Source organism: Coenobita brevimanus, chromosome 103 (genome assembly GCF_032717465.1).
Source record: "Coenobita brevimanus isolate Jiangsu-jjx chromosome 103, ASM3271746v2, whole genome shotgun sequence".
NCBI classification, from domain to species: domain Eukaryota; kingdom Metazoa; phylum Arthropoda; class Malacostraca; order Decapoda; family Coenobitidae; genus Coenobita; species Coenobita brevimanus.
In genome coordinates, this window is record NC_137056.1 from 3,669,302 (window position 1) to 3,940,753 (window position 271,452).

At 41.6% G+C, this 271,452-nt stretch overlaps 5 protein-coding genes across 5 annotated transcripts; 1 reads left to right on the top strand and 4 right to left on the bottom strand.

Annotated features, from left to right (window-relative positions):
• Window positions 1-33,234: 33,234 nt before the first annotated feature.
• On the top strand, window positions 33,235-34,467 carry LOC145415568 (uncharacterized). The gene has a single exon (XM_080284790.1). It carries the CDS (start codon window positions 33,235-33,237, stop codon window positions 34,465-34,467), a length of 1,233 nt encoding a protein of 410 aa, XP_080140916.1.
• A 12,042-nt stretch (window positions 34,468-46,509) lies between these two features.
• Brd7-9 (Bromodomain containing 7/9) lies at window positions 46,510-74,973 on the bottom strand. Its single transcript, XM_080284927.1, has 15 exons — window positions 74,794-74,973; window positions 73,590-73,663; window positions 70,246-70,342; window positions 69,925-70,041; window positions 69,163-69,342; window positions 66,499-66,669; window positions 64,813-64,922; window positions 59,269-59,380; window positions 58,260-58,443; window positions 56,908-57,043; window positions 52,860-53,024; window positions 51,427-51,542; window positions 48,600-48,758; window positions 47,481-47,617; window positions 46,510-47,134 (listed from the first exon to the last, which is right to left on the bottom strand). Exons 1-15 carry the CDS (start codon window positions 74,971-74,973, stop codon window positions 46,925-46,927), a joined length of 2,148 nt encoding a protein of 715 aa, XP_080141053.1. The 3' UTR covers window positions 46,510-46,924.
• A 9,753-nt stretch (window positions 74,974-84,726) lies between these two features.
• Window positions 84,727-216,559, bottom strand: Bruce (BIR repeat containing ubiquitin-conjugating enzyme). Its single transcript, XM_080284846.1, has 71 exons — window positions 216,379-216,559; window positions 203,637-203,818; window positions 196,786-196,920; window positions 192,895-193,160; window positions 192,274-192,402; window positions 187,137-187,356; window positions 185,861-186,251; window positions 182,601-183,700; window positions 179,629-179,779; window positions 178,159-178,332; window positions 177,267-177,354; window positions 176,304-176,435; window positions 175,491-175,626; window positions 174,562-174,727; window positions 172,287-172,573; window positions 170,756-170,940; window positions 169,801-169,943; window positions 168,516-168,651; window positions 167,516-167,684; window positions 167,033-167,182; window positions 164,900-165,281; window positions 160,771-160,904; window positions 158,645-158,785; window positions 156,328-156,898; window positions 153,783-153,946; window positions 151,975-152,121; window positions 150,585-150,788; window positions 149,051-149,299; window positions 148,333-148,544; window positions 147,712-148,001; window positions 145,802-145,980; window positions 144,316-144,573; window positions 143,812-143,980; window positions 143,125-143,472; window positions 141,070-141,202; window positions 139,629-139,872; window positions 138,741-138,854; window positions 133,269-133,414; window positions 132,385-132,499; window positions 131,130-131,234; window positions 130,435-130,702; window positions 129,178-129,389; window positions 128,731-128,917; window positions 128,090-128,314; window positions 125,594-125,703; window positions 121,540-121,800; window positions 120,772-120,892; window positions 119,338-119,611; window positions 118,691-118,956; window positions 117,969-118,281; window positions 116,450-116,614; window positions 114,649-114,875; window positions 113,578-113,883; window positions 112,613-112,813; window positions 110,749-110,988; window positions 108,444-108,635; window positions 107,350-107,571; window positions 106,623-106,759; window positions 105,468-105,566; window positions 104,818-105,052; window positions 103,709-103,923; window positions 103,086-103,323; window positions 101,797-102,042; window positions 100,458-100,906; window positions 99,686-99,815; window positions 99,019-99,236; window positions 95,686-95,811; window positions 93,926-94,039; window positions 92,834-93,022; window positions 91,589-91,723; window positions 84,727-88,190 (listed from the first exon to the last, which is right to left on the bottom strand). Exons 1-71 carry the CDS (start codon window positions 216,557-216,559, stop codon window positions 87,591-87,593), a joined length of 15,747 nt encoding a protein of 5,248 aa, XP_080140972.1. The 3' UTR covers window positions 84,727-87,590.
• A 7,782-nt stretch (window positions 216,560-224,341) lies between these two features.
• Window positions 224,342-233,395, bottom strand: LOC145415742 (uncharacterized). The gene is made up of 9 exons (XM_080284975.1): window positions 233,032-233,395; window positions 229,335-229,454; window positions 227,819-228,010; window positions 227,435-227,650; window positions 226,868-227,054; window positions 226,397-226,519; window positions 225,863-226,133; window positions 225,229-225,407; window positions 224,342-224,907 (listed from the first exon to the last, which is right to left on the bottom strand). Exons 1-9 carry the CDS (start codon window positions 233,191-233,193, stop codon window positions 224,768-224,770), a joined length of 1,590 nt encoding a protein of 529 aa, XP_080141101.1. The 5' UTR covers window positions 233,194-233,395; the 3' UTR covers window positions 224,342-224,767.
• An 11,720-nt stretch (window positions 233,396-245,115) lies between these two features.
• On the bottom strand, window positions 245,116-253,651 carry LOC145415569 (trehalose transporter 1-like protein). The gene is made up of 10 exons (XM_080284791.1): window positions 253,570-253,651; window positions 252,881-253,043; window positions 251,887-251,997; window positions 251,626-251,747; window positions 250,822-250,956; window positions 249,310-249,507; window positions 248,168-248,265; window positions 247,311-247,604; window positions 246,257-246,430; window positions 245,116-245,310 (listed from the first exon to the last, which is right to left on the bottom strand). Exons 1-10 carry the CDS (start codon window positions 253,649-253,651, stop codon window positions 245,116-245,118), a joined length of 1,572 nt encoding a protein of 523 aa, XP_080140917.1.
• Between the last annotated feature and the right edge of the window lie 17,801 nt (window positions 253,652-271,452).

Sequence of the window (271,452 nt, forward strand, 5' to 3'; positions counted from 1 at the left end):
ATGACATGGAGAGAGAAAGAGAAAAAGAGCACACGCACACACACACACACACACACACACACACACACACACACACACACACACACACACACACACCTCTCTCTCTCTCTCTCTCTCTCTCTCTCTCAAAAAACACACATTCTTTAGTTGTGTTTGTAAAGCTGATTCTGTGCCTGTGTTGTGCTTGCTCACTCTGACGAAAAGGTGTGTTGAGGGGGGATTAGTGGGACTCTCTCACTCTCTCTCTCTCTCTCTCTCTCTCTCTCTCTCTCTCTCTCTCAATCATTTTCTTTTACCCCCCGCTACCATCACCACCATCCACCAAACCTCCCCCCCCACACTAACCACCATCACTCTCACCCTTGCCAAAAGCTTACTCCCTATTCTACACCCTCTCACACCACACATTTCTCCCTCACTATCATGATCACCACAACCACCACCACCCACCACCTCCACCCATCATCATCAACACCCTCACCCACTCAAATCACCAGCCTCCCTTTCACCACCAACACCATCACCATTATTCCTTCACACCACCAACTTCCACCTTCCTCACCACCACTCACCCACTCCCCTTCCACCCACTTTCCCCTCCCTGTTTTCCATCCCCCCTTGTCCCCCTCCACCCACTACCCTCCTCCCGTCACGCCTGCCTACACCCAATCGTACAGCTCCCCCGGACATGATCTGAGAGTGAGGTGAAGCGTGAGTCTCCGATATCACTCACCTCAGGACATGACATAACTCAGCGCTGATCACTGGACGCAAAGGCACACAGAGGAAGATGTGGAGGGAGAGGGAGGAAGAAAAGAGATAGGCGGGAGAGATGGAGATATAAATAAAGAGAAAGAGGGAGAAAAATGCCGTAAAGTCAATAGGTACTCAGAGAAACTTACATACAGATAGACAGATATAGATAGAAAGAGAATTAAACGGAGAGAGACATATATATAGATAGAGATACAGACGGATAGATATAGACACAGATACTGACAGACAGATATAAACCGAGAGAGAGAGAGAGAGAGAGAGAGAGAGAGAGAGAATACTGGAGAGCAGCAGCGAGGAGCAAAAATACAAGCAGGCAGACGGACAAACACACATACTTGCAACTGACGAAAGAAGAGTTAAGAGAATGACGAGAAGTAGAAGGAAGGGGCGAAAGAGATGCAGAAAGGAGGAAAATGAGATGGAAAGAAAAAAACTGACAGACAGACATACAGGAAAAATAAATATAGGCAGAAGAATATGGATGGACATAGAAAAGTAAAGAGACTGTGGGACAGAAACAGGCAGACAAGCAGATAGACTTAGACAGAAATAAACAAAGACACAAAGGAACTCACAGCCAATCAGGGGGACAGAATGACAGAGAGGCATACAAACAGACAGACAAACAACTACAAATAAAGAACAAACTCATGGATATACAAACACATAAGAAAAACACTGACAAACAAATAACCACATAAACAGACAAACAGATTAACCAACAGACAAATAAACACACCACAGGAGCAAACAAGATTCTGAAAGTCGGTGTTTTATATTTCTAAAGACATACACACTCACAAGCACAAGTTTTATCTTCTATCTCTCCCATATACTCAAAATTCTGCATATACAATTTTCCCCTGCCATATTATGCATTTTTTCACAATTTCGTGTGTGTGTGTGTGTGTGTGTGTGTGTGTGTGTGTGTGTGTGTGTGTTTCCAGAAGTCCACTCATATACTTCAACAGATCACACCGTAATCAGTTTTTTTTTTTTAATTCTATTTTTTTGCTTCACAGTTTTCATGCATATTCTACCTTTTTTAGCACATTTTTTTTCTCACACATTTTTAAACACAAATATGATATGTGTCGCCTCCAAAAGATCTTTCATATATTTGATTGGAAACTCTTCAGACTCAGCCAATTTTTCTGTTGCCTCACTTGACCCTGCCAGATGACCACTTACCCCCCCCCCTCTCTCTCCCTCTCTCTCTCTCTCTCTCTCTCTCTCTCTCTCTCTCTCTCTCTCTTCATTCCTTCCTTCCTCCCTTCCACTTCTCTCTCTCTTCCTATCCTTCCACTGTTTCCTCCAGTCTTTCTTCCTTCCTTTCACTCTTCCATCCTTACTTCTCTACTTGTTCCTTCCTTTCCTTCACCTTTTCCTTACATCCTTCTCATCCCTCAGTCCTCATGATTGTAACTGCTTCCTTTCCTCATTTCCTTCTTTCCTTTCATAATTTCCTTCCTTCCTTCCCTCCTTCCTTATCTATTCTTCCTGCTGGTGACTCTGTCTGTATCTTCCTGTATATTCATCCTTATTTTGCTTTCCTTTTCATTCTACTTTCATTCCAGTGCCGTGTGTGTGTGTGTGTGTGTGTGTGTGTGTGTGTGTGTGTGTGTGTGTGTGTGTGTGTGTGTGTGTGTGTGTGTGTGTGTGTGTGTGTGTGTGTGTGTGTGTGTGTGTGTGTGTGTGTGTGTGTGTGTGTGTGTGTGTGTGTGTGTGTGTGTGTGTGTGTGTGTGTGTGTGTGTGTGTGTGTGTGTGTGTTTTCAAATATCTCTTCCTTTCCTTTCTTTTATTTTTCTCCAAGTCTCATATGAAGTTCATTTCCCTGTACTTTTCTTTCTCACACCCTACCTAAAACCTGCCTACAGCTCCCTACCCACACGTTACCTACACCTACCCACCCACGCCCTACACACACCCTATCCACACCTCCCTACCCACACCTTATCCACACCTCCCTACCCACGCCATACCCACATCCTAACCACAACCTATACACACCTACCTCTCCTTACCCAGACCTCTCTTCCGTTTACTTATCAACACCTCCCTACCCACACCTGCCCACACCCCCCTCTCCCTGCCTACACACCTTCCCACACTTATCCAGCTCTACCCACACCTTCCTCTCCTTACCCACCCTTCACCCATCAACACCTTCCTACCCACAACTACCCACATTTCCCCCTCTCCCTGCCTACACACCTTTCCACACTTATCCAGCTCTACCCACACCTTCCTCTCCTTACCCACCCTTCACCCATCAACACCTTCCTACCCACAACTACCCACATTTCCCCCTCTCCCTACCCACATCTCTCTCTCTCCCTACTCACACCACCAGCCAGCCAAGGACAAGTCATGTAACAGAGTTTTAAATGATTTTTTCAGGTTTGCTTCACAGAGGGTCATTCTGTCAGTGTGTGTGGTGAGGGGAGGGGAGGGGAGGGGAGGGGAGGGGAGGGGAGGGGAGGGGAGGGGAGAGACGGGCGGAAGAGGAGAGTGAGGGGAGAGAAGAGAAGGGAAGAGAAGACAGCAGAGTTCAGAAGAGAGACATGAGAGAGGAGAACAGAGAAAAAACACGACAGAAGTTAAAAGAAGAGAAAAGAAAAGACAAAATGTTATATTCCTTATTTCAAAAGGTCAATCTCTATTTTTTTACTTTTCTCAATCTTCCAAACAACCCCAGCCAAGTCTTCGATAAAACTCAGCTTAGTCTTTCGTCATCCGATAACTTCCTAAATTCCGGAACGTCTTTTAAATTATTTTCTTGCTGTCTTCAAGCGATTATATTCAGCTTTATCCTATTTTTAACTGGAGGGTTAGATACAGCCTTCATTAATCCTTCCACTCCTAAGGCTCTCTCTTTTGCTGAGTGAATTGTTTGGTATATATAGTAGCAACAATAAAGAAAGGGATACTGCTGACATCCTATTTCTTGCTATGTACAACGTGTCTTACTACTCCGAGGCCCCAGAATAACGCTATTATATCCGCCATTAAAGAACAGATTTAAACGAAACTCGGATTTTCAGAGTCCAGTCTATGTCAGTCAACTATGGCATATAAGAAACTCCCTATATTTGAAAGTATAGAGACATGCGCGGGAAATGTTGCTCTCCCACTGGTGCAGCGCTTGAGTGGGCATCAGATAGTCAAACTGCAGTAATCATCATACCATACTCACTATCCTTAACATTTCTGATTTACCTTGAGATTTTTTTCTGGATCTAGGGTCGCCTTTAGGGACAGTGATTTAAATATAAGCTTCGCGCACTTCATTAGCTAAAGGAAAATATCATTAGAGGGAGTGCAATCATCCCAGGGGGTAGGTTGCACGGAAAGCTCGCCAGAGAAGGATTCAGTTATGTTTAAACCCTCAAGGAGACTACTTTTAAAATTCAAAACTTGGTGTAACTGGCGATAAACTGAAATAATAAACACACGAACCAAATTACACTTATATCAGTTCATTAATAACGAAATTATTTAAGGGTCCCAGAGCAGTCATTTACCCGCTACACTGCTATGTTGACATTACTTCTCCTACAACATCAGCTTCTCAGAGTGTGGATGTGCTGAACCGATCTCATGAATTCTTTAACCCTACACAGTTGCTCATTGTACAGGGGTATTATCTGCCCCCGAGTTCTGCTTTCATGTGTGTGTATCGAGAGAGAGAGAGAGAGAGAGAGAGAGAGAGAGAGAGAGAGAGAGAGAGAGAGAGAGAGAGAGAGAGAGAGAGAGAGCACAAAGACAAGAGAGAAAATTAGTACCAGATTTATTCATGGGCCAGAGCCCCCTCCAGCCAAGAGGAAAACCCCTCCAAGAATTGCAATTTTCATCTCATCCGCCGCGAATCTGCAAGGAATTTTCTCAGCAAAGGAACCTGTTGCTGGAGGGAAGGCGGGGGGAGGGAGGGAGGGAGGGGGAGAGAGAGAGAGAGAGAGAGAGAGAGAGAGAGAGAGAGAGAGAGAGAGACTTCCATATTTCCAGGAGTATAGCCATAAAATTAACATCATTGGAAAGGACGTTCAAAATGTACCAATATATATCCACATCACAATTTTGATTTAACTCGGTGAAAATTGGAAAACTGCAAAATTGTTTAAATATGCGCCTGTCTTAATACCTCATTAGGTGGTAGAGGTAGGCAGAGAGGAAAACAACGTGGTAGGTAGGCAGAGAGATGGGTAAGAAGGGAGGTAGGTGGTGATGTAGGTATGGAGGTAGGTATGGAGGCAGCCAGGGAGGTACGTGTAGTTAGATAGGCAGGTAAGATGGCATCGAAGTAGGGAAGAGGTAGGCAGATAGGTAGGTACGTAGATAAGAGGTAGGCACATAGGTAGGTAGGCAGGTAGGTAGGTTGACAGAGAGGTAGGTAGAGAGCAGGCAGCGAAGTACAAGTAGACAGGGAGGTAGGCAGGCAGGAAGGCAGAGAAGTGGGGTAAGAGAGTAGGCAATGAAGGATGGTGGGCAAGGAGGTAGGCAGGAAAGGGACAAACGAAAAAATGTGCAAAGTCATCCTTTATATGCAAAAAGAAAAAAAAAATGCACCTAAATACCTCCTGCTGAATGGATCACACAGTCTAATAAAGCGGCTACAAGACCTAAGACCAGTGCAAAGAATCCGCTATGCACGGCAAGGATCATGCGGATTTCATTTTCGAGCAACACGCAGCTACACTTCATTCACTTTAACTTGGCCTAAATTTTCATCCTCTCGCACCTATTTCACGTAGCTTGGTGGCAGAAAAAGACAATACTGTGGGTCTACATCCTTTCCCTAGCAATTCCTCGTGCCTAGCATCGTATTCTAGTGATACTGCTATTATTTGGCATTATAGATGGAGGGATGGCAAGTTTACGCCAAGGTACAGAGAACGGAGTATAGTATTTCCCACGACCAGGCGATTTTAGTCATATTCGGCGAGACCTCTCATAGTGAAAGGGGTAAAATATAAATGTTACAGCCAAACGATTTTATTTACCCTAAGACTCTTCACAGTATAGATGTTAATATTTTTCCACCCACAAAGGCCATATGCGGGAATGCTTTGGTTGCAACAAGAGACTCATTTTTTCTTTTCAGCGTTACATTTCATATGCAAATCCGGTGTGAATATAATTATTACTTTTGGGAGGTGCCCGGGATTACCTTTTTGGATGGATTCTTTTTTATTTGGTTGTTGTGCTTGTGAGGGGAAGGTTGTGAGGTGTGCAGAGGTGTGGTGTGTGTGTGTGTGTGTGTGTGTGTGTGTGTGTGTGTGTGTGTGTGTGTGTGTGTGTGTGTGTGTGTGTAACTTCAGTGCGTTGAGTGTTCAGCCTTGCGTGTACGATTTGTATGTATCTAAATTGTGTGTGTGTGTGTGTGTGTGTGTGTGTGTGTGTGTGTGTGTGTGTGTGTGTGTGTGTGTGTGTGTGTGTGTGTGTGTGTGTGTGTGTGTGTGTGTGTGTGTGTGTGTGTGTGTGTGTGTGTGTACAGGTTGCATGTGACAGTTTGCCTAATTTGTATCCCTGCATGTGTGTGTGTGTGTGTGTGTGTGTGTGTGTGTGTGTGTGTGTGTGTGTTAATGGCAAGGCCGGATTAAGGTCAATCAGGCGGACTGGAGAGTGTTGTGGGTAAGCAGGGAGTCACCTTTTTCTGCCTGGCCCTGTGTCACCGTACCCTGTTTGCCTCACCCTGCCTCACCCCTGCAGCCATCAAAGGTGAGCTGATCCCGTGTCAGGCAGAAAGAGTGCATGAGTGGGCGAGAGGAGACAGGGTGACGTGTTTTGCTGCCACAGATTATACGTGGTAGTTTGTGTTTGGGGAAAGATCTGAACCGACGATCCTGCCTACACATTACAACTTACACACCAAAATATCATCCTACCTAAACGAAGGAAAAGTGACTAAAGTGGAGAGAACGTGATAGGAAAGGGGGACTTCTTGATTACAGGTGGCAGTCTATGTTTTGGACAAAGTTTAGATCCTACGACCTTATCAACAAAGAAGAGCCACAGATCCCCAATTATACATGCTTTCAACAACGGCAACACTGCAAAAACAAATATTCAAGAACAATACCTATTCATTCCCTGAAGGACGAATGTGAGTGGATGAGAATGAATGACCACCCGTTCAACATTTACCCTAACTACTACGGTGGTGTTGCAATCTGTTAGGAGGACATACAACACGGACGTAAAAAAATACAATCTCGTGACTGCATGATCCGCTCTGCTAGTTAAGCATTCGTAACCCAAATGTGGAAATCGAGGACAGATTATTATCCTTACAAGTGCCAAAATGACGGATGTTGTCCTATCTCTACTTACAATATTCCCACTACCCCAGCACCAACACAGTATTGCCCCTCATCTCATCCCCCACTCATCTTATCGTTTCTAGTGTCAACCCCCACATCTAACCTTACCTAACCTAACTCAACCCCACATCTAACTCATTCTGACACCAAACCCCACACTTAACCTAACTTTACCTTACCTAACCCCACCCTTTACTCTAGCACAAACCCCACACTTAAACTAACCTAACCTTACCAAATCCCACCTCTCCCTCTCTCTGGCATTGAATCTCACACCTAGCAACCCAACCTAACCCCAAACATCACCCCACACCTAACCTGACCTAATCTAACCCCACCCATCACCCCTGTAACCACCTCTAGCACCAACCCCCACAACCAGCAATTAATGAAATGATGAATAATTTCCCCCTATCAAAAAATAATCTCCCGTATCAAAATTAAATTATACTGGTGCGTGATTTGCATGTTAAGTATTAGGGGAGGCTCGCTTGTGACCCTGTGATAAATGACTACGGGACCCTTTTTTTTTAGAATGTCCCTGCTTAGTAACGACCCCCTCCTACACTTCAGAATCCCAGGTTAGATGGCTGAATATGGGGAATTCTTACTATTGATCTGTACTGTGAATGTCCCTACTCAGTAACGACCCTTCTCACGATTTGGAATCCTCGCGATGGCTGAATACTGAACATTATTTATTACTGATTTGTGCTTGGAAGGTCCCTACTCAGTAACGACCCCCTTCCAAGACTTTTAATTCCCAAGATGAGTGACTGGATATGGGGTACTTGTATAAATGATTTGTCCGCAGAATGTCACTACACAGTAACGTATCCTCCTACGATTTAAAATTCTCGAGACAAATGACAGCATGAGAAACTTAATATGATCTCTCCACCTACGACTCAAGATCCCCAGGAAAAATGACTGAATATGAGACACTTTTGCTACTGAACTGTGCTGAGAATGTCCCTACTCAGTAACAACCCCTCTCCCATGACTTTAAATTCCTGGGTAAAATGACTAGATATATTTTGCGTTCCGAGTCCTTATTCAGTAGCGACCCCTTCTACAACGTAACAAATGGCAGGACTATGGAATAACTTTGTGTTTTATTTGTGCCCATTAGTGAATAATTTTAAACTTGATTCGTGCTCAGTTAACATCCTTTCAATGTCCCTATTCAGTAACGACTTTGGGGCACTAAATATGACCACGGAACACCTTTTTATGTTTGATTTGTGCTCAGTGTCCCTGTTTAAAAGCGGATTCGACCTCCACACCCACACCCACATCCACACTCCCACCCTAATTCATACACCCACACCCTCACTACACCCTCACACTCACACCATCACCCATTAGCGACACAAAAATACGCCCCCTCACATCCACACCACACTGCACACATCCATACCTACACTACACACTTTCAAGCGCTTGTATGTGTATCAAAGTGAACTAAACCACACCAAACCGCACCTTGCCCTCACCTCACCCTACATCCTAACCCACATCCACCACCTTCCACATCCCACTCTGTCTGTCTGTCTGTCTGTCTCTGTCTGTCTGTCTGTCTGTCTGTCTCTCTCTCTCTCTCTCTCTCTCTCTCTCTCTCTCTCTCTCTCGTGTCTGTGTATCCAACGAGTGTAACCCAACCACACGCGGCCAGTCCTCAGCAGTTTTTATCGCGGCCACTCCCTCACAGTTTAGCGCCCACAATAAAATGTTTCTGGGTTGGAACTGCTGCCGTGGCTCTGATATACGGTTACCAGAGCCGCTCAACGCATTCCACCCCTCGCTTGTGCTAGCCTATACCCCTCTGCTCACTGGCTGCCTGGCTGGGATTTCTTCTCTGTCGCTGAGCTTAGTGAGTTTACGGATTTAGTGGATCTGGATCACGTTTAGAGAGTTGGAGAAAGTGGAGGAAAGTCGTATTCAGTCGTTATTACCATCACTGCCACTTTCTAACATGAACTGTCAGACGTATGGTACCGTTTATCAGAATGACACATTATTTTCCTTTCCATAATACTGTTTTGTCATAAGGAAAAATCTTTGACTTAACTTTTCAACAGGACCATACTATTCGACATATTTTTATATAAACTATAATCCAGCCTACACCCTCCCCCCTCCCCTACAGTGAATGCACTACTCCTTCCCTGCTGCACCACCCACCACCATCCCAGCCTGTCCCGCTCTTTCCTCTCAAAGCTCACCCGCCCTTTTTCTGCCTACTATCCCCACGTCGAATTTCTATGAGAAATATCCTTCTACCACGACGCTGCATCTCACACAACGCTCGTCTTCACAGGGTGTACTCGTCCTGCCGTTCCCAACCAACCTCCACCACCCCAACCCATTCCAACCACTTTTTTTTTTTCCTTTCACCTCACCAATTTTTGCTCTCCAACAGAACACTCAGTTTGTCAACAACCGCTGGACCGGCCGAAAGGAAATTTTACATACGGCAGATCAGAGCCTGATTAGCCATACATGACTTTTTGTCTCATTTTTACTGGTAAGTTTCTTTGGAGGCCGTATTCTATATTACTACAATTAGATGCGGAATCATCTTTAGGGACGGATCTGTCCGACTCTTGTTAGCTAACGTTTTACGGACGGGAGATGGTTTACTCTCATTGACTTTAGTGTAACCCCATAATTAAGCCGTTGGTGGTGCCGCTTCTACCTAGTGATTTTGTACCGCGACTGTTTTTGGGCACATTTCGAAATCATTGTACCAACAGCGCTGACTATTTACCAATACCTTCATATGCGGGCTCCTGGCCTTTGGTTCCTCCTTGCATTAATATATATATATATATATATATATATATATATATATATATATATATATATATATATATATATATATATATGTGTGTGTGTGTGTGTGTGTGTCAATCAACTCGCACTGAACTAAATGAATGTGATGGGTCTCAAGCCCCTGCATGGACTTGCAAGGACCTAAAATGATTTAAACGGGTCTGGATAAATGTGCCTGGGTGTGAATATGGCTTAAGTGAACCAGGATGTGTGGAAGGAAACTAAGTTGAACTAAATGGGCGTGAATGGACCTGCAATACCCTAAATGGACCTGATGTTCCCTTTATGCACATCATGGACCTACACAGACCTGAACTCACCTGGATGGACCTAATTTAATGTAAATGGTCCAAAATGGATGTGAGGAGCCTGAGTGTACGTACTTCGACCCTAAACTATAACCTAAAAATAACATGACTGAGCGGCAATGGATATGAAGGGTCTAAATCGACTTGGAAAGCCATTAATAAAGATGACTGAACTTTACTGGACCTTAATCAATCCTAACAGGCTTTAAATATCCTTGAACTGAGCCAACTGGGCCAAAATGGGTATGAACGCTCTAAAGGAACCTCACCTGATCTGACTGGTATGGATTAAACGAAAAGAGCCAAAATGGATGTAAATACACCAGCATGAATCTGACTAACATGCACTGGCCCGGTTTCGACGGATGGGGGGTGGGAGGGAAAGAAGGAGCCAAGGGTTGTTTTGGGGGCCCAATGCGAGACACTGTCCACAAATTAAATAATCCGAAACTTCAAATGGGAAGGGCAGTGGGGGGCACAAGGGTCTGGCTTGGGGCGGGGGTCCGGGCCCCCCCCCCGGCCCCCCTGTAGCTACGCCACTGCTGACATGAATAAATCTAATCTGATCTGCATGGACCTAACTTGACCTGAACGGACCTAACTTGACCCAAACAGACCTAACGACTTGAATGGACCAAACTTAACCTGACTGGACCGAACTCGATCTGAATAGCTCTGCACTGACCTGAGGTGACCTAAATGAATCTAACTGGAAACAGAGTAATTAGACCCAAAATGCCCTCAATGTCCTTACACTGACCTGGCTGGGTGTTAATGCACGTAATACCATAATACAACCTCAGTGACCTCGATGGACCGAAAATAACCTGACTGGGTGTGTTGTTGTTGTTGTTGTTGCCCCCGGGCTTATCTGAAATGCGACCCCTGTGGAATCCAGACCTAAGCTGCCCTCCCTTCCCCTCCCCCCCCCTGCAATCAACATCCTCCCTTCAGTGGATGGGGAGTAGCTATGGGATGCCTGCATATACAGGTAGTGCAGTCGCCTGGATACATCAATGCCACCACTTGAAAGCGTCCCTCTCCAGTACCGTGATGCTTATGAATGGAATGACTGAACTTGAAGTGGTTTGAATGGACCACTTCACTTATCTGCAACTAATCGTGTCACGCAGAAAAATAGGGGAACAATTTCGACTGTCATTTTTCTTCAAAGACAGTGCCGGCTGACGGTTTTAGAAGGGAACAGATTAGGTGGATATCTCTCGTATTAACATTATGGCCGACGGTTTTCCCAAAGTTTTCCCTTTCTCTTCATTCTCTCTGGATAAACGCTTTCGTTTTCTTCAATAACAGTTTAGCGAAAACCCCAACATACATAACGCCCGAAAAACGCTAGGTCTGCTTTCTTTGCATTACCCTTTCTACTTTTTTTTTTTTTTTTTTTTTTTTAGCTGAGTCCAATAGCAGTGTGGCGAAATCGAAAAAAAGAAAACTAAGAAAAGATGAAGTTTATATTCCAGAAGAGACTTCTATACCCACAACTACCACTATCCTCACTTACTGTCCTCTACTTATTCTGATACTTCATCATTCTCAACACAGGCATTACAGGGGATACATTCAAGATTACACAGAACAAACGGGTAAGGAAATGTTCGTGCCTTAGCAATTACAGAGTGCAGTAAAAGTTTCAAAAAAAAAAAATCCACACATGAACTTTTATATCGTTTAGTGGCAGTGTCCTGTTTAAGAATACTCGTAAAAAAAAAAAAAAAAAAAGTATTTCAACATAAACTCCCAATATCAAGCTCAATCATTAAATGCAGTGTCCAGCAAAAACTACCTCAGAAGTTGTATTCTAAAACAGTTTAATACAAAAGTCCAAAAAATATCACCGAGATGGGTAGATATATGTATGGGCACTATGTAGTTAAATTCATGGACACAATTATTCTAAACGGCAAAAATCGCCTAACATCATGGGCGCCGCCAAGGGGGTGGGGAGGGGCCCGGGACCCCCCCCCTTGACAAAATAACAAAATAAGCTGAAAGGAGAGGGTAGTCATGTACTTGTTTACTTACATTTTTATTTATTCACTCAGGTATAGTGATTCCTTCCTGGGCTACTCCTTTAATAAATTGTTTACTAGACATATATGAACCCAGATAATATTCCAAACAACGGCTTCTCACGAATAATCCATCTGTCTATCTATCTATCTAGCCAGACGCCTTAATCCTCAGGAATAATGTCAACCAAACTTCATCCCTCCCCCCCCAAATATCGAATTCCTGGCTGCACCCCTGCCTAACGCCCTCCACTGGAAAATAGCCTACACAGGACACTATTCACAAAATCAATAACTCAGCGGTACAAAACAAAAATTCTGAGACCCACAAAGAAAATGAAAGAAAAAGAAAGTAAGAAAGAAAATGAAAAAGGAAGAAAGAAAAATTTTAAACCTTACCTTTGTGGTGGGGTTTATATCGTGTCATCAAGTTGCTGACAGTGTTGCAGAGTGATGGGGAGACTTGCGGCAATGTGGGATGTGAAAACGAAAGCTGAAGGTTGGACTGGCGGGGATGTGATGTGGGGTGCGTGCTGCTTTGGCCAGTTCCTCGCACCTCATCTCCAATCACCGACATCTGCGGAGAAAAAAAAAAAAAAATCCTTAATCTGTACTTGAATTATTATCTTATTATATTCAAAAGGCCTTGTTATTTTCTTTGGTAAATTGAATAAAGAAAGTCTGTGTAACACTGTACATAATTTCACACTATTACAAAAATGAGTTTCGATAGCCTAGCACAAATTTGGATGACATCAGTAGTTTTCTGTATTTTTGCGTAACATCATACAGCAACCCTTTCGGTCATGCTGATGCCGAAGAGCAGGTGGTGCATTGGTTAGCACATCCAGTTCGCTAGTAGAAGAGCCTGCGCTAAATTCTCAGGCTGGTCACACTTAGACAAATACTGTTTCACCTTATCCCTGTTCAGCCAGCGGTACAACTGGGGACAAAGATGTAACACACCTGATGTGGGTGGCGTTCTAAGGAAAGACTAGGACAGCAAAAATGTGAGTTGTTTGTAAGTGAATTACTCGTGTCTCTACGTCCCAGTTACCCCGAATCTTATTAAGTAATGGAGATCCATGGAATCTATATAATCTCACGCTGGCTTTGCGGAACATTATAAACCTGTTAACTGCATTATATTTGTGACACTATGCTAGAAGAAGGAGGAGGAGGAGGAGGAGGAGGAGAAGGAGGTGGAGGAGAAGGAGAAGGAAGGGGACGAGGAGGAAGAGGAGGGGAAGAAGATGCATAAGGGGATGATAATGATGATGATGATGACAGTAGCAGTAGTAGTAGTGGTAGTAACGGTTAATCTTTCGTTTCTCGAATGCGCCAGTCCACCACAAGAATTCACTAGCACTCAAAACCATGTAATAAAAACACTAACATCAATTCATAAACATCAATGCATAAGAGCACTGGCACCTATTAAGAAGATAAGCAGCGATGGGATGACTGATGAGATGGCGGGATGGGCAACCGGCGTGAACGCAGTGAAGTAACATGGAATTGGTGGAAGAGTGGTCACATGAGGTGGAGAACGCGGTAAGACTGGAGCGGTCGTTGCTGGCCATGGCACGTGGCGAAAGATGGGGATAGGGTGAGTGTGAGAGAGATGGGAGGATGGGTTGGATGTGAAGAGGGGGTTAGGTGGTGATGGGGTAAGCTGAAAAGAGAGGGAGTGGAAAGGATGGGGGGGGATGTGGGGGGTTCGGGTGAGAGGGAAAAAAAAAGTAAAAGAAAAAGAAAGGTGATGGAGGGAAGACGGGCGAGGAAGTACAGAGGTGGGTTACGTAGGGAAGGGGATGGGAGAGGGGGAGGGGAGTAAAACGAGCTTGAAGATATGGCTGCTCACGTAAGTTGTTGCAAAACGTGTCCATGAAATCAATAATATGCACAAAACCACGCTCATATACAGTATAATCAACAATAGTCTTCAAAATAAACTCACCGCAATGAACTTTTACGATGGCCAACTTCCACTCATAATTCGGTGGGGGAGACTCACGGATTAATCCCAATATTCCACGCTAAGAACACAACATCCAAACACTTCAACTACTTGATGCATACTGGTTGGGATGCTGCCGTTCTCGCTATCCTGGCCCCTGATTCAGAGCTTCGTTTGCTAGTCCGAGTATCACGCAGTAGAAGTTGCCAAATGGAAGTTATATAATCACCCTCTATGCACTCTCAAAGATACAGTACTACCATAATGATAAACAACTATAAATGTGATCTTCCTCTGGACCCTCATATGATCTGTAAATCACACGAACTTCCTGAGAAAATGGTAAAGATTCGAGGGTTCAGCGAAACAATTCACTGAGAAAATGGCAAAGATTCGAGGGTTCATCAAAACAGTTCGCCGAGAACACGTTGTTGTCGTGATGAGAGAAAACGACCATTACACCGATTGTTTAGAGTAACTTTTATAATTGTTAATAAAAGCACAATCAGCATTTTCATTAGTATTTTAAGGGTTTGAAATTTTGAACTATCAACATACTAGTTTAGGTGTTTTTTGTTTTTTGTTTTTTTTTAGCAAGTTTAAGTCATGGGACGATTGTGCATGATCAAATCGCTCGTAGACGACACCTTTGCCCTTATTATCCTCTTATGTAACTGATGTAATCTTTAAATAATAATAATAATAATAATAACTGCACTTTCGTTCCTCAAAGGCGACAGTTCTTCAAAAGAATTTATTGACGGCGAAAACTTTGAAATTGTAAGACAATCAGTCCTTAAGAACAGTACTGCATCAGGAGAGTGACACCTACTAAACTCTGCAGTCCTCTCTCACACTACAATCAACAAACTCGTTAACTTGAAAAAAAGGAAAGATTTTAGTTGTTTCTTAACTTATTACACAAAGGAGGATTGCCTTAAAGATATGGGTAGCTTCTTAAATAATCTCGGTGCTATATGAGAAAGGGATCATGAAATAAAACAACACTCTCTTACTGTTCTAGCCTCCTAAGAATGTAGATGGTCGTCATTACTATGCTAAATAATTCCAGAACGTGAGGCAGGGGATAAAATTTCAGATAAATACACAGGTTCACCTAAATTAACAACCTTGAGAATCGTTCATCATACAGTGGATTAAACTCAGTCCTGAAATTTTACTGGAAGACACTGGAGTTCAATTTAGAATGGAACAGTACGAGTAGTGCATGGACAAACACCAAAAATAAGTCTAGCAGCTCTGTTCAGTACTCATTAATGCTGGAGAGGGACGCCTTCATGTAGTGGCACTGTTATGATCACGCTACTCCACTACCCAGTTTCACAAACGTTGATCATATCCCTCCCTATTCCCCAGATGTAGAATGATGAAGGGGAAGGACATCTCCAACATTTAGTCCACTGGGTTCACGTTCATATGAGTTGGGGTTGCAATTACTACTACTACTACTACTACTACTGTTGCTACTACTACTACTGTTGCTACTACTACTACTACTGCTACTACTACAACTACTGCTACTACTACTACTACTTAGCCTAAAACTGCCATCTCTCCATATTCATTGCTGAGCAGTGACAAGACACTAACACAATACAGTAACACTAGTCACGACGAAGCGTTGAAAAGGATGCAAGGCCGTAGAACTGCCTTTTTCCGCAACTGCGTTACCTACATGAAACAAGCTGCAATAGGACGAAAATCTGGGCCAAGTTAAGGTGAACGAACTATAGCAAATATGACCACGGGATTCAGACACGACCAATCCTCTCTCGTAAATTAAGGAAGAGCTAGAGACATACGAAGCTTGTACATTATTATCTCCGTGGCTTTCCCGTAAAATATATACAAACGATATGAAAATTTTCTGCTTCTTCTTCTTCTGAGAGAGAGAGAGAGAGAGAGAGAGAGAGAGACAGAGAGCTTCGTGTACTACAAAATGCAAGAGGTGTAATATATAAATATACAGCCTGCAAGACAACCAATTAACATTATAAGCACCAACGAGCCTGTATTGATATCAGCAACGCCACAAGGATACAAAACTGGATCTTATATTACAAACAAGAACGGAACAGGATGTAAATACACTGATATCACATCTTAAGCATCTTCCTATCACACGTCACTGAGCCTCTCGTGACGTCAGCAACAATAATAACGTACGAATGGAAACAAAAGCGTCACGTACCACACAACGAACAACAGGAAGCCAACGATACACTTCCGCGAAAAGATTATGGGTTTATTTCTTCATCTTCCTTCCACGTATCCGGCTTCTCACTACCTCGGAAGCTCCCGCCAGTAGATTCACGACGAGAGGTAAGGTAGGCCGCAAATTTTTCTTTCTCGGAGCTATACAAGGTTCTATATAACATTCAACACTACCACAAGTCCAGTACATTACTGGGGAGATTTGAAAGACTTTATACTGTAGTTTTCTTTCTTCTCTTTATTTATTTACTGAAGTGTTTACTTTTGAAGAGGAATGGGAGTCTATTCGAGTATTTATATGACCAACAGGGGCTACGAGAGTAAAATTACTTGATGTGGAGTGGAAGAGTGGGTCGAGGTTGCTGTGACGATGATTTCTGAAAGAGCAGATGGCCATTCTTCCCTTCTGCTTCTTCTACTGCCCCTACTTCTGCTGCTTCTGCTCTCCTACCCCCGCCACGCCCAAGGTAAACGAAGCACGAGATAATTATTGTGTTATAATTAACTGCCGTCTACTTTCTCCCATGGGAGGCCTCGTAACACCTCTACCTATGCGATTTATTATACATATTATGCTTTTGATAGTCTGTTCTGTTTTCTATGATGATAAGTGTTTTGGTTGACGATGATAGTGTTATTGTATTGATGATGTTGATGATGATGATAATGATGATGATGATGATGATAATGTTTTCGTCCCATCAGGTGTGGCTGCGACATCTGACGGGCTCTCTCAAGTTGCTGCCGCCAAATCCAGCACTTGTCAGAAAGGTGAGAGACGGAGATAGCTCTCTCTCTCTCTCTCTCTCTCTCTCTCTCTCTCTATATATATATATATATATATATATATATATATATATATATATATATATACATATATATTTATCTATTTATCTATCTATCTATCACACACACACACACACACACACACACACACACACACACACACACTCACGAGACGACAGCAAATGTTCCACGCTATGAAGACTGAACATTAAGCCAAAATCAAGAACCAATCATTTCGAGATGTCCAGACACATTGCATTTAAAAGACTGGAGGTTATAGGAAGAGGGAATACAAGACTAAATTAGACAGTTCCAGTGTTAACTAGCTGTGTACATGAACGACTAACGAATTAGAATATCGGTCAGCCCTTGAATTAGACAGCTAAAAAGGATATGGGTGCTGTGTGCCCTCCGTAATGGGAGAAATAATACAGGTAGTGTTCAGAAGACGGGTGACCACAGTAGTAGCGAAAAGAAAGAAGAAGAAAGTCAGTAAGATGAGGGGAGCCAGTGAGGTACAAAGGTGAGCAATATGAAGGGCTTGACAGAGGAGTGGCAGTGAGGTGGTTAAGAGGAGAAGGGGAGGGAGACCCAGAAAGAGATGGGGAGACAAAGTGCAAGGGTACGAGAGGGAGGGTGTTGTGTCGTGGGAAAAGGTGTCGTTACTGAGAAGGGACAGAAACGCCTGGAGGTCCCTCAGTCAAACCCATCCCTCATATGATGCGGAGTCAGGCAAGATGTAAATAGACAAGGTACACAGACATAAAATTCCCTGTGTTTTTTATGGAGATTGTTTCTGGCCCCTTTTAATAACAAATGTCTCTCAAAAGTTTAAAAAATTCTGTCAGTAGCAAAATAATAATAATAATAATAATAATAATAATAATAATAATAACAACAACAATAATGAAAGTTGTACAAATGAGTTTCATAGTACCGCTTTTTGTGCGATTTATTTTGTTTATCACAAATCATCAATCTTTTGTATATTACTGATTATAAAGAGGTGTTACGAAGTTTCCAAGGCCAGGTAGAATACGACACTAACGATGGTCATGTTCGGCAGAGTGTGGGGTGACGAAGGCCCGGGAGTTCAGCATCCCGCTCGGTCCAGATGGCGTCTCCGAGGTGTACTGGTGGCCCAACTATGAAACCAGTACCATCTATCTCCACCTGCCACACAACCACACCAGCTGGAGCTTCCCGGTGTTTCCTGATCTACGCTGGTACATCATAGTCATTACGGTCCAAGCCGGTTCAGAGCAACAAAATTCGGGGTTACCGTATGTCTGCTCCGTGAAAATGCCGAATCTGGAGGCTACTGCTGATTGTTCCTACTCTGGCGAAGGGAACATTACATTTTCAAGTAACAACACTGCCTACTGGACCGCAGACTGTGATGATGTGCCGTGTGGTAAGTCGAGAGTTTACGTAAATTAGTTGAAGTTCATGTTAATTCATCGTTATCGAAGTGTGAGTTGGTTTGCATTACTTTTCTTGTATAAACAGAAAAACTGTAAACTGTTTTTACTCCGGCGAAGGTGTCATGCCGCTCCCAAGTAAAAACACTGCTTATTGGACCAAGGATTGTAAAGATGTGCCATTCGGTAAGCAGAACGTTTACGTAATATAGTAGAAGTTTTTGTCGGTATGTTTGGCTTTTTTTTACTTGACAGGGAAAACTGTATAGTGTTTTTACTCCCGCGAAGTATACATTTCCTCCTCAGACAACAACATTGTTCATGGGCTAAGGACTGCAAGGATGTGTGCCCTGTGATAAGTTTATGCAAATTCATCGAGGTCTGTGTCGTGTTTCTTTGCTTTCCTTGTATAAACGGGGAAAACTGTAAGCATTTCTTACTCCGACGAGGTATCCATTTCGTTCACTACCAACAACACTGACTACTGCGCCAAGAATTGCAAGGAAAACCCGTGTGGTATGTTCGAGGCTGACGCAGTTTAATAGGTTTTTTGTTTATTTGCTCTGCTCTTCTTGGGCGACTGGAGACAAAGGTAATATGTTCCCGCTAATGCCACGATCACACAGCCCATTCTTGGATCAAACTATCTAACCTATCTAAACCAATATAATGGGATAATGTTCTTGTTGCAATCTCAGGCGAAACTGCACATGAACCCAATGGACCGCAGAAACCAGCCACTCCATCGGTTCATAATGGGTACTGTAAATAAGTGTAAGATTCTGCCAATTCAAATAATGGTCCATACTTTTCCATTTCCTTATATATTTAGTTTGCCTTTCAGAATGCCCACCTTGGAAGCCCTGTACTCTGCCTCCGACTACCACAACTACAACTACTTCCACAACCACCACCACCACCACCACTGCTACAACTACCACCACACCAGCCCCGGACACCACTACCACCACCTCTACCACCATTACCACCACGAACACTCCAGCCCCTAACACCAGCATCAGCACCGTGACAGCAGATGGCAGCGTGACCGTAATTCCACCCCACTGGATGATGGTGGTGTTGGCTGGAATATGTGCTGGTGTTATGGTGTGAGAAGAGATTGGAATTACAATCACTGTTACAACTACAGCAGGAATGACAACGAGAAATACACCCACAATCATACTTACAGAATTACAACTACACACACACACACACACACACACATACACAGTAATCAACGGAATTTCTCTAGCCAACAGGTGTACACGCAGCACACTTACAAAATACACCAAAATTTAAAAAAAAAAAAAATGGAATGGAAAATAGAAAGAAGAAACTGTACAGATGATATTACTTGTAAGGTGGAGCCAAAATTTCGAAGAATGATTTGTTAGTGACTGTGTGGCCTATTTCACTCTTTATATTCCTCATGTTTTTATCTTTGTTTTTGGATATTACTCACCACATCTCTTAAGTGGGAATTAGGGTTGTGATGATGATGATGATAACTAAAGCACACTGTATGAGACACAAAATTATCTATCCTTATAATAGCCTGTATATCTCTGAAGTAAAATAAACACTCTTAAGAACACTGACATTTACCCTAACATCCTTATATATTCTGACTAATACGGGACGATTTTATTCATCAGTATAAGGTAATGCAATTAAGGTCGTATTCTTATCAGCTTAGGGGATTTCGTGACGCTTCCCCCTTAGCGATTTATGCTGCATATAAAACTTCAATATTCTTCCGTATGCTACAGATGAAAATTGTGTCTATATTAAAACGATATAAGTAACGTAAGTAAAATATGTAAATAAGTAAAAACGATATAAGTAACATACGAGAGAATGGTGTAATGTGTAAAAACAAATCGCTACAGAAGAGGTGTTAAGAAGCTTCCCACGCCGTCTACAATAAGGCCCTATAGCTCACACCCCCAGTTCGAAAAATCTCGCCTTAGCTGAATAAAATCGTCTGGAGATGGCAGGTATAAATTTGGTAGGGCAGAGACTGACTGTGTGTGTGTGTGTGTGTGAGAGAGAGAGAGAGAGAGAGAGAGAGAGAGAGAGAGGAAAGCCGAAAGATAAGCACCCACGTCACAGGAAGGAACCAAAACAGGAAACAGATGGCATCGTACCTCGCCTTATAAGGATACTAGAACTGTACGCTCCCCCATAAGGTTCTAGTCCCTCTATCCTTCAGTTTCTTAGGCAGCGGCACCTGACTTCCACGAACAGACATTAATACTAAGCCTACTTCTCTCTCTCTCTCTCTCTCTCTCTCTCTCTCTCTCTCTCTCTCTCTCTCTCTCTCTCTCAGGTGAATTGACCGGTTGTGTCGTCTTCAAAGCTCCTGGGTAAGACTAGGGTCCGCGTTCTCGTCAGTTGGGGAAGCTCCTAAACACCTTTTCCTACGCGATTTATTTTGTTTATTACACCTTACTGTCTTTGTTGTATAAATCCTTCCAATATCGTAATACTCTGCATAAATTTCGCACAAAAGGATATTAAACCACCTACATCCAAACATAAATCGCTAAGGAAGAGGTGTTAGGGAGCTTCCTTAACCGTCGATAATACGAACCTAATACACAGCAAAAATGGTGTGTCTGCCATAAGCCCATCAACATACTTTTTTTTTTCTTGCTATCTCCAGATAATTTTTCTTAACTCTGACATTTTTTTTTTTTTAAATCTGGAAAAGTTAAATATAGCGTCCATTATCCACTTTACTTCTACACCTGCTGCCTATGAATTCAATCAGTTGGCTGTATCAAGAATTAAACAGACGGAACAGTTCGCCATTGTATTTAAGGACGTTAACCCCTCAACCATATCATTTACTAATCTCTTCAGTACGATTAATATTTTCTTTTATTCTTACAACCACCCCATGATATTTACTCAGCTTAGGGGTGACCTCTCGTACTGAAGGAGATGATTCCCTTTATATCTTAGCCTGCAGATGATGAGCCGTGTTGCAAGTGTGGCGGCTGGTGGAGAGATTAAGCAGAGTAAGTGAATTTAGTAGACGAGAATGACATTCACAAAACTGATAATTCCCTTCTCGTGAATCATCGCCCTGAACCGAACCCTGAGGATGGTAGGAAAAAAGGACCAATGGCCACCTGCTCGTCCCTCCTGCTGCTCTTTTTGCTGTCACTGCTGCGACAATTTTCACTCGCTGATTTTTGTAACTGCACATGTAGTAAGTGTAAGACTCAAAAACTGAATATGAATGTCGCAAAGAGTAGTTATGATTTTTGAGGAATACGAAATCACCGAGTGCATAGTGAGACTAAATGGTCAGGTCATGAAGAAGGTACGTGCCTTCTAATATACATGCAGAATGATGAACGAAGACAGGAATTTAGAGGACGAAGTGTAAGACAGGTTCAGCAGGGAAGGAAGGCTGCAGGCACACTGACAGCGGTAATAGGGAATAGGAAGTAGTCTCGGATACACCCCACCTGACGCACTCTGATACCATGCACTGGTGTATGATGCAGTAACCATTGTTGACAGAGACACACACGAAACTTCCCTTGTTTTTTCTTCGGTCATATATAATTCCGGTGCTGTTTGGTGAGAATATACCATGGATGAAGTCACCGGGTAAACGCTGCTACTCTAAACGTGAGAGAGAAAAAGTATGGCACAGATGAAAGCAAGAGATACGATAGCGAGATTGGGGGGAGCTGGAGGGGAGGGGAGGAAGTGATATTAAGGCTACATATCTGCTCGCCAAAACAGGAAGTAAACGACTAGGCGATAAAAGAAAGAAAATACCCTTAACACAGAGCTGGTTTTCTTTCAGGCTCTGCCATGGAAGCATGATACCCCATGTTTCTGCCACCTCCCTCACTGAACACTCCCTCGCTCTTGATACAGTTCCAGAGAAGAGATACAGAGATGCAGAAAATAGATGACAAGAGAGGGAAAAGACCAAAGAGAAAGAAGAGAACGGAAACTATAAAGCAACGGGAAGGAAAGATGGAGAAGGAAAGGTAAGGAATGACGGAAAAGAAAACAGAGGACAATACGGGGAAAGAGAGGAAAGAAGAAAATTAAGGTTTAAAAAAAAGAAGGTGAACAGATTGAAAGAAGGGAGATAAAGAGAAATTAAAGAGAAGAGAGGACAAGAGAGGGAGAGAAAATGAACGAAAGTGGAGAAAGAAAATAAAACGATAAGCAAGATACTGTGTGGGAAAAGAGAGTGACAGAGACAGGGGTAAAGGTAGAGGGAAAAGGGGTGCAGAGGAGAGAAATAAAAAAAAATGAACAGAGGAAAACAGAGATAAAAAGACAAGGAAGGTGGAGATCAGACAGAATAAGAGAAAAGATATTCAAAGAGAAGCGAGAACTAGAACGAGAGAGATACGAGGAAGGAAGGTGGAGATAAGAGAAATAAAATACACAAAGAAAAGAGAGAAAGGGAGAAGGACAACGCGAAAAGGAAGGTGGAAATAAATGAGAAAAAGATAAGAAATAAAGAGAAAAGAAGAAAACAAAGAGGTGCAGGGAGAAAAAGATAAAAGGAAGGTGCAGAGAAGAGGAAAGGTCACAGAAGTGGCAGAGAAAAGGCCATCCATTCTATCCCATTCAGCCTGCGGACGAATTTTTCATTTTATTCTTGCTATCTCCTGACAATTTTATTCAGCTTAGGATACACTTTTTGAACTGGAGGATTTAGACATACCCTTCAGTGATTTCTTCCACACGAGAGGCCTTTCTACAATGAAAATCGTCTGGTAACAAAAATAAACTGAAAAAAGGAGGTCACACGAATTTAAGAGCTTTTAAAAGTGCTAGCAGTTTTCCTCTCCGCCACCAGATGGCTCCCGACACCACCATACTAACAAAATCAACACTATATCTACTGCATTTGGGACTCCTTTGTATCGCCGTGCTTGCTGTATTGGCGAGCAGTTCCTTTGTGTTGTGGAGGCTGTATATGCATCACAAAAAACACAACACTCTGAACACCTCATCAATATATCCTATACCAAGATCAGTACATTTTTCTAGGACAAAATTATCGCCTAGAAAAAACACTTCACTATTGTCAATACCACAACGACTGCCACATTTACTAAGGCGGCTACGGCCAATAGCACAGCGACTTTCCCCCCCCAGCACAAGGACTACCAACATCAGTACACCGAGAACCACCATCACTGCCACAAGCACCACCACCACTACCCCCACCGCGACGACGGCGACTGCCATCGCTACCACAACACCCTCCACCATCACCACCACCACCAAAACAACAACCACTACCACAACCACCACCATCACCACCACCACCACCACCACAACAACAACCACCACCACCAATTCCAGCACAACAACAACGGCGACGACGACGACAACTACCACCGCTACCCCACCGACCACCACCACAGTCACCACAACAGCAACCACTGCCACGACAACTGTCAACACCACCGCCACCACCACCACAAGGACGACGAAGACGACCACGATCACCACCACACCAACGACTACCACCACCAACACCCCAACTTCCTACCACATGCATACACTCGACAACTCGACTCATTGCACCATCACCACCACATCAACCCTCATCACCAAAATCATTCACCACCAGCTACACCACCGTCACCACCATCACCATCACCACCACGGCCACCACTCCTATCATACAGCAGAAGACACGGGGGAAGGATAAGAATACAGTCCCTGCAGTTATATTTACGAATAGTTTGCTTATGAAACACTGAGGATTGTCTACTCTTGTCACTTTAACCTGTTCTAAATCTGGCATATCCGTATCTCAAATGCTGGGCTGTAACATGAGATATTTTAAATACTATACTCAGTTTCTTTTATCGGGGCGAAGATGCACTTGACAGGTTGGCGATAACTGGCTGAATCCAACATAACTTCATAATCTCTTTACTCGTTTGCATTATTAATTAACAACATATATCTGAGGGGGAAAATTGGGTTAGTATAAGTTATTCGGACATGTTGCATTCAGCCAATCATCACCAACTTGTCAAGTGCATCTTCGCCTCAATAAAAAAAATAAAACGAGGAGCCTTTCCATAAGGTAAAAGCAATCTGACGGTATCAATAATAATGTATAACAAGAGCACTTACAGAGTACATATCTCCCCCGATGCAACATCATCTCTTTTGATCTTTGACTTCCTTCGTTCAAAACTTAATCCCTTGTTCCTTCGAGGGTCCTCAGTCATTATTCAATATTTAGTGTAATTTCAGCCAATGTTTTTTTCTATAGTGTTGCTGACAGACAGACACATAAATCCAACCACATAACACATGCGACCTAATGCAAGACGAAGAAAACATGATGATGATGATGATGATGATGATGAAGAAGAAGAAGAAGAAGAAGAAGAAGAAGAAGAAGAAGATGATGATGATGATGATGATGATGATGATGATGATGATGATGATGATGATGATGATGAGGAGGAGGAGGAGGAGGAGGAGGAAGAGGAGGAGGAGGAGGAGGAGGGCATGGAGGAAGAATCTAATCTCAGAAACGATAACAAAATCAGCGATACGACACCCTGAGGAAATACACGTCCTTAATAGTGTATATGATTTTTTCTTTTATCTTTTTCTTTTGGGGGGGGGGGGAGGGAAGGAAGAGGGACTGGGGACATGTGACTGAAACTAGTGACGATCGTAGGCTTCACCACTACGATCCGGGGATGCATTTTACCAATAAACTCTTGCTACTTCAGACGATCTCCTTCAATTTCTGGGCGACCTCATGCAGTGAAAAGCAAATGAGGGCTCTACGCGTATCTAACCACTCCAGTTACCCTCTCCGGTTCGGCAAATTTCTCCAAAGCTGAGTAAAAACAACAGGGAGTCAGGAGGAATTCATGAAAAATAGGCCATCGGAATGAAAGGGTTAAATCATATATCGCAACAAATAAGGCATGTCTTAAGTTATTTATTTATTTTTTTTTTTTCATTTCTGTAGTTCGTGATGAAGGCAATGTGTCCGGTAACCGTATACCATTGCTGACTACACTCTGTATTTGAGATGCAGGCTAATTAAGTCTAATGATCGTAATCGTTCTATAAGTTTCCGCATAAAATAATGATAATAACAATAATAAATGCTTTAAAGTAATTTCGAGAGACAAGGTAGAATGACAACTGTTGACTTGAGGCTTACTTTTCTCTGTGTGCCATATCAGTTTTGGGAATACTGTCGTTTATCTTCTTCCGACTCCGATTCTTCTCTCCCTCCCTCCATTCTCTCCTTACCTCCCTCCCTTCCTCCCACTCTCCTTCACTCTCTTAGCCATCCCTCCCTCTCTTCTTCTCATTCTCATTCACTCTTTCCTCCTTCCCTCCTTCTCTGTCCCTTCCCTCCTTCCCTCTTTCTCTGTCTCCCCCTTCCCTCCCTCCTTCTCCGTCTCCCCCTTCCCTCCCTTTTTGCTTATTTTCGCCCCTCCCTCCCACACTTCCCCCCTTCTCCTTCCCTTCCCTCCTTCCTCCCTCCCTCCCCTTTCCTATCATTTTCTCTTCATCTCTCCTTCTCCCCGCCTCCCAAGCTAGCATCAGTGGCACCGTGCTTAGACAAGAGGTAAGTCTCATTGGCGCGTCTATAATGAAGACGTGACAGCATCCGCCTGTCCCCATCTGAGATACTGTCAACCAATGATTCTTGTTATCAGTAGGGCTGCTTTAATCCCATCAGTAATATGACTTATATATTTCGTTTTTGCTATCGCCACGTTTAGGGAAGACCAAGTATTGAAGGAATTAGAAACACTCCATGAACCCTTTCACCTCGAAAGCGTCTGACGTTGGTCACTCCTCGAATTAAAGGAGTTAAATGGGATTTTTTTTAACTCCTTCACCCAAGTGGGTCTCCTCAGTAGAACAAAATCAAGTGGAGGTAGCCAGAATAATATACAAAAAACATCTCAGAATGAATGGTTATTATCAATACGACGGAAATTAGGGTTACGATGATGTTCCTTACATCAGTTTTAAAAACTCATTCAGCTAAGCGGAGCATCTCTTACTAGCGAAGGGAGTGGTGTGCATGGATGTCCCAGTAATCTTGGGATCTGTCAGACATACATATTACAAGATCTGACACTGTTGACAGTTGTCCTGTCTCTGGTTACATTATCTGGTCACACTGTTTGATGGTATCACATCATTCCACCACCAACAGCGTCTGTAATGTAAATTTTCGCAGCTCCTCCTGTACATACTCTCTCTCTCTCTCTCTCTCTCTCTCTCTCTCTCTCTCTCTCTCTCTCTCTCTATATATATATATATATATATATATATATATATATATATATATGTATACACACTGATAATGATGTTTTTACAAGGGGACTAACAGTTGCCGGAAATATTCAGCGTCTCTTCTTTGCGCTTTCATTGGCCTGCAATGGAAAAGACTGCCCTGTACACCACCAATCTCCTCAACTATACCAGCCTCTGACACCATCACACCAGTCACTGATACCACGCATTATCAAACCAACACCTTACACCATCATCACCAATACCTTAACCCACAAAAACACTGACAATATATCCAAAACAATTCCAAACACAATTAGCAGCGAAAATAATTCTGAAACACTTAAACCGATCTCAAATTAGTCTCGCCTTACATGACGTAGCCTAACTTGACCAACCCAGCACTAACCCAGCCTAAAAGAACCACAGTCGCAAATCATAGAGCAAATACAAGCTACCATTAAGAAGATAAACGTCTCAAGTAAGTGTAAGTTATTATTTGGTGAGCTAATCTTACTTCAAACCTATTATTTTGTTTTATTGCATCTGCACGATTCTTTATTGGTCACTTTAACCAATTAATTCCTGCAAACCTGTTATTTCAATTCACTTTTATATTATTCCACTGGAGATTTGATTAATTTTCTGGCAATTTACAGTATCATATTGGACACTGTACTGGATAAATGGTGAACTTTGTCTTTTTATAATTATATGGGTTGAAGGTTAAATTAATCTCCCTTTCTTTACCCTCTTAATTCCTTCAGAATGATAATGCCTTTTCTTTAATCGTATTCTTAAGACTATAGGGGCACTCAGTGGAGCACATCTCTCCAACAAGGGCAACGTAATTTCCAAACCACTCTTCATAATGGGACAGGGTTTCTCATCATTGCTTAGGGTTTCGCGAAAAGTGTTTTCCGGATCCAGAATCTGTAATACGATCCGAATCGGTCCCAAAAGTAAATCGATTGTTCCCTGGGATATGGGCTAACTACCCACCAGAATTGGTCCAAACCTCTCTTTCAGTTTTTGAGTAAGTCTGCTAACTGACAAACAAACTAACAAACAAACAAATAAACTGGGGCGACAACATACTCTACTTGTCGGAGAAAACTACAGTTGTATAAAACTCTCTTCACCTCATAAGGGACTTCTTGTAAGGAATGGGTTAGAAACGAAATCCATTTACCCTCCCAGAACAATGAAATCCTTTTAACTTTATTTCACGCTTACACAAAATCATTTTAATTCGCGTATGGGGGATCTATCACAGTAAGGTAACCTGGTTTTCTTTGAACAGGCGATAAAGTTTCTGGCACTATTAAATCTTTTCTCCCTTTGATCTATATCTTGCATTGAGAATTTGATTAAATATCCCCTTCTGCAACATTTTAATCTAGTTTCATATCAATTACTTTAAAAACAATTGATTTCTTGCAGGGCAGAAAACTGACTGCCGATTATCGATATTCCTACTTTCAGTGATGTTGGCGATTTGGCTGAGTGTTGGAGGCAGCATTCTGATACTGTTGGCGGTGTTATGTTACGTGACGTGGATCAACAATAACCTAATGTCGCTCCTCTCAAAGCCAGAAAAACAACCAGGGAAAAAGTCAAGTTCATCAGGGAAAAACATTACGTCATCTGGAGTACCACTTTCAAACCTGAATTCTGAGCAAGCGCCGAATCCCGTGCTGCCTCTGGAGATCCTGCCACTCTTACCGCAGTCGCCAGAAGAGCATATTTTTCCCAGCACTCAGCCACATAAACTTCAGTGTGTGCTGATGCCCGTACTTCAGCAGTTACCAATCTCACTGCAGTCTCCATCCATGCCCTTATCACAGCTAGCGCCACAGACATCCTCCCTAACACAGCAACAACGACGACCATCTCCATTTGCACCACCACCATCACAACAACAAATGATTTCTCAGCCGCATCCACAACCACCACCACCACCACTACAACATCTACCACCACCACCAGAACAACAACTATCCTCACCACGATCACAACCACAACCACAACCAAAACAACAACTATCCCGAGCACCACCACCACCACCACAACGACCACCACCAGCAACCCCAGAGGACAACGACCTTTGTGAAGACGACCCCTCAGGACACGTGTACGACGAGGTAGACGATGAGTACGTAAGAAGACTACTGTGGAGACAAACTGCTGTGGAGGGGAGAAGAGAATCACGGCACAACAGCGAAAACAGCATATACGATCCCTTCGAACAGGAGTAAGCTTTGCGGTAATTTGCTGATATTGTGATAATCGATCGCCGAGGAAAGTCTACGGGAAAAACACTGCCATTTTGGGGACGACGTGTACTATTACTGTGAAAGATCTTGGATTTGTGCTTATTAAACTTATTTCGAAATATAGTGTAAGTCTTCAGGTTTCGGGTGTTTTGATTAAATTACTTTTTTAACAATCAGTATAATTAAACCGTACCAATGTCACTGGCAGGTGTTTTATTAACTTAACAAAAAATAAATAAATTCGACTCTTTAAATTTTCACTTCCAAGAAATCTCAGTATCTGAATAAAATCTGTCGTCAGGCAATACAAAATAAGTGAAAATGACTCTGCGAGAGTCGAGATTATTTAACCAGCGATGAGAATAAATAATATAAACTTGTTTTCATGAGTAGATGAGAAATATCCAGAAAATGTAAATCCCCTCTCAGTATCATAAACATATTGTGAAAAATAAATACAACATTGACACAATTTCTAATCCTTGAAATATATCCGTATTAGTTTGTCCTCACCATAAGCGATTTACCAGTACAGTAGGAAACACACCTGCGGTTTAACCACTTCACTTTGATTACGTATTTCCACCATATTCTTGCTATCCTAAGACGATCATACTCATCTTTAGAGATTTTTCGAAGTGGAGAGGTTAGATCCAGCCTTTAATAAACCTCCTTCACAATAACAGGCCTCATCTCAACTGAATAAAATCGTTTGGTACTAAATATAATGAAAAAAATAATACATCGTCATACTGATATGGTTATGTACCCATTCTTATAATAATCTCTCTTCTGAGTGTCCATCCATCCATCTATCCATCTATCTAAGTGTTTATCTATCATCAGGCGCCTAATCCCACAGTTTATCCAAGATGGTAGTGACAAAGAAAATCAATCTCTCTCTCTCTCTCTCTCTCTCTCTCTCTCTCTCTCTCTCTCTCTCTGCATGGTAATACTTGTAAACATTTCCTTGTTACTTTTTTCCTTGTTAACATAAGGAAAAAATCTCACCTTAATTTTCCCAATCACTATCGTTATCAAACTGAACTCCATTAATTTTTCATACGGTTATCTGTAGGAAAAACCAAGAGCAGTGAGACCAGGTGCACGTATGAGAGAGAGAGAGAGAGAGAGAGAGAGAGAGAGAGAGAGAGAGAGAGAGATGGGTTGAAGAGGGGAGGCTGGTACAGTACATTTAAGGTTATTAAATACGACGATGAATTAGGGATGACTTAATGAGCCTTATAATAGGATACTGATTGCATAAGTACAGCTTGATAAATACATTATTTTCCTTTGCATTTCAAGACCATGTAAAAAGGGACTAGAAAATATAATGATAACACACCACAACAAAGTGTAAGAAAAAACGTACATATATACATACATATATACATACATACAGAGAGAGAGCGAGAGAGAGAGAGAGAGAGAGAGAGAGAGAGAGAGAGAGAGAGAGAGAGAGAGAGAGAGAGAGAGAGAGAGAGAGAGAGAGAGAGAGTATAGCACCAGACAGGTGAAGATGTCCTTTCAGATTAGACGGTACACCTGTACTAGTCATCAGATGGACTCCTAACCTCATCCGCACACCTCCCACCCCACCATCCACCAATCACAGACATTCCGGTGGGAGGAGAGTGGGAGGAGCTTCTCCGCCACCTCTCGCTGTCGCAACTATAGTATATGCTGACGATTACATACTGGAACATTTGCAAAGCAATCGATTCTGTAGTTTTTGCTGTGAAGGAGGGCAAACACTGAAAAAATAACAAAGGAGCTAGTGCGGCGCTAGTGCTAAGAAAAAATTAAATATACCAGAAGAAGCCTGCAACCAAAATACATCATTCCTGAAAATTTCAAGTCCCTATCCCGGACGGTCTTGAAATGCCAGTCTTCTAGATTCCCCCCCCCCTTCAAAAAAAAAAAATATGTACACTGTCAATAAGAACTACACAGAATATGAAGTTCTTAATATTATATTAACAAAATCCTCACCTACCGGTTTACTGCCTTTCAGTTATTAACCCATTCACTATGAAGACGTATATATCCTCTTATTCTTGCTACCACCACAAGGATTAACCTCTTCATTCCAGTGACGTACAATTCACTTAACTCTTGCAGCCTTCAGGTACTTTTATTCAGCTTAGGAGATATTTTTCAAACTGGAGGGGTTAGATATAGCCATATTTAACCCCTTTACTTCTAAATACCCCTTTTAAGTTTAAGAAAATCGACTGGAAATAGCAAAAATAAAACAAAAGACGTACTCGGGATGAAGGGGCTAAGATGCCGGCCCTGTCATGCGCACGGGTTTGATCCCCAAGAAATGAGTGGACGTGATGCAATACACGGACGCTCCTAAGGATTCCCAGTTATACCAAGAACAGGATGACTCAAGCAGCAACGAAAAATGCCAAGAACTTGTAATGCAGACGTTCCGACTTAGGCTGATGTCATCTTAACTCGCATGCTCCTATGACTCCCTCTCAGCTGAATAAAGTCGTGGGGAGTTAGCTGGAATAAACCAGTAGAGTTGTCCCATTCTTGAATGGATTAATGCCTCACGCTCCTATGTCCCACTCTCAGCTTAATGAAATAATCTAGAGTTTGCTGGAATGCTGTGACGGAAAACAAATTACAAACATTGTCATATGAATAATTATAATAAAAATAAATGTTAGCTAATGCATAAACTCTACGCATATGAACCAAAACATATCTTCAAGTTTCTCTGGGCAAGCAATCATTTCATGTATTCATTTACTTCATACGACAACTTACACAATTTCTGTTTTGACTACATTCTGATGCACTAACATAAGTTTATATCAAAACGTCTGGGAATGAAACTTACAAATAGTGTTCGATGCCACTTTGATCATCTGCTTTTGACACCAAGTAATGCCACTAAAAAAAAGAGCATCGGCTTCTTGCTGTCTCCATCCGATTTTATTCATCCTAAGTGAAAATTTCAAACTGGGGAGACTAAATACAGCCTCAGTTAACTCCTTCAACAAGAGACATTTCCTAAGCAAAATAAAATCGTCTGAAAGCACGAAGATTAAAAAAATGTCACCGCGCTAATGGGGGTTATTTATAATGGACAACGACAGCCTAACCTCGGGCTCCTACGCATCAAAGGGAATAATATGGAATTGTCCGTTAATGACCGTTTTTACCGTTATCAAGCACCTGTTTCTTCATATCCGGCAGAAGATAGGGAGTGCATGAGAAAATCATTTTTTCTCTTTCAAATATTTTTTTTTCTTATTTATCAGCTGGGAAAATGAGTCATATTATACAGGTGGAGGCAATGACTTAGTTCATAGATTATTTACTCTCTCTCTCTCTCTCTCTCTCTCTCTCTCTCTCTGTTTCCCAAAATGTACCTAAAATTCTCTAATGTTAATGCCACGAAAATTCTCTTAGCTTATCATTTTTGTCGATTATTCTTCTCTTCTCCCCCCTTTTTCCCCTCCTTCTTTACTCGTGGTCGCATTTAATATTACTGAAAGAAAAAGTGAGAAAGGCTAGGAACGTTCGGGATAGTTGCCGAGAGACGAGAGGTGGCGCAGGAAATGACTTTAAAAGGAAAAATCGGAATGACAAGATGGTGTGTGTGTGTGTGTCAGATGGTCCGGTTCCCACACACGCACATGTAAGGCGGCGTGGCGTGGCGTGTGTCATGGTAGGCGGGGGGCGAGGCTGGGTGTATAAGTAGCGGCGGAGACGAGGCTGCAGCAGACTCGATAAGGCTTCACCGCCATGGCACCGACAGTGACAGCAAAAGCAACTGGCAGTGAGGTAGTGCTGGCGTGGCCCTGTAACCAGCCTGACGCCCCAGCATCAATATCACTAGAATTACCAATATCACGATCAACCCCACTATCACTACCAACACGATTGTCAACATTTCTACCACCAGCACAGCCTCTCACCAGCGACAGGCAGCGGCTATCCTGGAAGGGAGGTAAAAGTGAACCCGCCATGTCCGACGCCGATACCGAGGGCAGCGCTGGTACGGTGGGATTGTGGCGCCATGCTTCCTTGACGTCCTCAGAGAGCGACGGGCCGCGCATAGTCGTACACACCACCAGCGAGGACGAGGACCAGGATGAGATCACCCTGGAGGCCGTCAGTCTTCTGCGGGTAGCACCGCCGGAGTCTGTGACCACCACCGACATTGGGTCTGACTGTACTAGCGAGGGGGCGGAATCCGGGCACGAGGTCGACCCAGTGGAGGTGTCTAGTGAGCTAGCGGAGGCCCTGGTGGCACAGGTGGAGGAGTACCTCAGTGATGACGGTCTGGCCAAGGATCTCTTCCTGCTGAAGCACGTCAAGCGACATCGTGACGGTTTCGTGTCCCTAAAGCTGTTGTCGGGCTACAAGAGGGTAAAGAAGCTGTCTCGGGACTGGCGAGTGTTATCCTCGGCACTGAGAACGTCACAGAAGTTGCAGCTGAACGACGTGGGTACTAAGGTGCGGCGCCGCGACCCACTACCAGCAAACCTGATGTATGATGTGCCCACTTCGCGCTCTCTCGTAGCTGTTAACATACCCCCTGGCCAGGCCAATATGGCCGCCCTCGTCACACTCTTCAGCAACTACGGAGCCGTGGCCTCACTGCAGGTAGTTAGGCCACGACCCGGTGGCGGCGTTCCCCCCGCCCTACAGCGCCTGGCCGCCCGTATGCCAGAGTTGACCACATCTACCTGTGCTGTAGTGGAGTACGAAGACGTGTGGGGGGCCGCCAGCGCCCTCCACCACCTAGCTTCCTCCACCATCACCCTCCACGTCCTACGTCGCTCCCGTCGCCCCTCCACCTCCAGCAGGACCTCGCCCACACCCACCCCCACGCCCCGGGGTCGCGGGTGGTATGACAATGGCGTGCCGGCCGAGGAACTGCGGCAGCGACTGAAAGGTACGTGGACGCGGCTGCGGCAGGATCAGGCGGAGTCCAGCGGGTCAGACGGCGACGATGGTTCGGCGGGACTGTCATGGCGCCGTAGCCCCAACCAACTGACCCCCCAGCCCCTGGTCCGCCCCAGCTTCCACCACCACCATCACCATCACCACCACCATCACTTCCACCGCAGCGGGCGTGGGAGTACCTCTACGCCCACCTCCCCCGCTATCCACCGCCGCCACGACCCCCCAGGCGTCACACGGTCACCCAGAGGGCCAGACGGTACCAAAGGTTTCTCCAGGGTGCGCTCCTAGTAACCCTCTCCATCCCACATACCCCTGATCGTCCCAGTACCGTCCGTTCTTGTACCGTGAAAGCCGTACTAACTCTGTATCCCAAAATACTGAACCATGACAATTATCCCCCCATCCCTCTTCCCAATTAGCATATGTAGTTCAGTGATTCACCGTACCGTGGAGGCTGTACTAACTCACCCTGTACCACCACGTAATACCACAAGTGCTAGACAATGACTCTTCTAAGTTCTTTTCTATGTACCGTACCGTGATCTAGTCCTAACTCGACTTTAGCACAGACGGCATAGCTTGGTCAGGGATCTGTCTCGGTAGCAAAACTGTACATAATTCTGTGACATAATTTTTGTGTGCTAATTTATATACCATACTTTTAGTGTGCGTGTGCTAATTTATACTGCATACTATAAGTGTGTAAACAAATTTATGTAAGTATATAGGCCACTGTATGCCTATGTATGTGTCTGCAAATTTATATACTGTGTATGTACTGACTTACTGTATATACTGCATGTGTATGTATGTACGTACGTGTGTATGTATGCATATACGAGTGTATATATATATATATATATATATATATATATATATATATATATATATATATATATATATATATATATATGTGTGTGTGTGTGTGTGTGTGTGTGTGTGTGTGTGTATACATACCCACTGACACACTGACACACTTCTTACGTAACTGGACTGACAAGAATAACAGCAAGGAATAAAACCTACAAACTCTTCCCATCACGTTATTTAACTTTCCTTAAAGTATTTTATCAGTCAACTTTATAAACATATATTTAATTTGCTGTAAGTGATATCATTTTGGCTGGATGATGATGATGATGATGATGATGAACACACATGGGTTATCTGTAGTAATTCAAAAAATGGAATATATAAATATGTATTCCTCAAAAAAAAAAAAAAAGTGACCCAGAAAAGCAGGACTCAACAAAAATTAAAAAAATCGTCCGAATTGTCAAAATGAAGTAAAACAAATAAAAAAGATTGTACTTAGAAAGACCAGGTGCCACTGTGAAGCCTATAAAAAGACAAGTATAATAATAGTTCTTTCGAGGGCTTGGGGGGGGCGCTTCCTAACACCTATTCCTTAGCGATTTATTCTGCATATGGTATTAAACCCATTCAGTCCGATGCCGTTGTTTATATTTTACTTTTGTTATCTCCAGATGAATTTCTTTAACTTCAAACTGGAGAACTAAAATTTATAGTTCATTAACATATCCACTACGAAACGCCTTTCTTATGATGAATGAAACAGGAGCAGCAGTATTAAGCTCAACATGACTTCATTTGATTGAAGGGTTACACCTAATCAGTACGATGACGCCTTTTGGTCTATCATTGCTTCTTCCAACCTATTTTCTTCAGCTGACGAAATGCTACTCGTACAGAAAAAAGCCTCCACTAACCCCTTCCCTACTAGTTTATTTACCCCAGGCCAAACGTAATTATTTGGTAAATGCAAATAAGTAGGTAAGCAAATAAATAAAATAAATACACAAAAATTTAATTACAAAAAAGGGTGTCATTGTAATATCCTCAACAAGACTAAAGAAATGTGTTCGCCTTCCAGAAAATAAAGAAATTAGGCCTATATAGAAAACGGGTGAAACTGAGTATGCCGTAGCGTCCAGTGAAGGGAAAAGGCTGGTGACGGAGGAGCTCAGTACGATGATGTCTTGTTATGATATTCTTGCTACCGATGGATGATTTTATTTACCTCTTCAGTCCAGTTACTTTTTTATCAGGACACATCTTGATTCTGTTCTGCTTAAATGAGATCTTTTCTAGTGAAGGTATTAATGAACGCTAGGCTATATCTAACCCCTAAGTTCGAAATAAATAAATAAAAAATCTAACGGGAATAAAATCGTCCATAAGTAGCACAAATGAACCAGTAAAATGCATCTGATTCAAGGGGTTCAGCCTACAAGGTGTTCGTGTACCGTATTTTCCCTGAGGACTCATAAAACACGGCCTGAACATGCAGATCCAAGCCCACACATGCCTGAAACCACCAGATCTTACACCCACGTATTTCAGAGGTAATACGCAACTTTCATGAGCCCTTTTACAATGACAAGTCTCCTTGAAGTTACGTGAAGTCATTGGTCAGTAGTAACAAAAACATAAGAGAAGATGTCCTCGTACTGCCGGGAGTACAACGCTATGGACCAATCATAGCTGTATAATGATGATCCATAGTTCTGAGTATGTTGATGAATCTGGCTCCTATTTAGAATGCGAGTTGAATCCATGGGCATTTTTGCATACCAGCTCACCTCGAAAATGCACAAATGAACACACAACCCAGGATATCACGAGTTTCGAATGCACACCAACGCTGGGCGGGAACCGGTGCAGAAGCATCCCTGAATTCAACTCGCCTGCCGACCAGGGAAGGCCAGAAACTAAGGCTTATGGTTGTACATCATCTTACTTTGTGAAAGAAAGACCATCACAGTAACTCTACGCCACACTCACGACGCATTTCACAATCACTACTCCAAGAACACACTTGGGGAGATGCCGGGTAGGGGAGCAAAAGATTTCGGCCTCGGATCTCTCATTCCCCCTGGCCTCGCTGAGAGTAGAAGCTGGCACTTTTTCTTCTCAATATGTGTCGCAGCAACAGTGAGTGAACGAGGTCACTCATGGACGCAGCCTCAAAAAAAAAAAAAAAAAAAAAAGTAGCATTGTCTTTCCAAGATCTAACAAGATCTTGTGTCTTCCAAACCGAACCGTTTAAAACGTATCGTGAATCGAGGTTATCAATAAAGATAACGAACCTGATGCCTTCTTTTTCAAGATATAGTTATTTATATAGTTTTCACAAATCGCCGGTGGTTAATCATTTCTAAACTGACGTAATTAATATCTAAATGATGTCTAAATTAAAAACAGTAGCGTTGTTACCAAAGTCATATACATATAATTATTCACCATGAGACTTTAATTTAGTCTGGTCCCCTCAAATACATTTTTAAACATAACATCAACACACTTTTGTTCCATCCAGCTAAACAAGAATCCTTATACCGTACAAATGACACGGCATGAACAGACTTTTATGAGGGTGTGTACAATACCTATGGGGATATATGCACTGTAACATTAACTTTTTTTTTACTAATGCTACTTGAGAATTCCTTCCACATAAAAGATAAAACTATCATCTCAACACTTTCCAATTCTGATGATCATTACCTGGCTTCCAGTGAATTAACCGTCACTCTTAACGATATCCAAAAGAAATATTGTATATTCCTTATTACTTTTTTTTAACAGCGATTTTTCTTCTGATGAATAAAATCGTCTGGTGGTGACTAGAATAAGATACTCAGTGTGTCTACTGTCTAACATATTTAGCATTACGTAGCCTATATGAAATTTTAAAAAATCCTATGAATAGTGAACACCTTTATTAAGATTATTTTCTCAATATTTCGTAGTGCAGGACGCCACAGAGGTATATCATTCTGCCTGCTACTAACCGTTTTCGTTCAGCTGAGGTAGCTTCGTAACCCCTGCCAAAAGGAACTCTGCTGTGAGCCCTGCACCTCTAAATAAATGGTATAAAATGCTCTGTGTTCTCCGCTTGGTGCCTAGTCGTGCCACCTATTAGAGCCACCCACACCTGCCCCGTCTCTCACGCACACCTGACCTCCCCCACCACCACACACCCACACCCACGCCCTCACCCTCACCAACACCCACATCCACATCCATTCCCACATCTGCATCCCAACATCCACAGCCATACCACATACCACATCCACCATACCCACATCCACATCTATACCCACAACCACATCCACACCTATACCCACACCCACACCCAAACTCCCACCCATACTCTCATCCACACTCAAGCAAGCACTCACCCACACACCCACACTTTCACCCACTCAGACACGCACCCACATCCACACCTGCCCCTTCTCCCAAACACACCTGGCCTCTGCTACCACCCCGTATTGCATCACTAACGGGAACTGGGTCATCACACGGTTCACGATTGGAAGGCTGTGTGTGTGTGTGTGTGTGTGTGTGTGTGTGTGTGTGTGTGTGTGTGTGTGTGTGCGTGCGCGCGTTATAGTTAAGTTGGTAGATAAAACTGTTTAAACCCCAACACACATTCCTTTCCCTAAAACGCACTTCCCCGTCACCTAATGCTTCCCCTGTACCTCTCTTTTCTTCCTAGTTGATGGCAACCCCACAACGTCTCTGGGTGATTTTCTTGTTTGTCACGCAACGTTTGTGAGTGTAGTTCATTCACCTTAACTTAGCGGAGATTTTCGTCCTGTTGCAGCCTATTTCCCGAAGCCCAGTTCCAGAATATGACAACAGTAGCCTACTGCTTTACCTTCTGCATAGCACTTTTTCATTACCAACGCCATATTCTTGTGTCAGTCTCTTGTTATAGCTCAGTATTCAACACTATGACGAGATGGTAACTTTACGGTTGGTAGTGAACAGAGTGCAGTATGCAACACAGTACTTGGGAATGTTCGACTGGTTTCCTTGTTAGTCATTCAGTCAACGTTTATGGGTAGTGAAGCTGGGAACGTTTGGATACTTTCCTTGTTAGTCAGGCAGCGTTTATGAGTAGTGTGGTGAAGAATGTTTGAGTGTTTTCTATGCAGATCAGTTTCAATGTCCGTGAGCAGCATCGTGAAGAATGTCTGGGTGCTTTCCTTGTCAGTCAGCCAGTCAACGTTTGTAAGTACGGCAGTATAATGGAGAGTGTCTGTGTGCTTTCCTTGTCTGTCTGTCTGCCTGTCTGTCACTCATTCATTCAGCCAGTCAGCAGTCTGTTAATAAGTCTCTCGTCAGTTGTACAGTGAAGAAGTTTGGATGCTTCCCTTGCTAGTCAGTCAGTCAGCCATTTGTGAGAAGCAGTACAGTAGACTGAATGATAGATGGACAGCTACCAACAGACATCTTTATTCGACAATGGACAGACCACTTTGGACTGACCAGGGTTAAATTCAATCTCCATTAACCCTTTTACCCCAATAACGTCTATTATTATTATTATTATTTCTTTGCTACCGACTAATGCTTTTATTCAGCTTTGCGGACACCACCTCAGGCTCAAGGGTTTAAAAACAGCTTCCACCACGAACCTCGTTAACTCTCACAATCGGAATTCCATTCACCTTAGAGCGAATCATGGGAGTCCTGAGTTTTAAAATATCATATCATAGTACTGTAGTTACAAAATCGCTCTACACATTCACAGGAGGCGACCAGACCTTTCCCCTTCCAACCTTTGGACTGATTTTTGAAGGGTTACCGGGCGAAGTTCATCATGGGGGAGCTGAATGATTGGGAGGGCCGTACTTAGACAGAATTTTAATTTTTTCAGGATTAACGAACTCCTTCACAACGATGACATACTTTAGTACACTTTCTATTTCCAGACGTTTTTATTACGCTTGGAAGAAGTTTTTTGTTCAACAACTTTTTATATATACCCTACATTTACCACTTTTCAATAAACACCCTTTTCAGAGTTAAACTGCTATCGTCTGGAGATAAAGAAAATAAAATACAGTATAAAACAGACGGAACCTTATTATTTCACTTCGTTTGTGAAATGATTGTTAGCCTTAAGTTAGGATAAAAAAGAAAGAAAATTACCTTATACGCCTTTAGATTCATGAAAATGTATGAATGCGACTTTCTGTTATGCAGAGGCCGGGAGTGAGGCACGGAGAAGGGGTGAGGGAAGGGTAGGCTGGGTAAGGTGGAAAAAGGGGAAAAATGGGAGGAGGGAGATAGACAGAGATTGACACTGAGAATACACACCTGTCTATCACACACACACACACACACACTCTCTCTCTCTCTCTCTCTCTCTCTCTCTCTCACACACACACACACACACACACACACACACACACACACACTCTCTCTCTCTCTCTCTCTCTCTCTCTCTCTCACACACACACACACACACACACACACACACACACACACACAAATCGGTCCAAGGATAAACAACAGTTCAAGAATTCAGTTAAATACAAAAGTGTGGTTTGGGATCTTGTACTAACACTGACTTAATTTTGTAACGCCCTGTATAGCCGTGACCTACGAGGAGAAAGACACCTACCCATAAGGGGAGAGGACACTTGAGGGGCTTCTTCTTCCCTCTACTCCCATTCTTTTCCTCCCTAGTACATCCATTGACACGGCTCTCTTTGTCACCCTCCCAACCATTTGCACTCTCTCTCTCTCTCTTTCTCTCTCCCCCCCCCTCACTCTCTCTCTCTCCGCTTAAATTTGCCTTACTCTCCAAGCCTCTCTTTGCCACTCTCCTCACCCTCACCTCCTCTCCCTCTAAATCTGTCACTCTCCAAGCCTTCCTTTGTCACTCTCTCACTCTGAATCTCTGTCACTTTCCTTCCAAGTTTCTCTGTATCACTGTCCACACCAAAACCACTCTGTTTCTCCATTCCACACCCTGCCTCACTTTCACCCTGTCTCTCACTATCCATAATCCCTACACCTGTCTTACTCTGGACCCTCCTTCTCAACATTTCCCCAATTACACTGTGCTCTATCACCATCCATACTACCTCTCCACTTCCCGCACATCTTGCTATCCATAATCAATCCACACACACTAACTTGAACTCTCTCTCCTGACATTTCCCATCTTAACTTTGTTGTTATCCTTCTCAACATCTCTCCAGCCCCTTATCCTACTCCTGCTGCAACATCCTCACTCTTCTGCTTCTTCTTCTCTCTCTAGGACATGACACAAATGGTACACACAATGGAACAGAAATACAGCTGTGGTAGTGTAGGCCTACAGCAGTACGATGTAGGTTTGGCTACTTGAATACTACACACAAGCATTAGTTTTTGAGCATCGACAATACAAACTCAAACTGAAGTCAAAGTATCCTACAAGCATGAGGCCAGTGCCAATCCAACTGAGTTACCAAGTCATCCTGTTCCTTCCTCACATACCATTCCCACCCCTATTTAAAAAGTCTCTAATAACCTTTAGAGTACAATAGCCTATCCTTAAACTTGATTCTTGCTATTGCAAGAAAATTTTAATCAGGGAAAGCTACACAGGTCATAACGGAGTTAACACGGAGTTTTTGTAATGATGACAAAGTTTTAAGTGCCATTACAGAAAGGGCTAAGTTTAAAGAATATGGTTCATACTAACGATACTACTTCTAACACCTCTTTCGCTTCTTGTCTGTGGAATTCCTCATGTGTTTCTCTAGTGTTCCCCACACAGAATTCACTAATACTGTACATACCACAAATTATACTTCAACCACAAAACAATAATAGTATTTTGTCTTACTCTTCTGGTAAAGTCTTTCCCTTCAAGACTTAAGTGTTGCAACAAATGCTCAGTACATACACTTATCTACAGGATAGGTGAGTAACTGATATTCTGAAGATTTGGTTAACTGAAGTGGTCATATATAAATCTTTCACTATAAGTCTTTCCTCACCCCTATTAACTCAAGATATTTATGTGTATTATGTCCAAACATTCTGCACTGAACTGATATTGAATCTCGCTCAATTCTATTTTCAATCAGCAACACTGCATGTGCACTGTGCTATTGCTCTTCTCTTCATCATCACCATTATCATCATCCTGACCTTTTAATAAAACCAAAAGTGGGGTGAGGAAAAGTGGTTGTAAAGGACTGATCTCATGGTTTAGTATTTGATACTCGTACTACTTGATATAAAAACAGATTAGAGATCTAGATATTGCTACAGATACTGTAGTCATTTTCCTTATTCCTCAATAAAGGTCTAGCACCATCATTCTAACCCTATTTCCCACCAACAATGTAGGGTTAGGTAGGACCCAACAACAAAGGAAGTACAAACGAGAAAAAACTACCAAGCAGCATGTTCCATGAAATGGGCCACACTACCACTTCCACATCATCTAAGCCTTCAGAATATTGGCTACACCTCAACAAAATGTCACTGAATCATTACCATCACTACCCTCCAACTAATACTGTACCACTACACTACCCATGAATAAGATATCACAAACTTACCACATCAGATCCAAGATGTGATTGTCTCCACATGGTGACATGCGAAGGTCTGATCCACCACCTGTTGGCAAGTGAGCACACTGCTGTATCAAACATAGAGATATTTGCCAAAATTCAGTATTTAAAACTTAAGATAAAAATACTGTTTTAAAACAAGGTGTAATAAGTACTGCATGCTAAGTACGTGTTGTCTTCCGGAAACATCTGCTACCTGTCCACATTTAGTATTGTTCTTAGGGAAGCCATACTAGACACAGAGGAAGTCATGCTAAAGTCAAAGTCCGCACAAACAAGCGTTAAATCACTAATTCTTTCAAAAACTCAGAAGGACGTAACTTATTTTCAGTAACTACTCACAGCAGGAGCTCCATCTCTCACTGACACTGGTACTCCCAAATTCTTTACAGTAATTGCCTAACTTTTAAAAATTATGATGACCAGGACAAGACAATAGACAGTCCCATATTACCCCATCGAGGTATGCGGGCACTAATACTATGGTACCGTAGCTCAAACTTTATCAAAGCTGAAGAAAATTACCAAACATTAGCCAGAGCTTGAGGGTAGGGGATGCTTGGTTACAACTGTCCGAGGGGGATAATTTCATGGTAGCGGTAGGGGGACAAAAGCCTAGTACCTGACCCTGCACAGTACTCAAGAGGGAAAAAAAATGGGAGAAATGGAGTTCCCCCGAGCTAAGCCCTGTATTGGACTATACACTCCCGCTAGGGTTACAGGAGGGAGCTACCCCTCCCGGCACGGCAGCCCGGGCGAGGCTCGAACTTGCAATCCCCCGATCACAAGTCCAGCGAGCTACCACTGTGCTACCGCGCCCCCCTGTACTCAAGAGGGAGACTCATATCACATTTATACGGTCAAATTCCATACAATTATTTACATACACATATCTCTTCTACAAAGCCATAATCCCTTCATTGGCATGAGCTGGACTCATCGGCTTTGAATGGCTTAACTCGACTGCAAACCTGAAGCATTAGCTATGGGTTAGCAACAGTAATAGCATACATCATCACCATCATCCCAACATCTTTTTCCCACACAACAATGGGGTGAAGTAGGGTCCTGAGAGAAAGAAAAAACTAGAGAGGAAAAACTAATCAACAGCATGCATAATTAGTAGGTCATACTCTCATTCAAGCCCCTGGAGTCCTGACTCTTCATCAGAAATATCTTTCCATACACATGCTTCACAGCCATTAAAAACTTTACTAAGCTACTTGCTGGTGGCACACCAGCAGTGCTGGAGTTACATGTCATCCTGTATCACTGTTACCAGAATAGGGTATGATGAAAAAAAGGCTTACATATATTCATGCATGGCCAAGGTCTTCATTCACTTAAAAGCAAAACTGCAAAGCAAGTGATCTAAATATGGTGAAGAATAAATTAGAAAAAGCTTGCACCTGTAGATACTAAGAGTGAATTCATACAAAAGCAAAAAAATAATATCTGAAACATAAGAATACGACAGTTAATTCTGATATGCAGTACAGGTCATGGAGAGGAAACAACACAAAACTGCTTGAGGAGATTGTTTTAAATCTTTGAAATGAAACATGGCAAAAAGGTTAATGAAATTATTTCGGTCAACAGTAAGTAGAGAATTGGGCACTATTGTAGAGGAAAGATGGTTAATGTGGAGATGGAGAGAATATAAGAGCTTTCTGGATTAAAAGTCATGGAGCAGTTTCAGGCAAAAGAATGACGGATGGTAAAAGTAACAAAAAACATGCACAGCAAGTATTACAAAATTCAAGAATGGGTTACAGGAGTGATGTGGAATTATTACGAAATTCAAGAATGGGTTACAGGAGTGATGTGGAATTACTGAAGAGAAAAAGAAACAAGCACCAAGATGGTTTGCACATATTCACAGACTGCACATAGACATGGTGCCAAAGGAAGTCTATGAAAGTGAGGTTATGAGCAATGCTGGAAAAGATACACCATATGACATTCTACACTGCAGGATGGAAGGTGAGAGAAAAAATGGGGAAGAGTGACAAACAATGAGAAATGCAAGTGAGGACATGGCTTAGAGACAGTTTGGTATAACCATCCCGAGTTGTAGCCATTCCCTCAGGAGCAAGTAAGATGCTGGAGTATGAGGAGAAGACTGATGACCATGACCATAATGACAACAACAATGATGACGATGATAAAAATAAAGATGATGATGATGATAACCATGACCGTGATGATGACGATGATGATAATGACATGATTCAATGTCAGTAAGGATTACCAAAAATCAAGTTATTCAAAAATTTTATTATCAATAATACTTACTAATGAATTTATGTATACAGTGTGAATAAAAAATGACAACACATATATTTACCGCTCTTTGTCTAAAAACACATACTATGGAAAAACAATAGTGCTGTACATTAAACAAACACATACACAGACCACATTCATACATACATTTGTTGAAAATTCCTATCCCAAAAAATACCCCAGGAGACTGAGTTCTACACTTACATCGCTGAGCCTTGTCATCACCCATAAGATTAATCTTTGATTGTCATCCAACAAACAGCATCTTCAACACATTCCTTCGCCTTGCCTGCTATACCACCTCACGACAGTGAAATGCTGTTTATTACAGTATTTTGTTCTTGTTACCTCCACATAATATTAAAAGTTCAGGACACTTCTTGAATGGGAAGAGTTAGATATGGTCTTCATTAACTAGTTCACTATGAGACCCTTCCAAAGCAACATATAGCTGCAGGAAGGCAGCCCAAATTAACTAGCATAAATATTATAACGCCAGCCTGAAGATGTTCACAGAGTTATGATGTTACCTTACAATAAGGCACCAGGTTTCATGGCATCCAGACTGGCGAAATCACACTTTGGCGGCAGCCATCAAATAATCCAGTGGTAGCACATCCGCGACTAAAAAAATGTACTTTCCCGCCCTCCGGCATCACAACGTTCGGATTCTCACCAAGGAGACACCAGCAACAGCACTCAGGTTCTGCCTGTTTCCCACACATGTTCAGCATGTCCACAAATCGAGTGTTACTCTCGCGTCCTTGATTATTAACTGACAGGTATATGTCATCTTGTGCTTCAAGTGGAGCTGGAGGTGGACCAGGTGATAACGGCAATGATGTAAGAAGCCATGAACCTGGAACAGCGGGCGGTACAAGGAAGGCCAAGTGTGGCTTCCTCTATATTACTTACATATGAAAGAAATATTGCTATTACATACTGTATTTTAATGTATTCTATAAGGTTTTTACATTTTATTATTTTAATATTACTGCATGATTTAATGTGTTAACAGCAACATTTCAAGCAACTGTAGGATGTATAAAGTAGGAAATACATTAGGAGGATGAATTTCCCATAAGGTCAATGCCTTAAGCAGTGATAAGAAACAAGGAAGTGAGCATGGAGGTAAAAAAGTCACTGCATGACAGAGTTGTGATACCAACTCTAACTTATGGAAATGAAGCTTGGATGTTGTTGGATGGACACAAGTCAAGAGGGAAAGCAGTGGAAATGAGTTATTTGTGAAGAGCATGAGGAGTTACATGGAGAGACAGAATGACATATGAAGATGTGAAGGAGCATTGTGGTGTGAATGTAGATGTGATAGAAAGCGTTATCATAATAAATACAGTGAGGTGGTATGGCCATATGGAGAGGATGGAGGGCAAGAGACTAACAAGAAGAGTGTAACTGAGTGAGGTGGAGGGGGGTAGAGGGAGGGGGAGGCCAAGGATGAGATGAAGGGATGGAGTGGAGTGGTATATGAGAGAGGGCATGTGAGCTGGGAGCAGGGTGGTGAAATGGCAAGGGACTGGGTGACATGGTGGCAATTTGTCTGTGGCCATCCCTTACAGGATTAAGGCATCTGGCAATAGATATATAGTCAATGCCCCGCTTTGGAGGAAGCAACTTTGGCAGGACTTTTTATGGTCCCTATTAGGCGCAAAACCTGGTGCCTTACTGTACGTCAAGCTCTCTGCAACTTGTTAATTTTATGGCAAGGACGAACAATTAAAACCACTATCCTTTCTTCATAACCATCTGCCATTCTTCTGCTGAAAAATAAGCCATAACTTACACTGCTAATGCACTGAATTCTTCTGGGTTTCCATCTTCTAAAGCATGACTGAAGGACATTAACCAATCTCCTTTCTTCTCAACCATCTGCCATTCTTCCGCCGCAATAAAAACTATGGTTTAAAACTGCTAATGCTGTCAATTCCCCTGGATTTCCTTCTTCTTTACCATGAATGATGGACATAAACCACTCTCTTTCTTTGCAACAGCAACCATTCTTCTGCTGAAATAAAAGCCATGACCTAAAACAGCTACTGCCATCAATTCCCCAGGATTTCCTTCAGTTTTCTGTCAGTCATGTGCGATGGCGGGGATGCAACAGGTGGCGGTGATGAGGCGTCGGACTGGTTAAGAATGTGCCGTAGTTGTGACTCCAGATGGTCAGAGGAACCAGATGCCTCCGACGCACTAGGGCGACGAGGAGGGGCGTCAGCTGCCTCCTGGGATGATGATGTGCCCTCTATATCAACCTGAGGTATTAAAGGTTTAGGCTCAACTCCAATGTTAATTGGCTATCGAGAGAAAATATATGGGAAAAAAACTCAAAGTAAAAGAAACTTATACGGTAGATCTTGATAAGAACTTAAAAAAATACAGTTTCGCTGCATCATAAAACAGAGTGTGCTCAGTTGACGTTGAGTGCTGGAGTAGTTCTATGGGAGCACACAAGCCACCACCGCAGCAGCCACATTCTCCCCCTCTCCTCTTGCTCCGCTTCCACTACTGGCACCACTACTACCCAACCAGCGCCTACCTTCCTGCCTGGTGGTGGTGCTGGTGGTGACCAAACAAAGGTGAGAGTGGTGGTTATCATACCTCAATCTGGTCAGCGGGCTCGGAGGTGACGGGATGCATGGTGATACCCAGAGCACGACGCACTATGGACACAGGAGCAAGCGCCCCGGGAGGAGCTTGTTTGGCCACAGCTGTCAGCCCATCTGTCACCTTCTCCACTGCAAGGGAAAATCAGACCCAACATCATCATCATCATCCTAACCTTTTCTTCTATCTCAAGATAGGGTGATGGGGCACCAATAAACCAGGAGTGAGAAAATATGATAGAGGGATAACTACCAGTAGGATACCCAGTGAAATGGGTACCACAATCATTTACACATCACTCACACCAATATATCTATCCTTCCACATTTTACATATATTTCTAGAAGAAAACAAATAGGGCTTCAATTATTCTACCAAGAGAGGTCTCTTTAAGTTGAATGTAATTATCTGGCAGTAGCAAGAATAGAAAAAATAAAAACCGAAATGAAGGGGAGACTGCTTGGGAGAGGTCTTTCTTAAGCTGACTATAATAGAAGTGGTAATAAACAATAAAATAAGGAAGGTATCATCCTACTGATGAGGTTAGAAATTAAAACCTGCTAGACAATCCTTCTTCTTCTACAAGGATTTCTGCAATACAATCCATCAAGTAGTAGCAAATGTCCTTTAATTAATTCAATTCCTTAACCTATTCTTTCTAAAAACTAGGAACTGATGTTCTTATTTGAGGTCATAGTTCAGTTCCCTACTAGCAGGCCACTTCTTAAGGTTCTTCAAGAAGCTTAAACCCCAAGCCATTAGACACTAGTGACTTTCCAGCAGCAGATAATATTCATGGTTGGGGGCCAAAACCCTCAAGACAATAGTCAACCCCTCCAATATGAATAGTTCTCTCCTAAACCATACAAAATTACCTGGCTGTAGCAGACTATGACATCATATTGTACGACTTACTGAAGACTGATTCAAACCCCTTCAATATAGGAGGCACTGTACTTCCTAATATGAATGAATTAAAAACTGCCTGGCAGAAGCAAGAAAAAACTGCAAGGTTTCATTATATATAAATAATTAAACAGATGAATACCATTTCCTGGTGGTATCAAGAACAAAAATAATTTCATCACAATGGAACAACTAAATTTCACATACCCAGTTTGATTTCCTGGTTGCTGGGCTGCGGGACGTTGTTGAGGGCTGGTGGGAGTGGGCGTGAGAGGCGGTCCTTCTGCTCCTTGGCCAAGGTCTCTAGTAGTGAGGCATTCTCATCTAGCTGTGTGTTGATCTGGCTCTCACGCTTCTCCTGCTCCTCTGTATTTGAGTGGGGCCACCCTGTTAACATCTTCAAAATGCCAAATTCCATAGCTAACTCCTAATACTGTCAGATGCATTATTTAGCTTGGAAAGAGACCCAAAGTTGTGAACAGATTACTAAAAGCTTCTTCCATCCTGTGCAATTTGGAAAGCTTCAAGCAGCATGAATAAAATCATCAGAAGAGAAGGAGAATACAATGGTCACTCACAATTCACAAGGTAAGAGAACACAAACCCTCAGTGAATCACAGACAATTAACCCCTAAAGTACAACTACTGCAAATTGACTTAGGACCTTCTCCCACAAGGTATTTAAAAACACAGAAATCATAGTACAGGTATAACACAATGTCTGTTCATGAAATGCCATTCATTAATATGAAATCATGTCTCCCTTGTTTTTCAGGACCAGTTGGATGTTTTGGCAAGGAATCCTGCCAAGGCAGGGTGACGAACCTTGGCAGAATGCATTTGGAACACTTGAAATGTGCTTTCATTGGAAAACATAACTTTTCTCCACTCATCCGATGTCCAGTGTGCATACTTCTTGGCAAACTGAATGCGCAGCTTCTTCATGTGGTCAGTTAGAAGCGGTTTCTTGGCTGCGGTGCGGCTTGGCAAACCCAGCTCCTTCTGCAAGCGGTGTTGGATAGTTCGAATTGAGACATCTTGTAACAGCTGGGAATGCATTCTCTTCATTTCTGCTGCAGTCAGTCGAGGATTCTTGATTACTTCCCTCTTCAGATGCACATCTGTACAGTACCTCTGGAAGTCATCGTCTTCTTTCCACCACCATGCTTGTGCTCTGGTACAACATCAGGTGGCAGGCTGCACGCTGCAGCAAGAATCTTCATGACGGTCGACTTTGCGCGTCCAGTACGTTCACAAATCGTGTCGATCGGGACATTATCCTGTCTCTGTGCAATGATACGGACCCTCTCATCCCTTGAGCAGTACTGTACTTTCCAGGCATAACAACTCGACTCTAGGAAAGTAACAGGGCAAACAGTAATGCATATGAAAAAAGGAGGTGCAAGCTCAGAGTGACAGGAACATATACTCCCACTCTTGCTTCTGGGCAAGCACTGACGTGCTGAGTGTTTCACCACCTCTCGCCAACATGAGAGGAGTTGCCGGTTACTTCTTGCCCCAAAAATTCACTTGGAAGAGGTGGAAACACACAGCAAAGACAGACAACTCTCCCACAGCAATTCTGTGTGTAGGTCCTAAGTAAATTTGCGGTGGATGTACTATGACTGATGATCATCAATTGCAAGTTTGTCATGTAGAGTCCTACGACTGACAATCATAGAAGGTTTGTCAAAAAAAATGCCGGGCACAAAGTCAGCCCCCCTTGTAAGACCTAAATGGTTCCCACCCAAATGGGACTAGGGGATGAGGTGGTGGGAAGGAAGATCCCACTTCCTCACCAGGTCTGTGGGGGGGAACCCCCCCAACACTTCTCCATCTCCCTCTGGCTGATTAGATACAGCCTGCTCTGTCCCCTCCCACCCAAACTACTAACCAATACCACATCTACATCATATGGGGGGTGTCTCATGCCCACTCACCTCCCCCCCGAGCACCCTCCACTGCCCGTCTTTATATCAAATGATGCAGCAATTTCCCTACTATGATCTCTGTGTGTTCCTCCCTCCATAATACCACCACCACCACCTCCCCCATATTTGGGGGGGTGTCTCATCCCCCCCTCACCCCCGCAAGAGACCCCCAACCCCACCTCTACCTTCCTCCCTCTCTATCCTTTGTCTCAAATATGACATGGTAATTTCCCTGTCATGATGAGCCTGTCTGTCTACTCTCACCAAATTTTTTTTTGCCCCTCCCCTCCCCCCTTTTTTTTTTTAATGCTGACTCCTGCACCTAGTTTAATCAGTATAAACATATTTTACATTGATTTCCTTCATTCTGGTAAGGTTTTGTAGTGAAAATTAGGTTTTTGCCAAATTTTCTGAGCTTGGGAAAAATGTATTTGCTTTTTTTTTTTTTTTTAGCCTACACTCATGCTGACCCTTACACTTGGTTTCATCAGTAGAAACATATTTTACTTTGATATCACTGATTTTGGTAAGGTTCACCAAACAGTTAATGAGTTTTATGAAGGTTTAACAGTTAGCTCTCAGTGTAACATCTGGGCTGTAATAAAACAATGATAATTTGTTGTTCATGCTAGAAATAGTTTGTAGGAATTTATCGTAATATTTTGTTGTCTTTACTGTCCAAGATTAAACATCTTAGTAATTCTGAGGAAAGATATTAGCATGTTTGTCCTAAGCTGAAGTTCCCAAACCCTTTTCAACCCAGTTCCCAGCCAAGTGTGGTTAGACTGGAGGGTCAACTTGAATGGTAAGCACAAAGTTTCACACCTACCTCATGACTAAGAGTTACTGAATTTCATACAATCATAACTCAATATTCAAGATGAGGAAGTGGTTCACTTCCATCAAATGAAAACAAACTAACTACAATAAAGACTGATTTCACCTACCTATCTCAAAAAGATAATGTACAAATATAGCTGACAAGGGCTGGACAGATGCCACAATCCAAAGGTGAGGGTAAGAAGTATCAAAAAGCTATTGTACAAAATTAAATCATGCACAACAATTTTCAAATACAGCTATGCTATGAGTGGCCAACATACCAAAGTGGTTGACAAAGGATGTGTCAATGCCAAGTTCGGAGAGTGAGTGAAGAGAGGTGAAATCTATGGTGGGGCTTGGTTTCTGCTCAGCTCCGGTCCCCGTAGCTGCCCCGTCACTGTAACAATCCAGTTACAAATCATCATCATCATCATCATCACCCAGATTTCTTTTCCAACCTAAGGCTGGAGTGAGGTAGGATGCAGAGAGCAAGAAAAACCATACAGGATGAGAACTAGCAAAGGTCTGCCTAATTAAATGGTCAACACTCTCATTCACTCACCAATCAAGTACCAAGATTCCTGACCCCATCCCAGAGGCATATCATTCCACACCTCATATTACCTTTCAGCTAAAGACAATCCAACACCTACATCACAAGAAAAAAACATTGGTGCCAAACCCAGCTCTGTACAAAACTCTTCCAACCAGCTCAGTTCCCTGTCTGCTCCCTTGCCTCATCAACTGCCATACCTTACACACTCATGATCACTTATATATACAGTACTGTACAGTCAACTCTCATATATAATGGGTTTGCTAGGAATGGTTTTCTAATTCACAGTACTTTTCCAGCCAAACCAAGATCGCTTTGTATGCTGCGGTAACCAATCTGATCAATTTGATAGCCATGGTCACTGTCCCAAGTGACTCATTTCCGATGAGTTTTCCAGGTCGCAGCATCGTTGACGCTAGTCACGGATGGAAGCCAATCATTTTCAAGCATGACGAGCCAATTACAACGCTTCCCACCCACGCCTAGCAGCATGTGAGCGCACTAGTCCATCCTGGTGTCCCTGATACTGCTACACTAGCCTTGTGCTAAAATGCCGTAGTGTGCCTCGTCTCAGAACCCCTCCCCCTCCCCAGTCCACTTAAGTAATGTCATCAGTCGGTGTCAAGTAAAAACCTTACAATATTGTTCATTCCCATTAAATATATGCATTACTGTACATACTTGTTAGATGGGGTGTTAGTGTTCGATGGTGATTAGTCGAGTGTAAGTATGGTGGTAGGGGACAACTTTGCCGAGAGGTTAAACTCATGAGTAATCTTCCCTATAAGTTACTACATTATTTACAAACCGCAGAATTTCCAAAGACGAACATAGCCACAATTACCAGAGTTGACTGTACAGTATATATATTAAAAAATATATACATAAATAAACATTTTTTGTTACTTAATGTGTAAAACTGGTGATAGGAGTACAAACAAATGACAACAATAATTAGTAACCCCTCCCACCAGACAAATCCATGAGCTAATGATGTCTGTCACCTTCCAATGTCATCCCCATTATCTCACTGTGCATTCCACATTACTCTAACATTCTTTCTGTTCTTTTGTCTCGCACTGAAAGGTTTGTTCACTGGTCCTGGTTTTGTGTGGTGCAGGGGATACCAAATGCTGTATTTCTATAACATGTACTAACGTGGAAGGACACAGGAGGTTATTAATGCGGTCCTCCTCCTCATGCAGGCGTCGTCGGTCCTCAATGAGGGCGGTGGTGCGGGAGTGTTGCTGGTGAGTCAACAAGTTCAGCAGCTGGTCCACAAGGTGCATTGCCATGTCACAGTCCTGTGAGAAGTCACATATGCTGCAACAAAAACAAACACACCAGTTTTAAGTTTTACTTTTTCCAACATGATATCTATCTATCTATCTACCTACCCATTCCTTTACTCCCACATCAGGAGCATAATCACCATATAATTCTGTTCACTTAGTGAGTTGTAGATACTGCACAAAAGAGAAACATATAAGACACCATCCTTTCTACTTATTCAAAATGAAAAAATTTTTAAATTTCTTCCTCGACACTATCAAACAGTAATGCATATGAAAAATGAGGGAGGTGCAAGCTCGGAGTGACGGGAACTCCCACTCTTGCTTCTGCGCAAGCACTGATGTGCTGAGTCTTTCACCACCACCTCCCGCCAACACCAGAGGAGTTGACAGTTACATCTTGCCAAAAAAAATCACTTGGTAGGGGTAGAAACATAAAGCAAAGACAGACAACTCTCCCATAGCAATTCTGTGTGTAGGTCCTAAGTCAATTTGCAGTGAGTTAGCTCTCAATATATTCGGTTCTTACTTCACCTGAACCCCTGTCCTGTAACACTCTAGCCAGGTCTTCCTCTTTTCCTCCACTGCTCTCTTAACCTTTTCATCCCACCAAGCTGTACCTTTCTTCTTTGTTGTGACTTTTGCCGCACCACACACTGCTTCAGCATTTTTCACTAAGCAATCCCTATATGCATTCCACAGGATGTCCAGATCAATTTCATTCCAGTTCACTGATCCCAACTCCTCCCCTACTTTGGTCCTGTACTGTATTCATCTACATCTTTGATCCTCAGCTTCTCGACTTTCAGTCTTTCTCCCTGACTGCTCCTCTCTTAGCTGGTCCACCTCACTCCACAAAGCTTGATCTTGCGTACGACAATCATATGATCTGACAGACCTCCACATCATCCTCCCACAGCCCTCGTATCAGCAACCATTCCCAACATCGACCTCTCTACAAGCACGTAATCAATCAGGCTCCTTTCAACACGATCCTCATTCCCTCTATACCATGTATATTTATGTGTATCTTTGTGTTTGAAATACGAATTACAAATGCACAACCTCCTTTCCTGACACATCTCCTTCAGTTGCTTATATTTATGTGCATCTTTGAGTTTGAAATATGAGTTACAAATGCACAACCTTCTTTCCTGACACATCTCCTTCAGTCACTTCCCACTATCATTTTCTCGTGGTACTCCATTACAACACATTATGTCATCCTCAGGACCAGTGCCTACTCTTCCATTCATATCCCCCATTACGATTACTTTATAGCTCCTGGGCATTTCTCCCACTGCTTCATCCAGCTCATCTCAAAACTTGTCTTTCTCTCTCACTCCTGTCCTCACACAGTGCATATGCTACAATCACTGCCACTTTCACCCTTTCAAACTTGAACCTGACATACATTCATCTCGAACTAACACATTTGTAATCTCTCATTCCACTCTGCCACACCTCATTCATCAACAAAACAACTCCTGCCTTGCATCTTCCTCACCCATTCATGCCTGATTTAACACATTTCACACCCTCCCACTCCACTTCACACCCTTTCATCTTTGTTTCACACAATGCCATCACAGCATATCTTACACTCTTAAATACATATATCTATATATACAGGGATAGCCTGATTATCCAGGCCATATGGTGTGAAGGGGTGCCCGAACAGTTTGAAATTACCATTAATCTGGCAGAAACAAAACACACGTACTGTTAGACTGATTTACTTACTGGTAAATGTACACTTTAAGCAGCAGAACGACCTTACCAATTCAATTTATATTCCTCCAGCTTGTTTCTGTATTTTTCTGACTAGTATTTTCAGTCTGGTAAATTACTTATTCTTGCTGAAAAATTTCCTCCCTGTTAATATCGTCAAGTTCCTTAAATTGTAAAAAACAACTGTCTAGTGCAATGGAAGAAACTCACGTACTCAAAGGTGGATTTCGTTTCCTAATTTCCCAACTGGAGGTTAGGTTAGGTTAATCTATTAGGTACAGTTAAGCTAGGTTAGGCCAGGTTTAGTTAACCCGTTAACTGCTCTATACTGTACAGCCTGGGCTGTTCCGAGTGGGACTGCTCAATACAGCCCTGGCTGCGCAGGTGAATTTTGAATATAGTGCCATGGTGACCAAGACCGACCCATGCAAGCATGTTTGAGCCTTCAAAACCGAAACCGAAAAAGAAAACGAAAACCATACATTCCAATAGGGAATCAGACAATTCGATGTTCATCCATGGCTTTACCAAGGTAAATACTGAGCAAATATTTCGTTACTAAATACTTTGGCATGTGTTCTCTCAATTCCTAAGACAAAATTTGGCTTTTGGGAAATTTCATTTTTACCCCTATGTCTGCACACCACGGACACCTCCAAAAAACAGCCATGTGCAGTTAACAGGTTAAAGACTTAGGTTACAGCAGTCCCTTCTGCCATTATGTTAACGAATCAAACAATAGTTTTCACAGCAGAACGGCTGAAAACAACAGGGAAACAGACTTAACATGAAACGTTGATTTACGAGCCCTGATATAATCAGAAATATATAACAAACTATCAGGAAGAACTGATTTGGTAAAGTGCTTTTACTGCTTAAAGTAAAGCGTATGTTTAGCCTCCTCAATGGTTGTGAGTTCAGAAATTTGCGTGCTCCCGTGGCCAGCCCCGGGACAGTTTTTTCAAAGTTCTAAAATCAATTTGTTTTTCTTACAGATGTGAAAAGACTCACCTGGCCCATCTAGCTTTTTTTTCCCCTAAACCCATCCTGTGATCTGCTATGTTTCGTAAAAGAATTAATAAAATGAGGGCACATGTTACATTAGCACGCAAACATATCGGCAAAAGGATGAAGCGACCACCTAACTGCTTGGGATGGTAGAGTAGGGTTGTGTTACTGTGTAAACACATCAGTGACCTTCATTCCCTTCCCATACCAGTAACTGTTCACAGCTTTTTATAGCTCACCCTAACTCAACGTCACTGACATCGGTACAGTAAAGCATTGTTCAAGGCTGGCAGCTATGAAGGGGTTAATGGAATACATTATTGTTTGTAGCAATACTCTCTCTTTCACACATCCACATAAGAATGAACAATAAATGTACACTTAACTTTAAGAAGCAGAAATAACTATGCTCAGTCGGTCCGAAATGTGTTGGGAAGCGTGATATCAAACGAAGAATGTGGAACTGAATGCTAACTTCAGAGAACAGGTAGGATGAAAGTAAATTTTTTCTGATTAGCAAACATTCTTGTTCCATTTTGTCCCCTAAAATTGTGAAACCCATAAATTTTCGTCTAAGCATACAGCCTAAAGACCTTATCAATTCAACTCATATTCCTCTAGTTTTTTTTCTGTATTTTTCTTAATATTTTGAGGGTGGTAAATTACTTTCTCTTGCTGAAAGATTTCCTCCCTTATCATCATCACATTCCTTAAGCCGTACCTACGATTGTTTCCGGCTTAATGGATGAAACTTACTCAACGTACTCAAAGGTGAATTTCATTTCCCAATTTTCCAAGTGAAGCCCAGGTTAGGTTAGGTTAGGTTGGGTCATCAGTCACCTCATCAAACTCCACCCCACCACCCCTGTGATCATGTTGTTAGCAGGAGGTGTGGGTGGAGGGTAGACTCATGCTTATTTACCCTTGGCTCCCTCGCTAGGAACCAGATGCATGCTTTTTAAACTGGAGCTATCGTACGGATAATTTTAAGTATTACCGTACCACTGAACCATTCAGTCACAGCCAGGATATACCAAAATCTGGATAATCTGAAGCAGGATAATTGAACTTTAACTGTACTATATAAAAGCAAGAACTCATCAACTTTCACATCTTGTTCCTTTTTCCCCTCAAGAACCTCACACTACGTTCTCCTTCATCTCCGCCTCACTCACCTCTTGGCATACTGAACAGCCGTTTCATTGCCATAAGTTGCATACACCATCTCACTCTCCTCCTTGGTCAGGTTGGCAAATGTTGAGTCATACGAAGGGCAGAAGGATGAGTATGATCCATAGTACAGTGGTTTGACTGGAAAAACGACATGAGAGTACAACATTACTAAGTTCCATTAATTCAACATTATCATCATTCCAACCTTTTTTTTCCCACCTGAGAATGGAATGAAGTAATGTCCAGAAAGCAAGGAAAGAGAAAAACATGAAAAAGAGCATGACAGTCAACATCAAGTCCAATTAACTGGGCCATACATTATTAATCAACATTCAAGCTCCCCAAAATAATAAATTATGTCATAAAACCATTATCATAATCCCTCCACTCCAGTAACATTTTTTCATGTTATATTTGTAACATTCACATGATTTCATTCACTTCAAGACAGACTTTTCAAACTGGAGAGGTAATATATAGACTTCATAATCCCATTCAGTATATATTTTCTAAGCTGACTGAAACAGTGTGTAAGCAGCAAGAGAAAAGTGAAAAAAAATGCATCATCATAGTCAACAAAATAATCAGGTTGGAAAAAAAAAAAAAAAATGCATCATTATAGTGAAGATGTTAATTCTACTCGTATGTTCAATAAGAAGCGGTGCCAAGGCACAGCAAACCCGTCCCCAGCAGTCATTTTAGTGCTGATGTATAATTATAACAGGATATCTAGGCAAAGATCGACACATATCAAACTTCGACTACATCAGGTGAAAATTTATGATTTTATGCCCATTTGAAATTTTAGGGCCAACCCACCTGGCACTGACCCTCCCACTGCTATCTAGGGGGTGACCCCCCTGATGTAATGAGACATGTTATAGGATGCAGATTTGAAAGATGCTCCTTTAGGTTTTGGTTGCATGTCAATATGATGAATTTGAAGAGTTATGGCAAAAAAACTGTTTTTACCCATCCCCATTTTTGTACATTTCTTGGCCCTACAGCCTAAGCCTGGGCCCAATTTGGACCAAAATTTATTCAGGTGATCAGAAGGTCATAGCCCATCATCCCTGTAATTTTAGTCAAAATCACACCGGTAGTTTTTGTGTTAAGTTGTTAACAGAGAGACAGACAGACAGACAAACAGACAAACCGAGTGAAAACAATACCCGTCCTCAAACCCCTTCAGGGTGGGAACGGGTAATAAAGCCGTCCATAGGCCCTGTCACTGAACTAAAGGGATTGATGTTTCCACAACATGTGCTGGATTCTGTCATGCTCCTCTCATCACCCTGGGCACAAGAGATATTTTCTAAGCCGAACCAAAAAACAAAAGTAGAAACAAACTCACTGGGTTTTGCCATGCTGCCCTTGTCATTACGGTAGTTGTGCAATGTGGCTGTGCCCTGTGTCAACTTGCCAGTCAGCAGACCCAGACTCACTGGCTTCTCTTTCAGGTTGGGGTCATTTCCCTCACATCCTGTCAGAAAACTTAGGCTGGTGGTTCCATCCCCTCGCTGACGCAGAAACCCAAGCTGGGGTAATAATAAATAATCAGACTGGCTATCATCAACCCTGGAAGGTACAGTACTACCAAGAGTGAAATGTGGCTACATGCTTGGTAACTAATACACAGTACAAAGACTTAACTCTCATTTTTTTTAGCATTCCTAGAATATTTAATCTTATCCCTTGCCAGTGTTTATAAATACTGAACAGTAATATATAAAACTCTATAAAATATTCCATATCTGTCCACACATGACTCAACGACAAACATATTTCACATATTATATTAAGGAGAGAGTAAACTGAATCTCTTTTACTCTGCAGTACAAGTTGTTCTGTTAAGCAATTAAAACTGAGAACATACCATAGCAATAAGGACTATACCCAGACAACAAATAATGAAAAGTATCTGCTCCATGAAAGCTGTAACTTGGAGACCACCAAGAATCTTGGGTGTTATATACAGTAGCTACAACACTGGAAATTTTACTGTCATGTTTACTTACCTGGTATCAGTTCAAGACTTCTAAAAAAAAAAATAAATAAATAAATAATAATAATAATAGTACCCTAGATGCTTGCAGCGAGCTAGCCCACTCCTATAACTTACAACCCCTACTTTCACCATCAAAACCTGTGTAATATAAAACCTTCACTGACTGGTTCCAACCTCACACTTGAGGCAGCTGGCATACTCATTCAGACATGAGTCAATACAATACTAGACATTTGCAACTTTCTTGATACTGCCATCAGAAGACTTAGAATTAGGGCAATATATACTGACTACAAAAAGTCTGGTTTAGCAAGCCTAATAAAGCCTAAAATAATACTACGTTCTAAGCACTTACAGTGAATGCAGGTTTCTTGTGTGTCAGCTTTTCCGAGGCTTGGTTGGCCGCACTCTGCACCTGCTCTAGGATCTCCTCTGAGCTCATATCATCCTGCACTGCCTCAAATTTGCTGCAAGTCATCCAGAACATTAGAAGGGGGATACTGTGTGATATGATGGCAGGCAGGGCAGCTTAAGAGAACGGGATACACTTGACTAGAGAAGGGACTGGATTATACGATAACTGCACAGGGTAGGTCAGAACAGGCTAGTTGTGGCAAAGTGGTAACATTATTTATGAGCAGTACACAAAAGCAGAATATGGGTCATAGTAACACACAGCAAAGAAAGTTGCTGTAATGTAACATGACATGATGAAGAGCTTTATCTATGAATAATTAAGACAGAAAACCCAGAAATGATGAAAGCAACATAAATTCTATGGCATCTCATCACTACCAAATAATATAGCTGAAAACAACCCAGTCAAGAATGTTCGTCCGTTTCATTTAATTTATAAAGGCTCCAACATGCTTGCATGCATCGACCTTGGTCACCTAAAGGCTCCAACATGCTTGCATGTGTCAGCCTTGGTCACCTAAAGGCAGCTCTCCATGTTGTGCGATCACTGGCAGCCTCCCCATGCAGTCCCTGATCCCTGAGGTCACACTCTGTGACCTCATCCCAGGTCTTTTTCGGCATGCGTCTCGCAACCCTACCCCCAACGTTCATACTCCTTACTTTCTGCACCCAACTGTCATCCCTCATCCTCTCCACATGCCCAAACCATCTAAATCCACTTCTCCTCAATGCTGTTACATTAGAATAAACTGTCAGTTCTAGCTGCAGTACTGGAAAAATTAAAAAAATAATAATACAGTAATAATAATAAAGTATTAATTTAAAACTGAAGGCACACTGTAGTCATTTTGTAATAATTCCTTGGTTCTGTATTTGATTATGCTGTTATTGAAATAATAATGAACATCTATGTAAATGTAGATGCAGGTTCCAGTCACCTTGGAACAGACCCCAATCACCTTGTAGCAAGTTCTGATCGCATAATGAATAAATTTAAAATACATCGGCAGTCCTGATTTTTACGCTTGAGTAACCAGATAGGTATATGTGAAGCTACGTTATGTGGTGACATTTTGGGGGGCCTATCTAATGAAGCCAGACTTTTGAGGGCTTGAATGATGAGTGAATAGAAGATTGGCCCATTGAATTGGGCAAAAGTTTGGCTGTCTGGACGTTGTTAATCCTCACCCTGCTCTAGGGTGGGAAAGGAGGTCCGGACGACAGCGACGAAGACAACGATGATGATGGTGATGATGAGTAACCCAGAAAAAAATAAGGATATCACTCAGTCTATGAGGGCCTGATAATCTGCAAATTCAGCAGAGTACAGTATGTCAAACTTTCTCTCCGGGGGTAAAAAAAAAAAAAAAAAAAAAAAAAAAAAAAAGGAAATCCTCATTTGGTTATCCTTTCCTATGAAAGTCACAGAAAAGATGAAAAGGAATAACAATTTAGGCTGATTAAGAGAGTATGTTATTTAGAAATTTCTTATTCTAGAAGGCCATCTCATGATAAGTTAAAAAAAAAAAAGTGTACTATATCAAGGAGTGCAGCAGCACTCCATAATTAGGAATGGCACAGGTTCAAAATGAAGTCCTGTACTATAGGGTATAATAGCCACTGCACAAAAACGGTCGCAAAGCCCAGTTCCAAGCTTATGAACTAAAAGACCTTCGGTATTCAAGTGCATAACTACTCACAAAGTCTTGCCAACCTTCTTTGAAGTCGCAAAATCGAACCGCAAAAATATAAATTTTGCTCTTCTTTAGTTTCTTTTTCATCAACCGTAACTCCAAAGTAAAAAGGTGTACACAAGTGTGCTATATTCCAAAATGCTGCTTGTCAAATGCAGATGTTTCTTTTCATGTTTAGAAAAGCAATCAGGCTACAGTTCTTGAGTTAAGGCCTGAAAACCGCATCGCGTTCACCCATAAAGACGTCATTTTGCACAACATTGGTTAGCTACAGCTCACCTACAGTTAAAGGATGTACCAAAATACTTATTTTCACCCTCATTTTAATCTTTCAGTAGGCTATGCACGTAACAATCCAAATCTATCAATTACTTTATGCATAATTATATTTCCACAAAAATATTGTAAACGAGAAAACAAACATTTTCTTCTAAAATGATTGTAAAGAAGTAGGAAAGGCAAAAGTGTATGGATAAGAGATGAAAAAAGTACAGAAACATGAAAGCGTTCAGGATGGGAGGACTTTTGGAGACTTATACCCATTATTACATTCCACACTTTAGCCAAAAACTTGTGGTTCGTGGAATGTAGTAATGGGTATATGTCTCTAACTCTCCTCCCATCCTGAATGCCCTCTTGTTTCTGTGCTTTTTTCATCTCTTTTCCATGCACTTTTGCCATCCCTACTTCTTTGCAATCATTTCAGAAGAAAATTTTTGTTTTCTGGTACAAATGATAAACAGGTTCATATATATATATTGAGATATGGTATTGCAATAGGCTACAAAGTGATACAGCAAACTTAACAATCCTTGCAATACAAAGGCATCTTTACTTTTACTACTGCCAGGCAATTTTACTCAAGCTATGGAATGACCCCACTTACAAAGAAGGATTTTGGAAGAAAAAAAAAAAAAAAAAAAAAAAAAAAATCCAGTCACCCACTCAGCATAATGGCAACTTTTAAATTTCACTCAACATCAGGGGTAGGGTTGTGGGACACAGACCAAAAAAGACCTGGGACAAAGTCACAGAGTGCGACCTCAGGGGTAAGGAACTGAACCAGGAGGATGCCAGAGATCAAGCAGCGTGGAGAGCCACCATTACGTGACCAAAGCCAACACATGCAGGCATGACGAAGGCTTCAAAAACATCATCGTCATCATCATCATCATCATCCAGACCTTTCCCATCTAAGGGCAGGGGGTGGAGTAGCAACATCCAGACAACCTAAGCTTGCCCAATTCAATGGGCCACGCTTCCAATCACTCATCATTCAAACCCTTGAAATCCTGGCTCCAGCAGATGGGCCAAAAAAATTTCACCATGTTCTGTACCTTCACATATAACTATCTGATAGAAACAATCCAAATGCTGTCATGTAAAAAAAGGGTGCCAAATCCCTGATTATGTGCTTCTCCATACAAAATTCAGCTAGCCAGGTTGGTCTCTTGTCAGTACCGTAGCCTCACCAACTTCCATACCTCTCTTCCACACACACTCATCCACCATATCCCTCCACCATCTTCTTGGCCTACCTCACCTCCTCCCTCCTTCAAATTCACTTAGGTATACCTTTTTCACCGCTCTATTGTTATCCATTCTCTCCACATGACCAAACCATCTCAGTACACACTCTTTGATTCTGGTGCCCACAGACTTCCTAACTCGGCATCTTTCATGAATCACATTATTCCTTATCCCATCCACTCTCTGTAATCCACATATATTCCTCAGCAGTCCCATCTCCACTGCTCTTACTCTTGACTTTTCATTTTCATGCCACACCACTATCCCATATCTGTATGTTAAAGTTGGCATTAACACCAAAACTCTGCACTAGTCTACCAAGCTCTTGTCTGGTATCTGCAAGTGGCACTGCATCATCAGCATACAACAAATTTGAGATATTCCATCCATAACCATTCAATACCAACACCATCCCTCTCTCCATTACTCGTGTTTTTACTTCTCTCAACACCCCATCCATATATATATATATAGTAAGCCAAGAAACCATTTACAACGCTGGGTGGTAACCATATAACCAAACCATACGCGCTCCCTACGTGTCAAGTGGGTTGGTGGAGGGTTAGTGCCCCTCCCTGTAAAACAAATAACTCAGAGTCAAGTGGCCACCCCGTACGGGATTAAGGCATCTGGCAGTAGATAGATAGACAGATATTGAAGAACCATGGGGACATCATACAACCTTGTCACATGCCCACACTGATCGTGAACCAATCACTTAGATACCCATTTACCCTTACACATCCCTCACTACCATCATAAAAACTCTTGACGGCACCTAGCAGCTTACCATCTACACTATACATGAGCAAAACCTCCCACAATCCTTCTCTGTCTACTTTGTCATATGCTATTTTCCATACCCATAAATGCCATAAACACCTTATAGCCCTTCTCACATACTTTCTCCACTATCTGTCTTACTGCAAAAATATATGATCCACAAATTCTCTGCCACTCCTAAAGCCACCCTGTTCGTCACTCACTAGGATTTCTGATATCTCTCTTACTTTCTCTATAAAAATTCTTCCATATATCTTCCCTACCACACTCAAAAAATTTATGCCACAATAATTCTTGCACTCACTTCGCTCATCTTTATTTATGTACAGTGGGGCACCAATTTTCGCGCCTAATTGGGTCCAAAAATAATGCGCGAAAGTGGAATTAGCGAAAGTTGGGGCACTGTCTTTATGGCAAAAAGGCTAATTGGTTCCCGGTTATCCTAAAGTAACATCAGATTTTCATTTTCACTTGCAATACAGTACATCAATCACTATTGTACATTGCATTGTGAGATACAAACAATAAAAACTGTACAGTACACATTATATGAGGAGAAACATACCACAGAGACCAGGTTGAGGTGTTTAATGGATGTTGGGGATAAGTATCCGAGGCGCGTGGCGGGCTTATTTAGCCACGCCAGACGTATTGGCGCCACCTCTTGCTGCCTCGCTACCACTCTCTCTCTCTGCCTCTTTTTATCACCACCACTGCCTCCCGGCCCTCCCCCCACACCACCAGGCTCTCCCCCCACACCACCAGGCCCTTTCCCCACACTACCAGGTATAGTAGAGGCCATTGAACCATGAGAATCCAACACAATGGAGCTAGCACGCTCGTACACAATGGCGGGAATGGGTGGACAGAGTGTTGACATGACGTCATTCAAGATGGCGGTGGGTTGCGGGCGGGCGGTGCAGGAAATTCAAAGTTCAAAATATTGTCCCAAACCCAAAATTTGTGCGCGAAAATCGATTTTTTTCAAGCGAAAGTGGAAGTTAGGGAATATTTGGTGCATGCCACGAAAGTGGATTCCGCGAATCCTGCTGTAACGAAAGTTGGTGCACTACTGTATAGGGGTACAATCAATGCCTTTTTCCACTCTACTGGCACAGTTTCATTCAACCATGCCTTCTTACATATCTCCAACAAGCACTTCATTCCACTCTCTCCACTACTCTTAATCATCTCTGCATACACCTCATCAACCCCAGCTATCTTCCCATTTTTCAGCCAGTTCACAGTGTTCTTCACCTGTGCGAGTGTCAAGTTTCCTGGCACTGCATTCCTTCTTTGTACACCCCCAAAACCAATCATGTTAACAGTCATTTTGCTCTCTCTGTTCCCATTCATCAGAATTTCAAAATATTCTTTCCATCTGGTCCTTATTAAAACTATCACATATTTCCATTCAGCTAAAGAAAAGACCTCTAGTACTGCAGTGGATAAGATGAAGGGAAGGAGTGACTGACCTGTGAGGCTCTTTACTATCAGTGTCTTCATCCATGGACTCCAGGGGCTCAGTTTCCAATGTGTCGTCTCCCTCTCCACCACCAAAGGATGGCGTCTGATCAAACCCAAGCTGCAAAGACACAGAAATTCTACTACACTACAAAACAGTTAATTATCATCTTCCTAAGTCTACTTCTCACAATTGCTGAGGTGGGCAAGATCCAGATATATGAATGGATAAGACAACTGCCACCAGCTACTTTGTCTTTACATAAATCCCCAATTATTTCAGTTATTCTTCTTCCTCTTCTCTCTCACATCAATTTCATGTTCTACACCCATCTTTCACATCATACAGTATCTCATCTTCCTTATCTTGAACTTTCCATGACTCTTACTGGCACTCTATCTGTTGCTATTGTGGTCCCAGGCTCATTTGGATATGAGCCTGGTGCACTTCAAGTTGAGTACCCCTCTTCCTACAGTCCATTATTTTCCTTTTGAGGGATAGGGAAGGAGTGGGCTGATATTCGCTTATTTTCCCATTGATGGATAGGGAAGGAGTGGGCTGATGTTCGCTTATTTCCCTTCTGAGGGATAGGGAAGGAGCTGGGGGATGTTCCATTATTTTCCTTTTGAGGGATAGGGAAGGAGTTGGGGGATGTTTCTATAACTGGGCAGCAAAACTACTTGGCTATGTCACTGCTACCACGTGAAAGTGTCCCTCTCCAGCACGACCAACCTACTTAACCACATTCTTTTAACATGTTAACACCGCCTTACTGTATCTCTGTTCTCTTTATCCATTCAGCAATTCCACTTCTTACTCCAATAGCTCTACAATCACTGCAAATGTCTCCATTTTTTTTTATTTACACCAACTATCTCATGTATGTTTACAGCTATTCTAAAAATAAAAATCTTTCCTGCAGCTTGAAATATCAGTTCTTTATCATTAATTATCCAGGTTTCACATCCAAAGCACCTGGTGGTCTAGTAGTTAGAACATCCCAATCAGAGTCATGGTCTAACATAAGCTTGATCTCCAAGAGGTTTTGCAATCACATACTGCCATGAGAGGAAGTAGGCTCGTCATCTACCCTTAAATATTGGATGTGCTGTTACCATTACCATTACCATTTCACTTGTATGTGACAGTGCTGGAGTCCATAAATTTTTCCACACATGTAACTGCGTATGCGAAATGCATTTAAAAAGAAAAACACAAACGGAATATGTGCTGGTTATACTTCACAAGTGAAACCCAGATTCAAAAAGCTTGAATGATGGGTGAACAACTGTGTGGTTATTTCAATGGGTATGTTGTTCATTCTTTTCACACTTTTGTACAGTACTTTTTCCTTCCTTACTTCTGGATCCTACCTCATCCCATCTTCAGATGAGATGACGATGTGACTATAGGTTGTGAATTGAGAGTAACTACCTTTAATACTCTTCAGATAAAAGTTGAGCTTGCAACTGCATTGGAGATGCCACCTTCTGCTACACAGCCAATTCACTATCAAATCCCATAAACTGATAATTCTGTAAAAAAAAACTTCAGCTGCACGTGACGACTAAAAAGTAGTTTTAATATGCTGACAAAAGACAGGAGATAATAAAATGCAATGTATGCAATACATACAAACATACATACACACATATTACCAAGGCAGACACTTAAACACAGTCCTATCACTGCAAACCTGTTCACGTGTGAGCTGAGACATGAGTGGCAGTTCTCTCTTCAGTGGGATGAGTTTGTCAGGCAACATAGCCTTTTGGCCCAGCTGCAAGAGGCGCTTGGCTGCCTTGTAGTACACTGTGTCTTGCTGGTTGTACTTCATGCAGTTCTTGCACATCAGCTCAAAGTCTCCCTGCAACAAAGTAACATATTACAGGAACATCAATCTAAATTTTCCACATTTCACAGAAAGCAAGGAGATCCAGAGTACAGGAGTCTGATCTCACTGAACACACTAATCAAGAGGGAAAATGAAATAAACCCCAGGTGCACCATCCCTCCTTTCCATCTGTGCCACAGGAGGTGCAGTCCAAGGTTGTTTACAACACAAGTGTTGGGTAGCAGGGATGTCATATCTGTATCTAATACAAAGATTAAAATATTCCAATTCCCAACTGCTGCTTACTGTATTTTCCTTTTGTTCAATACCCACAGAATGTAAAAGTACTATTCTTTTCCCCCTATCCTCAGAGATAAAATTTTAAAACATGCAATGAAATACTGTACAAGAAAATAATACATAATAATAATAATATTAATATCAGATAGAGGCAGCATTCTGGGGTCTTGAATTATGAGTAAATGGAAGTGAGGCCCATTCAACTGGGCAAACCTGGGCTGTCTAGACATTGCTACTCCTCACTCTGCCCTAAGGTGGAAAAGGAGGTCCAGATGATGATGATGATGATGATACTGTAATAATAATAATATTAAAAATTATAATAATAATAATCTATCCATCCATCCATCATCCAATCCTATGTTGCCCCGTGAGAAGCGTAGGAACCCGGGCATACACAAGTTGGTCCTGACATTTAAGATGAGAATGACCAGCCTCACTCATCCCGAAGTGGCATTATGTGGGCAATAAACCCCACCCGACCCTTGAATATACACCTACACAGGCTCAGTCCAATTGGAGTGCCTTAATAACTCACTGAACCACCAAGCACCATAATTTGGTTATATGGTTACCACCCAATGCAGTAAATGGTTTCCTGGCATACAGGAAACCATTTGGCTTGTCACTCAGTGTAGAGTCACCCACAGGCTGAAGGAAGTGGAAACAACAAAGGAAAGAAAGACAGAAGAGGGAGTGTAAAGTCACCCATTGGCAGAAGGACAAGGAAAGAATGAAGGAAAGAAAGACAGAAGAGAATGGAAGGAAAGATGGATGGAGAGGAAAGGGCAGACACCCGAGAGCAGCACTACATCGAGTGAGTGGATGGTGAGCACCCCCACCTACCACAAAATAATAATAATAATAATAATTATAATAATAATGATAATAATAATAATAATATAAAAATAAAAATAATATTAAATGTCAGGACCAATTTGCCTAGCCCCAGGCTCCTATGCTCCTCGTGGGGCAATGTAGGATTGAATGATGAATGAGTGAATGATTAGTTACCTATTGATAACATTATTTACCTACTGATACAAGGTCAGTGAGAGGAGGATGTGGAGGTCTGTCAGATCATATGATTGTGCTATGCAAGACCAAGCTGAGAGGAGTGTGGTGGACCACAAGAGAGAGGAACAGTCAGGGAGAGAGACTGAATATCAAGAAGCTGAGGATTAGAGAAATGGCTTATGAATACAGGGCCACCTACCACATGGGTAATGAAAATTTAAAAATCAACATTTGAAACAAACACTGACAAAGAATTCCTAAACTATTCTTTAAAAAAAAAGTTAACCAGTTGCAAATACTGTACATAGATGATCTACATATTTGCTCAATCTACTCACTCGTATAACATGCAAAGATTATACAGTAAAAGTCCTCTCACTCAGCATCTGGTCTTACAGTACTGTATTTCTAGTCTTTCAGCAGTTTTCATAAATATTGTGGTCCCATTACGAGGGTTCTCTGCTCTTCCAGCATACATGCTGAGCCGATCAGCCAATTTGGTGCTGTTGGCACTCAATCTAGCACTTTTCATAATAATTTAGTGCTTTTCATAATAATTATCACTAACAAATATTAGATTTACTTCTATATCTAGCACATTTTGAAGTTCAATTTAGTGTGGGAGTTTGAACAGTTCACCTACAGCTTAGCGCGTTTTAAAGTTGAGCGTTGCGCTTTGAAGATTTCTGCTTGCCAACACTGCATGTGCAATCAGCCATCATGACTTGTGAGAGTCTGGTTTTGTGAATGGGACCTTTCAAAAGTTTGGAAACTTTGTCATGCTATTTTACAGTGTACATATGTAAATACACCTAGGTTAAGGTAAGTTCATGTGTATTGTATCATGAAAAACACTACTTGTAAGTTGTTTATTAAATATTTAGTGCTTAGGGTTGACCAATAATACTTGCTAGACACTGTGACTGCATTGGGGTGACCGACCATGTCTGCTACAAACTTTTTGGCAGGTTTTCCCGGTCATTCGGCAGTTTCTGCTCTATCGGCACCTGCTTGGTCCTGAAGATGCCGAATGACAGGATTTTTACTGTACCGTATTATACCTAATGACTAAATGATTTACTACTAAATGGCACCAATAAACAAATGCAAAAACATGACACTCTGCATCATAACATTAATTATGGTACCTATTCTTCCCACATCTTTCAGACAAAAGAAACAAAATGAAGGGCAGTATTCATATTCAACCTGGAATTGCATGAGAGTGGTGTAGAGGCCATCTGCTATCTTCTGTTTCATCGTAGAGAAGTCCATGGGATGTGTGATGAAGGAAGAGTACCCAGGTGCGATGGCATCTGTCACAGGCCATGCAAAGAACTGTTGAGGGTCCTTCTTCTCCAGGAATGCAAGGAGGTGCTCCAGAAGTTGCTGTATCACCATAAAAGACAATTGGTATTTTACTAGTGAAATGCTCTAGACTACTAAGCCCTAGCCTTGGGTCCAGACATTTTGTGAAGACTGATAAGGAAGTGATCACATCACACAAATGCTCAGTATCAAGCACAATACCTCATCATGGGATTTGAAAAATGTCAGTACCATACAAAGATCATAATAATGGAATACTGTGGGTATGAAAAATGGGGCTATAGAATATTGTGGATGTACTATGCAATATATACCATACTAGCTTATGCCAAAAACATAGAATCCGGGAGAGCCTGCAAAAACTGTCCCTTTCAAATAAAACTGAGCAAAGGGGTAAGACATATTCAAGATTCATTCATTTCATGAGGACTGAACACTGCATTTAGAAGACTGGCAGTCAAAGGCAATGTGAAAGACAGAATGAGAAAGATACAGTATGGTAGTTTCAGAGTTAACCAGATGCATGCATGGAAGACTTACTGTATCCACTGACACTTTCATCGGAGAGCAGGACATAAAAATGCAAGTCTACAAGGACACAGATACAAAAGAATGTGGGCATGAAAGAATGTGGGTACTGACTGTAAGGGAAGCTACATTGTCCTTGCCCTGGGGAGGGGTGGTGGACGAATCACGAAGCACAGGAACTGAAGCATCCACATGAGGCTTTTTACTGACAGGCTCATCTGCATCTTCACCCTGCAATCACAGTAGGCCAAGAATGTTATATGATGACATAATATTCCAAATGTTTGAAAGGAGAAAGACATAGTGACTTTATATGTCCCTGATTTCAGTGCCATAAATTGTTCAAAGGAAAGAAATATGCCCACAACCGGTACTAATTATGCTTATATACATATGATGATGATGATGATGATGATGACAACAACCTGCCCTCACCTCATTTTTTTCACGATGGTGGCGGTGCCTATGTCTCTCCTTATCCTTCTCGCGCTCCTTCTTCTTCTTCTTTTTCTTGGACTTCTTGTGCTTCTCCCTTGAAAATGAAAAATGAATAATTTAACAGATAAAGAGTGAATTTACTTCTTTTTCTGTTATGATACCAAGTGATATTAGACCCCATGAGATCACACACTTATATTCTCTGGCTCCCATGCTCACTAGCAGCTAAATAAAATTTGACAATAGATGTAATATACTAACAGAGTTGTCCTGACTATAAAAGAATTAATGGTGATGGTATAATATTCTCTGGAGCCAATAATTCAATCTCAGCTAAATATAATCATCTGGCATTAGATGGAATGAAACAGAGATGTTCTGACCATGACAGATTCAACGTAACAAAAATGTACTTAGTTCATTCATGATATTACAGGAATCTGGAATGGGACACCTTCCCACACTGGCACTAACATAACTTCACAGATCTGCTGCTTAGTTAAACAATATCCTTAAACTTCTCATCTATCTCTTGAAAGGAGGATGGTGGTCTGCATGAGAAGGGTAACGTCAGCTTGCAGTCCATCACATTTACATACAGATGGGTTGGAGCGAGAACAATGGGAACAATTAATTACAATCAAGGCCAAAAATCCCACTATAAGTCTGAGGTTCCTTACTTAAGAATAAACATCAAATCTAGAATCTAATGATGTCTTTTATTGGCTTACCACTACTAATTCCATACGACTTTATTCAACTTAAGGGAGGCCTCTTGTAGTGTAAGGGTAACTGGATGCTATAATTACCTCCTCCAACTGGAAAACTTGCAAAAGCTGAATAATACTGTCTAAAGATGAGAAAAATAAAGTATAAAATATAACACTAAGGCAAAGCAGTTAACCATTTAAACTGGCTTAAATACCGGTATTAATAAAACAAAGTACTAAGATTTGATCAGGTTTTCACATAATGTTAAAGAAGCCACCAACCACAACTATACATCCTGTGAACAATTCATACAGTAATAATTAGATTTTATAAGGAAATTGTCTTTCTTTCCTTCATTCTTTCCTCTTCCTTCTGTTTATCGGTGACTCTACAATGAGTGACGAGCCAAATTGTTTCCTGTACACCAGGAAACTATTTACAACGCTGGGTGGTAACCATATAACCAAATTATGGCACCTGGTGGTTTAGTGGGTAATTAAGGCGCTCCAAACGGATTGAGCCTGGGCAGGTTTATATCCAAGGGGTAGTTGGGGTTTATTGTTCACATAATGCCACTCAAGGACGAGTGAGACTGGCCACTCTCATCTTATATGTCAGGACCAACTTACCTAGCCCCAGGCTCCTAGGCTCCTAATGGGGCAACACATGGTTAAATGATAAATGAATGAATGAATGATAAAGGTAATTCAAAAATTACATTACAGTATAATACCATCTTGCAGACTGAGTGAACAAGTTACAGTATCAATAAACACTGAAGATATTCTAGTGGCCATCATTTAACCCCTACAGGTCGGTCGCCGTTTTGGAAAGTGTCATGGGGACGTTGGTTCTCGTCCTAAAACGTTTAGACATTCTTACCTTCTCAACCACTGCTCTACAATAAATAATCATAGGACATTGGAACACCACTCATTTTAAAGCTAAAGAGTTGTACTTTGCTGGCTATTAAGATATTTATGACGGGTTTAATAAATCACCTATTTTTTGCAAAAAATGCCCGCTCCTGACAGTCAATTTTATAAACAATGCCTGACCCCAAAGGGTTAATTGTGGACTTGTTCAGTTCTGGTCGTGACAGCTCAGCTCTGGTAAGGCATGGTCTGATATGGAATTGTATGGTATGGTATGGTATAATATGTGGTCCGATCTGGGTAGTAGTAGTAATAGTAGCTCCCTAGGCAGTCTGGCTAAACAGTCCTGAGTCCCTAAGGAAGACCATGGCTGAAACCAGGCTGTCCCACTGAGGTCTCAAGGAGTGTATGTTGTGTTGTTGGCGAAGGCAATTGTGTGCAATGCAGGCTTCCATAATGTGCTTAATAATATGAGATGCTGTGCTGCATCCTGGACAGGCATTGGCGATGGAGTAATCCAGCCTCTTCTGATAACTCAAGAGGGTTGGATGATGCTCACATCTCAGCCTAGCCAGGTGGACCCTGTCCTCACGAGGGAGGTAGGATTCAGAACGGTGGATATCAGGAGGCCGTGCAAGCAGCTGTGTGTCATATTTGAGTGACTGAATGGAGGTGCGAGTGACTTGAGCGTGGGTATGTTTCTGGAACCTGGCTTGAGGTCAGTGAAGGGGGAGAGACGACAGTATTTGTGTATGATATTGTGTGCTGGGTGTTGCTTGGATATGGTGTGTGTGTATGTGCTGCCATGCAGTGTAGTGGATGGTGTGGGTTTGTGGAGGTTACGGCAAGAATTTGTGTGCCTCTCATGTCTAGATGATCCTTGACTTTGAGGATTTTGGTTTTTTGGTGTAGGTGGTCTGCAGGCGTAGTAGCTGTGCAGCCTCTGATTATTCTTAAGGGCTTGTTCTGTATGGTCTGAAGGGTGTTGTAGTGTATTTTAGCAGGGTTAGAAGCCCAAGAAGGGCTTGCGTAGTTCATCACTCAACGTATATACTCAGTACTGTTCGCATACTGTGGTGGTGGTTTCTTTGTCGTGTCCAAATATTGTATAGGTAAATGACCTTAGGGTGTTGAGTCCTAGTGTTAATTTAATTTTAATGTTTGTGATGAGTTGTTAAAATGACACTGATGTATTGTGTTACACCAAGTGTGTGTGCGTGCGTGCGTGCGTGTGTATATGTTGTTTATGGTGAGGTGTGGAATGTGACTATGTTCTACAGTTCAGTATGTGAGAAAATTTGGTTGGGGCTATTTTGAGTGTTTGTGGTGAACCACTCTAATAGTGTGTACAGGTAAGGATGGAGGATACAGTATGTGCAGCTGTATTTGCATTTTGGTGTGTACATGTTAGTGCTGTCTTGTCTGCATAGGAAGCTAAGTGTAGTTGTGGTGTGTGAGGTGTGTATGTACATGTTAGTGCTATCTTGTCTGCATAGGAAGCTAAGTGTAGTTGTGGTGTGTGAGGTGTGTATGTCTGGTCTGGGTTGATTAGTTTGCTTTAAGTGTGATTTAAATTTGTTTAATTTGATTTGGCTTGGTCTGACTTGATTTACCTTGGCTGGGTTGTTAAACCTGAGGGTAAAAAATCACATTACCCAGGGAGCAGTTTCTTTTTCTTTTTTTTTTTTTAACTATCACATCACTTACCTGGCCCTTTCATCATTTTTTTTTTTAACTGTCTGTCACATCACTTACCTGGCCCCTTCATCATGGTGGGAGTGCCGGGACCGAGACTTGCCTTCTTCTCCTCCCACTTGTTCCTCCTCACCCTAAGTCAAACCACAGAACTCTTAAAAACACATGACCATTAATGTAAGTTTTGTTCTAACAAATAAGATCTTATACAACAAAACTCAATAAAACATGTGACAATAAGGTATGTTATATCCTACCAGATGCTTCTCCTCAACCATATGTCTAAGTCAAAGAACTCTTATTTACCATGTGACCATAAATGTATGCTTTCTAGTCTGTCTATAGAATTTATTAAGTTTCTCCATATGATACAAAGCTTTATTCAACTGGTTCTAAATCAGTGTCTCCCTCCCCTCATTCAGGGCCATATTCCCATTACTTCAGTTATTTTGTAACACTTACTTAGATACAGTATTTATTTATCATTCATTCATTCATCACCTAATCCTGTGTTGCCCCATGAGGAGCACAGATTTTATTTATTACATCATTATATACTCTTGCATTACTGACTGTGATATGGCCATGATTGCATTACAACATATACGGTAATCGGAAATACTAATATGTAATACACAAAATATCATAAACTGTTAAAGAAGAGGTGCTTTGAATCCTCCAATATTTAATAAATCATAACAAACTCTTGCATTATTGACTGTGATATGACCATGTTCACATTAAAACATGCAACAATAAGGACAATACTAATATGCGATACACAAAATACCATAAACCGTTAAAGATGAGGTGCTTTGAATCTTCCGAGGCCAATATCGTTCCAAGGGCAACAAAATCAAAACTGAGAGTGCAATTACATGGAGTTCCTATTTTTTAAAGATAATTTCTAAAGCAAGTGTTAAATACAGAACACGTCAGCATCACTGATGGTTACACTCCGTAATGTGAGATGCAGACTTATCACATTCACCAATTACAGGTGTCTCAGGTCCTGGAGAAGGATGTTTTCCTGTGGTTGCATCAGTACTGTATACCAATAACTGAGTGGCTCCTTTGATTGGTTATAGAAACATCCCTCAACTTCCTCCTTATCCCTTGCAAATAATAATAATGGACTACAGTACTTCATCTTCAGTCCAATGGGTTCACATCCAGATCAATGGAATAGGTGTTTCATAAATGAAACAGAAATTTGGTCATACCTTTGTACTCTCAGTTCTAATCATACAGACACCAGACTCACCTGCACCTCCTCAGCACACTCCTCTTCCTCCACCTCCTCCTCGGACCCAACCACAGGCTGTTCGTCCTCTGCCATTGATGAGATGATGGTGGGGTGTGCAGGGGAAGCCTTTTTCTGCTCTGGCGTAGCTGGTCCTCCACTCCCAAGCTTCAGTTTAAGCTTGAGTGGTGTCTTTTCCATGATGGTTCCTGATAGGTGTGTGGATTTCAGTACAGAAATATTACAGGGAACTAAAGTACAGTAAGTCCTCATTATATACCACCTTTTAATGTTCTTTTCTGGTATAACATCCACAGTCAAACACAAAAAAGTTCATATTACCATACAGTTCCACTGCCACCTATAAAGCTGTCATTCTTCCCCATTTAACAGCATCAGTTATATATATATAAAATATGTACTATACTAGAACATATCTTTGACATATAAAGAGGACTGCCTGTTGATGTGGAAATTTTATACAGCCGCTCTGCTCATGCTGCAATGCGACCAATGCGACATCATGCATTGTGGCAACACGTGTGATGCTGTATATCAAGTACTAGTTGTATGCACAGCTGTGTGATATGAGGCAATATATCAATTTCAAGTTAAATAATACATCAGTGCTACACACAGAGAAACTCATACATACGTGTGACAAATCCACCAGGGTGCAGAAAAATGAGAGAAAACAAACCTCAATCAGAAATGGCACACACATGGGACAAAACTGTGGACAAGACTTATGAAGGTGAACTAGTGCAACTCACAACAAGGAAAACATTTAACTGACAAACATTGAAAGACACAAGAATTTAATACAAACTGAATGAGTATAAGGTGTAACAAGATGTCTTGTCCTTAAATTTGAACCTACTTGATCCAGTAGCTACAGCAGATGGTAATTCAAACTACAGTAACTACAGTATTCATATGAGGCAAAATCATTACTTGCACAAAAACCTACCAGCCTGCTCTAAAACTCTGGTCAATACGAATACAAATGAATGACAGACAGTGCCATGTAAATTAACGACATGTAATTATAATACTGTACTGGTATCATTGCTACAGTATTCAAGTACAGTGCTGTACTGTACTGTTCTGTACCTACCAAGAATAGTTAAAATATAACGACCATACCAATATGGCTATGTTGGGGTTATGACTAGGTGTATTCGTACATATAAAGTATTTTATTTGTAAATAATAATGGTCTTACAGTTATTACACAGTATGGTATTGTGTGTGTAAGAACAGAATTTAAAGGTGAATGTAGGGAAGAGTAAAGCTATAGTCTTCGAGAGAGGTGAAGTCAGTGAATCTACAGTGAGGCTGGATGATGAGGAAATGGAAAATGTGAGTACATTTAAGTACTTGGGTAGTGTGATAAGTAAAGATGGGAGTTTGGCGCGTGAAGTGCTTGAAAGGGTACAACAAGGAAGAAAGGTTGCTGGTTCCTTGAAGGCAGTGATAAGAAATAGGGAAGTCAGCATGGAAGTGAAAAAGCTATTACATGACAGTATTGTGATACTGACTCTGACTTATGGAAGTGAAGTTTGGACGTTGTTGGAGGGACACAAGTCAAGAGTGACGGCAGTGGAAATGAGTTATTTGAGAGGAGTGTGTGGAGTTACATGGAGAGACAGACTGACAAATGAGGATGTGAAGGAGCATTGTGGTGTGGATGTGGATGTGACAGGAAGCATTAGGAGAAACACATTGAGGTGGTTTGGCCATGTGGAGAGTATGGAGAGTGAGAGACTGACAAGGAGAGTGTATATGAGTGAGGTGGAGAGGGAGAGAGGGAGGGGAATACCAAGAATGAGATGGAGGGATGGAGTGAAGAGGTATTTGAGAGAGGGGGGGGTGAACTGGGAGCAGGACAGTGAAATGGCAGGGGACAGGGTGACATGGAGGCGATTTGTTTGTGGCCACCCCGAACAAGGGATTAAGGTGTCTGTCACTAAAGAGATAGATAGTGTTGTATCTGTACGCTGAAGTATGCATTCTATATGTGAGCACTTGCCATTTACTGGTTTGGTTATTTCAGGGTTAATAAACCATCTCTAAATACACTTCTAAATGAGTCAACATCCGACAATGTCTGAGTACAATGCAATGGGTTTTTATGCAATCATGTACCATAGTCAAATTACGACTGTAAGGGCCATTTTGGGACAGTTTAAGCAATGTTGGGTCTGGTTAGTACTTGGATGGGTGACCGCCTGGGAACACCAGATGCTGTTGGCATCCCTACGTGTCAAGTGGGGTTGGTGGAGGATTAGTGTCCCTCCCTGTAAAACAATTAACTCTAAGCGCTTGACCACCCCGTTTGGGATACATGGCGTCTGGCAATGGATGGATGGATGGACCAATCATTCATATATTTTCATGATCTTACAGCCAAGTTTGTACCATATCCTCCATAAATATGAAGTGCCAAATATATACACTGAAGTAATTATTCTATTGATAAAACTTTTTTACAGGAATTAATATTACCGCATAATCCGGAACCCATTTTGTATACATGGCTGGAGCTCTTTTTTGTTTTTAATCATAGAGCTGTTTCTTGCAACAAAGTATTACTCTATCTGCACAAGTCTAACATCATAGGCTTTGCCACACCATGAAATTACTTTCTCATATCTCATAAGCTTATCAACAGATAATAAACTACACAATTATATTACAGGCACCATCCTCTGCTGGGAGGATACCTGGATCGAGTAAGAAATTAGATACTGAGCATGATTACTATGGATTCCTGAGGCAGTGGAAGTGTTTTTCGGCAATAACTTTTTATCAAAGTGTTGGATTACAATGATATTTTACCAGGGTATGTTTCAGACCCCGACATAACTGGCGTCAGTATGGTTTATTACCAAATGTGGAGACTTAAGGAACGTATAGGAGGAAAATAAGCATGCAAGGCGACTGTTTTACACATTGCTGGAGCGAGGCTAGTGGGGGAATGCCCCGCCCCTCGCTCATATTGTGACGTCACTTAGACGTTGTCCATATAGACACCATCCCCTAATCATTGTATGGGTGAAATACAGTAAGCCCTCTACTATCCGACGTAACAGAGCCAAAGGCATGTCCGGAAAGTGGTCCTGTCCGAATAGTGGGCCCCAGCCTCCTGGACTTGTACTTAAGGACCCTAACCCGGCCTAACTTTGAAAGCCACCTAAATAACTCCCTACCGGATATGCACAGCACCTATTTAAACCTATTTAAGACCCTATTCACACAAATAATGGACATAAAGCATGAAATAAATGAAAAGGAACCATAGAATGAGGAATTAGAAGTGACTACCTCAGCCAGGGTACATACAGCACGTCTGTGGCCGCCTTCTCTATGGCTTTGGCAGTGGTGTAAATGCTCTTGAAGCACGTACAGTAATCCAGTGTTGTGCTGCACTTACAGTAATTCTCTGCACTGTGAGTTATAACTGTTTAACACTGCACATTCTGTTAATTGCACCACACCAGTTTCAATCCCCAGTTTGCACTCCGCAGTTAATCCTTTGCACTCTCAATTCTTATTTCTTAACACTGCACAACACTGTAAATTCCTGTGTGGTCTAGTGGCGAGGTATTGCAGTTTATTCACTGTTTATTCGCAAAAAATGAGCACATGTGGCATCCATTGCGATAAGCATCTACTCGCGATCGAAGATAGACAGTAACTGTTGGTGAGGGGGAAGCAGGGATGCCAGATTGCAACTCGGCCACATTACCAAACTCCTCAATTTTCATTACCAAATTTAACTTTTCATTACAAAATTCGTAAAGCTAGCATTTGTTCTTCACTAATTATATAATTATATAAGTGGAAGAGTTGAGAGGTAGGATGGGACTGGAGTGTATTGGTGTTGTGATGAGGAAAGGTAGATTGAGGTGGTTTGGACATGTGGAGAGGATGGGGGATGATAATTGGGTGAGGAAGGTCACAGCCTCACATTCAGTTACCAATAATAGTGTACCTAGCTTCGCAATGAGACTGGTACTGATTATGTACGGTATACCTTAAAATCTGGCAGTTTTGAGTTCAGCTTTGTACTGCCAACCCTGAAATATGTCATAAGTAACACTAATCACCTTACAAAATTTGAAAGTTTCTAACATATAATAAGGTATTTAGTATGAATGGAATTATGGCAATACAGTACAGTAATAAGCGATCTCATACACACAACCGTGCTGTCTACAATACCTCAGTAATATCACCAACAAAGTACTGTAACTCCTTCAGTCCAAAGATGTCATTTTTATTTTATACTGCACTTTTTGCACGCAAACAATTTCATTCAGCTTAGGAAAGCACTCTGCCAGTGAAAGAGTTAATTGGTAATGTACATCTAACACCTACACCTCCAACAGTTGGGTCAACAGCATATTCACCTACCACTTCTGACCTGGGCTTAATCCCACTTCAGGGAAGACATTTATGAGGGTGAAGTGGTACGTCCTTTCACACGAACAGTATTCACATGTTCACATCCTATAAAGATTACCTTGACGACTTACAAGCTCTTAAATGAAAAAGATGCAAAAGTAACAATTGGAATTCCCCTATACGGTTAAATTTCACCAAAATTTTATCATTTGGTACAAAATGTGTCACGTGAGTACCTGAAAATCCTAAAACTGTGCTCACATTAACATAAATTGGGCTTACTTGAAAGACATGGCGGCGACTCCTGTCACAACAATGGCAATGCAATCTAGTCAAGACGGTTGCATTACTTTTCAAGTTGACTACTGCTATCTTAAGGCCTCTATCTGCACACATAAACAATTAATACTACAATATTATTAGTAGCTCACCTAATGTAGTTCCTTCAAGATGCAAGGCGGCCGAACAGGACGGAAGCGTCACCGCTTGCATGCAATGTACAAGCTCGGCTTGATTAATTATTTAAATGCCGCTGAGTTTTATTAGTGCAGAGCAATCGTCCAATTATACAACTTGGTTTCCAAGGTAGATGACAGCTCAAAATGAGAGCATACTCATCAGCAATCTATTTTACATCCTTTAAGGTAGCCATTTGTAAAACGTATGTCGAATAATTCAACTCCAAAGTTGACAATGGCATGCAAACAAACGCTAGCGTCGTCGGGTATGTTCTTGTACAGTAATTTATATCTGTCCGAGAAATGTGTAACTACCAATGGACCTGCTTAGTTGAGTCATAGAAATATATTACATCCTGTTTTGCTGACGGCACTGCTCTTATCTCACTGACTGGTTGAAATATTGTTGTATACAAAGTACTTATACAACAAAAATGGGTCTAGCTACTCACCTTCAGCAAATAGTTTAGTAAATTTTTACAAGTGGTCAATACACCCCCCAGGTAGTGCAATTTTTTCTGGCAGTTTTTGATGCAATTCAAATGTTTCTGACCTTCATTTTTGTCGGAAATGCCCCTCACCGAACACAATAAAACTAACCAAACCAAACCCAACATACCTAACCTATCTTAGGGGAATAATAATCAATTTCCGAATGGGGTAATGGGGCTTATTTGTGATCCTTAGGGACTATACTATACGATACTGGTGATAAAATTCCAAAACTGCATATTGTCCACTTGTAAAATAATACCAATAGAATAGTTTTATACAGTCACTGGTAAATTCGTGTGTAGCCACACGCCCATTAGCGAATATTAGCTATGATATATGGTATAAAATGTACAAGAATTCATATATTATGTATGTAGAGAGAAGTAGCACCAGAGCAGCCTAGAAGCATAGCTTTGGCAGCACCTTCCACTGCCTAAAGGCCCGTCCACACTATGGGTTACAATGCACACCGTTTCGCGCTATGTTGCCCAACCCTGTGTCACATGCACGGAGTGACTTATGCTGGAAGTTACTGTTCCGCTCAGTGCGCAGTGTCAAGTGTCCTTTTGGCTGCTGTGCTGAAAGTATCTGCATATTATCTCAAGGCTAAACAGAGAAGGGAACGGTAACTTCCAGCACGTCACTCCGTGCAGACAACACCGGTATGCACTCTGTAGGCTATACTTTCAAGTAATGAATACTTCAGTTCATCTAGAAAGAGTCTGTGAATGAAATGAGTTGACAAATTTTCCGACCATTAAAGCTTAAAAGCTGTCATAAATTCTGACCTCGGACAATATTCTCCCTCAGTCTTATCCAAACACCCAAGAGACAGATTTATTACCAATACACCTTCTCCCACCTTCAAACTTGCTCACATATACTCTTTTACCACCCTACTGTATTTACATCCATTCCCTCATGACCTTACCACCGAAGCACATTCTCCCCAATTCTGTTATACATCGTCTTTCAAGAATCAAATTTATTTACTTTATCCACTCTGCACTCTACAAACATTCCTTAATAACTGATGTGGTGACTTGAGAGAAAATATAACCCAGGTTGAGGTCCAAGTATCTGCCAGTGGAGAAGCAGTTCAGTTAAACTGTAAGCACCAGTTCTTCTCAAACACAAGCTCACATTCACACCCATGCATTCATTTTGTATGCATTACTTTTACGCACCTGATGGCCACTTGGCACACTGTGCAGTCATGCGCAACATACCTGTTAGTCCCCTAACCCAAGGTCTCTTCTTTTAATTTTATACAGTATCATATATTCCTTAGTCTACCAAAATTCAGATTTATGCATACATTTCTCCTGTCCAATCCACCTCAACCTGCTGTTGAACTCCCCAACACAAAGTACCTATTTGCACCTTTTACTGTATTTTCTCCCTCTCCACCACTGTCCCTCAGCTCTCCTCCTCCTACCCTCACTACATCACCTCCCACAGCCTACTGATTTCCTAGGTGGCTCTTCCACTGTTTCTATTTCCAATACAGTATTAGCACTTTTCTTACTGCTCTTCACATCATACATTTACTTATTTCCTCCACTCCCTTCTGCATTAGTCCCATATAGCTATTTTATGGCTTGGTGCTACTTCATTTTTTCCTTCTCTCTCTCATTACACATTCATTTCACCATTTTCCTTACAGTTTGCAGCACACAGACCTCATCCTTCCTACCCATGTTTCAATATTCCACAGAACTTAACTTCTCACACAGGGAGCACAGAACATACTTGAGAGAGAGAGAGAGAGACCCTTAAAAAAAAAGTAAAACCCTTAATTCAAATTTCATCTTCCTTTCTGGAAGAACAAACTGGCATAACATCCAGTCTGTATCTTGTTTGTTCTCCATCAGTGGAAACACTGAGTGTCAATCAGGACTCAGGAAGTTTGTATTCAAAATATCTAAGACACAGCATCATTACATATTCACCTGCTAAATTAGCAGTCGTGCTATTTCATTGAAAGCAACAACAAGCTGCTTGTAACACTCTCAGTAAAGCAGTAAAACCATGGAACACTGCAACTAAAATCTATCTACCTGTCTATAGCCAGACGTTATAATCCCTTGAGGGGAACCGTTTGACTTAGCTATTTTACGGGGAGGGGCACTAACCCTCCACTAGCCCACTTTTTGACATGGAAGCATTTGTGGGTTGGATATATGGTAACCATCCAGCACTGTGAATGGTTTCCTGGCTTACAGGAAACCATTAGTCTTGTCCATCCATCATCCAGTCCTATGTTGCCCCATGAGGAGCAGAGAAGCCTGGGGTTAGGCAAGTTAGTCTTGACATTTAAGATGACAGTGACCAGCCTTACTCATCCCTGAGTGGCATTATGTGAGCAATAAACTCCAACCAACCCTTGGATATAAACCTACACAGGCTCAATCCAATTGGAGTACCTTAATTACCTACTAAACCACCAGGTGCCATAATTTGGTTATATGGTTACCACCCAGCATAGTAAATGGTTTCCCGGTGTACAGGAAACCATTAGGCTCGTCACTCAATGTAACACCACCTGAAAAGGAGAAAAGAGCAATAAGAAGTGACAGGAAACAGATGGGAGAAATAGGAAGAGAGGAGGGTAGGCACAGATATGCACAGAAAAAGAATGATAATGGTTAAGGAAGAAGTACCGGTAGGCAACACTATGGTATATCAAGTGGGCGGATGATGGTCACCACCACCTACCACCCACGTGGAGAGTACCCACATCTCGAGTATTTGTTCTGTACTCATACAACCAGTATCAAGTACTTTTACAGAAATGACACCCGACTACAATTCCTCGCAAAACTGGCACACACAGATACAGTATGTTTGGTTAGTGAGCAAGCTTTTTCATGTACCTATACTGCTGCTGCTAATACTCTAGATCAGTTTTTAATACTGTATCTAAAAATCATACAACTGACTCTTGAAAAAGGATGGACTACTTTTGTAAACCAAATGAAATAAGAAAGGAAGAGAAAGTTGGATTTTTATGCTGTAAAGACAGAACATTCTGTTTCATTCACCTCTCAACTTCACAGACTTACAGCCCATCAGTGATAAATTTTAGAAATATAACAACAGCAGACTTTTATTACCTCTCCTATGATGCTATGGAATTTTAATATGCCTCACTGCTTAGGTGCACGGTGCTCTATTAGTACTGTGTATTGTTCAGGTGAAGGTGATGCCTGTGTTGTATGCATAAGTCTATTCTTTACAAGGTACTGGATGTCCTTCTGTTGCATTATGTAAAAGGCAGCCAAATGAAGAGTCAGTCTCCTACCCCTAAATATTGAGGAAACATCACAGACTGCCAGTGCACTGGCAGGTGAGAGTGAATAAGAGACTCTTCACCTCTTCTTCCAGACTCATAGCAGATGTATGGAAGCTGTTTCCATTGAAACTGGTTTAAGCACCATGAGCAAATTTGATGTGAAACAAATACAAATTTGATAATTTGTAAATGAAAATTGGCAACAATCAGTCCCATATTATAACTTGCAAGGTGTAGGGACCTGAGCCAAGGCTGCTGAGGTCCAGAGCATTTAACCCCAATTCTGTAACAATACATCACTGTTGGATGATTTTATTTAACCAAGGAAAGCTCTGTCATTGCAAAGGGAGTTAATGAAGTTTGTTATGCAATTGGTCAATTGTCTCTTCTAAGCTTAAACAAACTGTGTGATAGCAGGAAGACTGAATTCATCCATCCATCATCCAATTCTATGTTGCCCCATGAGGAGCATAGGAACCTGGGTCTAGGCAAGTTGGTCCTGACATTTAAGATGAGTGACCAGCCTCACTCATCCCTGAGTGGCATTACATGAGCAATAAACCCCAACCACTTTTTGGATATAAACCCACACAGGCTCAATCCAACTGGAACACCTTAATTACCCACTAAACCACCAGGTGCCATGATTTGGTTATATGGTTACCTCCCAGCATAGTTAATGGTTTCCTGGTGTACAGGAAACTATTTGACTTCTCACTCAGTGTAGAGTTACCCATGGGCAGAAGGAAGAGGAAGGAATGAAGGAAGGAAAGACAAGAGCGAGTGTAAAGTCACCCCTAGGCAGAAGAAATAGGAAAATGTGAAGGAAAGAAAGACAGAAGAGGAAGGATGGAAGAGAGGATAGGGCAGACACCCAAAGCAGCACTACATCGAATGAGTGGATGGTGAGTGCCCCTAACTACTATATATATATATATATATACTGTATATATATAGTCAGGTAATACACATAAGGTACTGTGATGGTAAAGGCTAGGCCAACTTGCACTCAGATTTACTCCCAGTAACATCACTTTATTAATCACAGTCATGTACTAATTTTTCCTTCATAGCTAATAAAACACTAAATTTATTTCTCCCCCTCCTGGCCATCATCATCATAAAGCAGGGCACCATTATCCAGAAAGGTGTGGGGAGGGGAGGAAAGCCAGCACTGTTAAAGAGAAATATCGTTTACAAGAACAACGTTAAGTGAAAGTTGCCTGTACAGTATGTAACTTCCCCCTACAAATACTGCAATGATTTTAGATCCAAAAGGAAAAAAACAATCCCAACCTTAGTAATGGCTTGTATAATTTGTTTGTTTATGAAGGTACTGTATTATTTTCCACTTGATATAAGGTACTGAGCATGCAAGCATCATATGGGTTACATAGGAGTGTATAAACAATGATATGAATGATGGCGTGACAGCATGGGTGGTATGATATGATGGTACAAATGCTGAAAAAGCTAGCTGAAGAATAACTGAACACAAGCTTAAAACATTATGCTACTTATGAAAACAAAAATATTTGAGTCAAGTAAAAATAATTTATTTCCTTTATTGAATACCCACTTGAAAATCATTTTACAAATAATAAAAAATAAAAATATACATACTATACAGGTAGTACAGTTAAAAGAATAATTAAACTGCTTTGGCATAGGTGAAATTAGGTTCACCAATATCCACAAAAATTTAATCCCCAAGCTGACTTGACTGTCGACTATGTGGAGCACTGACCTGGCAGGGACTCTGAGCTTTCTCATATTTCTCAGACTCAGCTCAGATGCAAGTCTCTACACGCTACAAGGGATTAACCAGTTTCAGTTGTGCATTAGTTATTTACAATGTACCTTACCCCGCCCTCATTCAGTGACTCAGTATTTTAGCTGACATACCTTACTATTTTCCTGACATGTTGCCTGAGTTTCCTTTGTGTGTCAGCAACCTACGTGAATCAGTCGTGCACAGTTATCCATATGTCATGTCGTCAACTCCGGTCTGATGCAAAGCCTTTCAGAGTACGACAGTGACATTGAAACATAATGAGTTTTAAGAAAATTAACCTGAAATGTAGGAGAGTGTAAGACAGCATAAGACTGTTAATCTGAAATGCAGGAGGGTGTAAGACAGTGAACCTCAAATGTAGGAGAGTGTAAGACAATTAATCTGAAATGCAGGAGGGTGTAAAACAGTGAACCTCAAATGTAGGAGAGTGTAAGACAATTAATCTGAAATGCAGGAGCATAAGAAAGTTAATCCGAAATGTAGGGGAGTGTAAGACAGTTAATCTGAAACATAGGGGAGTGTAAGACAGTTAATCTGAAATGTAGGACAGTGTAAGAAAGTTAATTTGAAACATATGAGAGACAAATTTCCTTGACAATAACTCAAGAAGGGCTTCAGGTTAGTAAGGAACTTTGGGTGAAGAAGGTTTGGGCAGGGTGGTGGGGTGAACCGGGATCAACAATATGACTTGTGGATGACTGCATAGTTTCGGACAAAAATATCAATCCACTTCTCGGTCAAAAAATTATGATTTACGAAATACAGTATTTGCATAATATCCTCAAGAGTTTGGGGGGCTCTGAATATCGCATCACTGGGTTTCCAGCTACCATATCCCATCCTAAGGTGGGAAAAGAGGGCTGGACGATGATAATAATAATAATGATGATGATGTCTGCTCACTGCCTCATCACTTCCTGTAAGGATGTGGACTGATATTAATTTCCGCAACTGAATGTCTTTCGTCTGTTACAGATGCCCAGCCAGCAGGATCACTTGTTTATTTACAGATTACTCTCTTTGAACGATACCCAGCTTCATCTTCCACAAAATGACAACACAAGTACAGGGCATTGTGAAACAACGATAATGGTAACAGCCCAACCCATTTTACACCTTCAAAGAGTGTACAGGTCTCAGGCTAAGCTACCCTAGTCCTGTACATTTAAGGGCATTTGTCCAGCTTACTTCCCTTGTGGCATTACACGATCAAAAAGCCTCTAGTCACCTCTTGGGAATCAAACCTAAGGAGGGCAATCATTCTGACTGGGGCATTCTAACCACTTGACCACCAGGTGCCCTTGTAAAAAAACAAATGTGCAAAAACATTACGGCCTGGGAGCCGCAAGAAATGACCATGTGGGTCTAAATTAAGAGCTTGTACATAATGTTATTTTTACTTAACTAAACTGTTGACATTAATATATATTTACAAAACTATTATAAGCTATACCAAGTGAATAAGAATTCATTTTTTACAAATTTCTCCTTATAGATCACGATATGCAAATATGATCATCTTATATCAGCTTTCATGCCATTCCCCTGATGACCACTTCAGTAAAGGCATGATGAATATACAGTACCTGAGAGCTAGACAAGAAATTATAAACAACAATCACATTCTACAAGTCACACTCAGAAGGCAATGTTTTTCACCACTTGTGATTACTGAAACCTCGCTAACTCTCACTCAACCCTCATGTCATACTCTTCTATGCACATCACATATAGGCAATAAGAATTAATTTGTACAGCACATATCCATATGTTTCTTATGTGTTAGTGAGTACAATGCATTATGAAACTGAAAGATACAATTAGTCACACTGAACACAATTCACACACTGACTAGCCAACACAAGTCATGCAGACAATTGCTAAATAATTGTGTATCAAGTTCTGACAGAATCACAATGAATTTCTTACACTTTGTAGAACAAGTCAACTGTCGTGTCAGATCCTAAATGCACAGTACGTGGGTGTACTGCTAAGTGGTCTCTGGACTCACTGAACGAATCATCACTTTCAACTATTATCACTTAAATCACAGTCATCACTTCGGCCTCCTCCTGCACAGCACTGGCTCACCTTCAACCCAGACCAGTAACCATACCAGCCTCTGGAATGTGCTCAAGACTTGTCACTCAAGCTCAGGTGAAGACCACTAAAATGTATGGTACAATTTCCATTTATCCAATTTCTAGAAAACTAAAACAGCTAGAATTTGAATAGCTATAGTTCATTAATTTTCTCTGGTTACTTGAAAACTAAAATATCTAAACTTTGAATTATGATTAAAATAAAGTGCACCATACTACTGCAGGAAACTTGGTCTTAGTATAGGAAGGGGCAGGTGTGGATGCTAGCAGGGAGTTCCAGCTGCCTCTCCTGAGTCTGGCGCTGCATCAGTCACTGAGGAACTAGAGTGGTTCACATGGTTGCATACTTCACTATCCATATCACCATCTACTTTATTACTGTCTGAGTCAGGCCAGAGTGTGGGTATCACTGTCACTGGAATTGTGTCCCCCAGACCCACCCCTGCCACAGCACCTAGTCCACCTGCTCCAGCCTCCTGAGGTGGAAGAGCCAGCTGTGGAGGCTTGCCAGTGGTGCTTGTGATAGGGTCCATTGAGGTTAAGCCACCATTACTGGCCTTAGAAGCAGCATGGAGGCCATGTTTACTTCCTTCACCATGTGGTTTACTCATAAAGAGGTTGGCTCGTGAAGTCTTCCTCACTCGAGTCCGCACCGGCCCTCCTGCTTGCATCCCTGTGGCACCACGCACTTCCTTTTCCTTATCTCCTGGTACCCCCTCCCGTTCTTTCTCCAGGGCCTGGGACTCCCTGAATGATGCTACAGGGGACTTGCAAGTAGTTAGGTTGGAGGATAGAGGGATGTTCTCCAGACCCGCAGGTGGAGTCATCTTACGAAACTCCTCTTTTAGCAGCTGGAAGTTTTTCTGCAAAAGCATAAAATGCAAATATTTGGGTCCTGTAATAAGGGTGTCGGAAGTAACTCCAACTTGTGCACTGTTGTGATAAGTGGGTGCATAAGAGATGTACTGGTATTAGAGGTAGGCTGCAAAATAATGCTGATTTCATGTGTGCTGTCTGTCGGTGATAGCATGCAGAGATTGAAAGGTGTGAAAAGAATGTTCCTCCTGGAGTCTCTTGAGGGTGTGAAGTTGTTCTGCTATTTGGGGGACATGTTATATGCTGGAAGTAGGGCTGCATCTCTAGCTCTGTGGCTAGGGTAAGGAGTGGCTGGAGGAAGTTCATGGAGCTGTTGCCTCTTCTGACACTGAGAGGGCTCTCCCTCTGTGCTAAAAGGTCATTGTATGTAGTAAGCATTAGGAATATAATCCTATACAGTGGTGAAACCTGGGCAGTAAAGGAAGAGGATATTCATAGGCTCAAGCATACCTGGTACAGAAATGATAATGATTACATGGATATGTAGTGCATCCTTGAAAGAGGGGCCTGGTGGGGTGGGGGGCTGGAATGACACTGTGGGGTTGAGAGAAAGAACAGGACATTAATTGAGAGGATGGAAGATGACAACTGAGCGTAGATGGTGAGAGGTGTGAACGCCGTGGGAAAGGCTGCAAGATGCAGACCAAAGAAGACCTGAGACTAGGTCATAAGTGAGTGACCTCAAGGATAAGGGACTGAACAGGGAGACTGCCAGATACTGAGCAGTACGGAAAGCCACTATTAGATGACCAAGGCTGACATATGCAAGTATGTTGAAGTCTTAATAACAGAAGCAAAGCAAAACTATACAACTTTATTTGTGAGGTCAACTCTATCAATGAAAAAAAAAAAAAAACAAATTACATTATATATTACTCAATGTATCATCATTAGAGATGCGTAAACAGTGATACCAGTATGACACCAAAAAACTAGTTTTGTATGGGTAAGATTATGCTTAAAACAGTGATAACCTTGAGGCAATGTAATGGTACAGGGTAATGGAACTATTGGTTCTTTGAATCACCATACGATTATTTCAACTTAACTGACTTATTAAAAAAAAAAGAAAGTTTTTAATACTTTTCCTAATTATACAAACATAAGTGAAATATTTTAAAGAACAGTTACTCACCATGTGAGTGCATTTAAGTACTTAGGTGGTGAGATGAGTAAGGATGGAAGTTTAGAGGGTGAAGTGCTTGAAAGGGTACAACAGGGAAGAAAGGTAGCTGGTTCCTTGAGAGCGGTGATAACAGCATGGAAGTGAAAAAGCTACTACATGACAGCATTGTGATACCAACTCTAACGTATGGAAGCGAAGCTTGGACCTTGGAGGGGGAGAAGTCAAGAGTGAGAGCACTGGAAATGAGTTATTCGAAAGGAGCATGTGGAGTCAAGTGGAGAGAGAGACTGACAAATGAGGAAGTGGAGGAGCATTGTGGTGAGGATGTGGATGTGATGGGAAGCGTCAGAAGAAACACACTGAGGTGGTTTGGCCATGTGGAGAGGATGGAGAGTGAGACACTGATGAGGAGAGTGTATGTGAGTGAGGTGGAGGGGGGGAGACGGAGGGGGAGGCCAAGGATGAGATGGAGGGATAGAGTGGAAAGGTATATGAGAGAGGGGGGTGTGAGCTGGGAGCAGGGCAATGAAGAGACATGGAGGCAATTTCTTTGTGGCCACCCCCTTTATGGGATTAAGGCATCTGGCAATAGATAGATAGTTACTCAAAAGTATGTATGTATTTTCTTACAAAAATATGTTGCAATCTCTTGCTTTACCACAACTGAAATAAAAACAAGTAGCCTGTACTGAAACCTGACAGAAAACATGCCTTTACTACTTCATTAAGATATATTTAAATTTTCCTGGACACTTCCACACTATCATATATGATTTAGGAGAGGCCTCTCTTAGTGTAGAGGTTATAAACAATCTTAAATAATCCATTTGGTAAGATGTCTTCTTTTTTAACTTATTTTTATTTTTATTTATTATTTCTTCACTGCCAGATGAATCTGCTCGGTTGCAGAGATTTCTTATAGCGATGCATATTTGTGTATATATATATATATATATATGTATGATGGTAGTGAAGCATGTATAAGGGTAAATGGGCATCTATGTGAATGGTTCACGATTAGTGTGAGCATGTGACAAGGTTGTGTGATGTCCCCATGGTTGTTCAATGTGGAATGGGGTGATGAGAGAACTAAAAACATGACTAACGGAGAAAGAGATGGTGCTGGTAATGAATGGTGATGGATGGAATATCTCAAATTTGTTGTATGCTGATGATGCAGTACTACTTGCAAATACTACACAAGAACTTGGTAGACTAGTGCAGACTTTTGCTGATGTTTGTGAGCGTCGCGCCTTGAGAGTAAACGTAGAAAAAGTAAAGTGATGATTACTGACACAGGAGGTGACTCCCAGTGTAATGTTACAGTGAAAGGAGAGAGGCTGGAATTGGTGTGAAGAGTTCATATACCTGGGTACAGTGATAGAAAAGTGAGGGAAATGTGCAAAAGAAGTGAAAAGTAGAGAGACACAAGGTAGGAAAGTAGCTGGTGCTATGAAGGCCTTGATAAGAAACAGAGGCTTGAGTGTTGCAGCTGAACGAGGCTTACATGAAAGAGTGTTAGTGCCAACTTTATCATATGGATGTGAGACTATGGTATGAAATGAAAATGACAAGTCAAGAATAAGAGCAATGGAGATGGGACTTATGAGGAATGCATGTGGAGTACAGAGAGTGGATAAGTTATGAAATAATGTGATTCATGAAAGATGTGGAGTGACGAAGTCTGTGGACACAAGAACTGAAGAGTGCACTGAGATGGTATTATCACGTGGAGGGAACGGATAACAAAAGAGTGTTGAAAAAGGTATATCTGAGTGAATTTGAAGGAGGGAGGAGGCAAGGTAGGCCATGGAGAAGGTGGAGGAATATGGTGGATGTGTGTGTGAGGAAAAGACGTATGGAAGTCGGTGAGGCTAGGGGACTGACAAGAGATTGGGCTGGCTGGATGAATGTTGTGATATGAAGTGCATGACCAGGGATTTGGCACCCCTTTTTAACGTGACAGCTTTCAGACTGACTATCGGATACGTCTATGTGAAGCTACAGAATGTGGTGAATGTTTTTGGCATGTCAGACAGAGCCAGGATTCTGGGGGCTTGAATGATGAGTGAATGGAAGCATGGTCCACTGGGCTGGGCAAACTTGGGCTGTCTGGACACTGCATCTCCTCACCCCGCCTTAAGGTAGGAAAGGAGGTCCGGATGATGATGAAGATGATAGCTATATATATATATATATATATATATATAAAAACTGTTGCTGGGGGGGGGGGGAAAAGGCTACACAAGCATGAGTTACCTTGAGTCCCACGGTGTTGTGTGCAATGGTCTTGCCGGCTCGCCTGTTCTCACTCAGAGATTCCATATTAGTGATCCAGCTCTCTACCTGCTCCAAGATTTCTTTGTGCTTCAGCCAGAAGTGACGCTCAATAACCTGTCACAGGAATGACACTTGCTCATATTAAGCAGTTCCTTACAGTACCAGGTAATAAAAACTTAGATCAATGTGTCTAATGGAAGAGATAATGACTAAGCATATGTAGCACCCTCTTAATTATTGCAGCACAACTACTCAAGTTTAAAGTTCAATAATACAAAGAGTAACAGAATCACTGAAACTGGCAAATGGAATCTTTGGCCATTAACCATCATAACGGTATACATTACCATCCCTAATGGATATAAATTTGCACAAGTTCAAAATCTTATGATAACTAAACATACACATTCCAGTTGCTTCTGCTGCATTAGTCGAGTTGTGGACAGTACTTCAAATGGATGTTACCAGAGGATGCACAGGATATTTGGCTGGCAACCACTAACTCTGTGAGGCACTATTCTTCTTCTACCCTAACTTGACCCAGATGTTTTTGTTTTACCAGCTTATTTCTCATAACTCACTGGTAGATAAAGACAATGCTATGGCTCAACATCCTTTCCTCAGCACTTTCTTATTGTCAGCATCATATTTTAGTGTCAATTTATTCAGCATTGAAGAGTAAAACAAGGTAAATTTAGGCCAAGTTAGAGTACATGGAGTATTGTGAGATGATGTGTGGTTATAATCCTCACTTGTAGACAGGAGCTCACACACCAGCACAGACTCAATATCCAAACTGAGATACTCAAACAAATACATATTTGTTACATAATCTGCACAGCTTTTATCTCAAGAGTTTCCAGTAATTGTTAAGAAGTAACCTGCTACTTTTGGCATTTGATATTTTTACAGCCAACAGTACACCATCAGAGTCTGCACGACCCACCCAAGTATAAGAGGTTCCTGCAGAGTCAGTATGGCATCATTTTGACTGTCTGACTGACTGATATACTGGTTATATCTGGTGAACTGGTGCGCTATGATATGAAAGATGGTTTTAATGAGGGTCATTATGAGATGGTAAAATTCCGCAATTTGAGATAAGCTAAGTCAGCATTTGGCAATCGTGTGCATTCAGCTTAGATATTAAGTGTTAAGGAGTTACAAGTACATACACCAAAAAGAACATACATTTTTATCCCTTAAAAACTCACACTAACTGACCTCTTTGAAGCAGGGAGATGGGTTACGCAATTGGTTAAGCATCGCCCATTTGACTGTCGCAGCACGGATATTGGCGTCATACTCTCGTGAATTCTGCATTGCAGTTGTGGTGCCACGAGACCTCTCATACCCAGGCTCATTGAAGTATGGCTCACTCACAAAGATAAGGCTCTGGATTGATACGAGCACCTGTTGGAAAGACGGAAACCTTACCTACATGCAGCTTGTCTGATTAGTCATATCTAATTCCAGATTATCCCTTGATAGGTGCTGGGGCCTAATGTAACTCTTCTGTAGTCTACAAAATTAAGGTGATTGGTCAATGCCCCTGGTAGCATTAAATAATTAAAAACCTTCCAATTCCCTCTTGTAAGTCCAACCTTTCCACAGTACCACTAACTGGCACCCTAGGTACCACCAGGCAACTTATCTTTGCAACATCCGATCTTGTAGTGCCTCATCAAGAGTGCTGACATCATCAACTTCCCATTTCTATTGCTAACATGGATATGTAACACATAAGTTGTCATTGTGTTAAAGTACACTATGCCCTCACTTAAATCTTATGATGTATACTGGTGGAATGTTACCTTAAGTGGGGGGGGGGGGGAAATATTCATTACTGAGACATTAGCAGAAAAAACAAAATCATTTTTGGCTTCAAAGCAACTTTGCAATTAATTATATGAAACTTTGAGTATGGGTTTGGATTTGATCTCATCCACAGCAGACACTCACGTGTTCTCACATGTGTGCACCTTCAAGGTCTCTCGAAAGTGTACACAACCTCTCTGTGATAAAAAAAACTGCTGGCCTAAATGCAGAAAATGTAACATACACTCTTTACCCTACATTCTAAAAAATCTTCCAGACATCTGTACCTGTATAGGTGGGTCAAATCTCAAGTGACAGAAATAGGGTCCATAGATCCCACTGGCAGTGAACAGACTGAAAGACAAGGTCAGAAACAGATGGAGATAAGACCAAAAAAGACTTCCTGAGTTGAAAGAACAAGGAAGATTGTTCCCGAGTTTGTCAGCTGTGTTGGCTTTGGTTAGTAAAAGTATTTTTGTGCTTGAGGAGAGGTCATACCTGGAGAAGCGATGACGTCTGAGGGTTCCACTTCTCCTCAGGGCGGCCATGCCAGGTATTGAGGATACTCAGGCACACTTTCCCGTCCTGGTACAGGTTCGGGTTGAAGCGCACCTACCAATAAACAAAGGCAAGTGTTAGATGTTTCAGGGTGGACTTTCTGGGTAAAGGTGATTTAAGACGACAGAGAAATTAGTGAACAGATCAAAATGATCAAATATAAGTATTCAATTCCTATTATCATCATCATAATCCTAATTACTGTGTGTTAGACATTTCAGGGGGGACTTTCTAGGTAAGGTGAGTCAGAAACGGAGTGAAGCTGGTGAAGAATTATAATATAAGACTTCAGCTACCATCATCCTTCTACTCCTACCTGTATTTACAAAAACAGGAGTCGGAAGAATCCACAGTACAGGTGTCAGAATACAGTAGAGTGAACAAAATGTAACGGCATTTATAAAATGTACAAATTTAATGGTTACTCAAGGGTTAATATTTAATCCATTATCATCATCGTCATCATCATCATCATCATCACCATCTTAAGGGTTAATATTTAATCATCAATTATCATCATCATCACCTTTTTGTTTTATCTCCGTTTTCCTTGTCAAACGGGTCAAACATCCTTTGATTTCTTCTTATCTTAGTGACAGGAAAATAAGAGTAAAAGCAGATGATGTATATTCGAATTTCCACTCAATTAACGCCAGCGTGCCGCAGGGATCAGTTCTGACACCAACCCTATTTCTGGTTCATATTAATGATCTCTTATCTGTCACTCACAATCCCATTCACTCATATGCAGATGACTCAACACTACATAGTTCATTCACACTCAGACATCCATTTACAAAGTCTAATATCTCTACCTCTCAACTCAGTACAGCCATCTCCTTAAGTCAAGATCTAGCTACAATCAGTGAATGGGGACAAAACAACCTTGTCTCTTTTAATGCTAGTAAAACTAAATATATACAGTTTACTAAGAGACACATATTGCCAGATTCATACATTACCTTCAGTGCTACTAATATTCCCATCTCCAAAAGTATTGAAATTCTTGGTGTCTCACTTAACAGTACCCTCAGCTGGACCTCTCATGTCAGATCACTTGCTAAAACCGCCTCAAAGAAACTTGGATTATTGTACAGAGTCCGTAACTTCTTCGCCGATGAGCAGTTAGCTATAAAATATAAGAGTCATGTGCGCTCTCAGCTTGAATATTGCTCACCCTTGTGGAATGGTTGTGGGGAGGTTGCATTAAGACAACTAGACAAAATTCAGAATAATGCTGTTAGAATCATTAACAACCCTGCCATTACATATAAACTATCTCCCCTGCAAGTAAGAAGGAATGTTGCCTCCCTTGCATTATTTTACAGATATTTTTTTGGCAAATGCTCAGAGGAAGTTGCGTCCATGGTGCCACCTCTCCATGCCTTCCCTCGTGCTACACGGGCATCTGGTAAAGCTCATGACTGGAATGTCACTCAACCATATTGCAGAACTTCTGCCTATCAGAATTCTTTCATTCCCCGAACTGCATCTCTCTGGAACTCGCTTCCCCAGAATTGTTTTCCTCCAAATTTCAACCCACAACTGTTCAAGTCTAACTGTTACAGATATTTTATGAAGAGAGGACACCAGTAATCTGGTGTATGGATTTTTTTTTTTTCCCCCATTTGTTTTTCCTTCCTCCGTTCTGTTATCAAAAAAAAAAAAAAAAAAAAAAAAAAAAAAAAAAGTGTTCTTACCCTGCCCTCGCCAGTTGTCTGCAGGTTGATGTGGAGGGGTGAGGTGGGATAGTCGACAGGAAAGTAAACATCAAACTCAAAGCACCCATTGGCATACGGAGTGTCCTCAGGTCCCGTGATAAGCACCTACAACACAAAGATATAATTAAGTTGGGGCTTACTGCTCACATAATGCCATTTGGCATTAAGTGAAACTGGTCACCCTTAACTTAAATGTCAGGACCAAGTGGTGCAGTTCTGGGTCCCTATGCTCCTAATGTGGCAAAAGGGATTGGATGAAATGGTAATACAGTCATTCCTTAACATCCGCGGGGGTTAGATAACAAAGACACCTGTGAACGTTAAAAATCCGTGGATATCTGCTGCCCCCCCTTAAAAACTCCTCTGGACCCCCCATTTCCTTATATAACTAAAGAAAAACCCTATGTGCATGTTTACAACTACTTTATTTAATACAAGAACACTAAACAACTACTTTCTTTAATACAAGAACACTAAAAGTTAAAAATAATGAATAGTGTACTCCTGCATGGCCTCTTCTGACTACTGTGGTCATCACAGCTCCCTCCAAAAGGAAGTGTGTTACAGTATATTTCATTCACTGGACAATGGCATTACTGTACTAAAACAGCCACGAACTGTGCCTGGGATAATGTTACAGTGTCAGCAGAGTTCAGTGAGATTTTTTTTTTTCTGTAGCCATCTGCGGATATTCAAACCCTGTATGTTAAAACTGCGGATGTTAAGGGATAACTAACTAAAATAGTAATACCTAGTGAATAAAGTATTGCCAAGCAATAAAAAGTCCCCAACCAGATTATAACCATAAACATATGTACTGTGTATACAATGTGGGCAGGATACCAATACATATGTACTGTGTACACACTATGGATATGTAAAGCCTAAGTGCTGTAAATTGGCAAGCAATAACCAATTAATATCGGTATCGGAAGGGATAAATTATCCGATAATTGGAATCAGATTGGAATCAGTTGTATAATGATGAAAAATACAGTAAGACCTCGATATAATGGACTTCCATAGACCGGAATTCGCTTTTATCAGAATCGAGGAGCTACCAGACTAAATTCCTATATACAGTCACTACTCATTATACGATGGGGTTATGTCAGGTCATACCTGAACGTATAACAATTTTATCATAAATCAGGAGATTGAAACATGTTATAAAAGGGGGGTTATGTCAACTCAACTTCCCAAAGTCACCTACCCAAGACTGAAACAAAAATGACAACCCACCTTAATCACTTCCTCTGTCGGCCCAAGTCGTCTCCAGAACCAAAACAAACACTATCACACCAATACAGGCGGCATTACTCAAGTACAGTAAATCGTTGCAACAACACAACAATCACACTTGCGTAACGTTGGCCTGGTGCTACACGACGTATGGGCCTACTGTAGCACGATGCTTGGCTGAGAGGTGACGATAGCAGGAAGGCACATGTGAACGAGTGGAAAGGACAGGGCTTTGAAGGGATGGCGGGACCGCAATTGAACCAAAACGATGCTCTGCATGCTGGGGCCGCCATTTTGCCTGAGACAAGCGACTGTCGCCTTGTGAGTGCATGGCGCTTTGTACGAAATTTTCCGAGGACAATATCGTTATAGCAGGAAATTCACCGCAAATCGGATTTTGGGGTGGAACTTTCGTTAACGTTGTAGCGAATTATCGTATACCGAATCAACGTATAACGAGTAGTGACTCTATCAGAAAAAGTCCGGAAAAGCCAGAAGCAGTCCAGACTGCCTGACAACTTCAGCTATGTTCACCACAATAAGGTAAATAAAAGACAAGTCTATTAGTGTACAGTACAGTATTATTACATATATTATACCATTTGATTATTCTAGTGAAGGTATAATACAGTACAGTATCGTAATGGTAGTGAAAACAGTTTAAAAACCGTTGGTGCGATCCGGACTAATGTCTGACATATCGGGAAAAGTCTGGGTTAGCAGTGGGAAGTCTAGATATCATTTTTATCAGAATTTCGCTTTTTTCGGAATGGCTTTGACCCCAATCAGTCCGTTACAGTGAGGTCTTACTGTAAACAAATGTAAGTGTGACCTTGACCTTGGGAGTAAATGGCTGGTTGCTGTGCGCAATACACCATCATGGTATGGGGAACAATAGTGTGAAGTTATATCAAAATCTGTCCAAGCATGTGAAAGTTACAGAGCCGATACAAACCTGTGCACGGTTGTTGGATGTACTGACGGAACCCTGCAAACCTATAGTCCCTGATCAGTTTGACCGGTAGGGGACTAACAAGCTTTCCAAATATCAAATCAATTTCTTCTGATTCAAACATACTGAAACATCACAATTCAAGTTTCCAACATGATTTGTCTCCTATAACATTAATATACAGTACATCAGAGTAACAAAAGTATGGATTATGACTGATACGACGAATCAAATGAACATTAACTTTTCATCTTACTTTTTTAAATCAAGGTTCACATTTCTTGACACCTACTTTCTTGGGCTGGTGTCTGAATGCAAAACAATACCTTAAATGCTCATGTCCTCTCTTTGGCTGTCTCACTTAAATGGCCTGAAAACAAGTCCACACACAATCAGAATGAACACAGTATGCAAAAAATATTCCTAGCGCTAAGATACGATATGGAAGCATTATTTCCACATACGAAAATGTTGTTTGTCAAAAAGTTCAACAACTTGGCCTGAACTGCACCCTCTACAGGTATGAATCAAGACAGGACATATACCTGAAGAGAGTCCAAATAGAACAAAAACTGGTGGCACTGGCTCAGCTGCCCAGATATGCAAGTGTTTGACTCCCTCCCTATCCCCCTAAAAAAGGACAGTATATTGCAGAAGGGCAACTACAGTTTGCAGTCCACTGGGTTCATGTTTCAGATATGACTGTGGTCATAACAACAATATTTCCATATGTGAGTACATGTCTTCCATCTGAACAAGTCACATCACTGTGAGATCAATGCATATGACTTACCATATTATCTTCATGATGTCCACATGGTCAAGGGCTGTATGAACAATCACAGATGAGAAGTATGACAGTGGGAGTAAGAATGAAAGAGTGGATGCCACTTCCTCCACCCAAGCAAAATTACAGCCAAAGATAATTATTTCTACATCTAGCTAGAATAAAATCAATACATCACCATCATGATATCCAGCCAGTCAAGGTCTGCACAAACAAAGACAGATGTGGAGTGTAAGATCGAGAGTCAGGATAAGAATGTGACAGCCTATCATTCTACACAAGCAAAAACATGGCCAGAGAAAACATTTTTCTACCTCTAAATTAGAATTACCTTCATGATATCCAGCCGGTCAAGGTCTGTGCGAACAAAGACAGATGAGGAGTATGAGAGCGGGAGTGAGGATGAAAGTGTAACGGCCTCCTGTGCCAGTCGCTTCATTCGCCGCGGGGTGCACAGCTCCCCTGCGCCCCGCACGGATCCCTCATAGTGGTGTGACACAACAAACCGGATCCCTCGCTCACTGTCCTCCACCACCATCTCGTAGGTATCTGTTACACCATACCAATTCAAGCATTACCAGTACATGATCATCATCTAATAATTATCATCATCCTAACTTTAGCAGGAGTTGGATGCAGAAAGAGGAAAAGAGAAGCATGAAAGCAAATGAACTATCAAGAGAGTGCCAAGCAAAGTGTGCCATCCATTCATTCACTAATCAAGCATTAAATTTTTACAATACAGTACAAGCTTTTTTTTTCTCGCATGAACTATCTACATTTTGCAGTCTTCCAGCCTTTGGCTCTTTCTTCTTTGTTTTTTTCCCTTTGGTCTGTCCCTAATATGTTACCAGTTCAATCAGCAAAGATTAACATACATGATGCATGTACTCCTATAAGCCAGCCTCTATATGATTCTTCTCGGGTCCAAAATATTGTCACAGTTAACCTTTTATAAAGTAGTACCATGAGCTTACAATCAAGAGATAATGACTCACCAAACTGAAGAGGCTTAAGTGTGCTGAGGTAGACTTCCATGAGAGACTTTGATGAGGGAGGTTGGGCAGCTGCTCCCCCATCAGGCTGGTCCTCGCGCTCCATTTCCTGCTGGAGCCGCTCTGTACACAGCTGCAAGAGAGTAAATATAAACAAAATGCTCCAGCTGACACTTTACATTTATATACCAGCAAGACCACTCAAACAGACCTGGTCAAAGGCTCTGCACCCATTCTCACAAGATGTGTTGCATCAGCCTCAGCAAAGATTTAGTTTAAAGTAATAATGTAGTTTATCTTCCCAGTGATAAGATTAATGTACATGAATAAAAGTCGCTAAAAATGCTCAAACTCAAATTAAATCACATCATGCATCAGTGGATAAGAGCAAAAACTGTAAGCTTAAAAATGGAGTCACAAACATCACGACTGCAAAAGTCAAAGTAGTGATTGTGTGACTGGGGTGCAGGGAGTGTATAGCATAAATGAAAACGAGGATGATTTTGTGAACATCTGTACTGAGGATGCTTTTGTGAACATCTGTACTAAGAATGAGAGTATAAAACAAACATCCTCTTCTAGCAAAAAAGCATTCACAAGTATAAATGGTATTGGGAAAGTGTATGAGAAAGACAATAAGGAAGAGAATATGGAGCTACTTAATGGTAGAAGACTTATAGTAAACAGCACAAAAACTTAAATGGAATACGGGTATGAAATAAAGATGATATAGTTCTGAAAAGTGTATAAACTATTATCCTTCATCTCTCCATACCTTAACTACCATGGCAGTGTTCTGAATATCCGGAACTATTAACGATAATCCTTCTTCTTGTTCCGTGTCATCTGTTGAGCTGTTGTTGCTGTTCCCCCCACTTCCATTATTGCTGCTTCCTCTCGTCGCTGGTCCCACAGTCGTCGTCCGCTCCTCCCCTGTGGTTCCTCCATTTCCAGCAGTGGCCGTAGTTGCTGACTTTGATGATTTCCACCTCAGTCTGGCCATGTATGTATTAACAGTTGTCTTCATTTTCTCTAATAGGGTTGGTATACAGGGTAAAGAGCTTGAGTCCGGGGTGCCAGAAGTAACAGTGTTGGTGGTGTTGGCTGGGGTAGTACTAGAGTTTGGAGTAAGGAGCAGCGGGGCCAGGCTAGAGGTGACCGAAAGTCCCCGCACCAGAGCCAACAGGGCACGGTACAGAGGCACGTGACGCGACATGTCCAACACTGTAATGCAGAGAAAGAGTTTAGTGTTTTTGGTCCTCACCACCATCATCCTAACCTTATTTTCCACTAACAGGGCAACCACATGAGTTGAGCAGTCACCAATCTGCAATAATTTTCATTCCTAGTATTCATAAAGGGATGCAGCCATATCCTTACACTGGAGACGGTGGGGATATATGTAAGTCCCCCAACTATTGATGGTTACTGGTTGAACCCATGGTGAGTGCAAAGCATGTTGGCTTCTCCTTGCTACCGAATGCATTATGTAACATGGTATTCAGGTTAACCACACCTACTGCTCACAATTAATCCTTATTTGATATGCTGGAATTTGTGGACTGGCCAACATCTTCACTTCTCAGTTAAAAATACAATCAAATAATAACAACAGCATAAATTACTACTCAGCAAAAGGAAAATGCACCCTAGACACTATTTTCAAACAAGAATAATGACAAGCCTCTAAAATACGATCAATCTCCTACTTCACCAACTCCATTCTAGTACATCTTTATTATATTATTCATCCTACCCCCAAATGCTCTTATTCAGCTTCGTAGAACCATCTGGCAGTATCAAAAAAACTATGAATGATATCCTCATTACCCCTTCAATCTGATAATGCACTTCCAGTTTTATTCTTACTATCCCAGGACAATTTTATTCAAGAACTGCAGAACCTCAAGTAGGAAAGGGTTAATGACGGTTTTATCCAATCCCTGCAGGCAGAGAAGTCTCACACCGGCTGAATAAAGATGACTGGAGTTAGAAAGAACAGAATATAAAGTGCATCACTGGACTGAGGGGATTAATGAGGACGTTAAGAGACAGCCAACAAGTACCAAGGGCCAAGGACTCCAGGCGCTCAACATGAATCACTGTTTGCCAACCTGAGTCGTTGCTGAGGTTTGAGGCAATGGTGGTGATGAGGCCTGAGTTCTGGAAGAGTTGCAGGAGGGGTGCAGGAAGGGCTGGGGGCGTGTGGGAGGTGGGTGAGGCCATGGTGGGGGGTAGTATGGGGCTGTCACTGTGAGACCCACAAGACCCCCCTCCACCCTCTGCCTGGGAGTCAAAACTGCCCCCACCGGATGCCTCACCACCATTTGCCTGTTGTAACTCTGGTGGCAAGATGTCACCTACATGAAAAAAATACCGGTAAAATAAAAATTATAAATAAATAGATAAATAATTACACAATTATTTCTATATCAAATAGCTGTTACTGTAAAAAAAAAAAAAAAAAAAAAAAAAAAAAAAAACTGAATTACAGAAAAAGGACATCGTTTATGTAACTACTGAAAATACAGTATTCACCAACAGAACAATTTCCCTTATTTGGACATCCACTGGATATTAGAGAAATTTATATTTCAAATAAAGCAAATCTAAAAGGGAAGGGATATGCCCTTATGGACTTCTCATTATTATGCCCATTTATTTCCATTATTGGGTTTTCTTTGGAGTAATGCAACATGTATACTTCCCAACAAGTGGAGAAAGTTCTTAACTTACTCTAAGGTAACCTTATAAAATCCAACATTATACACAAATATAGCCTAATGTTGCCTTCTTAAACCCCAGCACAGTTGCAGACTTTATACACAGGTTTTATTCGCTTGTGTTGAGTACAACTCTCATGTGTGGGGAGGCTCACCACACAGCTCTTCTCAACGGAGAGGAGTAAAAGGCTTTTCGTCTCATTAACTCTCCTCTTACTGGCTCCCTTCACCCTCTGTCTCTTCACCGCACTGTTGCATCTTTATCTTTTTTTCTATCGCTTCTTCAGTGGTCACTGCTCCTCTGAACTGTCTGCTTGCATCCTTCCACCACTACGGCAGTCACGTAGTGCCCATCTAGCAACAAATTCTCATCACTTTTCTGTCCAACTCTGTAATGCAAGAGTTAGCCACTACTCCCAGTCCTTCACATATGCAACAGGTCAACTCTGGAACTGTCTCCCTCTGTCTGTTTTTCCTATTGCCTATGATCTCCAGTCTTTCAAACACAGTGTGCCCAAGAATCTCAAAATGAACGGATCTTGAATTTGGCTCCCTGTTATCTTGTTTTTTTCCTAGAGGTAGCAATTTGCTGGCCCCTGGCATCTGGTTCCTTCTTCCTGGCAAAAAAATAAATAAATAAATAATAACTAAATAAAAAAAAATGAAGAAAGAACACTGACCTGGGTTGATATACTTGGCCAAGAGCCTGACGAGCCACACCACATGCTCCTCCTCAACCCGCTGCCTGACCAGTGCCTGCTCCACGTCCCAGCTCTGTGTGGTGCTGCCAGTGCCAAACCCAGTGCCTTTGGCCCAGTAGTGGCAGCGGTCACCCTCCCCTCTGTGCACGCCAAGACTCTCACGCCCATCAACGCATGTGGCTCGAGTTGTGGCTACCACAAGACCAATCGGTACATTCTGGAGAAAAAATAAATTCACTCATTCATTCATTCATCATCTACTCCAGTGCTGTCCCATGAAGAGCGTAGGGGTCCATGACTAAGCATGTTGGTCCTGACATTTATGAGAGTGACCAGCCTCACTCATCCCTGAGTAGCATCAAGTGAGCAATAAACCCCAACCATCCCTTGGATACAAACCCACACCTGCCATGTGTTCATACATAAATCACCCAACCACTCAATCCCATATCAACTCCCTACACCATTACCTTCCATACCTTGTATTGATACACTCATTTATCATATCCATCCACTTTCTACTTGGCATATCAGGACTCCTCCCACCTTTAAACAGACTAACAAATGGTAAAACATCCAGCCAGAACAAAAAACAATTATACCTGGTGATACAGAGATGTCACCACTTCAGGTGTATCCTGATGTGAGAGAGCTGCCAGACAGGCCAGGATAAGGTGGAGGGCCCCTGACTCAAGACACATGCGGCGTAGCAACACCCCATCATCAGTGGTCAGGGGAGTGGCCTCCAGGAGAGACTCCAGCACTTGGAAAGGCATCGTGGCTAGTGAACCTCCAACACCTGATCCCACGATGTCACCTGAGGAATCAGGAAAATATGCATATTTTCAAAGTGTCTACCCATTTTCAACACAGCATGAACTTGTATAGCATAGTTGCCCGTCTATGTCACAAATGTGCGCGACCGTGCAAGACAGCTGCTACATTACATAATTCTGTACCCATTTATTACAAACCTCTCACCTGATCACCTTAGAAAACTACATACAAATCAATACTATATCAATCAACAAACCATCACTGATGTTGCTGTCGCCCCTAGCTCATAAATTAATCACCTGCTTGAAAACTATTTTATTTCAGTCTGGCTACCAACAAATTACTTGTATTTTACCCAAGGAAAGACCCTTCACTCTGATGAGGTTAATATGTATTTTACTTATCTATGGAAAGACCCTTCACTCTGATGGAGTTAATAATTATGTACAAAGAAAAAATACAGTTACTGCCAACCCTACATAACCCTGTTCATGATGTACTGTAGAGGGACCTAAGACTAAGCAACTGTTTGAGTACAAGACCAACTGACTTTCATCACAACTTTTTTTACAAGACAGAATTCCTTCAATCACTTCTTAAGGGTTTGAACTGTTGTGTGTAAGGCACAGCATTCACCCCCTGATGTAACCCATTCAGTATAACAAAATAACCATTTCTGAAATTCATTCCTCCAGACAATTTTATTCAACTTTGAAGAAACTTTTAAGTGAATGGATTAGTGGATGCTACCAGTAATTTCTACCCTCTACAGTAAAAGATGTCTCTCCTAAGCTGAATAAAATTGTCTGAAAGTATATCAAAAAGGATGTTAACTGAGTGAAGTGGCTAAAGTGCTCTACCACTACATCTCCAATCACCTAATTGTGAAAAATGAAACTAATTACATAATAACAAAAAACTCAAAACCACCCACCTCCATCCCCATCATCAGTGACTCCGAGGGCAAGGCGCAGGAGACAGCAGGCCTTGTGAGTGTCCTTGAGTAGGGTCTCCGCATAGCCCGGGAGTCTAAGGAAGAGGGTAAACGCTCCCAGGGCATGGGGTGGGATGGATGGCAGGGTTAGCAGGCTGACGGTACCCCCACCCACTGGCCCGGGTGATCCACCACTCCCACCACCCATCAGCAAGTACTCAAAGGCATTGGTGGACTGAAATGGGATGAGGGAATAAGAGGGTGCTATACCAAGTATCATCATTATTACAGCAAGTCCTCATTGTTAGTCATTTTGATTTTTTCTTCCCCTATTCAGTCCAAAGTACATTTGAAGGAAATTCTTTACTGAGGTTTTACTAGTACAGCAATGTTCCATGTAAAACTGGTTTTCCATTTTCTTCCATTTTAAAGCACATGATGTATGAAAAATTTTAAGGTCTTTCTGAGCACTGACTAACAGTGAGGACTGACTGCAGCCTGTACATACACGCCATTCAGTATCACCATTACACATACTGGGGAGTCATCATATCATCATCATCATCATCATCATCATGGTAAACACATCATGTACTATTCTGTGGATGAGTGATGACAATTTTAACATGAACACCATATCGTAAACTGACCTCATATTCATTCATCTCGACGCTAACCCAATCGTTCTCCACTACTATCTCTCCCTTGTCCCCATTGCCTGGCCGCGAAGAGGTGCCACTGCTTGGTTGCTGTGAAGGTGAAAATACATAAAATAATACAGGAATATAGAGAAAAGCAATCTGTCCACACAAACATTAATACAAGTACACATCATGTTAACTGACTTCAATCCATCATTTACCTAGAGACAGAAACAAATGATTTTTTTTTTTTTTTTTTAACAAGCAAAGAAGGTACCAAAGGCTGGAAGCCCAAAATATTGTTCCTCCCAAGAAAAATATATAAATATATAAGTAAATAAATAAGAGCCAAGTTCAAAATCAACTCATTCTGAGATGCCTAAACACATTTCAAAGGACTGGAGGTTACAGGCAGTAGGAAATACAGACAGAAGAATACACTTCCAGAATTGACCAGTTGCATATATGAAGGACTAGGAGTAACAGTTAACCCTTGCATTGAAAAGTTAAGATAAAAAATGTATGAGAGTTTGCTGCCAGAAGGATGCTACATGCCAGCCACAGTTGTGGATGAATGCAAGCAGATAGTTCTGAGGACCAATGACCATTGAAGTACCAACAGAAAAGAGATAAGGGTGAAACATTGTGATGAAAAAAGGAAGGGGTTGACACAAGCTAATGAAGGAAGAGTGTTATGGGAAGAATAAGGGTATCTATTTGACATGGCAGAAAAAAAAAAAAGAAGAGGGGGGGGAAAGGGTGTGGGTACCTGTTGTGCAGGGCAGAAAACTGGGAAAAAAAAAAAATAATAATAATAATAAGTAAATAGCATATAATTAAAAAAGGCCAAATGATGTGATGTAAAATGCATGTAAGTACCTGCTATGCCACATCTGGGTAAGGGAGAGATGAGACAAACAATGAAAGAAAATGCAAGAGATGTGCTGGTATATACTTTACTGTGCCTGTTGGAAAAAAAAAAAAAAAGGAGGGGGGGGGCAATGAAGACTATCAATATGGTACTGGTCTGTACAAGGCTCAAGTTGGTATGAGATGGAGAAAGTACAGAAAAGAAGAGAAGTAAGGCACAGCTGACCATATTTAAAACTGTATAACACAAAGAAAAACAAAATGAGAGAGATGAGACAAGAAATTTGTAGGTACCTGTTGTGCCATGTCTGGGTACAGCAGGGACATATGCTGGGCCAGGAGTGAGAGGCCTCCTTGGCTCGTGAACACGTGAAGGGTCGATGGCAGAGGCTCCATGCTGAGTAGTGCTGCCTCCCTCCCTCCTTCAGGTTCTGGTGTGCACATGATAAATGAACTAGTAAGTACAGTAAGTCCATTTTTAATTGCCCCCCCCCCCATCCCTTTTTATCAAGTCCACATTAAAGTGAAGGAAAATCGCCTACTGAAGCTCCCTTGATACCTACAAGGCTTATCTGTCCCCCCTTTTTCCCCAAAAATTTGCAGTGGCAATTAAATAAAATTGTGATATTTTGCCTTTTTAAAGACTTTCTCTTATAAGTCCACATTAATTTACAAGAAGAGTGCTTGTTGACATTCCCTTGCTTCCTACAGACCTGACATAACATTTTCCCTAAAATTTACAGTAGTCATTGCATGGAAAAAGTTGTGTGACTTTGAAAACACAACAATATCTTACAAAGAGAGGGCTGTAAATAAGGCATAAAGGCATGGTAATCCTCATCCAGCCAGTCAACTTAAAAACTTCACTATGGACCTCACACAGTCACCAATACGATACTATGTACAGTTGTGTTATGAATGCCAACCTCTATTTCCTACCCAGCAGCAGGTATGGGTAACACAGATCTCATGCAGACTGTCATAATTCTGATACACACAAAGTTAAACTACGGACACAAACCTCTATTTCCATCCCTGCGGTTCGTAAGGGTAAGTGTAATGTGTGAGGCAGGCGAGTGTCCGTCCTGGCGTAGTGCGGCCATGAGCTGGGCCACGGTGAGGGCTGAGGGCAATCCTGCTGTGGAGCCCAGACTCTCATGAACCACAACATAGGAAGAACTGCTTGATGACCGATTGTTGCCACACCCTCCTCGGTACTGACGCTCACTGTCCGCCTCGCCTCCTGGGTCACCAAACACAGAATTAATCCCTGCTGTACAATAAGGTTTATTCTATTCTGACCACTGCCAAATGACTCTGCTCTGTCTGAGGAAGAAGACCTTCCTTAGTGAAAGGGTTAACCCTTTACCAGCAGCAGCAGTTGTTGAAAAGCACCTAATAAAAAAATTGTCTTTATATAGATGCCCCTCACCATGGGATTGGAACATAAATATAGTTACACCATATTATGTAAGGTGTTAATATAATCTACATAATTATAGACTCTACCGCATGTAAGATTGTAATCTTATTACTAAAAAATAGACTCTACTGCAATGTGGAACAGTTGCTATATTTCATTAACATAGCAAAAAGGGGTTTGCATGCATCTGATTGGTGGAGTGGTATGAGTAGATTGTAGGCTTCTTTACTATGTCTTGTAAAATGACCAAACCTAAAAATGTATACCTCTCCCAAACATTAGTTTCCTTCCACATTAGAACTCTCCTCTTTCTCATCATTTTCCCCTTCCATTTCTTTTCTTTACAGACCTTGGAAGCATATCTGTTTGTTTCTCTCACTATATGCTCAATTATATCCCTGCCTACAAAAGACATAAAAATCTCCACTGGGTCCTGAGGATTTTGCAAAACTACTTTGGCTCCTGTGTATCTACATATTGTCTCCCCATTTTTCAATACATTTTGCAGTCTATATATAGTTCTGCAGCTGGCTAAGGGTTAATGCCAGCTAGGATATGAAAAAATAAAAAATAAAAATCCATACTAACATGACTTACATAAGAAACATTCATTCTTAGTATGGAGATATATATTAGACGGCCTACTAAACTGAAAAGAACTGGACCCCTGTGACAAAAAGCTCAGGATGCACCTCTTTTGGACATCCTGTTGTGAATGGCAGTGTTTGCTTTGTTTTTGCTCCTCTTGTCCTTGGCGGTGACTCCTGCTGCCACAGACAGCTTGTCCATCAGTTCAAGGTGGCCCACTTCATTAGCTTCCCTAGGGTCACTTCCTGCAAGGTCAAGTTCACCCCCACTGCTGTTTAGAACACCTCGTGACCAGTCTGTAGAAGATGTGCATGATTATGAGAGTTATTCTTCTTCTCTTTATTCTCTCTGTTACTTGCATGCACATATGCACGCATGGACACACACACACACACACACACACACACACACACACACACACACACACACACACACACACTAACCACCATTTGCTTATCACAGTCACTGTCAGCAAGTAAACATCATTCACATTAACCCAAGGTGTCCTGTTGACGTTTGGATACATCACCACATTTTGTCACGGTGACACCCGTTGATGTATCCATACGTTTTGCAATTGCAAGGTCTGTCATTTGCACATTTTGCAAATTTTGCATGTGATTTTTGGTATGTATACGCGGGTCACCTTCCTCTACCCAAGGCCTGGTGGGGACAATGCCTTACCCTGCGTGACTCCCCCCCCCCCCCCCAGCATGCCATTGTCTCGGCAACTCACCTGTTACCAGTGACCTGGCCAGTAAAGACATGTCGCACCACAGTACGAATTTCAAGGTGAGAGTGATTCCTCAATCGATGACAATGTGGAGGACAAAGTTTACGTTGCATCAGAGGAAGAAACGAGCTGACGTGATGAGGAGGTAATGTCACCAAGGAAGGTGTGGTATGTTGATGTGTTTGGTGAGTGAAACAACACTTATATCGCCTATATTACTGTGTAAAAACATATATACTCTTGTACTACATATAAATTTGTACCAAATAAATGAATATCTACCTATTCTGAGTGGTTTGGAATAGTTACCACTCCCATAGAAAACATCTTCTCTGGAGCCGGGCTCGAGAGAAGACGGTACCAGGAGAGGGGAAGGTCACCAGTACTGGGCATTTCTAAGCTCAGGCGAGCACTTTCTGAATTTTTGATGTTTCTCATAAAAGGCGGAGGTTTTGGGGGGGGGGGAAGAATCTGCTGGGATTGGGGGGGTGGGGGGCACTGGTGAAAAATCCGCTGGAATGCGATGGGTTAAAGAGATTAGTTCACAGCTTCTACATGTTTCCTTAACAAAACATAAGCTATGCTACTAAGACAGCAGTTCTCTTTTCAACATTGTTTTTTCTATGCCTCCTTTCTTCAACGCTGCACATACCATACACTCCATCAGTACTGAACCACGCACTGTCTCTCTACTTATCCTTTTTCATGACTTTCTTACCACATACTACTTCACCTGCTTCTATAATACCCTTCTTAGCATCATTTTACATACCCTCTAATTCATTCCCATCATGAATTCCCAACTCTCACCCTCTTCTATTCATCTCTGCCTTAATTAGATTTCTCAGTATTTTCATTCATTTCCAGGTTTTTTTCAACTCTATTCATGCTCTCAATAATGCATGCTTTCCTTTAAAATAACAATAGCCAATCCTATACTACCAGTTTCAGGGTGTAGGGGATTCCAAAGCAACAACCTCAGTCTGGGCTACTTTAGGGTAAGACACCTACCTACTTCCCTGGTAGCATACTTTCATTTAGCTATATCTAATTCTCATTTTCATCTCTGCTGAAACTACATATTGACTTTAATCTTTTAGTATCATGCTAAAATGTTTTTGCATCCATGACACATCCTCTAAACCTTCCATCCCCCAATGCATTATCTACAATTGCTTACTGTTAATTTTCTTCTCTCTGCCAACAAAACATATGAATTACTGTATGTTCAAAACAGGCATTTGCAAAGAAAGAACAGAAAGTGTGAAAATATAATTTCTCCACTCCTATTCCTTCCTTCCATACCCCATTTTCCCACAACATTCTGTACCCACTTGTCAACAATGGTAGCGTAAACTTTCACAATTTCAGCACGAACAGATTTACTACAACCTTTATAATCATGAGTATGTCACATTTCCTACTACATATATTCACACTAACCTAAGAACAGCCAGGCACTGAATTTAAATACAATATAACATCCCATGTCAAAGTACAGTATAGGCATAATAATGTTTAGACCAACTGGCCAAGAAATTAGGCCAAGGCAACAAGCATTGGTAAAAATTCCACCAAGAAGAAAAATGAAGAAATAAAATATTTCCTCCTGCGGAAATGTAAAAAGTAAAAAAGTTAGAATATGCCAGCCTGTAAGAAACAATATCCCAGCTCACCTGTAACCATTTTGACAATATCAGCCATGGTGGTAGTCGTGGGGAGGCTAAGGAGGCGGGTCTTGTGTCCTGCACCAAACTTTGGGTGATGGGTGAGTGGTGGGAGGCAGCAGCCGGGTGGGGAGGACAGGCCACCCTGGGGACTGTTGATGTGTACTACCACACGTTCTGTCTCAAGCAGGAGTTGCAAAACCAGTCGTCTCGTGAAGCCAGACATTGAATGCAGGTAGCTCACACCTCCTGCAAGCATTAAGTGTGATTAAATCCCTTCAGTACAAGAAGTCTTTCCTACACTGAATAAAACTATCAGGTGGATTCTCGGGAGGGAGGGGGGGTGAAGTAGTTAACAGCTGTAACTACATACAGTTGTGTGGTATTTACTATGGGCAAAAGTAACATTATGACTACCACAATCATCATCATAACCTAATTTCTCCCTATTAACCCTTCCACATCATGTGTCACTTATACGTGCCACAAAAGAAATGTCTGTAGCCATCAGGTGGCACATATATGTGTTCTGGAATTTTAATATTTGCATGCCAGTACTGGGGGTCCAATGATGGTTAACTATCAGGAGGCACCAAGAGTAAGGTGCTGCCATCATGGGAGCACTATTTTAGTCTCTTAGTGCGGTATGACATGTTTCTGCTGCCACAGCAGCCTCTGGCTGCTCTAATTACTACTTGGAGGAGCTCCAACATCACAGTTTTTGACACCTCAAAAAACAAGCAATTATTAATATTATTATATTCTTACATCATCGTATGTTAGACATCATTTTACTCAGAAAATTATGGTCATTTTTTGGTGTGGATTAGTATATATAAAAAAAAATTCTCTACACATATCTCAAACTCCTGCATGTGGGACATCCATCCAGCCCAAAAAACACCCCTGAGGTGGAAGGGTTAAATGGGGTGGGAAGGACTAATGAAGAGAACAGAAAACATAAAAGGTAGAAATATCAAGTGTATGTCCAATGAACTGCACAACAGTGATCCCTTGGTCATCACATACTTGGTTACAGCAGTTTTCATTATCACTGCAAGATGAAAATCTGCATTCCTGCTGTTATCGTGCAATTTTGGCTAAAAACTTTATCTCGTACCTGAGTTGGTTTCTGCTGAGAATAATGGTACAAAATCTGTAGTTTTTAATGGCTTTGAGGGATTCAAAGATGAGGCCCTACTTGAGGAGTTAATCCCATATAATAGAGACCACTAACTCTCCACCCCCTAGCCTCAAAACCCCTTACCTCAAGCCCATCTCAGGTCTCTGTAGGGCACATATTTCTTCCTTATGGTGCCCTTTTAATCATTTTCTATTACCCTAACCATATCTATGTCTATGTTTCTAATACTGTACTTAACACTAAGTTTGTATTTAGTAGGTCTAAAATGACGTAAAAGGAAAAATTTTGGTTTACATGAAAGGTGTCCTGTACCAATTAGGATGAATCCCATACGTTCTGTGCTTTCGTTATTTTGTTATCATGCACAAGGCATGGTACCAGTTATGCGCAATAACTAAAGGATCCTGTACATGAGATGCTGGAGACCATGCACCTTACAAAGCAGTCATCAAGTGAAAAGAGGATGACCAATGCAAGCATCGAATGCCTTACAAAGTATGAATTCAGTCCTCATTTGAGGGTAGGTATGTACACAGGCAATCTGCTGTTTTGAGTGAAACACTTTTAGGTGAAACATGTTTCTACTTCATGATTAATTAAACAAAAGCACTAGAAGCACTCATTTCTGATTTCAAAACAACTTTCATCAAGAGCTACGTTATAATAAGAAGAGGAATCAATTTATCAACACCTTTGCGTGAAGCACCTTTACAAGAGGATTGTCTATACCTGGTGGTGGAATATTCTGACGCTGTATGAGGTGGCAGAGAGTGGACGCGAGGAGCTTTTGGTTATGAGGGTGGTTCTGGCATGACTGACGCATGAGGTGGATGGTGGCATCCTCAACACTGCTGTAGTCACTCTCATTCCCACCTCCTGCCCCGCCACACCCGCGCATCAACGGCTCACTGCCTCTCACTAGTGGGTCACCTGTAAGTATGGCTCATTTTATTACTACATTAAAGACATCCTAAACCAAAGAAAATCATCACCCTTACCATCTCCCACTCACATTGGAATGAGGTTAGGTCCACAAAAAAAAAAGTGGGAGAGTTAATCAAGAGTATGCTCAATGAAATGGGCCATTTACTTGTTCACCCACCATTTAAGCAACAGGAATCCTGACTAGGCAACAATATGTCTTATCTACACTAAATAACACTGTCAGTAATAAGACTAAAATTAAAAAGGCATAATACTGAATGGGTTAATGGATATTATCTCTCCTCATTTCCCCACAAGATCTTCCTTAAACTGGCAAGATCAAGAAGTAATAAAACTAAACACACAAAATAAGTAATAAAAATGAAGAGGGATGAAATGCTGCAAAACACTCACGTGATGTGCTGTAACTCAATAAAAACATTCAGAATTTTATCATGCATTTTCCCTTCAAATTTTTTTCATGGACAACTGCCTACTCCAGAGGGAATATATGGAAAACAAAAGACATCAGGATTTATACACAGTCAAAATTCCTCATAAGTGTCAGAATTATGAAGTTAATAAAATACACACTAACCACAATCAATACTGAAATGCATGATTTTTTTTTTAATTCATGAAACCAGCTGTACAATGTATCAAAATATACAATAAAATTCTTAACAGAGCAGAGAAAACAATGGCAGACACTAACCAAGAAGAGTAAGGACAGATAACCAGGAGGGGTTAAAACAATGACTTACACTCACCAAGAACAGTCAAGAGAGGCAGCCAGAAAACAGATCCTTCAGAAGATCCTAGCCAGTCCCTCATGGGGGCCTCAGCACACAAGGCAGCAAGGGTGTGAAGGGTGTGGGCAACAAGGGGTGTGCTCAAGGTGGGTACAATGGCAGCTGTGATTTGTGGTGGGGCCTGGGGTGTGGCAGAGGAAAGGGCATCTTCTGCACTGCGAGACTTCTCTGCTACACTGGCCTTCTCCATGTCTGTGGCACTCTCACCTGCACTGGGGGAGGTGCAGCTCTCCACCTGGTGCAATACCTCGGTCTTGCACCATTCTGTAAAGTGATAATTACCATACTGAATCAGGTAACTCGGCATCACAGAAGATACAGTGATATTAACCCCATCACTACAAGAAATGTTCCCACAGATTAACAGAGTTTGGTTGTAGAGAAATTAAGGTACTGTATAATTCTACTCCTAAACACTTCTAAGAATATCTTATCAAAGCCATGTGAACAACAATTTCAACTTCATCTGTAACTAGCTACAAAAAATATATCAAAAAATTGCATAAAATACAGTAATAATATACAGTATTTCTAGTGGGGGTGCTCACAATCCACTCACTCAATGTAGTCCTGCTCTGAGGTGACTGCCCTATCCTCTCTTCCCTCCTTCCTCTTCTGTCTTTCCTTCATTCTTACCTCTTCCTTCTGTCTACAGGTGATTCAACACTGAGTGACAAGCCAAATGGTTTCCTGTACAGTACACCAGAAAACCATTTACTACTCCGGGTGGTAACCATATAACCAAATCATGGTGCCTGGTAGTTTAGTGCATAATTAAGGCAATCCGATTGGATTGAGCCAGTACAGGTTTATATCCAAGGGGTGGTTGGGGTTTATTGCTCACGTAATGCCACGTGGGGATGAGTGAGGCTGTCACTTTCATCTTAAATGCCAGGACCAACTTGCCTAGCCCTGGGCTCCTATGCTCCTCATGGGACAACATAGGATTAGATGATGAATGAATGAATGAAATTTCTATATCACATCCGGAAGCCTAACTCTAACCTACTGTACACTCTGAATGCTCACCGAGGATGCCATGGACAAGCAGCAGAGGAAAGCCCGAGTCCAGCATGAGATGTATGGCCTGTGGGGACTGTGCCACGGTGGCCAGGGTCTGGAGGTGGGCTGGGGTGAGGGAGATGACACTGGGGTCCTGCAGTATCAGCCGACCCTCCACTGCTCCACTAGACCCCTCAACACCTTCCTTCATGTCGTCAGTGCGAGCTGCTCGGATTTCAGCTTCACGGTCCTTCCTGTGGGGGAGTCGGAGTACTATTTTTAGTTAAATACACCCATACCCCGATTCATGATGCATTGATAACCGATGATTTGCCAGACTGAACAAAAGAAACAGGGGAACATTCTCACAATCCGAACAATATGAATGGCCGTCACCTCGCTAGTCTGACACCCCGCTGCTCCCTTGGTCTGAAACGAGGGCATCCCAATGCAGATGTGGTGGCGCAGGAGGCCCTCCCAGTCCTCCCTCTATCTCGTCTCCTCTTCCCCCCTCCCATTCCTTGTCCATCCCCCACCATACTCAGCAATGCCAGGCATGTCTCCTTCCCAGTCCCTCCACACTTCTCCACCTCTGCTTGTCTCCCTCCCCCACTCTAGCTTGTCTCCTTCCAGTCCCCCGCCCTCCCCCATCCCTGCTTGTCTCCCTCTCCATCCCTCCACCCACCCCCACCCCCACTTGGTGTGCTGCCAGCTGCCTGCCTGGCCGTCAATTGCCCTGAAGCGTCTAAACACCGCACGTCCCACCACCATACCTTTTTGCATGTGATGTCTGATGTCTCATTTTTTTGGCAGTAGTACTTTTTATGAGGATAACAACATTAACTATGGTGTTTCTGTGTTAGTCTCTATTGACTGAGTAAGGTATAAGAGAGTTTGGGTTTGGGCCTGGATCACATATATCTGACTTTCCTTGAGTATCTTATGGGGAAAATTGCTTCGATATCCAACATACTTACTGACCGAACACTCCCACCGGTACCCGACACTGTAGGAATCTAAACCATCCTCAGATTTAAACCTTAATGGGTCACATCTTTCTAAAATAGCAATATTATACAGGCATACCCTGGTTTAACAATGCACTACGTTAAGTACAAACCCATTCCTAGGCGAGGTTTTGTATCTCGGGGTGGATTTAACGTGTAAAGTACAGTATAGGGACCCGTTTTTGAGCTTTGGGTTCCCCCCCCCCCAACCAAGTCATAAACCCACCCAAATGAATTCAGAAACAAGATTCTGGTTAACTTATACCCTCAAATAGCTTTAAAATAAGCTAAACTAAGCCTAAAAACAGTTGATAACTCACCTAAACCCAAAAATAAAATTTGAAAATAATCAAAAATGTCTGGAAAAATCAAACTTAGTAAACTGTACCCCAAAACCACAATGTTCGCTCCATCTATGACTAAAACACATTAATCAAAGTCTAAAAACAGTTTATTAATCAACCTAAACACAAACCTTAAGTAAAAAATATCATCAACACAGGTATATAAAAAAAAAAAAAAAAAAAAAAAAAAAAAAAAAAAAAAATATTAAACTGGGGTTGATCATCATTCGGCGGGGTAGGGCGGTATTTCTATCCCCATCGTTATACTGGGGTATCGCATCTTGATGTATCGTATCTCTGGGTCTGCCTGTACTAAAATACAGGCAAGGACTTACTGTAGCTATATAAGTAGTCTTATCATCATCATCAAGACCTTTTTTCTCACCAAAGCATAGAGTGATATAGGGTCCAGGGACCAAGATATAACCTGATAGGAGAAACTAATCAAAATACAACAGACAAAGTGTAGTGCCTGACCTATCATCGGTGATTGACTGGTTGTTATCAATGGAGGTGAGTACAGCCATGTTGAGCAATAACTGTGTGAAGAGTGGAGGTTGCACGTGGCACATGGAACACATGATGTGATCCAGACCAGCCTTCACCTCACCCTCACTGCGTTCGGACCACTCATACACACGTCTGAGAGAGGAAAAATTATTTTAAAAATAAATCAGATGCATCACCATCACTCCATCCTGTTTCTCCCCTAAGGAATGAAAATGGTACAATCCTGATATAGGAAGCAGAGGAAGAAATAAACAGCATGAAACAGTAAACTCTGTAATTTTTTTTTTTTTTTAAATGTACAGTACTGAAGAGAAATTGTGAAGGAATAAATGGTGATGTGGCCCTGAGGGGATATTCTCCCACATTTGGTCTGATCAGCTGATCAGGTCAGGTGCGGGTAAGGGGATGGGCCCATTATGATGTGACAAGGGTAAATCAGCTCTGCTGTCAGGCTCTAATGCAGATGTCACTGATTGCACTGTGCAGTTGACCCTCATGCGGTGTGATGTGGTGAGGATCTGTCACTCCTCCCCTCTCTCTCTCTCTCTCTCTCTCTCTCTGTGTGTGTGTGTGTGTGTGTGTGTGTGTGTGTGTGTGTGTGTGTGTGTGTGTGTGTGTGTGTGTGTGTGTGTGTGTGTGTGTGTGTGTGTGTGTGTGTGTGTGTGTGTGTGTGTGTGTGTGTGTGTGTGTGTGTGTGTGTGTGTGTGTGTGTGTGTGTGTGTGTGTGTGTGTGTGTGTGTGTGTGTGTGTGTGTGTGTGTGTGTGTGTGTGTGTGTGTGTGTGTGTGTGTGTGTGTGTGTGTGTGTGTGTGTGTGTGTGTGTGTGTGTGTGTGTGTGTGTGTGTGTGTGTGTGTGTGTGTGTGTGTGTGTGTGTGTGTGTGTGTGTGTGTGTGTGTGTGTGTGTGTGTGTGTGTGTGTGTGTGTGTGTGTGTGTGTGTGTGTGTGTGTGTGTGTGTGTGTGTGTGTGTGTGTGTGTGTGTGTGTGTGTGTGTGTGTGTGTGTGTGTGTGTGTGTGTGTGTGTGTGTGTGTGTGTGTGTGTGTGTGTGTGTGTGTGTGTGTGTGTGTGTGTGTGTGTGTGTGTGTGTGTGTGCGTGTGTGCGTGTGTGTGGGGACGAGTAAATTGCGAGTGTGTTGTCCTGTCTCAGTTACCCCCCTTTTGGGAGGAAGCTGCCAAGGTACATAGAAATAGACAGATGTACAAAAGCAACACAAGACAGGCAATAAAAACTGTCCAAGTGGAAACTTGAAGCCTATACATAACCTCCAGGTATAAGGACTACATACTAAATACTGAAACCAGAATAAAGGAAACAGACTCATAGAACAAGTTGTCCATGATAACTGCCTAATGTAAGAACTACACCCTAACTAGCTATTCAAACCACGAGAAATGAACTGTAGCACCTGAGCTAATTGTCTGTTTCAGGTGCCTACTGTAAGAACAATGCACTAAATACCTATACCGCAAGGAATGAAATGTCTCACCTGAATAAGTCATCAGTGATAAGACTGGTGATATTGTGCGGAGTATTCCACAGCACTGCAGCAATGCAGTGCAGCACCTCAGCGCTCACCCCACTGCCTCCCACACTTCCTGGCTGCTGTGGGGGCCTCATACTGTGGGCTGGGGGTGACAGGGAGGGGTGGAATGGGTCCTCCTGAGGTGAGAGAGTTGAGGGAGGTGGGCCAGAGACAACGTGGGTCAACCAGGACAACAGCACAGACACACCCTCCATGCTGCTGCTTCCAACACAGAGCTCATACAGCAGAGCAATGGCAGCATCCAAGTTGTTTCCTCCTGCAATAAAGTCTCAAGTGTTATACTTACATCAAAAGTTAAGTGAATAATCATAAAAGATAACAGAAGCCTCTCCAGTACATCCTGGCATTATATCCCATGTAGTCTAAGAAAATTATATTAATAAATATATGTCCACTACAGTATTATCTTTGCTTTCTACATGTAAAATCATCATCATCATCATCATCTGCACCTCCTTTCCCATCCTAGGGCAGGGAGAGGAGTTGCAACGTTGCTACTCTACACGTAAAAACACATCAAAAAAGGCATCTCCAGTACATCCTATTATTACATTACAATAAATCTACGAATTATATATATATAAATATAAGAACGTCATTCATCATTTCTCTCTATGTGTAAAAATAACACAATTCCATGCCTAAGGGAATGGTTATGGGAATACCTGATGGCTGCCTGAGGAGAGGGTGTGTAAGGAGTGTCATGATGAGTGTGTGTAGGAGCTGGGGTGACAGTGCAGCCAGGGCGAGTGTGGTGGCCTCAAGGGGTGCTGAACCGATGGAGGCCAGATGGAGGGGGCCAGGAGGAGTGAGAAGGAGGGTGACACATGCTTCCATCACCCCCGGCACACTGGCTCCTGCCTCCACACCCACGCTCAGCCCACCTTCCACACGACACATACACTGGTGGATCAGGCGCAGCCACCACATGCTGAAATGCATTGTATTTATCTCAGACCATAGAAAAAAAATTTAAAAGCAAGGCTCATGGTACACTCTTCATTAACTGGGGCCTGAGGTTACACTACAATATTCTAAAGTATTTTTATAAAGTCAAATAAAAAAATAAGCTATGATAACAGCAATATTTAAGATCACTAGAAATGACCACTAAATCCAATATACGTAAATCATTAGAAACACTACAGTACTCAACAAAAGTTACTTTATACAGTATTTTTTCTTTATTAAGTTGTTCTTAAGGTATGTAATTAAATTAGCATTTTTGCCTGTGCACCTCCATACCTTTAAATGAGACCCATCATTATTTGTAAAATAAAAAGGAAAGTGTGACCCTATGCTAACTACATACCTGGCCCTGTGCGGAGTATGGTCAGTGACGGCTGCCTCATGGCCAGCCCGTGAGGCTTCTCTGAAGGTGGTGGTGCCAAGGAGCTTGAGCTGTGACAGGCCTAGAGTGGAGGAGTCGCGGGGCCTGTGGAGTCGAACCACAACAATGGACGCCACCACAGGCCGGGGCAGCACCAGCCTCACACGGGAAAGGCCGGCTGTGCTAAGGGGGCCACTCACAGGCATCAGATGGCCACCCTCAACACCAACCTCAACTGACACGGCTGATGGGCATGCTGTAAATGTTTGGTAATTATGTAAGCATCATTTGAAAATTTACTCCTCTGACAAGCAAGCCACAACATTATTATTAGGGTAATTAATTAATTTTCATCACTTATACATTCTTACCACTACTAGACACTGCAACATCATCAATTATCACATACAACTCCATCATTAATATATTTTCATCCTAATGATAGCACTTTCCCATTCATTATCATCGTTACCTTCAGTGTCTTTCTCTCTCCTGGAAACCCCCCAAAAGGTGACTGACATCATATCGTTGTATAATTTGTAAATGCTCTAACATGCTTGCATGCATGAGCCTGATGGCCTTGACGAATATTTCCTGGCTACTGTATCCCCACACACCTCACTCACTATGACACCTCTTTTCCTCTTTTTTCTCATTCACCAACAACCTGCTCTACTCTCTTCTTCCATACTGCCCAAGGTCTGGCTCAACCAACATTATCATTTAATAGTTAGAATTTCAATACACATTCTCTCAGCAAGGTAGACAACTATACTGGTTTTATGCTAACTCTACCTAAAACTGCCATGTCTTCATCCTGAAATCTGAAATGTAACAACAGATTAACACTAGAATATGGTGCTAGTCGTGAAAAAGTGCTTTAAGAGTGATGTACAGCCACTGTATCATCTTATTCTGCCACTGAGCTATATGAAATAAGCTGTAAAAAATTGGAAATCTTGGCCAAGTTACAGTAAAAATGGTATAATAATGATAGCACCCACTACCATGTATGCTGATAAGAGGACATGCTACCATACTGTAAACAAGAGCATTAAAGGGCCTATATTCCTAGTAGCATTATACTGAAAAACCTTCAGTTACACCTATGATACCTTAGCCCACACACAAAAAGAAAGACTGTCATTCAGATTGGTACACTCTGGGCACTAGACAAATCTGAACAAAATCTTGCCTATCACTGCCCCTAACATCACAATATACTTAACTAGCCTTGTGCACTTCACTCTCACGTAGCACACAAACCTTGAACATAATGTCAACAAAAGATCTCTGGGATTATCTAGCTGAAGTGGCTGGACTCCTGCATTGCACTGGGTTCACATCCACTCAATTTGAAGCGACAATGAGAACAAAAGCAAGAACAAAATCATAAGTATACTGTTCAGTACTTACAGACAAGGGAGACTGTGTGTGGGAAGAGGTGAACTTCATGTAGGAGGACAGCACAGGGAAGTGTCAAAGTCAAATCAACCCAGCTCTCATCAGGGTAGAAGTGGTAGGACCAGGGTGCACTCTGATGACAAACCAGATTACCCTCAATTCATTTTGCTGCATAGTATCTTGACCACTCAAATGGATGAATTGTAACCAAGAAACACAAATGTGGCATTCGGGTATAATTATTCTGCCTTTATAATAAACTTTTAAGCAAATACCATAGCACTCTAAACTTTCTACTCCAGGGAAAATATACCAATATTTTACATAAGGAACAAAACAATCACAAGATATTGATATTATTCGGTAAAGTCAATCAAAATCATGAATCTCTGAAAATTGATTGCCAAGTCCAATGATGCCCTATTAACTTTATTCTTGCTCCCATTGGCCAATTTTCTTCCGGATGGAAGGGGGTACGCTTATGATAATAAGGTCAAACAATTTGCAAAGACCCATTAAGTAGAGTGATGCTTTTTGTACTTTAATCTCCCCTGGCGATTTTTATTAAACTCAGGAAGATCTTTCATGGTAATGGAGTTATAAGACAATCTAGCTGTTTACCATCCAATTTTGTATTCACCACTAGTAGCTACATAAATCCATTAGTACCAGATCACACTGAAGTGATGGGGTTAGAAGTTAACATCTAAATCCATAGGTTAATTGCTATAAAGCTATCATTGAGAAAAAAATAAGAAAGTCTGCAGTTTTAATCCCAACCTTAGTACGCTGGAAAAGCTGATTAGAGTCGACAAGAACATTTGCCGGGCGTGCTGTGGGATTGCTGGACGTGACAACGGCCAGTGGGGCGAAGTTGTACAGCCCCTCAGCCTGCTCTACCGCCTCACTGCGCTTACTGGAGGGGGCACTCTGGGTGGTGGGGGGCAATGGGGGCGCCAGGTGGTTCATCACAGCAGTAACCAACCCTCCACGGCCGCCTCCCATCATACCTACACTGCTCACTAGGTTCTCCCACAACATCTGCAAAAATATATTAATGTTTCTCAAGGCCTGTATGCTAAATCAGGGTAAAAAATTAAACATTAAATAAACATCATCATCATCCAGACTTCTTTTCCTACCCTAGGGCAGGGTAAGGAGTAGCAAAGTCCTGACAGTCCAAGTCTGCCCAATCCAATGGGCCACGCTTCCTTTCACTCATCATTCAAGCCCCAGAATCCTGGCTCCATCTGATACACCAAAAAACTTTCACCACATTCTGTAGCTTCACATTAACGTATCTGATACAGTCAATCCGAGCGTTGTCACGGTAAAAGGGATGCCAAATCCCAGATCATGCACTTCTCACAACACTCATCCAACCAGCTCAATCTCTTGTCAGTCCCCTAGCCTCACTGACTTCCATACCTCTCTTCCTCACACACTCATCCACCATATCCCTCCACCTTCTCCTTGGCCTACCTCACCTCCTCCCTCCTTCAAATTCACTCAGATATACCTTTTCCATCATTCTATTGTTATCCATTCTCTCTCCATGACTATACCATCTCAGTACACTCTCACTGATTCTGGTGTCCACAGACTTCCTCACTCTGCATCATTTCACAAATCACATTATTTCGTATCCTATCCACTCTCTGTACTCCCCATACATTCCTCAGCAGTCCCAACTCCACTGCTCTCAGTCTTGAATTTTCATTTTCAAGCCACACCATCGATTCACATCCGTATGTTAAAATTGGAACTAACACTCCTGCATGTAAGCCTCGCGCAGCTGCATTCAAACCTCTGTTTCTTATTGAGGCATTCACAGTACCAGCTACTTTCCTTCCTTGTGTCACTCTACTTTCCACTTCTTTTGCACATTTTCCTCTCTTTTCTATCACTGTACCCAGGTGTCTGAACTCTCTCACCAATTCCAGTCTCTCTCCATTCACTCTAACATCACACTGGGAGCCATCTTCTCTCTCTCGTTTACCGTCACTTTACTCTTTTCTACATTTATTCGCAAGGTATGACACTCAGACATCTGCAGGACTTTGCACTAGTCCATCAAGTTCTTGTCTGGTATTTCCAATTAGCACTGCATCATCAGCATACAACAAATTTGAGATATTCCATCCATCACCATTCATTACCAACTTCATCCCTCCCTCCATTATTCATGTTTTTACTTCTCTCATCATCCCATCCATATATATACCGAACAACCATGGGGACATTACACAACCTTGTCACACACCCACACTGACTGTGAACCATTCACTTAGATACCCATTTACCCTTACACATGCCTCACTACCATCATAAAAACTCTTGATGGCACCTAGCAGCTTACCATCTGCACCGTACACGCACAAAACCTTCCACAATCCTTCTCTGTCTACTTTCTAGTATCCTTTTCCCAGATCCATAAATCCTATAAACACCTTACTGTCCTTCTCACAAGCCTTCACTGTCTGTCTCACTGCAAATATTTGACCCACACATCCTCTGTCACTCCTAAAACCCCCCTGTTCATCACTCACTAGGACTTCTTATCTCTCTCTTACTTTCTCTATAATTCTTCCATATACCTTCCCTACAACACTCAATAAACTTATGCCATGATAATTCTTGCACTCACTGTGCTCACCTTTATTTATGTACAGGGGTACAATCACAACCTTTATCCATTCTGCTTGCACAGTTTCACTCATCCATGCTTTCTTACATATCTCCAACAAGCACTTCATTCCCCTCTCTCAACTACACTTAATCATCTCTGCATACATCTCATCAACTCCAGCTGCTTTCCCATTTTTCAGGCAGCTTCACAGCGTTCTTCACCTGTGCGAGTGTCACGTTTCCTGGCACTGCATTCCTTCTCTGCACACCCTCAAAGCCAATCACTTTTACAGCTGCTCTGCTCTCTCTACTCCCAATCATCAGACTTTCAAATTATTCTTTCAATCTGTTCCTTACTTCATCTCCACGGGTTAATAATCTACCACTTACATCCTTCACACTTTCACACTTCTTTCCACTATCAATTCTACATTTCTGCACCTTTTTCCAAAATAACTTCCTATTTTCAGAGTAATCTGCATTCATTTTTCTTCTTAGATCATCATTTACCACCTTCTTTTTCCTCTTCAATAGTCTCTTTACGTGCTTCTTGCTCTCAACATATTAAGTCGTTACTTCAATTGAACCCCTGTCCTGTAACCACTCTAGCCACTTCTTCCTCTTTTCCTCCACTGCTCTCTTAACCTCTTCATCCCACCATGCTGTACCTTTCTTCTTTGTTGTTACTCTTGCCACACCACACACTGCTTCAGCATTCCTAACTATGAAATCCCATATGCATTCCACAGGCTGTCCAGATCAATTTCATTCCAATTCACTGATTCTACCTCTTCTCCTACTTTGGTCCTGTATTCATCTGCCAATTCTTTGATCCTCAGTTTCTCAACTTTCAGACTTTCCCGCTCACTGCTCCTTTCTCTCCTGGTCCACCTCACTCCTCTCAGCTTGATCTTACATACCACAATCGTATGATCTGACAGACCTTCACGTCATCCTCTCACGGCCCTTGTATCAGCAACCATTCCCAGCATCGACCTCTCAACAAGCACGTAATCAATCAGGCACCTTTCAACACTATCCCCATTCCCTTTATACCATGTATATTTATATGCATCTTTGTGTTTGAAATACAAGTTACAAATGAACAACCTCCCTTCCTGACAAATCTCCTTCAGTCACTTCTCATTATCATTTTCTCCTGGTACTCCATTACAACCCATTACATCATCCTCAGGACCAGTGCCTACTCTTCCATTCATATCACCCGTTAAGGTCACTTTATAGCTCCTGGGCATTTCTCCCATTGCTTCATCCAACTCATCCCAAAACCTGTCTTTCTCTCACTTACTCCTATCATCACACAGTGCATATGCTACAATCACAGCCACTTTCACCTTCTCAAACCTGAACTTGGCAAATATATATCTCAAGCTGACACATTTGTAATCTCTCATACCACTCCGCCATACTCCATTCAACAACAAAGCAACTACTTCCTTGCATCTTCCTCACCCATTCATTCCCAATCTTAAACATTTCACACTCTCCCACTCCTCCATTTCATACCCTTTCATCTTTGTTTCACACAATGCCATCATGGCATATCTTGCACTCTTGGACACATTCACCACTTCCACCATCTTGCTCTCCCCATTCACACCTCTTACATTACACATGGCCATGCAAATCTGCCCATTTGGTTGGGGTCCTGGGCAGGTATTGGACCCTCTGAGGCTCTCTGAAACATTTGCCATGATTAAGTGATTTTAGATAGGGGAATCTGGGGGACACTTAACTCGACCAAGAACCCCGGTCATATGGTTACCACCCAGTATAGTAAATGGTCTCCTGGGTAGAGGAAACCATCTGGCTTGTCACTCGGTGTAGAGACCATAAGGCTCCCCTACACTGAGTGAGACGATGATTGGTGCCCCCACCTACCACTAAATAAACACAATTTAAAAAAAATATATATATCACACTCTCCCACAATATCTGGAATAATACATCAACATTTCTCAAGGTCTGTATGATAAATTACTCAAAAGTCACACATCAAGTAATTTTAATACAGTAATCATAAAAAAAAACAGTGCAACATAACCCCATAACTACCCTATTCAGGACATAGGAGACCCAAGATTAGGCCACAATAGTCCAGAATATTCAAACAGTAATAGAAGTAGAATCTACATGTTAGAAATTAATATGTAATTAGGTAATCTCATGGTGTAAAGAAGCTCACCTTCATGCCTCCAAGAGCAGCAAACTTTTCAAGAATGGTGGGGCAATCAAGAACTCGGGTGAAGAAGCACAGTGCAGGTTCTGACAATGAAGGTGGACTCCACCATCCACCTAAACCAAAACAAAACACAAAATCATCATTATTATCACCATCATGGCCTTAATTACCATCCATCCATCATCCAGTCCTATGTTGCCCTATGAGGAACATAGGAGCCTGGGGCTAGGAAAGTTGGTCCTGACAATTTAGATGAGAGTGGCTAGCCTCACTCATCCCTGAGTGGCATTATGTGAACAATAAACCCCAAACACCCCTTGGATATAAACCTACATAGGCTCAATCCGATTGTAGCTCCTTAATTACCCACTAAACTACCAGGTGCCATAATTTGGTTATATGGTTACCACCCAGCACAGAAAATGGTTTCCGGTGTACAGGAAACCATTTGGCTTGTCAGTCATAGCAGAGTCACCCATTGGTAGAAGGAAGAGGAAAGAATGAAGGAATGAAAGACAGAAGACGGAGTGCAAAGTCACCCGTAGGCAGAAGGAAGAGGAAAGAATGAAGGAAAGACAAGAGAGGAAGGAAGGGAGGGAGGAAAGGGCAGACACCCAATGCAGCACTACATCGAGTGAGTGGATGATGAGCGCCCCCACCTACCATCAAATACAAAAGTAACAGAGGCAATAACACTATCAACAAAGGCCCCTGTGAAATGTGCCATATCTCTATTCATTCATCTCTCAAGCCTTCGAAATAACACACAATTCCAGCCCAGGAAAATGATCCACACAAAATTATAAAGCACAGGGGGATACACGTTTCAAATATCATAGAACATTTGGCTGAAATCACATTATGATTTAAAGTTTACCTGCATGATAGTTTTGTATTGCTACTACAATCCATGTTCTAAGGGCATATTTCCAACTATACTCTTTTCACCATAATTTGGCCCTAATTTTCATCCTTTTGCAGCACATTTCATTAAGTTCAGTAATAGAATAAGACAATGCCATCGCTCTGCATTCTTTCCACAGCACTTCTACATGACTAGTATAATCTTCTAGTATTAATTTATCATTAGAACCCAGCAGTGATAAGAGGGAGAAGGTAATTCTGGGGCAAGTTAGAGTACGAGTATAGTTATCATCACCATCATCATCATTAGGACCTCCTTTCCCACCCTACGGCAGGGTGAGGAGTAGCAATGTCCAGACAGCCCAAGTTTGCCCAATCCAATGGGACACACTTCCATTTACTCATCATTCAAGCCCCCAAATTCCTGGCTCTATTTGATATGCCAAAAAACATCGACCACATTCAGTAGCTTCACATAAAAGTATCCAATAAAGTCAATCCAAACGCTGTCATGTTAAAACAGGGCGCCAAATCCCAGATCATGTACTTCTTCTCACAACACTCATCCAGCCAGCTCGATCTCGGCAGTCCCTTAGCCTCACCGACTTCCATCCCTCTCTTCCTCACACACTTATCCACTATATTCCTCCACCTTCTCCTTGGCCTACCTCACCTCCTCCTCCCCTCAAATTCACTCAGATACACCTTTTTCACCACTCTATTGTTATCCATTCTCTCCACATGACCATATCACCTCAGTACACTCTCTTCAATTCTGGTGTCCACCGACTTCCTCACTCCGCATCTTTCACAAATCACATTATTTCGTATCCTATCCACTCTCTGTACTCCACACACATTCCTCCTAAGTCCCATCTTCACTACTCTCACTCTTGAATTTTCATTTTCATGCCACACCATAGTCTCATATCCATATATTAAAGTTGGCACTAACACTTCTTCATGGAAGCCTCACGCAGTTGCAACACTCAAGCCTGTTTCTTAACAAGGCGTTCACAGTACCGGCTACTTTTCTTCCTTGTGTCACTCTACTTTCCACTTTTTTTGCACATTTTCATCTCTTTTCTATCACTGTACCTAGGTGTCTGAACTCTCCCACCAATTCCAGTCTCTCTCCATTCACTCTAACATCAAACTGGGAGTCACCTTTTCTCTCAAAATTACCACCACTTTACTCTTTTCTACATTTACTCTCAAGGCATGATGCTCACAGACATAAAAAAAACTCTGCACTAGTCTACCAAGTTCTTGTCCAGTATTTGCAGGTAGCATTGCATCATCAGCATACAACAATTTTGAGAGATTCCATCCATCACCATTCATTACCAATGCCATCCCTCTCTCCACTACTCATGTTTTTACTTCTTGAATCATCCCATCCATACATATACAGTATATATATATATATATATATAAAACACTGTGGGTATGATCTGGCATCCAGAGCAGGAAAATGTTAAGTTATGGCATTTCTAAGATATAAAGGCACTACTGTATTGACAACCAGACATATCATACTTTCAGGATATCAGGTCTGTTCAATACAAAGAAACTATTTCTTTTCATAACTTTAATATAACAGTATGGTATTTGATGAAGAGACTGCCAACAAACCTGGAGTTATGAAGGCAACAACTGGTCTGAGGATGAGGTCAGGGGTGGTAGCTTTGGTGTTAAGTGTGAGGAGGAGCTGATACAGAGCATCGGTGAGGGTCTCCCCAAGGCACAACTTCTCTGACACCTCCCCCGACACAGCACCCAGCAGCATGGACACACTACTCCCCTCACATGCTGCTACAGACTTCAGGAGTAGCTGCATTGTCTCTGTGTTTTGCAGTACTGGAAAGAGAAGGTGCTGTTGTTAGTCTACAAATACAGTACTCTGTACAAACATAGTATCACCATCACCATCCAAACCATATTTCTCAATCGTTTTTACTGCTTTATAAATGCTTCATTAGTTCAGTGTTAATAAACAAGTAATCACATATAATTTACAACTATCTGGGGGGGGGGATAATATATATATATATATATATATATATATATATGTATTTTTTTTCAATTATATCCAGTTAGTGGGAAATTTCGGCAAGTCAATCAACCCTAGAGCCCAATATAATTCAGTTCATAAAGGGTTTACTGTGTACAGTATATATTTTATCTTATTATGTACTTTGCATACACCTGCTTACAATTCTACATCACATACATCTTCTTACAACAATAAAGAACAAAACACACAATCTAGTCACCTGTATCAGCAAGGCAGGGTACACTGTTGGGAGCTGCGTGGGAACAGGTGTGGGGTGCAGTGTGCATGGCTTTGTGTTCATCTGTCTGGCTGGAGCTGGCATCACTTCGTTGCTGTTCCAGTTTGCTCGAATCCGTCAGTGACCCACCAGGGTTTTCCGCCTCGTAGTTGGTTGGTGCTGTCCGACTCTGGAAATACAGTACAGTATATACAAATATATGAGCTGATCTAATATCCAGTCTTTATCTTCCTTATGAACCAAGATGAAAAGGTAAAATGAAAAACTGATATAGTAATCATAAAAACCATCATACACTTGGACAAGTTCAAGCAAATGAGCTTCAAAAGGGGTCAGAAATACTTATAAAAAGAACAGAGTGTAAAAAGAGGATCTCATGTAAATGGAAGCAAAAGTTTTGCAACAGGTCTCTAAAAATGCAAAAATTACCTGTGCCGACTGAGGACTGAGAGGTGTCTGAGCCAGCTTGCGAGAGAGGTTGAGGAGGGAGCAGAGAAGGGCGAGGCGAGAGGGGGCAGGGCCCTGGCGACCATCTGAGCCAAGCACCGAGGCAAAGAGTCCGCCAAGCATGTTGGAGTTGTGGCTGGTGGCTCCATATGTCACACCCTCACTCGACATCAGGTGCCCGTGGACAAGGATCACTAGAGAAAATGGCAGTGGAAACAACCGATAGAATAAAGACAGTGTGATCAAACTAAAGCTCAGTGACAAGTTACATACAGAAATGCTGAAGACTTAACTAGTCTGGGAAAAAAAAAAAAAAAAATCAAAGTCCAAGATGAGGCTCTCAAACTATTACTCATAAGCATCTCTTATTTATTTTTCCAGAAGTTTCAAGCAACTGTTGGAGAGCAATTGGTTGGTTTAGGCACTTGGTTTAGCTTCTACTCTATAAAAAAAAAAAAAAAAAAAATTAGACATACTGCAGTTAGTCTCAGTATGGAATTTCTGCTTGCCATCCACACATTCGATGTAGTGCTGCTCTCAGACGTCTGCCCTTTCCTCTCCTCCATCCTTCTTTCCTTTCATCCTCTTCTGTCATTCTTTCCTCTTCTGTCATTCTTTCCTTCATTCTTTCCTAGTCCTTCTGCCTTCAGGTGACCTTACACTCCCTCTTCTGTCTTTCTTTCCTTCATTCTTTCCTCTTACTTCTGCTTGTGGGTGACTCTACACTGAGTGACATGCCAAATGGTTTCCTGTACACCAGGAAGCCATTTACTATGCTGGGTGGTAACTATAAAACCAAATTTTGGTGCCTGGTGGTTTAGCAGGTAATTACGGCACTCGAATCGGATTGAGCCGGTGAAGGATTATATCCAAGGGGTGGTTGGGGTTTATTGCTCACGTAGTGCCACTCGGGATGAGTGAGGCTGGTCACTCTCATCTTAAATGTCAGGACCAACTTGCCTAACCCCAGGCTCCTACATTCCTCATGGGGCAACGTAGGATTGGATGATGAATGAATCAATCAATCAATCAACTTCTGTATTTATACATTATAACTCAGTGTTACGCACCTCATAAGCTAACTTGCAAGCTGAAATTGGGACAAATTTAGCTGAAGGATATCCCTATGTCCCCTTATCACTGACCTATTGCTTTTGCTAAAATTTCTATTACACAGTGAACTAAAATCAATGTCAAGAAACTAAAAAGGGCTGACTGACTCCATCTTCATTTCCTGACCTGTAGCATTGATGATGGAGAGTGCAACATGCATCCTTTCCATCCCCTCATACTGCATGGAGAGAAGCGTTCCCAGGAGGCAACACTGAGCATCCAGAGGGCCCATTGCCAATGATATGGCCCCTTGTGGTTCCAGGAGGCACGCCACCAGTGTGAGAAGTGCCTGCTTTAGTGTGGTGCCAGGTCCACTAGAGGTGCTCACAACATCACAACGCACACGTAACCTTACTAGAAGGTCTTCCACAAGGCCAGTTACTGTGCTCCCAACCTGGAAAATATTGAGATGATAAGGTACTAATGAAAGCATAATGAAGCAAAATCGCATCAGTTAGTGATGAAAATATATAGTAACAGTAAATCTCAGGTTACTCCTTGTGTGGTGTAGGATCTTAAGAAAATGCTATCACTGATGATAAAACCTTATTAATGAAGCTAATGAACTATATTTTAATATACCACCCACAGCAGAGATTAATCATGTGCTGGAAAATATTGATGGTTGTCTAGCATAAATACAATGACTAACATGACAAAAACAGGACAAAATACTGCGTAACGTATATATATATATATATTAAAAACCACGAACCTGAAAAAGTTTATGTACTGAACGGGAGTATTTCAGTAAAATTCTCAGAAAAAAGGTTTCACGTAAGAATTCTGAACTGCCCTATAATACATAAAGTGGTACTTACAACATCACTCCTCATGTCTGATCCTGAGACACAAGAGCCAGTCAGTAGCTTCTGCAGTGTTGGAACAAAGTTGATGTCTGTCACTATATTGATGGCCATCCCACTCTGCAAAACAAAAAATAATCTTTCCATTTCTCTTACTGCAATACTTATCTAAACTGCAGTTCAATGGATACAAATGGAAACTACTGTATCAAAAGCTTCTCCTCTCCTCCTCCTCTTCTGTTTTTGTTTTCCTCTTTCTGATACATGAAGCAGAGAACTTGAGACAGGCATAAATAAACTCTGTGAATCAAAGATTTAAGCAACAAGTGACAAAACATATTCCTTATCACTGACAACATATAAATAAGCAAGAAATATTCAACAAGTGACACACAGATAAACATGAGACAGTTATATAAATAAGTATGCAACTCAAGGCAGCTTCATAAAAAGTAAGACTGTAGAATAAATAGTAACTGATTCAGTGTAGTACAACACACAAACATAATTTACCAACCACAGTAAAACAGTACAATAAATACAGTGATAAATACCATAGATAAAGATAGCTACAGAGTATAACTTGACAAACAGGGGAAAATTAATTATTTCATAAACATTAAAACACCCAAAGCAGTTGTATGAAAAGGCATCCCAAAAGACAAAGTTCTTTAAGAACTGATACATGGGAAAGAGACAACAGCATATAGTACGCCAAACATAGCTGTAGGCAGTACCTACTTATAAATGCTTCATTTAAAGTTATTTAATCATTAAGCTGGTGATGAATTTACTGCTTTGTCACTGAAAGCTCCTCTTGATATACATGCACACATTTTACAACTTAACTCCATCAATCCAATGACATTCTATATTTAATCCTTTGTAAAGCCCATTCGTTAGTAAGGATACACATCCGCTCATATTATCTACTGTAGAGTCGACTGTTGGTGAGATGTGGAACCATTTCACTTACTGCCTGGTGCACTGACCATCAATGTGCCAATAAGTGAGGGAATTAGTCCCAAATCTTACCAGCAATGGATACCATAGTACAGAAAACAAGATGTATATCGTTTCTCCTGAATGCAACTGTACCTCCAGATGTTTTTCTTTATTTATGAAGGATCTATGTAGTAAAGGAGTTAAATTAAGGCAGTATCTAACCCCTCATAATGTGTTTTCTAAGCTAAACAAAAACTTGAAAAAAAGGGGAGGTAGTGACAAGGGCAAACTGTACAAAAAAAAAAAAAAATGCCACAACACTCACAAGATCAATGTGGTCAGCATTGGTTGGGGGTAGGTGGTCCTGTGGTGTGTGGTTGCAGCAGAGGGTAAGAGTCTGCAGCACCAGGCACCAACACCGCATGCTCACACTCCCACTCCTACAAGATCGTAAAAGTGCATTTCACTGGGTGCTGTTTGATAGATCTAACAGTACTTGCCTATCCCATTCTGCTGCCTTCTGAGCATAGGAACCTGAGGCTAGGCTGCAACTACCACAGTTCAGAACATATAAGGAAAGGAGGCTGATCTATGCCCCTGGTAGTGAATTACACAACAGAAAAACCTCTGGTCACCTTCAAAACTCAAACTGTAGCATGTAAGCACCGGTCCATTCTTATCCAAGAGCTCTACCACCAGATCACCAGGCTTTCAGCTTAATAATTTCTGGGATCTGCTTCAAAAATTGTAGTAAAAAATTAAGGGCTTGCCATTCCTTTTTCAATTTTTCATCATCAACATTATCATCTAATCCTGTGCCGCCCCATGAGGAGCGTAACAGCCCGGGGTTAGACAAGTTGGTCCTGACATTTAAGATGAGAGTGACCTGCCTCACTCATTCCTGAATGGCATTACATAAGCAATAAACCCCAACCGCCCCTTGGAAGTAATATGACATAAGCTCAATCTGGCTGGACTGCCCTAATCACTAAACAACCCAGCGCCATAGTTTGGTTATATGGTTACCACTAGGCATAGTAAATGGCTTCCTGGTGTACAGGAAACCATTTGGCTTGTCGCTCAGTGTAGAGCCACCTGTAGACAGACGGAAAAGGATGGACAGAATGGAAGAGAGACATAAGAGGAAGGACGAGAGGAAAAGGCAGCCACCCGAGGGCAGCACATACAAATCTTAGTGTAAGAACATACCTGACCACTGCTGCAAGGAGTGCCGAGACTGCCCTGGGAGTGAGGGGGAGGGTGGGGGCAATGGATGGCGTGTATTTGCCCCCCGCCAGCTCCAGGTTAATGCTTAACCACAGACCCAGCACTGACTCTACATGGCTACCATCAAACTGTATGCAGAAAAGGGGAATACGTGTATTACACCATGTCCTACTGTATAACATTTTTTAAAATGGGAAAAAGGATAACAATAAAAAATATGGTACAGTAATCCCGCATTTTTTGCGGATTTTTTGTCTATGGTTTTGCCCTCTCGCAGATTTTCTTAGCATTAATAAGTTCAACAAAAATATCCTTGAATATACAGAAAAAAAAAAAAAATTGAAATTCCCGCAGCTTCCAATTGTAGCGCGGTAAACTCACGCCACCCTCTGTCCCTTTCCCGTGGCCCCTCTGCCAGTGTTACCATATCTAGCATAATTTTATTCTTTTAGCATAATTTTGATCAAATTTTCGAGTCTGGAATATTTTTTAGCATATTAGAAGTTTTAGAATCATTCTAGCATAATTTAGAATGGAATGGAATATTTTTAGAATAATTTTATAAAAGCTACAAATCAGAGAGAGAGAGAGAGAGGAATAAGGTAAGATGTTTGAATAGTTGGTTACTTTCAGTTTGGGCTTGGGTTGGATTAGGTTAGGTTAGGTTAGGTTAGGTTTAAGGTTAGGTTCGGTTTGGTTCGGTTAGGTTAGGATAAGTTTGAGCTTTGTACTTTACCCATGAAACCTAGGTTTTTCCGATGGATTTTGGTATGATTCATTCGATTTTCAGCTTCATTTCAGTCGGAAATGACCATTTTCTGTGTTTCCCCCCCTCCCTATAACCCCCGATTCCCCAAAGATCCCTCATTATTTCAGGGGGATGGGGGGTGGGGTCATATCTCAAAATCTGGTTATTTCCGACGGAAATGATGCTCAAAATCGAACGAATCACATCAAAATCCATCAGAAAAACGTAAGTTTCGTGGGAAAAAGCAGTATGGGTAGATACCGATATTTATCCTCTTACTGTATGTAGGTTCATCTTAATATTTTCATAGTAAATAATATATAATTAATATGTTGCACGAATATGTATAGAATTTTATCATTTAGCTTCAAGTTAGCATAATTCATTTTTTACTTGGAACAAATTTGCTCAAACTAGCATAATTTTTTCATTGCCCTAGCATAATTTCGTTGTTTGGATATGGCAACACTGCTCTCTGCCTCGCATTCTTCAGTCCACGCCTGACTGCCTTAAGTGGCTGTTGTGGTTGTAACCACACTATGATATGAGCCTCTTGCCTCCCACTTGCTTTCCACATGGCCCCAGGACGTAAGCCAGCCTCACCAAAGGCTAATAATACAATTAGTAAGAACTCCAAAGTGACAAAACGATCAAGTTATGACCTTAGCAGAGAAAATTGTGTTACTGGACAAGCTAAGAAACGACCGTGCGAGTGTTTGCTATCACCAGTTAATGCATCTTTTTATTTTGTACTGTTTTGTTAATAAATGTGTAGATAATTGTGTATTACAGTACGGTGTTTACGTTTTTCCTTCATAATGGAGTATGTGCTTTCAATCTTGTAAGAAGGTATTTCGGGATGAGTATGGAGGTTTCGGGACAGTTCGCAGTCACAACAAACACAAAACAATTCGCCTTCATTAATGAAGATAGCTATGGGTGACGCTAGAATATAATTCAAAGGCGACTACAGCGAGGAAGAAACAAGTTAATTATTGACTAAAGGTGCAACTAATAAATAATATCCAGAACCTACGCTACTGAACATAGACTTTGCTGGATCCCCCTGAAATATAGTTATTAAAGTATTGATTAATTAATAATAAGTATATTGATGAAAGTATTGATTAGTATATTTATAGAATGGCGGGGAATCGTCCAGGGTGCGAATTGTTCTGAAGGGGAATCGTCCATGTTTTGACGGGGAATTGTCTGACGGGGAATTGTCTCGCAATCAGTATGGACGTGGACTGTGTGATGGGCAGCATGGTGGACACAAGTGCAAGTTTTCAATTGTTAATAGAGTATTCGCGGAATTGACTTTTCGCGGGGGTTACAAGAACGTAACTACCGCGAAATATGCGGGATTACTGTACTGTAGTTTGATACCGTACCACTTAATCTAATACACACAGCAATACTGCAAATTAATGCTGTAGCATCCCCTACACATCATCTATAAAAAAAAAAAAAAAAGGACAGTTAAGAGCTTACTTATACAGGAAAATAATAATAATATAAAAAATAATAATAATAATCTCGTCTTTTGTTTCTCAAAAGTGCAAGTTCTTCCATTGGAAATTCACTAGCGCTCGACACACATATACAGCAAAAGCTTGATATAACGGAATAATTCAGTCAACCCCTACTCTGTTTTATCAAATATTCCGCTTTCTCAAGCTTCTGTTCCAAAACCATAGATGGAATGGAATTTTCCGGAAATTTGCGATTTTTCCCATGTTGCTTCCCTAACTCATGACCTGAAGCCTATACACAGTTGCTACTAAATAGCTTCTATTGCTACACACACACACATGCTGCCTATGCTAGTCATAATGATACACACAGAACAGTCAGAACCCACAATAATAATAATAATAATACGGTTATTAAATAAAACAGTAAAAAATGATACACACAGAACAGTCAGAACCCACAATAATAATAATAATATGGTAATAATAATAAATAAAACAATAAAAAAAACACCTCCAAAGGGGGGGATATGACTTATTTGTAGAATTATGCCTGACACAGCCCCCCAAACATGTGTCAGGCATGATGCTTCGACATTATTTCTAATTTCTAGCCCAAAGAAAGTCTCACCCTTTCCTTTTTTTCCTGCACTTAGGCACGGTGAACAATTGGTTTGCTGATTTTCTACAGAAAAGGCACAAAAAAGTTTGTAATGCCAAGGTAATCACGCACACTTGGAGAGAAGATTTGAACTGTGCGGGGGTTGCTGGTAGACTGCGGCGAGGTGAGCGGCCTCACCCAGCCTGGGACAAAGCAGCTTGTTGCCGTGGCCTGTGACAAAGCACCGCACTTTGTGATCGATCAGAAACGTTCCAATACATCACGATTTGTCCACAGCCACGGACAAACTGGCTTGTTTCCATTACGGAAACCTGATGCCTCGCAACAGAACAGAAAACTTCCGGAATATTATGAGAACCTTCAGGAAAAAAAATTGTTCCATTTTCTCAAGCTTCCGTTTTATCCCGCGTTCGTTATATCAAGCTTTTACTGTACATTACTGTTACAATTACATCTCTCATATACAATACAAAGTTCATCAGTATAAAAAAAAGTGGCACTAATTAAATCCCATAATCATCTGTCACAGTACCTGTCTCTAGATCGTAGCATTTCCAAAAGAGAAATGCTTTTCACTGTCCCTTAAAGAATTCAACAGAAGAGAGTTGTTTCATGGACAAAGGCAATCTATTATGTAACCCTGGGGCTCTATACCCAAAATAACAATCAGGGAAAGATAACTGGTGAATGGCTCCAGGCTCGTCAAGACGCAAGGAATCATCTTCACTACGTAACATCACACTTGGGCACGTCGATAGGAATTTTAACTATTCAGCAAGATACAGCCGAAGCACAATTTAACAGACTAATTCAGCCAACCCCCCTTCCGTTATCTCGAAATTTCCGCTAAATTGAGTTCTGTAACCAAGGCTCAGTATGAGGGAAGCTTTCTGCAAAAACCTCGAAGGCAACTGTCATGCCAAGTTCCAGACAATGCGCACACACACAGAACAGATGCTAATAGGTCCAGGATCATGTAAAGGCTGGCTCAGGCGGGCAACGTGACCCAGGCGATGCGCAGGAACATGTCGCAACACCGTACAGGAATGATCAAGTGTGCTGGTGAGGGGAAAGTTTCCAGTATTGGCTCTCATACGTGCTCGTTTTTACTAGACTTTTTCCGGTAAGTCGATGGTTTTGCGAAAGGAATTTCCTTAACAGAATTACAGTAATCACTCGATTATCCAACATAACAGGGCCAAAGGCATGTCCGGGTAATGGCTCTGTCCGGATAATGGACTTCTTCCCTAGCTCCCCTTCTTACATACCCTAACTTTGAATACCATTAAAAAAGGCCACTACAGTACATCATACAACACTTGTTCCTGGTGTTTTACACTACCGTATCTGGTGAAACAGACCTATAAACAACGGCCAAGCAATAACCATGGTCAAGCACACCCATCAACCACAGGCAAGCAATCACCACCACAGGGCCATACCCTGCAGTGACATGAAAAAATACCATATTGCACAGTACTGTACATGATAAGACTGGCTACACAAGAAAAATCCAGTGGGCACACAAAACATTATGGCAACATGGAATAAAATCATGGTAAAATAGAATAAAATCATGGAACATTACAATAAGCTAGAATAAAATCAAGGAACAGTGCAGTCAGCTCGAATAAAACTGGCTACACAAGAAAAAGGCAAGGAGCACACAAAACATAATGGTTAAATGGAATAAAATCTTGATAAAACAGAATAAAATCATGGAACAGTACAGTAGGCTAGAATAAATCAAGGAACAGTCCAGTATCTGGAATAAAATGAAGAAAACATTCACAATTCCTCACAGGGCGTCGTGTGGAATAACCCACTAGCTCCTTGACTCTGGCTGTTGCATAGTGGCTGGCAAAGCTGTTGCACTGCACAGTACAGTAAATCCCATGTGGTCTAGTAGCGTACCCTGATAGGCTTAGTTGCAATAGGCATGCGACAAATAGCAAGGCCTGAAGCAGGTAGGGGATCACCACAAAAGCAACCATGTGCACCACCATGACAACTTTCGTGGAGATGTTTACTCAGTGGCTATTGTGCCGGAAATCAGAATGACCAAGTTTGTTCTCTGTAAGGAAACCAAAAAACTGTACAGTAATCACTCCAATATCCGACGTAATAGAGCCATAGGTAGGTCCGGATATTGGTTCTGTCCGGATATTGGGCCCCAGCTTATGGACTTGTACTTATGGACCCTAACTCAGAGAAACACCTATACAACTCCCTCTGGATATGCATAGCACCTATTTAAGACCCAAATCACACCAATAAGGCACATAAATGACTGAAATAAATGCAAAAGAAACATAAAATGAGGGTTTAGAAGTAGGTTCATACAATAATAAACATTCTGGTGACTGGCTCCTGGACTGGTACTTATGGACCCTAACCTAGCCTAACTCAGAAAAACACCTTCCTACTGCACATGCCTAGCTCCTAACACCCTATTCACACCAATAAAGGACATTAAAGAGTGAAATGAGGTAAGTATAGTATGGAAAAAAGTACAGTATGAAACATTCTTATGTCTGGATAGTGGGGATGTTCGGATATTGGGCGTCCGGATATTAGAGTGATTACTGTACTTCCTTTTATTATCTTACCTCCATAGACAGATGTAAAAGTATCTTCTGGAAGACATCTGTGAGCAGCTCCACACTGGCAGTCAGGTCCCCAGGTCCACACACCTCACTCTCACTCCACATGCTGTTGCTAACCTGCATGATTACAGAAAAACCATATTCAATTAACACATTTCAAACTTTTACAGCACATAAGCATAAGCTACACTTTTCTCTGGATGTATCTGACAGTGCTGTCAAGTCACAGGTCACACAGTCATTCAAATTCATGTGTAATTATTGGTTGATTTTGTTCCTTCTGCTATGCTGTTAAGATCACTCTAAATAGCGACAAAAATGAATCAGTGATAAGTATCATAACTACCATCATTTCTTTGCCACTGACAAAAAGGGTTGATATATTTTAAAAGAACAGGAGGAAGAAGGCAAAAAAGGAAAACTAACACAAGAGCAATCCAAGATTGCAAACCTCTGCCAAGGCTAAAGTGCAGGCATTGTAGGCATTATTTATCAAGTTAGAAGCAAAAATGTTGAAACTGCCACTATCCTGCAATGGTAAATATTCCTTTTAAAAATTCCTGGATCCAGATGATGATCCAGATCATCACCAAAACCTCATGGACTGTTCCTTGCACCATACCCTACCCCTCCAAAAAAAAAAATCAGCAAAATCTGTTCATAACCTTTTGAGTAATCTTGCTAACAGACAAACATACAAACAAATGGACACCAGCAAAAACATAACCTCCTTGCCGGAGGTTAAAAGTGTCCAGAGGAAAGGACACACATTAATTCTATTCAAGCCTTCAAAATTCTCAACTCCTCACAGACATACAGATTTCACATTATTGCTACAATATGTTCTTACAACTGTGTCAACTCGGAGCAAGAAAAGTGCCAGTACAGTACCTTGAGTGGAGCCGTTACAGCCAATGTCAGGCGTGAGGTGTGGACTGCTGCCATCATGTGGAGGCGAAGCTCAGCCAAAAGAGACACCCCTGCTTCTAGCCTGGCATCTACAGCAGTCGAATGGTCCATGCCTGGGTGGGGCGAGGCCAGGGGAGCACCTACCAGATCCCCAACTCGTCCGTCCTTACCGCTGCGTGAGGCCGGGTTGTTAGGTAGTGGGGGCGGCAGGTACGAGGGAGGGAAGCTGTAATACGCACTACCTTAGATCCTCACACTACCTACACCTACAACTATAACTATGTATAAACATCACCATTCATCATTTATCTATCTATCTATCTACAGCCAGACACCTTCATGCCAGAAAGGGTGGATCTAAATACTGCTTCCATGTGTCCCTGTCCTCTGTCATCTGGTTGCTTCCCTCACATGCCTATCCACCCTATCTCATCCTCAGTTTCCCTTCCCCTTCTCCTCTGCCGCCTCACTCACCTACCCACTCATAGTCATTCTCTTATTCTTCATTCTCTACCAACACTTCCAGCACATCTACATCAATACCAAAAGGCTTCCTCATTTGTTTGTCTGTTTCCTTTATACAGCTCCACATACTTCTCTCAAGTAAATCATTTCCACTCCTCTCACTACTAACCTATTTTCTACTATGGTAATAAACAAGACAGGCTCTACACTCCTAATGGGGCAATAAAGGACTGGATGATGGATGAGTTGGTAATAAGAACAGAAACAGGGAATGGAATAAAGCTATGCAGGTCACACAGCAAAATAGGTTACACATGCATGCATTCACCAATGAGGCATTTAAAATTCTCAGCTCCATCCCGCATGCAACACCCTCCACACATTGCTTCACATTTATTCATGGAGGCAATAAGTGTGATGTAAGGCCATTCCATTAAGTGCTTATGTTACAGAAAGGAAGCAATGGTGCATCTCATACTGGTACAAATTTTGCTGTTTATTTCTAGCTTCTGACAATTTTATTGCTACAATAATACCTATACCCTCCTTCCTCATACTTTCAAACACCACAACAAGATGTCTTCTTTACAGCTTTCTGCACAACCTTCTCTCTTACTTTCCATCACCCTAATTTAAAGTCCCAAACTTCATAATCCGTAGATTCCATGGCTTTGCTAATGTAGGTAAATGAAGCATTAAAACAGTAATAGCCGATTCCTAATTACCCCTCTTTGAGATGCTGGTCTTAAGGCTAGACTAACACAATCTGGTTCACTTCAAGGTTGATGAGTGGCCTACTTCCCCTGAAATCAAACCCATGTTACTGAAAAGGCAGTTACTCTGATTAGGCCATCTAACCATTAGACCACCATGTGGCTTTACAATCTAAAAAACTCATGACATTGCCTTGAACACCTATAAAGAAAATTAAACATACACGGATTCAAGGTGTACTCACTGTGACATGGCGAGCTCGATAGAAGTGAGGGTATTAGAGGCAGCAAGGGGGAGGCAGGGCATGTCTGCAAGGTACTCCCCAATCATGTCCTCACTCTCAGAACTATCCTCCAGCTCCAAAAATGAATACTTTCCTGAGAATCATTAAAAAAAAAAAAAAAACAGGATGTAGCTAATGCTTTTACAATGACAGTGACTTTATATTATTACTGCAACCCCTACGAGTATATTATTTTATCCATCTTTGGAGAGACAACTTATAGCACAGGGGCTATATACAACCACCATTTCCATCTTCAGTGCAATAGTGTCTTGCATATATTATTCCTGCTACGAACAGACAACTTCATTCAGCTTAGGGGAGACTTCTTGCAGTGAAGGAGACAGGGAAAATCATTCTTATCTCCAAAATTGAGAGATCTTTCTGTCCTTACCTTTAGAAAATACCTTTCTTTCTGCCAAAATAAAATACTGTACATACACTGACATCATCATCAAGGGGTTGCTGGGTGGTATGAGTCATGGTTGAGAAATACCTCACTACAGGTTTATATTCATGTTCCAGTACCTTCAGCTAAAAATACACTCAATTTACAAGATACTCCATATATTACAACTACCTATCAATCATGTATTTATCATCATCATCATCATCATCATCATCAGGAACTCCTTTCCCACCCTAGGGCAGGGTGAGGAGTAGCAATGTCCAGACAGCCTAAGTTTGTCCAGTTCAATGGGCCACGCTTCCATTCACTCATCATTCAGGCCCCCAGAACCCTGGCTCTATCAGATACACCAAAAACTTTCACCACATTCTGTAACTTCACATAAATGTATCCAACAGAGCCAATCGAAACGCTGTCACATTAAAAAGGGGTGCCACTTCTCACAACATTCATCCAGCCAGCTCGATCTCTAGTCAGTCCCCTACCCTCACCGACTTCCAAACCTCTCTCATTCACCATATCCCTCCACCTTCTCCTTGGCCTACCTCGCCTCCTTCCTCCTTCACATTCGCTCAGATATACCTTTTTCATCACTCTATTGTTATCCATTCTCTCCACATGACCATACAATCTCAGTTCACTCTCTTCAATTCTGGTTCCTCACTCCGCAACTTTCATAAGTCACATTATTTCACATCCTATCCACTCTCTGTACTCCATATACATTCCTCAGCAGCCCCATCTCCACTGCTCTCACATCTGACTTATCTATTTCATGCCACACCATAGTTTCACATCCATATGTTAAAGTTGGCACTAACACTACTTCACATAAGCCTCATGCAAGTGCACACTCAAGCCTCTGTTTCTTATCAAGGCCTTCATAGCACCAGCTACTTTCCTTCCTGATGTCACTCTACTTTTCCACTTCTTTTGCACATTTCCTCTCTTTTCTAACACTGTACCCAGGTATTTGAACTCTCACCAATTCCAGTCTCTCTCCATTCACTGTAACATCACCTTGACAGCATATATATATATATATATATATATATATATAGATATATATATATATATATATATATATAGATAGATAGATATATATATATATATATATATATATCGATATATAGATATATATATATAGATATAGAGATATCTATATATAGATATAGATATATATATATATATATATATATATATATATATATATATATATATATAATACAAAACACAGGTTTGGACACAGCCAAATAAGCTAAAACATTAGTTTGTTCAAGATTTTAAAAATTCAACATGTACTAAAAACTAAAGTGTCAGTGTACATAAAATACAATGCTAGGGCACTGGTTAATGATCAATAAAAATATATTATATTTCTGGCTCTCACTTGACACTAGGTGCTGGAGAGGGACATTTTCATTTAGTGGCACCCCATATGAGCTTCAGTTCCCTTCTCCCCTTGAAAGGAGAATGGTGAACCGCTGAAGAAAGGCAACTTCAGCCTGCAATCCACTGAGTTTGCATTCAGATCTGTCTGAGGCCACAACACAATGACACACTAAAAAGGAAGGTAAGAAGTAAGAACACGAGGTGAGAACACTCACCTGGCAAGTCATCATCCTCCAGTGTGGTGTAGTGTGTAGTCGCCATATTGACCACTGGTGGGCTAAGTGGTGTTGCTGACTGATCTGCCTGGCAGGTCTGACCGGCCACACACGTCCCACCCAATGTACTATCACAGTCATCTTGAGGGGAGGCCAATACAGTTTCCCCACTCACAGTCCCATTTGCAGTTACACCTTGCGCCGCTGAGCTAGCTGACCCTGAGGCCAGCGGGGGGGTTACAGAGGAGGTGGTGGCAGAGTTTCTGGCGGCATCTAGCACAATGTCGAAGTTGTCTTCATCACGGTGGTGGTCTGCATTCACCACTACTGTCCCATACATTCGCTCACCTAACACAAACAGAAATAAAATTACACTTTCTCACTGACAGGACAATGTCTAAAATGGAAATTAAGCATTAAAATTATGCAAACTATGAATTCTATTATATTCTTTCAGCAACATATCAATAATGAATATAAACTGTCAATAAAATAAGTACCATAGTTACCGCTACTGATAAATCTAACACTGCATTCGTCATAACTGGACAATTGGTTATAAATACAGACCAATGCCATTTAACATCCTAAAAAGTTAGCTTTACCTTTGTTTTAACAAAAACGATGATAATGATGATACTATTGCTACTGATGATAATAGTGTGATAACAGTGTGCATAGCCTGACCTTCAAGTATGTCTTGTAGGAGGCAGGTGAGAGCATGGAGTGCCCAGGGAGCACCCCAAGTGGTGTCAAGGGTGAGAGCATGTCGCAAGAGGGCCCCCAGCTGGTTACTGCTCACTATCTCACCTACAGATGGGCTTGGACGCACCACACTCACTAGCCCACCAATAACCTGAATTTAAAAACTCATGTACAGCAGTGTTTACCATCTGCATCCCACTTCAGAATCATATCAAATACCATCTGACAATATTATCTTTATGATATATTTTTTTTCATTTGTCTCCTCCAACTCAGTCTAATGCTCCAATGATGTACATGGTTTGTTACAAGCAAATTTCTAGTTCATTTCTATATCTATAATTATGAACTGATACTGGTATAACAAAATGTTAAGCTATGGTAGTCTTAATGGTTATCTTAAAAATTACCATAATAAAAAAATGACTCTAATGGTTATCTTAAAAATTACCATAATAAAAAAATGACCCTCAAGTCTCGACTTACTTTGCAGGTTAGTAGAAACGAGTCAACACAACATGGTGAACTGGAATTCATGAGTAGTTTTACAAGACCATGAGCCACTGACAGGGTTGTGGTACGGTCCAGTGGTGTGAAGGCTTCGGTTGGGACATCACTGTCATCTTTGCGGGCCCCGGCACCCCCAGATGAGGAGGAGGCTGTCCGGGAATACCGTCGCACAATGGAGCGACGAATAGTGTCAAGCTTCTGGTAAATTTCACCACTCAGCCCAGCCAATACTTGCTGCAAGGAGACAAACCATGTAACTGACTAAATACAGTTTGTATACTTTGGAGATTTTAGTTATGGCTGTTCAATACACAGGTTGTCCCTGTTATAACGATGAGATGCATTTTGGAAAACCCATCGTTGAGCCGGGGTATCGTTAAAAAGGGAATGTTATAATATAGAAAGAATAGGGATGCGTTTGGGAGCCTTGGGATTCCCCCCCCATCCAAGTCCCAAAACCACCCAAATGAGTCCAAAAACAAGTTTCTAGCTCACTTAAACCCCGAAATAACTTTAAAACAAGCTAAACTATGCCTAAAAGCAGTTTACAACTCACCTAAACCCAAAAATAAAATCTGAAAATCAAAAATAAAGTGTGGAAAAAAAAATCAAATCTAGTAAACTGTACCCAAAGTGACACTATTCACCCCACCTATGACTAAAACACATTAATCAAAAACAGTTTATAAATCAACCTAAACACAATATTAAAGTCTAAAATATCCATCCATCCATCATCCAATCCTACGTTGCCCCATGAGGAGCGTAGGAGCCCGGGGCTAGGCAGTTGGTCCTGACATTTAAGATGAGAGTGACCAACCTCACTCATCCCTGAGTGGCATTATGTGAGCAATAAACCCCAACCACCCCTTGGATATAAACCTTCACCGGCTCAATCTGATTGGAGCACAATAATTACCCACTAAAAACACCAGGCGCCAAAGTTTGGTTATATGGTTACCACCCAACATTGTACATAGTTTCCTGGTGTACAGGAAACCATTTGGCTTGTCACTCAGTGTACACTCACCCATAGGCAGAAGAAAAAGGAAAGAATGAAGGAATGAAAGACAGAAGAAGGAGTGTAAAGTCATCCACAGGCAGAAGGATGAGGAAAGAATGAAGGAAAGATAGAAGAAGATGGAAGGAAAGAAGGATGGAGGAGAGGACAGGGCAGACACCCGAGAGCAGCAATACATTGAGTGAGTTGATGGTGAGCGCCCCCACCTACCAAAAAAAAAAAAAAAAAAAAAAAGCATAACCAGGGACTGGCCATCGATAGGCAAGGAAGCGTGAAAATTTTTTCACACCGCTAAAGTAGGGTATCGTATTGCAAGGCAGACCTGTAACACACCAACATTATTCATGATACCATGGTTGAAGAAAAATCTCAGGTCAAAGGCACATACAAATGCTCTCTCTCTCTCTCTCTCTCTCTCTCTCTCTCTCTCAAAATACTCACCCCTGAGCCAACTTCCCCAAGACTCTTAGTGGCAGTCTCAAGATTGACCAACTGCTGCTTGTGGTGATGAACGAGGCGCTTCCTGAGGCGTTCCCGTGAGGCCCGGGGTGCGCTGCGACTAGCCTCAGACCCACGTCGCTGCAGACATGTCTCGGCAGCCAGCCAAGTCCACCGCCCACCTGTGGAATCAAAATTAACACCATACAGTTTCCTCTTAACCCATGGTTTGTGGCAAGGAAATTGTGCAACAGGCTTGGTGGAGTGGCAATGTGGCCAATTTACTGACCATTGCAAAATGACTCCAAATGTACAGTACATCACTGTCTCAGAAATGGTACTACACACCAACCCATGAAATATGCTTGTTCAACTCACCACAGTTATGGAGTAATTCTATCTATCTACCTATTGCCAAATGCCTTAAACCCATAAGGGGTGGCCACAAACAAATCGCCTCCATGTCGCCATGTCCCCTGACATTTCATTGCCCTGCTCCCAGCTCACACCCTCTTCTCTCATATACCTCTTCACCTCATCCCTCCATCTCATCCTTGGCCTCCCCCTCCCTCTCCCCCACTCCACCTAACTCACATACACTCTCCTCATCAGTCTCTTAATCTCCATCCTCTCCACATGGTCAAACCACCTCAATGTGTTTCTCCTAATGCTTCCTATCACATCCACTTCCATACCACAATTCTCCTTCACTTCCTCATCTGTCAGTCTCTCTCTCTCCATGTGACTCCACATGCTCCTCTTAAATAATTCATTTCCACTGCTCTCACTCTTGACTTGTGTCCCTCTGACAAGATCCAAGCTTCACTTCCATACATTAAATCTGGTATCACAATACTGTCATGCAGTAACTTTTTCACTTCCATGCTCACTTCCCTGTTTCTTCACTGCTTTCAAAGAACCTGCAACCTTTCTTTCTTGTTGTATTCTTTCAAACACTTCACCCTCTAAACTTCCATCCTTACTCATCACACTACCCAAGTACTTAAATGCACTCACATTTTCCATTTCCTCCTCATCCCAGTTGGTGGGAAACCAACAGCTATACAAGAGGAACTCACTCCTGTCAAAGCCTTAGTGTGTTGTCAGTTAGTCTAATAAGCCACAAAGCGAGCACCATGAGCTACTTCTGATTATTTATGTCACCTTTCCTTCTCTTCCTTTAGCCACAGTTGGCCTCGCATTTGGCTTTATCATCAAAAACACCTTTTTCAAAACATGTCTTAAACTTCCTCAGGTGCAAACATCATGGTATATGGAAGTGCATGAATCTCGTTCACAGTAAACAGTATTACCTTCTTTTGGGGTTAAAAACAGGGGAAGAGGATGGGAGAGGATAGAAAGCCTAATATCCCATAAAAACGGTGTAATGCTGCTTGTCAGAGCAACTTTGTGGTGTGTTGGTAAACAAACCACTCATATGAGGCAGGTTGCATGCCCCCCGAGTTAACTAATATGGAGTAAGTGGATGGTGAGATACAGGTACAGATATGGAACCCAACCTCGGTACTCTTTCCCACACCCCACTGTGGCTAGATGCTGTCTACTGTAAGGGAACATCGAATCGCTGCACAGGATGGTTGTTTCACGGGGGCGGTTGCTAACCTGTAACTGATGGGTCTGCTTAGCCAGACTGATCAAGGTTACTCAACAAAATCATCGTCATCATCATCTAATCCTGTGTTGCCCATGTGCAGCATAGGAGCCCAGGGCTAGGCAAGCTGGTCCCGACATGTAGGATGAGAGGGACTAGCCATACTCATCCCTCAGTGGCATTATGTGAGCAATAAACCCCAACCACCCCTTGGATATAAACCGACACAGGCTCAATCTGGTTGGGGCGCCTTAATTACCCACTAAATATGTTACTATTACTATTACTGTTACCAACTCACCATTCTCCTTATTCTTATCGCTATCACTCTTGCGAGGAGGTGTGAGGGCATCCAGGCAGAGAGAGAGATAGAGGAGCAGCCACGACACTAGGTGGGTATCCACATGGGTGCCCATGGAGTGCCACGGCTGCCAGGAGGAGGCATCAAGGCTTGGGGCCGGCACTGGGGCTGGGTCTGAGGTTTGGCCATGCAGCTGAGCCGAGAGTACCCGTAGAATGGCATCAATCACCTGGCTCCCACGCCCACTGCCAACACTCTTCTGACCCAGGAATGTCAACAAGGCAAATACTCTGGAAGAAACAGGAACTCTCATTGGTAAAATAACACATTAAAGCCTTTATGAAATTCTTTCCCAGCACACAGAAAAAAAACACCCACCCTCCCACCCATACACACACACCACCAAATGGTCAGCTGGAGAGTAATGAGTGAAGCTGGAGGAACCGAGCAATGTAATGGTGGGTAAAAAATAGTTGGGAAGCAGGGTGTGTTATTGGTTGAGAATAAAGTGACCATGAAGGGCAAGGAACTACAGTAATGTTAAACAATAAATGAGAAAGGCATCAAAACACCCAAACAACACTAAACTTAATGCTACATGAAAGACACACCAACACAAACCTAGTTGCTGGGAAGTGGAGTGTGTTGTTGGATGAGAAGAGGGTGACCATGGTGGTGGCAAGGAAGTCCCCCCACCATGGTTGGCCGGCACAGAGACGAGCCAGGAGTGAGGCCACACCCACCTGTGCACCCTTTGGTCCTCGCACACACACCTGCTCCACCAGCACCTTGGCTTGCTCTGGACCACACCACTCCAGCAGGTTGTGGGGTACCTTTAATGGAAAAACAGTAACTGAAAAACTGCTTATTAACCCCTTCAGTATGGCGACCTTGTATATTTTATTCATGCAACCACAAGACTATTTTATTCAGCTCACAAAAGATTTTCACACAAAAATGATTAAACAGATTTCATTAATACTGTCCCTATGAAAGACCTCAATCAAACTGAAAAAAAATTGTCTGGAGGCAGCAAGAATAAAATATGACCGACATCTTACAACTGAAAGGATTAAAAGTTCCATCATTTATAGAAAAACTACCAATTAAAGTTTCATGATCCATAGCAAAATTACCACTCAAAGTTCCATCACTCACAGAAAAACTGCCTGTTAAAGTCTGATTAACTGCAGAAAAACTCCAAACTAAAGTACCACCACTGCACAGTTATGCAGATCTGCCAGTTACACGAAGTTACAGCATCATACCAGCTGTTTGGAAAAGTATGATATTCTAGAACATATCTTTGACTTAATATGAGAACTGCCTGTGTACTAACCGACATTCCAGGTATAGGCAGTGATAAAGTCAGTAAACAGTTGAGGAGGTACTGCATCAGCGTCGCCAATTTGTCCGAAGGGCATGCAGCAGCGGTCACCAACTGCTTGCTGTGATTGCTGGCGTTGTTGGCAAAGGCAGTGGGTGGACTCTCCCCGCCACTGCCACTGCTACTGCCGCCACACACACTCTGAAGTCTTCTCATCACCGAAACCACTAGGTTCAGGTGCTGCTGCTCCAACATGCACTCCTACAGACACAAAAAAATCAATGAATTACAGTATTGTAGGTAGACAGTCAGGAAATGTCAACAACTTCAATATTAGAGGTATCCCCTATGCTGACCAAAATCTGGAGACAATAAGAATACTGTACAATTTTGTAAAACTATCACTGTACACTAGAGGTTAATGATTATATGTTAGTTACTGTACTGAAAGATTCTGATGAGAGAATTCAGTATTACATCTTGTAGGATTATACTGTCACAACCCATACATATTATGCTAGCAATTTCTTCACAAGTAAAACGAAATAATCTTCAAACCAAAAAAGACCTGGGGTGAGGCCGTACAGTGTGACATGGCTGCTAATGTACAACTGTGGCTTTAGTTTACTGACCATGGACTACAAAAGAAAGGCTAAATTCTTACAATTCGAGAAGAAAATGTGTAGTCAACTTCAGTTTACTGATTAAGGTCTATGAGAGAATGGAATGAAACTCACACTTCAAGGACAAAAATTTGTGCAACTGGAAGAAGCACCTTTCATACATAGAGAGAGAGAGAGAGAGGAGACTCTGTGGTACAGTGGTAAAGTGTGCGATTTCATACACTGAAGAACGAGGGTTCGAGCCCTGCCAGGGTAATAAACTATGGGAGCGTTCTTCTGGCCACGTACTGCTTAGCGGACATAAGGGGTGCTGTGGCTGAACCAGTGTTACATACTATACAGTATGCTTGCACCCAGTCGGCTTGCACGGGCAGATTACACTTGGTTCACAGTCTACTCACACATCCAAAGCCACTCCAACACAACAGTTACACTTACAAGCACTTCTCACCCTGCATACAATCTCTACCAGACAGCCTAAGCCACTTGGTAGAAATACATTGGCTGTATCATCCCCACTTCAGTCAGGATAGGCCGGTCCTGCAGTGGACACTCAAACGGCTGATGAGATGAGATGATATATATATATACAGTATATATACAATATATATACTGTATATATACACATATCTGACTCAATCGGATATGTTTATGTGAAGTACAGAACATGGTGAATGTTTTTGGCGTATACGATAGAGACAGGATTCCAGGGGCTAGAATGATGAGTGAATGGAAGCGTGGCCCACTGGATTGTGCAAATTTGGGCTGTCAGGACATTGCTACTCCTGACCCTGCCCTTGGGTGGGAAAGGAGGTCCAGATGATGATGATATATATCTGAGTATGGAGGGGTTCAAATCATCTGGCCATGAGTCACAACAAAAACAGCTTTCCTCATGCCTACATCACCTCTAATTACAGTACCTGGTAGGCATGTGTGATCTTCCTCTCAAGGTCAGCGTCACGTGATCCAGGAAGGACCTCAGCCAGGCCAAAGGAAGCATTGGGTCCTGATGGTGTGGTGGGGCTCATCAGAAGTGGGTGCAGGAGGGAGCGCAGCTTACTGCACGCCAGGCTGTACCGGCACCCTATGTCTTCCACTACACTACCCAGCACGGTCAGTTGTGTCTGAAATAAAAGTTTATTTTGCCAAATTTGGTTCAAATTCCCATCCTTCAGTAACTTATTTCATACAGTGTGATGGCAGGAAAAAACATTCCAATGTCCCGAAATCCTTTACACAGTACTTCTGTTACTAGTATCATATTCTAGTGTTAATCTATGGCTAGACTTCAGTATTCCAGATGATGGCAATTTTAGGCTGAGAGAGAGAGAGAGAGAGAGAGAGAAAGAGAGAGAGAGAGCGCGCAGAGGCTGAAGTATAAACGAAGTAATAAAATTATTAGCAGCCCAATAAGGTGGTGAAATGGAACAAAGATGATAAGTTATTTACCCATCATATTCTATGATAATTTATAGCTAAAATTCAGTATTCCACATGGAGCGATGACAATTTTAGTTTAAAAAAAAAAGGGGGAGGTGGGGTACAGTAAAGATGATGATGAAATATAGTCCATCCATTCATTCATCATCCAATTCCATGTTGCCCCATAAGGAGCGTAAGAACCCTGGGCTAGGCAAGTTGGTTCCGATATTCAAGAAGAAAGTGACCAGCCCACTCATCCCTGAATAGCACTACATGAGCAACAAACACCAGCCACCCCCTGGATATAAACCTGCACTGGCTCAATCCGACTGTAGCACCTTAATTACCCACTAAACCACCAGGTGCCATAATTTGGCTTTATGGTTACCACCCAGCATAGTAAATGGTTTCCTGTTGTTTAGGAAAACATTTGGCCTGTCACTCAGTGTAGAATCATCCATAGGCAGAAGAAAAAGGAAAGAATGAAGGAAAGAAAGTGAGAAGAGGGAGCGTAAAGTCATCCGTAGGCAGAAGAGGAAAGAATGAAGGAAAGAAAGACAGAAGGGGAAGGAAGGAAGAGAGGAAAGGGCAGACACCCAAAGCAGCACTACATCGAGTGAGAGGATGGTGAGCGCCCCCATCTACCACAATGAAAATAAACAAGGTAATAAAATTACAGTATTAGCTAGTCGTCCAAAAAGGTGGTGAACTGATCATGGAATATGGAACACAGATGATGAAATGCTGTTTACCCACCAATTTACAACTCCATCTATTTTCAACAGAATATCCGTTTCATGCACAGGATGTAAATTATGGCTTTGTTAAGTAAGATCACATTTTTAAATCTAACCTCTTGGTCTTAATCATGAGCTCAAATGAACATACCTGGGCAGAGACCTTGCTGACAATGGGTGGCTGTGGGTGGGCAGGCTGTAGCTGCCATGGCAGAAGAAGGGTGTGGCCATAAAACGCACCCACAGGGATCCTGCATTGTGATGATGTGTTCATACCGTATCGTCCCAGCGTTGTCACCTGTGCCAATACGTTAAGTTACTAAAGAATCTAAATGAGATCAGATTTTTACCTTTTAAGTGTAAAGATATGGCTGACTAGTTTCATCATCAACATCCTGATCCAACTTTCCAGATTTGCACAGGATGGAGGAGAGATCGACAGCACAGTTTTAAAGCAGAGATGTGAATCAAAGGAAAGTCTTCCTCACTCGAATGCTGCAAAGGCTGTAAGATGGCTTCATTGCTGCAAAGGCCACAAGATGGTTTAATGCATTAAATGGTAACAGCTTTGCCTTTGCCTAGATACTTCAATAATGAACAAGTCTGTCTCAGTAGCAGTAGTAGTAGTTGTTCCCTAGGCAGTCTGGCCGAACAGCCCCGGGTCCCCGAGACCGGGCTTTCCCACAGAGCTCTCAAAGAGTGTATGTTGTGTTGTTGGCATAGGTGATTGTGTGCAATGCAGTCTTCCATAATGTGCTTAATAGTAAAGGGTACTGTGTTGCATCCTAGACAGGCATCAGCGACGGAGTCATCCAGCCTCTTCTGGTAGCTTAAGAGGGCTGGATGGTGCCCACATCTCAGCCTGGCCAGGTGGACCCTGTCCTCACGAGGAAGATAGGATTCAGAAGGGTGGATGTCAGGAGGCCGTGCATGCAGCTGTGTGTTGTCTTTAAGTGACTGAATGGAGCGGCGAGTGATCTGAGTGTGGATATGCTTCTGGAAGCTGGTCTGAGGTGGGCAAGGGAGGAGAGATGACAGTATTTGTGTATGGTATCGTGAGCTGGGTGTTGTTTTGATGTTCCTTGGTGTGGGTGGATGTGCTGCCATGTACTGTAGTGGATGTTGTGGGTTTGTGGAGGCTGCAGCAAGAAACTGGGTGCCTCTCATGTCTAGGTGATCCTTGACTTTGAGGACTTAGGTTTCTTGATGTAGGTGGTCTGTGGGTGTAGTAGCTGTGCAGCCTGTGATTATTTTTAGGGCCTTGTTCTGTATGGTCTGTAGAGTGTTGTGTGTTTTGGTGAGGTTCGAAGCCCAGGCAGGGCTTGCATAATTCACCACTGAACGTATGTATTGTTTGTATACTGTGGTGGTGGTTTCTTTGTTGTGTCCGAATGTTGTATGGGCAAGTGACCTCAAGGCATTGAGTCTTGGTGTTATTTTATTTTTAATGTTTGTGATGGGTTGTTTAAATGACACTGATGTATTGTATGCTACACCAAGGATTTTGGGTGTGTGTGTGTGTATGTGGTAGGGGAGTGCTGTTTATGGTGAGGTGTGGGATGTGACTGTGTTCTGCTGTCCAGTTTGTGAGAAGAGTCACTGTAGATTTGGCTGGGGCTATTTTGAGCCTGTTTGTCGTGAACCATTCATGTAGTGTGTTGAGGTAAGGTTGAATGATGTGTGCAGCTGTGTTTGCGTTTTGGTGGTTTTACCTACAGTTTGATGTTAGAAGGGGATGTCTAGATGTGGTGGCACCAATATAGCAGGCAGCTTCACTGCCTATTATACAAATATCCCTTAACTTCCTCCTTATCCTCCAGGGAAGGATAGTGGACAGCAGAAGGGCAACTTCAACCTGCAATCCACCACGTTCATGTTCAGTTCAGCCTGGGGCTGCAACTACAGTACAATTACTACTTACACCTTGAAGTAAAATTCTGAACATTAATACTGCAGTACCTTGAGGTATCGGCATAGGGGTGGTGGCTGTAAGTCTGCCAGTACAAGAGGTCGCATGCCAATATCTGAGGCCACCACCAGTCTCTCACCATCCATGTCCTCACCAGTCATCCAGATGTCAATGCTCAGGGACACCAGGTCACTACATGCTGGCACCACCACATCTGTAGGGAAGGAAGGAAGGATTTCTTCATCATCATCATTATCATCATCACCATCATAATTTGGTAGTCCAAAGCAAGATATATCCCTCATCCAACCATGTCCAACATAATTTTTCAGTGTTTTTTCTGCTCCATCCCAGCCTAACATAAAAATTTACAATTCTTCTATCCATGGTTCATTCACATAAACCTACGGGAGATTTTCAGCCATTAGCTGTTTATATCACCAAGCTTAATGGCAAAATAAGACAATACTACTGCTCTACAACCTCTCCATGGCATTTCTTCATTATCAATATCATTCTTGTTAATTTTTCTTTTTACAGCTCAACATTCAGCATGCAGACAAAGCAAATCTGATGCCTTGTTAAAGAAAACAGTGTGAAGTTATTTTTTCCTCTCACTTCATCTCTGAATTGTCACTGTACTCATTATCATTATCACCCAGACTTCTTTCCTCATCTAGGGATCAGGCTGGGCAGGATCCCTAAACAAGGGAAAATAATGTACAGTGGAATCTTGTAAATCGCAGTCTTATGAGACTGGGCACATGCCGCAATTTAAAATTTCACGATTTAGAAATAACTGATCTTATGGAAAAAATTACTTCTGAGTCTGTCATTTTGGAAAAGTTGCCCACCTTACCGCCCAAAGCGACATCAAACTGGTCACCAGCGAACCCTAACAACCTAAAAAATAAATTAGTAATGTATTTATTCAAACACACACACACACACACACACACACACACACACACACACACACACACCGCTCGCTGGTGCAGTGGTAACGTTCCCGCTTGCCAACTGGTGGACGGGAGTTTGCGCCTCGCTCAGGTTGCGAAAAGTTTCACTGACAAAGTGGGTGGTTACTGTCCCCCTCGAGCAAGGGGATGGGTGTGTGCATGTGTGAAGGTCACAGCCTTGCCCTTAGATCGGACTACATGAGCTTTCAGCTCCCTTCCGGGAGGGTAAAAGCTGACGATCACGACCATCAAGTGATCCTGACCGATCCGGTGAATTACACACCTTAATAAAGACATGTACAAGCTAAACCTTGTAATTAGGTTCCTGGTGGAAATGTCCCTACCCGCAACAATCCCCCAGAAATCCCCACTCACTTATCTTGGAAAGATCATATTAAGTCTCCTGTAAAATCTGCTTCCAAGAGATTAGGTGTGCTAAGCCAACTCCGTTCCTTTTTTACCTCTGCACAACTGTTGACTCTATACGCGGGTTTTATCCGCCCACGTGGAGTACAACTCACATGTGTGGGGAGGTTCCCCACATAAAGCCCTTCTCAATAAGGTGGAGTCAAAGGCTTTTTGTCTCATTAACTCTCCTCCTCTTACTGGCTTCCTTCAACCACTGTCTCTTCGTCGCACTGTTGCCTCTTTATTTCTTTTCTATTGCTACTTCAATGGTCACTGCTCCTCTGAACTGTCTGCTTGCATTCCTCCACCTCTATGACAGGCGCGTAGAACCCGTCTAGCAGCAAACTCTCATCCCTTTTCTGTCCAACTCTCTAATGCAAGAGTTAACCATTACTCCCAGTCCTTCATTTATGCAACAGGTCAACTCTGGAACTGTCTCCCTCTGTCTGTATTTCCTGCTTCCTATGATCTCCAGTCTTTCAAATGCAGTGTGTCCAGGCATCTCGAAATGATCGGATCTTGATTTTGGCTCTCTCTTGTATTTTGTTTTTCTCATGGAAGGAACAGTTACTGCGGGCTCGTGGCCTTTGGTTCCTTCTTCCTAGCATTAAAAAAAAAAAAAAAAAAAAAAAAAAATCCCCCAACCTTACCCCTACAGAGGGAGGGAGGGGAGGGGGAGAGAGAAAGAGAGAGAGAGAGAAAGAAATAAGCGCGCACACACACACACACACACACACACACACACACACACACACACCACCACTTGTGCAAACACAGCATAGCAGATGTTCAAAAACGCATTGGGAAACCTTCGCTTTCGAGGTTGCAATTCCAGATTATGTATAATTTCCGCGAATTACTGACCTAGCAAACTGTTGTATGATACCATGTATTATAAATTCGCTGTTTAGAAATGTGCGATTTAGGAGATTCCACTGTACAAAAGTGGGACTACAGGTATCAGTAGCATAACCAGTGACATGTGCTACACAATCATCCAATCATTCAAACTCTCCCAAATCCTGGCTCCACCTCACACACACACACACACACACACACACACACACACACACACACAAAATCTTATACTTTAGTGTCCAAATACACTTCCTCTTTTCATATTTTTCCAAACTGGTATATGCTATACTTCATTTTTAAAATTCTGCCTCACAGGACATAACACACAAAGCTGATGTTTCATACCTTCAATAAAGAAGGAATAACTAACCTGTAAGGAGGATGGGCGCACCAAAGTCAAGTACCACAAAGCGTCGCGCCCCTGAGTGCATCCTCTCAATCACCAGCATCTGTTGTGGTGGTAGTGACAGCAACTGCTGCCAAGGGGCACCCAAACTGCCCTGCACTGCTGCTGTGTTCTTCTTCACCCCAGAACCTGATTCTTTAGGAGGGGGATGGCCTGCAGATGGGGTGGAGGCTTTGCTTTCTAGTGAACTCATGTCTTCCTCACTCTTACGCTTAATATACGTGTTGGCAACAAAACTTGGCTTGATTCCTTCTACTGCATCTTTGTCAGTCAGGCCAAAGTCAATCTTAGAGGCCACATCAATGTCTCCATTACCAACATACTGGCCTGCAGGGTGAGAAGGATCACCAGGGAGCCCCAACCCTTCGTGGTCAGGAGTGGCATCCGAGGAGGAGGTGCTGGATGATGCAGAGGATGATGAGCATGTTTCTTCCTTCTCCTCCACACCCGCCTTCCCCACCTCACCCTCTACTACTGGCGCCGCTGAGCTCTCTGCCGCCACTACCTTCGCTAGGGTTTGGGTACGCTGTTTTGCCTGCAAGTTAAATACTGTATGACGGGCAATCCAATACATAAATATATTCTAAAAACTGGCAGGGTTGGATATAATTTTAATTAACTCCTTCACCATAAGGATATCTCTTGATCTTAGGAAATAATCTGGCAGCAGTAAGAAAACAGCAATTAGATGCCCTCAAATGGAATGGGTTAAGTGGAGTTATCCGTAGCTAGAAAGCATATAGGCCTCCTGTAGTTTAAGTCCTTGTTTAAAGTTGTGTCATTAAGTACCTGATATACTGTCCTTCTCCTTCTTTTTTTTTTATGCATGATGAGACAGAACCAAATAAAACAAGACTGTCCCCCCGAAAGAGAGAGAGAGAGAGAGAGAGAGAGAGAGAGAGAGAGAGAGAGAGAGAGAGATGGACTTACAAAAAAAAATGACTGACGAAAGACCTTTAAGAACCAATTATTTTCCTAAGTTGAGGGCAGCCTGTACACAACAACCACCTTTGGCTTCAAAATGAGTATCCAGAAAGTAGGACAACACAAAGAAAGGTTTGCTATCAGCTGCCTCAGACAGCAGTCTCACTGAGGAAGAGAAGGTGAGATTTAGAGGAAGAGAAGTGGTGTCGAAGAGAGAAAATTAGAGGAAATGCCATAAATATTTGCAGAGGAGAGAGAGTCACACAAAGGTTGTTCTACACACCTTGCTTGGTCGTCGCCAAGAGAGGGGCAGATGGTGGGGGCATTTATGGTATCCCATCCTCCCCGGGGAACTCTAAGGTTGGGTACTGAGATGCCACTTTTTAATGATTCAAGAAAAGTGCTGTGTGATGTGTATGTAGTTTGGTGTAAACAGTTAGAGGATAATGTATTGGACAGTATGTTGACCTACTCCCTGTGTTACTGAAACAATGAAAAAGTTCAGCAAAAGGGGATGGTCCTCCAGGCTGGTAAAACAAGAGCTCCAGCTCTCATTATCTCAGTTTTCCATCCACTTCAGGAGCACTGCCCTGTCTGACTGCTACTGTTTCAATGAAAAGTTGTTCTCATGTTAGAAAGGAGCAATTTTTTGTGCTTTTAACCCCTAAATCACAAAAGAATGCATGTCTCACCTTAAGTTGTTTCACTTCAGGGCCATACTCTTGTTACTGAAAAAGGCTTACTATAATCTTTTCCACCCTGACTTGGCCTAGATTTTTTTTCCCTATTGCTCTCATCTTAAATGTCAGGACCAACTGCCTAGCCCCGGGCTTCTACGCTCCTCATGGGGCGACGTAAGATTGGATGATGGATGGATGGATGTAGTAATTCACACAGCTCAGTGGCAGAATAAAATACTACAGCTCTACATCCTCTCCACAGAACTCTGTGACTAGCATCACATTCAAGTCTTCAAAGTAGAATTATATCAATCTTTTAGGCCAAGTTAGCGTAAAAATGAGTATTGATACTCCTCCTTAGTGACATTTTTCATACACCTTAATGTTCTCTTGCAGAGTACTTAAGTCTAGGAAGTGCCATAAATAAAGTGTAACAGACTATTACAACACCACATATAGAAATGTACAGATAAGAATGAGGTGGTAGGGAGTCACTTTAACTGATGAGAATACAGTACATGTCTTCCTGTGGATGAGACTAAAAGCCTTACTATGGATGAGATACAAGCCTTACTGTGGATGAAAAGACAGGCCTTACTGTAGACAAGAATACAAGCCTTACTGTGGATGGACTGTAAAGGTATGTAAGTAAAGTGAGGTGGAACTGAATGACACACCTTCTGGAGGCAATGTTTCATGGAGGCAAGCTGGTCGCTGAGTGTTTGAAGTTTCTCAAGATAAGTTTTCGTTGCTTTCTTTGCCAGTAATAATTCTACCGCTTGGTTCTTCACTGCCATGTCTTCAACAGCCTTGTGAAGCTGTAACAAAATTATTGGTGAAAATTACCATCACTACCAATAAACCTTTATATCATAGTAAATCTCCAACTGTGTGAGGAATACATTACATAAAATATGTTGCTGCTGCTGCTGTTATTATGCAACCCCAGTCTGTCTGGCCACACAAACCAATCAACCACAAACAGACAACCACCCCTATGAAATTACGTAAACAAAATATACGATAAGCTAATACTCAGTACACAAGTATCATGACTCAGAAGAAATTTAACTAAAATACATACTGGATATGACGCAACTCTACAAACTTATTTTTTTCTTGTAATTATAGTATCTGATACATCTGCCATCGTTAAGTGATCAGACTGATCCAGGATTCTGGGGGCTTGAATGGTGAGTGAATGGAAGCGTGGCCCATTGGACTTGGCAAATCTGGGTTCTCTGAACGTTGCTACTCCTCACCCTGCCCTAGGGTGGGAAAGGAGGTCCGGATGATGATGATGATGATGATGATGATGATGAATTATAGTATCTTATGTAAGAGGTAAATGTCAATTCCTTGTGGCAAGGGGAAAAAGATCCTACCCACATATTCCTCATGTCTTGTAAATGATACTGGAAGCTGACCTCTTTAATCCAGTGATGCATGCTTTACTTTCAACAACACTTCCAAACAATTTTATCCAGCTTTGGAGAAATTTCATACTCGATGAATCTGACACAGCCTTCATTAATCCCTGCAGTACAAGATGTCTTTTAAATTAAATACAACCATCTGAAGGTAGCAAGAATATAATGGAAAACATCCACAGGATGAAGAGGTTAAAATGACAAGCAACACATGAAACCTTTACTGCCCTCAACTTATGCTTTACGTACCCATATACTTCCTACAGCACAAAAAACAAAACAAGGGGAGGGAAGACAATACAGCTGCAGCTACAGATAACAAATCACTTCTTGACAAGAGATATCAACACAGTCAGCAGTGACTTTTGGAACCTGAAAAAGCATTCAATGGAACCCACCAAACACTTCAGAATATTGTGATTTTCTTGATGGTCTGACTAGAAAATGAATGCAAGAATTCTGTCTGCAATTGTACCTTGGGCTTCTTTTGTTCTCTAAGCCATATTCCCTAGAAGATTAATGAGCTGTGCTCTTGAACTTTCATCTCATGTGAGTGGGGGAAACTGGATTAGGATGATGATGATTATAATTTATCTATGGTTCCTTATTAATATAGGTCAGCAGAAGAGATGTACCATCACTAACAAAAGTCTGCCAAAAGTCTCCTATTAACATGTGCTCCCTTCACTTTATCTAATTCTTCCTTAAATGTAAGAGAACATCCTTCCTTCTCATGATCTTTTGTTGTGTGCTTCATATTGCTATCACAATTATCATTCATTATTGCTCTATGCTAGTCTGTCTGGATAGGCAGACCCATCAATCACAAACATGCAGTTTCCTTCAAGTGGTAGACAGTGTCCCGCCAGGGTCAGAACAGGGTCCTTTCATGTGACGAGGTGCCGGGAAAATGGAGGAGGCATAGCCTCCACGAGGATAAGCTGTGTATAGCAGATATGGATGAGCAATAGTCTCAGCCCAGACAATGATTGCTTGGTAATTGTGGTTCAGTTATCCATGTAACATCTTCCTTTGCCACAGCCTGCTCAGAGGTGTTGGCAAACTTTTGCTAGTGACAATATAATGAAGAATTACTGTAAGGAAGTCCATCACCTGTACGCAAGTCATCCTTCACATTATCACACCAAAACAGGCTCACAACAAACCATGGCAAATCAGCTAATATTTACAATATGGTATCACAAATCACAAACTACATGATTCGATGAATTATAACTACATATGGAAGTGCTGTCTATACTGAAGCTGCAACAGTTCTGGCCTCACTAGAGCCTTATTTTAAAGGAATTTTCCGTATGAACAGTTCAAGACATAAAAAAAATCACAACAAACTCCAATAACCTCTTACTAACCATGGTAACTGAAGCGTCTACAGCCTTGGCAGTGCCCGATGTGTTGGTGGCCTCAACTTGGGCCAGAGCTACGCCATCCATGCCCCCAGGTAGGGTAAATGGTTGCATCATGAAGGGGCTCCCGGGGTGACCTGAAGATATGCAGACAACGTATAAGTACAGTAAACCTTCGATATACAAAACCCTCTTGTAACGAATTTCAGTTTTAACGACCATCCTGAGCTGGCTGAACATTATGTTCATTTAACAAATTTTCGTTTGGTACAAGAATGAACATGTGGGAAACATCGACCAGTGTTGCATTCCTACACACACACACACACACACACACACACACATACACATACACACACATACTCGCTCCTCCGCAACCCGCAGAAGGCTGCATCAGTCTCTGAGTGACCAGCATCATGAGGGGAGTCATAAATAGAGCATTTATTGAGAAAGGGGCCATTTAGACCTAGCTGTATGTTACTGTGCACAACTGTATGACAGAACGCCATGCTCTATATTAAATTATCATTGTTCGACAAAACCCAGGACGTCTGGGAAATTACCAAAAGGCATGGTGTTCATTTCTAAAATCAAGGGTCTGGTACCAATTAGTGTGTTATATCGAAGGTGTACTGGACTTATAAAAACTAGGGGATTCACAGGGCAACAGGAGACTCACTTGGATGTTGTATCATTTATAATAGGGCCAATATGCAGGTATGTGAACGTCTTGGTCACCTAACGGCGGTTCTCCACACTGCTTAACTTCTGGCAGCCTCCCTATTCAGTCCCTTATTCCTGAGGCCACACACTATCACCCTGTCCCTGATCTTTTCAGTCCACCTCTCGCTACCCTACCCCTGACATTCACACTTCTCACATTCTGCACCCAATTGTCACCCTCCATCCTCTTAACATGCCCAAATCACCTCAATCTACTCCTCATCACGACATCAATACTTAAGTCCCATCCTTCCTCTCAACTCTTCAATCACAATTCTGCCCCCCCCCCCAAGGCCTCACATTCAAGGATGTACTGTACTACACACCCATCTATTCACTGCCACTTCTGTACATTAAAGTATACATATATCCTCTTTCTTTACTGCCCACATCTCAGAACCATACAGCATTACATTCTTAACACAAGCCACATACAAAGATCCCTTATCATGGAGAGCCCTCTAAATGTTAGGAAAGAAAACAGCTCCCTGAATTTCCTACAACCCCTACAGCCACCTCCTCCAACACATAACATGTCATCCAAATAAGATAACTCCTCCACACATTCAAGAGACTCTCCATGCTCTCCCCAACACACCACACACATGAACTCGGCATTGTTTCACAGCCTAACTCTAATAACACTAGATCTCTTAAGCATCCACTTATAAACACTGCACAAGATGAATTTACTTCCCACACCTATGTGGCAAACTGCACATGGCCACACTCTCTCTGCTTTCACAGTACTGCCACCAGCCCTAGATATCATCAATTTTGTTTTATCCACATTTACTCTCAAACCCTTTTGCCTCATTTCATCTCTCCATATCCTAAATCTTCTCTCCGCCTCCCTTTCATTCTCTGCAATCAATATCAAGTTATTAGCATACATCTCCCATTAGAGTCCATTTCTGATGTCAGATGGGAGCTTCAAGCACCTTGACAAACAACAAAGGGCTTACGACTGTCCCCTGATGCATGCCTAATTTGTGGAAAACTAATCACTCAAATTTCCATTCACTCTCACTTGGGTGCAAGCACCCAGATATACAATATAGCCATAACCACTCAAACCAGCCACTCCACAATCCTAAGCTTTCTTATTGCCCACTTCACCACCTCCCTAGGGACTCTGTCAAAGGCCTTCACCAAAACAAAAACAAAGTACAGCTCCCTTTACTTTCCTATATATAGGTCCTCCCCTACTTACGAACGGCTTACTTACAAATTTCCGCACTTACGAATATGTAATTTCAGTAAAATATTCAATAAATTATGTAGAATTACATGAGATATTCAAAACTTTATTATAAAATAGGTTTGTGTTAATGATTTTGCCCAACTGTAGCCTAATGTAAGTGTTCTAAGAAAGTTTAAAAGGCTTGGTGGGCTTGGATAGGCTGTGATGTTCAGTTAGTTAGGAGTATTAAAAGTGTTTTCGACTTACGAGCAGTGTCTCGGAACGTAACCTATTTGAAAGTAGGGGAGGACCTGTATATTTTCCTGAGGCTGTTGAACAATGAGTATGGCATCACTGGTCCCTCTGCCTGGCATAAACTTAAACTGCATCTCATCAATGTTCACTCCTTCCCTTACCATATAGTGAACTGGGAGAGTCCTGGAAGGTATCTAGGCCTCTCTCAATTACAGTAAAAGTCTCGCAATCCGAATGGCAGGGGACCAAAGAGTCTTCTGAATCCCCCCCCCCCCCCCGATTGCTGGGTGGGACCTCTGACAGCAATAGATATTTGTACATGATCATTAACACTCCAGTTCAGTGATACTATTTTCATTCATGGGAAAATTTAAAAACGTGACCAAAATACACTTAGAAAAAAATGGGATAAACATTTTTATACGCTCCCTCAATTTATAATAGTCACAACTATTTTACTTTATGCAGTATCACTTTCGTTTTTCTTTCATCTTACTCTACAAAGTCTCAACTTTCTAATGGTGTAAAAACAAATCCACTAATTCAAATATTTTGGGCGAAAAAATGACTGGAAAAGAAAAAACTCGAGGGTGTGGCAGGGTAGGAGGGAGAGCGGGGAAGGGGGGAAAGCAGGAGGGTTCTGCTGGCTGGAGGGGGGTCAGACCTTAAGTTTATCACTTATTGTGTTACATGCTTTCATTTATCAGTTTTCTTTCCACCATGACTAGCAGATGTGGGAGCAATTTCTACTTTGATGCAGTCACTTATTGGTACAAAAACTGAACAGAATTATCGGAAGAGCGTCAGACTGGGCACTGGTATAAACTGAAAATGACCATCCTCCCTGCTTGCTGCAACTCCCCGCCACTAGCAGGATTTCAGTGCTGCCTCAAAACATTTGGAGTACTGTATTGGGATATTCGGATTATTGGTGATCGGATTGAAGAACTTTTACTGTACCTTCATTATCTGGTTCAAAGTTAAGGCTCATTAATTTCCTCTTTCCAGCACATCCCTCTTCCCCTTACACACAATAACACACCTCAGATAGTCATATGGGACAGCACAATCATATATATAACTGAATTTATCAAATCAGTAACTAAACCCACTCATACAGTCAACCCAGAAATAAAGTACTGTACCACATTTCAAGATGTTTCCTTCAAGGTAGTTTTAATATAGCCAGTATCCTTTACTCATGTTTAATCTGTTATCATAGTTTATGCTCTTAATACATGGAGTAGTTAATTACCAGCCCTAGAACAAAAATGAATTTTTCTTTACACATTTTCAAATTCTGCAGTGACAGATGTACTATGGGTCACAAAAGTATCGGTGCACGATATGCATGAAAACATTTGGGACCACAGAAAAAAGGTCACTGAAATGTTACTGTCCAACCTACCACGAGTTGGTAGTCCTGATGTCGGGAGGTGTCATATATCGCCAGCTAGCAATATCCTCTTGGAACACATAGCAAACATTACATTTATATGAACAGACATTGTTCATAAAAAATAAGACACTGGTAACATCAGCAGTTGTTTGAATGTTTTCAGTAGGCATCAAACCCCCTGTGCACCAACAGTTTGTGACCCATAGTACATGCATGGCCATAGCAGTTTATATAAGGTTATGTTTTTTTTTTTTTCTTTCTTTCTTTTTTTGATACATGTGACCATGTGTGATGTCATCAGATCAAAATGATAATGTGTTATCACCTTCCATACAATCACAAGGGCAACTGGGACAGCGCTGTGTGGCAGTATGATGAAAGGAGGGGTGCTACTATGAGATGCCAATGCATGTGGAAGTGGAATTTGAAGTGCAGCCATTACTGAGAATAGCCTGAAATGTGACTCACACTTCTCCCTAAACACAACTGGAGCTATGGCTTGTACTCCATGGGTTAACTGGAGCTATGGCTAGCACTCCATGGGTTAAGCAGAACATTAAAGTGGTATACTGGCTCACCTGTTGAAGCACGCTCCATTTTGGTTCCATCACTGGCCATGTGTAGTGTAAAGTGCAGCGGCTCCACCTCCAGCAGGCCACAGAGGGCACTGGTGTGAGTCAGACCCAGGAACGATCCTGCTTGTGGCCCCCGCCCCAGTAGTGCCCCAATATCACTGTCGTCCCGTCCCGCCGCAATGTAGGGGTATCCAGCACTGGCTCCTGGGGCAGTGTTCTTCATACCTGTCCCAGTGGAGTTCTGTACAATGCCGCCACCAGGGCCACCCTGTACACTACCTGACATGCCAGCCCCACCAAAGCTGATGTTGTTATTGTTGTTATTGTTGTTGTTGCCGGTGGTGTTCCCAGAGTTTGACTGGCCACTTGTGAGGCTGCTTAGCTGTGAGCAAAAGAAAAATATGATAATAACTGATATCATTATAATACAAGCAGACCCTAACTATAATGGACTAAATGGAGGAAAGCCAGGTTCATTAAAGCCAACAGTTTATTACTGTATATCTGAGAGTCGCCCACCCCACATGGGATTTCAACCACGTTTGAAAATAAATCAGTATAATGGCATATTCTGGTACAAGAAATGCAAACTATGCCTATTATACACGACTTGGCACATAATTCTGTCCTTTTGTTTTTTCAGTTTTTGTCACTGCATTTCATGACTAGTACTGTACATTATTAGTATAATCTCTCAATTATCCAGACGGCCATTACCCGGGCAATCCATTACCTGGACGTTGTGAGCTGCCTGTTTGAAACCATTATTCGTACAATTTTTCATAATATCCGGAAGAAATGCATGTGTCCAGGTGGAAATTACGACCACACGAACATTTTCGTACCCGGCTGGGAGGGAATAACCCGGCGGCACTGCCCTATCTGGCTGGGTAGTTCACCCAGCGACCACAAGAGACCCCCCTCAGTTGTTCCCAGTTCCTGCCTAGCGACAGTGTAGTAAACAGCTCCTCTCTGACAGTTGGTATCGTGGTGCACATGGTGGTTTTTGTGGTTGTTCCCTACCTGCCTAAGGCCTTGTTATTCCTTGCATGCCTCTTCCTAGGGTGTGAGATGATGGCCCCTCCACAAGTGAAAAGGAAGAGGGCAGTGCTGACTCTTTAGAAGAGGGAGATCCTGGGTATGATTGATGCAGGATGGTCGCATCATGAGTGTTGATGTTCATTTTATTCTAATTTACTGCCATGATTTTATTCTATTTTACCATGATTTTATTCCATATTACCATTATGTTTTGTGTGCCCACTGCATTTTTCTTGTGTGGCCGGTTTTTTCATGTTTTCACATCACTGCAGGGTCACACCCTGCAGTGGTGATTGCTTGTCTGTGGCTGATGGGCCTGCTTGACCATAGTAATTGCTTGGCTGTGGTTTATAGGTCCGCTTGACCAGGTAGTGTTAAACAACAGGTACAAGCATTGTACACTGTACTGTGGTGACCAATTACACTGGCTTTCAAAGTTAGGTTATGTGCAAATGGGGGCCAGGGAAGAAGTCCATTATCTGGACAGAGCCATTACCCAGACATGCCTTTGGCTCTCTTACATCTGATAATCAAGGGAATACCATAGTCCGTTATTACAAATCAGCAATCATTATAGGAAGCGGGCAATTTCAGGCCAAGGTTGGGGTAAAATGAAGAAGAAACACATGTATTATGACCCACTGTGCCCCATTTAATGACCACTTTCCAACATACAGTACTGTTCTACATTCTGAGTAACAGATATTTCAGGTATTTAGGCATACCGTATTATTAACTTTAAAAATGTGTGAACACGTGACTTCGTAATGTGTATTGTATGTCTGACTTCTGACAGTACTGTACCGTATATGCATGTCTGACATTCGACAGACCTGTCAGAATGTAACCCCACTGCAACTTGAGGACTATCTGTACTATACTGTACTCAAGTTAACCAATGTTTTAAAAGGGGTTAAACAGAAATTTAGAAGAATAACTCCAGTAAGCACAGTACCTGCTTTCTAAGGAAAAGCTGACCAGTTTCAAAGCTGAACAAAATAATAAAGCATTATCAATAATTAAAAATATCTTAATTCAACCTTACATTAAAATATTCAGAAATGTAAAAGATAACTATTCTTGTCTACTCACTGTCTGTCTGGTAAGTAGAGGAGGGTCAGTGTCAAACAGCTCTCGCTCAAAGGGAGTTCCATAAAGATTAAATCTTGTTTGTAATACTGCATGGAGAGGATCCACCTTCTTGCTCAGAGCTTCCGACACCATTGTCAATAACTGTGTTACCTAAAGCAGGAGAATTACATATCATTATTATCACATATATATTATCATCATTGGCTGCCATGAAATTTAGTTAGTCTCAGTTCATCTAAAGCAGGGTTTATGGGCCCATGGCTCTATGACATGTATAGGTAAATGACTGGTCAAAATCTCTAGAACTAAATGATAAAATTCCAGTTCACTATATGTTTTTAATTATTTGGTACTGTACTTGTATATACAGGAGATAAATATTCATCCTCATGTAAATAAAATAAATTCTCTTTGTAATAATCACTTAAAATCATTTGAAAAAAAAAAAAAAAAAAAAAAAAAAAAGGCATTCCTAGGCCTGACCTTGCGTGCAGTGCCCCACGGGTTGCACCACTTGACATGATTAAGAAGGGTGAAGAACCAGTGCAGAGCACCAGCACTCTGGCACAGCAGCACCTGGTCCAGCCACTCCAGCAGCGCCTCCAGAACTGCCCACCCAAACACTGTCCCACCCTCAACTACACGTGACCCCCTGCAAAAATTAGTTGGCTTATGAAACAGGTGTGATCAGTGGGATTTTATGGTTATCCAAAATGCTTTAGCAGCATCACCAGAGCCACCCACCCATGTCTAAAATGTGCCAGCAGTGACTCCTGTCACCCACTCAGGTCTAAAATGTTTCAACAGTGTCTACAAAGCCCCCACACGTCTAAAATGATCCTGCAGAGTCCCCGGTCACCCACCCCAACTCTGTCGTGTCTCCAACCACAAGTGACTCTCTGCAAAAATGAGTTGCATTAAGATGTGGTTGTGTTTGGCACAGTTTTGATTGTTGAAAATCCTCTCCTCTGGCCTTATGAAAAGGATGTGTTTGAGAGTTTTCACAGATGAAAATCCTCTCCTCTGGCCTCATAAAAGACATAATACACAGCACATGGAAGACACACACACACACTTAATTGCCAATCTCATATTATTCACTGTACACCCTTCCAAATACTACAATGTCTTGCCATTGGCCACACACAACCCTCTGCAAGTGGCATGTTAACTGATGAAGGAAAGGTATAGAAGAATGTCTCCATCCCACCCACTTTTCTCCCAAAGGGAGGTAACAGCCAAGCTAGTGTTACCCTTTTGTGGTGTAGGGGGCTCTGGTAATGTTAGTACAGTCTAGCAGTACATTTAAGGGTAGATGACCAACCTACTTTCATTGACATTACACAACTGAAAAACCTCCCATTCCCTCTTGGGGCCTGATCCTATGCAAATGGTAGGATCATCAATCCAACTAAGGCATTCTAATAAGCCACAAGGCCTCAATATTACTGGAAAACAATATTCAGTACCACACTGTACTCACTCGAGAGCAGTGACGATGACCTTGGCAGCCTTGTGAGCGATGCTGCGGTTGCCAAGGAGGAGGCATGACCGCACCAGGCCAGACAGGTGCAGCTGCAGCATTGTGATAATACCCACACTGATGGTGCGGTCATCAACTGGAATGAGGAATAAGAGGAAGTGATTAAGTAAGCTAGATAGGAAAGGAATACTAAATAATAAATGATAATAATAATAATAACAAAAATGATAATAATAATAATCAAAATCATCATCATCTAATCCTGTGTTGTCCCATGAAGAGCATAGAAGCCTGGGGCTAGGCAAGCTGGTCCTGATATTTAAGATGAGAATATCCAGCCCCACTCATTCCTGAGTGGCATAACATGAGCAATAAACCCCAACCACGCCTTGGAAATAAACCTGCACTGGCTAAATCTGATTGAAGCACCTTAATTACCCACTAAACCACCAATAGCCATAATTTGGGTATATAGTTACCACCCAGCGTAGTAAAAGGTTTCCTGGTGTTCAGGAAACCATTTGGCTTGACACTCAGTGTAGAGTGACAGAAGGAGGTGGAAAGAATGAAAGAAAGACAGAAGAGGAAGGAAGGAAAGACGGAAGGAAAAGAGGAAAGGGCAGCACCCGAGAGCACCACTACTTCGAGTGAGTGGATGGTGAGTGCCCACACCTACCACAGTAAAAATCACCATCATCATCATCAAATCCTGTGTTGTCCCATGAAGAGTGTAGAAGCCCGGAGCTAGGCAAGTTGGTCCTGACAGTTAAGATGAAAGTGACTAGCCTCACCCATCCCTGAGTGGCATTACGTGAGCAATAAACCCCAACTACCCCTTGGATATAAACCTACACAGGCTCAATCCGACTGAAGTGTCTAGATTTCCACTAAACCACCAGGCGCCATAATTTGGTTATGTGGTTACCACCCCACGTAGTAAATGGTTTCCTGGTGTACAAGAAACCATTTGGCTTGTCACTCATTGTAGAGTTACCCACAGACTGAAGGAAGTGGAAAGTGGGGTTCTGAAGCCAATCTGAGTGCGTTTTATGGTTATAACATATTAGGTGTAGGTGCATCACTCGATGTGGTTTGCATATATCAACTATATCTTACAAGTAAAGAGTGGCTGAATTTCAAACACTCCTCTTTCTTTTTTACAGAAAAAAGGGGCTTTGGAGAAAATTTGCACAGGATCAGTAAAAGGTAATGATTATATGCATCTACATTAAAAACAACATTTAGCAATAAAATTTAATCCAATGAAATCTGGAATAAAACATACCAGCTGCAGTGTGGATGGATGTGATCCACAGCAGGAGATCAAGGGCTCGATGTCTAACATGGTCACTAGATGTTTCACTTATTACTGCTTCCACCAAGTTCTTGTGGAAAGTTTCATTTTCTACCAGGGACAGTCTCTGCAGTCTACAATCAAACAAACAACAATTAATCTTGCTATTTAGTATTATTATTATTATTATTTAAAAAAAAAAAAAAGCACTACTTATACAGAAGTCATCACATAAATCAACCTAAATGATACCATGATTCCTCCTAAGCAATCCCCACACTCGGGTAGCTGAACATTTTCTGTGAGCTGAGAGCCAAAGAAGGTATCAAAACCTTCTCATAATTTCCCAACAGTCTATTAAACTGTTAGAAAAATACATCAACTGCATGTACATCAATACATAAGACATTTAACAGTGCAAGACAAGGAATCTGAACATCTGACTCAACATACCAGTCACTGAGCTCCCAGACTGAGAGTGAATTATTTTTTTGCTAGTTGTCATGCTTGTAGCTAATGGCTGTACCTAGCAAGTTAATGACGGCCAATGACCAATTATCTTTATACCTACTTACAAACATCATCAACCTAGTCTTACTTGCCACTAAGAAATGGATTGGTGGAATCTGGAAACAGGAAAAGGAAAGCAATAAAAGAAAAACAATCTATAGGTTACATGTACATTCAACTTTCAAAGCCTTCAAAATTTTCACAGGCATGCATCTTTCACACTTAAAATGGGTAATTATTAGACATGTGCTCTACCTGTTATAATGAATGGAGGTTTTGTCACAGCACTGGACCATGATGGACAAATCCTGTATGGCCACCAATGATCAGTGATACAAATCCTGCAAAATTTTCAGCAAACCTTCAAAATTCTCACCCTCACATAACAGGCATCATATCCCACACGTAAATGGGTGATAGAAAATGTGCACTGTACCTGTCATGTGGTATGGAGGTTTTAACACAGCAGCGGACTGTGATGGACAGCTCCTGTATGACATCACAGCCACGGGCTTGGTCTACCCGCTTGTTGGAGGTCGCCGCAAAACGGTCCAGAAAGGTGGATGACTGTGGTGGCATGTATTGGGTCACCAAGTCAAGGTCACTATTCTTGCCCACTTCCTACAATAACAGTTTACAGAGTTCAGTATACAAGAATAGTGAAATAAATTATTAAAAAAAACAGTCATACATTACCCTATCTGGGGTGCATGGGCCTGAGGCTAGGCTACTGTACTCCATACAACATTTAAATCCTGCAGTATGGAGATATGAGCCACCTTCAGTATGGATATATGAGCCAAAGGATATCTTTTTCATTTTATGCTTGCCAACTACTGATTTTATTCAGCTTAAGATAAGACTTTCTGAACTGGAGGGACTTGATATAGCCTTAATTAATGCAAGAGGTCTTTCATGAGTTTAATAAAAGTGACTGGTAGCAGAAAGAATTTAATTAGAATTGCAGTAAGTCCTTTTTATTTCAAGAGAAAATTACAGAAAAATCATCAATCAAAGTTATACTGCTGTCCAAACACCTGATTTTCATGTTTCCCTCAGTTTAATGCACAGTACCAGGTGCATGGAAAAAGTTGCAATATAGCAGAACATGTCTCTTCCTTAAAATGAAGACTGTTTTTAATGCATCAAAAACTCAGTTTTTGCACCTATCAACCCGACAAAATCTTCCACAGGTATACCCACTTATGTTTAATAATACTCAACTTAATCCTGCATCATCCTTGAACATGCTTGGGGTTTCATTTGCTTGGGACTTGTCTTGGAAAGATCATATTATATCTCTTGTACAATCTGCTTCCAAGCAATTGGGTTTGCTAAGCTGACTCCGTTCCTTCTTTACCCCTGCACAATTGTTGACTCTATACAGGGGTTTTATCCGCCCCTGTGTGGAGTACAACTCTTATGTGTGGGGAGGCTCCCCACATACAGCTCTTCTCAATAGGGTGGAGTCAAAGGCTTTTTGTCTCATTAACTCTCCTCCTCTTACTGACTCCCTTCAACCTCTGTCTCTTTGCCGCACTGTTGCATCTTTATCTCTTTTCTATCGCTACTTCAATGGTCACTGTTCCTCTGAACTGTCCACATGCATTCCTCCACTTCTACGATGGGCGCGTAGCACCCGTCTAGCAGCAAACTATCACCCCTTTTCTGTCCAACTCTCTAATGCAAGAGTTAACTGTTACTCCCAGTCCTTCATTTATGCAACAGGTCAACTCTGGAACTGTCTCCCTCTGTCTGTATTTCCTGCTTCCTATGATCTCCAGTCTTTCAAACGCAGTGTGTCCTGGCATCTCGAAATGAATGGATCTTGAATTTGGCTCTCTCTTGTATTTTGTTTTTCTCTTGGAAGGAACAGTTTTGCAGGCTCATGGCATTTGGTTCCTTCTTCCTCAAAAAAAAAAAAAAAAAAAAAAAAAAAACTATGTGAAATCTTCAGAAGTGCCTACCTGCTGTTGTTGCTGTTGCTGCTGTGTCTGTGTCTGCTGCTGCTGCTGTGAAGATTGTGGCTGTTGAGTCTGTGGCTGGGTGGAGGTGGTCTTGGCAGGAAGGGCTTTGATGTGGATGAGGTAGGTGCGAGAGCGACAGGCCAAGAGGGCAGGGGAGGCCAGGGTCACATTGGCTGCCTGGCCCGATAGGTCAATGCAGCGGTTGACAGTGACTGGGCCACACAGGATCTCGGCATTGTGGCTCAGCTGGAACTCTCTCGTCACTACTGGGTTCTCTGGGAAGTCCCCTGTACAAGTGGAGAAGGAAAAGAAAAATTATCATCATCCAGACACATTTTTCTCACAAAAGATTAGGATGAGGCAGTGTCCAAAGAGCAAAAAGAAACCTGACGGAAAGAGAACTATCAAAAGTCTGCCCAAATATACAGACTACAAACTTATTTACTCACCATTCGAGCCCCCATAACCCTGACTCTATTTACGAGGTCTGTTCAGAAAGTATCCAACCTTAGGCTCTAAAAAAATAAATAGTTAACCTGTTTAGCTAGGATACTAATCTTCCTTAAAGTAAGCCCCTTCTGACTTGACACACGTAGCCCAGTGTTCTTTCCACTGCCTGAAACATATTTCAAAGTCAGTTTTCGGTATCTCCTGCAGGTGCTTCGTCATATTTGTCATGATCTCTTTTCTTGTCTCAAATCCGGAACCCTTCAGCGGAGTTCTGAGTTTGGAGAATAACCAAAAGTTGCATGGAGCCATGTCTGGCGAGTAGGGAGCCTGCTGGACCTGCAGGATGTGCTTGGCCAAAAAATTCCTGAATCAGTTGAGAAGACTGGGCAGGGGTATTATCATGGTGAAGCTTCCAACTTGCCACTATCCAAAGGTCTGGTCTCTTCTGCTGAACTGTGTCACAAAGACGATGGATAACACTGAGGTAGTAATGTTTATTGAAGGTCTGACCTGGTGCATATTCGTGAGGCACAACACCACAGTAGTTGAAAAAAAAATTGTCAATATGCGAGTGCATTTCACCTTGCTGCGGACCTGTCATGCTTTTTTGGCCGAGGCGACCCTGCATGGGACAACTGTGCTTTGGCTTCTGGGTCATACCTGAACATCCAAGTCTCATCTTCAGTGATAATAGTCTTCAGAAAGTCTGGATCGAAATTTACACGCTCCAACATGCCTTGAGCAACATTCATCCGAGAAGAAATCATGACGCATGCGACGAAGCACCTCCAGGAGATACTGAAAACCGACACTGAAAAATGTTTCAGACAGTGGAATGTTGGCCTACATGTGTCACATCAAAAATGCCTACTTTGAGAGGGGTCAGTATCCTAGCGCAACAGATTAGCTAGTTATTTTGTTAGAGCCTATGGTCAGATGCTTTCTGAACAGACCTCGCAATTTAAAAGTTAGATTTTCCTAACCCACTTTTTAAATTGATTAACAAATTTCCATCATTTGTAAACAGCTGTGTAAGAGTAACCAAAGTAAAACAAGTTTTTGCCTCAGCACCCAGTGACATGGACCATAAATCAATTTCTCATCATTCCTCCCTTCAAAATTCCTGCAAACATTACATACAACAGCTTCATCTTCTCTTTCATTATACTTGTACAGTAAGCAACTCTAAAACAAAATCACATACTACACTGTTCAATATCTAACACAAGGAAATTACGTATACAGGCTCTTCTCAAAATTTCTATTTAAATTTTTAACACCTTGGGGGACACCTGACTTAAGAAACTCCCAACTGAAAAAACTTTGGGGGTCACTGCTTTGAGCAGGGTTGGGAGGCTCAAATGCACACTAAGACCTTTAAGCAAACTGATCCATCAATGATGCAGCTTTTGCAAGAATGCACATTGGCATTATGTTCATCAATATAGTTATTTCCCAAGTGTTCATTTGCTTCCCGAAAGGTGTTAACTCCCTGCACTGGCCTGGGGATGAGACAACCCCATAATTCCATAAACTGTGTTGCAAGCACTCTCATATCTTCTACAACATGAAAAGAGGAGTACAAATTGGGATTCCTTTCTTCTAATTTATGCTCTGGATCTCCCCACTTCATGTGGATAAAGTATAATAAACTAGTTTATGATGATTGAGATCAAATGTACAGCCACTGGTATTTTAATTCCTCTTAGTTACCACTAAATGACATGATTCAGCTTGGGGGAAGACATCTTGAAGCATAGAGGATACAAATCTTCCAGTACACCAAACTTCAGACATACATCCTGTACAATAACTTTCACATTACCTAAAATGTCATCAGGAATGTTTGATGTTGAAGGTCCTTGTGATGAATGAGCAGGTGAGCTGGTCCCCACATTACTACATGAGGCACTGCTGCTGCCCTGCTGTGCTGCTGCTGCTGCCGTCTGCTGTCGCCTCGGGGTTCCAAGGTTCTGTCTTAGCAATGTAACCTGAAAGCACAGACACACACACACAAATATCATTAACTTCAATTTAATAACACCTTTATTTTCTTATTCCTGCTAACACCATGTGATTACAATAACTTTGGAGGAAGCTTTCTGAACTGGAATGGTTAGATATAGCCTTCACAAACCCTTCCAATCCTAGGATTTACTAACCTTAATAAAATCATTCACTCTCATCTTAAATGTCAGGACCAACTGCCTAACTCCAGGCTCCTACACTCCTCATGGGGCAATGTAGGATTGGATGATGGATGGATGGATGAATAAAATCATGCAGAGGTAGCAATCACAAACAAAAATATTAACGAGAAAACTTCAGTAGAATGTTATCTTTTTGACCCAATCACAGTCTCCTGAATCCAACAGCACTCCATACAAGTTAATAATGAATTCTTTTGTGTGAAAGGTGTGGATTGTTCCTGGAAGCTCATTTTCCCACTACATACATAAGTCGTGGTTTGGTGACTGTCTCTGCGTGATTATTTTATTCAGCTTGAGAAAGACCCCTACAAGTCATGTGGTTACAAAAAATCTCCATTAAATTCTTCAATAAAAGACATTTCAATTTCATACCTATTACAACCAAATTACTTGATACAGCTTAGCTTATACTGGAAAGCAAAATAGACAACCATGGAATGGGTTCTAGAGGGCCTCATCAGTCAAAAAGAACATGGCCACAAATGAGAATTAAGTGAAGCCAGAAAAATTATGTCAGTTCCACCCTATACAACTTAATACTGACCTGTAATACTGGAAGAGGGTTGGGAGGGGCTGGGATAAAGTTGAGCTTGAGGTCGATGTGCCCAGCCTGAACTGCTCCGGCTCCACTCGCTCCAGCCGGCAGCAGCAACTCAAACAAGTGTTCATCCCAGGTTGAGCTGCAATGTTAAAAATTATGTGCTGTCTCACTTTGTTAGGTGATGTGTTGCCTACTGCAGTTCCCCCGTTAAGTGGGTGGAAACACAAATGTGGTGTCCATCCAAAAACCAAACCTCCACACATTTCCCCATGCCAGACTGTGGCAAGGCACTGTCTAGCACAAGGAAACATCAGTTCACTGCATGAGATAGCCTTACAGGGGTGGCTGCTTGCCTGTGACTGATGGGTCTGTTTGGCCAGACAGACTTAGGTTGATCAACAACAACAACAAATGCATCTTTATCATCTTCAATGCCATGCTCCCTCCAGGGAACTTACTGATTGCAAATGGCCAGAAGAGAATTGCCTCCAAGTTACTTTCTCATATACTTCTCATTACTTCATCACAAGCCTTCTGTATGGCGGGATATCTTTTAAGGTGATTCATTCTGGCTAATGCCAAACAATTTTTTTTAGTTGGGGATGACTCTTGCTTGATAAAAGGTTAATCAACTACATCCAATGGAAGACAGTCATACAAACACCATATGTAATCTATCAGAGCAAAGACTTACTGACAAACCTGAAAAGCCAGAAGTCAAAAATCAGTCTTAACTAGAAGCATATATTACTCCACTTTGAAACATTCCCCAGAGTTCCCTTCTTTGTGAATGATTCGCAGACCCCCTGTACTGACCTGTCTGACTCAAGACGCCAGGTACGTGTGGTGTCGAGATCATCTGGGTGCTGCTGAAGATGCTGGGGGTTGCGACGCTGCTTCTGGGCCTGTATTATCTCAGACCAACATGGAGGAACAGTGGCCACAAACCTATGATACAATTACAAATTATATGAAAATTATCATTCTTATACTGTCTGTCAAGGTGAATACTGTATTAAGTACTGTCTGGTACTTCAAATCCTAAGCACACCTTTTCTACAAGTAGTTATTTATTCCATATTAAAAAAAAAAAAAAAAAAAAAAAAAAAAAAAGCCTTCCAGAACATTAACAGCCAAAAAATATATGCGGTATTTATTATACAGTATATAAAAATATATTTAGACAACAAATATATATTTATTCATTCATCATCTAATCCAGTGTTGCCCCATTAGGAGCATAGGAGCCTGGGGCTAGGCAAGTTGGTCCTGACATTTAAGATGAGAGAAACCAGCCTCGCTCATCCTAGAGTGGCACTATGTAGGCAATAAACCCCAACCATCCCTTGGATATAAACCTGCACTGGCTCAGTCCCATTGGAGTACCTTCATTACCCACTAAACCACCAGGTGCCATAACTTGGTTTTATGGTTACAACCCAGCACAGTAAATGGTTTCCTGGCGTGCTGGAAACCATTTGGCTTTCCACTCTGTGCAGAGTCAGCCGTAGACAGAAGGAAGTGGAAAGTTATATTTGTACACCAAAATAAAGCTTTAATAGAACACAAACTTAGGGGGAAAAAAAAAAAAAAAAAAAAAAAAAGGGGGGGGGGGGGAGACAGTTTTTAGCCATTATCAATTAATGCTACTTACATCTGACACAGGATTACTGTTGTTGTTGCTGAGGCCCCATGCTCATCCATACATGAACATATGGTAAATAAACTAAGTATTTAAAAAAAAAAAAAAAAAAAAAAAAAAAAAAAAAGGGTACTCACTTCGGGCAGCCAGTCTGAAACTGAGTGAGCTCCACACAGCGGTCCAACACCTCCTCCGTCAAGGGTTGGTTCACTAGCATCTCCCCTGCTACACCACAGGAAGGTCATTTTAGATGAAACAGAAGACTCAGTAATTTTTTTTTTTCCCTCCTCTAATGTGTCTGACTCTGGGCATAGACCTGACAGTCTGTTCCCTAGGGACCAGCAATCTTCCTAAGTGAAAAGCTTAAACATCTCCAGTGTTCCAGTCTTGCATTATATGGTATAACAGCACAGTTATAATCATCACAGACCTCTTTAAACCCAACACAGACTCCAAACGTCTTACATGAATGTGGTACTTCTGCCACCCTCCAAACTATGGTGACCAATGTTAACTCTTGTAGCTTGTACAGCTGTTTTGCCCTAAGTTTTTACAACTGCTTAGATAAGAATCTGATGGTGATATGTCATCAAAAGAGATTGGAGGGAGCTTAGTTCGGCAGAGGACATGACGGACACAGCTTCCTGGAAATATCCTTCAGGGTGGTTTTCACCCACCTAGTAATGGGACTGAGGTGTTGAAGGATAGATTAGTGGATGACTGACTAACCACACTGACAAAACTGTACAATCTCTGATCAAAGTAAGTCTCCATTATTAGCTCCCCTTCTTGACATTCTTGTTTATCATCACATCCGCAGTAAATTGCAAAAAAAAAACACCTTAATTCCACTGCTAACTATAACTCTGACTTGCAAGTTTTACCAATTTGTAGCCCCATATGTACAATAAAAGTTCTCATATTTTGAAATACACCCTTGATATAATGAGGACTGCCTGTTTCATACTACATCCTTAGCTTACAAATGAGGGCAGTCCCAATATGTACTTTAAAATCTCCATTCCTTACGCAAAAGTTCTGGTTCCCTGGTGAGTGTGGGTGTTGCTGAGGCTGGGGTGGCAGTGGCTGAGGCAGTGGAGGCAGCAGCTATGGCCTCTGACTCCTTCCCAAGCTCCGCCTCCTTGCGTAGCTGCACCAGGCTCACACGACCATCATCACAGCTCACACACAGACGCTCCAGGCCTGAGGGTGGGATTATGAGTATCAAAAAACAATCCTCATCATTATCATCATCCATTTTTCACTACCAAATGGGTGGGCAGAACCAAGTAAAGTAACTGGAGCAGCAAAGTACAGGAATATCCCGATATCCAGCACATCAACAACTGAACACTCACAACAATGAACAAAAGAAATTAGGGAATGGTTCCACAATATGAACAGCCGTCAATTCACTGGTCCAAACTTGTGCCTGGACTTCTAAAAGGCAGTGAAGTGAGAGGCTTGGGGCTTGGTGACAGCTATGCTTGCCCATCTCATTCCTGTATTTATATCTCTCTCACCAGAGAGAGAGAGAGAGAGAGAGAGAGAGAGAGAGAGAGAGAGAGAGAGAGAGAGAGAGAGAGGGAGAGGGAGAGAGAGAGAAACATGTAAAACTGTGATAATAAAAATAAAGTTGGCAAATTCAATTTTCATTTTGCAAATATCAGTAAGAAACCATATGAATGAACAAAAGAAATCCTCCAAGGTGAAAACATGTCAGGTTCTAATAATTTTCCAATTATAATTTCAAGTGAAGGTAATGTTTTTAGACCTCATCCAGCAGATATCAACATTATCATTCTTATGATAAAAGGCCTAAATGGAACTCGTTCTGTACCTCTACGCAAACTTATGCATGGCGCTATGCAAAGACGGAAAGAGAGAGAGTTTTTCTTTTCATCAAATGATGCCCTGGATGTTTATCTTCAAGTTTATAATAAACAAATACAATTTTTTTTTTTTATCAATTCATTTTTCACTACTCCCCTACGTAAACTTACGCATGGCCCTATGCAAAGACGGAAAGAGAGAGAGAGATCATTTTTTTTCACCAGATGATGCCCTGGATGTTTATCTTCAAGTTTATAATAAACAAAAACTAAAAAAAAATTTTTTTGTTTTACACCACAGAGTAGAACAAAAAAAAAAGGTAACTGTGCAATCCATGGGTTAATCATTCAACCTTAAATCCTTGTAATCCCTGAAGCTTTACTACTGTTACAGAAATTGCAGTAGGTTAACACTAATTACATTTAAGCTGAAAACTTCATACACTGATATTCAGCAAACTCTAATAAATTGTAACCTTTGTTAGAAATTCATCTAGTGTTTTTAAACTAGTACAATAAGGTATCATCATCATCATCATCAATCAAATCCTAGTACCCTCAAATTAAAAGGAATGACAAACCTCACATTGTGAAAGAAAGCACAGCAGCACAAACACAATCTATTGAGAGAGAGAGAGAGAGAGAGAGCTATGCATGACTGACTTACTATTGCAATATACAACATTATTGAAGCTGCATCCAGGTGGTGGGGTGACCTGGTGAAAGAACTCTAGCGTGGAGAGGGCCAGAAGTCGCAGAGACCCATCCATGGTGATGCACGCTGCTACACCACAGATCCCAGTGTCGTTGTCTCCAAACTGACAAAACATACATTGGTTCAACTTAGAGACTATATTCTAATGGGCTCTGGATGCTCTGTAATTCCTCAGAGAAGGCCATGAAGGCAGTCAACCACAGCATCATGTATGAAAGTATTTATATTTTCCTGGATGCTAAACATCAGCAGAAAGTATAACTGGCTAACAGCATGGGCATAAACATGTATATAGGGTTAACATGCCATATGCAGAAGCAAACTGATCAGGAAGAGATTCAAGGGAGACTCAAGTCTAATGTAACTGCAACAGTGATAGGATACCTGTATACAACTAAACTCCAACAGCAAAATACAGTACCAGTAGTCTTTTGAGTTAGGTGACCACCAGATCGGTACTAGAGACAGATGCATTCATGTGGTGGAAGTTCTGCTGTCTGATTCAACAAACTCCCCCTATTCTCAGAAAAAAGAATAGCAGACTACAAGAGAAGAGCAGCTTCAGCCTGCAGTCCACCAGGTTCATGCACAGATGAGCCTGGGGCCATAACAACAACAACAACAACAATGAAGAGTGGAAGAGTTTTGTTATTTGTGAGACATGTTGTGTGCTGGAGGTGGGGCTGGAGCTAGCTCTGTGGCTAGGGTGAGAAGTGGTTGGAAGAAGTTCAGGGAGCTCTTGCCTCTCCTGACATTGAGAGGGCTCTCCCTATGTGCTAAGGGGTCTTTGTATGCAGCATGTGTTAGGAGTGTAATGCTGTATGGCAGTGAGACCTGGGCAGTGAAGGAGGAAGATATTCGCCGGCTCAGGCGTACAGAAATGACAATGATTAGGTGGATGTGCAGTGCGTCCCTGCGTCCAAGGCCTGGAGAGGCTGGGTTTACAATGGAAGAGTTGAGAGGTAGGATGGGACTGGAGTGTATTGGTGTTGTGATGAGGAGAGGTAGATTGAGGTGGTTTGGACATGTGGAGAGGATGGGGGATGATAATTGGGTGAGGAAGGTGAGAAGTGTTAATACTGGGGGTGGGGTTATGAGGGGTAGACCGAGAAAGACAAGGGACGAGGTCATTAAGTGTGACCTTAGGGTTAAGGGACTGAACAGGGAGGCTGCAATGGATCGTGCAGCGTGGAGAGCTGCCATTAGGTGACCAAGGCCGACACATGCAAGCATATTGGAGCCTTTAAAAACGAAAAACAAAAAACGAACACAAGTCTAATGCTCTTGCTTTTCATTTTTGTCATAAGTTGGGAAAATAAAGGAGACGGACCACAGTCACCGCCCACCTGCACAATACCAAGTCCAGGCATGGAACCAGGAATGTTCCATGGTCCACCAGCCATGGCCAGTGGCTGTGGCAGCGGCCTCAGGGCCCTGCCAAGGTAGCTGCAAGGACATCCTTCAAGCTCTCTTTGGCATTAACTGCCTTGTCATTATACACCCACTGACAGGGTAGCCTCCTGAAGTGCTACTCCCAGGTTCTGGCCTCTCTCTCCTGGGCAGAAGCGGCAGCCTGGGAACTGCAATGTCCTGTACCTTCTGGGACTGATTCAAGCCACAACCCATCCCAGTCCCAAAATTGCACAGGCGAGCCTGTGCCACGCCTCCCCTCAGGGCTGCCATTAGGTTGCAGGGACAAAGTTTTCTGGCTGCATACCCTTTCTGGTGCTAATCCCTGTGACATAGTGGGGTATAGTGTGTGGTATGTGATGTTCATGAACAGTAGTAGCTACATATGATAGTCTGAGAAAAGTGTTTGGCAGATTATGCTGGCCTACTCTCCGCATTAGCGTCACAATGAACAAGTCAGCAAAGGGGAATGGTCAGGGTATCCTGATGGCAAGTGAAACTGGAGCTTCAGCTCTCCCTATCACCAGCACTCCCACCCTACTCAGGAGTACCATCCTCATCATCTGGTGCTACAGCCTCCTCCATGCTATTTTTTGCTCAAAAGGGAATATCTAACAGTCTCACAGAGGAGAGACTAGAAACTTTCTCCATGTTACCCCTACTACCACAAAACAATTTTATTAAATCAAGAGGTTAGAAACTTTCTCCATGTTACCCCTGCTACCATAAAACTATTATTAAATCAAGAACTAAAGAGTGTCAGGTTAATCCATCCATCCATCATCCAATCTTACACTGCCCCATGAGGAGCGTAGGAGCCCGGGGCTAGGCAAGTTGGTCCTGACATTTAAGATGAGTAAGACGTGCCCATCAGCAAAATACCACTGTCGGTGACAAAAAAGTAAAAATTTTGAGCTTTAGGACTGAGAATGCTGTGTGGGATTTACAGTCCTTTGCAAGGTATGAAAGCATTGGTTTTGTAACACGAATGACACATTAGGAGGGGGGGGGAGAGGCTAGAACTGGGAAATTATTCCATCTCTCTCAGATAACCTACACAAAGGAATGGATTAAAACAATAAAAATAAATTGGAGAACTGGATTCCATGCCTCCCTTTGCACCATAAGGCAAAGTGGCACTTGTACAGCTATGTGAAATGTGAAGAGGCACTGAAAACGAAAAATTACAGAAAGAGCAAACATATTCAGGATATAAATATGATGCAGAGCTGCTGTATTAAACAAAGGTAAAGAAAATGGAACTGGATGACTGGGAAAGTGTCAAATGTAAGTCCTATTAAGTAATCACAGATAAGAAGGTAAGGTATGTGGTTTAATAATGAATGGATTGAACTGCCCTGACCCACTCTGTTGAAACAGAATTATACAAAAGAGACACAGTACAGTAAAACTAAATATGTAATGTAGGTACCTGAACAATGAACTGAAAACATTAATGGATTTTTTAAAAATTAGAATAATTTTTTAAAAATCGTGCTTGCGCAAGCACTTACTTCTGGTGGGAGGAGCAGGAGCTTCTTGGGTACAAGGTCCCACTCTGTAAGAAGTTTGGTATTGACTGGGTCCTCCTGCAACATAACCACTTCCCCACCCCCACACACCCGATATATCATCACTGCACCCACAACTTCCCTTCCCCCACCCACTGCACCCTCACTGGCACTACAGCTGGAGGCCGAGGTGGGTGTAGGTGGAGTGTGGCCATCACTGCGGCCTAGGGCCACCACCAGGTACTCCCCACACACAGTGGCCACTATTTGGTTCACACTCAACCGCAACTTCACACTGTTTAGCTTATGTGGCAGTGGTATACACTGGATGCATTTAGGCTCTTTCTTTAGATCATTCTTTGATTGAGGCTCAGGCATCACCTGATTTTCTTTGGCTTTAGACTTTGAGGATGAAGTTGTCCCCACTTGAGCAGTTCCCTTATTCTTAACGAACATATTTGGTGGTGAAAAAAACATTTCAATATCATCCTGTAACAGAAGAGGAGGATCTGACCACAGGTGTTTAGTTTTGGGGTGATTCATGATGTTAGTCTGGCCAAAAGTGCCCACTTTCACTGTGGACTTCTTGTAAGGTCCCTGGTGGAGAGCCTTGGCTGCCACCTTGTTGCTTGGTGGTGGTTGTGGTGCAGCAACATTTAGATCATACACTAATAGGTACGGCACAAAGTTCTGCTGGCCAGCTGAGGCAGCAGCTGCCACACCTCCTGATTCACCAATGGAAGCTGACTCTGACTCCCCTGCCAAACTGTCCCCTTCCTGTTCCTCTTCTGTTGTTGATTCACTTCTGGCAGAATCAAGTTTCATAATATCTAGCGTCTCTGCCTCCCGTTGGCTGGCCTGGTTCACATTATTGAGGACCTGCACCACCGTGGGATCAGAGGGATCTTGCCGGTCTCCCCCTGTGGTACCAAAGAGTTCATATCGACGAAGCCCCACACCAACGACCAGGCAGCATCGTGCACACCCACTTGGGGCCACACCTGCCCCCTTCACTCGCTGCCACACTTCCCCTGGATCCCCCAATACGTATACAGATGACACCCGCACATCGTGACTCGGACGAGGCGGTGCAAACAATTCATCTGTAATATAATCATCATCATCATCATCATCATCATCACCATCATCATCATCTCATCATCATCATCATCATCATCATCAACTGGACCTCCTTTCCCACCCTACAGCAGGGTGAGGAGTAGCAATGTCCAGACAGACTAAGTTTGCCCAACCCCTCCTTCAAATTTGTTCACATATAGCTTTTTCACCACTCTGTTAATAATAATAATAATCATCATCATCATCATCATCATCATATAATAACAAGTTCGCTGACAACAACGACGACGACGACAATGATGATGATAATCTTCTATTTTTCAAAAGCTCAAATTCTTCCTAAGGAACTCACTAGCACTCAACACTGACTCATTCTTTTACAATTACAAGAACTGAAACATCACACATTATATAACATAGACTTGGAAAAAAAAAAAAAAAAAAAACTCTTTGAATGTAAATTTTCATGGACATCTTGCAGCTAACTTCACAGATGACACCCGTATCCACAAACGCAATCTCCTTATTGTACACACATTTACATAAGTTTTCACAATATACCAATTGGTGTTAAATTAAGGAACACTTCTCACATACCATGCCATCTGCTCAATAATACACACTATGGCTGTGCAGTTGAGGGATCAGTGTTGAAACAACTATCATCATCATCACCCCAACTTAAATTCCCATATAAGAGAAAGGGTAAGGTATGATACATAGACAAAGAATGGTAAAGCCTAGTGAAATGAGGTACACCAAATCATTCATCCATCCATCCATCATCCAATTCTAAGTTACTCCATGAGGAGCATAGAAGCCCGGGGCTAGGCAATTTGGTCCTGACATTTAAGATGAGAGTGACCAGCCTCACTCATCCCTGAGTGGCATTACATGAGCAATAACCCCAACCACCCCTTGGATATAAACCTTCACCAGCTCAATCCAATTGGAGAGCTGTAATTACCCACTCAATCCTTTAAAATCCTGCTCCAACTCATAAGAAAAACCACCTGCATTATTCAGAGAAGGGGGAGGGATTAAATTACTTACACTCTCCCGGTAACCCCTCAACTACAAAGTACCTCTCAGAAAGTATTTCCAGTAGTCAGCAGCATGCTTTCCACAATCTTGTCTAACAAAGAATGGTAAAGCCTAGTGAAATAAAGTACACCAATTATTCAATCCTTTAAAATCCTGCTCCAACTCATAAGCAAAACCACCTGCATTATTCAGAGGAGGGGGGGGGGGGATAAATTACACTCTCCCAGTAACCTCTCAACTACAAAGTACCTCTCAAAAAGTATTTCCTGTAGTCAGCAGCATGCTTTCCACAATCTTGTCTAACTTTTCCCTTTTTTTTTTTTTTTTTTTTTTTTTTTTTTTTTTTGTAATGCAAAGTGTGCGTTTATGCTTGATGAGTGACCAGACATGAGGTGACAACCTCTGTCTCATGCAGTGGTCAATGGTAGACAACATTGTTTACACACGTCAGAGGGTACATACATTCAAAATGAAGATAGGCCTCACCACAACACATATTTTAATACTCTTTCTGCTGCCCTGCATAAGCCTTTTGAAACAGTAAATATAATCTTTCACACCACAACATTGCCTTTATCTAAGTGATTCTTCACTAACACTGCAGTTTCTGGGAACATATCTACCGTACTAAACCCATGAATCGTGTACTGTATTTTTTAGTTTATGCTCGCATTTCCAGATTATTTTACTCTGCCCTGGAAAAGTCTGATCAGGAGGGGATACAAACAGCCGTAACCTATTTGCACCCAATGTCCTCAGTATAGGATGGAACTGGGCATTTTCAAAAATTGATAAAGATGGGAACCCTAGGGTAGGTACCTATGAGCTTCGTGACTATGAGCCAATAGCCAAAAGGTAGTATGCTTAGTACCCTTCCAGCACAATTCCTCACAAAGGAACCATGGGAGCTAATGGATTATTAAGCACCAGCAAACCTATCAGTTTCTTTAATAAACCACTTCACTATTACAGCTCCTCCCTATTTTGAATACAATCATTTGGAAAGAGTATGAACTACAACACAATGTCCTTGGACTGAGAGGGTCAAGTAAAAAATTTCAGCCTCAGATAATGCCACCCCTTACAGGATTAAGGAGTCTGGAAACAGACAGACAGATAAAACATCACAGGACACTCACCTACTGCTATGTCGTGAACAGCTACATCTACCAATTGTGATGATGGAGGTGGAGGTGGGGGTGGAGGTGGAGGAGGGGGTGGGGAGGATGGAGGTAGAGGTGGGGTGGTGTTGGGGGGCGTTGGATAGACAGGAGGGGTTTCAGATTCCGTTGCGGGATAAATAGGAGTCGCATCTGTCTCTGTCACAGGACCAGACGAGGGGGGTTCAGGAAGACTGGCATCATCATCAGGGACAGCGCCTGAACTAGACCCTCGCTCATCTTCGCCCCATGTCCATGCCTGGCATGGGGCAGGTGGCTGTAGTGGGACATCCGTGTAACCCACAGTGTCAGAGAAGTGCTTGTCTAGGATGGTGGAGTCAGATGGGTCAATGGAGAAGGTCACCTCCTTCTGCAGGAATGAAGTCAAGAAATGAATGAACAAATTACACTACTAGTACAAAAGCTTATCATCATCATCATCATCAGCAGCAGAAGCATGATGACTATATTTTCCACTGTTAAAAGAATGGATGGGACTCAGGATTAAAATCAAAGATGTGGATATTTTTTTTTTTTTTTTTTTTTTTTTAAGAATAATTCCTGCTTTATCCTACCCTTGCTTCTTACGTACACAAGATAAGTTGGAGAGATGAATAATCTCTCTCTCTCTCTCTCTCTCAAGTCCTTTTCCCACCACAGGAGCTGTAATGCTTCTTGCCACCCAAGTGTAAGGTAAAGATGGAAGATTACAAATATCCCTACTAAAAATATGAAAAGAGGATGTTCAACTCTTATTCCAGCTCTTTTTACTTACTGTATCTGTTACAACAACACAAATGGACAATGAAGATAGCACTGTTTCTCCACAAGCCCAAGGGAGAGAAGCCTCTGAGATTATTTTGTTCAGAATGTTAGCTTTTAAACTTTACTTTATCCTGGCAACTAACTTTGAGGGTGAAATGGCTAAAAGTAATCAATCTGGTGGGAAGAAAATGCCAAGAATACCATAAAGGTACAGGTGTATGTGTCAATGGTCTTTACACATTAATCCTTCCAATATTTAAACCCTTCTCTGAAAAAGGGAGCAATGTACTTCCTTTTCAAAGAATGGTAACCATTACAGCCTCCCAGACCATGAAGACTTCCATGTATCTGAGCTTCTAAACAAGCAAAACTATCCTGTTTTCTCAATCCATCCTCACACTCCTCTAAAACTCATATAATCAAAAAAATTATTTAAATTATTCAATTAACTGGTATCAAAAGCCTTTTACATGTTACATGGCATCCATACCTTCAACTGTTTCGAGATATTCCACACAACAATGCTGCCATGACGAGTGGCAGAGGCAATAAACTGGTGACTATTGGTCTGACTGATGAATGCGACTTCCTCACTCCGCTCGCTGTGGCTCAGGGCAGGACTGGTGGCGTATGTCACAGAAAGCGGGACATTGTTTGTGTACTCCCCTTTCACAAACGGACAGTTGGGAGAATGGCGTTCATGCTCCGACCTGGGAAAAATACAAATAAAAGTAAAAATCACAATGGCCATCTTGACTCTTATTCAGATAACGATGGAGGTTGGAGGTTGAAACAAGTGCAATAAAGAAAAGCACAAAACTGGGAGAACTATCAACAGCATGACCAATGAAATGTGCTAATCATTCATACTTCATTTAAGCCCCTTGAATCCTGGTTCCTCCTCATGAGTCTAACTACTTACATTTTTTTCTTTCAAGATGCACTTCACATTCCCATACTGGACAGCATGGGTCGCAAAACCTTGTCATGTGCTTCTCTTAATATACTTCATCCATTCATACTGATCCCCTGTAAGTTCCTTAACCTCATCATCATCCATACCTAGCTTTGGTTCCCTATGCTGTATTTAAGTATTTCAATCCCTTCCCAGCTGAACAACTTCACTGTCTTCCATACCTCACTTTCTCATATACAGTACTTATTTATTATATCCATCCAGTAGCAGCCATGGCTCAGTGGGTTAGAGTGCTCTGACCGAAAGGTACAAGGTTTGAGTCCATCCAAGGGTCATGGGTAGACATCAGGAATGGCATCCAGTCATAAAGTGCTACACATTCCAAAAACTAAAGTCCTCTACCCAGGGGCAATGCCTTAGCCCTTAACAAAAAAAGGAGGCATGGGAAAAAAAAAAAAAAAAAATCTCATCTTCTTGGCTTTTCATACCTCATCACACCTTCCAACTGACCAATATATACCCGCTTCAACACCTTGTCCGTATCCATTCTCTCCATATCAGTGGTCTGATAGCACAAACCCACGTCTGACAAAGAAGTCTATTTAAGCAATGCAGTTTCATTCCATGACAAGGCTGAAGGTTTTCTACATGCTCCAGATTTGAGGATAATTACAGAACTGAATGATGAGTGAATGAACACATTATCATACACAATTACTAAAAAATTTCACATGCTGGTAATCAAGGAACATCTAGGAACATTTTCAATAACCTGAAAGCAGTATGGGTTCATTTCAAGCTTTACTCTGAATAATTTCAATAACTGGTAATAAATTAACAGATTACTCCATTCATCCATCCACCGTCCAATCCTATGTTTCCCCATGAAGAGCGTAGGAGCCCAAACCTATGCAAGCTGGTCCTGACAGTTAAGATGAGACTGACCAGCCTTACTCATCCCTGAATGGCATCACATGAGCAATAAACCCCAACCACCCCCTGGAAATAAACCTGCACTGGCTCAATCTAATTGGAGCGCCTTAATTACTCACTAAACCACCAGGTGCCATAATTTGGTTATATGTTTACCACCCAGCGTAGTAAATGGTTTCCTGCTGTAAAGGAAACCATTTGGTTTGCCACTCAGTGTAGAGTCACCCACAGGCAGAAGGAGAGGAAACAATGAAGGAAAGACAGAAGAGGAAGGACGAAAGTGAAGAAAAGGCAGACACCCAAAGCAGCACTACACTGAATGAGTGGATGGTGAGTGCCCCCACCTAACACTTATCATATATATATATATACAGTGGAAGCTCGATTATCCAGGCTCGGATTATCCAGCTTTCGGTATATCCGGGCCGTGACCCAATGGTTCAGTGGTATAGTAATTCATAGAATTATCCGTACGATAGCTCCGGTTTAAACAGGAAGCATCCAGTTTCTAGGGAGAGAGGCATGGATAAACCAGAGAAAGTCTTGCTCACCCTGCCCCCACCCACATCTCCTGCTCACAACTCGATCACAAGGGTGGTAGGATGGAGTTTGGTGAGGCAACTGTTACTCCTGACGTAGCCTAACCTTGCTTAACTACTTAATAATTTAACCTAACCTGGGCTCCAGTTGGGAAATTGGGAAACTAAACTAAATCCACTTTTGTGTACGATGAGTTTCATCCATTATGCCCGAAGCAATCGTAGGTACGGCTTAAAGAACGTGATAAAAGAGAAAATCTTTCAGCAAGAGAAGGTAATTTACTACCCTCAAAATAGAAAAACAGAAAACAAACTGGAGGAATATGAAGTGAATTGGTGAGGTCTTTAGGCTGTATGCTTAGACGAAAAGTAATGGGTTTCCTAGTTTTAGGGAACGAAATGAAACAAGAATGCTAATCAGAAAAAAAAAAAAAAAAATACTCATCTCATATGTTCTCGTAAGTTAGCATTGAGTTCTGCATTTTTCGTTAGGTATCGCGCCTCCCAACACATTTCGGACCAACAGAGCATTGTTATTTCTTCCTCTTACATTTACTGTTCACTCTTTTGTTCGTTCTTAAGTGTACTGTATGTGTGAAAGAGAGAATTAATACAAACAATAATGCATTCCATTAACCCCATCATAGCTGTCAGCCTCGAACAATGCTTTACTGTACCGGTGTCAGGGATGTTGGGTTAGGGAGAGCTATAAAAAACTGCGAACAATTATGGGAAGGGAACGAAGGTCACTGGTATGTTTTCACGACCCTCCTCTACCATCTCAAACAGTCAGGCGGCCTGCCACTTCATCTCAGATGTTTTCGCCGATATGTTTAAATGCTAATGTAACATGCACCCTAATTATGAGTAAGTTTCTTCCAATATGCCGGAAACAAACGTAGGTAAGGCTTAAGGAACGTTATGATAATAAGAAAACAAACTAGAAAAATACAAAAACAAACTAGAGAATATGAATTGAATTGGTAAGGTTATTACGCTGTATGCTTGGACGAAAATTTAAGAGTTTCACAATTATAGGGGACGAAATGGAACAATTATGTTTACTAATAAGAAAAAATACTTTCATCTCAAGTGTTCTTGTAAGGTGGCATTCAGTTCCACATTCATTGTTCGATGTCGCTTCCCAACACATTTCGGACCGACAGAGCATACAGTTATTTCTGCTCCTTACAGTTAAGTGTACATTTATTGCACATTCTTTTGTTCGTTCGTGTATGTGTGAAAGAGAGTATTAATACAAACAATAATGTATTCCATTAACCCCTTATGGCTGTTAGCCTTGAACAATGCTTTACTGTACCGGTGTCAGTAACGTTAAGTTAGGGAGAGCCATAAAAACTGCGAACAATTATGGGAAGGGAACCAAGGTCACTGGTATGTTTATACGACCCTACTCCACAATCCCAAACAGCTCGGCGGTCCTTTCATCCCAGATGTTTTCGCCGATATGTTTAAATGCTAAAGTAACATGCACCCTAACTTTATGTTTAAATTCTAATGTAACATGCCCCCTAATTTTCTTTCACGAATCATAACAAATCACAAGATGGGTTTAGGGAGGAGGGGAAAAAGCCAGGTGTACCAGACGAGTCTTTTCACATCTGTAAGAAAAAAGAAACTGACTTTATAACTTTGAAAAAATGGTTTCAAGGTCTGCCACGGGAGTACACAAATTTCTGAACTCACGAACATTGAGTATTTGAGGGGGTAAACATACGCTTTGCTGTAAGCAGTAAAAGCACCTTACCAAATCAGTTCATCCTGATAGTCTGTTATATTTTTCTGATTATTTCTGGGTTGGTAAATAAACATTTCTTGTTAAATCTTTCCCCGCTGTTTTTATCTGTTCTGGTGTGACGACTCTTTGATTCGTTAACGTAATGGCAGAAGACACTGTTCTAATCTAAGTGTTTAAATCTGGCCTAACCTAGCTTAACTGCACCTAATAATGTAACCTAACCTAATCTTCAGTTGGGAAGTTGGGAAACGAAGTCCACATTTGAGTACGATGAGTTTCGTCCATTGTGCTGGAAACAATCGTAGGTACAGCTTTAAAACGTGACGATACTAACAAGGAAGAAATCTTTCAGTAAGAAAACGTGATTTACCGAACTGAATATAGTCTGAAAAATACTGAAACAAGCTGGAGGAATATACATTGAACTGGAAAGGTCATTCTGGTACTTAAGTGTACATTTACCGGTAAATAAATCAGTCTAACAGTACAGTACTTGTGTTTCCGCCGGATTAATCGTGCTTTCGGATTAATCAGGCACCCCTTAACACCATATAGCCCGGATAATCGGGCTATCTCTGTATATATATATATATATATACTGTATATACGGTTGGGGTTTATTGCTCACGTAATGCCACTCAGGGATGAGTGAGGTTGGTCACTCTCATCTTAAATGTTAGGTCCAACTGCCTAGCCCCGGGCTCCTACGCTCCTCATGGGGCAACGTAGGATTGGATAATGAATGAATGATATATATACTGTATATATAGTAAAACCTCAATATAACGGACTTCAATAGACTGGAAATCACTTTTATCGGAATCAAGGAGCTACTGGACTAAATTCTTACATACAGTATTGGAAGAAGTCTGATAAAGCCAGAGGCACTCCTGACTGCCTGACCACTACTGCTATGTTCACCACAATAAGGTAATTAAAAGACATGCTTATCAGTGGACAGTACAGTATTATTATGTATATAATACTATTTCATTATTGTTGTGAAAGTATAATCCAGTATTGTACTGCAATGGCAGTTAAAACAGTTTAAAAATCGTTGGTGCGATACTAATGTCTGATATGTTGGAAAAAGTCCGGGTTAGCAGGGGGAAGTCCGGACATAACTTTAATTGGAATTTTGCTTTTTCGGAAAGGCTTGGACCCCAGTCAGTCCGTTCCAGTGAGGTTTTACCATATATGTAGAACTATCAATATTGTTCATCATGATGGACCATATATCCACTCGCCATTCAGGCCTTCAGTATACAACAAGCCCTGTTTTAAGATGCTGTTTTTGTTGATCATTTTCACCATCATATCTAAAGCCTATTACAGAAAACCTATAAAACTGATTTGCCAATGTCTCTCTATTGACAATACTATATTTCACGAAAAGGTGAGATTATCAAAAACATCCTGGAGCTACAATGACAACTGCTTGTATTCAGTTCCAATTGACACCCAAACAACAAACACCTACCAAGGCTCATCAGTGGGCTCCCAGTAAACAAGGCAAACACTACAGATGAAACACATGGCTCGATCATCATCTGCTGCAATAGGCTGGTGGAAGAACCCAGCCTGAGCCATTTGCTCTGGCAGTGCCCATCTGAAATAGAAAGAATTATGCATTTATCAAGCTTCAATCCATGCTGTGAATTTAAGCAAACTCCCCATGTAGTAAAAAATTCAACCTAAGCCTCCAAACAAGAAGCAACAAAGATACAAAGTGAGGAAATATTTACGGGAAGATGGTGTGCTGTGGGAGAATTGGCTATGATTGAGTAGGGACAAAAATGCTTTAGCCTACACAGAGTAATGCATCAGGTAATACAAACAGCTACCTAAACTTTGGAAATGTATTGGGAATATGTAAAATATCAAACTTTCAAATCTTCACAAGGAAACAAAAGCTCCAGCAAGTTTTCTAACTCTTAACGATGTTATCTATAACATCAAATACTGTTTGCAGTGTATGCAAGATGAAAAGTTCTAAATCTTCAAATGGATAACAAAGAACATGGCAAGCTTTCTAGAACAAGTAAGTACAGTATCCAAAACATTACAATTAAGTTGTATCTAGCTGGAGGCCAATACTCACTTATAGTTCATGTGTGGCCATTTGCTAAATGTAGCCAGCCTGGCAGCCTCACTACACATGGCCTCTCTATCTGGCGGGCCAGCCCCTGGGCAGCCTTGACCCGTGTCTGGGGTGGGGGGTGGGAGGAGGTGGGCCAATCGCTGGATGAGGGCAGAGGCAATGGAGAGGGCAGGTATGTAGCGGGTGAGACGCTTGAGCTCACTGACCAAACCAAGACACACACTGCGTAGTACACCCAGTGGCAGCTCTAGCCTCAAAGTGCTCCACTGAAATACAAAAAATAGCAATAAATTACAGTACCTGATCTGAGACAACATGACATGGCAATTTGTAAATGACAACCTCCTCTGGGATGAGGGTGTCTGGCTACAGAGAGATTACAATTTCCCCCATGGAAAGCACAATCTCTGTATGAATAGCAGGACCTGTGCTGTGACAAACATCTTACTGGCAATCTTCTGAACTACATCTTCATCCATAATCAGGCCTATAAAATTATCTGGTGGTAGCAAACACACACTTTCACAAAGATCATAGTCATGGAGATGGAGTCTGGATTTGAAGGTGATCAAACAGGTGTCACCTTTCTGAATCTGTCAATCAGATGAGTATATGTACAAACCCTGCCTTAAGGAACTAACCTAATTGTGAAATCTACAACCTTGAGTTATACCCTAACCTAATACTCGTACAAGAGCGGATCCAGCACCGGGTGTCCAGAAAGTTTCTTGTTTTTTCACTGACCTTGCTGGAGTCTATTCAGTGTGTGGAGGAGCTTTGTTATTTGGGGGACATGTTGTGCTGGAGGTGGGGCTGGAACAAACTTTGTGGCTAGGGTAAGGAGTGGGTGCAGGAAGTTCAAGAAGCTGCTGCCTCTCCTAACACAGTGAGGGCTCTCTCTCAGTGCTAAGGGGTCTTTGAATGTGGCATGTACTTAGGAGTGTAATGCAGCCTGCTGTATGGTAGTGAGACCTGGGCAGTGAAGGAAGAGGATATTCATAGGCTCAACCATACAGGAAAGACGACAGCAGGCGTGTGTAGTGCATCCTTGACTGCGAGGCCTGGGGGGCTAGGACTGCAAATGAAGAGTTTGAGAGGAAGGATGGGACGGGAATGCATTGGCACTGTAGTAAGGTGAGGTAGACTGAGATGGTTTGGGCATGCTGAGAGGATAGAGGATGACAAGTAGGCGCAGAAGGTGAGAAAAGTGAACATCAAGGGTAGCACTGCGAAGCAGACCGAAAAACATCTGTGATGAGGTCATAGAGTGTGACATCAGAGATAATGGACTGAATAGGGTAGCTGCCAGAAATCAAGCAGCATGGACAGCCGCCATTAGATAACCAAGGCCAACACATGCAAGCATGTTGGAACCTTTATAAATGATATAAAATGACACAATATTAACCCATTAATGACACTCAAGCATTTAGTACAAACTGTAGAAAATAAACACATATAAAGCAAAAGCTTATATATATATATACTGTACTTGCACAATCTTGGGTTGGCACATACACATACAATCGTCCACATTTGTAGTGCAACTTTCAATTTTACCCATACAATACTTGAGCTGACAGATCCATACTCTCCTTCCATCTCTAGCACACAATACAAACTCCTTCTTTTGCCCTCTCACCCTCACCTACTCCTGCACAGATACCCCATCCATACTCCCATTCTCTCACAGTCTCACCTCTCCATTTTGTCTTAGATATTCCACATACATCCACTTTTGCATCCTCAAGCACCTGGGCAATCTCTTTCTCTTTCACCCCCGAACAGTATAACGCTTTATGCACTCCACACTCAACTACAAAGTGTATCAGTGTATATCAGTAATGGAAATAAGCTTTTGATTTTATTGTAGTAATTAAGGGGTAGTAATTAAGAATAAGTGGCAATATAGCATTTAAGGGTAAACTTAACTAAATGAACATGTTATGAAAAGTTGTATTCACCAGAACAGAAACTGGTTAGGAATGGTTAATTGTGGGAATTCCATATTCACAAACAAAATACATTGATATCAAAGCTGGCTCACAAAGTTTGTATGGAAAAATATAAGAGAAAAGGGTTGCCTGGTTCATAACTGAGAGTAGCAGAACTGGTGTAAACAATTGACCCAGTCCTCCTGTCTATTTAGAGGTTATTAACCAGGCAATAGACAAAAAAGTGTGTGTAAACTTGTGGGCCCCGAACCAATTTACATTTATTCCCATTTATTACTTTATTTGGTAATGAGGAGTTTCAACATTATCGTAATTTGCCAGACCAATAAGTCACAATCAAGGAGGTTTGACTGTATTGAAAAAGACTGGTGTTTCTGCTTGACACCACCACTGACACCTGTATTTTCTTAAAGCCATAGCTAGATGTAAATGTAAGCAAAATAATCTAAGAATCAGACAAAATACTGTACAAGAATCACACCCTACACATGCTGTGTAAGCAATCCAAGTGAGCACATGCTACACTCAATGCCAACTGTGGCCACCTAGCAAATTAGTCTAGTGGGCGTGGGAATTTCAAGTACCCTATCAAAATTTTGTACTGATTAAAAGAGGTCCTGGACCATCTGATGCCAAAAAATTGGTGGTGTACAAGTATCATATACAGTACAGGTATATTGCAATTATAACTAAGAAGCTTCACCACCAGACTCATACTTACCGGTATAAGATAAGGATTTTACAAACATGTATTATTCCTTTCATTCAATAATTCTGTATTCTGTTGGAGAAAATAATTGCCACATGTGAAAAAAGAATAGTCCTGAATCCCTGAATACCTCCCACAACCCTCCACAGTAATCTGTGATAAGAGCCAGGATGGTGATATCAATTATATCTCTTAAAAACATCTTTCACTGAGATAAACTCACCTTCATTTATCCTTTGCTTTTCTTAATTTCCTGGTCAAATTCCATTTCTCTATTCATTTCCCATCTCCAGCCTCGATGACCATTCAATCTTTTCTCTCACGTACAGAATTGTGTTTTCTTATTTTTTTTTACATTTACATCTCTATTTTACTCCAAACTAAACTTCATGCCTCGTTATGGAAAGGCACTGTCAGCTGAAAAAGAACATCAGTTCACTGCACAAGACAGCCTGGCAGGGGTGGTTGCTTACCTGTGGCTGAAGAGTCTGCTTAATCAGACAGACTTGCGTAACACAAGAACATCTCCTTCTCCATTCTCATTGTCCTTTCTTTCTTTTCTCTCATCTACTGTATTCTGTTTTATTTAACTTATTTCCACTCACTTCTCTTTTTTACAGATTCTCTAGCCTTCTCAATTCTTCTTTTTCTTCTCAACATAATTTTGTACCTATACTGTGGAGTTTTAAAGGCTTAAGTATTATGAGTGACCGGATGTGGTCTACTTTATCTGGCATTCTGCTCTGTGCACCTTTAATGCTTTCCCATTATACTTTCTAGGTCCTACTTAGCCCATATATTGCAGGATAAACGTGATTACCACGATGATGATTTATTTTCTTTTGAAAGGTTTTCTATTGTTGTGGGCTCTAATGCTGATCCACTGGCTTATTATATAGAGAAAGACAGTGAACAATGACTTTTAAAACTTAGTGATGTTATCTTTGAAACCCAATAAAACTTTTCAAAATATTGTGTAGGAGTTTCATAATTCTTCAGCCAAAAAGATGAGCAATATTCCTGACAGCAATTGAACATGCATGAACATGTCTGTCTCTATTATCTGATACTGGCTCCACAAGTTACAAAACCACAGGCTGCATCTTTGTTCATTACCTTAACCCTATGGTCAATCTATACCACCTCTTGCCAGGGTAAGTCTACTTCTTGGTGCTTTACTTTCCACAATTATGCTCCTAAATTCAGGTAAACAAAATTATGCATTACCTTTGCCAGCTTGGAGTTGGCACGTGACTGTGCCTGATGCGCTGCAATGCCCTGAGCCAGAACCTCCCGCACCTCCCCAGCATGTTCCAGGTTACTCAGTTCTCCAAACGCCAGGGTCTGCTGTAGCTGGATCCCCTAGAGATACAAACACAGTCACATTAAAACAGATAACTTGTGTTTGTTCACAGCTGAATACAAGCAATTCTCACTGCTGGAGAGGGACACCTTCTCATGGTGGCACCGATATAACAAGGTGATGGAGCTGTCCAGTTATACAAACATCCCTCAACTCCCCCTCTATCCCCTGAAAGGAGGATGGTGGGCTGTGCAGAAGAAGGGAAATTTCAGGTGCAATCCACCAGGTTCATGTCCACATGAGCCTGAGGTTGCTATAACAAAAACAAACTACTATTGTTGGAAGTTACTGGATGTCAGGGATATGTTCTAAAATAACCATTTTCTATATGCATGATACAGTACATTAAGCAAAACTGGCAAATTAGCATAGCAGATCACAATGGAACTCTAACATGTCATTTTTCTGTATGTCACAGTGGAATAAATGTCAACACAAAGGACATCACAAAAGGCAACTTAAAATGAGGACTTCCCATAGTACTATTTGGTGAGAATAAAGATAAGCAAAATAACCCAAGTGAGGTAAATTTTGGACCTCTGGATACTCTTGCTGGATAGATGGACTGTTAAATTCTCAACTTTATGAAATTTTCCAGAATATATTAAAGCAAACAACAAAATAGCAGCTAGTGAAAATCTGCCCAATCTACATTAGAGTATAATGTACAGTTACTCATTATCATCATCAGCTAGACATTTCCCAGAGAGAGACAGAAAAAATTTACAATGTATAATTGCTAAACATACATACATAAAACACCATATGCTAGTGGGAATAATGTCAAAATGAGGAGGAAGTCCATCTCAGGTAATAGTGGGAACCAAAGTCAGGACTGGGACAAAACCTATCCTATATATCAGTGGGAAATACATCAAATGAGTCCCATTATGAGTGGTATATGAATTAATAATTAGGAAAGAAACTACAATGTCAAATACAATATTAATGTGAAATAAAGTCAATGATAGAGAAATCCCATGTAATTAGTGAAAAATGAAGTCAGGATGAACAAACAACCCATCCCATGTATTGTACTGTATTAGTGGGAAATAAAATCAAAATAGGAAAAACCAATCCCAAGTATTAGCAGGATATGAAGTGAAAATGAGGAAAAAACCTATCCAATGCATTACTAAGAAATAAAATCAACATAAGGAAAAAGCCTGTCCAATGTAGTAATAGGAAATAAATGAAGGATTAATGAGAAATGATGGCAAGATGAGGAATAATATATCCTATGTACAGTATTATTGGAAAATGAAAGTTTGGAGAAAAAAAAAAAATTCTTTTTATGCAAAGAAAAAGAAACCAATGGCCAGAAGCCATTAAGATTGTTCCTTCCAAGAAAAAACAAAAACAAGGTAACAGAGAGCCAGATTCAAGATCTGCATATACTGTACCTTGAGGCTTGTACTAATGGGAAATAAAATCAAAATGAGGAAAAAACATCTTCATATTTCACTGGGAAATGAAGTCAGGACACAGGAGAAAAAAAAAAAAAAAAAAGGACTGTGGGAAATAATAATCAGGATGAGGGAAATAAAATCCCATTTACTAACGGGGAATATGTCATGATAAGAAGAGCTCCATCCCATGTACTTTAGTCGCAGCACATGACTCATGAGGTTGTCATTATCATACCATGGCAACCTACCTGTCAAAAGCTCATCCAATTTCGTTTCTTATTATACACGAATGATATTATTATACACGAGTATCATCATACGTGAACATATTATAAACAAATCACAGGCGTATCATATTACACACAAAATCGGAAGCGCCATTGATGGGTAGGTTGCCAGGGTATGACAATGACAACCTCAGAGTTGTGCACCACGACTATAGCGGGAAACAAAGTAAGGATTAGGAAAGCACCCCCCCCCCATGTATTAGCCAGAAATGAAGTAAGGATAAGAGAGAGAGAGAGAGAGAGAGAGAGAGAGACTCATGTACCAGTGAGAAATATCACATACAGTAAAAGTCCTCCAATCTGACCACCAATAATACTAATATCCCAACACTCCAAAACGTTCAAAAATTTCTGGTCTTTTTTTTTTTTTTTTTTCTGGGCTTTATCTAAGGATTTATCTGGCTTGGACTTGCCCTTGGACCTGGATGTACCTGCCTGCAACACTTCTATGCTTTTCCGGTGTTAAAACAATAACCCATATAATTTTAAGTGTTTATTTAATGATCATGTATATACTTCTAATGTTTCCAAAGGTCCCTCCCAACAGTTTGAGAAAAAAACAATAGTTTGAAAGACCCTCGGTCCCCTGCCATTCGAATTAGAAGACTTTTACTGTAATGATAAGAATATGGAAAAAATGAACCCATGAACCAGTAGGAAAAGAAGTTAAAGCACAGACAATGATTGCTTAAAATATTAACAGTAGTGGGAAAAACACATGAAAGATAACTGCATAAAACTGCATCACTGCATTAACTTTCCTACTCAGACATGAGGAGGAATGGTACATCATCAATTCAAGGGCATGTCATAATAGGAAAACTACAGTTAATGATGAGGGATGCAGAGACCTGCAATGCATTCAAATTAAAGCTTTATCAAACAAATCACTAAATGTCTACGTATGGATTGAGTGTGCCATCAAAATACTGTAGTTATTGTGCTGTATGATGACTGGCCCCTTCCTTTTGAGGCGTATCCTTAGCTGAATAAAACTGCAATTTAAGGTACAAGAATGACAATAAACAAAACTGTGCCATCATAATAAAAGCTTGTTTCTCCTAAGCTGAGTATATCCTCTAAAGCTAGTTAGAAAAAAAAAGTCTAGTCCTGAAATATACTGTAAACAAATTTTTGCTAATTTAATTAAACATTCCCACCCAATTTTCATCCTTGCAGCCATAATTACAGTATATTAAGTCCATGCAGAACTCCATCAGTTTCATCATCATCCGGACCTCCTTTCCCACTCTAGGGCAAGGCGAGGAGTAGCAATGTCCAGACAGCCCAAATCTGCCCAATCCAATGGGCCACATTTCCATTCACTCGTCATTCAAGCCCCCAGAATCCTGGCTTTGTCGGATACACCAAAAACATTCACCACGTTCTGCAGCTTCACATAAAAGTATCCGATAGAGTCAATCCGGACGCTGCCACGTTAAAAGAGGTGCCAAATCCCTGATCATGTACTTCTTACAACATTCATCCAGCCAGCTTGATCTCTTATCAGTTCCCTAGCCTCACCGACTTCCAAACCTCTCTTCCTCACACAGTCATCTACCATATCTCCCCACCTTCTCCTTGGCCTACCTCGCCTCCTCCTTCCTTCAAATTTGCTCAGATATACCTTTTTCACCACTCTATTGTTATTCATCCTCTCCACATGACCATACCATCTCAGTACACTCTCTTCAATTCTGGTGTCCACAGAATTCCTCACTCCATGTCTTTCACAAATCACATTATTTCGTATCCTATCCACCCTCTGTACTCCACATACGTTCCTCAGCAGTCCCATCTCCATTGCTCTTACCCTTGACTTTTCATTTTCATGCCACATCATAGTCTCACATCCATATGTTAAAGTTGGTACTGATGCTCCTTCATGCAAGCCTCGTGCAATTGCAACGCTCAAGCCTCTGTTTCTTATCAGGGCCTTCATTGCACCAGCTACTTTTCTTCCTTGTGTCACTCTACTTTCAACTTCTTTTGCACATTTTCCTCTCTTTTTCTATCACTGTACCCAGGTATTTGAACTCTCTCACCAATTCCAGTCTCTCTCCATTTACTGTTACATTGCACTCAATAATCATCACTTTACTCTTTTCTACATTTACTCTCAACGCACGACGCTCACAGACCTTAGCAAAACTCTGCACTAGCCTACTAAGCTCTTGTCTCTCAGTTTCACATTAGTGAAACTTGATTTATGCTTCAACTTATGCTATACAATCACTTTCCCCTATCTTATACATCAATCCACTACCACACAACTACTGTACTAACTGATATTATTCTTAAGGGCATTTAAAAAAAAAAAAAAAAAAAAAAAAAAAAAATACCTAACTCCACATGAATGCAAAACTTTCCTCAATACATTATGACCATTATCAACCAACAGTGTTCTTTTCCTTGTTACCATGTTTAACTGCTTCAACCCACAGACATACTTCTTGTTTTAGCTTTGCTACCACCTAGAGTGTTGCCTTCAACTGGTGTCACTAATGTAACTGGTGGATAAGTTTCCCACTCATACAAACATCCATGAATTCCCTCCCTACCCCCTGAATGAGGATGGTAGACTGCCAGATAAGGGCAACTTCAGGCTGCAGTTCACCAGATTCACGTTTCAAAGTGAATTTGGGATTACTGTACCTTGTATTATCGGTGGTACTACTACTACCACTATTTCAATCACAACATGACAAATACTGTATATTCAGCTTACTGTGGAGACCAACAGCAGTGAAAGGAGTAGTGGAAATTATGTCCAAACCTTCACTATGAAAAATCCAACTCTGGTTTTTTAAAATCATCTGAAAACTGCAAGAACAAATTGAAAAATAAGTTGCTGGATTCAGAGGATGAAGCTGTGATTTACCTTATAGCAACAACTGCAGCTGCACCTGCCTAATTTAACACTTGGGTCCATATTCTCATCGGTTAGGGGAGCTCTCAAACACCTCTTCCTATGTGATTTATTTTGTTAATTACATCTTACTATCCTCGTGTCTGTTATACATATCACTCTCACGCTGCTATACTCTGCTCAAAAAAAAAAAAAAAAAAAAAAAAAAAAAAAATATCAATCAGCCACGGCCAAAACTAAACCACTAAGGAACCTCCTCAACTGATGAGAATACAGGCCTTGTTCTAAGACCATTTCTCAACACTGCATCTCTTCCAATGGCTTCATAGTGCAGGTGTTGTTCTTCCATTTACATTCATACTTATAAACCTCTTTATATAATCATCTTCAACCTAGGGCTGCCTGTTGTCTAGCCATATTTATATTTATACACCTCTTTCATTGTCTTCAACCTAGGACTGTGTGGTTTCTTCTATCCATATTCAGAATCACACATTTCTTTTTACAATTATATACAGTACCTTCAACCAATCTAGAATAACATATTCCTCCATCCATACTCAGACTCATAAATCTATCTAACTATCTATTGCCAGACGCCTCAATCCCGTTTGGGGTTGCCACAAACAAATCGCCTCCACGTCGTCCTGTCTCCCCCTCATAAATCTCTTTATATATTTACCTTCATCCAATCCCACTGTATGTCAGAATTACCTCAACCTAGTTATATGTTAGACATTTCGAATATATTGTATTCCTTGCTACCTCTCAGCTCTGCATAGGGAAACCTAATCTTTCACGAATATATCATGCTAATTCATTGTTTGATTAACATATACAATCCATGCAAATTTTTATTACAAGATACCCATTAGTTTTTCAGCAATGCAGTGAACAAACAACCACACAAACACAGGTGAAAAATCTAACCTCATCCAGCTTCAGTGACAAAGGTGATTACACAATTTCTCATTTATAATCCTGATTTATGCTGTAAACAGCTGTATATTGTTGCCCTGCGCATCCAAACAGAAGTTTACCATCCATCTTCATGACTGTTTAATCCCTCGGCTCTTGGGATTTATCTTAATCAAATAAAAAGGTTGGTGCTAGCCTCAATATAATTCCTAGGTGAATCAACAGCAGAGAAAGGATTACTCGAGATACATTCCATTCCTCTGGCTGTCAGGAATTCTCTCAAGTGAACAGAAGATGGCAAAAGCCTGAATAAAATACTGAAGTGTACCAACTGCAGCAAAAGGTAACATGTCTATACAGTATAAGTAGCCACTTACACTTAAAATCACACTCAATCTTCATTCCTAATACTGCTTTTTGTATAAAAGTATACATCACATCACAAAACAATACATGGGAAAAAAGCAAACTTACTAAGCATAACACAGACATCAGTTTCAAAACATATACAGACAGCTCAATGTAGTTATGGTCAGAGACTCATCTGAATCCGAAACCAGTGGACTGCAGGCTAAGCTGCCCATTTCTTCAGGTTGCAAACTTCCTTATGGAGGAAAGGAAGGGGGCTGGGGGACACTTGTATAACAAGGTAACGGAACCACCTGGCTATATCAGTTCCAAAACATAAAGGCATTCCTTTCCTGCAATACACTGCAGTGAAAATAAAGATACAAGGTTCCTGAAGGGCCTTTTGAACAATTAGATATACAGTAGCTACAAGTACCTGAATCTAAGGTCCATCTCAAGGTTCTTTGTGACAATGCCAACCCTCCCCTTGACAATTTGAAAGGCAATGTTTTACAGTAGTTCTATTATTTTAATTGCAATTCATTGCATCTGGTCTACTGTGTCAAGGCAAGTCTTGCATAATTATCCACAATAAATTATATAAGCACCCTCTGGTACATGAAAAATTAGTTACAATACTGGATATTTCACTAACTATGGTACATAACTTTTACGTTTAGAGATCGTTGACTACATGGTAGCATAGTCAATAGTCTCGTAAAGAAAAATAAAATGTAGCTGGTGAAATGACGGAACTGAATGACAAGGGTTAAAAACCGTGTCCACTCTTCCTCAAGGATCACTCAATCAGGGTTCAACATTTACCGAGAAACAATAAGTGGACTATAGATAACTGATCTCTGGCCCTACCACTGGCCCCTTACCTCTGAGAGCAGCATCTCCACAATGACTGCCTCCTCTGGTGCTGCGACGGGAGCCTGGAGGACTGTGCCAAGGAGAAGGACCCCATGGTGGTCTCTCCGCATGCCCACCGTTCGGCCTCCACACACCACCACGCTGTTGCTCTCTCCATGGTACACACACCCAACATTGCTCTTGCCATCACCTGCTCAACAAACATGAGAGAAGAGATATCAGAACTCAGGTCTTACTTCCTCTACTGTAGTTATCATTACTCTCCTATCTCCCTCACCCTACACAGCTCTACTATCACCTGCTCAGAAAACATGGGTGAAGAGATATCAGAACTTGGGTCTTACTTTCTCTATTGCACAGTTAACAAAAACTACAGCTAAAATTACTCCCCTGCTCAACCTTTCAGCCAAGTAAATTTTGTTTATTACATTCTCCCAGCAGCCAATCAATTTTGTTCAGCTTGGAACAGTTAAATTTGGGCTGAAAGGGGGAGAATACTAAATGAGGAGTTCTGACACATTACTGTGTAAGTCTATTTCAGTAACAATACAGTACTAGTACTGGTTTATTATTTTCTATTCTGTTAAATCACTGTAAATTATACCCTGCTCACAGTAGCAGCACCAATCAAAAGCAAAGGGCCAAATGTTGGATCTGCACACAAACCTTCCTGTTCCCTTCAAACTCCTCATTCAGCAACTGTTTATAATGCACTCTCCATGTGTCTTTAATATTCTCACTGTTCACTTCTACTTTTCCTTCATCATTCTTCACACTGCTCACCTGTGATATCCCTGTTTTCCCTCTTCATCTGAGCTGCCACCTTAAAAACGCACATTCTTCCTTTCAGCGCTAATTAGGGTACAGTATTCAGTAATAGTCTCTGGGGTTCGTATTTTGACCTGGATACCTCCTATCTAGCACTAAGCTTGGAAGCCAAGAATTCCTCTCTGTTACAACCCTTTTTCCATTCCCGGAAAAGCTTTCTTTTCTCTTTAACGGCGGCTTCTACACCCTCATCCCACCATCATGTTACCTCATGGCTTGGAGGGTCCCTTGTTCATACACACACTGAATCAGTAACTCTCAAGAGATTGTACTAGAGGGCTCTGTACTACTCATCTCCACTTCTGTCAACAGCTCCTTGTCAGTCACAGCTTGACTCATCTCACAACAGAATGCATCCCTCACTGCTTGGTTTCTCAACTTCCAATTTCCTCCTAGGTGCATTGGTCCTCTTCTTCGCAATGCACTCCTTAAGCACCATGTCACATACCGGTATCAGTAATATACGTTGCTGCACACACTCTTCACTCTCTATAACTCTAATACCCCTCACCAACCTCCTACCAGCCCTCCTGACCAGGAAATAGTCAATCTGGCTATCTCCCCCAGACTCATATATATAATCAACTTTCTCATCCTGAAACACGTGTTGAACACAATCATGTTCACTGCCTCCCCAAATTCAAGTACCCATTCCCCTTTCATATTCTTGATACCACATGTGCATCCCCCATGTACGGTACATCTTCATAACCTTGAGCTGCTTCACCCAAAACTATAATCTCATCATCCCCCCATATCACTTACCACACATATCAAGTTGTCGCAAATCTATCGCTTTCTTTATTATCCAAGCCAGCTTGTGCAGCATACACCGATATAAATGAAATTATGAGTCTACCCAACAATATTTTCACTGCTATGATCCATTCATTCACTCCCATTACATTCATGACACATTCCACCCACTTTTCCTCAACCAGCACATCCACACCACCACATCCTGCTTAACTTCCCTGCCAAAGTAGCTTGTACCTACAGTCCTTCCCAACAATCACTCTGACTGAACCTCCCTTACACAGTACCTAAGTTCCTATATACAACCAACATCCACCCACCTCCTACTCATAGCCTCCACCACTTCCCCTACTTTACCCTTCAAACTACCCACAATCCATGAAGCCACTCTAAGTCCTCTGGGTGTTTTAGATTCCTTACACTTGATTTTGCTGTTTCTTCTCATTTTTGGTCATAAGTCGGTAAAATAAATGATAAGACAGACAACAGGCCCCATCCACCCACATAGACCCGAGTTCAGGCATATGGGACCTGGAACCCATAGCCCACCAACTGTGGCCAGTGGCTGTGACTGTGGCCTCAGGGCAACCTGCCAGGACAGCTACAAGGATACCCCCCAAGTATGCCCGGGTACTGTAACTGTCCCACTTTTATACACCCAGTGATAGGCCAGCCTCCTGGGGTGCTACTCCCAGGTCTGGGCCCCTCTCTATTGGGTGGAAGCGGCATCCTGGGAACCACAATGCCCTGTACCCTCTGGCATAGATCCGAGCTCCATCCCATCCCAGTTCCAAAAACTACGCTGGCAGAGCCCACGCCATGCCTCCCTTCAAGCCCACCACTAGGTAGTGGGGGCAAAGTTTTCTGGCTGCATGCTCTTGCTGGCTTCAACTCCTGTGATATATTGGGGTGTGGTATGTAAAATGCATGTAGAGTATTGCATGAGATAGAGAAAAGTGTTTGGGGAAGTATGCTGGCCTATCTCCATGTTTATGTCACACTGAAAAAGTCAGCAAAAGGGGATGATCAGGATATCCTGATAGCTAGTGAAACAGAAGTTCCACCCCTCCCTATAATTTGCATTCCCATCCTCCTTGGGAGCAGCACCCTGATCAGATGGTGCTACAGCCTACTCACTAAAGTGCAGTAAAAATTGATACTGCACTACAGGGTTTGAGCACTTGATGTGTAAGTCTGATTTATCCCAAAAGCAAAGTCATACACATCCAATACTGCATTGCTCTTACCATTTCAGAAAAGCTCATCAAAATTAATGTATTTTGGCTGACAGTGCCACATATGTATAATCACTCAACATGCTAAAAACTTAACCTTTACCAATCCCCAATACCTGAACATCACTATGATCTCAGAAAGTTTACTCATATGCTGCCAGATTACTTATTACAATGTAAGTGAGCCCCCTGGTAGTGAGGGATTAATAAACGTTATATCTAACCTCTCAAGTTCAAAAGCTATCCAAAGCAAAATAAACAGTCATAGTTGTAAAACAAAGAAAAAGTCCTTAACCACTACACACCTGGCAATATTTAACGTAGTTATTGCCTCACCACGGGCAATTTCTTGGACACCACAGAAAATTGCCTGTTTTCAAACCTTAATATCTCAGAAACTATAGCACTAAGGGAAATGAATTATTGGCCATTTTACTTAACAACTCTTCCGAAAATGAAAGTATCCCTAGGTCTCTGGGTCATTGTGTTGATGAGTAATGACATGAGGAATACCGATATAACTAATTTTTGCCACGAGAGCGGCATGAGAGCAGGACGGGTTCATGCGTCTGCCTGCAGTGTTGACTATGGCTTTGCTCTCGACGTGATAACTTACTCCACTACCAGATAAACTAAACACTGCTGCATCCAAGGCATGCCTTATGGCACTATCATTGAGCCCTTTGCTAAAATCCTTCGAAAGAGGCTTGGCATGAGTAGATGATGCAATTGGCTACAGGCAGTGCGAACGGAATCAAAGGGGAACCTGAAGAAAGCATTGTACACCTGGCAAAGGCAAGGGACGGACTGGCTCTCGCCTGTGTGATATAAAGGGACTCCCTCCCTACCCTTTGGTGGCGAGATGAAATGAGAGCCAGTTCAAACAGTGGCGGGAAGACACTTGTGTGTATAGCCACTACCCAGCGACCCCGTAGTAGCCCAATTGTGATGTGTATACACATTACTCGGCGGATGGGGGTCAACTGAAAGGGCTAATATAACACCACACTGTCCTTAAGTTACACAGCTACTACAGAACCACAAAACAATTAACACTCTTACCTCATGGACTGACTTGTTATCCAAATTTTAGTCTTTTCTTAAATACTGAAGTGCAAATATGAAAAAATACACAGATTCTGTATGTAATTTTGCAGTCTGAGGAGACTTCTATATGTACATAGTATTATCTTAATGCCACCTATTCACAACATTTGTGTTGCTATCCTGAAATGTGCTAAAAAAGGGGAAACTGAAGATCTGTATTGCAAGAAAATAAGCGACTAATAAACCATTTAGCAACACACAGTCCATTTATCCTAAATGGCAATGTCAAATATTTCCTCCTTAAAAAACAATACTGGTAATATATACCAAGTAAAGTTATCCTGCTTCATTAACATAACAGCTACATCAATCTATCAAAGACTAGACTCATCAACCAACACCAACACAATGAAAAAGATACTGTAGCTACTTTACCTCTTTAAACTAAAGTGTGATATACCGGGTATTTCAAGTCCCCATTACTGTACTGTATGATACAAAATACTGTGTAAAGTAGCGCAAAAATTAAACAACAAACCATATCCACGCTAACTTTCTTCTTTTTGGCACATTAACTGCCGTATTTCAGCTCTTTAACAAACTGTACAGTACTAGCTTCTTTGTCTTTTGACAATCTATCTATCTATTGCCAGACGCCTCAATCCCGTTTGGGGTGGCCACAAACAAATCGCCTCCAAGTCGCCCTGTCCCCCGCCATTTCACTGCCCTGCTCCCAACTCACACCCCCCTCTCTCATATACCTCTCCACCCCATCCCTCCATCTCATCCTCGGTCTCCCCCTCCCTCTTCCACCCTCCACCTCACTCACATACACTCTCTTCGTCAGTCTTTCACCCTCCATCCTCTCCACATGGCCAAACCACCTCAGTGTGTTCCTCACAACGCTTCCTATCACATCCACATCCACACCACAACGCTCCTTTATATCCTCATTCGTCAGCCTGTCTCTCCACGTGACTCCACAATATTTTTCATATTTTAATCAAACGTCCTTGGATTCCTGACTGTCATCAATTTTTTCAAATGTTCAGTATACAGGACTGCACTTAAAAACCTACAGAACATGATGATATAAAATATTTCAGTCTGAAAACTGTCATTCCTCTTACAGCATCATGAAAAATGACAAACACAAATTTTAAAATACAGTGCAGTACCACACCTGATAAGATAATTCTGTGGGTTTATCAGAGAAGAATCAGTGATAAAATATTACCCAACCTACAGGGTTTGGGAGCTACTACACTCAGCTTTAAACAAAACCTACCACTACAATGGTATTGTATTGTATGTGCAGCAAAGAAATTTTGAAAAGAAAATAAATGGTAACGCCAGAAGCATCGCTGTCCTGTACAGTACTGTACTGAAATGTCAACAATAGCAATCATATTTCTATTTCAGCTATCTGTTTTCCTGATGCCTTGATCTTTCCAAGGAACACCACAGTAAATGAGTCATCCAGGCTATGACAGATGTCTCCATGCTGCTTTGTCCTTAGGCAACACAGCTCTCTTGCTTCTCAATCATCTAAAGGAGATATTTAAAGAAAGATAAGTCTGAAGGCTCATCTAACAATGCCACCTCGTGACATGATCGTACAGAAAGGGCCAGTCCCATTTTAGGCTACATGCTTTAGGGTGTTGGAACTAAAGGCTAGATTACCACATTTCAGTACATTTAAAGACAGACAACCAGCTCACCTCCTTTGATGGCACTACATGATTGCTAAGCCTCCAGTCACCTCTTGGAGACTATATGAATGGCCAGCAAAAAAAGTATTGTACTGAACCAATATGTATGGAACATGTGTTGGTAATAATTCCACATACCAGTATAATGTATTCTTGATTTTCAGCTACCAGTGTTATTACCGTAAATTCTCAAAATATGACAATGAAAGTAAACCACTTGTATCACTCTCTCACGGTAACAAGCTTCACTGAGAATTCCATTGCGTATGCAGTTGGCATTTTCACCTGTGGCATCTACGATCACCTTGCCATGCTGTGTCCTGTTCCTACCTCCCATCTCTCTTCTCTATTACCGCAAATATTTCTTGTAGCTATGACACTGACTACTGAATTTCAAATATCAGGAGCTATATACTGTATTCAAATAAACGAATTAACATGTCATAATTCATGAGTAAAATCTAGCTGAAATGAAACTCTTTTGCTGTACATTATGTATTTCACTTTCATTCCCCTCCTCATAATTACTTATTTCAAATTCTGAGGGAACTATTGTACTAAAATAGAGACTGCATGTTAAAATTATCTCCAATCTGCAAACACAAGGGTTGTCATATTTATTTTTAGATTCTGGCCAACACCAGATAGTTTTCTTCAGTTTACAGAGACCTCTTAAAAATCTTTAACACCTTCAGTACGATGATGTATTTCACATTTCATTCCTGCTATCTTCAAACAATTTTCCTCAGATTAGGATAAACTTTTCAGACTGGATGGACTACAAACAACATTCATTAATCTTTCCACACTTAGTGAACTTTCAACGGCTGAAGAGAATCATCTGGAGGTTGGCTGATTATTTTAAAAAAAATAATAAAACATTTTAAAAAAGTGAAGGGATTAACCTAGCTGTATATTTCCATCCATGAAGGAGTGGTGTTGCATTATTGTTTAATCTAACACTGGACAATTTTATCCAAGAAATCTTTGTTCCTCCGTACGTTCACCCCTTCAGTATGACATTTTTTTTTATATTATTCCCCCTCCTGCCAAATTATTCATTTCATTTTGGGGGAGACCCCTTATAGCAGGAGGATTAATAGTGATTGTTTCTGACCATCTGAAACAAACATCCTTTCTATATAAATCATTTAAGGGTAGTGTGAATAAATTAAAAACATCATAACAGTGACACATGGTTAAACAATACACTTGTAATCTACAGTACTAGCCACATTATTCATCTATCAATCTATTGCTAAACACCTTAATTCTGTATGGAGTGGCCACAAACAAATCACCTCCATGTCGCCCTGTCCCCTGCCATTGCATTGCCCTGCTCCTAGCTCATCCCCCCCCCCCCTCTCCCACATACCTCTCCACTCCATCCCTCCATCTCATGATTGGCCTCCCCCTCCCACTCCTCCCCCCTCAACCACATATACACTCTCCTGATCAGTCTCTCACTCTCCATCCCCCCCACACAGCCAAACCACCTCAATGTGTTTCTCCTAATGCTTCCTATCATATCCACATCCACACCACAATGCTCCTTAACTTCCTCATTTGTCAGACTGTCTCCCCATGTGACTCCACATGCTTCTCTCAAATATATCATTTCCACTGCTCTCACTCTAGACTTCTGTCTCTTCATAACACACAAAACTGACGCCATGCGTCCTTTCAGCAAATCCCCATACCTGTATTGGGTTGGCCATTGTACGGCAGTTTTCTATGAACTGGTAGCTAAACAACATGCTGAAACCATCTAATTATCAGTGCTTCCCAACAGTTGCTGGAAGTTATTGAGAAAAAAAAAAAAAAAAAATCTCAGGTGTAATAAAAATCTATAATAAAATGAGAGCCTCAGTCTGGACTCATACAGTCACTCAGCTACAAGATCACAAAGTGACTGTACTTGTGGCTGAACGTTCCCTACCAAAGAGTGAAGACTATGTGGCTACTTACCAAGCATGTAGACACATTTCACTCATGGTATGGTAGTACCTCCACAGGGTCAATGGTACGAATCCATCTACTACCCAATGCCAAACTATTCATTAACCTAAAATGTGATATGGTGACACTTTATCAGCACAGTTAACCATATTTCACTCTCATGGTTGTACCTCCCAAGGTCAATGGTAACAGTTCATCTACTGTAATACCTGATGTCACATTATTCATTGTTCTTAAATGTGGTAAGGTACCATCAATACAGATCAGCTACTCACTCAAAACTCAATCACTTCACAGACTCCTTTGGTGTATATCTACACATTTACAGCATCGTGTCAGTGGGGTATTATCAATGCTTATTTTTTATTCAGAAAAAAAAAAAAAAAAAAAAATTCTAAATGGTTTTCCTGATACTGACAGTGTTCCTGATGATGACACGTCTAGTTTGAAATAAATTTTGAGTTCATTATGCTACTGTTGACTGGAAAAAAGAAGTGCTGTACGAGACACTCCAGACTGAAAACTGTACTGAGAAACAAATTTGTGTGTGGGACCCAGACAGCCCACTTGGATCAAACCTGTATGTCCTATGCATACTACAGATTCTATAAAGTAAGTTTTATCCATAAACAGTTCACTGATAACTGGTAATACAAAGACTTCTTAGCCTTGCCCCAAAGCTGGGCAATATTGGCATACCAGGCAGGATAGTAACTGCTTCAATTTAAATATATCTGCCAGTAGGAGCTAAGTTAAGTGCTCATGACTGATTATTACTAATTTGTAAACTTGTATACATATGGAGAAGACGGACAGTTACACTTAAGACGATCCAGAAAGATACATACTGTACCTGTTACTGGTACTGTATTTCTATCTATCTATCTATCTATTGCCAGACGCCTCAATCCCGTTTGGGGTGGCCACAAGCAAATCGCCTCCAAGTCGCCCTGTCCCCCGCCATTTCACTGCCCTGCTCCCAACTCACACCCCCCTCTCTCATATACCTCTCCACCCCATCCCTCCATCTCATCCTCGGCCTCCCCCTCCCTCTTCCCCCCTCCACCTCACTCACATACACTCTCTTCGTCAGTCTTTCACCCTCCATCCTCTCCACATGGCCAAACCACCTCAGTGTGTTCCTCATAACACTTCCTATCACATCCACATCCACACCACAACGCTCCTTTATATCCTCATTCGTCAGCCTGTCTCTCCACGTGACTGCACAGGCTCCTCTTAAATCGCTCATTTCCACTGCTCTCACTCTTGACTTGTGTCCTTCCAACAATGTCCAAGCTTCACTTCCGTATGTTAGAGTTGGTATCACAATACTGTCATGTAGTACTGTATTTATGGACAATAAATATCCATAAATATATATTTCAACAATTATGTTTCATGTTTCAATTTGGAGGAAGCATATGACAGGGTGGATAGACAAGGAATATTGAAAATATTTTGAATACATGGAGTAAATGGAAAGTTGCTGAATGCCGTGATGAGCATGTATGAGGGTGCTAAGGCTGCAGTGCGTGTGGACAGTGAACAGAGTGAATTTTTCTATTTGAAGGGTGGACTGAAACAGGGATGTGTCCTGTCTCTGTGGTTGTTCAATCTGTATATGGATGTGGTTATAAAAGAGATACTAAGTAGGGCAGGGGATGTTGAAGTGGCCCTAATGAGAGAGGGCAGTGGTTGGCAACTCCCTGTACTGTTGTTTGCAGATGATAGCTACTGTGTTGTTAAGTGAAGACGAAGGGAAGCTGCAAGGCTTGGTGAATGACTGTGTAAGAAATGGAATATAAAGGTGAACGTAGGGAAGAGTACATAAAGTTATAGTATTCGAGAAAAATGAAGTAACTGAATGTACAGTGAAGTTGGATAAGGAGGAAATAGAAAATGTGAGTGTGTTTAACATGTTAACCGCATTTGCGCAATATGAGTTTTCTCCCAGGTCGCGTTTCACTTCAAAACTCTCTCCCACCAGTCTGCATGAAGCCATCACAGCGAGAGGATTTATGTTGCTTTACTGAGTACCAGCGAGGGATATGCCTTCATAAAAGTAGTGCATCACTGGTGGCCCAACACATGGTATCCTGATATTTTCTTCTTGTATCGCATGATGCACCACTGGTGGGCCCAAGTAGTGCAGTCTCCACTCACCCTTACCTGGCGCTTCCGTTCTCTTTGTTTTTTTACAATCCCATTCTCTGTCATGAAGTTCCAGGTGGCACTTGGCTATTCAGGTAGTTAAAGGAAATCCAAGCAAAGGTCCAACACTACCTTTTTTTATTATTATCTTGTTTCTTCTTCCTTTTTCCTCCTCCTAATCTCTTCACCAGCCTTCTAAAGGTTTTTAGCATCACTGAAGGCAGTGTTTCTTACAACAAAGCATCATGACGGCTGGGTACGCTGAATGCCATAATAGTAATTGGCATTATCCAGCTAGGGATAATTATAAGTACCATAATTAATTAGATTATAATTAATCAATTATAATTATAAAAAATTTCTAATAACCAGAACCATCCAGCACTTATAATTTCTTTTTGTTGTTTCCTAACAAAGTAAATGCAGAACTGTTCAAAACAAGAGTGGTTACTCCATTTTTTTCTTCAGTAAAAAATCACAAATATTTATCATTAGTAAATGTACTCTGTTTTTTTTTTTCAAGAAAAGTGTATTTGCATCTCATGGCCCTAGTTTTGCAACACAGGGTTGTTTTTCAATGTTTTTGTGCAATTAATAGTATTGTTTGATATTTAAATGAAATGTAATAGTCACTACTAGAAGTCCGATATATATTCTCTAAATAAACAGGCACTTCTCTAATCTTATATCATTATCCTACTCAGTGTTTTCTACAGTAGAAGCAGCAACAAAAAATCTGCCTAGTCAAAATTCGTGAAGGTGAAATACATGAAAAAGTGAAAACAAATTATTACTCATTATTGCACCATAAGTGTACTAACACGCTAGGAAAGAAGACATCAAATGGTACAGAAGTGGTTCAACACGTGGGTAACGTGTTAAGTTCTTGGGTAGTGTGACGAGTAAGGCTGGAAGTTTAAAGGATGAAGTGCTTGAAAGAGTACAACAAGGAAGAAAGGTTGCTGGTTCTTTGAAAGCAGTGATAAGAAACGGGGAAGTGAGCATGGAAGTAAAAAAAAGTAGCTGCGTGGCAGTATTGTGATACCAACTCTAATGTATGGAAGTGAAGTTTGGACCTTGTTGGAGGGACACAAGCCAAGAGTGAAAGCAGTGGAAATGAGTTATTTGAGGGGAGCATATGCAGTCACATAGACAGACAGACTGACAAATGAGGAAGTGAAGGAGCATTGTGGTGTGAAAATGGATGTGACAGAAACTGTTAGGAGAAATACTGCACACTAATTCCCTCACTTATCGGTGTACTGATGACTACTGCAGCCGGCAGTAAGTGAAACGGTTCCAGATCTCACCAACAGTAGACTCTACAGAAGATAATATGAGCAGCTGTGTATCCCTACTTGGTTGAACCTTATGTACGGTATTCATCAGCTTTTTTTTTTAAATATCTCACAACTCAACTGAATTTCCCAGAGAAAATATCTGTGCTTGATTACATTTGAGTCTCACATGGAGATTTTACTTCTGACCCCAATACCCAGACGGGTTAAGTTGGACTGGGTTAATTAGTTGTTCATCCAACGACCATCATCCACTCACTTGATGTAGTGCTGCCTACTTCCTCCTTAGACTTTATCATTCTTCTTCTGTGCCTGCCCTCCTCTCTTCCTATTTCTCCCATCTTTCCTGTCACTTCTTATTGCTTTTCTTTCCTTTACAGGTGGCTTTACATTGAGTGACAAGCCAAATGGTTTCCTGTAAGCCAAGAAACCATTTACAACGCTGGGTGGTAACCATATAACCAAACCATACATGTTCCCTACGTGTCAGCATGTGGGTTGGTGGAGGGTTAGTGCCCCTCCCCGTAAAACAATAACTCAAAGTCAAATGGCCACTCCTTACGGGATTATGACGTCTGGCAATAGATAGATAGATAGATAGATCTACAAGAGAAATGTACACTTCTGAGTAAAACTTTAATCTTTTAATGAAATAATCAAGGATCAGCAGTAAAACATTATGAAATCCATAAATGTACTGTACTAAAAATTTACCAAAACTACTAGGGTGTTGTCCTTCACACCTTCTGGGAAGATAGGAATAGCCTTGAATGTTCATAAAACGTAATTTAAAAAAAAAATAATTTGGTTTTACGCCAGGTATCCCCGAAGGGCTAAGGCGTTGCCCCTGGGTAGATGACTTTTGGACTGGTGCGTGTAGCATTTTATGACCAGATGCCCTTCCTCATGTCTACCAGTGACCCTTGGGTGGATTCGATCCTCCAACCCTTCGGTCAGAGTGGAGCACTATAACCCACTGAGCCACGAATGTTTATAAAATGTATTTTAATTAAATTTAGTATTGCTCACATATACAGTATTCAATGTTTGATAAGGTCTGACTGATTATGGTCAAGCTAATCATGGGCAAGTTATGTTTGTAATTCTTCTTCCTATGTAAAGACACTAAAAGCATTTTTGTAAATTTCTTGGTTTTTATGATTCCCAATAACTGGTAACATGCCTGTGCTTTTGCATTATTTGACTTATTATAGACTGCAACATTTAGTGCTGTAAATAAAAGAAGTACATGAGGTATAACACACAGACTAATACAGTTAAGAGTTTCATGATGCACACAACATGCAATCACCAATTAATTATGCCTCTAACAATCTACAACAGCTTCAACAGTTACGTTACATTATAATAAACACCATTATAAAGGCCCAAACAAAATTATATACTGAAGGTCATGCAGCATTAAAATACCAATGGCAAGAAAAATATATTTACCTTCCACCCACAACAAAAAATGAAAATTATGCTTCCACTTACAATTCTTGTCCATTAAACGACACACATATCCTTCCATACAGCACATATATTCCCAAGGACTATAAATAAAACTTCCAGCACTTAAAAAGAACTCAAAAAATGTAATTAAAACAGTGCCTGCAGTGGAGCTGCTATGCCTTGACGAAATTTCATCCAAATGATGAGTTCCTTCTGACAAACTTAACCATTATTATCGTCGTGCAACGGGGCTCGCCATGACTTCGAGGCGTTAAAATGATACATGTGGAGGGTGTGATGACTTACCATGCAGTTGTACGTCCGAGAGCTTGAGGGAGGAGTGGGGGTCGAACACTCTGATCCTGTTATCACGGGTAGTAACCAGGAACACATTTAACGCCTGGTGGAAACACAGCCCCTCTATGCTATCTCCTAGCACAATACAGCCATCTTCCTCTAAACACAGAATATCATTCGGCACAGACATTTTTCATTGCGATCTTTGGATGATGTACTGTCACACAATAAGGGAAGGGGTGAGGAGGCTCTGCGATGCTCACTTGTCCGGGAACAGCTGTTGCCTCGTAGCCACCTCAATCCTGTCCGTATCCCGCCGTGCCCGATCTAATACTATCCACTAACTACCTTATTGTCGCCCCTGCAGGGTTTTCTCTTGTAATTTACGTCATGAGATATCTCCTATCCACCATATCATAACATCTCCTGATTTTTTTTGCCAGTAAGACAAATTCATGGACTTGCGGATGTATCATCTTTATTTTTTTTCTTTTTAAAGATTCCCAGCCTACACACGAATCATTCATGGTTTGAGCGGATGTGATGAACCTTCCATGGTGCAATTATTCTTTTTGTTTTCTGCTGTCATAGCTCATACGTATAATTTACTTATATATATAATCCCTGTTATTTGCACTGAGAAGTTAATCAACTGTGTTTGAATGAGGCAGTAGGTGTTGTCATTGTTGTCATATCATGCCTCATACTTTGATGCATGTTTTTAGATGCAGTCAACAGGGACTGACAATAAGATGTATATTAAGTATTAATAAGAGTCTACAGAATTTAACTTAAAAAACAGCACTCGGAAAGTTCAGGAAATAGATGGTGCAACACGAGGGGAAGACTATACGGGACAAAGAAAAAAAAAAAATCTTGAATCTACTCTGCTGAGAAGAGCTATGCGGGGAGAACCGCCCCTCCTTGGCACACACACACACACACACACACATACACACAATCAGTCAGTAAAGGAAAGCGTTAATTAACAAACTATATAGAGACTATCTCATTAATAATCGGTAAGTGCGTGTACTCAGTTAACAGGCTGTGGTGGTGCCTCAAATTCAGGAGCACTGGAGGCAGCTCTTCTCACTGCAGTCTACATTCATCCCACTTCAGACTGTGTGTGTGTGTGTCTCCTAGCCAAATAGACAAACAACTGATATAAAGGGGATGGGGTCGTGGAAGGAGGAGATGGGGATTTTGAGAGTTGGATACATATAAGATATATAGTTATATACATATATTATGCATGATGTGCCATACCCAGTTTGTTATATGGTTTAAACTCGATATATGCAACACTGCGGAGGAGACTGAAAGACGTGTAGTTTCATAGTCAGAAACTAAAGGGGTAAAGAAAACATGAATGTAATTTCCTCAGTAGCCAATATAATCCCTTCAATCTTGTGACTATTTCTCTCTTATTTTTGCGACCTCCAGACGATTTTGTTTAACTCTGGGAAACCTTGTCGCAGTGAGCAGGATAAAAGAACTCCATTTAACTCTACCTGTGTGAAAGGCCTCTTCACGACTAAATAAAAGTCAAGAGGTAGAAAGCATAAAACGAAAAGGACGTCATCGTAGTTAAGGGGTTAAGTGGATCTTGAGAGCACCCAGCCTTTCTTCGTGAAACTATAATATGCATGTAAGGAATACAATGAAACTTTTCAATGATCACGAGGAACAGAAACCGAGAATATTAAAGAAATGCGTACCTGTAAAATGTGTACGCAGAAGAAAAATGAATAAACTGTTTCTGGGTCATGTGTGTGTGTGTGTGTGTGTGTGTGTGTGTGTGTGTGAACATAAGAACATATAAGAACAGAGGACAACTGCAGTAAGCCGGTTGGGCCATGCTAGGCAGCTCTTAGAAGATAACGGAACTACTAGAATTAGATAAAGATAGCAAAGAAGTGTGTGTGTGTGTGTGTGTGTGTGTGTGTGTGTGTGTTTTGCCCAATACAGACGGGTAGCCAGGAAGGAGGGGCACCCACAATGAAGTCTAGAATGCAGCGTTTTGTATCAACTACTGCACATTACTTTTGTTTATTTGGTCAACTGTAAGAGTGGCAACTTAAAAAGTTTAACCTTGTTACGTCCGCAGCAGACGTGTGCTGGACGCGTAAGTGTGAACGTGTGCATTGTACGATCCGCTTACACATCCTTCATAAGAGCACTACACACGTTCGAGCCTTGTTTGACGGACTCATAAGTGCATTATATAACATACGTCAAAACACAAGTTCACCTCCTGTCGCTAGTAAAATAACCCACCCTTGCCTCACTCACTGAATGCAATGAGGCATGATGTGCTTTTGATTATACTGTATATGAAAATCCGTTTTGCTGTTGTACAGTGGTTGTGAAGGTTTATGATAGTATTTTACTCATTTTCTATATCATCGTTTGCGGTTGGCGTGAGCGTAAAAACTAACAGGGTCAGAACAGGGACATTTTCACATCAGCTTAGGTCTTAGGGGTACTTATAGCATTTACTATTTGCATTTGCCACGCAGACTCTTTCAAGCACCCGCGACTCACTCTTAGCTCAATTAAAAAAAAAAAAAAAAAAGTATGACGCTGGCTGAAACTGACAAAACTGTACAGCTTGATACTGAGTCGTAGTTGCATGAAATTGCATGATCCTCGAGCAGCTATGAGGTGACAATTATTCTTCTTAGTTACTAGCCAGATTAGCCCTGCAAACTGTCTACACCTGACCATCAACTGACCTGAAAGGGGTCAGGGACCCTTGTCAGATTAGAATAGGCTAAACGCTCTATAATGTGTTAGAGACTGTGAATGGAAGTGGCCTAGCATTTTGCGTGGATGTGTTTTTGTTAATGTGGATCCACGCTCATCTATACGCAAACCAAGTACTATAGACTGAATTTGATTTTCGCTTGCAATCCACCGTCCTCCTTTCGGGGATTACGAAGGGAGATGATGGACGTTTATATACGGACAAGAAAGCCGCTCGGTTATATTGGTGCCAATAGGTAAAGGGGTCCCTCTTCATCACCTAAGTGGATGACAGTGGTGTAATCCTTTAATGATCTCGTCTTCCAGGCTCATAGCGTTTTAAGTGCTGGAGGGAGCCGGACATCATCCTCCCTCCCCACACCTGGGATGTAAGCAGGGGGAACAGCGGCGAATGAAAGCAGAAAAGGTGTGTGGTGGGATAAGTGTGGTTTGGAGGAGTGATGGAAAAGCAGAGGAAGGTAGAAACTAATGTGGGGGGGAGGGCGAGGGGCAGCTCGAGGAGGAGGAGGAAGAGGGCGAAGACGAGGGGGAAGCATTACGTCTCCGTCTTCGGGAGGGGCGTGGAGGGGAAGCCAAGCTGCTCTAAGGACTGTTTCTCTATCAGGGCAATAGTGGTTCCTAGGTCCGCCCCCACCAGGGAAAGGTGGGGGGGGGGAACGGAGCCGTAACTGGGCCGGCGGGATGAGGTACGTCAGCTACGCCGCTCGCCGGGTCGCCCCTGTTGCTGAAGGTGGGGGGAAAAGTAGAGCTCCCCCCCCTCGGTTGAACTACCCCTCGAGGGAAGAGAAGGGAGCGACGAAGGAGGGGGGGGGGACCTCCTCCTGGGTCGGCGTCCGTGCGTCTGGAGGGAGGCAGCGAGAAGGAGCCCTTGGGCGCACCGTGCCTCCCGCTCTGCTCCGAAGTTCAGCGGTGAGGGGCGGTGCCAGGAGCGGTGAAGACAGGGGAGGATAACCCGAGGGAAGCGAGGCGGGGACTGGTTGGGAGACCGGGAGGAGACTGGGAGGGTCTTCCCCCTGAGTCCGAGTCCTGGTGTCCGGGGGGAGGCTATGGGGGGCCTCCCCTGGGGACATCTTGCCTCTCGCTCTGCGCAGGCGATCGCCTACGATGGGGTCGGCCCATCGCAGGGTGAACCCTTTGCTATTCGCCCACTTTTGCGCTGCTTTCCATCTGAACCTCAGCGACTGGGCCTCCTGAAGAGAAGAGATGTCTTCTCCAGCGTCGTCTCCGGATCGAAGTCAGGAGACCCACGGGGAGCACACCGGGCAGTTACCCGGGTGAAAGAACTTGTCCCGGATGCAGGAAGAGTGGGAGATGCAGTGCAGTTGGCCATCTCCGACGAACGAAACGGCGCACTTGGGGTAGGCACAGCGGGACTTCGACATCGTCACAGGAACACAGAAGGTAAGAAAAGAAGTGGTGAGAGAACTCCCGTTAGAGAAATTGACGGAGGAGCAGCGGTGTACGTCTGTCTCTGGCTGAGGGAGAACAAATCATGAGCCACGGCTTCACCTCCTGGACATTTATGGCAGAGCTAGACAAAAGGGTTATGTCCTGCGGGATGCCAGTTGCGCCCAATTACAAAGTTAAGGACAGACCCTAAAAGAATTTACACGAAGTAGCAAGTAGGTGTGAATTGATTCTCAGCAAGTAGGTATGGTCTGATTCCATTTTTAAATAGTTGTGGCCCGAAAAACGTCAAGAGTTTTCAGATGAACTGTGATATGCTCCCTGATAAATTCGCTCCCGTAACATTAAAAGGAGACGAAAGGAGCATACAACTATCACATAGTGAGTCGCCGCTTTTAAAAAGGTCTTAACATTTTAGTTACTCATAAGGTACCAGTTTCTTTAATAATATTGTAGGTCATAAAAAATACATATTAGCTGTAACTTATTTTTGCTAATCAGTTGCACTCCCAGCGGAGTTGTAGTAGTAGCAGTAGTAGTAGTAGTAATAGTAGTACAATAGTAATAGTAACAGTAGTAGTAGTACAGCAGTTCCAACTCCCGGACAATATGAATATGAACCTAATGGACTACAGACCAAGTTGCCCTTCTTCCAGTCTACCATTCTCCATTCAAGGAATAGGGAGGGGTTTAAGGGACATTAGTATATCCAGGCAGCTCCACTGCTCCGCCATGTTGGTGCCATGTCAAGGCATTCCTCTCCAGCAGCATCTATCGGAGCAAACCATAGCAGCAGTATAGGTATGCAAGTTCGGATAGAGAGTTGCAGTTGGGCGGAGGAAAAGCATACTTCATCCGCAGTGGGGCGGAGGAAAAGCATACTTCATCCACTGATCTTTACAATCTCTGGCAAAATTTAACACGCTGCATCCTGTGAGAGATGACCTAACTAATTATATTACAGTATGAATATTCCTCCCCTCGGTCCATGACACACCACCACTAAACCATCCCTTCGTTTCGTGCTTCATTGATCACTTCTGTTAACTACTCTCATTTTATCACACGTCTGGATTATCTTTACAGACATCAATAAATGTCTGTCCAAGATTCCAGCCTCTACTTCACACCAAGGTCCGAATGTTAAGTAGACCTTGCTTCACACTTTGAGCTAGTCCGGTCACATTACATAATATTAAAGAATCGTCTATGGGCAGATTAAATACCAAGTCTCTCAGCCAAGTAAAATTAGCCAGCAGAGGAAAGTGGGAAACAGACGAGATGGAACAGAAGGTGCTCCTTTTCCCAATTGTACTGTTCAGCGAGTACTGTATCAGGACAGTTTTCAGCTCTCCCAGCTGAGTAGGTTAGCCTATACATCACTCTGGGATCACGACTTTTGATGTTATCCCTTCATTGACCTCACAGATCTCTGATCAGGGTAATGTTTCTTGACTGGCTTCTCCTGTGGCAGGTCAGAGTCAGATCGCCTACAATATCTCTCTTTCAAGAAAGCCTTACTGGCTATTACTGAAAACAGATACTTTAACACAGACCCATTTTTGAATATCTGGCTGTGGTAAAATAGAAAAATCAGTGAAATAAATGAGAATATAAGTAAATTATTTTCATACAACATACAATGGAGTCAGTCACATTTTACTCAGCTGGGTTTGAGAGAGACTAGAACTAAATTTATATCTAGCAACTATTATAGTCCACTAAACTTCCTCACAGGCACTGATATGCAGCGTACACATGCACTGAGGACCCTAGGCAGAACAGCTGCAGCATCCACCTTGGAGCCAAACCACTTATTTCCTGCTCCTTGCCATGGGAAAGACCCTGCTATGGTGAGGCAGTCTATAAGAGGGTGCAGCATCCCTACACTGTGTGCGTTCTGTACTGTACCTATAGGACTGGCCCACAGCAGCAGTTGCCTACCTTTAGTTGACAGGCCCACCCAGTCAAGCAGACCAGGGTTAAGTAACATCCATCCATCTATCATCCAATCCTATGTTACCCCCTAAGGAGCGAAGGAGCCCGGGCTTAGGCAAGTTGGTCCTGACATTTATGATGAAAGTGACCAACCTCACTCATCCTGAGTGGCCTAACATGAGCAATAAATCCCAACCAGCTCTTGGATATAAACCTACACAGACTCAATCCGATTGGAGAGTCTTAATTACCCACTAAACCACCAGAAGCATATACTTTTGTTATATGGATACCACCTAGCATAGTAAATGCTTTACTGGTGTGTAGGAAACCATTTGGTTTATCACTTAGTGTAGAGTCACCCATAGGCAAAAGGAAAAGGAAAGAATGAAAGAAAGACAGAAGAGGGAACGTAAAGTCACCCATAGGCAGAAGGAAGAGGAAAGAATGAAGGAAAGATGGAAGAGGAAGGAAGGGAGGAATGGGCAGACACCCAAAGCAGCACTACACTGAGTGAATGGTGAGCATCCCCACCTACCACAACATTAAGTAACAACTTCCTTAATTTAGGATTACTGGTAAAAATGATGTGGTTGATTCACTTACACATGTGGGAAGCATATGGTTCTCCATCCTATCATCCATCATCTAATCCAGTGTTGCCCCATGAGGACTGTAGGAGCCCAGGGCCAGGCAAGTTGGTTCTGACATTTAAGATGAGTGACCATCCTCACTCACCCCTGAGTGCCATTACATGAGCAATAAACCCCAACCACTTCTTGGATATAAACATGCACTGGCTCAATCAAATTGGAGTGCCTTAATTATCCATTAAACCACCAGGTGCCATAATTTGGTTTTATGGTTACTACCACGCAAAGCAAATAGTTTCCTGGTGTACAGGAAACCATTTGGCTTGCCACTCTGTGTAGTCACCCAGAGACAGAAGGAAGAGTAAGAATAATAGATAGACAGAAGAGAGGACGTAAACAAGGAAGGAAGAAAAGAAAGGGCAAGCACCTGAGAGCAACACTAAATCTAGTGAGTGGATGGTGGGTGCCCCCACCTACCACTAATGCCTGTAATTCAGCACTGCATTAAGGATACCCTCATTTCATACAGATGGCAAAATTTGAAAAATAATACATCTACCAAAGAAACACCGTAAACTGGTGTGGCCACAGACGAATGGTTTCCTTGTCTTCCACCATCAGGCTGCTCTTCTGCAACCTACAGTAAATCCCCTTCATATATATCTTTCCACCACATAGTCTCCCTCTCCACCTCCCACACTTTCCTAGTCACTCATTTTCTATTCTTTCCATGGCCAAACTATCTCAAGACACTTGTAATGCCTTCCAGCACATTGAAAAATGTTTCACTACAGTCTATTACACATGAAAGACGAGTCTCACCGAGTTTTGTACAAGAACTGAGTAATAAGCAAGGTCATTAACAAGCTATCTATCTATTGCTAGATGCCTTAATCCCATTTGGGGTGGCACAAACAAATCACCTCCATGTCACCCTATCCCCTGCCATTCCACTGCCTTGCTCCCACCTCACATCCCCCCCTCTTAGATACCTCTCCACTATCTCATCCTTGGCCTCCCCCTCCTTGTGGTAGGTCAGGGTGCTCACCATCCACCCACTTAGTGTTGTGGTAGTTTTTAGGGTACCTCTGCACTGAGTGGCAAGCCAAATGATTTCCTGTAAACAGGAGAGCATTTACAACACTGGGTGGTAACCTTATAACCAACCAACATGTATTCCCTATGTGACAACAAGTGGTTTGGCAGAGGGTTAGTGCCCCTACCCTGAAAACAACTAAATAAAAATACAAACAAGGTCATTAACAAGCACATTTATTTATTTTCAAAATGATATGTTATTACAACTTATACACCTATGTAGGTAGACATTAAATTGGATGGAGTCAGTTGCACCTGATGCAGGCAACAATATGAACCAGCCAAAGCAAGGAAACGTTAAAAAATATAGCTGAAAACTTGCCTTAATATTAAAAATATGTACTCCTAACTGCATTAAAAAAAACAACTTCTTTTATATATGGTAACCATACAATAAATTATTCACCTTAATGCAACCATAGCAATTCAACTGATTGCATGAAGCAAATGAGACAATTAAGCACAGCCATTTTTATGATGTTCCCTACAGTTCCATTAAATAATACTGTACAATAAAATGCTTATCCAATACTATTACTTTTGCGCATTTAAGTTACTGCATATTTAATCCCTGACCAACCCAATACAAATCATTAGGCCCGTTGTGCCTCTCTAAGAAAAACGAGACTCTTGCTGGCATGCCTGAAGAGTACATTCATGTGAGAACCCAATGCCACATCTTCCAGCCTCACCACTGATGCAACTCTACCTCGCCGCACCGCTACAGCTGTCCCTGCAATCAATTATGAATCGAGTTAAAACAATATCAAAGATTATCATGATGCACAGAGTTCCTAGGAATTGGCTGTTATACAGACAATATAGTACACTAATGTCAGTGCAATAACTGTTAACATACTGAAAAGATACTTAAAGATGTTTACACGACTGACATTTAATCCCTGAAGGCTAGGACACTAAGCTTCTATTCTACCTACACAAAAAATATTATAATTAACTAAAATACAGAATTAAAAGGATTAAAATACTTAAATATTGGATTTAAACTTCTGTATCTTATCTTATATGATGAAAAGAAAAAGATGAATCATACCAGTGACTACGAGGGTGTGGTCTTCCTCTCCATGAAGCGAGACATCACAGGTAACAGTGACCCTGACCCTCTTTGTGACATAACCCTCTGATGAGACATGGCTGCTCTCCTCTACCTGTGGGATGTCAGCACGGAATACACGTGCCCATCCCAGATCCTCACCACATGTGCTACTGATCCTAAAAATATGAACCCTTGATTTAGAAATGGCACAACTTTGGCAGGTATTAAAAAAAAAAAAAAAAAAAAAAAAAAAAAAAAAAAAAGTCTATCTATCTATCTATAGCCCGACGCCCTAATCCCGCAAAGGGTGGCTGCAGACAAAACGCCTCCAAGTCACTCTGTCACCAACCATATGACTACCCTCCCCCCAACTCACCCCCCCCCTCCCTCAAATACCTCTCAACTCCATCCCTCCACCTCATCCTCGGTCTACCCCTCCCTCTCCCTCCCTCCACCTCACCTACATACATCCTCTTAGTCAGTCTTTCATTCTCCATTCTCTCATAAAAAAAGTGCTGCACCTAAAAAAATACAGTATGGTAGTTTTGGTACTATACTAGACCAGTACTATATGCAACAGATTCAAATTTTTCCATTGTTTTTAGGGAAGGAAGAACCACACTATACAGACCTGAAGTCATCACCAGGAGTGACTGCCTGAATGGAGAACCCATAACCTTCGGGGTTTGTGTCACTCCAGAAGTAATTTTCATTGTTGTTGAGATTCTGGCTAGCAAATGTAAGTCGCTTGCCATACCCTCGCCCCACTGACTGTAACAGAAGGGCAGCACCATTGAAGAGAGGACGGCGGGAGTCTGAGGGCCTGACACGATATTTGAAGCCTGTGTTGATGCGCGGGTCAACGTATGTCCCAATCACTGGCAGTTCATGAGGAAGTAGACCTGGTGGGTAAAAGTATGAACTGAGGATTACGAATCTTATTCCCGAGTAAACGGACCATGAAATTATAGTAAGGTTTAATAAGTTATTACCATAGCTACACTTTACAGCAAAGTCCAAACACAATACCGTACTTCTTAAATTTTGATGATAACGCAAATCTGGGAAAGAAAAACTTCAGTACTGTACTAACATGATAATTGTACCTTAATTCAGTAACAGTCACATCACAATGAATTCAAGAATGTCTTGAGGCAATACTAACCTTTGATGGTGTACTTTGTGGGAATGTCACCAATCTTGCTGCCACTGACAGATATCCTGCATGTGTTGTCTACACCAGCTACCAGAGTCCAACCTCGCTCTCCACCCACCGAACAGTCCACAACTGCACAAACGTAAACAATTAGTTTAACACAAACCTTGTACCCTTCATGCAACAAATAATTAAAGACATCATCTTAAAATACAATGTGATTGTTTACTGCTTAACCTCTTTCAACTTGAGACTATAATTTGATTCTTCCTGCTACCAGATTATTCTATTTGCCTTAGATAATGAAGGGGGAAATGAAGCAATATCTAATCTCTCCTAGACCTAGTTTCCTTATGAGCTGCATATCATGTGGAAAGAAAAATATAATGAAAAACTGCTGTAGCAGAGGGACAGTTTTTTTTTTTTTAGTGACCAATTTGGTGTTAATTTTTACTACTGGCATCCTACGTGCTTACTTACTCTTATTTATTGCAGCCTGAGTCCTTGAGCCCTTAGCCTTAGATGCCAGTGCCACACCCCTGACTGTAAGCAGTTGCACCTGATGGGCTGGGTCAAAGTAGGACACCCGGCACAGCAACGCTACACGAGCCTTCTTCTCCACCTCTCCAGTCTCCAGTACTTTGTGTTCCACCTCCTCCTGTGGCTCCTGAGAAGATGAAGGGGCAGCAGTTGTCATATAAATGGAGTTCTCATTGTAAGGGAAGTGTTCAGAAGTGCTGTACAATATTTTCATCTGTCCATAGAAGTGATTTACTGTAAACTGGGTGCACTAGTATACCTGTATGCATAGCAGTGAAAATGTAACGGCAAATTTTTCTGCATTTTACTGCAGTCAAGGCCAATAAAGAATAGTAACTGTGTATAACATGGATTTACTGCTCAGCATGCACTTAATTCACAAGAAAATTTCTGCAGGAAAGGCAGACTGACTATCTCCTGTCGAATTATTTAACTTCATGCTCACTGGACTGTAAAACCAGACTGACACAATAAACTGAAGAGAGTTACCGGCTTATCCATACTAACCAGAATCTTGTCAACTTCAGCTGTGGCCACAGGGAAACTGTTGGCATCTGTAAGGGTAAACTTGTCACCCTCTTGCACCAAACATACAGCAAACCCATAGCCTTCTGGGTGAGTGTCTGACCAAAAGTAGTTCTCGTTGGTATTGTGAGAATCTCCAACAAACGTGATGCGCTTGCCATAGCCTCGTCCCAGTGCTGCCAGTCGCAGTGCTCGCCCCTGAAATTATACAATTACATGAATTCCAGGCATAGTGTATCTATCACCTGTACATACTTGAAGATTCAGCATAACCAGGTACAGAAAAAGGGACAATACAAAAGTATTACAGTACCCTTCAACAACTGCCTGTTGAAAGAGATGCTGCACAGTATACAAGTACTGTACCTTGAAGAGCAGCCTAGTTGAGTCAACTTGGCGTACATGGTAGCAGAAGCCAGGTACTATGGAGGGGTGAATGTATGTTCCCACCACTGGCCGCTCATGAGATTGCAGTCCTTTCACTTGGTATTGGGCTGGCACATCCCCTACCTCACTCTGCACCACACACACACCTGACCTGTCACCACTACTTGCTCGCTGAAAGAATGAGTATGGTAAGTTTCTCCCCTCGGAAAGCTAAGGGGTGGTGGGGCAACATCAAGCTTGACTAGTATGCCCAGCTTCATGGCTGCCCCAGCCATTAGCTTTTCATTAAAGCTAGATTTTTTTTGTCATACTATAATAATTAAACTTTATGCCTTTGCAAAGTTTTAGGTATAATGATAAATAATTATGGTTATCACTACAGAAATTCAATTACTGTACAGTATCTCTCATTATCAATAGGAAAGCTTATTTTCCTTAAGCTGTAATCCTGTTATTTTCAAGTGATGTAGACCATAACTTTCATTTCAAGCTTTAGATCCACAAACATTACTACAAACTTTTCTGACTATAAATCAAGCACTCAGTGTGCATGTGCCAGTCTCTGGTCTGGACTGTCCTGTGCTGGCTGCTTACTAGAGTCAACTTATGAAAGAAAAAAGTGTGAGCAAGATTAAACAGTTGCTGTGGGATGGGTGATGTGAGATTTCTTCCTGTAGCCATGTTGATCCTGTTCAACCACGGTCCTCTTGAGTGTTGTCCCAGTCTTCTGATGCTTCCCAGCCCAGGCCAGACCAACATAGTTATCATGCTCACACTCAAGACTCATTTCATTAAGAATTAAAAGTTAAATTTTACAAACTATGGCACTTCTTTAAGGAAGTGTCCAGACCAGATGGATTGACACAGCAAACAAATGGCAAGCATTCACGTTACTTAAGAGGAGTTCATCTGAGACAAACTCAGCTCTCGAGAAAGTGTCGCAGTGCCGGAGGTCCGGGTTTCTGGAAAGGAGAAGGTGCACGAGCGGCGACGTACCAACAAATACCCTCCCATCCCAAACCCAAAGAAATACTTCTTCCCCTAACTCTGCCCTGCCACAATAGCCATGACCCATACTGTACTCCTACAGTTGTTACAAAGTAACTACCCATTTCATTGTTATTTCTACTGTATACTGTAGTATACAAGTTGCTATGCTTGTATTTCTGTTCAGTGTCTAAAAATGGTTAAGCCAGTATATTCCATTCAGAACTTAATATACAGTACAGATTCTATGTTAATTTAAAAAATGTTTAAACGAAGTGACACCGTGTTACTGGAGACTAAAGTACAGATACTTAAATTAATGCAAATAAAATAAAACTGCCAATTAGTAAATAAAGTAACACTCTCATAATATACAGTATAATACAAAGAGCAACGTTATTATGAAGGAGTTAAACTTCACTACTTGTGTTTCCTGCTACCTGAAACTACAACCCACATACAAACCACCCTAGCGTCGCCAGAGGGAAGGTCTGGGTGTATGACTCACCAAGAGGTCCTCAGTCAGTGCAACTCTGCCAACCTCTTCCACCTTCAAGTCTTCAAACAGTCCCAGTTCATCCTGTTGCTTTGTTGGTGGCTCAGTCAGGAAGGGGCTCGTCACATCAGGCTGTAAGAACATGTATATATCATCATCATCATCAACCGTTTGAGTATCCACTGCAGGACCAGCCTATCCCGACCGAAGTGTGGACGATATAGCCAATGTATCTCTACCAAGTGGCTTAGGCTGTCTGGTAGAGATTGTATGTAGGGTGAGAAGTGCTTGTAAGTGTAACTGTAGTGTTGGAGTGGATTTGGGTGCATGTGTGTAGTCTGTGAACCAAGTGTAGTCGGCCCGCGCAAGCCGACTGGGTGCAGAATACTTTATAGTAAGCAAAACTGGTTCAACCACAGCACCCCTTGTGTCCGCCAATGCAGTACGTGGCCGGGTGAACACTCCCAAAGTTTATTACCTTGCCGGGGCGTGAACCCTGGCTCACCCGTGTACGAAAAGCACACTCTACCACTGTACCACAGAGGCTCCATTAATATATATATATATATATATATATATATATAATCAGAAGCCATTTTACTAGCTGAAGGACTAAACTTTTGGAATTAGGAACATGCTATATTTCTCACTTAATCTCAAGGTGGGAAAAAGGGTCAGGACTGATTATTAGTTTACTATTATACTATAAACAATAAAGACTATGCAAAGATATATATGAGGGTTGAATGCATACCAGTATCATCTCACTACAAGGTTGAGAAATCTACTGTACTTTGGTCAATAAAATACAGTATTTCATAGGGGAGTTTAAATTTGTGTCCTGTCTTGTTCATTAAAAGCACCTAATCTTTGAGGTGGGTAAATGGACGACTATTAACAAAATTACAGTACAGTAAATGGAAGTCAACTGACATCACCTTTTCACTCAAATGTATTAGTAGTCTGCTAATCACGCCATCCTATCGACTGAAATATTTCCAGATTCATAGGACTTCACCAGCTTTGTGTTAGCGTCACAGACTTATATACTTCAAAATATTCACTTCAACAAACAATTTCCTCCTACACCATGACAACTTCAAAAATCTTAATGATCACTATAATGCATTGCAAAGCAAAACTATACGGACACCGCCTAGGTAAATATCTCCAACATATACAATACTGTACGAGTATAATGAAATGGGTGGGTTGACTGAGGGGGTGCGAGAGTGGATTGGGGATAAGGGTGTGGGTTGGCTGTGGGGGTGGGAGAGTGGAAGGAGGATGAGAGTGTGGGTTGGTTGTGGGGATGCGAGAGTGGAAGGGGGACAAGGGTGGTACTGTATGCGGATGAGTTTTGGGGTAGGGAAATGCGAGGGGTTGAAGCTGAGTGTGGGGTGGAACGTTGAAGTTGTGTGGTGGTGGTGGTGGTGGGGGAGGGGGAGCTGGGGTTGTGTGGGGTGTAGAAAATCTGGGGACGTGAGGGTGGAGGTGGAAAGTTGGGTGAGTGGGAGTGGAGGTCGAAAGTAGGGGACGTGTGGGTGGGTGGGGGGGTACGCATTGGGGGAATGTTTACTGGGGACTGATGAGTTGGTACTGTGCGTGAGGACGCATGTTGGATAAGGTGGTGTGTGGATTGGGGTGGAAAATTGGGAAAGTTTGAAGGGGAAGGGAAGCTAGGGAAATATGTTTGGTGGGAAGCTGAGAGAGCGGGAGCAACGTGAAGAATGTGATGAGAGAGAGAGAGAGAGAGAGAGAGAGAGAGAGAGAGAGAATGTGTGTACAGAAGGATGATCAATGTGTATGTGGTTATGTAGTGGAGGGGGGAAAGCAAAGGGACAAAAGGCATGCGCAAAGGCATCAGAAATTCAATCTTTCCAATCTACACCAAGTGACCTCCATAACACTACTGTCTCTACGTCGGCTTCGAATTTCATACTTTCTGCATTAAAACAAAGGCGATATCTTGGTTTCTGTATCAAAGATCTATCTATCTATCTATTGCCAGACGCCACAATCCCGTAAGGGATGGCCATTTGACTCGAGTTATTTATTTTATGGGGAGGGGCACTAATCCTCCACCAACCCACTTGTTGACACGTAAAGAGCACGTATGGTTTGGTTATATGGTTACCACCCAGCGTAGTAAATGGTTTCTTGGCTTACTGATAAAATTACTTCCGTTCAGAATCCGGGAAAGCTATAACGAAATTCGATAAGGGGAATCAGAGCACATCCGCTGTACAAAGATGTTCAGTGCTGAAACTTTGGGGTTACGCAGTTTTAATGAGAAACTGTCGTGTGTACCACAATCAGCGCTCAAATTAATTCAAAGTTATAACTGCAGAATATTGGTTATTTTAGTTGTCTGTTACTTTTATCATAATCTGAGGGTAATCTTCACAGGATGCGCCGTGAGAGAGAGAGAGAGAGAGAGAGAGAGAGAATGGGGGGGGAGGATTCGCTACAGGTTTATTCTATAAATGAAAAGGTGGAAGAAAACGAGGTCATTACTGGTATATTCTAGTATGCAACGGCCGCGACCCGACTATTGATCCAAAGGCCCAACAAAGGTCAAGGTCACATACGAGCTGCTGGGTCTTCTTTCTGCGCAGTTAGAGCTCCTACTACCCACCTTCCCTTAACCCCTTAATTCGGTGACCTAATTCTTCGTTATTCTTGCTAGCTGTTGATTTTATTCGCCCCCCGAGTCTAAAGCGAATGGGCTAGATAAACTTTTAGTAACATGCGTAGTCTCCCCCAAAATGATATATTTCCTTCCATCCATTCTTCCGATGTAAACCCCTACGGGCGGTTGAGGTGCCATTCATGGTGGTTAATCCACCATAATAAATCATTTTCTGGGTTACAGGAAAATGAATTGTCACTCGTTGCAATTTCTAGAAATCGCTCCTACACACACATCAATATAAAAATCTTGAGTTAAAAACTCCAAGTAATCGGAAAGCCGTGGAAAAAAAATATCAAAATCAACGTTATGGCACTCAGAAACTAGAATTGTAAGTTTGATCAAGGCAAACTGAAAAAAAAAAAAAAAAATCAGATGCCAACTCAAAGAAAAGCTTCGACGGGCATTGTACCCACTCGTAATTCTGAAAACCGTGATCAATACTCAGCTCAGTGACTCAGGCAGGACAAGTGTCGGGGAATCATTTCGATCCAGGTGCACTTTCATCATGAGGGCTTGAACCAGTTAAAGTATTTCAGTTGTTAATAAACGTTGAACGTGCGTTAAATCATCATAGGGTTTGAAAATTTCATTCACTGTAATTCTTGGACCGGGCATTAACCTACTGTATATTATGTGGTCTTCACCTCTTTAGCCTAGGCATTTAATCTGCCACCAGACGATTTTATTCAGCTCAAGGGGGATGCCTTTAAGGTGTTTGTGAATACAGCAAAGCACCTGTTCGAAAAATTACAAGCTGAATAATCCTGCCTCGGGACTGCATGAAAAAAGGTCATCCCTGCTTGAGTTAAAATGGTAAACGACACTCCACGTGACCTCTACCAAAGGTTCCTTTTTACCTGGTGTATCAATATATTCTACGTTATTTATGCAATGTATTCACATCAACTATGTACAAGGCATACAAAAGAATACTGTGAAACTTGCAAAACAAGTCAATAAGGGACCGATGTTACGGAGCTTGTTTAGCAAAGAAAAGAAAAAAAAAATGCTCACCTCCTCCTGCAGGTCATGGCGGTGATGGCGAGGCAGTCTGGGGGTAAAGGGCCGCTGTATGGAGTCTCGCTCATGGCGCCGGTTCATGGTGGACCAAAAGCGGTTCAGTTCGGCCGACATGAAGGCCTCGCGGTAGTTCTCCACGTTCATCTCGGCGGCCATGGTTCCCTTCAAGCTTGCCGGAGTCAACACAAATCAAGCAATATAACAGCCTTGTGTTTGTGATACGTTTGCAGCTGCTGGAGAATTAAAAAGCTTCAAGTAATCACACGTTGGAAAGTCTTCTCTTGTAATAAAACTTCTTAAAATACAGGCAACTGGAAATACTGAGCGTCTGAGCACCAACTTAATCACAACCTCCCTCTACGGCAGCTGCAGAATCAATACCAAAAATGGGTCTGCGCGGAGTATTTATGCTCTTGCTGGCGCGCAGGTCGGAAAAGAAACGTACTGCCTTCAGGTCATGAGCCTTATCACGTGATATATTATATCTTACATGGACATGATTGAACTTTGACATCCGCGTGAAGATATGGCGTAGACGCGTAAAGAGATATATAACAAAACGAATAGTTATTAATGATAAAGCTCCAGAGGAAAATGGTGTATTAATTCGACAGGTGTGGCGTGGGCCGTATTCATAACCTTTCTTAGGCTAAAATTGTTTCCTTATATTTTGTCATACAGCTACCAAACACTGCACGATAAAACTTGTTTGATATCTAAGCCCTTAAACTAACCGATTTCTTATTATACTTCACTAATCTAGAAACCTGTTTATCATTAGAATTAACTAGGATTTTTTATGAATACTCTTCCTGAGAGATATTCCCAGAAGCACCTGCACACAGCATCCCACATTTGTAGCCTAATTCCAAGCAGAAAGTTCTAGAAAAATCTGGACAACTTTTGCAATTTGTTAGCAAACTGTAATTAAGAAGTTATATTAGCTTCCCACCAAACTTCACCTTACAGCAGTTCAAGTCGAAATATATCAGATTTTTTATGAATGGAGGACACCCGTAATCTGGTGTATGGATTTAAATAATAATAATTTTTTCCTTCCTCTTTTCACCTAAAAAAAAAAAAAAATGTAGGCGTACTAATATGAATTACCGTGGATAATTCATCTGCTAATGCAAGTTATCTGACCTATTTGAAACCTAGGAGTTTTCCATCCCAGTGTTAACCCGGATAAAGTACCTAAGACGTGCTCTATATTTAGCATTGCACTAATTACATGCTGAGGGGACATTCTGAGAAACTCGTCAGGTCTTGGGTGATGGGCCATATTGCCGTGAGCAAGGCCTTGGCCGTGAGTATGGTTCAGTTAAACAGGGCCTTTACCGACCTCTCACGACTCCGGCATGTTCCTCAGGCTATGGAAAAATACCCTCCCCCCCTCTCTCTCTCTCTCTCAAGGAAGAAGAACAACAACAACAATAAAAAACGACGACAAAAATAACAACGACGACAACAACAACATATGGGTTCAGATAAAAGTGGCTTAGTGAAAGAAAAGGCTTCAGACGGTCCGCTGGGAAAACACAGGAAATCTGAAAGAGATTAAATTGGAAGGCAGCTCGGCACGAAACTAAGAACCCAGTGTTAGCCACCTCAGCAAAGCACATGTTTTAAATATATAAAGTTCCTATGACTCAGCTAAATAAAATTGTTTGGCGTTAGTTAGAATACCATAATTGTTAGGAAGCTCTCTGACTCATCTTGGCTGGTGCTCTGTCTTGAATATTCTCCTGTATGTTGTGTATTTTGCCGGGTGACTTTCGACGTAGTTTGTATGCATAACATTGAGGCTAGTGCCCAGATGCCGGAATAAACAGGGAAGAAGGAAGTGCCAGGAAGCCTTCTCCGTAGACCAGTATCCGGATGTGCCCTTGATATGCAGTTCCCATAAGAACATAAGAAGACAGGATAATTGCAGTAGGCCGGTGGGCCCATGCTAGGCAGCTCCTAGAAGAGTAACTGAACTGCTAGAATGAGATTAAAAAAAAAAAAAAAAAAAGGCTCTCCGCCGCCTTCCAAACCCTCCAGCCGAAGCCGGCAGGAAAAAGTCAGAACACCACGCAGTATAGAAAAACTGGCGTGGACATTTTGTTGGAAAGTGTGAAAGGAGAAAAGGAGACTATCATGATTAGACAGCTAGAATAAGACAAGGATAGTACACAGGACGAGACTATTAATGTGCCATGCGTCGAAATAAACGGAAATACCAGGGAGCTACCTTAACAGATAAATATGTGTGTGTGTGTGTGTGTGTGTGTGTGTGTGTGAGAGAGAGAGAGAGAGAGAGAGAGAGAGAGAGATTAATAAAATCGTCTGGAAGTTGGATGAATGGAAGTTTTTGTACAGAAGGAATAATACTGTTCCTAGCAGCTGAATAAAATCGTCCGGAGATACTATAGCAAGTACTAGCAATCCATCTCAAGGAAGCAGGAGTAATGGAAAATGAACCAGGCTTATCTTTTTCCTTCGTTTTTTTCCTCCTACCGGCAAAGGCACATATTTCGAGGAAGCGGGGTGAAGGCGCCAGTCTGGTTTTGCATTAATTTATAGACTTTCTCGGGCTTAAGTTATGACTAAGGTTGCATGTTGATATTCGTGTCCTCACTGTTGTCATGCAACCAAAACCAAGAGGAATTTTAAAGTGGAAAATTGAGCTTCAGTTGCGTTTATGATCCTTTATTTATGGTTTTATCGCGGCGCACATCAGTTTTTTTTTTTTTTTTCTTGGAGGGAACAATTTTGGGGGCTTCTGGCTTTTGGTTCCTACTTTCTTGCATTAAAGAAAAGTAGAAAAGAACTAGATGTACAACGGTGATTTTGTGTGATATGGTGAGAGGATGGTATGGTGTGTTGTGTGGTGTGGTGTGAGAGGGTGGTATGGTGTGTTGTGTGGTGTGGTGTAGTGTGGCGTGGTCTGGTTTCGCTTAAAGTACGAGTGATGCATCTCTCCAAAAATCGTCAGTGAGAGACAGACGGACGGTTAAAATGCGTATGTGATCTGCTTATGCTTTTATCTTTAATCAGACAAATACTAAACAACCAACCAGAACGAATATCTATGCAAAAAATATCTGACAAACCGATATCCGATAACAGTAAACCGGTTATGGAGAAATCCTGAAACCTGGCTAAGAACTTTTATGAATACCCTCCCCTGCAGGCCCACCAGTTGTCCACGTGATGCCCACATGACCTCCGCCTGACCCTCCGTCCTCTGACCTACCTATGGCACATCACAACCACTAGTTTTAATGGAGCTTGGCCAATTTCTAAAGGAGTCTGACCTTTGTACGCGATAAACATGCCTTCATAACACTGCACTAACACCAGTAAGCATATTTTAAAGCATTGTCACATTCATTGTAATCAGGAATAATTTTGTCTCAAGTTTTCAATAATTAACGTGGGGAATAATTCTGCTCTGTTGTATTTTCCACTTAACATTAGGAATAAGTTTCCGTTGTATTTTCAGTGATTATCATGAGGAATAATTTTGCTTTGTTGTCTTTCCCATTAATTATCATGATTAGTAATTTTGGTGTTTTATTTTCCACAAATTATCATGAAGAATAACTCTGCTTTGCCGTATTTTTCACTTAAATTATCGCAAGAAATCATTTTACTTTATTGTATTTATAATCTTAATCTTCACGATTAATTTTGCTTCGTCGCATTTTCCGCTTCAGTATTCACTCTAGTTTGGCTGTGAAGTGCTTAGTCTGAAAATGCAAAACATACACAAAGCACAAGAAACCTTATGAATATCGTGCCCTGTGCCTTTGAGGAGGTGCGCATTAGAAACTGTTTCCACGTGTCTTTTGTTATATTTTTTTCCTCTTATTTTATATTACTTTATTTTTCTTACCATGATTTCTTGACTCGTGGTTTGTGATAGCTTTTTGATCTCCACCACTCAAGCTTTTGGATGGTCTGGGTTTTGAGACGCCTCAGCATTTAAGCTTATCGAACTCAGCCAGCCACTACACATACCTCAAATAATCTCAGCTTTCCCCACCCTGCTTTATTCTGCCTCAAACCAGCTTACACCAGTCTCCGGAGAAAGGTAAGATAAAAAAGCATTGACGAACCGCAGAACACAGTGAAAGACTCATCTATAATGCACGCCCTGCAGGTAAAAATAGGATGACATAACAGAGATAGCCCGGGCTATTATACATTTCGGCACTATTCATATTTAATCTTCATCAACCTAATTTTAACTAATCTGTAATCTACATTCAATATATTAAAAACCCTAAACCTTGTTCAGTTTTTACGACTTTCAAAACAAGCGCACAGCGGTGAGTTATAAAAGGTAACGAAAATTTAGATGAATTCATCCGTAACATCCTCAACAAGTATAAACAAAGGAGAGGTTGAATGATGAGATTCAGTTCACGTTAGTAGATAAAACAAGCACTAAGTTAACAAGAGGTAATGTAATGATAACAGGAAGGGAATAACAAACGGAAACAAGAGTGAAGCTAAGGTTAAGGATGCTACACAAAAATGTAGACTACCAGTATCAATAAAGCAGGAAACGAGCAACATTGTAAAAAAAAAAAAAAATACGAAACAAAAATTAGTATATAATTCTTATAAGTTATACGAAATAAAAGTAAAACGAAAAGTGAACTACTAGAATGAGATAAGGATAGCAAAGAAGAACCTTCTTCTTTGCTATCCTTATCTCATTCTAGTAGTTCAGTTACTCTTCTAGGAGCTGCCTAGCATGGGCCAACCGGCCTACTGTAGTTATCCTCTCTTCTTATGTTCTTATGTAAAGTCCGTTCGTACGAGTGCATATACACTTGAATCCTCTGGGGAACCTGTAATTTTTTTTTTTTTAATCGTCGGACGATTGTAAGTTGAGGTTAATCCCTGCCCAAGAGAGAAGAGCTTACCTTGACTGTCAACCCTTCCAGGCCAATTAGGTATTTTCATTTTTCATTCTCGCTGCCACCAGACGGCGTTGTTCATTTACAAAAGATATCTAGTAGTGCAGCGTTTAAATAATGAAAGCTGTATCCAACTCCTCGCTAAATAAAGTCATCTGGTTTAGTAACAATTATAGTGAAAGGCGTCGTCGTTGTGAAGCGGCTGCTACATAGGCTCCCATCAGCTGAATAAAATAGTCTCACGGCCTAAGAGTTCCACGTTAGGCTCTCCCAGCTGAATAAAACCGTCTGGCTTTACAAGAAATTTAGTGAAAGTCGTAGGTGTCAGCGAAAGGGTTAAGTCAAGGTCATAGGAAGGAAGGCTGGGTAGGGGAAGTAGCCTAGGCCTGCGGGGTTACCTTGGCCTTGGCATATTATGTAGGGGACAAGGTAAATGGAGACGTAGCTGTTGTGTGTGTGTGTGTGTGTGTGTGTGTGTGTGTGTGTGTGTGTGTGAGAGAGAGAGAGAGAGAGAGAGAGAGAGAGAGAGAGAGAGAGAGAGAGAGAGAGAGAGAGAGAGAGAGAGTCAACATTGACCTACCTGACAAAGCTTGATTTAACAAGGACAGTGTAAATGACAAAGAAATCACCAGCATCAGTTTAATGTAGATACCTAAAAAAAAAAAAAAATCCATCACAGTTTTAGGTATATTCTTCTTTAATATCCTTTTGTTACTTTTGTTATAGTCACTCTCATGTACGGTATCAAGGTCTTCTTTTCATACAGGACTGGTGTATTGGTATTAGCGGGGGTATTTTTACGACATGTCGGCGGGTCATCTGGTAGATCAGTAAAATCTGACTTTTATGAAATTCATATCCTTAAACTGTTCCCTGCCCCAGCGGGATTTGAACCTGGGTCCGTTAGGACTGCAGGCCACCTCTCTACCGATTGAGCCACCGCCTCCCCCAAGTGTGATCCAGGGGACCTACTGCAGTTATCAAATATGTTCTTACGTTCATATAAAATACTGGTCGTGAATAGGCATTTTAGTAAATTCGTTAAGATAACCTACATGTAACCAGTAAACAAGATACAACGCAAAAACATAAAGGAAAGCAAAATAAACGAAAGAGATAAGGTCACTGCAGAGAAATATGGGTTATGTGTCACTCACATGGTCAAGATGGCATATCTTTCATACACTTCACACAATTTTATCTCCCTGCTTCTTTGACTAATCCATCCATGAGGCAAGACTTAAGATAAAATGATAAGGCAAAAGAGGCTGGGAACATCGCTGCAGACAGTCCACGTGTTTATCTTGACGTCATCTGTAGGAAGTGACGAAGGAACCGACGCCATGTTTACGTTATTTGCCATATCCGTTTTCCTTTTTAGTAAAACAGATGATTTTATTCTATGGTTTTAATTATTTTACTACCAACTGGTTGCTTTTACTGATCTGATGCTCATGATTGTCCCTAGAAGATAGCCCTAGATTTAGCACAGACGAACTAACATCCATTCCACTGCATACATCTCACCGTAGAAGCTTGGCTGGATCATTTTTTTTTTTTTTTAACGAACATTCAAATATGTTTAACTTTTTTTTTTTTTAATCCATGCTGATATCTACCTAGCTGGAAAATAAAATAATGGCAGAAAGCAGAAAATTATAAGTATATACATTAGCATGTTTATTTTCGTCTCCTATACTAATCGACTTAATATTTTGGTTCAGGAGACAATGAATACTTTTACAATCTTACATCGATCCATCCATCACACGTTCCCTCTGACCGACAGAAAATGGTAATGTGTGAATCGTACGTCTGACAGCGCGAATGGGGGACTATGGATGGATAATACGACCTGTCCCATTAGGGAGGAAATTTCCTTTCACCTGAGAGAGAGAGAGAGGGGACTGGCACTGTGCCGGTATCTTCCAGCATGCTGAGAGAGAGAGAGAGAGAGAGAGAGAGAGAGAGAGAGAGAGAGGAGGGGGGCCCCTCTGCTGGTATATTCCAGTATCCTGAGAGAGAGAGAGAGAGAGAGAGAGAGAGAGAGAGAGAGAGAGAAGGGGGGCCCTCTGTGTTGGTATATTCCAGTATCCTGAGAGAGAGAGAGAGAGAGAGAGAGAGAGAGAGAGAGAGAGAGAGAGGAGGGGGGGCCCTCTGTGCTGGTATATTACAGTATCCTGAGACAGAGAGAGAGAGAGAGAGAGAGAGAGAGAGGACTGGCATTGTGCCGGTATCTTCCAGTATGCTGTGTGTGTGTGTGTGTGTGTGTGTGTGTGTGTGAGAGAGAGAGAGAGAGAGAGAGAGAGAGAAAGAGAGGACTGGCGTTGTGCCGGTATCTTCCAGTATGCTGTGAGAGAGAGAGAGAGAGAGAGAGAGAGAGAGAGGGGGGGGCCCTCTGTGCTGGTATATTCCAGTATCCTGAGAGAGAGAGAGAGAGAGAGAGAGAGAGAGAGAGAGAGAGAGAGAGAGAGAGTAGAGGCAATTTTCCCATCCTGCATGATAAAACTGAGAATCTCCTATCTCACTCAATATTCTTATTTATAAATATCCTCAGCTTATTCATCAACATTTTCACTTTATTCACTAACATTCTCACATAATTCATCGGTTTCCCCTTTATTCAGTCTTGTTATTCTGACATTAATAACACACGCTCCTAAGTCCCACCCTCAGCTGAATAAAATCGTCTTGGATAAACTGGAAGAGGATACTGGAGCCGCCCCGATCATCAGAGGGTTATTATTTTACTCAACATTCTCTTCTTAAACGGTTTTATATCACCCAAATCTTGTTCACTCCTCCCGCGCTCGCTTACCCTCACTCACGTATGCATGTACACTCATCCTGTTTACATTATGCTTCCCTAATTTTTTCATCATATTCTAAACTTATTCACATTCATTCTCACGATTCTCACTCACCATTCTCACCCTCACTTACTTATATGCATCCTATTAATCCATGCTTACCTAATTCATACTTAATATTTCAACCTTATTCACTATCATTCTCATATAATTCTCACTCACAATTCTCACATTTACCCTTACTCAAAATCGTACCTTATTCTTATTTAGTATTCTCACCTTATTCACTATTATTCTTACCATGTACTTTTAGTCAATACTCTCAATCTATTAACACACTCTTACCTAATTCTTACTCATCTCGCGTTTACTCACCCTTACGCACGAACACTCATCATCCTGTCTCTGGTTTCATTCTGGCTACAGCGGAAACCGAGCCTGTTTTCTTAACCATTTCCCCGCCGTGGACGTTTTTAAAGTGCTTTATTTAAACTGGCAAAGGATGATTTTATTTAGGAGAGGGACATCCTACTTTAAAATAATACTATGCGTCTCGTAGATCATATTCCAGTTAACACCGGACAGTCTTGGTAGAGTTACACGTGTGTGTGTGTGTGTGGGTGTCTGCGTGGGTTTCTGCGCATGGTAGCGTGCGTGTAAGCTGATATTGATCTTGGTTAAAAAAAAAAAAGAAAAAAAAAAGATGGAGATTCCCAGCTGTCGATCTTTCTCGTGTCTTCTCTCTTTATGAATTTTAGTTCATCCTTCCAACGACTTCCCGGTCTTCCTCCTCTTCTTTTTCACAGATTAACTCTTGTAATGCAGTGACGTATTTTTTTCAGTGTGTTCTTGCTAGTTTTAAATGACAGCATTCAACTCAGGAAAGGCCTCTTGCACTGAACAGGTTAATGAAGGTTGTATCTAAACCCACCAGTTCCCAGAGTCTATCCTAAATCCGAATAAAATCGTCTGAAGACAGCACGAATAAGAAAAAAAAAAAAATCTTACGTAAAAATAAGTCATCTCCACTAGCCAACCATCATTCTCGGTTCTCGGCCTCGAACCCCAAGGAACTGACTGAAGGTTTTTCTGTACTGTAATGCCACCAGGGGCTTAATCTGGTCACCTATCATGCTCTGAATTACGCTAGCCTAGTAAGGGGCTGGCTGTTGTCATTATTTAAGTGTGATTATTATCTATCACTTTATCGTCTTCTTTTTCTTTATTCAAATTCCTATCTAGCTATCCCTCTATCTGTCGTCTGTCTGTCTACTTTTATCAGTCAGTTCAATCAATCAGCCTGTCTGTCTATCCATCTATCTTTATTTATTTATTTGTTTATCTCCTCATCTATTATTTTCTATGCACTCTGAGTCGGCACCTTAACCCCTTTAACTCAAAAGAATTTTTTCCCCTAATCTCGACAACACAAGTCCAGAGACTAACCGAAGATAAAATGCAATAAAAGTGACCTCGCCCTCAAGGGGCCATGAGTCATTAGATAAGTTAACTGATAAGATAGGAAAGTGAATGGAAGTAGGTGATATAGGGGTAAAAAAAATGGGTTACTGATAAGAGATAAAGATGAGTATGAGAATGTAACGCAATACTTGAATACTTGAGTAACTGACAGAGGGGTACGAAGAGAGTAACGGTATCAGGTATCAGGTAATACATCAGAAAAATAAAAATGGGTGTAAGTATTCATAACCTTTCTTGAGCTGGTGTGTGTGTGTGTGTGTGTGTGTGTGTGTGTGTGTGTGTGTTTTAATACTCTCATCTTTCCGACAGGTATCATACACATCACAACCAAATCGGAATGAATATTAAGGTGAAAGAAATAGGACCATACCAATAATTTGTCTCTTCACTACCGTCATGTACGCTCATTGTGGCAGTTATTATTTTTTATATTTATTTAGTTCACTCAAGATTTTTTATATGAATTTAGTAAAAAAAAAAAAGTCACATAAAAAGGTAACTGACCAATAACCTTCCAGAACGATATTATATAAACATTCTTATACTGATTTGAACCGCTTTAATAGAGATTGTATGTAGGGTGAGAAGTGCATGTAAGTGCAATTGTAGTGTTGGAGTGGCTTTGGATGTGTGAGTAGTCTGTGAAACAAGTGTAATCGGCCCGCGCAAGCCGACTGGGTGCAAGCATTCTTTATAGTATGCGACGCTGGTTCAACCACAGCACCCTTTGTGTTCGCCAATGCAGTACGTGGCTTGAAGAACGCTCCCAAAGTTTATTACCCTGGCGGGGCGCGAACCCTCGTTCTTCAGGGTACAAACACGCACACTTTACCACTGTACCACAGAGGATATATATATATATATATATATAACCACAGAGGCTCCATATATATATATATATATATATATATATATATATATATATATATATATATATATATATACTGAAGCAGCGACTGAGGAGAAAAAATGGTTCAAATCAGTAAGTACAGCAAAGGAAAAGTAGAAAAGGGAGAAATAAGGGAAAGGAAATGGGAGAGATGGAATAAGGAAAAATGAAGAGGAGTAGGAGGAGAAGAAGAAGGAAGATGATGATGATGAATAGAGAAAGTAGACGACGAGGGCGGGAGGAAGGAGAGAAGGCGAAGGAAGAGGAAAAAAGGTAATAAACAGGAAGACTAACTCAACAAAATTGCAGGTGGTTGCACACACACACACACACACACACTGCGTAGACACATCACACTTATGTCAAGACTCAGCTCACGAAAACTCAACGTCAACATTTAACATCCTACCAAAGCAAAGCAATCTCTCTCTCTCTCTCTCTCTCTCTCTCTCTCTCTCTGTCAATGTAAGCATATATGGATTTACGTATCTGTCACACACAAATACTCCCTCACCCCTCTCACTATATTATGCGCAGTATGTGTGTGTGTGTGTGTCTCTCTCTCTCTCTCTCTCTCTCTCTCTCTCAGCACAACGACCGCACATTCCACGCTAATCTAAACGAAGCAATGCAAACACTGCTGAGAACACCATTAACCCCACTCTGGCGAGCAGTAAGGAAAGCACCAAAAACACCATTAAAAGCACGATAGGCACCATCAGAGGCGCCATTAACTCCTTCACCACGAGGGCATAATTTGTATATTGAATTTATTGGTCATGATAGATTATTATTTTCCACTAAGCATCATCAACAATCATCACTGAAGAAAAAAAAAAACACTATTAAAAGGACAATACGACCACTGTCACAATTAACTCTGCCCCCCCCCTCTCTCTCATTTCTTTTTTACATCAAATCCTGATAATTTTATAAAAACGTATCCTCATCAAAGGACAAAAAACATATTGCCTAATCACTTGTGACATTGTAGGAAAAAAGCTTACATGAAAATTAGTTGTTAACTTTTGGAAAATCGAACTATCTGTCCGCAGGCGTAGGGCCTCGATCGTCACGCAAAATCGATCGATTTCTGCACTGGATATTATGTCTCGGGCACCGCGCTATCACTCTACAGTATATATATACCGGTATGCAGTATATATATATATATATATATATATATATATATATATATATATATATATATATATATATATATATATATATTGTGTGTGTTTTTCTACATTTATCTTATCCTTGGAAGAAACTGCCAAGTATTTGACAACCGGTGAAATTCTATATTCTTACGTAAATATGTAAGTATGCATGTGTGTGTGTGTGTGTGTGTGTGTGTGTGTGTGTGTATCACGTGATGGAACACACGGCGCAGTGCGTCTGGCACCATACGACTATAAACACAAGATCAAGAAAATAATAATAATAATAATAATGATAATAATAATAATATTGATGATGAGGCTAATGGTATTGGCAGTAGTAATAGTAGCAGTACTAGTAACAAAATAATATAAAGAACTGCACAAAACAGAATATATTAAGAAAGAAGATGGTCATAATATTATTGTGTAGTTATGTAGAGAGAGAGAGAGGGGGGGGGGGAAGGACCCAGGACGACGTTACGTAAACATAGGCCTCACAAAACCGGTCTAGCTAAGTTCTGCCTGACACACTGTCCTAAACCCTTCAGTACGGAGCCTTGGTTTATTTCGTTATTTCTAGGGCAAGACGATTTTATTTAGCTGAGGAAAGACTGTGGTTAGTGACGGGGTTAGAGTCAATCTCCATTAATTAGCCCTTTCAGTACGGTGGTTTCTCTCTCTCGTCCGTGCGTGCGCTTTTTAATGGATTCCTAGCGCCAGATATCAAAGACCATACTCGTATGGCACTAAATTAAAGCAAAGATAACATGACTAGCGGTGGAAGAGAAATGGGGAAGATGTAGAAGTGGTCTTGGCACTCAAGAGGTCTTAGTGTTGAAGTGGTCATAGCACTGGTCGTGGTGCTGAAGCAGTCTCAGTGTTGACGCGGTCTTGGTGTTGAAGTGGTCTTTGGCGTTGACGTGGTCTTGGCGCTGAAGAAGTCTTGGCGATAGTGACTTGGCGTGGTAGTGGATCTGGCGTAGATGTGGTCTTGATGCAGAAGTGGGCTTGTCCTTGAAGTGACGATTGGTCAGTTGGTTGAAAGGTTTGACCCAGAAAGGGGGGAAAGGTGGATGTCAATGGAAGATCCTTAATTACTCATGCCATGAAACGAATTCAGGGAAAATAAAGGCCGGAAGAAACATGGAAATATCAAGAACAGAAGTGGAACAGAAGAAGGGGACACTAAAGAAACTCTGGAGACAAAAAGGCCCCTTTTAGTCACCCTTTACGACAAGCTGGGATACTGGGGAAGTATTCTTTTCCCCCTTCCTCAGGGGGTTCAGTATCTTTGTTAAACAAAGGTACGCTGAACGCCCGAGATGTAAACAAACTGTGCCATGTTGGAATAGGCCTAGTATTGGAACCTTTAAAAATTAGGGCAGAATGAAAAGAATAGCCGCCATGTTGTTGGTGACATGTGGAGGTGTAGGACGACTGCTGGGCCTTGGGATAGGTCACTGCCCCCAAGAAATAGGCCCTGAAGCCTTTGCCCAGAGTCGATCACGTAAAAAAAAAAAAAAAAAAAAAATTAGGACAACAGTGAATGTCTGGTATGAAGAAGGCAGTCATAATGGAACAGTGTTGGACCCTTAAACACTCATCTCCGATAATGGATTTCACGTTTTATTCCTTCAACTTTCAGAGGCTTTTGTTTAGTTTAGGAGATACTTTTCGACTTGGAGGAGTTATATACAACGGAATTAATCCCTTTGCAAATAATGCCTCTTCCTAAGCGATTTATTCTGTCTATTGCATCTTTTTATCCTCTTGTACGTTACTGCAGCAACTATGGCTATATTTAAACTATATAAATAATATATAAAACAGCGTTAAGGTGTAATATGCAATATAAATCGCTAAGGAGGAGATGCTGTGAAGCCTCCGATGCCCCACAGAAAACGGGCATTAATCGTATTCTTGACTGCGTCTTCTCCAAAATGGCTCCTCTCATCCGACGCTCTTGCCCATGGTCTCCTTCACAAACACCAGCGTGAAGGGGATGCCCATGACGCAGACGGAGGCGTAGAACGTGTACAGTCCCCATTGTCCCAGGCCCTCCACCATGAGCGAGTACAGCTGCAACGACACCATTCCCGACAGGTAGAACGCGCATAAGGCTACGCTGAACGCCTGGGGCAAAAGGAGGAAGAGTAAATGTCATGTTGGAATTGTAATGGAATCTTAATCAACAGTAGTAGTAGTAGTAGTAGTAGTACTGGTGGTGGTGGTAGTAGTAGTAGTAGATTCATCAGAATAGTGAACCCAGTGGACCGCAGGCTTAAGCTGATCTTCAACAGTTCATCATCCTCTTTTGGGGAAATTCATATGTAGCTGGGGGAGGTTTGTAAATCAAGGAAGTTGAGCGACCTCGTTATATCATTGCCACCGCATGAAGGCGTCCCTCTCCAGCACCTGGTTGAGGGAAGGATGTAAAAATAAAAAAGGCGCCACGTTGGACTAGTAATGGAGCCTTAACTAACTGAAAAGAATGTAAACTAAAGCCACTGTGTTGGAACAGTAGGCTATGAAACCTATGATCACCTGGTGGGAGGGGAGTAAAAGTAAAGCCATGTTGGAATACTGTTAAAAGCTTTTCAGACATGCTTGGATACTGTTGGAAGCTTTTTAACCAAGTTGATATACTTTTGGAAGCTTTTTAGCCATATTGGTAGACCTCTGCAAGCTTTTCCGAGCATCAGTAAGGCCTCCTTGGTAACGTAAGAGCACACAACACCCAATCCGTGAGGGAAAATGTCATATACGGGGTGATTCGTAGCGTTCCACTAAAAACTCGTGTGGCAATAGCTTTCGTGTGGCGGGGATGGCTTATGCTGTGTCGGTGTGGGTATAACGATAGGAGTAGGAAATGAATAAATGATGAAAGGCAATTATAACCCTGACGCGTCTTCACAACACACGATAAACTGCCCGATGGAGTGGAAAAGGAGCGTTGATATGAGCAGGACTTAATGCCAATATTGAGCAAAGCGAGATTAGTGGCCAAAATTACCTGCGCGCGTATCCAGGTGGGGAAGTACTCGGCAGCAAGCATGAAGGTGATGGGGAAGAGGCCGACGTATCCCCCGGCCTGCGCCACGACCAGACACAGCAGAGGTACCCAGCCGTAGTCCTTCACACCACTGCCCTCACCAGCCTCGTCCTGCCCCTCACCTCCAACGTCAGTATATGCATTATGCACCGCCATGCCGAAGAGGGCCGTCCCCATGAGGAGGAAAGACGTTAACAGGCTTTTTCTCCTGCCGATGATGTCCACGATGATGCTGCCAACAACTGAAGCCCCCAGCTGACGTAAGCACATGGTTACTATACTTTTAAATTCACTAGAATGTTAGATGACTAATCAGTAACGTATAAACAGAGTTTGATTTTTTTTTTTTTAGGGTACCTTAAAAATACATCTTCTCTGAAAGGTTACTAAAGGACGTTTTGGCATAAACTATGGTATTTTGTTACTTCTTCCATACCTATGTACATACTTGTGTATCTATGTACCACTTCACTCATTTCAAAACATGTAATGATACTGTGACAACTTTGTACCATGTATCATTGTATGACTTTGTTGATTACTGTGCTTGTTATGATGATTCCTTCTGTACCTTCTATACCCTATGATACCGATTTTGTTTTCCTCATGCACCCCGCCCTGCTTGGCCTTCAAGGACAGTGTTCCCCAGAGTGTTGGGGCTTGTACTGAATGGTAAACAAAGAACCTAAAAAAAAAAAAAAAAACTGAGTGAGCGATCATTGGGTACTAAGCTAGGGGAGAGAGAGAGAGAGAGAGAGAGAGAGAGAGAGAGAGAGAGAGAGAGAGAGAGAGAAACCCATAATAAGTGAGTACCGTACCTGGATGAAGACGAGTATAAGTGTGGCCAGATTTCCACTTATGGAAGACCCAGCGTCCTGGAAGATCCTGGAACCGTTGCTGTTCACCACGAAGTAACCTGGAAGTAGGATGGAAGGGGGTCTGGAAGTATCTTTAATCCCTTCACTATGATGACGCAATTTTTTCATATTAATCATACTATCACCTGACGATTTCTTCAATGAGTCAAATTTGGGTTCATCCAGTTGCTAGACGGATGCGTAAAGTAACTCACGTTCGTATTCATTATCTTCTCCTTATACCATCCTTTATCACCTTCTTCCTAATTCTTGTAATTATTTGCATTTCTTTATTTTTATCCCTCAACTCACTAAAACAAAATGAAATGCATACGAATAAATGGGGTGAGCGAGTGAAAAAAAAAAAAAAAGAAGACCAGAACAAATTATGAGTGAAACAAATGCGCAACTCCACTGACAAGCAAAGCATCAAACATTTTCATTTCCTTGGGGAGGGTGACAGTTCAAAATAAATCAATATGCCTACCGACCGCACGAGAGTCACTAAGGCAGATGACAGCTACTGATGTGAGATCTCAGAGGGAAGGGGATTCGGCGCCCTCCTTTTCTTTTTCCTTTTTAATGTGACGGAACTGGGCAACTCTCACAACCTGAATACTAATCCGTGTTTGCATGACGTTCAATGAGCCTTAGTTATGAGCTAAAATGGGTCTCCTTGGTTACTAGCCATTTCAACCTATCATTCTAAATACCCCTGGCCATCAATCGAGCTGAAAGGTGTTAGAAGCCTTGTCAGGTTAGTGTAAACGCGTTGTAGTCACCCAAGTTAACCGTAAATTCATGAATATAAAGGAGAATGTCTACTTGGTTACTAGTGAAATCAACCTCCAATCTGAATACCCCTGGCCATCAATGTAGCTGCAAGGGGTTAGGGATCCTGTCAGGTTAGAGCAAATTTGTGTGTGTGTGTATATATATATATATATATATATATATATATATATATATATATATATAGGAAAAGTAATTGAGGCTTTTCGCCTTTGGTTCCTTCATTCTTACAAAAGAAAAAAAAGGAAAAGGAAACGAAATGAAAATGAGGAAGAAGATGAGAAGGAACGGGCTAATGTCACTCAGCGTACCCGCAAAGTTCATTATTACAAAAAGAAACGAGGACACCAGGAGACGCTTCCAGATGTCCCCCTGCAGGAGTCCCCGCCAGGAGGCCATCTCGCCCGACGTCTCCGCGTTCAGGGCCTTGTACCGCCCCACCTCCGCCTCGATGTCCGAGTGTCCGCCCCGCAGAGTCCGCAGCACCCTCTTGGCCTCCTCGTCACGCCCTGAGAGTTTGCGGACGGGAAATTATGGGTACTGTGAAGCGGATATATAAAAATAAAAAGAAAATAAAAATAAACAATAAATATATATATATAAACAAATATAACAGTTCGATAATAAATAAATACAAAACTACCCGCCATCTGTGAGCCAGGTAGACTGTAATAAAACTGTTAGATAAAAACATGTCTATTATGTTTCCATCCTGGGCGACTCCCAATGCTGGTTGATTGACATGTAAACTCAGGCTGTGACTCTAAACAACTTGTATTAATAACTTTTCCTTCTACAATCAATGCTTATTGAGATCTGAGTTTTAGGCACAAACACACACACATATATTTCGTATAAAAGTAGTGACGATCGACTTCATCTACCTGGATCAAAATAAATGTCAAATAAAGGGAAAATGGTTGTTCCCATGAGATGGAGTCAAGATTTCAAGGGGCTGCACGTACTTAAAAAGAGGCCTAACTAGACTTGAATCCACTTTAAAAGGGGCCTAAGTGGATATGAATACACCTAAAAAGGACTTAACTAAATCTGGATGCGCTTAAAAAAGGACTTAACTGGACCTGAAGACATTTAAAAAAAGACTCTAAAATCTAAATGGACTGGTTGCACTTTAAAAAGGCTTAAGCAGACCTAAATGCACACAAAAGGGCTTAAATGAATGTAAATACACTTAAAAAAAAAGGGCTTAACTGGAAGTGAAACCAATCTGAGAGGAAAGAAGGGGGAGCTAATTCGACATGAGTTTCCTTCACCTGAGCTGAAATAACCTGACGGCTGAAATGCACGTCCCTGGTCTGGATGCATATACAGCGGCACTAATGACTCTAGCTCTTTCTACCTGGTTCTGAATAACACCCAATGAACGTGTATTTAATATGAATGAACGAGACTTGTAACCTGTTCAGTCTGATGACATTTTTCCTCTTAAGTCTTGCTACTTATGGATGATATTATTAATCTCAGGAGAGACCCTTTCATGCCCGTTCTTTCTATCAGGCATAGTGTTTTCTGATTTTTCCCGGATGGTGAGGTGGGTGAGGGAGAGCCCTCCTCTTTTCTATCCTTTTCTCTTGCACGTTGGTTAGATCTTAGTAAAAATAGTTTCTACTTCTTCCTTCTTCTAGAGGGGTTACCTGTGGCTTCTACCATACCTTTTACTACACGGGCACTACGCGAAACTGGATACAATCAGCTGGAGGCAGCAAGAACAAAATACAAAACGTAATCGGCCTGAAAAGGCTAATGGGTAAAAAAAAAAAAAAAAAAAAAAAAAAAAAAAAAACTCTGTCACAACAACCCACCTTTGAGGATGAGGAATGTTGGACTCTCAGGCAGCCAGAGCAGACCCAGAAGGAAGGCAACGGGAAGGGCCAGGGTGATGAGGGCGGCGAAGTAGTAGCGCGTGTCGTAGCCCACACACAATATCCACGCCTGACCTGTGCCGTGGGAAGAGAGGGGTCGTTACTGAGTAGGGACAGCAACGCCTGGAGGTCATTTTTGTTGTGGCCACACCTCACAGGATAAAGAAGAAACGCGACTGATAGGGAGAGTGTCAAACAAACATTTCCCCAGACTACGACACACAAATGTCAACTTTACAAATCCACACCCAAGATTTAGTTCTTGGTGCCAACATTAAGGAGGAGGAAGAGGAGGAGGAGGGGGTGGAAGAATGTTAAGATTTATGTCTACTGACTGCACAAGGGTCAACAATCAGATTTTGCTAAGTCTCAGTCATCCCTAGCACTGGTTCCCATCGCACTATTGAGCAAAAATAGGAACAACAAGGAACTAACTTTTTGCAAAACTCTGACCAGCCCGGCATGAGGCAACTGCTATTACAAAGTTCATCCTGCCGCACAATGGGTATGCAGGAGAAGGGAGAGACAGATAGACAACGATAGACAGATACAGATAGATAGGCAGATATATAGACAGACAGACAGGTACAATAGAGAGAGGAAACAAATATAGATAGATAAACAGACAAGCTGGTTGATAAGAGAGGTAAATCGACCGACAGATAAATAGATAGACAGAAATACACAGTAGAGACAAAGACAGATAGATAAGCCATGCAACAGACAGCTAGACAAGTTACTCACCACTCAGGATACCGATGGATATAAGAAAGCTCATCCTGCCTCGTATCTCCGCGTCTGAAATCTCCACACAATATGCGTTAGCCACCAGAGTCATGCCACCCAGCCCTATACCCAGCGCGAATCTGTTAGACAAAAACAGACAGACATTTTTATACTGTATATATATATATATATATATATATATATATATATATATATATATATATATATATATATATACAATGGCGTAGAAGAACGGGACCAGCGCCACTCCAAGCCAACCCATCACCGCAACTATCCCCACACAGGCCATCCCTACCCGCCGCCCCAGCCTCGCCATCAGGGGGGCCATCAGCAGGGTCCCCAGCAACGCACCTAGAAGTACGACGGAGCCTGGAAGAAGAGTGTAAAATGATGAGGGAAAACGTTTGAGTGTCCACTGCAGGACCGGCCTATCCCGACCGAAGTGGGGACGATACAGCCAATGTATCTCTACCAAGTGGCTTAGGCTGTCTGGTAGAGAATGTATGTAGGGTGAGAAGTGCTTGTAAGTGTAACTGTAATGTTGGAGTGGCTTTGGATGTGTGTGTAGTCTGTGAACCAAGTGTAATCGGCCCGCGCAAGGCGACTGGGTGCAAGCATACTTTATAGTATGCGACACTGGTTCAACCACAACACCACTTGTGTCCGCCAATGCAGTACGTGGCCTGAAGAACACTCCCAAAGTTTATTACCCTGGCGGGGCGCGAACCCTCGTTCTTCAGTGTACGAACTCGCCCACTTTACCACTTTATATATATATATATATATATATATATATATATATATATATATATATATATATATATACATATATATATACATATATATATACATATATACATATATATATACATATATACATACATATATATATACATATATACATATATATATACATATATACATACATATATACATATATATATACATATATACATATATATACATATATACATATATATACATATATACATATATATACATATACATATATATATATATATATATATATATATATATATATATATATATATATATATATATAAGAGAGAGAGAGAGAGAGAGAGAGAGATTAAGTGAAACTTATTCCACTCTTAAAGCTAAAGAAACATAACAGTAATGTATGTCCTGCCTCAGTATAACAGAGAATTACGACCCTATTGCAAAAACAGTTAAAGAACGACCAAACCATGGCTGCTGTGTGCCTGTCACCCACTCCCTCCTCAGTCCTCACCTGGCTGTGACAATGGCGTAGAAGAACGGGACCAGCGCCACTCCAAGCCAACCCATCACCGCAACTATCCCCACACAGGCCATCCCTACCCGCCGCCCCAGCCTCCCCATCAGGGGGGCCATCAGCAGGGTCCCCAGCAACGCACCTAGAAGTACGACGGAGCCTGGAAGAAGAGTGTAAAATGATGAGGGAAAACTGTGAGGAACTGAACAACAACAACAGGATAGGAAGACCATGAACAAGAAAAAAAAAATGAGTATAAATTAATGTAAATGAAAGATTGCAAAAAAAAAAAAAAATGGGAAGAGGACCAAAATCAAGACCACGAAAAAAATAAGAACTGAGATTGTAAACAAGGGCACCAGTAGGAATGGGAAGAGGATCAAGAACACGAAAAGAAAAATAAAAGGAATACACTGTGAGGATGAAAAAATGCACGGGAACAGGAATATGAAAAAACGTCATGAACAGGAAGAGAACTTGGGGGAGGAGAGTAGGGAGAGATCAGTAAGCTGAAAAGAGACAGACATAGGTAAGAGTACCAAGAACAGAAACAACATAAGGACCAGCAACCTTATTATTTGCCAGAACAGTTTAGAACGCACAAACTAATATCTCGTTGTTTTCGACACTGTTTCGAGACAAGATTTACTACTACATCCATTCCCATCACAAAATCTAGAACTCACTCAGGAGGTCGAACTGGACGGGCGTGGGGTTGATGGTGCCTGAGAAGATGGTGGTGTTGTGGTGAGTTAGGTCATAAGCCATCACGGAAGGGAATGACACGCACGAACCCGTCAGCCACGAGCCCAAGCTGACCACGGATATCATTACGCTCTGATCAGAAGACAAAGAGAGAGAGAGGAAAAAAAAAAAGGAATTAAAATTGGGACTAATAAAATACAAACAGGGAGAAAATGAGAAAGACTAACAATGAATTAATTCCTTCTGCACCAGCTATAGGATCTTATTTTCAGGGACATTATCACACCCTGTTAGAAAAAAAGGAACTGATATAAATACGGGGAAAGGGGAAGATGACTGTCAATAAGAACCTGTTGCTTGATCCCTCTACTACAAGCCAACACAACCCCAGTAATCAAGAATCCAAGCTGGACAGGACCATTTTCAAGCCCTGTGAGAAGATAAGGACATACAAGAATATAATTATATGGCGGTAGCATGAATATATTTTTCTCTTCACGCACACAAGAGGTTCCTTCTAAGCTGAAGAAAATCCCATTCTCAAAGAACGCAATCTGGTCAGCAACATTAGACTTCAGACCAAGTTGAATGACAAAAACAGAAAAAGAGAATAAGTCAGGGATAGGTGCAGGTACAGATAATGGGCAAGATACGAGTAAATGTCAATAATTTAATCAATCATTTCACTGCGAGAGTTGAATACCACCGTAAGATATCACGCACGGGAAACCAATGTGATACCCTGTAGGATAAAAAAAAAAAAAAATGAAACAGCATAAAAAAGTATTAAGGACTGATTCAGAAAAAAGACGACAGGTAAAAATATGAGAGCAGTCTGATACAGATGCAGATTCAGAAGTAACATAAAATACTGACACATAAAGTAGCAACTACCTGACAGGTAGATTACAGGGAAGGGTAAATAGTAAGACTGACTGGAATAATGACCATAATTGCCTTGCTGTAGCTAATATGTTTGAAGGGTTTACCCTCCCATTTTATAGTAAACAAATGAAGATAACTGATAAAGCAATATATAGAGGTAGAAAAAAAAACATTGATTGGAGAAACGAAGAATCTGGTGAAACAATATGAATAATAATCATAATTGTTTCACTATAACCTGTCCAATTACCCTACACTCCTCAGAGTAAAAAATTATATAAAGACAGGTAAGTAACAAATATTAGACAAGTTGTTCTTCTAGTTGTTGCGCTCATCTGGATGCGAACCCTCTGAACTGTAGGCCATTGTTACTCATCGCCAGGCCACCATCCTCTTTTCGGGGGAGGGGGAGTGAGTTGAGGATTGTTTGTATAACTGGGCAGCGGAGGCACAAGGGTACATTAGTGGCGCCACATGAAGGCACTCCTCTCCAGCACCAGGTAGACGGGCAAGCAGTAGTAATAATAGGCATAATAACCATAAGTAGCCGTATCTAGGATTGGAAAAGGACTTGGGGCTTCTAATAAAGATCCTTGGCCCAAAGTGCTGACAGGACAGATGGGAGGGAGAGGAAGAAACAGAAAAATAGTATTATGATTTCACAGGGATTCTCTCAATTTTTTAAAACAAATGCAGTGTTCTGTTACAGTTTTTACCATATTATTAAGTTTCGTCAAATGCGGAGGAAGCAATGGGGGCTGCATCTCATTATCTCCTGATGCTGTATACTGTGCTGGGTGGCCTCAACAAAAGGGCTCTAAGATGTACGTGTCCCTACTCAGTAACGACTCCTAATAACCCTTACATGCCACCCCATTTGCTCCATGGCATTGAATTTCAGGCACAAATAAACATAAATAAATAAATAACTGTTCTGCCGTCACTAACCTGTTTCAGTCTCCTCAGTCTCCTCTCCGTCTCACTCTCCTGGTTCGCTGCCTCATTCAAGCCGACCGGTTCATCCTCCTTGTTCAAATCACTGCGCGTAGTGAGGTTTACATTGCTCTTGGAAAGCTCACTGGGTCCATTCTCCATCTCGTTCTCCATTTTGGGAAACTGTGTCCTCTTCCTGTTGCTGTTAGTGGTTTGTTCTTATTATTGGCTGCTGTTAACCTACTGTTATGGGTTGCTGTTATCATTACTGGTTGCTGTTATTACTGTGGGCTACTGTTATTGTTATGGGATGTAGAAGATGGGCAACTTCTGTCTTAAGTCCACCGGGTTCACGTTCAAATGGGTCTACTACTACTACTGTTATCATCATCATCATTATTATTATTACCGGGTATTATTATTATTATTACAAGCAAAACAGAAAAATGAGGAGTTTGTCTTTTTGGCGCGTTGCTAACTGAGTAAGATAAAGTGAAACGCAGCGAAACAACTACAGTATACTTCTCTCACCTTAATCTGGCTCAGATTTTCATCCTTTTGCAGCTAAAGTCACGTGGCTCAGTGGCAGAAGAGGACAATGCTACGTCTCTGCACCCGTTCCATAGCACTTCTTCGTGACTATCATCATAATCAAGTGTTAATCTAATGCTAGAACTCGGCATTCTAGAAGAGATGGCAATTTTACACCAAGTCAGAGTGAAAAAAGTATTATCTATCCTCAAAGATGTTTTTAAATTTCCCCTCACGATTTATCGGACGTGCCTGTACATTCGCGTTCTCGATTTTAGGAAGAAGACAATGCAACGATCCGACACCATATCTCTTCGTGATTAGCATTATGTTCTACACTTGTAGTTCTCAAACTATGGATCTCGACCCAAAGGTAGGTCGCGGGAGGAATTTTGACGGGTCGCAGGGACACAGAATAGACCTAATGCTTTCAATGTATTTTATTTACTTAATCGAAATTGCGATTATCCTTATTACACTATTAGCATATTCATAATAACTACGAAAGGCTATACACCGGCTTCTTTCTTTCTGTGTGTGTGTGTGTGTGTGTGTGTGTGTGTGTGTGTGTGTGTGTGTCATTTACCCTGAGAGTCGCCAGGTCTTGAAATATTCCGAATAGGGTCACACGCTGAAAAGTTTGAGAACAGCTGTTCTACTCATTCGCATACCCAGTTTTTGCCATTGAAACCAATGGCGTTTTTATTATACTATTTTCGCTTTAACTTGGCCTAACATTGCCATTTCTCCATCTTGAATGCTGTGTTGCAGCAAGAAACACTGGAATTTGGTACTATATAGTAAGGAAGACGTGCTGTGGAATGGATGTAGACTCGGAGCTTATTTTCGGAGACTGAGTTAAGTGTAATGAACTGAAAAAATAAATAAAATAAATAATAAAACTAAAAAGCCAAAATCTGCGCCAAGTTAGAGTAAAAAAGGGTATAGTTTATTTCTGATACTACTACTACTGCTACTACTACAGCTATTAATAAGAGGTTAATTAAGGCTAGGTGTGTTCCCTTAGTCTGAAAAGTATGTTCAAAGATGAGTAAAATCGTCAGAATGTAACAAAATACAGATAGATAGACAGATAGGTAGATACATAGACGGACGGATAGACAGACAGATAGATGGACTGACAGAGACAGACAGACAGACAGAAAAACAGACTAAGGCAGAAACAGACAGATAGATTGATAGATAAAGACGTCCCTTGACTCAATGTATATCTACAGCTATGATCAAAAGTAGTCTGACCCTCTCCTAGCTGGCAATGGGAGGCGTAACATGAACTGATTTTTACGTGATGGAGAAAATAACGAGAGAGAGCACGGGAAGGCCACTCTGTGTTCACGTGGAAAGTAAAAAGGAAAATGGAAATGAGAGGATATAATACTGGATGGGATCTGTCGGTGAATTTTTTAACAATGTCAAATGGTTACATCAGACACAGCCAGCAATATCACCTTAGCCAGTATTTATTCAGTTCAGACCAAACCTGCAGGGACTGTTGGTGGTGAGGCAAGGATGAAGTGACTCAGTTTTGAGAACAATTAGTCAAAGGTCAAAATTAAAGTTTATTTGTGTGTGTTTGTTAATAGCTCAGATTTGATCCGATTTTAACCAAACTTGGTAGAAGTATTGATGCAAGAAGTACTTTTTTTTTTTTCAGAAAAAAAGGTCAAAAGTCAGGGTTACAGGGCAAGGTCAAATTAATCATTTTTTATCCGATTTTGACCAAACTTAGCGGACGGGCTGAATATAAGGCAAAAATAAACAGAATCGATTTTGAAGACAATCAAGGACAGACGGAAAGGTCGAAAGCGAAGGTCACAGATCAAGGTCAACTCAGCTTTTATTTGGCTGCTGATCTGAAGCAAACGTGATGGAGGGGTTAACAGAGTGAGGCGATAATGAAGAGAATAATTAGTCAAAGGGTAAGGTCACTGGGAATGGTCAAAGGGTAAGTCACTGGGAATGGTCAAAGGTTAAGGTCACAGGGAATGGTCAAAGGTTAAGGTCACAGGGAATGGCCAAAGGTTTAGGTCACAGGGAATGGTCAAAGGTTTAGGTCACAGGGAATGGTCAAAGGTTAAGGTCATTGGGAATGGTCAAAGGGTAAGGTCACTGGAAATGGTCAAAGGGTAAGGTCACAGGGAATGATCAATGGTTAAGGTCACTGGGAATGGTCAAAGGTTAAGGTCACAGGGAATGGTCACAGGTTAAGGTCACAGGGAATGGTCGCAGGTAAAGGTCACTGGGAATGGTCAAAGGTTAAGGTCACAGGGAATGGTCCAAGATTAGTGTCACTGGGCAATGTCAACTCAGACGCTTTTGATATGATGTGAACCAAATTTGATGGAAGAGTTAAGAAGGGTTAGGCAAGAATGAATTTTAGATTGAGTAATTTAGTGAAAAGGTCACAAAGCAGACTCAAAAATCATAAGAATAAATAAACAAGTAAATAAGTAAATAAATAAATCTTACCTGGCTCCTTACTTGCGACCTTCCCCCACCAGCTTCAAAATTATACTACTGGTTTTTTTTTGGCGGGAACGTGGGCAAAGCGAGCGTCTCCACTGCGCATGCGTGGAAGTCGGGTCTTGGAGGCAACGTATCACTTCGGGCCCGGGGTAGATTTCGTGACGCTTCATACTCGGTGATTTAATTGGCACGTTGTCCTTGGGGGAAGCAGCCCAGGCATATATAAATAAAAAAATATAAAAAATGGTGTGTGTGCGTGTGTGTGTGTGTGTGTTCCCTCCTATGATACAACACAGTAATTATTATTATTCTCACTATTTTTTTTTTAAATAAAATCCTTAGTTGGGAAAAAGAGGTTTCGATGATGATTACGATGATGATGACGTTGTGGTGGTGGTGGTGATGATGATGATGATGATGATGATGATGACAAAGTGACAATGGAAGATTTTGCTCATTCATCTGCCTATTAATCCTTCATAAGCAAAGAGATAAATGAATAAATATCTCAGAATCACAAATAACATGATAATTTTTTTCTTTCGTCACTCCACAGAAATAAACTACATGGTAAGGTCCTGTATTTTCTTTTGCTTATCCATCATGCGCCAATAAATAATTCAAATCTTCCTTTCGGTATGCAAAACAAGACAGAGGACACCTTTAATAGTCGGACCCACCCCAGTCGTACTCATCACCCTCACACATCCCATATACACACCAATCTCACCCAAGACGCACCCCAGACGTTCAAGACACACCAACAGCCCCCGCCTCCCAAATCTGACGCTCATAAAACTCTACGGTTGCAGTGAGAGAGAGAGAGAGAGAGAGAGAGAAACCTTCAGTGCTGAGATACTGAGAATAATTCATGGTAATATTTCTTCCATAACCTAGAAAGACGTGATATGGAGAGATATACACTATTCTCTTACTTCCTAATTTTTCCTGTGACATTAAATAAACAGGAAGTCTTACTGAATCTTGACTATTTTTTTTTTCTTTAGGAGGAGCCAATAACTTTTAATAATTTTCCATTCGTAACTACCATTTCTCTTTGTAGGACGAACGACACAAAAATTGGCACTCTCACTTTCCATTATTTCCTTTAAACACAAATAAATAAACAAACTGGAACACAAAACTCGTGACAAAAGTCCTCTCTTACCTGTTATTATTATTATTATTATTATTATTATTATTATTATTAGCATTATTATTATTATTATTATTAATGATAGGACGAATGCTGACTTTTCACTTCCTCACCTTTCCCATACGACAGCTTTCCTTTGTTTGTTTGTCTGTTTTTTTTTGTAGAAAGAATAAGAAACACGACAAAAATCTTGTGCATATATCCTTGTCTATCAATCAATCAGTCTATCTATCTAGTCTGTCTGTCTGTCTGTTTGTTTGCTTGTCTGTCCGTCTGACCTTGTCCTACTTGAAGAAACAGATGCAATAACTTTCCCTCATGAATCTCTCTCTCTCTCTCTCTCTCTCTCTCTCTCTCTCTCTCTCTCTCTCTCTCTCTCTCGCACACACACACACACACACACACACACACACACACTTCCTTGCCCTTCCTCCAGAATATTAAAATGCATCTCTTAACACCCTTAACACTCCCAGGCTCCTATATGAGAGAGAGAGAGAGAGAGAGAGAGAGAGAGAGAGAGAGAGAGAGAGAGAGAGAGAGATTTACTCCTTCAGTTCGATGATCTATTTTGTACTGTATTTTATTCCTATCTCCAGACGATTTTTCTCAACGTTGGAGACTCCTGACAATAAGTAGGTAAGAAAAAAAAAATGAAAAACTAACCCTTTCACGGTCAATACAACTCTATAATAATCTATATAGTAATCTATTTCGACAACCCCCAGACGATTTTAAAGCCCTCAAAGCGAGTTATAGGTGCGCCGTAAACCCCTCGCCCTCTCTCTCACTCTCTTGGACGGGATAATTCTAAAGTCAGTGTTATATTGCAGCTAACTCCAGACGATTTTAGTCAGCTGGAAGTGGGTCATAGGAGCCTGTAAAGAATAAAAAAAATATAAACACCTTTTGACTTTAAGATGCATTTTCTTCCTTTCCTCCCCTTCTCCTCTCGCCTCCCTTCTACTACTATTTTTTTTTTCCGTATTACTATCTAGCTCTTGTATATTTAAATTCGTGTACGCTGAACTGTCAAATTTTGTACATTTTCTGTTACTTACAATGTTAGAAAAAACGAGATTTAGCAGGTAAACTAGAAGAAGGAAAAGAAGACATGAGGAGAAGAGGAGGAGGAGGAGGAGGGGGAGGAGGAAGAAGACTAAGAAATCCCGGCATTCTCTCGGCCATAAAATCGTCTTGGTATCTGAAGAAAATATCTAACTTCCTTTGTTTCTCAAGATTTTCCTCAGCTGAATAAAATCGTCTGGTGTTGTCCTTTCACCTTGACTTCGATTTTCGTCCTTTGCAGCTTATTTCACGTAGCCCAGCATAAGACAATCCCACGGCTCTATATCCTTTCCACAGCACTTCTTCATGACTAGTATAGTATTCCAGTGCTAATCTATTGCTAAAACTCAGCATTCAAGATGGAGAGACGGCAATTTTAGGCCAAGTTAGAGCAAAAGGGGTATAGAAGTGTGACAGAATCTCCCGTGTAAGCTCATGGCAGGGAAAGGGTTAATATTTTTCTTGAAGGTTATGTATGCAAAACAGAAATTATGCAAAACACGCGAGTAAATGCACTGGGGGAGAGCAAGGGAATGACGAGGACCAGGTGTATGTAGGTTGCACGCACGCATACATAATACATACATATACACATACATACAGTACATACATAAACATGCATACATACATATACATACATACATACATACACATTCATAAGCACATTCTCTCTCTCTCTCTCTCTCTCTCTCTCTCTCTCTCTCTCTCTCTCTCTCTCTCTCTCTCTCTCTCTCTCTCTCTCTCTCTCTCTCTCTCATACATATATTGTTACACCACGCTTTGCATTTTTTTTTCTCGCTCATTTCCCTAGTGCATATGTGAAAAGGGCTTTCATGCATGTATACAGTTACACAGAGAGAGAGAGAGAGAGAGAGAGAGAGAGAGAGAGAGAGAGAGAGAGATCCATTCACGTGTAACCATCCAATGCTACACTTTATCTCCGTCTATCAGTCCATATCACACACAGATAAGGGCAAAGTTCGCCTACTGTTCCTCTGCGTCTGCGTCACACTTAGGGCATGTCCGTCACTTCCCTTCCTGACGCATCACATCAACGAGCATCATTTATGAGCGGAAAAATTTATCAGGCCTCTCTCTGCACAGAAATATTGACCAGAAGAGGAAAAGGGTGTTATAATATGCTATCTTTTGTCCCTAATTGTACACTGCAGAACTGGACCTTCTTGATGAGAGAGTGCTAGTCAAAATTAACCCTTCCCTATGCTAATAAAGTACGAGTCGAGGGACGAGGTGGGGTGTTTGTAATGACAGAAGTGCACAATGAAAGACGATGCAATGCGGTGGTCATGCTTTCATTATGTTTACCGTATTAATCAGCAGCAGCGATAGGCAATCCATTATTGGAAAAAGGCCTCTTCCATCATTTTCCCCTCTGGTCTGTTAGATATTACCCTGTTCCAGCCAAACCCAGCAATCCTCCAAGTTTCATCACCCCATCTTCTTCTCTGTCTGCCCTTTCCTGCAGCTCTGTCTTTGGGTTCTCTCTCAGTAAGCAATTCTGCTATGAACGTGCCCTGCTCTTATTCTATTCCTGCTTTATGACTGTGAAGATTACCCCCTCTGCTTTCATCTGTTGCATGCTTTTTATTGCCTGCATTACATGACGTCAGGCTAATGAGAGCAAAGTGAGCTTGCCTTGATTTATATCGTTGTTGCTATTGTTGAACACTCTGAAATACCACTCAGGCCATTAACCAGGGTATACTCCCACGACTCCTCACCGTCCCCACCACCATTCCAGCTCAACCCATTTCTTTGTCCCCATCGCCCGCTTCCTTACCCCCGACACCCTCATTCCTGGAGAACATTTTGATATAAACCTTAGCTGCACTCAAACCACACATCCTACAACGCTTATTTTCACAGTGAGTACTTTCCTGCCCCAGGTCCACCGTATACCAATTTTCTAATCCATCCCACACATTTGCTCACCACGCCCACTCCTTTACTGCCCAACGACGCGACGGTTTCACGGCGCGATGCACGTCACGTCATGCGGTCGATGTGCTGTACAAGCTTGTTTTCCCTCCCTGTAACACCTAATAACGTTTGCCATTCCTCCCGAAGCACTCACAAATTTATATTCCACAGATTCTGTTAGACTTTTGGTTTCCTATCCGTGAGACAGAAGAGAGACAACACCGGTTACACATATTATTTTGATAAAGCATCTTCCTATTCTTCACGATGCTACTTTGTTTACCAAAAGCCCTCCACTCCAACCATTTTCTTGTCTCGATTTGTCTCCCATGAACTTGAACTGTCTGAACAGCATAAAAGTACTCTACAAATATTTTTTTTACCATATTCTGGGTCTTATTCTATTAAAACTGAAAGGGGCCAAACATGCTTAATATATAACATCTGATTGCTTATTAATTTTCAAGCTTACTTAAAGACTCTTCCTGTTCAGCAATCACTTTTTTTATCTTCTGCCCTGATTCACTAAAAAGAGGAATATCGTTTGCAAATCGAAGGGTGTTCAGTCGCTCACCTTTTATATAAATTCCATTGCCGTCCCAATCTAAATTCATGAAAACATCCTACAAACATGCGACGAGTAATTTTGGTATTTGGTAAGAGTGTGCTTCCTTATCCAACACTTCTTTTTATTGGTATTTCTACGTATCTTTCTGGAGTATTATGTAAACAGAAACTGCAAAATTGACACCATTCAAATCTTGCAATATTAACACCATTCAAATCTTGCAATATCAACAACATTCAAATCTTGCAATATCAACAACATTCAAATCTTGCAATATTAACACCATTCAAATCTTGCCATATCAACACCATTCAAATCTTGCAATATTAACATCATTCAAATCTTGCAATATTAACACCATTCAAATCTTCAATATCAACACCATTCAAATCTATCAACATAAAAATACCGTTCGCACATTGAGACACTCGCACACATTTTGAATACACTGTCATCATTGTTGGCAACCGAATCACACACACGAATGTAACAATGTGTGTAGAACTGTTGGCAGGAGTTTGAGCAGAAGTTATCAACACCTGAAGAGATAGGTAAAGTTTGAACCGGTCTGATGCTTGACAATCAACTGTACTCTTGTTGGCTCTGGCGATTTTAGTCACGTCTTTTCTTCAGGATTTATTTTCAGCTAAACACCTCAAATCCTTTACTGGGGTTGTGTGTGTGTGTGTGTGTGTGTGTGTGTGTGTGTGTGTGTGTGTGTGTGTGTGTGTGTGTGTGTGTGTGTGTGTGTGTGTGTGTGTGTGTGTGTGTGTGTGTGTGTGTGTGTGTGTGTGTGTGTGTGTGTGTGTGTGTGTGTGAATTTAATGGCTTATTCTTGACAATTTTATTAAACCGAAGGAAGACTTTTTCACGTAGCAGGATTATATATTGTACAACCATTACTTAACCCTTCAATGTATAAAGTCTTTTCCAATAAAAAGCATCTGGAGACAAGAATAAAACAAAATAAAATGAAATAAAACACCGCTACTGATACGACTTTATTGGAATTAAACAGACGTAAATACGGTACAAGAGAGAAACTGAACCTTAGTGCAAAAAATTAATCGCTCTGGGAAAGGCATTACGGAACCACTCATTTCAAAGATCATATGGCATCATCTTTTCAAACTCCTTCACTTCCGGGGCGTTTACGAGATCTTTGAACATTTTTTCTTTTTCGTTTTTTTCCTCTTTTTTACAATTTATTCGTTGCCTAGAAAACAAATGGGGACCTGAATAATTAACTGACGGTTGCGTGTCGTAGTCAGGGGGATCATTTGAGTGTTATCCTTGTCAGTCACTCCTGTACTTGTTTGCACAAGCTGGGGTAAGGAATGGCACTCACTCCGTCACCCAGAATTCCCTTCCTCACCATCTATTTCTTCCTCTCTCCCCACTTCCTCACCATCTATTTCTTCCTCTCTCCCCACTTCCTCACCATCTATTTTTTCCTCTTTCCTCCTCCTCTTTCCTTCCTGCGTGACGGCAGACCCCACACCCTTCCAGACAAGGTCAAAGAAATGGTATATATATTCCACTGACCTTGGTTCGGGGTGATTTCTTTGCCAGTCACGCCCCGTCTTAACCTTTCATCTCCCCATATTTCTTTCATCTCCCCATATTTCTTTCATCTTCCCATATTTCTTTCATCTCCCCATATTTCTTTCATCTTCCCATATTTTTTCACCTCCCCATATTCCTTCCATCTCCCCATATTCCTTTCATCTCCCCATATTCCTTCCATCTCCCCATATTCCTTTCATCTCCCCATATTTAAAGCTTCGGGATCCTTACAATACGCCCGTCTTTTTCATTTTCACTACCACATCTTCCACCTCTAAAACCACAACTACCACACCTCACCACAGCAACTACCACCACCCCTCCCACCACCACAACTATCAACTTCACTACCACCTGCACCACAACTCTTACTATTACCACAACTACCATCCCCATCCTACCTACCACCCCCACCACCATCATCCCTTACTACCACAACCAACACCACAATCACCACTCCTACCTCCACAAGCAGCACCCCACACTAACTTCCACCCAAACCACAACCACCACAACTACCACCACAACCCCCGGCCCAACCACAACTACTTCTACAACGACCACAACCACCACAACTACCACCACAACCCCAAGTCCTACCACAACGACCACAAGTACCACCACAACCCCAAACCCTACCACAACGACCACCCCAACGACCACAACCCCCAGCCCCACCACACCTACTTCTACTACGACCACCACAACCACCACAACTACCACAGTGACGACACACGGGGATGACATCAGCTGTATTGATCTGTACTCTATATTCAAGGTTCCTACTCCTCGCTCCCTTCCTAGGCCTCTCTCTCTCTCTCTCTCTCACACACACACACAAATTACGTTTCCAATATCTTAGTAGTCTCTCTCTCTCTCTCTCTCTCTCTTTCTTTCTTTTTCTTCTCTCTCTCTCTCACACACACACACACACACACACACACACACACATCAAATATTCTCCTCACACCTCTATTTCTGAGGCGACCACCGTCCCTTGAAGCGCTTCCGTACAATACAAGATTTATTTTATTTTATTTTATTTTTACCCTCCCGACGATTTTATTAACCCTCTCAAGGTCGGGGCAATTCTAGTATCTCTTCCAGCTCACCCCAGACGATTTTATTCAGCTGAGAGTGGGTTATAGGAGCCTGAATTAATACTGCTACTGCTGCCCCTTTCACGGTAGGGGGAACTCCTGTACCGTATTCTACTCCAGGTAAATCATGTTATAATAATAATAATAATAATAATAATGATAATAATAAGTTGCAGTAATAATAATAATAATAATAATAATAATAATAATAATAATAATAATAAGTTGCAGTAATAATAATAATAATAATAATAAGTTGCAGTAATAATAATAATAATAATAATAATAATAATAATAAAATCTACTGTTCCTCAAAAGCGCCAGTTCTTCACTAAGACTTCACAGGTACAATTACAAGAACCGTGACGTCACTCATATATATATCACCATTAAAAAAGAAAGAAAAATACACGATTAAAATTTATGTGGAGGTGACCTGATCCAATAGACAGAAAATCCCGCCAAAATAAACAAATAAATAAAGGTAAATAAATAAAAATAAATGAAATAAAGTAAAAATATCAGCAAATTAAAAAAAAATGTATATATGTTCAGGAATAATGTTTTAATTGGGGTGTTCCTAATTACTGTTCCTGGTGGGGATATAATGGCGCTCGGTTCCATTCATAATATTAATTTCTCCTGTAATTTTGAGTGAAATGAACACTGAAAGTCCGACAACACACACACACACACACACACACACACACACACACACACACACACACAACAGAGAGAGAGAGAGTGTGAGAGAGAGAGAGAGAGAGAGAGAGAGAGAGAGAGAGAGAGAGAGAGAGAGAGAGAGAGACCCAGGCTGATCTCTATGCAGATTTAAAAGCCTAATCAAGCTACAATACCCTTTAAGCTAACTAAAATACTACACAATTAAAGATAAATTTGTTATGACTGATTAACTAATTCAATAATAATAATAATAATAATAATAATAATAATAATAATAATAATGAATGAGTAAACTAATTGAATTTCTGGGGACTCGCAATCAATGTTTACCATAAAAATATTCAATAACTATAATCCTTTCACTTTAACCTAGCTCAGATTATTTTCTTCTTTTGTAGTTACTGTCAGGCAGATCAGTGGTAAAATTAAACAATGCCACGGCTCCACATTCTTTCCATTGCACTTCTTCGTGACTAGCACTGCGTTTTAGTTTGAATCTACGGTTAAAACTCAGAATTCAAGGCGGAAAGGGGACAGTTTTTGGCCAAGTTAGAGTAAAAAGGGTATATCAATGGTGGCGTTTTATTCTCTACTAGGAACCGATTATATGCCAGGGGTACACCAGAGTTTGCATGACTATATTTAAAGTTGAAATGTCAAGCGTGTATAACTTATAACTTTTTTTTTCTTTTAATGCTCATCTGAAGGTGATCACTAAACACTGCAGGCTGCTCTTCGCTTACACTCCAACATCCTAAATTTGGGGGATGGTAAGGAAGGTGCGGGAAGTATATCAGCCTTAAAAATATACGATACAGATATGTTACGCGGAAAGTCTATCAGGCGCCAAAAATAAATAACTAACTATCTAAATAAATAAATACACGATATGGTTATGATACGCGGAAGGTTTATCAGGAACCGAATCAAAATATACGATGTGGGTGTGTTACAGTCGAGCTAATATCACGGAGTTCTTACCTTACTTCATCTTATAGGTATCTGAAGTTCTGTTTCTGGTCTCGCCCCTCTCACCTTTAACATACGCCGTTTTCCTCTGTTGATAGCACGACCTGCCTCTAGAAACGCGCCAGAAACACGGATTAGTTCCTCTTCTTTGTCATCTTCTGGGTGGTTTTGTGTGTTGCTTAGCAGATCCCACGTACATGACACCGAAGTGATAATGAAACGTAAACTTCTCCCCATTTTCTCTCTCAGCAGTGTTAGAGAAAACGAAGAAAATGGGACAGCCGCCTGAAGTTCTGCTTGTGTTCTCTCCACTCTCACGTTTAACATACATCCTTTTCCTCTGATGATCTCCCCATCTGCCTCAACACGCGCGCCAGAAAAACAAATTAACTCCTCTACTTTGTCCTCTTCTGAGTGGTTTGGGGTGTTAGTCAGCAGATCTCACTTACCTGACACTGAAGTGATAATGAAAAACATGACTTTCTCCCCATTTTCTCTGTCTGCCATGTTAGAGAAAACGAAGGACATGTGATACACGCCTTAAGTAATTAAATTAAAAGATTTACCAATAAGTAAAGGCAGTTTCACAATTACTCGTACAGTTCTATTATATTTCCGTCAATATGCTCCTTTTACATTAAGTTGGCCTAGATTTTCCATCTTTTGCAGCTTATTTCACTCAGCTCCGTGACAGAACAAGATAAAGCTACAAGTTCTACATCCTTTTCATGACACTTCTTCATGACTGATACTGTATTCTAGTGTTAATATACTGTTACAACTCAGCATTTAAGATGACGAGTTCAGATTTGGGCCCGTTAAGAGCATAGGGGCACAGTTATCCCTTCTGCCTTCTTCAAGTTAACCTCTTCAATCTAATGGCGTGTTATTTTTATCTGAATTAGCCTGAATAACGGATTCCTAGCGACAGGTATCAATGACCATGTGGCTGATTCAAAGCAAAGATATATGACTAGCAATGAAACAGAAACGGGGAAGATACAGAAGTGGTCTAGGCGTTTAAATGATTTGGCGATGAAGCGGCTTGGCGTTAAAGTGGCTTGGTTGGTCAGTTGGCTGTAAGGCTTGACCCAGGAAGTCGACGTCAATGGGAGGTCCTTAAAACTGTTCTTGCCACAAAACCAGATCTAACGTGATAGAGTATAGGGAAATAGACAGGAAGAAACACGAAAATATCAGACACAGAAGTGAGACAGGAGAAGAGGACAGTAAGGAGAGAAAGACTGAAGACAAACAGGCCCCTTTCAGTCGCCTCTCACAAGCAGGGACACTGGGGAAGTATTCTTGTCTCCCCCTCCCCAGAAGAGTTTTTATTTTATTTCTGTAGCCTCCAGACGATAAATCTTTGGGGGACACACAGGCTTTGATCACTCAGGATAATATCGAACCCCTACTGCACGATGCAACTTTTTTTTTCTTTTTCCTTTTTTGACTATGGACAGCAGGACGTGGAAGGTGGGGGCGTCCATCATTCACTCATTCGATGTAGTGCCGCCTCTCTCTCTCTCTCTGCCTATCTATCTATCTACGAGTATATATCTATCTATCTACCTACCTATCTATCAATCACTAACTTTATCTATCTATCTATCTATCTACCTACCTATCTACCAATCACTAACTCTATCTATCTATCTACCTACCTACCTATCAGTCACTAACTCTATCTACCTATCTATCTATATATCTGAACCTGCATGAGGGAGGCCTGACTGGAAGAAGTGGAAGACCGAAAAAAAGGTGGCGACATTACAGTAGGTGCAAAAAGTATGTTCGGAAAGGTGATGTGTCAAAGAAGTACAGAGGAGTACAATGGAGGGCAAATAACGAACATCGATATTGGTCCTTGGAGGCTGTTTGTGTCGAGGGAAGAAGGAAATCGTTACTGAGTAGGGACATATACCTCGAGGTCCTTTTATCGAGACCACCCCTCACAAGATGCGGGGTTAGACAACAGACAGACCTATAACCAGACGAAATATTTATCATTCTTACGTGAAAATAAAGAGACTGACTACATAGGTGTGAGTGAGGTGGAGGTGGGAGGAAGGGGGAGACCAAGGATGCGAGATGGAGAGACGAGGGGAAGAAATATGAAACAGGGGATGAGCTGGGGAGAAGGCAGCCCAATGACGTCTGGCTTAAGGCCTCTGAAGATAGATACAGATAGTTAAATAGTACTCACAATTTTTTAATCTATTTATTTGGCAAGGGGGAATACAAATATGCATACAGAGAGACGCTGCCCATCAAAAAAATCTTTGTATTGCTAAAAAGCAATGCATAAATTAGGGAAGTTAATCAGAGAGAGAGAGAGAGAGAGAGAGAGAGAGAGAGAGAGAGAAATACGTGGGAGTTCGGCGGTGGGTGTGTCTGAAAGAAAGAGGGGGATAGAATTACGTGCAGTTATAAAGACCACACACACCCTGCGTTTCTTTAGAGAGAGAGAGAGAGAGAGAGAGAGAGAGAGAGAGAGAGAGAGAGAGAGAGAGAGAACATGGAGGATTTGAGAGCTAGCTTTTTATTTTTTACTTTCTGATCTCTAGACGCGGGTGAAAAAAAAATCAGCATATATATTTGGTAAAAATCTCTCTCTCTCTCTACGACAGACCAATTAAGCTAGTACCACTCATACAAGAGAGAGGCAATTAGAGAGAGAGAGAGTCACTGAGTCTGAGAGAAGCTTTAAACTGCAATATTAATGGCCTGTTCTAGTTTTAGTCTCTCTCTCTCTCTCTCTCTCTCTCTCTCTCTCTCTCTCTCTCTCCCTGCTGGGCGTGACCTTTACTTTTTCAGTTTTTTTTTTTTTTTTTTTTTTTTTATGCTAGGAAGCAGGAACCAAAGGCAATGAGCCCGCAAAAACTGTTCCTTCTAAGAGAAAAACAAAATACAAGAGAGAGCCAAATTCAAGATCCGCTCATCTCGGGTTGCCTGGACACACTGCGCGTGACAGACTGGAGATCGTAGGAAGCAGGAAATACAGACAGAGGGAGACAGTTCCAGAGTTGACCTGTTGCATAAATGAAGAACTAGGAGTAACGGTTAACTCTTGCATTAGACAGCTGGACAGGAAAGGGGTGAGAGTTTTCTGCTAGACGGGTGCTACCGTCCGTCGTAGAGGTGGAGGAATGCAAGCAAGACAGTTCAGAGGAGCAATGACCATTGAAGTAGCGATAGAAAAGAGATAAAGATGCAACAGTGCAGCAAAGAGACAGAAGTTGAAGGGAGCCAGTAAGAGGAGAGTTAATGAGACGAAAAGTCTTTGACTCCACTCTATTGAGAAGAGCTGTATGTGGGGAACCTCCCCACACATGCGAGTTATGCTCCACACAGGGGGCGGATAAAACCCCTGTATAAAGTCAACAATTGTGCAGGGGTAAAGAAGGAATGGAGTCGGCTTAGAACACCTAATCTCTTGGAAGCAGAATTTACAAGAGATGTAATATGATCTTTCCAAGATAAGTCCTGAGTGAATGAAACCCCAAGCATGTTCAAGGATGATGCAGGATTAAGCTGAATATTATTAAACATTAGTGGGTACACCTGTGGAAGATTTTGTCGGGTTGACAGGTGGAAGAACTGAGTCTTTGGTGCATTAAAAACAACAAGATTATTTTTACCCCACTCAGAGATACGAGCCAAGTCAGACATTAGGTGTGCCATAGCCTCATCCCTTGTTTGTTGAAGTAACTGTTGAGATGGACGTTGTGGGAACCGAATGGAAAGGTGAAGGGTGGAGTCATCAGCGTATGAGTGGAAAGGGTTAGATGTACAGCTTAGAAGGTCATTGATGAATAAAAGAAAGAGAGTTGGTGATAGGACAGAGCCCTGAGGAACACCACTGTTGATAGATCTAGGAGATGAACGATGGCCGTCTACAACAGCGGCTATAGAACGACCAGAAAGGAAGCTATTGATGAAGGCACAGACAGAAGGATAGAAACCGTAAGAGGGC

Coding starts and splice junctions, on each gene's coding strand:
- LOC145415568 (XM_080284790.1), top strand. CDS start 33,235: ATGTCCGACGCCGATACCGAGGGCAGCGCTGGTACGGTGGGATTGTGG.
- Brd7-9 (XM_080284927.1), bottom strand. CDS start 74,973: ATGGAAAAGACACCACTCAAGCTTAAACTGAAGCTTGGGAGTGGAGGA. Junction 58,444..59,268: donor ACAAGAAACCTGCATTCACT/GTAAGTGCTTAG, acceptor TTATTACCCCAG/CTTGGGTTTCTGCGTCAGCG. Junction 47,618..48,599: donor CAACCAGGAAATCAAACTGG/GTATGTGAAATT, acceptor TTTCCCTTGCAG/TGGAGAAGGTGACAGATGGG.
- Bruce (XM_080284846.1), bottom strand. CDS start 216,559: ATGTCTGTGCCGAATGATATTCTGTGTTTAGAGGAAGATGGCTGTATT. Junction 158,786..160,770: donor TAGACGCTTCAGTTACCATG/GTTAGTAAGAGG, acceptor ATTTTGTTACAG/CTTCACAAGGCTGTTGAAGA. Junction 108,636..110,748: donor TATTGTCAAAATGGTTACAG/GTGAGCTGGGAT, acceptor CATCTTCTACAG/ACTGGTCACGAGGTGTTCTA.
- LOC145415742 (XM_080284975.1), bottom strand. CDS start 233,193: ATGGCCGCCGAGATGAACGTGGAGAACTACCGCGAGGCCTTCATGTCG. Junction 228,011..229,334: donor CACTGACTGAGGACCTCTTG/GTGAGTCATACA, acceptor TCATTCTTTCAG/CGAGCAAGTAGTGGTGACAG. Junction 226,134..226,396: donor CACAAAGTACACCATCAAAG/GTTAGTATTGCC, acceptor TTTACCCACCAG/GTCTACTTCCTCATGAACTG.
- LOC145415569 (XM_080284791.1), bottom strand. CDS start 253,651: ATGGCTTATGACCTAACTCACCACAACACCACCATCTTCTCAGGCACC. Junction 251,998..252,880: donor TACGCCATTGTCACAGCCAG/GTGAGGACTGAG, acceptor CTCTTCTTCCAG/GCTCCGTCGTACTTCTAGGT. Junction 247,605..248,167: donor TTATACTCGTCTTCATCCAG/GTACGGTACTCA, acceptor TGCTTACGTCAG/CTGGGGGCTTCAGTTGTTGG.